At 38.9% G+C, this 205,310-nt stretch overlaps 2 protein-coding genes across 2 annotated transcripts; both read right to left on the bottom strand.

The window, feature by feature from the left end:
• Positions 1-24,687: 24,687 nt before the first annotated feature.
• On the bottom strand, positions 24,688-25,989 carry LOC150085977 (olfactory receptor 2K2-like). Its single transcript, XM_090374759.1, has one exon. It carries the CDS (start codon positions 25,987-25,989, stop codon positions 24,688-24,690), a length of 1,302 nt encoding a protein of 433 aa, XP_090230885.1.
• Positions 25,990-29,479: 3,490 nt separating this feature from the next.
• LOC150085976 (lysosomal alpha-glucosidase-like) lies at positions 29,480-170,110 on the bottom strand. The gene is made up of 22 exons (XM_090373628.1): positions 169,507-170,110; positions 149,999-150,209; positions 136,962-137,113; positions 132,056-132,224; positions 128,164-128,260; positions 123,192-123,304; positions 112,869-112,994; positions 109,643-109,774; positions 109,417-109,527; positions 93,905-94,018; positions 93,113-93,197; positions 88,769-88,901; positions 76,286-76,457; positions 75,512-75,628; positions 68,841-68,989; positions 64,940-65,024; positions 56,660-56,716; positions 55,965-56,089; positions 51,947-52,035; positions 51,200-51,249; positions 33,581-33,751; positions 29,480-29,605 (listed from the first exon to the last, which is right to left on the bottom strand). Exons 1-22 carry the CDS (start codon positions 169,752-169,754, stop codon positions 29,540-29,542), a joined length of 2,772 nt encoding a protein of 923 aa, XP_090229754.1. The 5' UTR covers positions 169,755-170,110; the 3' UTR covers positions 29,480-29,539.
• Between the last annotated feature and the right edge of the window lie 35,200 nt (positions 170,111-205,310).

Here is a 205,310-nt window from a genome sequence, read left to right as displayed (position 1 = left end):
TGATACCCGTCTACGCCGCGAGGAGGCGGGCCACAACTGAGCGCGAACCGCAGCAAACCTCGAGTGTCACGTACTGAATGTCGAAATCATTCAAAGATGAGCAAATAAAGTTAATTTTAACAATAAATTAAAAAAAAATAATAATAATAAAATAATCAGAAAAATTAAAGATAAAAATAAGTAAAAAAAATAAATAAAATAAAAATAAAATTCAGTAAAAATAAAGATAGAAATAAGTTAATAAAATGGGGAAAAAATAATAAAAAATAAAAAAATCGTCCTGCACCAGTGTAAGGATGCAGACCCCGCCTCAGGACCAGCCTGAGGTTAGCAGGAAATAGAAGTCAAGCAGACAGTGATGTCACTCGGCGTCATACACGTTTGTTAACCAACTGTTCAAGTCGAAGATGGTACTTGAGCTAAAAAAAAAATGGTGGTAGTGACGACGCTGGTGGTATCACGAGATGGCGATGATAGAGATGCTGCTCTGAACTGGAGGTAGAGCTGGGGCACTACTGATGATTTGTCCACGTCTGGCAAAGATTTTGCAAGATTTATCGCAGATAAATCTTGCAAAATCTTGCAGATGAAATTTTTCTTTGGAGTCCAAGAGAGAAGACTCATTGCCTGGGGAAAATGGTTCACACAGAGTAGACAGAGGCTGACGAAGATCCAAGTAATATGGACAGGTGAAAAGAACATGCTGCCAGTCTTCTGGGCTGCCACACTGTCCAGCAATACCTATCCGCTGTACTACTGGACAGTGAAAATAGGCTTAAACAACTGACTCCAGCGCCGAACAGCACCAACACCACGAATCTTTCTCTCCCCTGTGCCGCACTGCATTGGCTGGTGATCGTGCACCACTCGCCATTCTAGATGGGTGCCCAAAATCTCTCTGATATATTTAAAGGTCTAATCTAGCTGTGTACCATGAGGAAACCTAGGTTCTGTGGGACTGAAAACTAATCAAAGAGCACCCAGTAGAGTTTTGCCGGAACCCGTGGCTGCCAGTGATCGCCCACTGGATGTCAGATTACGGCATATTTTCGACAGAATTGTAGACTGTGAACCCACTTCCTGAAACAATGCGGAATTAAAATAGGAATTTGTCCTATTGTCTGCTATGCTGTGGGCGCTTGGGGCCCCAGTATACGCAGAGTCATGGTGGAAAAAATCTTGACTCAAGCCCAGCGCTTCTTCCTGATTGCAACTTCAAGAGCTTGTCGCAGGATTTCACCGTCGGCACCACAGGTAATCAACGTCAAACTGTCTATTAAATACGAAGTACTGTATAATTACTTTGAGTATTGTAGAAGGAACGGTATTGCAGCACAGTTCAACCAGTTTTCTGTTAACCTGGACATGCCAGTGAAAGAATACAACACTAGATTAAGAAACCAGTTCCTCCAGGAGTGGCAAAACGAATGGACTAATGCAAACACTGAAAGAATTACTACCCTTTTTATACCTGAAGTTACTGAATTTGGCAAAAAACATAGGCCCTCGTTTAACCCAGGTCTTCACCTAACTTTCCTTCTATCCTGGCATGGCAGCCTAAACTCAAAGTTATTTACTCTGCGTTTGGCTGCGTCTCCTCTATGTAAATGTGGCTCAGAGGAGACAGTCCAACATGTAATCTTAGAATGTCGATATTATGTAGATATTCGATTTGAACTTCAGACATTGACGGAAGTTTATGATGTAAATAACTTCACCAAGTTTTTAGAGTGTAAAGAAAATTATCAGGCACTGGCTAACTTTTGCAGACAAGGCTTTCCGCAGAAGGAAAGGACTTGACGACTGGGTATAATTATGTTGTTAGTATACTATCACTGTATATAGTTGCTTTGGTATTAATCGTATTGTGATAGGGCCTATGGTGAATTGGAAATTCATTTGTATTTATTGCCGGACGGGCATATTGTTGGATGAACTGTATTAATTGATGATATTTGCGTAAACGTCTGATGCTAGAAACGTCAAAACAGTGGTGCTGCTGACTGGAGTTGCAAAATCTGTCTGAATAGCTAACTGTGAGCTATTGGTAATAGTAAATAGTAGTGTAAATAATTTGCTATAGCCTCGTTTGCTTGGCCTTGCTCTTAGCGTTTTGTATATATATATATATATGTCGATGTGCCAGGTTCGCTGTTGAGTGGGCAGTGTCTTGGGACTTGGGCCTCTAATAAGGTGTATAAATTGTAAATCTTAAATTCTATAAATTGTAAGATATAATGTCTGACCTCATTTTAACCAAACTGGTAGGTCTTAGCTGTCTGTATAAGTTGTGAATGTGAAGGTTAATGTAGAAATTGGTGCCTTCAACAGATTGTAATTACCGAGTTCCAAGTATTTTGGACGACTGATATGCAATGTATAACACTATTTTTGCTGTTAAGTTGGTGGATCAAGATGTTTTGCAAAACTATAAATTGTAAATAATGTACAGTTACTCTTCAGCAGCGGATAGGGGAATTCCTGGAGCCCGCAGAAAATAATAAAATACTTTGTGCCATTTTGTCCTTCAAAGATTTACAGAGCTTTGTCGAGTGCAGGACCAGCTGTTTTTGAAAACACACCTCTAAAAGAGTGTTAGGTTCACATTCAAACTGCAAGTGGCCTACGTTGGACCTAGCAAACTGTTTCCACTATAATTTTAATTTTGTTTTAGCTAAGTTAATAGTAAGTTAATCTAACCCTAAATAACTACAAATGTCAAAAAGGTAAAGGTAAAGGTAAAGTGCAGCCATTACAACCCACTGCAGGATGGGAGCCTCCTCAACAATTCATTCCCAAATGTCAAAAGCCTCTGTTAACTGAGCTACCAGTGGTGATTGTGTGAATGACATCATAGGCGTAGGCATTTGTGTACATTCCCCACATGCCAGTAGGGGCATCCCGTGGACGCTTAGGTTATTGTTCAATTTCCTTAGTAAAGGTTCCGGAGCAGTGAGGTCTCATAGCAATCTCATCTTCTAAACAAATAATCTTTTAATCCGGCCATCTCTTTTAGAGTAGTGCAATACCACAGAAACTCGGTGCTGTGATAAGTCAATTGCATTATCTGTGCATTTGAAATCCTGCTGGCCACAAAAAAAAAAAAAAAAAACAGATTAAAGGACAAGATAACCCGAAATGAAAACGGGATCGGACTCAATGGACAGCCCTGCGCTACAGCGGTGGTCCTACGTAGTGGCCAAAGGGGCTATAGGCCCCCATGCTTAAAATAATGCGAATTTTTTACTACTGTACGATGATTAAAGCTTAATAATTGCCTGAGCACTGTTTTAGTCCACTTTAAAAAATCCAGGGACCGCTGCTGTCTGTGTGTGTGTGTGTGTGTGTGTGTGTGTGTGTGTGTGTGTGTGTGTGTGTGTGTCGAAATTCGACCGAGGCCCAGTGGATCACGTGATAATTGCATAAAACTGCTTTGTGGTGGGTAGGATTTTTTTAAACATAAATTTCTAGACAGTTGTGTTCTTAAAATTGCGCAGTTCTAAACGTTTTTATTTGAATGCATAAAGCGTTGTTTTCACAGTTCAAATAATTTCTTTCAGTGGTCGATTGCAGAGTCGCATTAAATCGAAATGCATCAGGTATTTCGAAAACTGTTTCTAAAAATACCGTTTGTGTATATGAGAAAACGGAGTAACTCGAACTCGCGTAATTTGCAGGATACTTAATTAGCCATTTTAATTTTTCGTTTATTAAGCATATGGAATAACTTTAATGCAATTTTTGCAGTCTTGAAAATTCATCTCATCAACAAGTAACAGTGTGTAGTATATTTATTCCATGCTTGTAAGCAGTTATTTGCTCATCCGTCGTTTCGAAGAAGGCATTGGCAATTGCTAAATCGAAAACACAATGCCATAGCTATTTCTTCATCATGCTGCTCACCAGAAACATGTATTCTTTCGTAACATATCCTTTTTATTCCCATGTTTCCATTCGAATCTGTACCAATAATACCAAACTCTTCATTCGATATACCCTGCATCTCTTCAAATTCCCTTTAAATTCCTTTTTTGCTACTTTCATCATCCCTAGTCTTTGACTGACATCTCGCATTTTCTGTACACGTACACAATATATCTCTAATATCTTTGTCTGTCACATCATCCGCTCTAGAACTGTTAATGTCTCTATGCTCGTATATAGGATCATTCGTCTTCTTTTTATTTGTTTGTATTTTGTAATATGATATTAATAAAAATTATACTTTTTAGTTGGTTCTAGTGCTCTTTATAATCGGTTAATAATGCTATTTATAATCCTGCAGAATTTTAAAAATTCTTAATCCTCCCACAAGAAATAGTGCCAGGCAGGACGTAGACAGAGATATTGATGTAACTTAAGACCAATATTGCTGCTGCTATATTTGGCTGAACGGATGTTCTACTTTCGCGTATTCAGGGCCTGTCTGTCGATAAGTTAAAAATGTAGAAGACAAAAGGAGGCTGACGAGGTAAAGATGGGCTATAGCTGCTATGTCCGCGGAAGTGGTCTTTTACATGACCCACTTACTTGTCATAAGTGGGTCGTGAAAATGCTAAAAGCATCAATTAATAGGCGTCAGCAACGTATATTCAGGGTGTTCTCGATTAGGTTCATTCAGAATTTTCGGCTCGAACTTCATTTACTTTCCATTAAATTTGGGACGCATTACTGCGTCAGGTATTCGATCTGCTCCTTCAAAAGGTGCCAAGTACTTGGTGCTAAGCCATGGTCTTTATCCATATCAGATACAAATGGCGTTATCCATGGTTCTGCCTAAGTTGATAATATCTTTTTAAATTGTATAGCATCACCCGAGCAGCTGTTTATACTTTTGGGATTAAGAACGGCAAATCTCAAAAAAAAAAAAAAAAAATCCGTTGAAGGAAAAGAAAAAGGAGACAGGCATGAGACGAGAAATAGCTGTCTGAGGTTGAAGAGACCAAACTCCAAACTGTTGCTCTCACAAACCCAACTTGTTTAAAAGGTCACTGGCTTCTCATCAGCTGGCGGGTGGTAGTCTCTATTAGTGTATGTATGTTGCATTGTTTAAACACTGTATTTTGTATAAATGAACAGCCAAGCAATGTATGGAAGAAACACTTCTGTTTAAACACTTAACAACTGTTGTGTGTGCTTCCAGTTGGTTTCGGAGGAGGGATTCACTGTCTTCCCCTTCCGGAAGCTCTAGATTTTCTATCCAGTAGATGTGAGTAGTTTTTTCGCTAGATGGAAAAAACTACTCTCTCTCACACACACACACACACACACACGGAGAGAGAGAGAGAGAGAGAGAGAGAGAGAGAGAGAGAGAGAGAGAGAGAGAGAGAGTATACTGACGCCCCTTAACAGAGCATCTACAGGGGAAAAAATAATGGAAACATCTGATATGAGAATAGTAGATTTTGTAATGGCTGTATAACGTATTTATGGACATGCGGTGATTTTTTTTTTTTTTTTTTTTTTTTTAATATCACTGTATGCGGTGCCAGTGGTTTCTCACATTACTCTGTGTTGTTGTTGTTGTTGTTGTTCGGTTTAACGACACAAGGGCTACTACGGCCAAATTGTGTCTCTTCATCGTTAATTCACAAAAGCGTATTGTTAGAGAGATTAAATTATATGCTTCTGTACAAACCAATATGTTTTAGATATAATAAAAGTTCTTCAATATTTGCTTCATTTCCTAAGATGCGAGATAAATCAGGTGATATATTCAATGTAGAGAGTGACTGAAAAGTGTTTGACCGGATGGTTGAATGTAAGGGACAATCAACCAGGAAATGACGGACTGTAAGTTGCGTCTGACAGGATGAGCACTGCGGTGGACTTTCCCCCAATAATAGGAAGAGATGAGTATAGTGAGTGTGTCCAATTCTGAGTCTTGCCAGTACCACTTCCTCTCGTCTATTTCTTCGGAAGCCAGACAGCCACAGCTTTGGATCTTCTTTTATCTGATAAAGTTTATTGTTAGGGTCACTTTTCCAGGTCTGTGACCATTTATCATAGCAGGCTTTGCGTATGACCGACTTAAAATCAGAGAAAGGAACCTGAGGATGTTGTGAGAGAGGGGATTGGGGATGTTTAGCGGCAAAGTCAGCACTTTCATTTCCCGGAATGCCTGAATGGCCAGGGATCCAGCAAAAACTGATTGACTGATTGGACACACTGCAAGCGAATAGCTGGGAATGAATCTGTTTCAATGTAGGGTGAGAAATGGAGGAATTCTTCCTTATGGCAGAGACAGCACTAAGAGAATCTGTGTAAATTATGGCAGATGAGATGGAGAGCTCAATTATCTTACTAAGCGCTAACTTAATAGCATATAATTCAGCTGTGAAGACGCTGCAAGCAAGCGGTAATGTGGCTGAAATTGTAAATAAAGGAAAAACTGCCGCAGCACCTACCATACTCTCAGTTTTTGAACCATCCGTATAAATTTTACAGGCATGGTTGTCCGTAGCATGAGCTGAATGTAACTGTCTGATATTGCAGGAAGGTATATTTTTCCCCCACTGGAGGAAGTATGTATCTTGAAAGACAGACACATATGTCCAAGGAGCAACAGGTGTAGTTGTGTCTTGGAAAATGTCATTTAAATTGATATTCCAAGTCTGAACAAGTTCTTTGATCCTGAGAGAGGCGGGTCTATTTTCATTTGGTTTGCTCTCGTAGAAGGCATCCCAACGAGTATTATAGAGATACTCCCAACTTGGGTGCGATGGTAGACTCTGGATCTTAGCAGCGTAGTGAAGCAGTAGTGTTTTTCTACGCAGGTGTAATGGGGGATCATGCGCTTCAATATATAGACTTTGGATCGGAGAAGTCCTGAAAGCTCCCAGCGCAGTTCTCAGAGCACTGTGATGGATCATATTTAGCTGTTTTAATGTAGTGCTCCTGGCAGAGTCATACACTGGACAACCATAATCTAGTCGTGAACGGATTAAACTTCTATAGAGATGCAGCAAAGTACACCGATCAGCTCCCCATGACATAGATGAGACAGAACGAAGTATATTCAAATGCCTTAAACAAGTAGTTCTCAAATAAGTGATGTGAGATTGGAAATTTAGTTTGCGGTCTAATAGTAGTCCAAGAAATTTAACGGTATTAACAAGCGGGATTGGAGTATTGTTTATTTGCAGTTCAGGTTCGGGATGGAGAGTTCGCTTCTTGCAAAAGTGTGTGACAGTGCATTTCTTTTCTGACAGTCTGTAACCGTTCAGTGAAGTCCAGGTTTCTATTTTGGTTATGGCAAGTTGTAGCTGCCGTTCAATGGTATTCATACTTTGAGATTGACAGGAAATGGTAAGGTCATCTGCATACATATACGTTTGTACAGTTTTTGGGATATCTCGTGTCATACTACTAACTCTGATTGAAAACAGTGTTGGACTGAGTATTGATCCTTGTGGGACTCCCTCTTCCTGAATGTGAGATGTAGAGAGGATGTTTTTGTACCGGACTTGAAAAGAGCGCAATTGCAGGAAATTTTGAATTATTTCCGGCAAATGGCCCCGAAGCCCCAGATGGTAAAGGTCCCTAATAATACCATGGCGCCATGTTGTATCAAATGCCTTTTCAAGATCTAAATTGACCATGACTAGATGTTGTTTCATGACAAAGGCATTGCGGATATGAGATTCGGCTTTGATAAGCACGTCCAGTGTTGATCTGTTTTTCCGAAAGCCATATTGTTGTTCTGGAAGAAGATTCTCTGACTCCAGGATGTAGGTGAGTCTAGTATGAACCATCCTTTCGAAAATTTTTCCCATGCAGCTCGTAAGAGATATTGGCCTGTAATTTTCAACACAGGAAGGATCTTTTCCTGGTTTTGGTAAGGCGATAACGAACGAATGGCGCCATGAAGAAGGATAGGCATTTTCGGTGAAGATCCGATTATAAAAAATTAATAGAGTTCTCAAGTCTTCATCAAGTAAATGCTTTAGCATAACGTAGTGAACTCCATCTGGTCCTGCAGCGCTATTGGAAGATCTGTTTAATGATTCTTGCAGTTCTATTAATGTAAATGGTTGGTTGTACGACAGTGAGCGGCGCGTGAAGAAGTTGATTTTATACCGTTCTGCACCTGCTTTGATGTTCTGAAAGGCAGACGCATAGGTGGCAGAAGCTGAGATTTTTGCAAATGATTCTGCTAATGCATTTGCAACTTCTTCAGGAGTAGAAATGTCTTTCCCTCTCCAATGAAGTATCGGAGAGGGCAGCCGAGAAAATTTGCCATTTAATGCCTGTATTCTTTTCCAGATGACCCGTGTATCCGTGTCTTTGGTAATGGTTGAGGCAAAAGCAATCCATGAATCCCGTTTCGCTTTCCGCCTAACTTGTCTAGCTTTCGCTTTGAGTCTTTTATAAGAAATTAGGTTACTAGTGGTGGGATACTTGCGGAAATTATTCCAAGCACGGTTTTTTTCCTGTTTGGCAATTAAACAATCTGTATTCCACCAATTATTTCTGTGTTTGTGATAAGGCGTGGATTTTGGAATGGAAGCATTAGCTGCAGTGAGAATCTGATTGGTTATATAAGTATTTACTTCATCAATATGTTGTCTTTGAACATAACATCTGTCTAAGAGTATTTGGGCAGAATATCCTTCCCAATTTGCCTTTTTAAACTGCCAGTTGGATCGTTGAACAGGATTCGGAGTTACTCTTGTTTGTAGTGAGCAAATAATTGGAAAGTGATCACTGTTAAAGGGATCAGTTAATACTGACCATGTCATGATTGGAAAGACAGAGGGTGAACAAATTGATAAGTCGATGGCAGAAACAGATCCTGTTGCTAGGTGTATGTAAGTAGGAGATCCAGAATTTAGTAAATTAAGACCATTATTGTTCATGAATTCCTCCACCAATTTGCCTCTTCTATCCATTGTAGCAGACCCCCACAATGGATGATGTCCATTAAAGTCACCAAAGAGACAAATTGGAGTTGGGAGTTGTGAAATCAGGCTGTCAAGTTCTGAATGAGGAAGTGGTAGAGAGGGTGAAATGTAGATGGAAACAATGGTAATTGAAATACCAACTGCAATACGAGCTGCGACAACTTCTAGAGTGGTTCTCAATTGGATCGGCCTGGATGGAATGTCAGAGTTAACAAGAATAGCTACTCCGCCACGAGCAGCAGAGTTTGAACTCCTGTCTCGTCTATATATCACATAATTTGAGAATTTTGGTGAAATTTGGGGTGACAAGAAAGTTTCCTGTAGGCATACACCTATGGGATTGAATTGAGCTAGTAAATCCCTTAAGTCATCAGAATGACTACTTAGTCCTCTGCAGTTCCATTGTATGATGTTATACATTATTTAGTTTTGGCTGAGGATGATTCGTCTGACTGTTTTTTGTTCGTGGGACATTTTTTCCGGTCTTTTTTTGGGAATGTGGGGCGTCCAAGATCCATGGTGTCATCTGCATGGAGTTCTAGAATGGGCTCCTCATTACGTAGCGGCTCATCTACATCCATATTATTGGTAGGCGCTTCCATTTTTTTTGAGACTGAGTGAGATTTTAATTGTTCTTTTTCAATCGAGACCAATGGGGTATGAGTAGGGATACTGATTGGAGTATTTGTGGCTTCGCTAGTTTTTTTTGGAGGATTATGAGGATTATCTTTTTTAGAGGTTGAAAGTGTAACTTTAAGCCAATTCGCTAGAGAGGTGTTAGGCGGAACTGATACATCCGTTTGAGCTGCAGTAGAAACAAAGTTTCTAGTTCGAGCTGCATAAGAACGACCACTAGGCATGGTCGACATAACTTGTCTACGTGCCTCAGGAAACGTGACTTTATTTTCAATTTTGTATTTTTGTATTTTCTTTCCTGTTATCCATAGCTCACAAGTTTTGGAAAAGGCTGGATGGCTTCCTTTGCAGTTTGGACAAACAGGAGTTTTGACTGAACAATCCGCTTGGGTGTGATCTTTAGAGCCACAGATGGGACATGTGGCTTCCCCGCGACAAGCCTGCTGGGAATGGCCGTATTTCTGACATTTAAAGCAACGAACAGGATTCGGGATGTATGGTCGAATCCGGCAGTTTAAATAACCAGCTTTAATACAGGATGGTAAGTCTGGAGTGCTAAATGTCAGAATGATGGATCTTGTTGGAGTAAGATTTCCATCTTTTTTTGTCATGATCCGTTTTACATTTACTACTTTCTGACTGCTGAGTTCTTGGAGTAGTTCTTCTTCGGAGACTGTAATTAGGTCCCACTCGCTGATGACACCTTTTGATGAATTTAGAGTTTTGTGGGGAGTAATTTCTACTGTCAACCCACCAAATGTTGTTGTTTTTAACAGCCGCTCAGAATGTTTAGAGGTGGCTGTTTCTATCAGAAGGTCTCCGGATTGCAGTCTTTTAACCATTTTTGGTGATCCTGCAATTGACTCCAAGATTTTCTGAATTAAGAATGGTGACAACTTACCCACAGGTTGGGCGGACAAGGAATGAATCACCAGGAAGTTTGGGCAATCGTCATGACATTCTGCTTCTCTTCGCAGTCTTTTAGGTTGACTTGAGTCATGGTCAGGGTTGGAATCTTCCGCTCTTGAGCTCAAAGGCTCTAAGTTTGGATAATGATTTTTATCCATGCTTGCTCCTTTTTGCCCTGGGGGTTTGCCTTTACCACCCAGGTTACCGGCCCCGCCACGGGGAGGCAGGAGCAGTGCCGCTTGGTGGCCAAGCGTAGAGTTAGTAAGTTAGTACGGCTAGTTAAATTAAAGAAAAAGGTACTTGCCTTCTTCTGGGCTCTCTTCTTAGTGTTTTTAAGTAAGTAGAGCTACTTAACAGAAAATTTTAATTCTAAGAGAAAAACAAGGAAAACTCTGTCACTTGGAGGAAAAACGCTTTATAAACTCGCAAGAATCGCTTGGCCACGGAAACGCTTGGCACCCGGGGCCATTACTCTGTGTAGAAGCAAAACTCTGCCAAGGCTAGCTGGATCTATGAGTAATGTTGGGCGCAATAGTAACTGGAATTAGTTATTGGAAACCAGTTTTACAATGGATTGAGCCTTCCCTAGGCACTGAGGTTGAGAGTAGGCGAAACACATGACGGGGCCTCTCCTCCAGCAGAGCAAGGAGCGAGAGGATTTTGAACAATTTCATTCTTTCTACAATGTGCCAGTTCTTTGGTACAGACTCATGTTTGCTTCAACAGGATAATGTCCCATGTCATGCCGCCGGTGCTGTTAGAGAATGATTCGGGGACATTGGAATGTCCCCGAATCATTGGAAATTGGAATATACAAACGTTGGAATGTCTAGTGCAGATTCCGATTTGAATTCTATCTATCGTATGAACTCCTCTGACCGTTTAGTCGTCCCGGAGTATAAAAAAAAAAAAAAAAAAAAAACTGTATGGAACGGTGTGGGCTAGAATGTTGGGTGAGTGGGGGAAATCCTCCCACAACGGTATTTCAAATAGTCATTGTTTTTCAGAAGAAGTGAAAGGCTATACCCATTGCAGTCTATCATTTGTTGGTGGAATGTCCACCCAGTAGGATAGAGCGTGTGTCATAATAGCGAATAGATGTGAGAGGCGGTGACATCAATGTGAAATCGACATTTTCTTTCTGCATTAAATCCTTCTTCTGCAAGTATCTTATGACGGCATGGCCTTCAAGAAGATCAATGTCTTTTTTTCAAATGAGGTCTCCATACTTGGACACAGTATTCCAAATGCAGTCCCATATAAGCACTAGATGAAAAAGGCCCGGGTTCGGATCCTGTCAATGATGGGAGGAATTTTTATGGGCCTTTTTTTACAACGTGGCAGAGTCAGTCGATTTCAGGCGAGGGTTGAATGTTTTTTTTTGTTCTCTTAGAAACTCAGGTTTTTCATTCAGCAAACAAGCAAATCGACCAAAGAACACACGTAATTTACAGACTTAGTATGGTCTAAGTCACTGATGCATCTGAAGTCCTCCTACTAGAACAGAGGTCGGCAACCTGCGGCTCTTTGAACATGTAACTGCCGCTCTTTAACTTTTAGTCCACATGTACGACAAGCGACGTATTTCCGCGAGAAAATCTTGGGGCCCCTCATCTGGAACAATGTCCTTCAGGAGTGGATTTACAGACCTTTTAACAACACTAAAATAATTGCCTATGCCGATGATGTAACCATTTTGATCAGTGGTCACTCTCGTGCAGCCATCGAAGTCTCTGCTAACGCTGTTCTTGCAAATCTTTATCGTTGGACAACAAACTATCCATCAGTGCTTCAAAGACTAAAATGATGATTTTTGGTTCCAAATTAAATATTCGACGCCCACCACAAGTCAAAGTTGACAATGTTCGACTTCCAGTTGTCACGGAAACCAAATATTTGGGTGTGATTGTGGACTGTAGATTAAATTTTTTCTCACACCTTAATCATATAACTGCCAAAATTAGAAAATTTGCTGGTGCCATCGTGAAGGTCTCCAGAACTGATTGGGGTCTCTCGCATCGGACCATGCAAGTTTACTACAACGCTGTCTTCCTCCTTATGGCAACTTATGCCGCTGGCGCATTGTTCCATACGGCAAAAATAGTTAAATTTCAAGCAAAACTAGCTAGTTTACAGAGAACTTCTTGGTATGCTAAAGGTATGCAGAACCGTATCTACCTTCAGATATGGTTCTGCATACAAGCTTTATGCATAAAGCTTGTATGCAGAACAAGTTACAAGTTATCGCTGGCACGTTGCCCTTGGATCTATAGTATACCTAATATACAGAGGTCTCTGCTTTCGCATTAAGAGATAGATTTGAACTGAATTTTTCAATATCACCATCGATCCTCAAACAGACGTTAAGCGTGAAAGAGCTAGGTGTTGGAACGAACTTTTAAATATATGGCAAAGACGTTGGGACACCACATCTCTGGGTACTATCACTGAAGAATTTTTTCCTGTAGTTACCTTCATGTCAAGCAAAAAAATTAAAAACCTGGTTCTCTATGGATCTGCGCACTTATTTATTAACAGGACATGGATCTCTAAATGAGAAATTATACAAATTTAGGTTATCCCAAACTGACCTCTGTGCTTGCAGTGGGATTGAAAATTGGAAATACGTCCTCTATGAGCGTCAACTGTACAACGACATAAGAGATGGTTTATTTAAGTTAATTGAAAATTTTTCTCCCGATCAAGAGTGTCTTTTAGTTCAAAACCTTAACGCTTTTCATGCGCTCCAACTGTTTGCTCATGATGTCTCTGCTAGGAGACTATCTCTAAATTCTGACTTAAATAGTGCAACTTCTGTTCCCGTGGTGACTTCAACAACTACAGCTTCAACTGTTCCTACAACAACTATGGCTTCGTCGACCACTGCTGCATCTACTTCATCATCAGAAATCAGCGTATTACCTTAAACTGTGTAAACTCAGGCTGCAACAACAACTACATTTTGGTATGAGTTCTTCTGTACGACCCTCCCTATCTTCTACGGAGGGGTAATTTCCTACCACAAAATACGCTGTCAAGCGAGACACTCAGCTTGGCTCCACGGCTACAGAGAAACGTTTATGTAGAGGAAAAATTTATGTATCTATATAGACTCAGTGATATATTTAGAGTACAGTATACAAAGTATCCTGTGGCCCCTATTCACATGTTGTTCCCCTCTTTTGTACATATTTACACGTACGACTGTGTATACACTTAGTCTTGTATATGTATTATATGTGATATACGTGTTTTGTTCAATAATGGTTTAAAGCACGTCCTCCAAAATTCTGAGGACTTTTATAAGATGTAAGTCTGTGGGACTTGTTTTGTTCCACGGGTACAAGGTCAATATTTATGTAGTTTTATATTAAGAATTTAGTGTACGAGGGTGGTTCAATAAAGAATCGCCCTCACCTACTTCCACATATCGCAGAGTCATAATATTTTGTGTGTAGCATCATACATATCTTTGTACTAAAGGTGTACAATTTCAGTCCTGTGTCTTAATTTGTTTTTCTCTTACAGAGAGCTGAACGTGTGATGCAGTAGCATCATGGACAAAGTTGAAGCCAGAGCTGTAATCCGGTATCTGTTCTTGAAGGGGAAATCTGCTAAAGAAATCCCCGAGGAGATGACTGCTGTATATAACGATGAAGCCCCATCCTATGACATTGTGAAGCACTGGCATAGACAGTTTAGGTGTGGTCGGACATCGATAGAATCTGAGCCCATTCCAGGTCGTCCCCATTCAGCCATTGATGACAGCACGATCAGAAAAGTGAAGTCGTTAATCATGGAAGATCGCCGGATGTCTGTGCGTGAATTGTCCATTTTCGGAAATTGAGTGTAAGATGGATTCCCCGATTATTGACTGATTTCTAGAAGGCTGATCGACAACAGAAATCACAAAAGTTGTTAGCCCTGTGCCAAAAAAACGAGGAAGACTTTTTCTCTCACCTAATCACTCAGGATGAAAGTTAGATACACCATTTTGACGCTGAAAGTAAAAAGCAGTCCATGGAATGGCGACATCAGAACGGCCGCCGTAGCCGAGTGGTCAGCGCGTTGGTGCGTAAGTACACGTGCCTTCAGTGACCGGGGTTAAAACCCGTGACTGCTAAATACGGTGCTGTTTCTTGTATTCTGTCTATCTTGTGAACTCCTGTGACCGTTTGGTCGTCCTGGAGTATAAACAGAAATTTTATTTATTTTATTTTATTATGGTTCCCCCCCAAAAAGGCAAGGGTCGAAGCGTCATCAGGAAAGGTCTTGTTGACAGTGTTTTGGGATGAGAAAGGTGTAATAATGACATTACCCGCCGAAAGGTAGAATAATTACAGGTGCTTATTATGCCAACTTACTCACAAAATTACGGGAGAAAATCAAAACATGTAGGCGTGGCATGCTATCCAAAGGTATGAGAATGCTTCAAGACGTGATGTTGTCCAAAGGTGTGAGAATGCTTCAATGTCCCAGTTCACACTTCTGAAATTGCAACAACACAAGCGGCCACTTGTGGATATGAAATACTACCCCATCCAGCCTACTCACTCGATCTTGCACGATCGGACTTCTTGTTTCCTTCCCTGAAATCATTTCTTCGAGGGACCCACTTCCCTGACGACGAGACACTCATTTCTGCAACGGAGTCATGGTTCAAAAACGAACTTCACCACTTCTACAAAAACGGTATCGGTAGCCTCATCCATCGATGGGAAAAATGTGTAAATCTGCACGGTGGCTATGTAGAGAAGGACTAAAACCTGTGCCAAGAATCAATAGGCTAGCACCTCTGCAGCTAGATCAGGGCGATTCTTTATTGAACCACCCTCGTATAAACTACACCGAGGCCAACAAATCTTATAATTCCCTTCTGGGGCATTATAAGAATCTGAATTAACTGAATCCTGTTAACAATTATGATAACTGGCCCTTTTGCTGTCTATTACCTTGCATTGGTGTATGTACCTATGATCTGGGAATGTGAACTGTTAATTTATATGGTCCTCGAATCTTGGGCTCTACCATTATGTATACCTTTATGCTATATTATGTATACCTTTATGTCTACCATTATGCTCTACCTTTTGTGCTCTTAGTCTATGTTTAGACAAACTAGCTTCTGGTTATAAGTTTGTCTATACTAATTAGTTAGATGTTCTTGCTTATTTCCTATGTATATTCTATGGGTTTTTTTTTTTTTTTTTTTTTGCCTTGCTATTTGGTTTTCTCCCTGCGGCCGACTTTGCTCTGCTCCTCGGCTCGCACTTTTCGCGCATACTAACTTCTCTTGCCCGGCCTTTGACAAGGCGCTGTATCCGTAAAGTGAAACGAGGCGGAGATGAACTAACGTTCCAGGAGCCGCTGAAACAATATACATATATACAAATATTTTGGAGCTTGAACTGTATTAAAAATAAATGAAGAAACCGTCTGAACAATGCGAGTCTCTCAGCATGTTTAAAGATGAAAGTTACAGTATACTCGCCTGATGTTGAGAGACTCGCTCAAGAAGTTCAGCAGCAAAAGTCACATTAATTCGTACGTAATTGGATGTTTGTTACGTTTTTTTCAGTATTAATAAATAATATTTAAAAAATATATATTTTTTAATAGAAAACCTTCCCACTCCATTCCACTTCTTAAAAAACTCCCCCCCCCCCCTCATCTCAGCTTCAGCTGAGGTGCGGCTCTTCGGGTTCTTTTTTATAAAATCAAAATGGCTCTTCATTCAAAAAAGGTTGTCGACCCCTGTACTAGAATAACAATTACCGCCTACAGATAGTGAAAACTTAATTCTCGTGAGGCATATGCTAACTGTGTTATGCGTAAGAGCTGATTAATTCGTTCAATGGCCTCGTATCGATTTCACATTCTTATTTATCTTTTATACTTAAACATTCATCCGTTATTTATTTGAAGGTGTCAACTAACTGATGCACTTACCATAATTCAGCGAGAAAGTGCGAAAAGGAAGGAGGTAGGCATAAAAGCTGCAGGAGGGCAAAAGAGTACTATGAAGATATTAAAACGAAAGTTTGCCTGAGATATAACTTCCCAGACTTGGTGTCTGGCTGAGATAAGTTCCTCACTTCTTCTTCGCGATATTCGATTCGAGAAAATACTGTTGTTTGTAAAATAGCATCTTTAGAGCAGTGGGTCATGTACTTTTTTTTTTTTTTTTTTTTTTAAAGCTGTGAACTTCCTCCACAGAAAAATGGACATATGTGGGGGGTGGAAAACAAAACGATGATGATTGTTTGTATATTTAGTTATTTTTATTGTTCTTATTTTTATTTCGTTTTGTTCCCTATTATGTGTTTGTCCACTTTATTCTTATTTCCCCCACTTACGCATCTGACTTTACTTCCTAGGAGAATTCCAGATTCGTGGGAACTTCTCAATTGTGTATAATTCTCTTCGGAAAGGCTGAGTGTTCAGGAATGACAAACAAAACACACATTAATATATAACATAACATAGTTTATTTACACTTATATATATACAACAAAATATACAATTGAATAAAAAACATGTAATATGCATACAAGGTTAAGTCAAGGATACCTTGCATATATTATTCTTATATTAACAATCAATATGCTATTTTCATCATTATACTCTGTGTTCTCGCCATTCTGTTACAATACACTGAAGACCAATCTTAAATTTCCTAAAGTCTCTGTTATTAGTCTTTCAGTTGGACCAACAATTCTTCATTAATACAAACACTATATTCAATTACCTATCCTTAAAACATTCAAGGTTTTTTTATATAGTTCAATTATCCTTCTAACATATTATAATCATTTGAACAACAATTTAACCTATTACTTATCTTTCGTTTCTCTTGCATTTTACAATAACCTTCTTGAATTAATTAAACTCTGTTAGTATATATATATATAATTTACTTAAGAGATAATTTATCTATCAAGTTACTTCTAGTGCTATCTCTGTTTTTCATTAATTAATCATTATACTGTTTCACTAACAGTCCTTGTTAACTTACAGTACTTAATAATATCTCACCTACTTCTATCTTTTTTCTTTCCTTTCCGGGGAGGTTTCAAGCTTTCCTGGCTCTCAGGGTACCTTCTGGGGATCTCTTTCATCAGCTAAACCTGAATTTGCTACAGATGATTTTTAGGAACTCTTTGCTACGCTGGGACTGGCGTTCTTTCTCCACCTTATTCGGGCTACCATCCATTCGCTGCTTCCTTCCTACTCATAGAGCTACTAATTTCGCATTTTCGCTCCTTTCTCTCGAGCTACTGATTCTGCGGATTTCGCTCCCTTTCTCTCCACCTTATTAAAACCTATCACAAGGAAAAGTCATAGGGCATCCCACACTAACTCCTTCTCCACTCTACTTTATTAAAACTTATCACAAGGAAAACTCATAGGGCATCTCACACTAACTCCTTCTCCACTCCACTTTATTAAAACTTATCACAAGGAAAAACTCATAGGGTGCTACGCTCGTTTTTCCGCTCCACCTATTAAGACCTTTTTCAAGAAGAAAACTTCCCAGGGCGCTACCCTACTCTTTTCCCACCACGATCAAACACTCAACTGTTAACTGACACATATTTCCTACCACAACAGAACCCTCAACTGTCCATGTTACTAACTCATTTTACTTATCTCGACTGCTGTGTCCGCTGACTATTTCATTTTCTCTAGCACCAACAAAAACTCAACTTAGAATCCCACTAACTCATTTTCCTAAACACCCACATAACTCAACTCGGGGATCTATCACTAACTCATCTTCGCAAAACACTCCCAAATTCTCAACTCTGTGTTCTTCTCTCTCCCCGTTCACTCACTTTTTGTTCATCTCCTTTTCTGTACCGCCCACATATGTCAATGCCGCCTAATTTTCAGTTTAACCAATCTTACTCATTTTATCAACTTCCACTCTCTTCTTATTTGCCCGTTTTATTTTCTCAAGCTGATTCCTTATTGCTCGATCTACTTCTTATTTTAAGAAGTTTGTAAAATTTCTCAGGCTGTCTGTACCTTTGAAGTCAGCCCGCTTATAGTTATACTGTAGCAGACTAATTTCCCACGATCTATAAAACTTGCCATCACTGCCAGCCAGACAGACTTAAATCTAATTCCCAGCATTTGTTCCATTTTTACCACCTTATTATCCTCTTCAGGTATCACTGATTAAAGAAATGTCCGGACAACACATGGTCCACCGCGCTATTGTTTACCAGAGTTGACCCTTCTACTAATAGCAGTTGCTACTAGTTTCTGTCGTTTGGTTTGTTTGTGTGAGCTGGGAATCGAGTGTCCCTAGCTTGCTAATAGCTTTTCACTTACCGCTCTCCTTGATTTAATTTAATTTAATCCTTGCCAGTGATCTTAGTAATATTCTTGAGGTATAGTTTCGCTCCCCCATATTGCCATATTATAAGTTTTACTTTAAATAAATCTCACTCCTCCACAAAATATTATATTTGTAAGATTTTACATCTTACACATACACACAAAAATTTTGAATACTGTTTATTTTCTTGTTTCATTTCCTTCACATTGACAAAATATAAAAACAATATTTATAAAGAATTATGTCTCTCTCTTTCTCACTCTTGTTTTTTCATGCAGTAATTAATGGCCACTTCCTGAAAAAAAATATTAAGCAAATCTAAACCTTAACTTAACTCTACGGTGGTGGCACTGTTTCTGTGAAGGTCCTCTGGAAAATAAACTGATGGTTGAAGATAGAAATCTACAATTTTCTCTGCCTTCCTAAAATATAGACATACTTTTAATTGTCAAGATTTTTGATATATTTAAGCTTTCCCAGAGTTATTGCACACGAAGACTGCTGGGCCAGGGCCAGCGCCACTGCCCGTGTTCTATTATTTGAAAGTAGTGCGATATCAATGGAACTCGTTGTGAAGGCCATTGCATTAAAGTTATGAAGCTTGGAATTGTATATATTCATAGTTCAAGTTTTACTTGCTTTTATACCTAATAAATGGGAGCTTAGTCTTTTGGAGATATCATTTATTTGGATGCAGTGCAATGTGAAACTCGCTTTGAAGGCAAAGTTTTTTATGCCCCGATCACAAAGACCATTGCATTAACGCCACGAAATTTGCGATTGTGTGTCCCTGTTTCAAGTTATACTTACTTTAAGACTGTCTCAGTTATTTAATATATGGGAATTAACGTTTTAGCGAAGCCATTCGTTTGAAAGTAGTTCAATACTAGTGCAACTCGTTGTGAAGGCAACTTTTGTTCTGCTATGAAAAAAAAAAAACATTTTTATTTTTTATTTTTATTTTGTGTCCAAATGGGCTCAGATCCCTGAAGCCCACTTGTGACTTCAGTGGTTTGAAGGTTCAAATTCTTAAGATCTCTAAGAATTTGGTGGGACCTTATTACTTCACGATATTCACGTGAATGAAACTGTATGTAGACCTTGGTGGAATTAGTTCAAAAATATCTGCATGCGGTTTTGTACAAGTGAATACCATAAAGTAACGTTTTACCAAATTATTCGAGACCTAATAACGTGTCGAGTGGACATTTTATTGGATACACGTACCTTTTCATGAAATGTAACACTCCTTCAATAACAGCACCATGTGTTCGTTCAATGCGATATAAAGCAGGTGGACAGATACGCAGGGATAAAATTTAAATAATAATAATAATAATAAATACTGATATTAATGGTCTCCAGGAGTGGGCTTATAACCCTAAGTATATTATGTCTGTAGAAGTATATATTCACGGGTCGATTTGCACAATGGCTCGCGCTGAAAACCCCGAAACAACGCACAGGGGGAACCTTACTCACTCCCGCCTGAGATTGAACAGGGTTAGAAATTATTCCAATCGTCGATAAGAATTAAACCCAAAAATTAAGCTGCTTCGGAGAACTTTGGTAATGTATAATGTATTGCCTGGCCACTTTAAGAATCATGAGCTAATAGCGTGTTAAATCGCCGTTGGCCCGAATCACTACTCCGTAACTGCATAGCGGAGAGTCAACAAGTTGTTGAAAAGTGATGTTGAGGAATATTAGTCCACTCATGTAACAAACCTGCCCTTATTTCCTGGAGCGATATGGTCTTCCCACACGGGTACAAGGTCAATATTTATGTAGCTGTATAGATTTACAGTAGCTGTCTATTAAGAGTTTAGTGTAGAAACTGCACTGAGGACAACTAATCTTATAATGCCCTTCTAGGATGATACTGAATCTTGTTAACATTTATGAAAATTGGTCCTTTTATTGTCTGTTATCTTGCATTGCTGTATGTACACATGATTTGGGTATCTTGAACTGTAAATTTATATGGTCCTCGAATCTTGGGGTTCTGCCATTATGTATTATTACCTTTTATGCTAGCTAAAATAGCTTGTTGCTTATAAGTTTGTTTACACTAATTAGTCAAATGTTCTTGCTTAGTTACTATGTATGTTCTTTTTTTTTTTTTTTTCCCCGGCCTTTGACAAAGCTCTGTATCTATGGGAAAAGCATACCAAAGGAACCTCGTGGGTACAGAAATGATGAAGAAAACAACACCGACACAACAACGGAAACAAAACGGTACACAGGGAATTTATTCAAAAATGGCAACATAGCACTGGCTGCCATGATACAGATGCATCACTGCCAAAGATGGAAAAAAGGGAAGAGGTGGTCCTCAGTAGGAGATATGGCCACCCCTAATGTCGACGCAGTCTTTGCACTGCCTGTACGTACTTAGAACAATGTTGTTGATAAGTTCTTGGAGTAACATCGTCCGTTCCTCTGGCAGCGCCATCTTCAGCTGGTGAGCATTTTCTGGTGGGTGTGGGGTGTGGACGTGCCGCTGGGCGTCTCCCCAGAGCGTCCCATATGTGTTGGATGGGATTTAGATCGTGAACGGGCAGGCCAATCCATTCGAACAATGTCCTCACTTTCCAAAAGCATATCAACAGCTGCAGTGCAATGGGGTGTGGCATTATCATCCATAAACACGCTGAATCGCTGCTAAGACTGAATCTACTCTCATTAGTAAAGAGCACCTTAAGTAAAGATTTTGTGGTTGTAACCTTTGGTTGTAACCTTTGGAAATAGTGTTGGTCCTTAAGTTTTGCACACCGGTGTACAAACATACGACATACGGGTATCACTGTCAGGAACGATGTTCAAATATGTTCTAGTATTCGCAGTGAAATCACGGAACCAAGAGTATGCCACGAAAACATACATCCACACCGCTGTACATCCTTCCGCAGCCTATATTGTCAACACAACAGCATATTTCCACTACCTCCTGTTGTTTCTACATCTGTGCACTCTTTCATTGTATATGGAAAGCATATCGGGATCATCGGACGACATGACTTATCTTCAGTCCTCCTGTGTCTATCCTTTGCGTTTGCGGCATCAACAGGGCTGTATTTCTTGAGTTGGTGTCCGAGGCGTCGGTGGCTTTCGTGAAGATTTCCTACGCCAGTAGTGCAGTCTTTATATGGTGCTAGTATTGATACCGTGTAATGTTCCAGCATTAAATACAGTTTAATTGTTCTGTCCTTTGGCGACGATTACCCTTGATAATCTGCTCCAGATGTCGAGCACCTCGTTCCGTCCTCTCCATGGATGTTTTTCAATTCTTTAGACTCGAATGCCGCTAGTCTATGAAACTCGACAAGTGCAAACGTCCTCTCTGCTGTAGAATTTGCTAAATGCACTCGACAGTCATATCTCTTTGGAATTCCTTAAGATCCTGTCTGTTTTACGTTGATGGTAAACTTATTTTAGGCATTAGTTTAGTAGGGTCACATGGCTTTACAGTACTCTCCTGTACAAGTTACACATCATTATGATCTCTTCAATTTAGTTATATGAGGGATGGCAATAAAGTTCCCAGACTGGTGCAATAAAAAGAACACAAAATGAAGGAGCAAAAATGGTTTTATTTTTATTCAAAGTAATTACCATCTGATTGAATGCACTTATTACACCATTTTAAAAGTTTCTGAAAAGAGTCGGCGAAGGCGTCCAAAGAGATAATGTTCAGTTCGGCTGTTACGTTTTTCTTTATGTCCTCAACATCCTGAAATATTTTTCCTGTGAGTTGCAAGAACCTCCCTTTTTCCCTAAATTTTCTCGCAGAATTTGAATAATTGTCTCCTTATTCATATCTAATTCTTCAGCCATCATTCTGAGAGTCAAACGACGATCACTTGTCACAATTTCCTGAAATTTCACAACTCTGTCTTCATTTATTTATTTCGAGAGGTTGACCGACGCCTATTTCTTGAGTCTTCCTCACGTCCGTCTTTGAACCGCTGATACCATTCAAACACACTGGGGCGACTTAATCTTTCATCAGAATTTCATCAACATGTTTTTAACATTTCATACGTTTTATGTTGTGGATTTTTCCAGTTTAAAGCAAAATTTGATTTTCGTTCGTTGCCCCATTGCAAAATATTGACACGGAACGTGAACACTACTAACAAAAGCGGTTGTTATTTGCAACGTGCCAGCCTAGTTGACAATCTCTGTACCACCATCTATTGGAGGAAGTTTGAACTACAACATACAACTTCCATTTACAGTGTATTTTCAAACTCATCGAACATGACCGCAACAGCACCAGTCCGGAAACTTTATTACCACACCTCGTATTTGCACAGATTGTTGCATACATTCCAAACCTACTTGGTCCTATTAGTTTCCAGGTAGTGTAGATTATTAAGTGTATTAACCTTTACACTGTGTTCCGTTTTTAGAAGAGTATGATTTATTGACAGTTCTACTCTGTTATAAATGATTGTATTTAATGTCAAATAAAATAAGGATACACAAATATTTAAAACACATAACAACAAACTTTAAACGATAGACTTTTAATCAAATATACATAAAAGGAAATTTGGGTTGTTTTGAATTAGCACCAAAGCGATCATGCAATTATATATTAACATATAATTGCATGATCTATATAATTTATATTTCATGAAGATAATTAAAACTAAAATAAACTTATCACGTGAGACATTAGTTTCTGTAAATTGCATGTACGTTTGGTCTAAGTCCAGTTTGTCTGTTTTGAAGGATTTATAAAATCTGAGGAAAATCATGGGAGGGAAACCCTATACTTTACCGAGACAGACTATTGAAAAGTTCCTGGTAAAGCATTATGCCTATATTTCTTAAAGGACAATCTTTTATGTAATGAATTGATAGACACTTCACTATTATATACATAGTAGATTAAGCCTATCAATTAATTAATATAATAATGAACAATCACGTAGACTCCCTCTTCCAAGTAATTGGGGCAATCTTTTGTTATAATAAAATCTTTTTGTTTTAATAAATCTTTGCTTTTTATAACTTGGTAAATTTTCTTAAGTCTTTTTCTTCCCACAAGCGCGTCCAAAAGGTGTGATGAGGACTTAGCGCTCTATATCATTGTACAGTGAGATATAGAACGATGAGAGGTTGACGGATGCCCATTTCTTGAGTCTTTCTCACGTCCGTCTTTGAACTGCTTGCACCATTCAAACAAACTGGTGCACTTCCTTTCATCAGCATAAACAATTTTTAACATTTCATATGTTTCTGTTGTAGATTTTCCCAGTTTAAAACAAAATTTGATTTTCGTTCGTTGCTCCATTGCAAAATATTGACACGGAACGTTAACACTACTAACAAAACTGGTTGTATTTTCAACCTGTCAGCCTAGTAGACAGAGTGCATATCACTCGCGTATACACATCTTGCGAAAGTGGTGTAACATTTGTGTTGTATACTAATTTTTCCTTTCTGTTTATAATTGTGCTTTTACGACCTTCTATATTACTGAAGTACTCTATGTTCTGGGATGAAAATCTAATTAAAAAAAATTAATAAAAATAAATAAAAATAATAATTATAGTTTAAATAGAAATAAAACTTTTCATATAGAGAAAAAACATTTAATGTCAGAGATATGTGTCTTTTATCTACATTGTGCGCAATTACATTCAATACTCAGAATATACGTAAAGCATCATATGAACAGACTTCATTATCAGTTCAGGAACATCTATACAACAGTTCATTATAGTCCATGTTTATATAAATACTCAGGTAACGTCTTTTCTTCGAAGTTTCAACATATATGCAGGATAAAGCATTCCAAGTGGAACTCTAAAAGATTGCCACAAAATGAACGGTCTGTGCTTTCTAAGGAATGTTACCTGGTGTTTTTTGGTCCACCGGCTGTTATCTGTCACCTTGAGATGTTGCCGAGTCCCTTATTTCTTCTGAACTTTTCTCTTTCTTATTTACGCTACTGTCACGAGGATACCTGTGGGACGAGGATGGTAATGATGGGCACTGCGAAGCTATAAAGTGACCATCAGTTTCCTCATCGCATGGATTTTCCGCGTTTCTGTTGGTGCCATGCACGTCGGACTGTGGTCTTGACCACTGTTGACAGTCGAAAGAAGACCTCTCTGAAGAATTAAGGCTCGAAAAAGGAAAAGACATCCGATGGCAGAGTGACGTTCTTTGATTTTTGGTAGAAATAATGGATAGCCTTCGTTCCACTTCTCTGACTGCCTCCTGTTTATACAGGTGTCTCCGGAGCAGCCTCTTAAGCGTCTGCCGCAGCACTCGACTTTTCAAACCGTAAATATATGCGTTAATGGTGGGTGCGCATGTAAGAAGCACTGTCGTCACAGAAATGAACGCACCGCTCAGTCTGTCTCCGCTAACCCCTTCCCATACGAAAAGAGCAAAATATGGAATAATAAATAATATGAGCGATCCCAAATGTTGGGTGATCGTGAAGAAAGCATTACGGCCACGATATCGATTCAACTCGCAGGGATTACGCTGATGAGTGACGGTCACCTGAGCCTGAACTGTTACCTCGCAGATGGCCGAGATTATTCGATGTCTGTGATAACGAGCAATCAGAAACATGTGGACATTACACACCAGCATGATCGTTAAGGGAAACAGCACTACAGTCGTGACGTATATAAATAGATACGTGAGATCAGACAGCGTGGAGGAGCAGCTTACACCACATGCCCACCTTAGATCCATGAAAGCGTAAGGACACACTTTAAATAGGGGTGGAAGAGCAAATATTATTCCCAAGATCCACGAGGTAGCCAAGAATGCAGCCGCTCTTCGTCTGTTCACTAGACGAGAGTACTCTAAGGGACGCGCAATGGCCACATACCGATCACACCCGAGACCGCATACCGTCCACACCATAACAGCGGGAAACAAAGTCCACATCATCCCGTGGGCCCCGCACACGGCAGATGAAGGTGATAGTGTTGGGTAGGCTCCGTCGAATGCTCGCGACGTGTCCAAGGCTCCCAGGGCGGTGTTATAAGTAAGAACCACGAGACAGAAGAGAGTATCCACGAACGCCAGGTGAAGTAAAAGTACGTGGTTGGCGTTCTGTATACGACGGTGCCACACCAGTACGAAGAGAATGCATCCGTTGCATATGATACCGATGCTTGCGGCCACTGTGGCGAAGACTACGTGTAGTACGTACGGCATCGTCTGCTGCTGTGGTACGATATCCTGGCCATGCTCCGTCAAGGTGTGTCATGTGACCGCAGTTTCCCAGACCAGACGAACTAATTTCATTGTCCGAAGGATGGTCCAGCGCACCGCATCGTCGAACGAATATCTATCGTAACTTACTTTCTACACTTTCGAAAACGCTGTGCGTTGTTCGTTTTCGCACATTGTAAAGAAACCTGAGCGCCACCAAGCGCCAGTCGCAAATAATCCTTTCTAAATATTCCACCGCTTGCGGGAGAACTTCGAGACGCACTCATCGTTTTTCTTCCGTTTAAGACGGAAACAAACTCATCATCACGCACACACAAACTTTCACGCAATTTTCACTATTTTTTAATTTTTTTTTTATTGTGTGACATAGCGTACACATTCCTCTTCTAAATATAATTTTTATTCAAAGCGCCGAGGACGAGGAACAATAATGTAGCTTTCCTTCCCTCTCGTTATAAAGTCCGCATCTTCCCCATGACCTGTTTGTAACAGTCATTGATCATAGCATTCCGTATATGAACTTCACACCGCGCATTCCTGCTTGTCTCTATCGATCTTCTCATCGTGTGTGTGTGCGCTGATGTCTGAGCTTCAAAAGGAGAGGGAGCAACTGAAAATTAAAGCCTATTTTAATGCTTGTAGCTAAGGGCTTGTTTTCTAGGCCTTTGCTGCCATAAGCATGTCTAATAACCGAAGAAAGTTGCAAAAGATGATAATAAAATATAAAACCGGTTTAAAATGTTTAATTTTGAAAAGAACCATTTCAGTGGAGCGTGCTTGCTCGTTGGAGAATTCATAATTATAGACAAATGTTTTAATTCTTATGTACTAGTGGTGAAATTACGGTGCCAACAGGTCCGCCATCTTCCAGGGAGAAGAAGAAGATGACGATGGTATGATTTGATATAATCGTTAAATAGCAGAAGGGATTTATTCGAAATCTGTAGTTTCGCTTATGTGTCACACGTTGGTTTTTATCAACGCATGTTAGTATCGAAAACAACGAATAGAAAAATTAAAATTGACGTGGATCATTGATACATGCACATCTTCTCGACCGATAAAAGAAATTTTCGATTTTTATTCTTTATTGCTAATGTTGAAAATCCAAACTTACATATGTGAGTTGTCAAAATGGGACCAGTCTTACTTCGCCTGACGTAGCCGAGCGGTAAGAGGGGGATAGTGCAGTAGCGCATGTTCTTTGAGTAGATCGTGGTCAAGCTTGCGTGGCTACTAATTGGAACGGCCACCGGGGCCAGCTCTTCTGACCTGGTGGTCGTACCGAAGCACAAACAAAAACATATATATATATATAATTATCCAAAATATATTCAGTGGGAAACACAAAAATACAAGAGCCAGAATCTAACATTTTATGTAACTGTCAAATGCTGTAAAAAGGATAAGTTAGAAACTGCCCGACATTTATGGAAAATGGGCGCATCACAGACCAGTATAATTTTTAGATTATTCGAAGGAAGCATTTATTAGAGAGGCTTAGAAAAATTATTTCTTCAACAAATATAGATCACAGATAGCGATTTAACAAATATAGATCTTTGGCGGAAAAAAATTTCCCACCAGTATATTGTTATGAAAAATGTTTTAACTAAATTGTACCATGGGCAACTGTGATCAAGGACTTTGGAAATATACAAATACAGTAGTGTAAGATTGGAGCCAAAAATTTCGCTTCTCAAATACAAACGTAGGCGTTAATTTATACGGGAGGGGACATTTGAAAAGTTCGTGGCCTTGAGTATGTAGGGTTTATTTGATGAGTCTGGTAACATGTTACTTTTCAACAAATTTAATTTTTGGAGTAAATGCACTTTTGCCACCGATGTTGCAATGTGTAGATTCCAGCTACGAGGAAAGTTTTCTCTTGGGCTTCCAGGAATGCATCCACTGCAGCAATGACGTCAGTCGGGGGCAAAATGGATGCCAGCTAGGTATTTTTTCAAATTAGGAAATAGGTGAAAGTCCGATGGTGCTAGATGTGATCAATATGGGGGATGGACCAAGATTTCAAAGATGCGCCCATTTAATGCAGTCATGACGGTTTCAGACTTGTGAGCAGGCGCATTGTGCTGGTGGAACAAGACTCCTTTTCTGAGTTTTCCTCGGCGTTTGTCTTTGATGTTTTCACGCAAACACCTAACAAGGTCTACGTAATATGCTCCTGTGACTGTCTGGCTTTTCTGTAATACAATATCCAATATCCTTTTCAGTAATACAATATCCAATAGCCTTTTCTGTAATACAACCCACTATTGTAATACAATACTGAAGGTAATTCACTCCATTAGCAATCGACTTGGCTTTCTGGAGAAGAGCTGTGTTTCTACTGTTTGAACTGCTCCTTTGTCTCTGGCTGAAAGTGATGGACCCACTTCTCAGTTATGGTCCCAAATCTGCAAGGAAATTTGCTGGAACTGCTTGAAAACGATGCAAGTATTCACTTGACAAGTTGTGTGCGCTTTTGATCTGCTGTCAACAACAGTGAGTGTTCTAGGAGAATAGTGTATATGTTACTCACGTAATGTTTTAAAAGACGGTTATAGAAATATAGAATGGAATCGGCGCACTATAGCCATAGATGCCGATGTGCAAAAAAAAAAAAAAAAAAAATCTGCAAAGAAAGAAACAAATTTAATGGAATTTTAATCTGGAGAAGAGTAGAAGAATGCCTAACTGTGGCACTGTGGCTTCCCAAACTGTTTTTTTTTTTTTTTTTTTTCGTATTGTTTTTCATCTTGGACTGTGTTCTGATTAGTCGCCTTTGGTATTGGTGCATGGGTTTAGGGTTCTTGAGTTATTCCTGGCTGCAGTTGCGCCTATTTTTTGGGTCCTCGTGGGCAGCACAGTTGTGTATGATCACTATCCTCCCCACACCGTGTGGAAAAGATCTGAGTTCGAATCTCATCAATGACGCGAGGAATTTTTATGGGTCTTTTTCACAACGTGGCTGAGTTAGTCGGTTTCAGGCGAGGGTAGCATGGTTTTTTTCTCCCGGAAACACGAATTTTCGTCCAGCAAACAGCAAATCGACCATAGAACACGCAATTTACAGACAATATACACGGAGAAATATGGCAAAGCCATATTTCTCCATTGCGTGTCGCTGAGTCTCCTTGAAAACCATACAACAACAACCAGTCTATCTTTGAAGGATTATGTGCGGTTGTGCTTCTCTGGGTGCGAATCGACTCTTGTTGATTAATTTAACTTCCTATCATATTCTTCAGTTTGCTTAATGTTTAATTATAATTTGGCTGTAGGTAGCAATAGCGCTTTATAAGCATAACTTGTTGCAGTCAGCTACATTGTTTTGCACGTGTTATAAAAGTGTTAATTTAATTTGATTACTCGTTGGTGTTCTTATTTTCGCAAAATTTTTCCATTAAATTTGACAACTATGTCTTTAAATTTAATTAAGTTACAAGAAATTAGAATTCTTATAGATAAACATTTCAGTGAATGAGGGATTGTTTTGACTATGGGAGATTTCTTCCTTTCAGCCAGTTGGTCAATCTTGAATAGAAATCTTATGTTGCGTGTTAACTCTGAGCGACAGTGACTCCATTTGCAGAACCTGTAAATAGATGTATGTTATTTAGATGACGAATGAAAAAAATTCGTAAAGATTTAAGTTCCAATTAAAAGTTAATATTACAAAAAATAGTTTTCCAAAATGCATATCTAAAATAGATACATATATATATTTTTTTTTATTAAAAATGTATATTTTGTTTTCTATCTTCGTTTTCATTTCCAAAAATACTGATTGATTATATGCATAAAAATGATGCATATAATAAAATATATGCATAAAATAAATGCATATAATGCATATAAAATAAATGCATATAATAAATTATATGCATAAAAATGATTATAACACGAGGAGAAAATGTTTAGGCAGTTTAGATAATATTTAGGTAAAATTATAGGTTTTTTTATTTTAAAAGTAATTAAATTTGTGAAAAGAAACTTAAAAATATTTATGCAGCGTCAAGCTTTGTTCTTTTAAGTTTATGTCTGTAAAAATTGATAACATGCTAATGATGGAGACAGAATATCGGATAAAAAATTTAAAAGTAATGAATGGAATAGAAATTAAAACAAAATGAAAAGCAACAAAAAAAAAAGGGTTAATCTGCGTGGTGTTTTACATTTGGCGCGTATCAAATAGTAGTAATTCATAATTTATGATAAAAAAAGAGCGAAAAGCAACGAATTTTATACGCAAACCGAAAAAAAATTCGTTTCTGCGCATCCGTCACATTGTCATTTCATTCCTCCAACCAGCTCATGGAAACAAACATAATATACAAATGTATCAGCTACAACGTACGGCATATGGATAGCCTATGTAATATGTATGAAAAAAAAAAAAAAAAAAACAAGTAAAGAAACAATAATTGCTGAATTCCTATTGGGCCTATTTTGATGAAATTTGGGATGGCTTAACAGTTTTTCTAAAAGAGCTAAATATAAAATTTCATGAAAATCCATCTAGGAGTCGAGTTTCGTCAGAAATGTTTTCACAAAAGCGGAACGAGCGGGGGCATTGTTGTGCGGCAGGAACCAGCTGCCTTTCTCTCGAAATTGCGATCCTCACCCGGGAAATGCACTTCAGTATTCTTCGAAGCACCTGTACGTAGAACGCAGCATCGACTTCCCACCTTCAGGTAAAAATTTCTTGTGAATCACACCATTTGTCGAAACAAATTATCAGAATTGTCTTGATCCCGAAACTTTTTGGGCTTTGGTGACGATTTTGAAGTTCGTTGCATGCTCTGATGCCTCGTCTCTGGGTCGTACTGAAGAACCGAACACCCATCTCCAGTGACAATACAGTTTAGGAAATTAGAATTGTCTTGACAAGTCTGGATGAAGTCTTCGCATGATGACAGACACTGTTCGTTGCTTCTGTTCCTCTGTGAGGCTGTGCAGCACAAATTTTGCACAGAACTTCATTTTTACTAAATCATCATGCAGAGTTTGAGGAATCGTCTCCTTATTCATATCCAACTCATCAGAAATTATTCTTACGGTTGAACAACCATTCCTTGCCACAATTTCCCGAACTTTTGCAACTTTGTCCACATTTCGAGAGGACATTTTGAGAAACGTCTACTTCTTGGATCATTGCAAACTTCCTCACGTCCGTCTTCGAACCACTTATACCATCCAAACACACTGGTACGACTTAACGTTTCATCAGCATAAACAGTTTTTAATATTTCATATTGTTCTGTTGCAGATTCGTTATTTGCTTCACTGCAAAATATTGACACGGAAGTTGTAATATGGTTAGGGAAAGACGTTACGTGGTTTCTATCCATTTAAATTATAATATATCTAAATTACCACTCTTATACCACGTGGAGTTTTAATATATTTTATTTAGGTGTTATCTAAACTAATATACATTGAGTAACGTTCCAGGTATCTTTTCGATACTCATCATCAAACCTTGCTGCTGACCGAATTTTAGGTCTGAACTGAATTTTAGGCAGGAGGATTCGGTCAGCAGCAAGGTCTGATGATGGGTATCGGCAAGATACCTGAAACGTTACTTAATGTATATTAGTTTAGGCAACATCGAAATAAAATATATTAAAACTCCACGTGGTATAAGAGTGGTAATTTAGATATATTATAATTTAAATGACACGGAAGGTTATGCTACTAACGAAACTGGTTGTTACTTACAACCTGTCAGCCGAATGGACAGTTTCTGTACCCTCATCCATTGGAGGACGTTTGAAAACACTACAATATACATACATATATACACTTACATTTATTTTTCCAACTCGTCGAACATGATCACAACAGTACCAGTCCGCGAATTTTATTGCCATACCTCATATAAACAAGCGAAGTAATGTATAGAACCCTCAAATACAAATCTGAAGCTAGTGATACTTTAGCTGTTCTTGGGCTCATTCTCTGATTAACGTCATGTGATCCACGATTCTCTGTATTTTTTCCTTTATTTTTTAATATTTTCATTATTATTATTTTTTTTTTGTGGGGGTGGATTCTCCTTCGAGATATCTGTTTTGTTTCCACCAGGTTGGACTCTGGTGGCAAGCAGTTTTTGGAGATGTTGCACTTTGTTGCCTTCTAGGCCATAGCAGTTTGCAGAATTATTATTGTTCTACAATCAGTAAGTGACATGTGGCCTGCCTCCTCGTGGCAATATCGGGAATCAGAAAGGAGCAATTTTTATTGTTTTATAATTTTTTACTTTAGTTTAATTATTATTATTTAAATAAATATTCTGTTTATACTCCGGGACGACCAAACGGTCAGAGGAGTTCACAAGATAGACAGAATACAAGAAACAGCACCGTATTCAACAGTCACGGGCTTGAACCCCGGTCACTCAAGGCACGTGTATTTATGCACCCGCGCGCCTGACCACTAGGCTACGGCGGCCTTACCTTTGTTTTCTTTCTTTCTTTTTTTTTTTTTTTTTTGTGTTGCATTGTCTTAGTTATCAAAAATGATAAGAAAAGGAGGATGAGGAAGACAAGTTTGGTAGTTCTTAAAAAAATTGTTTACTGCTTCCTGGTTGAAAAGTGGCCAGTCATATAAAATCTCAACATAACTCACTTTACTTTACTCAGAAACACATCGATTGGCATTAGTATGTACTGTTCATGGCACAGAGTTACAAGGCAAAGATGGACTTGCGTTCGGAAGCTGCTCTACGTTAAAGATTTACAGACATGACATTTATTAATAATTATATTTAAATTCCTTAGAATAAGAAAATATTAGACTGCGGGTTCTAAATATTGCTTTCGGTCTATTAACCAACTTCCCAGGTAGAATGCCGGAAATCTGTGAGCTACTTGTCGACTACATTTCTAATGGTGATAATAGTTGAGACCAGTATTTTTCAACCTTTTTAAAGTAACGGAACATTTTCGAATGGGTAAGAAATTAGCATTACACCAAATCTGCATCAACTCTATTTCGTTCATGTACTTTGAGCTAAAAAACCTGTGCTTCATGACTAGAAAAAAAAATATTCAAATTAATTACATCAAAGAATTTGTTTTTAGTATAAATATCGAACAGGTATATTAAATATATTTTCTTTCCGTTTTAAAATACATCAAATTATGGAATTGTAGCCAAGTGGTAACTTTTGGTAGAACATTTCAGCTAGTGTTTTTCAACAAGTGTTCCACTGATTGAAAAACACTGGCTTAGACTTTAGCAGCTGAGAGAGAAATAGGTTGGAAGATAAAATGAAATGACATTGTAATGTTATCTGATTTGGTTTATATTCTTAAAAGACTGTATTTATTTGTGTATAGCAACCCATAGTTATTGCTTTAATAAATATAATTTTTCTCACATAAAATTTTAAATTATTTTCGTTGATTTGCTCATTTTAAAGCATGGGCTGATTGATTTAGTGAATAACTTTTAAACACGTAATTACGTATCTTAACCGTAACACTAAGTATTTATCATATAACATGATATTTTTGAATTTCCATTGTTTTAATTTTTAAATTAGTCAACATTTTTGCTTATATACCTTTTTATCCGAAAGATAATTCCATTTCTCTGTCTGAAGTTTCTCGCCATCTACTGTGATACCTTTAGGTTGAGATTCCACTGCAGAAATCTTGATAAAATCCAAATTGGGTATGGAAGCATCTGAATATCCGTCATGCCGAATGTTAATACTTATTGTCTTTTGGTCGCTCTGTGAGAGAAGAAAGGTATATAGATATATGACTGAAAATAATAGTAGCTCTATTAAGTGAATTAATATAATCGATATTGGGCTGATTACAACTTCACTCCCACGCTCGTAGTGTACAACTATGAATCCAGGAGCCAGTGACATTCGTTCATATTACAAACGAGCCCTACAGAACAAACATAAGAAAATTTTCTTCTAGTTTTTTGCAGATTGTATAAGATATTATTCTCCAACGCGTATTGAGCTCCCTGGGAAAGTAATGGTTAATTGCAGAGATCAGTAGACTGCGTACCACATAAAAGTGGGATATACGGTGTACCAGTTAAAATTTGGAAAACTTTAATGTCAGTGAGTGCGTAGCATTTTCAATTTTAAGGTTACCGAACCGAAGCTCATATAGCGTGGTTTGTTGTTATTAGATTATATAGCGTGGTTTGTTGTTATTAGGCGCTGTTTTGTTGTTGTGGTGGTGTTTTCTGGCACCAGAGCTACTTAGGCCATATTGGGACTGTTTTTAGGCGCATCAGCGACTTACACCGTATTGTGCCATTGTATATTATGTCTGAACAGAGTTTGTTTTCACGAGCCGATTTGCATGTTGCTAGCTGAAAAACCTGAAATAACTCACCAGTAGTATGTTATGTCTAATTCTTTAATCGGTTTGTGTATTTACTGGATGAAAAAACCCGGGATTTTCCCTCGCCCGAGACCGATTTTTCCCCCTCCTTAGCTAAAAATTAACTGCTAAAAGATCCTTTACAATGTCTTACAAACAACAATATAGATTATTATTAACTTTTTTTCCGTCCCGTGATGGGTACTAGTACCAAGTGCGGGATGGGATATTTGGTTTTGTACCGTGGTGTGGGAAAAAAAAAAAAAAAAAACTGTAAAAGATCCTCATGTTATTAACGGGATTCGAATCCAGGCCTTTTCCACACGGTGTGGAAAAGGCCACTGTGTTATGTAAGTGTAAGTGTATTTAGGGTCAAACGGCACAAGGGGTTCCCCCCATCTCCGCGTAGTTTACATTGTGGGTGAACCAGTTGACTGGAAAAGCCAGAGATTTAAAAGTGTATGGACTTTGTATATGTGTGATGCCTTGTACCGTTGTTCATCTGGTCATTTAGCCGCTGGGCCCCTACTGAGGCCCAACGTTGCCCCACTTACGCCCCGTGGAGGCAGACCAGGAACCCAGTAGTCTGTTTCACTCTGGCAGGTCCTGCCACTTAATTTCCTGAGATTTCGGCGGCTAGGACCTTAAAAAAAAAAAAAAAAAAAAGAAAAAAAAAGAGACAGAAACGCGTCGACGTAGGGGTAGAATCGCTTAGTTTTGCTAGGCCAAGTTATGGGCGTAAGGTAATTTAGATATGTTAGGTTTTTGGGTAGGGCTTTCGCTAGCTTATAGATAGAGAGGGGGGGAGGCAGAAGGCTGGGGGGAGAAAGACAGAAATATGGGGCCAATAGAGTAGGTAGCCCCAGTTTTCAGTGGGACATGCCCATGTCCCACCAGAGTAGAAGATATAGGGTGGAGAGGAGAGGAGGACGAAAATGTCCCCCCTCCCCCCAGGGAAGTAGGTTTAAAGGTGAAGGAGGCTAGAGTGCCCTCTTCAGATCGCCATATGGCTATTGGCAGCTATTGTTTCAAGTTTCTTTATTCATGGGGCAAGCTCCGTCCTTGTGCTTGTGTCCCTCATCTTTAGTTGCAGCCTTTACATTGTGCTGGCTGGTGTCTCAATAGTGGTACTTGATGTCAGTCATTGTAGATGGTGATTAATGTCCTTCTCCTGATGAAGAGGTCTTGTGCGAACTGGGATAATGCTCTATATTCATCCTCAGTATCTATGAAATGGGATTCCAATCCTTTTGGTAGGTATCTTATTTTTGTTATAAGTACTCCTCTGAGGTCTTCATATTGTGGGCACTCGTACACTATGTGATTCCAGCTTTCTGTCTCCCCGCACGTACAGTTTGGGTCCTCAGTGAGTCCGAATCCGTGCAGCTTCTCATTGTAGGGTCCGTGTCCTGTTATTAGAGATGTCAAATGGTACCCTGGGAAGTACCAGGTCGGCTGTTTTGGGTAGATTTTCTGGAGGTCAGGTAGATATCTTCTGGTTATCTCACCCTTGGTGGTCTCCGTCCATCTTCTCTGCCATAATTTTAGCAGGTGGTTCTGTAATCTAGTTTTTTCCGTTTTTAGGTTGTTCGCTGGGTCAGTTGTGTAGTCCAGATGTGTGGCCGCCACTCCCCTGGATAGCAAGTATAGCAGACCTGTGCGAACGACCTCCAGGTCCAAAGGAAGCGCTCCAGCGAGTACCTGTAGTGCTGGAGTACTCACTGTACTACACGCACGCGTCGTAGTTAAGAGTATGGTCCTTTGGATCATGTCCAGAATTCTTCTATTCACTGCCAGTGCAGTTTTTGGGAACCAAATTGCTGAGGCGTAAGTAATTGCTGGGAGAAACGTTGTCCTGTAATCTTTCCTAGTAACTCTGGCTACCAGTGCAGAATAGCTCCTGATTTTTTTTCTTATGTACTTTAGGTGCAGCTGGAACGAGAGGTTGTTGTCCAGCACCACGCCTAGGTACTTAAGTTGGTTTACAAACTTAATGGTGACATTGTTAATTTTTATTTGCGGTGGTCGTCGCAATTGCAGGGTTCCTTTAAGCAGGATTGAAGAGGTCTTTGTGGGTGAAATTGTTAGCTGGTGTTTTGCGGCCCATTGCTGGAGTTGCTGCAGTGCTTGGTTTGCGTGGGTTTCCAACTGGGCCCGGGAATCCGCTCCCACGGTCAATATCAGATCATCAGCGAATGCTTGTGTCCTGACGGGTCCCAGATCCATCACTAAGAACTCATCTAACACCATATTCCACAGGAGTGGTCCCAGCACCGACCCCTGCGGACAGCCTCTGTGTACTTCTCTTGTGACCTTATGGTATTCTACATTGATCTCCACTCTTCTATGTGATAAATAGTTTTCCATGACCTTGAATAGGTTTGTTGGCACCCGTGCCTCCCTCAACCTCGCCAGGACGCTTGGCCACCAAAGTGAGTCAAACGCCCCAGCAAAGTCAACCGAGATGAGAAGCAGGTACTTGTTTCTACATTCTTGTACCGTCCTGAGTAGGTTTCCCAGTGCGTCCACTGTCGAGGTCCCTGGCTTGAAGCCATACTGATTCGCGGCATGGAGTCCAGCTTTTCCGTAGTGAGCAATTATTCTTCTGTGAAGTAGTCTTTCGAATACTTTACTTACCACCGAGAGCAGTGCGATGGGTCGATATGCATCTGGGCTTTCTGGGTTTTTTTGGGTTTTTTTTGGAATTAGTTTTAAGTTGGCCGTTTTCCATGCCTTTGGAAAGTGGCCGGCTTCCAGGCATCTGTTGTATAAGGTAAGCAATAGGTACGGTGCGTATTCAACAGTTTTCTTTAAGATTTCCGGCTCAATCATGTCGAGACCTGGGCATTTCTTGCTTCTTACTCGACTAGCTGCCACGCTGAGCTCGTCATTGGTAAAGGGGGGCTCCATTGCCTGATTGGTGTAACTGGCATTGCTCTCGCATATTTCTCTCTGTGCTGTTAGTATCGGCATCGTTGGTTTCTGGTAGATTGTGTCCAGTATATTGTCCATCGACTGCTCCCAGGTCGTGGTAAGGTTTCCCTGCCGGGTCCTGGTTGTGGCATTCACCTCCCCTCTGGGCATTTTGTTGGTGGTTACCTTATAGACTAGGCCCCAGGGGTTAGTGTTTCCTTCTGTGGATACTAAGAGCTCCCAAGAGCGTCTTTTGCTCTTCTTAATGGCATCAGTATAGCGGTTTCTTATCTCCCTATATTGTTGTCTCAGGACTTCGACTTCGTTTGCAGGCCATGATCTGCGGGCCCTCTGAAAGTCCTTCCTTGCTTTTATCGTTTGCCGCCGGAGCATGGCAATTTCTCGAGTCCACCAGGGTACTGCCCCCAGTTGGGGGTGTTTTTTTCTTATTGCTTGGTTACTGATAGTTGTCATCAGTTCCGTAGTAACTTTCTGCAGGTCGTCTGGGCTGTTCAATGGGTTCAGGGTTAGTGGGTTACTGTTGATCGCTGTGGTTAGTAGTTCTTTGAATAGCGGCCAGTCCGCTTTGGCAACTGCATATCTATGGCATCGTTGGTTGATTGTTGTTGCTCTTGTCATTGTTCTTGTTATTGTGCAAGTTATAACTCGGTGATCCGAGGTGGTCCAGGCTTCCTCCACCCTCCAGTCGGCCACGTGGTTCGCCAGGTTCCTAGTGGCTAAGGATATGTCGATTGTGGCCTCCCAGAGGGTGTTACAGAATGTCGGTAACTGGTGTGGCTGGTTTAGGACCGCTAACTGTGATCCTGTCAGGTAATTCTCAAGCTGCTGTCCGTTTGCTGTCCCTTTTCTATCATCTGTAGCGCTATACCATAGCGGGGAGCGGCAGTTTACATCCGCGCCTATTATGATTCTTTCGTTTGGCAGGATGTTCTGTAGGTAGCGTAGGTAGTTGATGGCGATCTCTATTTCTTGTCCCGGTCTACTGTATAGAGCCACCACGTAGAGGGAACCCAGTGCTGTATAGTGTAAAGTGTAAAGTGTATTTAGGGTCATACGGCACCAGGGGTTTCCCCCATCTCCGCGTTGTTTACATTGTGATGGGTGTGCCAGTTTGCTGGAAATGCCAGAGATTTAAAAGTGTATGGATATTGTTCATATGTAGTGTCGTGTACCGTTGTTCATCTGGTCATTTAGCCGCTGGACCCCTACTGAGGCCCAACGTTGCCCCACTTTCGCCCCGTGGAGGCAGACCAGGTACACCAGTATTATAATTAATTTACTCTGGCAGGTCCTGCCACCTAATTTCCTGAGATTTCAGTGGCTAGGACCTTAAAAAAAAAAAAAAAAAAAAAAAATTCGCACGTTGTATGTTGATCACATACATGTTTCCCGGTTTTAAGGTGTTGCATTTGAAAATTTAATGGCCGAGGAGAGGGCGAAATAATTTAGAGAAGCTAGAATTTTGGTGTGGGTCTTGCGCTGGCATAGAGATAGAGAGGGGAGGAGACTGAAGGCTGGGGGGGGAATAGCTAGGAAAGACTGGGGTCAATAGAGTAGACGACCCCAGCATGTGCCAGTGGGGCATGCCCATGCCCCACCAGAGAGAAAGATGTGGGATGGCAGGGGGGAGGCAACAAGAAGGCTGTCGCCTCCCCCTCTGCCAGGGAAGGGAGGAAAGTGTGCCCGGCAAGGGAGCCGGCACAGGTCGCCATATGGCCTGGCGGCTGCATGTCTGCTTGAGTCAGGTCCTTGTTGTCCCATCCGTGTGTAGGTTCCTGTCTGTGGTTGTCACTTGGCAGCAGGACAGGTGTCTTAGTCAGGTCCGTAGTTGTGGGTATTTAGTCCAGTCTGTACTTATGTCTCTATCTGGAGTCATGGTCATTAGTTATTGGATCCTGGGTCCATTTGTTGGATCCGAGTTTGTCGAGTTTTTTTTTTTTTTTTTTTTTAATGCTGTTTCTTCCTGGGATGCAATCCCTTTGTGGATTGTCTTGATGGTGACTGTCCGTGCACCTTATATGGTTGTTTGCAAAGTCATATATTGTGAGCCTGAGAAACGCTATTGTGGCTGTGGGGGCGGAAGAGTATACCTTCTGTGAAAAAGATCTTGTGCAAAGTTTGCCAGTGCTTTGTAGCTATGCTCTTCCTCCAATAAGCGTTCCTCTTGATTCTCTGGTACATAATGTAATTCCGTAATTAGTCGGCATCGGAGGTCTTCATAAAGCTTGCAGTGGTACATTAAATGCTCCCACGTTTCCACTAAGCCACAATGACAGAGGGCAGTGTTGCTCAGTCCAAAGGTCATTAGTTTGAATCTGATGGCGCCGTGGCCAGTTAGGAGGTACGTGACCAGCAATCCTGGGGAGAGCCAGCTTGGGTATTTTGGGTATACGGCCGAGACAGTTGGGAGGAATTTTCGCGTTATTTGCCCTTTTGTTGAGTTTTGCCACCGTGTTTGCCAGGTTTGCTGAAGATATACAGTTAGTCTTCTTTTCTCTATTTTCGGTTCGATGGCTACATTTAATGTGAAATTTAGGCAGGTATCCGGAATGCCTCTGGAAAGGCTGTAGAGGAGTCCACTGCGTATCACTTCCAGGTCCAAGGGGAGGGCACCCGTGAGCACCTGAAGCGCGTGTGTACTCACTGTTTTGCAAGCTCGTGAGATAGTCAGTAAGATGTACCTCTGTATGGTTTCTAGTTTTCTTTTATTAGTTGCAGTGGTTGCTTTCTTGTACCAGACACCCGAGGCATAGAGGATGACTGGCAGGAACACAGTTTTGTGAAAAAGAGCAAGGGTTTTCTTCTTTATGCCCCAGTCCTTGCGGGTGATTCTTGCAAATAGTGACGAGTAATTTCTGATTTTGTTTCTGAGATAGTTAAGGTGGGGAGTGAAGGATAGGTTTCTATCAAGGACAACCCCAAGAAATTTCATTTCTGTGGTCAGCTTGACGGTGGTTCCTTGTACTTTTATTTGGGGGGGTCTCCTGGTGTCCAGGGTTCCCCGAAGTAGGATGGAGCTTGTCTTAGTGGATGATATCTTCAGGTTATTTTCGTCAGCCTATTGTTGTAGAGTGGCGAGCGCCCGGTTTGCTGTGTTTTCCAGCTGTGCCCTGGAGTTTTCTGCCAGTGTCAGGACAAGGTCATCCGCATACGCATGGGAGGTTGCATTTCCGAGGTTGAGGTTGAGGAATCCGTCCAGGACCACGTTCCAGAGCAGTGGGCCCAGGACGGAGCCCTGTGGGCATCCTCTGTAGATGCGTCTGGTTATTGTACAGTAAGGAGCAGTGACTTTTACTGACCTGTCGCATAGGTAACTGCTGATGCAATTGTAGAGATTACTTGGGAGTTTGGCCTCACGGAGCCTGCTGAGGACGCTTGGCCACCAGAGGGTGTCAAACGCCCCGGCAAAGTCAACCGCGATGGCAAGAAAGTATTTGCGGTCTGTTTCTGTTGCAGCGTTGATGATGCTGCGTAGGGCATCGGTGGTGGAGTATCCTTTTCGAAATCCAAATTGTTTGGGTGACTCTAGGCCTGCGTTTCTATAGTGCTTCTCTATCCTGTTTCGCAGGAGATGTTCAAGAAGCTTGCTGAGAACTGTCAGGAGCGCTATCGGGCGATAGGACCCTGGGAGGTCCTGCCTCTTCGTGGGATTCTTCAAGATTAGCCGGAGCGTCGCCACCCTCCAACTGCACGGGAAGTAGCCTTCTTTGAGGCATTTATTGTATAGTTTCAGTATTTCCTCCGGGATAGTGTCCACTGCTTTCTTGATGATCTCTGGCTCTAGGAGATCTTCGCCTGGGGACGTTTTGTTTCTCAGCTTGGCCGCCGCGATCTCCAACTCAATCTTGGTGAAAGGTTCCTCAATTTGCTGGGTTGTGTATATCCTGTTCTGTTGGCAGAGCAGTACTTGTTCTGGCGTAGCGGGATCAGTGTGCTGCAGAAACATAGCATCCAAAATATTGTTGACAGTTTCGTGCCACGTCTTTGTGAACCCCCCTTGCGGTTTCCTCATTGCTGGGAGTACCTCGCCTCTGGGAAGCCTATTTGTAGTCACCCGATAGACCACTCCCCAGGGGTTGTCATTTCCTGTCGTGGAAACTAGGTGTTCCCATGTACGCTGTTTTCTTTCTCTGATTTTTGCTGTGTATTGATTCCTTGCAGTGCGGTATCGTTCCCGGAGCGCCTCTACTTCTGCAGTAGGCCAATCACGTCTAGCCCGCTGGAATTTTTTCCGACAGGTGTTTGCTACCTGCCTTAGTTGCTGAAGCTCAGGGTTCCACCAGGGTACCGCCCCCGGAGATGGTTTCTTTCTTTTGATAGATTTGTCCGCCGCTTCTGTGATAAGTCTCACCAGTTTTGCCTGGTGTTGGTCTGGGGTTGTCTCTTCTGTATTGAATGTGTGGGCGGCCACCCGTATGGTTTGTTGGAATTTGGGCCAGTCTGCTTTTCCTATGGCGTATCTGTGCTGTATTTGTCTGGGTGTTGTGCTTCTGGCTATTGTTCGGTTTAGTTGGAAGGTTATTGCTCTGTGGTCCGATGTTGTCCAGTTTTCCGTTACTGTCCAGGCTGTGATGTGATCAGTGACGGATCTTGTGGCAAGGGTGACATCAATTGTTGTCTCCCACATAGTACTGGAGAATGTTGGGAGGTTGTTTGGCTGGTTAAGTATATTATAGCAACTGTTTGTGAGGTACTCTTCCAGATGCTGCCCGTTCACAACGCCTCTCCGTCCTGGGGTTTCGCTATACCATGCCGGTGAGCGGCAGTTTACGTCTGCGCCTACAATTATTTTGGCGTTCGGAAATTCTGTGTGCATGGTCTGTAGGTAGTTAATTGTTGGGAGGATATCTTCCCCCGGTCGACTGTATATTGAGACAGCATAAAATTCCCCTAGTGCGGTGACTATGTGGGCACACGCAGCCCAGGGGAGGCAGTAGTTTGATAGTTTAGTCACTGTGTAATCCGGATTTCTAACTAGGATGGCTGCCCACGGGGTTTCAGCATCAGTATGCACAATCTTGTATTGCATGGGGTATCCCCTGACCTTTTTGCTGTGTGTATACGGCTCTTGCACGAGCATAATGTCGACATTTTCTTCGCTGGCCTTTTTTACCAACTGGGCGGCAACCGCCCTAGACCTTTGCGCGTTGAGCTGTGTGAAGTGAACTTTTAGTTGGTTATACTGTTTAGGGCGTGCTTCCATAGTCGAGTCTTGTTTGGTATACTCCCTTGGCCTTTATGTATACAGGGCACTTGTTGTCACGGATTGAATGGTCTGCCTGGATTTTGTGCGCCTTGCAGTTTGCACATGTTGGTGGATCCTCTCTTTTAGGGCATGTCTTAAATTCGTGTCCTACTTCAGCACAGTGCCCACATGTTGGTTGCGTTTGGGCGCATGTGTGGGTGGTGTGTCCGAAGCGGCCACACCGGAAGCATTTGGGGACTGTCACATGTTCATTGTAGCGATGACTGCCCCAGTTTATGAACACTCTGTTGTGTTTATTTATAGTATTCCAGGCCGCAGGCGAAAGCTCAACCACCCAGTTTGTGGCGCTACCTATTCGGGATTTGGTTTGATACCTCGGATTTATAAGTGATGCTGGATCTACCTCCGGGTGTTCTTGCTGGAGGTTTCTCATATACAGTTCTTCTCGAAGAGCTGTTGGTGTGAGGTCTTTGTCCGTGTTGAATATAATTATGCTAGGCCCTCTTTTTTGGGGGGGCGCGGCCTCCAGGCCAAGAGTTTGTATTCTCGGATTGGCTATTATTTTTTGGGCATCTTCCTGCGTATGCGTTTCGATTATTATGCCTGTGTTGCGCGTTTTCCGTACTGATTTAATTTTTGTGGTCTTGAGATCCTCTGCTAGTTTTGTCATTACTGTGGTTTTGACTGCTTCGCTGGAGGTGTGCTCCTCTGTGGAAGTTGGTCTGAGGATGACCAAATTCGGCCTTGGGAGTAGTGTCTTCCGTCTGGATGCCGATTGGAGTGTCGTCTCTGGTGGTTCCTGGGTTCTGGTCCTCAGCGCTTGAGCGTATGTGGAGGCGCGCTGTGGCATTTGGTTTGCCCCACATTCCATGTATGCTTGTAGTCGCGAGGTCGCTCTTTCACATTCGACATGAGTGTCTAGGAGTATCGTTTCCATTTTATGGAAGATCGTAACTATTTGGGCCCTAAGGCCTGTGGATACTCTGTTTGAGTGGTCCTTGAATAAGTTTTCGAGGGCCATCTTTAGGAAGAGAGACTTCTGGTAGACAGTACCCTCTGGGAGAGCAGGGTCAAGTAGTGAGTCCTGTTGCTTTTCGTCGTTCTGGTCCTTCTGTGAGGTTGTGTTGTGTAATTGGTCTCTCGCTTCAGTCTGAGACCGCGTTTCACGTTGTTCTGATTTTGGTGCCATTCGTTTGACATTCTTCCGTTTGGTTGAGAGGGGCCCCCGGGCGAGTGTCCTCCAAATCCTCTGATTGCTCTGCGGTTATCTGGATGTAGTCGCATTGATTAGGTTGCTGTGTGTCCTTCATTTTGTCTGTTTCCCCGTCCATGTCTACAAAATTCGGATTAACGGGGTCGTCCGAATTAGCGGGATTTTGTTGATAGTGTTTGCTAGGGCTTGGATTTTGCTGGCGGATGATGTCAGCCACAAGTTTGTGGGTATATTAGTTGGCTTGCAGTAAGCCGTTGAAGTTTGGTTTGTGCCCCCAGTTAGATTGTGGGGGGGGGGAGAAAACAGCTCGGTACAGAAATACTCCTAGGAGAGCGGGGTCACTTTCTTTGCGGTTTTTAGGGTCGGCGAAGTTTCTGGTAATACTAAAAAGTTATTTGGCGCATCGGGAAAAGATGACATTTCACCATTGTAAGTCTGTGGTAATGGAGGGGGGGGGGAACCGTTTTGGTCACTGTTCCTTAAAATGAAGAGTACGAAGATCGCTGAAAATTTGGGACTAGGTCACAGTCCGAGGTTACTAGGCTTGGGTCACCTCCCCAGTCAAGTTGCTCGATAGAAGCGTGGCGACCGCGTTATGTCGGTTGCCTCTCTATATCCCAAATGTCAGCCACATGGTGACCATGCGGTCTGGCACAAAGAATACAAATAGTGACGCTTCTAACCAGCCAAATTCCCAACAAAGCACAGAAAGTTTCTCACCTTGAGAGTCCACTGGAGTTGAGGAATCACTGTATATACTTTTGATGAGAAAAACACTTTAAACTGAAATCCACGAGTGTGAAATGAACAACGTGTCTGGCAGCCATATTAACGATCGTGAAGGCGGCCATATTGGCTCTATGCATACGCACTGCATACAGGCACAACGCTAACATATGTAAGAATTTAAAAACTCACATAAATTCTTGAAATCCGCACAGAAATTCACATAAAATCACCTGATGATTCAGTATCGTTAGTTCTTCAAGTCCGAATCTTTGGCGAATAGTAAATCCATGTTTAATCAACACTAAAATCACTTATTAATCAGAGCACATAGAAACGTGACCGCACGATCGAAATCCCACTAGGTCACGGGAACCCAGTGCTGTGATGAGTTGGGCACAGGCTGCCCAAGCCGTGCATAGTTGCGTTATTCTTGTTGCGGTAATATTCTTGTTTCTGACCAATACCGCCGCCCACGGGGTGTCTTCTTCTGTGTGGATCACTTTATATTGTAATGGGTAGCCCGCCACCCGCCTTGCATGGACATACGGCTCCTGTAATATAATAACGTCTATGTTCTCTTCATCGGCCTTGACCCGAATCTGGTCAGCCACCGCTTTTGCTCGCTGGGCATTTGTTTGTATTATTTTTATCATGGTTGTGTTATATTTCTTAATTTTTGTACCCATAATCGATTCTGTTTTGGTAGGTGCTCTTGGCTTTTATATAGATTGGGCAGTTAGGATCCCTGATTGAGTGTGTATATTCGAGTTTCATTGTTTTACAATTTGCGCATGTGGCTTCCTTGTCTTTGTGTGGGCATTCTTTATATTCGTGTCCCTTTTCAGTGCAATGTCCGCATGTTGGGACTGTCTGGGAACAGACGTGGCTGGAGTGGCCGAACTTACAACATCTAAAGCATTTCGGTACTGCCACCCGCTCACGAAAACGATAGCTTCCCCATTCTATGTAGACCCTTGTCCGGTCCTTTAGGACTTGCCACGCTTCCGGGATTAGTTCCACACTCCAGCTGTTTTTTAAGCCTCCTCTCGCCTCTATGTGGAACTTTGGTGTTATCACTTCTTGTGGCTGCTTGTCCGGGATCTCGCGTTGGAGGTTTCTGTGGTAAAGTTCTTCAGCTATCTGGGTGGCTGTAATTTCTGGGCTAACGTCATAAATTATTATATTTGGTCCCTTCCTTTTGGGCGGCTGGGCCGTTAATCCAAGGGCTTCAATCTTGGGGTTTTCAATGATGCTCTGGATTTCTTGCCTCGTCTCTGTCTCTATTACCAGCCCTACGTCTCTCATCTTTCTCATCCCTTTTATTCGTGTTAGCTTCAGATCCTCCTTCATGTTATTTATTACTTTTGCTTTGAGGTCTTCGCTTGTGGGAATTTTCCCTGTTTGTTTCGGTCTAAGTATCACCAGGTTTGGTGTTGGTAGTAGCGTCTTCCTCTTCTGGTGCGTTGTTATTGTCTGGTGCGTTGTTGTCTGTTGCGTTTCCGTTGGGGTCCTCAGCGCTTCTGTATATGTCGGGGCGCGCTGTGGCATTTGTCTTGCCCCGCATTCGATGTAGGCGTGTAGCCGTGTGATGGCTCTCTCGTTTTCAACATATGTGTCATGCAGGATTGTCTCCATCTTGTGAAAGATGGTGACAATCTGTGATCTCAGGCCAGACGATATCCTACTGGGATTCTCCTTAAAAATGGTTTCGAGGGCCGTTTTCAGAAAGAGAGTTTTCTCGTATACGGAGCCTTCTGGTATGGTATGGTCCAGACATAGTTCTTGTTGTTTTTCATCATTTCTTTCTTTTTGCGATGCATTGGCTTCTGGCTGTTCCTTTGTTTCAACCCGAGATCGTGTTTCGCGTTCCGGTTCGGGAACCAATCGCTTGCGGGTTTTCCGCTTGGTTGGGGGGGTCCCAGGTCGGGTGTCCTCTATATCCTCCAGTTGATCAATAATGATGGGATCATCATTTTGTGTCTCTGTCAGGGAATGTTTGTGCTTATCTTTCCCCTCCATATCCGTGGATTCCGGATTACCGGGACTGTTCGGTTAATCGGGTTCACAATGTTGGGGTTAGATGGTTTGTTAAAAATGATGGCGATTGATGCCAACCACAAGTTCGTGGGTGTATTTGAAGGCACACAATGGACTGTGAAAGTTTTGGGTCTCCCCACAGCACTTTGAGCGGGGGGAGGGGAACGCCGGATATATAAATTCTCCTAAAAGGACGGGTTACTTTCCCAGCGTGATATCTAGTAGCGGCGAAGACGTTCATGGCATTCAGGTTTCTGGTAGAAGCACAGGTGCGAAGATAGCCTCTCTCTCTCTCCGTGGAGAGTTTATGGTGGTGGGGGGAAACGCCGGATATAGAAATGCTCCTAAAAGGACGGGACTACTTTCCCAGCGGGATATCTAGTAGCGGCGAAGACGTTCATGGCAGTCAGATTTCATGGCAGTCAGATTTCTGGTAGAAGCACAGGTGCGAAGATAGCCTCTCTCTCTCTCCATGGAGAGTTTATGGTGGGGGGGGGGGACACATTAAATTCATATTTCTTTGGTGATATTATTCGGTAAAGGCACAGATTGATAGAGCACAACAACTGCTCAGTTTGCACTAGTTGGGGCACCTCCCCAGTCAAGGTGTCAGGTGGAAACGCGGCCGCCGTGTTATATCGGCAGCCTCTCTATAGCCCTGTTGTCAGCGACATGGTGACCATGCGGTCTGGCAACAAAGGATACAGATAAATAACGCTTCAACCTGACCAAATTCCCAATATATAGGCAAAATTTTCTCACCAAAGGAATCCAGTCCAGTTTGTCTTCAAGTGAGGATACATTTCATGGCACTGACAGAAGTAAAACACATATTTTAAACTGAAATTAGCGGAGCGATGAAACACACGTCTGTTCACAACGGCAGCCATATTGGCGATTCCACTGTGTTATGTGCGGGAGACTCATAGAACAGAACTGTACGAGAAAAGGACCTAGATTCCTTCACAAGATGTGCGATACATAGCTGGCGTCCATTCGCCAGATGGTAAAAAGTATGGGATACCCAAAATTAACTGGGAGCGCTGACCCGGCCTAGCAAACAGAACAAAGCTGATTTGCTTGTCACTTCAGTACGTGGCGTAGTCAAATTATATTAAGTGGCGTAGTCAAATTATATTAAGTAAATTTATGTATTGACGTGGACATAGTTTTTCTTGTCAAGCGGCACCGGGGGTCCCCGCCAGAACAGTTATTTGTAACGTTTCATATCACGTGGAATAAAAATATCTATTCTTAAATTTCATTAAGAATAGATTAAGAGTCACCGTGTATGCCGTTAAGAAGAGTCATCGTGTATGAAGTTGAAATTTTTATGAGACAAATTTCAATGTGATTGAGGAAGATAGTCTTATTTACGGATGGAGGGGGGCTCGATGCCTGGTTTGGTATGGTTGTTAAAGTTACCGTTGGGTAAACTGACTAGAGGGGGGGTTGAGGTGGCAGGATTTATAGTTTCGCCTCTGTAAGGCATATAGTACGTTTCTGAGAAGAATACCATCGTTCCTGAGAGGTCGTTCATAAATTGAGAGCGATTTTTCCATAAAACTGTACAAGATACAGAAAGAATGCTTGCCACAAAAAATGTCGCATCTCAATAAATTTTGTGCATTCTTTGATGTACACGCTGATGATAAAATTTAATGCGTATACTGCTCACTATTTAATTTAGTATTTGTATTACAATTTCCAAATTTTGCAATAACATGTGCCAAAAAGGGGGGGGGGGGATCGTCCATCACTCATTCTTTCCCATTACTAAAAAGTGACTATCTAATTATAAGTAAGAGGCTTTTCTATTTTGAAGGAACTGGTCAAACGGGTAATGAATTTTTTCCTACAAAATATCAGTTTTATTATTAATGATGTACGTGACGAGCAAAGCGTCATTCTGTCGTTGTGTTGAACAAACAAGTTTGTTACTTAGTATGTCAATATCATTGTGGAGGCACTCTGCTACGAGTTCATTCTCATGAGAGTTCCTCCGAAATGAGTTGCCTTGGTATTGCACTACTCTAAATAAAATGTACTGCTCCAATGGAGCAGTGTATTGCTGAAAAGCCTCTGGACAGTAGACGAAAGCAAAAAGCTGGTAGAAAGAGAGAGAGAGAGAGAGAGAGAGAGAGAGAGAGAGAGAGAGAGAGAGAGATGAGGCATGAAAAACCAATCAAAACAGACTATCAAACTCTCAACCCCAACTTATCCCAGGGTTGACAAGTATACCTATCCAGTTTCAATCCTTTTTGGGATCTTACTGGTAGGCAGGTATGCACAAAGTGTAAAGTGTATTTAGTGTCTAACGGCACCAGGGGTTTCCCCCAACTCCGCGTTGCTTTCATTGTGGGCGTACCAGTTCACTGGGAAGGCCAGAGATTTAAAAGTGTATGGATATTGTACATGTGTAGTGTTGTGTTCTGTTGTTCATCTGGCCGTTTAGCCGCTGGACCCCTACTGAGGCCCAACGTTGCCCACACTTAGCCCCGTGGAGGCAGACCAGGTACACCAGTATTTTTAGATAAGTACTCTGGCAGGTCCTGCCACCTAATTTCCTGAGATTTCAGTGGGGCAGGTATGCACAGTAAGGCTTAAACAACCAGTTATGGGAGATATCCACAATATGTGGGATTTTTAATTGTTCAATTGTGTTGAACTTGACGCTATGCGCCAAGTCGACAGACTAATTGTTTAATTGTTTAACTGTATTTAATTGTTTATTTGGTAGAACTTACAACAGGATAACAAATTAATGTTTAGTATATTGATGTATTTTGCATTAAACATCATTATATAAAAATCGATACGTGGATTTAGATACATCATATGAATGAAATTTTTATATCATTCTTTTTATCATCACCCACTGAAGTACTGCTAACACAACTTGGACAGCGCAATAAAATTTTCAATATACAGTATTGATATTTTTGTTGCTATATATCGTTAGTATCGATATATAATATTCTATACAATATAATTAATATATCGATGCATTATTATTTTGTTTATTTTGTTAAATTTTGCCGTTCTAAAGACATCAACTGGCGCTGACTCCGGTAGATGCCTTCAGAATAGAAAAATTTAAATCCCGCGGTCTTAATTAGGAAGTGTTGGGTGCGAAAGAAATTACCAAGTCCACAACATGAGCGATGCCTGATGGTGTGTAATAGTATAAACTAAGGCAATCATTTTGCATGAAGCAATGGGACTACGCTTAAGATTCACTATTGAACTGGTCAGTGCCTTTGCACCATGTTTTGTTCGTAGTGAACTGTCCAAGTCGATAATTGACATCGTTTTAATTATGAGTGGTTTAGTTCTGTGAGTGTGTGTAAGGACTAAGGAGTAACTGTCCCTTTCCTCTTTCGACGGCATTTCTTCTTCTTCCTCTCCTATTGTCACTTTTCTACACCCCGGGCCCTCGTTACTGCTCTTCTCTAATGGGGAAGCGTTGCCTGTTCGGGGGATTTATGAGTAGTTAGTTATTTCAGTGAGTGAGTGAGAGGATTAACTGTCTCTTTCCTCTTTCGACGGCATTTCTTTTTCTTCCTCTCCTGCTCTCACTTTCCTATACCTTTTTTGCTTTCCTTAGTCTGATAGGGACAGTATGTGGATAACACAGTGTTTATCCCATACCTTTTTTCAAACGGTGCCGTCTGGGTGGTGGTATCCGTCGAGAATAAGTAATCATAGTCTTCTCCATAGGTGAAGTGTTGCTTATTCAAGGTTGGGCTGAGAAGTGGCAACTGAAGTTTAACATTGGCAAATGCTGTTACCAAAGTACTGCATATGGGTAGCAGTAACCTCAGAGTAACATACCAACTGTGCGGTGCTATGCTCAGGATAATGGAGAATGAAAAAGACCTGGGGCAATTGTGCAGTCAGATATGAAGTTTTCTGACAGTGCAGACAGGCTGCAAGAGTAGCTCATAGGACCTTGTCAATGATATATAGGAACTTTGTTAGCAGGGACAAGGAGGTGATTATCTCCTTGTATATGGTAGTGGTCAGGCCACACCTTGAGTACTGCATACAGGTCTGGAGGCCTCATTTTAGTAAAGACGTAGAACTGCTAGAACGAATACAGAGAAGGGCAGTGAGATTAGAAAGTGGAACAAATGGTTGCTGTTACCAAGAAAGGCTTAAGTTCTGCAAATTGCAGCGTCTGGAGACTAGGCACCTGCGAGGTGATCTGATAAAGGTGTATAAAGGATTGAGTGGTTTGAGCAAGCTCAGTGTTGATGGGATCCTTCCTCTTGCTCAGATTCCGCACCTGAGGAGGCATAAATTCAAATACTGTATAGGAAAGACAATTGTAGAATAGATGTGCGGAAGTTTGCCTTTAGCCAGCGGGTGGTTGATTGCTGGAACAAACTTCCATCTGCTGTGGAAGTTGACAGCTTAAATAAATTCAAGGAAGAAGTGGACAAACTTTTAGAGCGGATGGATGGATGGGTGAAACGGGAAGGTTTATTTTTATTTTTTTGCTGATGCTATATAAGCTTACTTTCTTACATTACATGCTTCTATTAATGCTAATGCTAATGTCATGGCTGAAACCACTCAAGCCAAACTCATGCCACAGAAACTAAATGTAGTTATTGTTAACGAAGTTAATTAAAGTTTAGCTATTGTTATTATTAAGAAGTTTATTTAAAGTTTTAAAGTGAAAATAATTCTGCTTAATGTTATACTTACTGTTTCAAGTATGAAGTCCAACTGGAGGTACGAACGATTTGCATAAGTTTCTGCAAGTAAAAAAATTAAAAAAGTTTAATAATTCCAGAAGGTAACCCAGCCTTATTATCTAAGGGAATAATCTCAGAACCTAGTCTTATTATCTAAGGGAATAATCTCAGAACCTAGTCTTATTATCTAAGGGAATAATCTCAGAACCTAGTCTTATTATCTAAGGGAATAATCTCAGAACCTAGTCTTATTATCTATTATTTTCAAGATAGATTTTTTTTTGCCTTGTGATCAGTAATAATATTAATAAAAGTTACGTGATCACTTGCAGCGTCCACAGCAGAACCAATTCTCGGGGGGTTTAATATGTAATTAGCTATTTACAATATTTACAAAAAAAAAAGTAGAAAAATCAGTAGAGCACACTGAGTCACACATCGCCTTTATACTAAGATCCCTTATAATTTCGCGTCAAGCGAAATTCGTACAAAATGGGATCGTAAATACATTGTGTGTATGAAGGTAGATGATGAGAAAAGTAAAGTGAAACATGAACATAAAATCTTGTTAATTTGAAAGCAATATCGGATGAATGAGCTGAAAGACCGAATTCGTGCCGCACCTTCGTGGTACCTGCGCGGAACTTTATGTAATATCATATTAATAAAATTACTTATTTTATTAGCACAGTAAATGATTTTATTTCTTTTTTTTTACCTTGACAAGAAATATTCTTAGATCTAGGTTGACAATTACCATAAGACTCTCCGTCGTCCCAGAATAAAATGCCACGAGCGCTTCCTTCATTATCGGGTGCTATGAAGAGTCCCATTGGTTGTTTTCGACTAAATGGGGAAAAAAAAGGAAGAAAAGAACCAAATTTACAAAAGTTCACCGTATCCCATAATGCACACTAAAATATATTATGTATTCATATTCAGGTAGAGTTTTAAATTGTGGACTAGTATTCTAAAAATGGTACTCGGAATCTTCAGGCTTTGATGGCCATTACTAATAATAATTCTTTTAAATAATGACCTATTTAGATGAAGTGAGGGTAGTTAGTTGACGTACAACGTTTGCAAGTTCAATCTGTTGAAGTTTTGTTCGTTAACCGTACTTGGGGTCTCCTAAATTGCCTGTACTTAATATTAAAACGCTCTATATATGGCATGTATTAAAATTAGTCATGAGCATAATCGAATGATCAGTAATCGAGAGATTTCAGTAACCAATGATTCAATTATATTCCTTATATCATTAGAATGATATAATCGAATTGCTTTCCATAATCGAATGAATCATTAGAATGATATGCGTATAATCGAAATAATCGATTATGATCTTCAATTATACCCATCACTTTTTTAAAATGCCTTTTTTGTGTACCTGTAACCATTTAATTCATATGTACAGTGCCACCAAAATGTATCGAGACACTAGCAGATATGTGTTATGTTCTTATTATCGAATTAGTGTAGGAAATTGTATGATAGCAGATGGGACAGTTTCGATAGTAAAGGTTTCAGCGTTGGCCCTCATACTGCTTCTGATATTTTATTATTAATATTGATTTAGGTATTTCAAGTTTAGTATTTAAGTTTGCTGATAATAGAAAGGTAGTCAATAACATTAATCAGGGCACGCTGTTTTAACAAGATCTGGATAAACTAAGCAGGTGGGATGAAGCGTAGCAGTTGAGGTTTAATATTGAATAGTTTATAGCAGCAAGCTTTTGGTAATCGATAATGATAAAAGCGTAGGGGTTATTGTACATCCGACATGAAGTTCTCCAAGTAGTGCAGACAGGCTGCCAGGACTGCTTATGGAGCTTCTGCCAATGATTTACAAGGACCTATTTGCAAGAACATTTTCATCAGAGACAAAGAGGTGATTATCTCATTACATAAAACAATGGTTAAGTCACATCTTGAATAATGCATATAGGTTTGGAACCTTCATTTTAGGGGTTCGCCAAATTGTAGTCTGGAAACTAGGCGTCTTCGTGGAGACCTGATTTGAAGCGTTTTAAGGCTTTAAAAGGGTCGAGTAAACTATACGCTAATGGCATCGTTTCTTCCGTGTCAGGCAATACACATCGAAGGGGACAAAAATTTAAATTAAAAAGGTGATTAAATGAAAAAAGGTGATAGGAGTGCTGAAATTTGTGGAAATAGTTAGTTTAAATAAATTTAAAGAAGGATTGGACAAAGTATTAGACGAGATGGCAAATGAAGTGGGTAAAAGTTTGTTTTTTGTCCAGTTGCTGTATAAACTTGCTTCCTTGCATAGTTTGCCAATACTTTTGCTAATACTAAATCTAACGTATAAGTTTGTAATGTAACGTATAAGTTTGTATATGTAATACTAAATCTATAAACGAGAGACACAGAAGGCGAGAATCTCCTTTATAACACGGAAAAATCCTCTTAGCCAACTTGAACATAGGATGGCGAGACAGTGTAAGGTACGATTTAGCGTACGACGGATTTTGGATTCCGATGATCTCCGTCCGGAACGATTGAACCATTGTAGAAAGGCATATGATGATTCGCCTATGGAAAGATAACTTCATTTACTTGATTTAAACTGTTCTGCTGGAGGAATAGATTAAATTGTTTAAAATTTATGCAGAGAAAATAAAATGCTTATATTAATGGGCAGTTTTTGCCATTTTGTGGAAAGGAAAAGCTGATTTTCCATGAAAAAAAAAAAAAAAGCCACGCAATCTTTTGTCCGACACAGGCTCAACCATGGTGTGAAAAAAAAAACAAAAAAAACTGAAAGTTCCTCCCATTCTCAGTTTTGGCCGGCGAGACGAATAAGGGGCGTTGTTTGTTTGTTATTTGGTTTTTAGGAGCATTAGCAACTAAGGCCATATTGCTCCGGGGATATGCGGTGGTCATCCCCTGACCTTTCCGCACCGGTAGTCACGGGCTCGAAGCCCAGTCTAATCAAGAAGCGTGGCTACGCACTGATGCTCCTGCCCACGTGGCTACGGAGGCGCCAATAAGGAGCGTATTATCCCTTTATTATAATATTGTTTTCAGTGACTTATTTTTTATTAATTTATATTTTTTGGCATTAATTTGTTAATTAATAAATTAGTCTTACAGGACATGATTTCAGACCTTTTGACTGACCTCATTATTCACTATACGTACGATTTTCATCACATGATTATGTTACATGTGACATCATCCCTTGTTGTTTTGAAAGGTTTCCCATTTCGTTGTGCGTCTTGGTTTGGAGATTTTAAAATGTGGTAGTCCTAAGTATAACTATGTTATAACCAGAAGAGGTTATAATAGGTGTGACGAGATTTCGGAAAAGGAAAACTGGGACGCTCTACAAAAAAAAAAGAAAAAAAAAAAAAAAAAAGAAAGACACCATCTTACTATCTACTACACTAGTCTTTCCTACACACACTTCATTTTTGTAATTAATATAACCCAAATAAAAAAAAAAATATATATATATATATTTTTTTTTTTTCTTAAATAAATTTCCATTCTTTGGAGTTCCTTCTCTTCATAAACACATTTACGTTTAGGCATTTTATTGAATAAAAATGATACAGTTAACAATTGTTGAATATTATTTAAATGATAACCAGCAATTACTATACATTTACTTATCAGTTTTGTCCCACTGCTGCTCATGGGTTCAGCAACTGACTCGCGAGTCGGACTGGGTTGTTCTGTTATTTTTCGTGTTAAGGGCGGGTTAGGCATTTATTTATATGTGATACTATGTACAAATTAGTGCGAATGCATCATGTTAGTACACAGCCAATTCTAGATTAGCAAATTATTTACAAAAACGGCATCGTTTAAGTCATGTCTCATATTGTGAATACCTTCACGATGAGTTGCCACGACATTGCACTACTTCGAATAAGTAACGCTTCACCTAAAGGAGAAGACTATTGTTACTTATTCTCAGTGGATACCACCACCACTCAGGCGGCACCGTTTCAGGGCTATTTGGCCCTTCTTCGGTGGGTGGGTAGGTACCCAAGTGATGTAATGATGGCAAAACAGTTATGAAGTACAATGTCATGGCAACTCGTTGAAGGTATTCACAATATGAGATATGACTTAAACGACGCCGTTTTTGCAAATAATTTGCTAATCTAGAATTGGCTGTGTAATAACATGATCCATTCGCACTAATTTGTACATAGTCCAACTTTTTCGCAGCTTGAGGCATAAGTCCTAATGCATTATAGTCTTATATGTGATACTTGAACGCTTTATTTGATAAACGGTGACTGAAGAAACAGATCCGTAAAAACCGGGACAAAAGACCCTCCCGAAAACATTTTTGTTTTCGGGAATGTCCCGGCGTCCCGAAAACATTTTTCGGGACATTCCGCATAAAACCAGGACGTCTCGTCACTCTGATTTATAACATACCAGGCCTGAAGGTACCATTGCACGATTTTTTATATGTATAATCTGTTTGTTATTTATTAAATAAAATATTTCATGAATTTTTAGGAACAAGGAAACGTAGAACGAACAAATGGGTAGTTAATTTAAGTTTGCCAATTTTGCCGAAAAGACAGCTAGCAAAATATTATACAAATGTGCAAAGTTTTAAAATATAATCTTCCCTGAATTAAAACTTTCAAAAGCTAACAATAAAATAAGTTAATGGAACTGTTGTTTATACTTTAATGCTGGCGAATTTGTTTATTGAAATGTTTAAAATTAATAAACTCTTATAAAGTAAAGTCATCAAAATAACAATATAAGAAAAATGGCCTAACCTCTGAGACGTAGTTAGCTGGGGTGTCTGAAAGGGAAGAATCCAACCTCCTCGCACATGAAGATTAACCCTGTTCAGATCAGAGAGATATAAGGTACTACCTTCGCCTTCTTTCACCATCTCTCCCTAGAAAACGAAATGGTTTTGTTTTAACGTTGCAACAAAAATGTCCATTGAGTCTAGGAAACAGACTATGATCAAGTATATATACTCATCGTCCTAATGTGAATTATTACAGCCACATTTTCATTATTCCCAGACTATCTTGATTCAATAAATAAATTTTTTCTGTTTATACTCTGGGACGACCAAACGGTCAGAGGAGTTCACAACATAGATAGAATACAAGAAACAGCACCGTATTCAGTAGTCACGGGCTTGAACCCCGGTCAAGGCACGTGTACTTATGCACCCGCGCGCCTGACCACTAGGCTACAGTTGATGTAAACTGGTTAATTAATGTGCAATAGAATAATCATTTTACTTTCGTTTCCAGTAATGTTACCATTATTGTTTCAGAACCAGGGAAAAATACTAATGTACGTACATAATTAAAATGTGTAGCAAAATGTTTACTTTGATATAACGAACTAGCTGATAAGTTGGCTTAATTTAAAAATAATTGTGCAGTACTTGTATAAAGCTGCTTGGAAATATTTAAAGAAATACAATTTTGGTACTAGAGTATCAACTTACCGAGTAGTAATCGTACCATTTCCCAGCAGGAAAATAAGCATTTGTTCCAGTAGCTCCCTGCGAAAACAAATTATAAACAGTTAGGATCATTTTGATTTCGTTTTATTATGTAATATATAACTGTCGTATTTATAGAGCTATTTATATAATGGTTGTTCAAATGAAAGTAGAAACACTGAGCTAGAAAGATGTTGTTGTTGTTGTTGTATTTGGGGTTTTTGGCACAAGGGCCTCTTGGGCCATATTGTGCCTGTTCATGATTTATTTGTCACTATGATCACAGTCTATTATACAGATTTATGTGTTTCAAACAATTAAACAGTTCCTCGAAATTTGCTTCATTCCCAAGAATATGAAATAAGGTTAAGGGTTCCTGTAAGTTGGACAGGGAGCTAAAGCTTGATTTTCTGACTGTTGAAAGTTGGGGACATTCTATGAGGATGTGTTTTATTGTTAGCTGCGACTGACAAAAGAAACACCGAGGAGGATTCTCTCCCATAAGCAAATACAGGTGAGTTGGATGCGAATGGCCGATGTGGAGCCTTGCTAGAATCACTTCTTGTCGCCTGCTTCTCCTGGAACTAGATGTCCACAGTTGTGGCTCTTTTTTTTTATCTGCAGCAGTTTATTATTGGTTTGAGTTTTCCAAAGGAAAGACCATTGTTTCCTGCATGTTGTTTTAATGACAGATTTGTAATCGGTGTAGGGAACTTTTAGTTGTCTGGAAGATCCAGAGTCGGGATGTTTTGCAGCAGCATCCGCATGTTCATTACCTGAGATGCCAACATGACCAGGGATCCAGCAGAAGGTAACCTTGTGATTGACTGTTTTATAGTGAAATAACTTAGATCGGATCACTTTAAGAATGGGGTGAGAGGGAGAAAAGGTAGATTGAATGGCCGTGATTGCGCTTAAGGAGTCTGTATATATCAAAGATTCCTTGATATGGTACTTGTTTATATTATCTAGAGCCAGTTTTATTGCGAATAATTCTGCAGTATAGATACTGCATTCAATGGAAAGAGACACAGCTACTGAGGAGGTGGAAGAAACTGTTGCAGCACCTACTACTGTATCTGTTTTGGAGCCATCAGTATAGATATGTGCTTTTCCTGAGTTTTCCAAGGAATGCGATTTATGGAGCTGTTGAAAATTTGTATTAGCCAGGGATGTCTTCCCCCATCTTAAAAAGAAATTGTCACAGAGAGGTACGAATTCAGTCCAGGGAGGTCCAGTTCTGAAAATTAATGTTCCAACTGATCGTGAGCTCTTGCAGTCGAAGCCCTGCGGGGCGATTCTCATTAGGTTTATTTTGATATAGCATGGTGTATTTAGGGTCGAACAAGTGCTGCCAGCTAGGATGTGATGGAATACTCTTAATCTTTAGTGCATAGTTACATAATAAGGATTTTCTCCTTAGATGCAGTGGAGGTTCATTTGCCTCAATATACAGGCTGTGGATCGGAGATGTTCTGAAGGCTCCCATAGCTATCCTAAGGGCACTATGCTGTATGGTGTTCAGACGTAATAGCGAACTGTTCCTAGCGGAGTCATAGACGGGTGATCCATAATCTAAGCGTGATCTTATTAAAGCTCTATAGAGATGAAGGAGAGAGCTTCTGTCAGCACCCCAGGAAATAGCGGAAACGGCTCTTAGGATGTTCAGTTTTTTAAGACACATAGTTCGAAGGTAAGATATATGGGAAGCAAAATTAAGTTTATTATCTAAATGTAACCCCAACAGACGAAAATTGTTAGTGACAAGTATCAGGCTGTTTTTTAAAAATATTTCTGGATCCGGGTGCAGTTTGCGTTTTTTACAAAAGCGAATTGCAGTGGATTTTTTTTTTCTGCTAAAGAATAACCATTCCGCAGTGTCCATGATTCTATTTTAGCTATGGAAATTTGAAGTTGTCTTTCAATGGTGTTCATAGTTTGGGATTGACAAGAAATAATGAGATCATCGGCAAACATGTACGATTCTACTGTATTTGGTACTTCCCGTGTCATATTTGTAATTCTTACTGCAAATAATGTTGGACTTAGAATGGAACCCTGCGGTACACCCTCCTCTTGTTCAAATGATTTGGATAAATTGTTCATATACCTTACCTGAAACGTTCTGTTGCATAGAAAGTTTTGTATAAATTGAGGTAACTGACCTCTCAAGCCGAAGGAATGGAGATCTTTTAGTACACCATATCGCCAGGTGGTATCGAAGGCTTTCTCAATATCGAGATTAATCATGACTAGATGTTCTCTCCTTATGAAGGCATTTCGGATGTTTGCCTCTGCTTTTATCATCACATCTAGCGTGGACCGGTTCTTTCGAAATCATTACTGGCTGCTGTTTAGTAAGTTGTTTGTTTCCAGGAACCACGTTAGCCGCCTGTGAACCATTTTTTCCAGGACTTTTCCTAAACAACTAGTCAGTGAAATCGGCCTGTAGTTATGCGGAAAGGTACGATCCTTTCCTGACTTCGGGAAGGCTAGAACAATTGAATGACGCCAGGAGAGTGGGTAGGTATTTTCTAAGAAAATACGGTTGTAATATTTTAACAGTGTTCTTTTTGCTCTGTTGTCAAGTTGTTTTAACATTATATAATAGACCCCATGCGGCCCAGCAGCACTACTGGGTGTTTTATTGAGTGCCCCTAGAAATTCTGTTAATGTGAACGGCTGGTTGTATGGATGTGAAACTGCCGTAGAAAAATTAACCTTATGCTTTTCTGCAGATTTTTTAATTCGTTGAAAGGTTGGGTTAAAGGTGGATATTGCTGATATGCTGGCAAATGACTCCGGTAAGGCATTTGCTATTTCTTCTGGTGATGACAACTCTTTCCCTTCCCAATTTAGTATTGTAGTTGGGGGCTGAACATATTTGCCATTGAGCGTTTGAATTTTCCTCCAAATGATTCTACTATCTGTGTCCTTATTTATACTCGAGGAAAAGCTAATCCAGGCTTCTTTCTTATGGAACTTGGCTTTCAGTCTTTTGAAGTTAATTAGGTTACTAGTTGTGGGGAATTTACGAAATAAATTCCAAGATCTATTTTTTTTCCTGTTTCGCACGCGTACAATCTTGGTTCCACCAGTAGTTACTGTGTTTCCGCCACGGGGAGGCAGGAGCAGTGCCGCTAGAGTGACCAAGCAGTATAAAAATTTACCGTTTCCCCGGTAAAGATTTTGGTATTGCAATGGTAGAAGCTAGTAATATTTGACTAGTAATGTGTTCCGTGATATTTTCTGTGATCTGAGATTGTATTATTTTATCATCTAACTGAACATGAGAGACGTATTCACTCCAGTGTGCCCTACGGAATTTCCAAATGGAGCGACGTAGTGAAGGGGAGTTTGCTCGTGTTTGCAGTTTGCAGAGAATTGGCAGGTGATCACTGTTCAATGGATTTTCAAGAACAGACCACTCCGTAATAGTATATATGGAGGGAGAACAGATCGAGAGATCTATTGAACTCATGGATCCAGTCGAAAAATGAATGTAGGTTGGCTCGCCAGTATTTAAAATGGTGAGTTGATAAGCATCAAGAAAGGATTCTATTAGCTTACCTCTCTTTTCAATTGTTGGAGATCCCCACACCGAATGATGTGCATTGATGTCTCCGAGAAAGCAGAACGGAAATGGTAGCTGGTCTATTAGATTTTCTAGGTCGTCTGAAGAGAATAAGAAATTAGGAGGGATATATATTGACGCTGTTGTAAGAGTGATGCCAATTACAATACGCACTGCCATTGCTTCAAAAGGGGTCTGAAGAGCAGTATGTATCGATGGAACGTTGTTTCTAACAAGAATTGCCACTCCTCCACGGGCTGGCGAGTCTATTCTCCTATCTCGTCTGAAGATGGTGTAATTTTTAATGGTGGGACACACTCGTGCATTTAAGTAGGTTTCCTGTAGGGATATGCCTGCTAGATCATACCGGTCGATGAGATCATATAAATCGTCTTTTGTGTTGTGAAAGCCTCTACAATTCTATTGGAGGAATCTTTCCATTAAATGATTTTGTTGTTTATTTTTGTTTCTGACTGCTTTTAAGTTGAAACTTGCTTGCATCGATCCGATTTCGCTTTTTCTTTCTTTGGAAAGTAGGGACGTGTGACGTCCATCTCATCAGTCGCATAAAGTTCTAATATACCATCGTCTGATTCACTGCGTTGGTCAACATCCATGCCCGTTGAAACCGGTGGGGTCAGTACTTTAGTTTCTGCCACTTTTGGTTTTGCTGTTTGAGGCACGTCGGTTGGAATGGTAATTGGGGTGTTACGGAATGGTAATTGGGGTGTTGGGGTGTAAGCAGATAGCAAGGAACGTGCCGTCAGCGATGGATATATTTGGAGGAACTGTAACATCTGTTTGAATACCTACTGACTGAAATTGTTTAGCAGCAGTGGCATATGTACGCTTTGGTTCTGTTTTGAGTATTTGTCTTCTTGCCTCTGTGTATGTGACTTTATTCTCGACTTTATATTTTTGGATTTTTTTCCCTTGTTTCCATAATTCGCATATTTTGGAAAAAGCCGGGGGGATTACCTTTACAGTTTGGGCAATGAGAAGTAGCAGTGCATTCAGATTGATTATGATCCTTTGATCCACAATTTGGACATATTGCCTCACCTCTACATGCAGTTTGGGAGTGTCCATATTTTTGGCACTTATAGCACCTGATTGGATTCGGGATGTTAGGACGGACACGGCAATGAAGATAGCCTGCTTTAACAGATGTTGGTAGGATAGGAGAGCTAAAAGTGAGGATTATACTCCTTGTGGGAACAAGAATCTTTCCGAGTCAGGATTCTCCTTGCTTGGATTACTTTTTGTTCTCGAAGCTCTTGGACTATTTCCTCTTCTGATACATTTAATACAATTACCCCCTTCGAGGGTGGCATGGGGAGTGACTTTTATTGGTTGTCCACCAAAGGTAGTCATCGCCTTACCGTTTTCGGGGAACCTGCAGCAGACTCAATACATTTTTGTATAAGGAATGGTGATAACTTACTCCATTTTTGTATAAGGAATGGTGATAACTTACTCAGACGCTGCTCTGAGAGAGAGAGAGAGAGAGAGAGAGAGAGAGAGAGAGAGAGAGAGAGAGAGAGAGAGAGAGAGAGAGTAGAATGAGGAATGATGGTATCTCCTCTTGAGGGGTTGTTCTCAGCCTCTTGGGTTGAGAGAGGTCATTATCATTGTCATTTATGTTGTCTCGTCTTGAGCTCAATGGCTCTAAAGGTGGATACATATTTTTATCCATCTTTGCTCCTTTCAACCCTGGGAGAGTGGATTTCTTCTCCCAGGTTACCGGCCCCGCCACGGGGAGGCAGGAGCAGTGCCGCTAGAGTGACCAAGCGGTATAAAAGTTAGTACATTAATTTAAGGAAAAAAGAAGACAGGTGTTTTTCCTTTCTTAAACTTGCTTACGATTTGTAAGACTAAGTTGCCTAATAATAGAAAAGTAAGAAAACTTTTATAACTGAAACAAAACTATATCTTTGAGAAAACGCTCTAGAAATCACTCGGGAAATTGCTTGATCACTATAACGCTTGGCACCCGCGGCCAGCTAGAAAGAGAAGGTAGAGTGAGTTTACTCATGGACATCAGAAAGATACCCTGTATCGTGGTAGGCGTAGAGGGTGGGGGAGAAGCTGCCGGGCATTTATCCTTCCCAAAGAGGTTGAATTAAAGTGAAAAAGAAAAAAACAAGTCATTTACTTAATAGAGAACGTTAGTCGACGATTAATGAATATTTTTATAACACAAGAGTGCAAATATCGCTTCGCACAAACGAAATAAGAGAAAAACACATGTCGAATGACTAACATTACACACGTTATTTATTAATGTAGAGATTTCATTAATTATTTCTTTGTTCGGTAATATCATAATAACCCTATCAGCATTCATGAGCTGCTCCTCCTAATCACCATCTTATTTGCTCCTGGATGCAGAGAACATGTTATTGAAGTTTAAAAATAACACAAGGAATAAATGATGATAAACTGTTGGTCTAAGAGACGCGCTGTATGCGTAAGCAGTGGATACATAATTCGCAATAATTCCTTACCGGAAATTGTGTGTGAAAGGTATACGCTATGAGAGAGAATTAGGTAGCTAGCGAATGACCTTCAACTGCCTAGAGCAGCGGTTCCCAAACTGGGGTCCACGGACCCCTGTGGGTTTGTATACCAGTTCCAGGGGGTCCGCGAAACGACCCTCTAGAACTGGTCAGATTATTCGTTGTATGTATAACAAATTGATGATTAATACAGTTATTATATATTTATGTAAAAATAAGAATAAAGTTGAGTTGTTTTAAACAAAAACTTAGAATTTTCTTTTCAGAAAACCCAGTGTTCAACACACATACAGAAATATATATATATATACAGGGCGATTCACTACCAGTGCGACAAACTTGCAGGAGGTGTAGGGGGCACAAAGACGAATCGGAATCACATAGCATTGCAGGGTTCGAAATGCCTTCGTCATGCTGTAGAGGACGTTGAACGGGAGGTCGCGTGAACAGCGATCCCGCTGGAAGTCAGCATTTGCGAACTGTTTCTGTTGAAGAAACCAAGTAGCAAAAGTCCTCCGGAGTGGATAATCCGCAGGCTCCAATGATTGGACGCGTTGCAGATGGTATGAACTCATTTGGTTTGTTGACAGTATCCTCCATACAGTGGATTGGGAAAAACCCAATCGTTGGCCTATCGCTCGAGTACTCGTACTCGGATTGCCTTCTGCAAGACGTAGGACATTCACCTCATTGTCTGGCGTCCTCGTCGTTCGCTCTCGATTCATGGTACATCTCGTGAAACAACCAGTCTCACGTAACCTTCTGTGCACACGTGCGAAAATCGTATGATGAGGAGCACGCCTGTGCGGGAAACGTTCCTGGTACAAGCGCAGAGCGGCGCGCCCGTTACAGTCTGCAGCTCCATACGCGAGGTGCATGTCGGCCAGTTCAACGTTTGAATACTCGTCCATCCTACAGCCTCGGGAACCGGTTCGCAAATGCTGACTTCCAGCGGGATCGCTGTTCACGCGACCTCCCGTTCAACGTCCTCTACAGCATGACGAAGGCATTTCGGACCCTGCAATGCTATGTGATTCCGATTCGTCTTTGTTCCCCCTACACCTCCTGCAAGTTTGTCGCACTGGTAGTGAATCACCCTGTATATATAGTGGATCCGCGAATTTTTTTCATTTTTGAAAGGGTCCGTAGATCTCAGTAGTTTGGGAACCACTGGCATAGAGCATTTTTTTCTACTACAGTATATGAGTCTACCTTCTCCGTCTAGTTTAGTTTCAGATTCTTTCTTTTGTGTAATAGCAAAATCACGTACAGTCCAAAAGCGGTCCACCCTTCATTTTTTTTTTTTTTTTTTTTTTTTTTGAGGGGTAGCAACACAAGAAAGCTGTTACAGAGAATGCAGAAGTATAACATGTAAGAACATGCATCAGAATAATCTTTGGAGGGGGAGGCTTTCGCCAATGATAATTAGCCTTCGTACCGTATCCTTTTTTTTAGCATGCTGCTTTTCAAAAAAAAGAAAAAAAAAAACCAATGGCTCGTAACATTTGTACGTGGCCATTGTTTTTGCACCAAAGTAATTAAGGTTATGAGGTGTCAGCATTACGTTTGTAAGTTGCACACATTATATAGCTTTCCTGTTTTGCTGAACGAAAAACCAGTTTTCCGGTGGGGGAAGTAACGTGAAAAACCTTCGCCGAGACAGACTAACTCGGCTACGGTGTGTAAAAAGCTCATAAGTTTTTCTTGATAGGATTGAATCCAGGTCTTTTCCATGGAAGGAGAGCGATCGTGAGCACCATACTACCCCAGGGGCTGTGTGCACTTAGGTCAGTATGGTAGTAAAAACAGAACCCTTTAGTTCTGTTTTTAGTCTTATTCAAATATGATTAGAGTATATGTAAGCGAGTCCTAGCGAACCCTGAGGGGTGGGGGGGATATTCGTATTTTGATCCAGCATTTTGCAGTACACGAACATCCGCCAATTCTGAAGGCACCATTCGATTAAAGTAAATTGTGTATGCGAATGTTTTTTTTTCAGCGTGATTGTTTTTTCTATTGCAATTTTCGTTATACAATTAATACTGCACCGTATATACTACTTCTGCCGTAATATAAACCTATAGTGACGTATACTCCGATTTAACTGAAGCCTAGATTTTTCTTGGGTGTAATCTTTTTTCATTTAAATAACAAAATAAAATTATCTGAAATCAAAAAATTTAAACTCACCTCGTAAACTATTGGAGAAATGAGGAGTGCCGGTCCCCACAAAAACTGAAAATCAATATCCCATGTATTTCGGTCTGTAGGAAACCTAACAAAGTAATATAAAATACATTTTATTTTGAAATCGGAGTCCCTAGAAAATTTGTAATTAAGTGTTATATTGCAGTACTACATTTGCTTGTAGAAGCTCCTTTAAAAAAAAAAAAATTCCATTCAATTGAAATTAATTAAAACACCACCTTTTAAAAACAACAATGTGTTCATTGAATCGTAATTCCGTATATCTAAAATGGAAGATAATATTACTACAATTTTGAATTCTCTTTCAAAAATGTATTTAAATTTCAACTTTTTCGAACCTCAGAAATCGAGCCCAAGAAGGAATGAATTTGTGAAAAAAAAAAAAAGAAAAAAAATTGTAGAATAATTTGAAAATTTTATCAAAAATTATATTTTGATAAAATTTACATATCTCATATGCAAATATTTGTATATTTATAAATAGTGTATTTAAGTATAATCTCATATTTTTAAATAATTTTAGAAGTAGTGTGCTCTTCATGTTTGCTACCATTTCTTAGAAATTGTTATCTAGTTTTAATTAGTGTCTCGTGTACTGTTCTGTGCTGGAGTTTAATTGTTTGTTAATTATTTATCTGATTTAGGCTCTTGCAGACTCCATTTGTACAGGGTGGCGCAAAATAAGCTGAACAGTTGGTTTTCTCTCTGTAACTTTAGAACGAATTGTAATAAATGAACAATCTAAACGGTGAATGAAAGCTTTATTGTTGGAAATTTTTTACGTCATATGTGAAAAATAATATCGGCCAAATGACCCCCCCCCCCCCCTTCTTACTCGCAAACATGTGCTTTTCTCATGGCGTTTTCCATGGCATTTCTCAGAGTTTCAGGAGATATTGCGGCTATCTCATGCCGGATGTTCTCTTTTAGGGCCTCTATGTTTTGAGGGTTATTGGCATACACTTTATCCTTGAAATAGCCTCAAAGAAAAAAGTCTGGGGCGGCCAAATCCGGTGAGCACGGTGGCCACCTCACATCACCATTTTTCGAAATGATGCGATTGGGAAAATGCTGCCATTGTGGCTCGAGCGGTGTGAGCCGTGGCGCCATCTTGTTGGAACCACATATTGTGGTCTTATGGTAGCTGTGGCATCAAAAAACTTTCAACTATTGTCCTATAGCGCTCTCCATTGACCGTCTGAACAACACCATCATCATCCTCGAAGAAATAAGGTCCAATGATGCGTTCGGCTGTTACTGCACACCAAACCATTACCTTAGCTGGATGCAGTGGTCTCTGGTGAGTTATTCTTGGGTTCGCACTGCCCCAAAATCGACAGTTTTGTTTATTAACAAAGCCACTTAACGGAAAATGTGCTTCGTCGCTCATCAAATTTGAAATGAAATTCTCATAATTTTTTGCGAGGTTTATGAAGGCACGGGTGTATTCCAGACGCGCTTACTTGTCTTCGGGATGGACGGCTTGTACTAATTGAAAGGACTAATGAAAGGCTTGGACTAATCTTGTACGGAAAATGATGCAAGTCCTTATGCAAAATTCTCTGCAGCGTTCGACGAGAGATCGTCAGTTGAGCAGAGCGTCTTCTGTACGATGTTTGGGGGTTGGTCTGTAACACTCTCCTGTACACGTGCAGTGTTTTCCATTGATTGACCACGACAAGGTCTTCCAGTGTGTCTGGCATCAGCAACAGTTCCCCTTTCTTCAAAATTTCGAACCGTGTGTTCGAAATTGTGTTCCTACTCGGTGCTTCTCAAACGTTATGAAATTGTCTATATGCTCGTTGCGTTAGAACCTCTGACCGATTGTTTTCCAAGAACATTGTGACTATTTTGGTCCGCTGAACAGTTGTGTACCTCTCCATAATTAAATTCTCCAAGGGTTAGCTGTAAGATAAACAAAAAATTACAAACCTAAAAAGAACTAAAAAAGTTATGAATTTTTAAAAATAATCAGCTTATTTTGCGCCACCCTGTATAAGGCAATTTTCTTTCCCTATCCTGGTTACGATCGGCTAATTTACTTCAGATTTACGCAGCAGTTTTTCATTATTTATATATTTGTTTCGCTTTATACTCCGGGATAATCACAAGAGAAATTTAAAAGATGAGATAATATAAGAACATCACTATTAGCAGTCACGTGAACTGCAGCCACGGGTTCGAGGTTATGAATTAATCTCGTTCCGTATTTTTCCTTGTCTTTTTAACTTAGAATGTTTGGTTTCATTTCATCTTTGAAAGCATCTCTTTGAAGAATCACTTATGCTTCAAAGTTATTTTAATTTTACCAGCAAATCCAAATATGATTCTGATTAAAATAAATCCTTACTTGTTCAATCTCAGGTTGCATTTAATGCTCTTAATACATTTGCTACACGTGTCCTCAAATGGAGAGATGAACATGGATCAGTTAACTCAAGATAGACTATTGTCTTGTGACTCTTTTTACCTCCGTGTTGGTGTACTGAAAAGTTACTTCTAACTACGACTTCTCACACAGTGATTACTTCACATAACATTGTTATGTGAAGTAGTCACTGTTATGTTTTGTTATATATTAGAACTACTTTCGGATTTCTACTGCCTCTGAAGATTCTTCTATTTGATCCTTGGAAAAGCTACTCCAGTGGGTTTTCATTTTGGACCTGTATTGTCTGGTGAGCTGTTGAATCCAACTTGGAATTGCTATTGATTGTACATAGTGTATATATTTGTTAATACTGAATCTTTGTACCTTTTCCTCAAAATATCCCTTGCGAGCTTTCTTTGTTTTCTGATCCTGATATCAGGATGGGATTTTTAGTAAGTTACTAGGCGCCGGTCACACAAGAGAACATGGAGAAATCATGGAGAAATCATGAGAAATCATGAACAGACACAAAATTTACACACAAAACACTACACGCACATGGATAGATTTGACACAAGCCTCACCACAAGGAGTATAAAAGCTGCTAATGGGGGAAACCATGGGGTTCGCAACGGCTACACTTAAATACTTAAAAATAACAATTATCTTCTACTGTGTTCTTTGGTTTGTTTGCTCTTTTTGAATAATTCTATTGTGCAGCTGCTCCCAAAACTTGTATTTTTTCGTTTTTTTGCTGATTTCGTTCCTTGCTCAAAAAAAGGTTTTCAACCTCTTGTCTATATTGTAATCCCAGTTTATTTATACAGTTTACTGTGAATATAATGCAAATGAAATTTTTTTTTTAAATAATTACAGTATTTCAAAGGATTATTGACTATATACGTTTAACTGTTCGTATTCGGGTATTTCTCTGCATATGTTTATTAATAATTTATTTCAAAGCATAATTTGGATTTTAATAATTTGAAAGGTTTACTAAAGTGATTGTTATGTGAAAATATGCATGATGGAAGAGAGAGTGACGAATACCCAGTGTGAAAAGAAAAGTTTAACGCTGCAACCAGCACAGCGCTGTTGCAGCGTTAAAATCCAAGCATCTGACAATGACAGACGTAGAATTGTAGAGGAAACAAATTAAAACAGAAATTGCGAAGGATACAACTTAAAATAACACTATATCATTTGCTCGTGCAGTAGATATGATGAAGATGCACGGGGAGAAATCATGAGAAACAATGAAGGAATCTGGAAAATCCTCGCCATCAAAAAAATAAAATACAATAAAATAAATAAAAATGAAATAAAATAAAATAAAAAAGTTCTTATTTTCATACTCCAAGACAGTCCAGCTGAATTTGCAAAATAGAGATAGATAAACGAAAAGTCTACTACAAAAAGGTCGGTCGCGTAGGGCAGATTTGCACAATAATTTTCCTTTCGTTACATGACGGGTTATACACTAGCTTAATATATATGTTGATTTTTACTTACTCATGCAACAGTGGACGTACTACGGTGTCACCTTGTACGTGTGCCAAATGCAAGAGCGTGTACAAATAAGGTAAAAGTTGATATCGGGTACTCAAAGCTTGGCGTGAAGCGATTATGACCTTCTCTCCCATTGCAGCAGGATCTTGTTCCTACAAATAATAATCATTAGATGAGTAAACCCCTTTTTGACAAATGGACTTTTGATATAGCAAATTCAGCAGCAGATAACACTTGAGGAAAGGAAAATAGAGTATAATAATATTACACTTCAAGTACTGTATAATTATTTTATTTGAAAAATTAGTTGGTGATTATTGATTCACTTCCTAACTTTTCCCTTCATTTAGTGTAACTCCTTATAATTATATGCTAGTACTTCAAAGTTAATTTAATTCAGATGTGAAGGGCTTTATCGAGCTATTAACAGGACTTCGGATTACGTTAATAAAAAAGAAAAGTTTGGATTAGAAACTGTCGATGACGTCTGGAACTTTTTGATGCCTATTCAGGGATGGTTAGCTGGTATCAGGGAGAGGTGTATAGTTTCCAATTTATTCCAGGTAAACAACTCCTTTATTACATATTTAATTTCAGATACGATATATGGCCGACCGAGATAGCCAGGTGGGTAAAGTGCCTGCCTGGCAACCCAAAACCTGGCAACCTGAAACCTCGGTCTCAGGCGAGGATAGCATGGTTTTCCGTCCATTGGGTTTTAGGAGACTCGGCTACTTAGGGCGATTCTCCTAAAACCCGATAACAACAACAACAGCTTAGTGTGCAGTTTATTGTAAAACAGAAATTTTTGTAATTCTAAAATCTTCTGATGTGGATGTCCCACATGTGGCCAGAAGAAAATAAATAAACAGAAAATAAATTTATTCACTTTTAGGATGGAGCAATCCCAAAGTCCTAGTTGGTTGCCAACTGCAGAAACAGGCCTCTACAGCAGAGATTTTGGAACTCCGGCAGCGCTGGCAATGGTGAGCATCTTGATGGTTTATTAACTTAAATGTGAATTTTTGTTACCACAATATTAAACAGGATTATGTAATATTATTATATACTTATTATATAATACGAGTGGCGTTTGAAAAGTTTGTGGCCTGAGTATGAAGGATGTATTTGAGGAGTCTGGCAACATGTTACCTTTCAACATAGTCCCCTTTACATTCAGTATACGTTTTGCATCTGATGCTGTAATGTATTGATTCTAGCTGCGAAGAAAATTTTCTCTTGGGCTCCCAGGAATGCATCCGCTGCAGAAATGATATCACTGTCGGGGGAATGGATGCCAGTAAGGTAATGGTAATGGATGCCAGTAAGGTAAGGGGAATGGATGCCAGTAAACCAGTAAAGTAAAATTAGGAAATAGATGAAAGTCCAGTGGTGCTATATGTCGTGAATATAGGGGATGGGCCAAGATTTCAAAGCTGCACCCATGCAGTGCAGCAATGGCAGTTTCAGGCTTGTGAGCAGGTGCGTTGTGCTGGTGTAACAAGACTCCTTTTCTTAATTTTTTCTCAGCGTTTGTCTTTGATGGATTCACGCAAAAACCTCACGTCTGTTAATATGCTCCAGTGACTGTCTGGCCTTTCTGAATGCAATCCACTAACAATGCTCTATTAGCATCCCCAAAAAAACTGATGCTATTACCGTGCTAGAAGAAGGAATCAACTTGGCTTTCTGGAAGAGAGCTGTGGTTTTACTATTTGGGCTGCTCCATTATCTTTGGCTGAAAGTGACAGACCCACTTCTCATTCACGGTCACAAACCTTGCAAGGAAAATGCTGTATCTTCCTGAAAACGACGCAAATATTCACTTGACAACTTTTGTGCGTTTATGATCTGCTGTCAACAATTTTGAGACCCATCATGCTGACATCTTTTTCATAGCGAGAACCTCTGTTATTATGTGGTACACACTTTCAGATGAGATGTCCTAGACGCTGGTAATGTACCGAACCGTCACTCATCCTGAGATCATGCACACTGTCAACTACTGGAGTGGTGGACGTTATAGGTATTCCATAGCGATATAACGCAGCGATAGAATTACATAGTAATCAAGTGAGTGATATAAAAACAGAATGTGGCAGTGATTGATATACAAATAAAATATTGCACATACATATATACAGGGTGGAGCAAGAGTACATGGTGATTTTTTTTTTTATTCACCATGCGATTTCTTTTCTTTGCAATTATATTCCTCTTTTTTTTTCTTTTTTTTTTTCTTTTTTCAGTTCGCAAGCTTCAAAATTTTCGTACCAACGTCATCTGTACTCTATAGAGAAAAGTTTAAAGGTATGGTTAGTAACACTAGCTCTCCAGTTTACTTGGAGAAAATAGTGGCGTACCTCTGTTAACAATAAACATTTTTTTTTGCATTGAGCAAAAAAGTGTTTATTATTAAGGAACACTGCAGAAGTGGGAGAAGATGCTGGCAGGACTTCGGTGTGCATGATGGATCGACAAGCCAGACATTATTGAGTTTAGTGGATCAGTTTAAGAGAACAGGCAGTGTTTTAAACGGAACTTAAGGTCAGGCAGGCTGACCGTCATTAAGAACGCCAGAGAGAGTGATGGCATGGCTTCCAGTGTTACTTGATTTTAACCCATATGGTTTTATCTCTCGGCTTATCTTCGAGTGTTTCAGAAGAATCCATGAACCATTCCTACACTGAAGAAAGCGATTGAAGATGAAATTTTTCAGTGTCGCAGGGCGTTGGGGCATCTTTCGCAACTTACTTCATACACCGACTGCGTCACATTATGATGAATGTAGAGGACACATTCATGCCACAACACTGAACATGTTGTAGCATAAATTTCCCAATACTGTAAATATATTTCAAGCGTTAATTTCTGTTTCTAAACAATATTTTGTTCTTCAGACGAATAAAATGGTATGATGAGTAAAAAATCACCTTGTATGTGTACAATTGCTTTATTTTTTTTTTTATAAAGAAGGGGACATCATCATCGTCATTATCATCAGTCATTTTCAATCCACTGCAGGATGAAGGCCTCTTACTCCATCCATTTACTACCCACAAACTCATGAATTTCATCTATCCATCTTCGCCGTTGTCTTCCAGGTTTTCTTCTAGCTCCTTTTGGGTACCATTCTGTTATTTTCTTAGTCCATCTGTCATCATGTCTTCGAGCTATGTGTCCTGCCCAAGACCATTTCAGTTTTTTAGTTTTGATAAGAATGTCTTTTACTCGAGTTTGCTGCCTAATCCATGTGTTTCTCTTCTTATCTAACAGTCTGATTCCCAATATAATTCGTTCCATTCTTCGCTGTGTAGTTCTCAGCTTCTCTTCCATTCTTTTGGTGAGTGCCCAAGTTTCACTTCCATAAGTCATGGAGGGGAGTATACATTGGTTCATTATTTTACGTTTCAGACAAACTGGGATATTGCTCTTCAGTACGTGACTATATTTCCTGAATGCTATCCACCCAAAATTTATTCTTCTCTTGACTTCCAGCCATTTATCATTATTACAGCTAATCACTTGTCCCAGATAAGTATATGACTCCACCTTTTCAATTACTGCTCCTTCAATCATTATGTCCCTTTCTGTGGCATAATTGTTCATCATTACTTTTGTTTTAGCCATATTCATCTTTAGTCCAAAATCCTTACTAACTGTGCATAACTGATTAAGATTTTCCTCTAATTCTTTGGAATCATGGCTTATGACCACAATGTCATCTGAAAATTGTAAAAGGTTTAGGTACTCTCCATTCACATTGACTCCTTTCTGGGACCAGTCTAATCTTCTGAAAGCTTCCTCAAGGGCAGCAGTAAACAGCTTCGGAGATATTGTGTCTCCTTCTCGAACTCCTTTCTCGATTTTAAATTTGCTACTGTCTAGTCTAATAAAGGAGGTAGCACTCTCTTATATTTTCTTCAAAATCATAATATATGGGGTATCTATGCCTTGTCTTTCCAATGCCCGAAACATTGCCTTTTGCTGTATGGAGTCAAATGCCTTTTCATAATCCACAAATGCCAGGCATAATGGTGTTTTATATTCATTTGCTTTCTCCATTAGCTGTGATATTACGTGAAGGTGATCCATAGTTGAGAATCCTGTCCTAAAGCCAGCTTGCTCTTTCGGTTGATTCTCATCAAGTATTCTTTCTAATCTGTTAGTAATAACCCTTGTGAACAACGTGTAGATGTGGGATAACAAGCTAATTGGTCTATAATTTCCAATTGCTGATTTATCTCCTTTCTTATGGAGCAAAACTATGATTGCATTATTCCACTGCTTAGGCATCACACCTTTTCTAATGCACTTTGTGAAGAGCCTTGCCAGTTTTGGTGTTATGTCTCCCAATTTTAACAACTCTACAGTAACGTCATCTTCCCCCAGGGCTTTCTGATTCTTCATTTTCTTCAATGCATGTTCTACCTCATCAGGAAGAATATCGGGTATGTCGTATGTGTTGCTAATTTGCAATCCATCTTTCCCACTGCTGGCATCATTCCCTCGCTCCTTGTATAATTCTCTATAGTAGTCTTCTGCTATTTATAAGTACGCCATCGCTATTCTTCAATTTCAGTGTCATTTGTCTTTCTGTATTGCTGCTCATGACTGCTGATTTAAATCCTTTGTTTTCCCTTAATGCTTGTTCTACTTTTCTTGTGTTAAATCTTCTTATGTCCTCTCTGAGTCTCTTTCTACTGGCTTTGCATAACTGAGTATACTAAATTTTTATCTTGTCAGTGTGTATCTTGCTCTTCATTTTTCCCCTTCGGTTCATCATAACAAGTGTTTCTTGACTAATTTTTTCTCCTTTGGATTTCTTTTTCCCTATAGGTTTCTTGGGCTTTATCACTTTCAGAAAGTTGTAATATTCCTCGTCGATATCTTGGTCCTGAGCAGTCTGCAGAAGCTCAAACTTGTTCTTAATTTCCAGTTCATACTGCTTTTTCTCCTCTTCTGTTATCTCAAAGACCTGCGTATTATTTACTCGAGTCAGTTTTTTTCTTTCCTTTCCTACATCTATATCGAGTGTGCATCTTACCATTCTGTGATCACTTCCAACATTTACCTTGTTCAGGACGGTAACATCATTCACGATATATCTTCTGTTAGTGAGGAGATTTCATTAGTTGTTAATCCATTTGGACTCTTCCATGTCCACTTTCTGTTCACCCTTTTCTTGAAAAAAGTGTTGATTACTGACAATCCTTGAGATTCTAAAAATTCCACAAGTCTTTCGCCTCTTTATTTCTTTCACCAATTCCAAAATTTCCTATAGTTTCCCTTTCTGCGCTGTCTTGTCTTTTTCCAACCTTAGCATTGAAGTCCCCCATAATAATAGTGTAGTGGGTTTTCTGCTCATCTAGAAGACTCAATGTCGGTGTACATTTCTTCAACCTCTTCATCATCATGGTTCGATGTTGGTGCATAAATCATTATAACCTTTAGCTTGTACCTCTTAGAAATCTTGAGTATTAGTCTTGACACCCTTGTGACGTACTTTTGAATTCCAAAATGTTGTTTTTTAAATCTTTATGGTCCAGAAACCGAACTCCACCTTCACTCCTTGCTGTTATACTGTATATGAACAGTGTAGAGAAAAATACACAGAAACATTTATTTCTTAAGTGCTTAGGTTTCATGAAAATTGATCCACTGAGAGTTAAATTATTATATGCGGACTGACAAAGAAATGCTAATTGCCAGATTTCTATTGGTCCAATTTTAATGAAATTTGGAATGGCTCGACAAGTCTCCCTAAAGGATCATAATGTAAATTTTTTATCAAAATTCATTCAGCGGAACTATATTTTGTGGCATGATAGTTTTAAATACGATTAATGTTTGTATTGATGATTTTTTGTAAACTCCACAGACCTGGTGGTCGAGTATAAACAAGAACATTATTATTATTATTATTATTTTAACTCTGTGAGGACATAGCCCTTATTAGAGTTGCCTGTTTCGTCCTGGGGCGTTGGTCGGACTTCTTTGATGCAGAGCAGTCCCATTGGCGGGAAAGATTTTGATCAAGCCCTCTAGAGCCTGTAGTAGTACAGCGTATGAAAAATTGAAAGAACAGGATGGGTATACGGATTTCGGAATGAGCGCGCTGAGCTGAGGGCACTCCTTCGCCTGAATGTTTTTCAATGTTTTAGAGTTCAGTGTAGTAGCAGCTGTTATTGCATGGTACGGTTGCGTTCATCTTAGAATTTTTCTTCTACTGATTTACTTACGTTCAGCAGTTTTTGCTTAAAATCGATAATTATTGCATTTTTTTATAATACCATGCACTGCAGTAGTCATGAGTACAATTGTTACTCTCATACTCGCAAGCGTATGGAAGGCTAAGGTAATAGAAGCTATCACATGCTGCGAGATCCACCTAAAAATTGATACACGATATTTCACTTCTATGATAAATTTTTCAAATACAGTACATTATTTGGGTGCGAATAACTTAATCGCCATTTAGGACAACTTGCAAGGAGGATCGAGTTTTGTAGTTGACCATCTTAACATTCCATTGTAAAAAGTCCCCACCTCTTAGCGTGTGTGTGTTGCTTCTCTTCCTTGCTTCTCCAACTCATAATACAAATATCATATTCAGAAGAGTATGCCAAAATAATTCTACATTTAAACAAAACAGGTGTTCGCAGCGTACTTACCAAGCTACCATTATTATTATGATTACGAGAGAACGGATAGAAAGCTCCAAGTTGCATCCATCGTAAACAGAGTTCATCGGTAGTATTATCCAAAAAACCACAAATGTCCGCTCCTATCTATGCAGAAAAGATCAGTAAAATTTTATCTGGTAGCAGTTAACAAGTTTATAAGTAAAACATCATTAAGACATCTTAGTTAAATTGGTTATATGAAAAAAAGGTTCTTTATAAGAAGTAGACCTTGAGCAGGGGTTCTTAACAAGGGTGACTAGCTTTCATAGGGGACATAAGGCAGGTTGGATGAGGGGATGAGAAGGCCTTCTAGAATTGAATTTTTTTACCGTGTATTTCATTTACAAATTTTGAAACAAGAATAAGGGAGGTGGGATGATAGGGCAAACTTGGAAAGAGGTAACTGTACAAAAATATTAAGAATCCCCTTGTGTTGGTGCAATTACTTGCCACTACTTTCAAGACTCATTATGATCACAGATTGAGGTGAGGTTGATCGATAAAATTATAGTAATTATTTCATAGTTTGTGTCTTTTTATGACGAAATCTCACTCAATAGAGGAAACAATGCATTGAAATACTTATATATATATTAAAAAAAACCAAAAAAAAAAAAAAAAACCAAATACAACAACAAAAACTATGTTCATTATTTCATCCTATATGATTGCAATTAATATGTTAATTTTCTTGTGCATGTAATGTAATTCTTCCTATTAACAGTGAAAAGCTTAGGATAGCCACAAGATGGCGACACTTACATAGGGAACTCCGAACAGCGAGAATTCCATGATACCTGGAATAGAATCTTGGAGTTGGCTCCACAAGCTTTTGTTATCACCTAGCCAGTGGGTTGCGTGGCGGCTACTACCAGGAAACGTAGATCGACTTAATATTAGTGGACGTTTACCGGGTTTTATTTTCAGCAGCGACCTATGAAAAAAAAAATAATAAATAAATTATTATATATATATATATATATATATATATATATATATTATAGCCAACAACTACAGTATAATATGATATTTTCGTACCTTTATGCATTTACAATGAGTGTATGTTTTCGGATTATTAAAGTTTAATTTAGTAAAAGAAAAAAAAATAAACACTGTCATATTAAGGTTATCCGAGAACTCAGCTACCAAATGAAAAAAAAGCTAATAAAAGTTCCTTGCGTCACTGACGGGATTCGAACCCAGCCTTTATCACTCGGTGTAGGAAGGACAGTGAAAGCAATTTGTTAAGTAACGAACACTGGTGTGCAAAATTTAAGGACGAGTCAGGTTTTCACCAGTACCTTCTCATAGGAGTGGCTTGGATATGAGAAAAGGATCTGAGGTGCCTAAAGGACCACTCACTTCGAGCGGGTGGTTAGAAGGGTTGTTTGTGCGAAAAAGATCAAGCGTGTTGGCTGTATGATTAGGATTGTCCGGTATTCTTGTAGGTAAAGGAACCATCTGTGCAAGGTCATTAGTAATTGCAAAAGCCTCAGAATCTCGACCAGCTGGGTCTGTGGGACTAGAAAACGGAAACCAGCTGGAGTTGTGAACATTAAAATCACCAAGGAAAATTACCTCACTGTTAGGAAAGTTGGACTGGAGAAAGTCAAGTTGCAAAGAGAGGAAGTCAAAGAGCTCCATGTGATTAGTGGAGTTGGGAGAACGGTAGAGACAACAGATGAATTTGACACAATGAGGTAGAGAGATTTTAAGCCAGAGAAGATCAAAGAGAGGAGATTCCAAATTGCCAAGTCTCTGACAGGGAATATGAGAACGGACATATGCACAAGTACCACCTTTGAGGCGAAAGGAATCATACAGCGAATAATTTGGGCATCTGAGATGAGCAGTAGTTGAATCAACCGATAACTGAGATTCTGTCAGGAAAAGTACATGTGGTTTGGCGGACTGCAAGTGGAAATAGATATCGTTGAGATTAGAATTGTGACCACGTATATTTGTGAAATGAATTAGGAAGTGCTTGGGAGGTTTAGATCTTTTTGAAGATAAGCTTGCTCTATTAGTTTGACAATTCATGGTGTATTCAATAGTAAGAAAACGTGGGTGGGACATGCTGTATGAAGTAATGAAATTTTTAGATATGGCGTACATATAGTAAGAATATACCCAGATCCTTGACATAACGTGGCGTCAACAATGCTCCCCCCGCATAAACACTACTCGGACTCCCTCCAGTCACTATCTGGCAGGGTAGAGGTAGCAAGATTATACACTAGCTGATCTGGAAGCCTCCTAGAGAGTTACCAATAGGTTCGGTCTGGTGTACTAACTAGGGGCCGGCTTGCGAACGCCGTTTTAGAGCTGTACCCTCGGAATGTAAGGAATATTGGATCTCTCCACGATGTTCATCATAACCTCAAAAGTCATCAATCATACTGCATGATGGAAGAGATGGGGAAGGGTTGACCGGAATTTGGCTCTAGAGACTAAACATGGGTTCCACCACTTCAAGCCTTCAATAAGCAAAGTGGTGGTATTGCACCGGTTGATGAAAGTCATCTACCACCTAGTACTGCCTGGTAACATAGAGGAGCAGCATTCCTACATGTGGTGTGGGTGCCACACCTCGACCCCTGCTTACATTGGTTCACACCTGGGTAGTCACCCACCATGTACTTGTGCATGGAGGTTATACCCAGGATACTGGCCGCCGGTCAAACAGTCCACCTTTGTGGGGTCGCCTGGCCACAGTAAACCGCGATATCCTGTGCTCCTGTCAGCTGGTTTGCAATTGATCCCGCTGTTTGGTGTCGGCCCCTCTTGGCCTGTAGGAGTATATAGCGGTCATCATTGGACGTTGTTTTTCGTGGACGACCACCACTGGTCCTTCGAACAGCTGTACTTGTTCTGAAGGCCGACGACGCACGTGAGACGATGCTATGGGCGATACCGAACTCTGCAGCCACACTCTTCGCACTTCGTGCTTCCCAATTATTCGACCCCGGGTAAAGTCATCCCGATGTTGTCTACTGGCCGAATAGGGGAAACCCTGGAGCCCGCCAAAAAATAATAGAATACTTTGACTTGAGTTGGTTGGCTTTTAGGAGCATTAGCAACTAAGGCCATATTGCTCCGGGGATATGCGGTGGTCATTCCCTGACCTTTCCTCATCCTCCGTATTTGGTGGTCAGGCTCGAACCCCGGTCTAATCAAGAAGCGTGTGCTACGGGCTGCTGTTCCTGGCTACGGTGGCGCCACTTGACTTGACATTTCGTTGTCTGTAGCACTGTATGAAACCAATCGAACGTCTGTAACAATCGTGTTCACCATTCGGTAATTTGCACAAACTGCTGAACTGCTGCTTTTTTCTGTTTATGTGAGCCGTTTCATCTCGATTCAAATTTTTGCATGTGCACCAGCTTTCTACTGAACGGCCACAGTTATGCAGATCGCTACAGGCTGTTTCGTTTGATTTTGTGGTTGTAACCTTTAGAAATAGTGTTGGTCCTTAAGTTTTGCACATCAGTGTAGTTAGCATAGAAAAATTTTAATAAAAACATTTTTTATTATTTTTAATATACAAATAGCAAGCCAAGATCCAATAACAATTTAATATTAATTCAGTTGTTAAGCAGTTTCCGTTTCTTATGAGCAGTTTTATAAATAAACAAAAGAAATTCATTGTGCCTCTCGGCAGGGCCGATCACCCTGATACTAATGCTTGCACTTCCATAGAATGTAGAGTCATATAACGCGATCTTCCACCGTCTTCCTTTGCAGGAGAAATTTAACAAAGAAGGTAATAATTGCGATTTATTGCTTGCAACTTAGTCATGAACCGCTCAGCAACACTGATACTGCCTTAGAAATCGAGGAGGTTGCTTTGGAACTGGAAAGGACTCCTCAATGGCCATGATAACGGTTTTCTCTTCATAATTGCTAAAAATATACAGGAATACCTCAAGTGGTTAAATAAATTCACTCCTCATTAATAAAGATTCCAAGGTATTAAACTATATAATATTTGCTCCATTAAGGACTGAGTATGAAAAACTTCCATTCACGTTTACGTGAAATTGTGGAATAAAAATAATTGCAGAAGGAAGGAATAAATTACGAGAAATATGAGCTCAGGAAATAATATCGTGACACAAAACTTTCTTTGTTTACGAATCGTACACTGAAGTACGTAATATTCAATGACGATAAAATCGATTACTTTTTAAATCCGGTAGAAGGGCAGGATTCCTTCCCCTTGAATTATTCATTGTTTTCCAACCACACAACACATAAATCAACCTGTGAACACGCATCTGTAAAGCCAGAATTGTACAATAAACTATTGTATATGAACCAGTACGCTATAACCAAAGCAGTCAAAAATTCCCAAGCAACAAATTCTTTCTGCTGCATCTACCTGTTGATCATCTTTTTATATATCAGTTATATCGCTTTCGTAGAATTCAGAATACGCAAGGCCAATAACATCATTACAGGCTGAAGAAGCTTACCACGGGAAAAAAACAAACAAAAAAAAAAAAAAAACATCCAATTGCAGTCTCATGTCCCAGGTAACATGATTGCAGAATTTTACACACTGTGGAAATTTGACAGAACAATGATAAGAAATACTGGCAGCAAAACCGGATCGTAGCAAGATCCTGTAGTATAGCCCGTTTCATGCGAATGAATTGCGCCGTACGAATTTCGTTTTTTGCAGGGTAATAAGATGAAACGGCAATAGTGCTGGATCTTTACAAATGAACGATATCTGGCTGACGGCACCTTAGCGGTAGTTGTTTCAAGACACTGGACCTTGGAAATTATAAACAATATTTGGCTGCTCAGAGTCATTCACTTGTCTTCTTCACTCTGTGCTCACTACTGCCACCGGAAGGCCCTCGCTTAGCACATTGGTTATACTGTAATCACTATCCTCCTACACCGAGGGGAAAAAAAGCCTGAGTTTCCGTCAATGAGGTGAGGATTTTTTACTGGCGTTTCTTCACAACCTGGCTAGTTAGTCAGTGCATGGTTTTTCCTCCTGAAAACTTGGAGTTTTCATCCAACTAACAGCAAACCGACCAGATAAAAAAAAAAAAAACAAAACAAAAAAACATACAATTGCAGACTCACTATACTGAGCCTTCGTGAGTAGTACAGTTGGTAGAATCGCCATCGTATGCACACCAGGTGGAAAAGACCTGAGTTCGAGTCCCGTCGATGACGTTAGGAATTTTTATGGGCCTGTTTACAACGTGGCTAAGTTAGTTGGTCTCAGACGAGGGTAGCATGGTTTTTTCTCCCGGAAATTCGGGTTTTTCTTCCGGCAAACAGAAAATCGACCGCAGAACACACGCAGTTACAGAGAGTACGCACGGAGCAATATGGCCCTCGTCTCTGATGCTCCTAAAATCCTACTGCAACAATATACTGATACCTCAAAGCCTTAGTTGTTTAATGCTTAACACGCCTAATCTAATCTAAGATGCTCGTTGAACTTTCATCAAAGGCTGTGTCTTAAAAAATATTATCTTCTGCTACTTGGCTTCTATACAAATGTTAAAATTAAAAAGTGTTTACAGGAAAATAAGTTATCTTGACTATGAACGTAGTGCAACTAATTTAAGTAATCTGTTCTGCATATTATGTAAGTCCTTTTGAGCAGTTGTTGTAAAGAGTGAAACAAAAATGAATGAACTGAAAATAATAGACAGTGCCTGATTGAGGATAGAATGAATCACTTTGACGCTAATCCAAAAAAAAAAAAATAAATAAATAAATAAAAATAATAAATAAATAAAATAATAAAATAAAATAAATAAAAATAACCCATTAAAACTGTATCAATTATATACAACTGATATATTCTACGTACTTTGATTTTTCTTTTTTCTTTTTTTTTTTTTTTTTTTGATAATTGCATTAGTTTACGATGTGAAGCAGAAATAAAGTCAAGGCTATCAGCAGTCTGATTGCGCGACTGATTTTTCATTTTATCTTTAGATTAGAACTAACTCTACAAACAATGTACAGTTAATTTAAACTAAATGGTATAATACTACGCAAAATTTACCAATCTGTCGACAGGACCTATCTTAGGCCTAGGCAAACTATGGCAAACTATATTAGGCCTATGTATATATGTATCTGTGTAGGGCGGCACCTGGAACGTTAGTTCATCTCCTCCTCGTTTTACTTTTTAGATACAGGACTCTGTAGAAATGGCCAGAAATGAATTGGCTGTTTGGTTACCCGGAATCAGCAGGTTGGAAACGTGCCACCACCACCATCGCGGAAGGTAGACCAGGGGCTACCAGCCAGCAGTAGCAGAAGAGAGGGACGCCAAGAGCCCAACAAAGTTCGAGCCTATCTTAGGCCTAGGCAAACTATGGCAAACTATCTTAGTCCTAGGCAAAGTACGGGAAATAGGCATGTGCCTAGGGCCCATACTTGGAGGGGGCCGGTAAATGGTAATGGAAACAGCCAAAATCGAATCGGCGATATCCAGTAGCGTAACGACGAGCATGAGTGCTCGTGTTCCTTATAAAATTTGCAAATAAAATATACTTTCGAATTGTAATGTAGCTTCTAGTCAAAATACGCGTGCTGCCAATATGTTCAGATTTGTATATATTTCCTTAGAAATATATGCAGATTTATTTGCTTTACATTTTTATATTAATTGTGTAATCCTAATTTTCTGAGGGCCCCTATGCCCTATTATTTTACTAATAAAGTAGGGCATATGGTCCGCGGAAAATGTTTTGCCTAGGGACGAAATACTCCAAAGAGTATTTGGGCCCCTTTAAAAATGTTTATTATGAACCATAATAAACATTTTTACAGTGGCCCCAAAAAAAACTTTTGCCTTGGGTTCGCATATCCACAAGTTAGGCCCTGCCTATCGAACGTTTATTATTAAAATTGTACAAAAAAAAAAAAAAAAAACTTTGCATTAACGATAAAAATGCGATACTGTTAATGTAAGAGTAGCTACTCTTTTTCTGTACAATTTTCGAAAAATAAATTACCAGCGGTTAAGGTCAGCCCTCTTTCACACCATGAGTGAAAAAGGCCTAGGTTAGAATATTTATAAGCTTTTTCCCACTCCATGGCCGAGTTAATCGGTGCCTCAGACTGTTTGCAATCTTGACCCCCCAATATAAACTAGACCTTTTCATCCAGCAAAACAGGCATATCGATGGATGCCTCATGCTCATAATTGTCCCAGTGCAAATATCAAACACAAAGTACCAGTTTTTTAATTCCAAAATAAATTGTCAACTGAAAGCAGTCGGAATGTAACAAAGAAATTGTGTTTTTTTACAGAATTACAGTTTTCTTGTAACCATATTTCCGTACGGTTACAATTAAACTTTGGCTTTAGTTGTTAGGACAATGCTACTAAAAATGATGGGGCTCACATCTGGTGAGTATGGACTTGGCACACCCAGGGTCCTGAGCTGAATATAATCATTCTTCTCTTTCTTGGTGATTCCTTTCTACATCTCTCACATGGTAACTCGGGAATTATTATTATTATTTTTTTTGGTTGTTTCAGCATAAGCCTCAGGCTTCCTTGCACCATATGGCTAATTATAATCATAAATAATAATAATTAAGTAGAGCAGGAACCGGCAATCTTTAAAGACGAGGCCAAATTTACCGATGTGCGCTAGGATTCCCAAGACTACCTAAAAACGGCATTGGAAATATTCACGACACTGTATAAGTGGATGATGTCCATGTTCCTCTGGCACCCTGCCGTGATGGGGTACATTGTATCATACCTTTACGTACAATAAAGATTAATTTAATTTAAATGTTACGTACACCATTTACTGTCGTTAGACTCAATATTAAATACGAAAACGACAGAATGTTAACTGTATAAAAAAATTGTTGCCATTTTCGGTCGGTGCCTCCGTAGCCAGGTGGGCAGGAGCAACAGTGCGTAGCACACGCTTGATTAGACCGGGGTTCAAACCCGTTACCACCAAATACGGAGGATGCGGAAAGGTCAGGGAATGACCACCGCATATCCGCGGAGCAATATGGCCTTAGTTGCTAATGCTAACAACATTTCGGTTAACTTTTTTTTTTTCATGTAGTTTGTAGGAATTAATTTCGGAAGCTACAGAGGCGGATCAAGCCAAGTGGGGCCCCAAGCGGTAAAAATTTCGGGGCCCTAAGCGGTAAAAATTTCGGGGCCCCTTTTCCGAATTATGATAGTTTTTCTTACAAAAAACTCTCATTATGAAAAATAGCGACCTGTCAGGGCAATTTGCTTTTTAACTAAAAAAAATTACAAACCTCAAATTTTTATTTTATATGTAGCCCTCTTTCCGTATATCATAAATCGTATTTAAATTTAAATCAAATTATTATTTTGGGAGGGGTCGATTTTTTTGTGTAATTAAAAAAATATATATTTACTTAATTTTTGCCTATTTATGCTATAATAGTTTCATCCCCTGATGTCCAGTTAAAAGTTAGAATCCCGCCAAAACTCAAATAAATTCCCTTCAAAAGCTTAAATAATACCGCGTTATAGGACTGTTGATTGTATACAAAAAAACATAATTTCCCTCGAATCCCCTTAGTATTCCGGGCCCTACGCGGCCGCTTATTCCGCTTACCGCTTAATCCGCCTCTGGGAAGCTACTAGGTTTTTCATACCGATTAAGAAATGTAGGTTTAGGCCTAAATGGATGTCAGATGAACTAATGAAACTCGTGGCAGAGAAGAAAAATGCATGGGATGCATATAAATTATCAGGCAACATAGAAGCCTATGGCAGATATAAGCTAGTCTATAATCAAGTCACAAAGGAGGTTAGGCAAGCGAAGGCAGATTACGAGAAATTTTGGCAAAAGATGCTAAGAAAAACAGAAAGGATTTCGTTAGTTATATAAACTCTAGAAGGAAGGGATTGAATCAGATTGGTCCACTTGACATCGATGGTTCGACTGTTGTTGTCTTGCACAGATAGCTGATAAACTGAATGAGTATTTTGCATCTGCATTCACACACGAGGAGTTATTAAGGGAGGGAAATGTCTGAAGTTTATCAAACTGTAACAGGGTGCTTAATGATTTTGTAATAACTGAGAGCAAAGTGGAGGAGAAATTGTTGAAGTTAAACATAAGAAAAGCACCTGGAGTTGATAGGATCTATCTAGTTTACTGTATATACTGTACTTATATTAAAGGAGGCGGTAAAGGAAGTAAGCAAACCCTTAGCCGTAATTATGAGAGCATCCTCGGACTCAGGGTAAGTCCCCACGGACTGGAGATGTGCAATTGTATTCCCAATTCACAAAGGAGGATCTAAGAGTGACACAAGTAATTACAGACCTGTGAGTTTAACTTCTGTTCCGGGTAAAATAATGGAGTCACTGGTTAAAGATGCATTGCACGATCATCTAGACCAGTGGTTCCCAAACTTTTTTTGCTCGTTCCTCACTTCTGAGTTTCATTCACCTCTGTGGACCCCCCATATTGTTTAATTATAATAAATGTAATATTTATAATTAATATGTACTTTATCAACCGCACTTTTTTATTTATAACATGTATTATTTGTTTATAACATAATGAATATTAATAATAAAAAAGCGGTTTATTAACTGCAATCTTTATTTATAATAGAATTTTTACTCATATAATATTTTGTTTATTCATAGTATACAATTATGCTCCTAACAAAAATATTGTCCCTTAGATTAGTGAGATTCTTGCAGACTGCACTAATTTCTTTTTTATATTAGTAATAATTTTATTTAGAAGTGAACTTTTCGTGGCCCACTTAACAGTTTCCAAGGCCCCCAATTTTACGACTTTTACCTATCCCCCCCCCCCTTTGAGTGGTTCTCAACGGGCCCCCAGGTATGGGCCCCGTTGAGAACCACTGATCTGGACAAGACTGCAGCAATAATTCAGACACAGCATGGTATTGTTAAGGACAAGTCTTGTCTGACAAATTTAATTGGATACTATGATGTGGTTACAAAGAACTGAATCCAAAAAATAATTTTGATGTCCTATACTGTACTTGGATTTCAGGAAAGCTTTTGACACTGTTGCGCATGGAAATGGAAGGCTATTGTAAAAATTGGCTCAGAATGGTATTAAGGGTAAGTTGCTACAATGATATACAGGAATTTTGCTAGAATTGGCGAAAAGGAGGTGATTACCCTTTGCATATGGCAATGGTCAGGCTACGCCTTGAGTACTGCGTACAGGTCTGGAGGCCTTATTTTAGGAAGGATATAGAGTTGCTTGAGCGAGTATAGAGAAGGGCAACAAGATTGGTGAGGGGAACGAAAGGGTGGTCTTACGAAGAAAGGCTTAAGTTCTGCAAATTGCAGCGTCAGGAGACTAGGCACCTGCGAGGTGATCTGATTGAGATGTATAAGGCCTTGAATGTGTTGAGCAGGGTCAATTTTGATTGGATTCTTCCTCTTGCTCAGATTACGAACCTGAGGGACATAAATTCAAATTGAGCAAAGACAGTTATAGAATAGATGTGCGGAAATTTGCTTTTAGCCAGCGGGTAGTTGATTGCTGGAACAAATTCCATCTGTCGTTGTGGAAGTTGATAGCTTAAATAAATTCAAGGAGGAACTGGACAAACGTTTAGAGCAGGGGTGGGCAACTTTTTTCGTCAGCGGGCCGAATGAAATTTTCGTATCATGACGCGGGCCGGAATAGATTGAACGATTTAACAAAAAAAATCGGAACCAAAAAAATGTTATATTACTTGAATTACCAAATTATTAATGTATTTTAAAAAAAGTAAATACAATATTTAAATAGGAGTCGGTTATACAGATAAGAACAGATAGGTACAGATAAAAACTACAATTTGGAATAAACATTTTTATTGTTATGATAACAAAGTAAATGCAGAAAACAAAAACTTTAATGTGAGGGATTACATTTGGAATGTTCCTGATTTAGGATTTCATCAAAATTGGGATTCAATTCACTAGTGGCTATTCGTAGAACTGCTCCTAAATTTTCATCCGTTATTCTTGATCTAATTTTGCTCTTTGTATTTTTCATTAAAGAAAATGTAGTTTCGCATAGTTATGTCGATCCAAAGAATGCCAAATATTTCTGTGCATTATCCAGAATATTTTTAAACATTTCTGGATTTAACGAGGCATAAAACTCCGTTATTGTTTTTTCAGCAAATTGATTCTTTAATATTAAATTTGATTGTAAATTTATCAGTTCCAACTGGATACAAGGTGGTGCATCATTGACATTAAAATTAAATGGTAGGCTTACTAAAGATAGATCTTTAGAAATTTTCTGAATATCATCAAATCTTCTTGTAAATTCATTAAATAAGTCACTTATTATAGCCTCATATTTCTTAAAATCGGCACATTTCAAGATTTTTTCTCTTTTTTGTAAGATTGGAAAGTGAGTTAACTGTTTATTTTGAAATTGTTGCGAAAATAACTTGAGTTTTCTCGTAAACGATGTGACATTTGTATACATATCAAAAATAAATAGTCCTTTCCCTTGTAATAATAAATTTAATTCATTTTGATGCGAAAACATATCAACGGAGAAGAAAAAGTCCTTCAGCCATTGTTCATCTTTTAATTCACAAAATTCATTCAGCTTGTCCTTAGCATTTAGAAGTTTACACTTTCATCCAACAAATCATGAAATCGTTTTAACACTTTTGCAAGACTAAGCCATCTTATGTCCGTATGGTAAGGAATATCAGTAAAATCACATTCAATTTCTTTCAAATATGTTATGAATTTCCGGTAGTTTATAGCTCTTCCACGAATAAAATTAACTACTTTCATTACAACCGATATAACATGCTTCAGTTTTAGAACTCTTTTGCAAAGGGTTTCTTGATGAATTCTACAATGTAAGAAAATTATTTCTTTTCCTGGAATACGCTTTATTTCGCCGCTTATCCTTTTTAATAATCCAATGTTTTTTCCTGTCAAACTAGGACACCCATCGGTTGTGATGTTGACAATTTTGTCCCACTTTATATTATGTTTTTGCAAAGCTTCTTGAAGAGCTATAAAAAAATCTTCGCCAGTCGTTGAAATTTTTTTCATAGGATATGCAGAAAGTAATTCCTCCGTAATTTCAAATCTATGATTTATACCTCGAATAAAGATTAAAAATTGACTCGTATCGGTAATGTCACATTGACTCATCTAAAGCTTGTGCATGGTAAGTAGTCTTCCAATTTTAATTTTAATTGATCGCATAAATTACTTGAAATATTATCAATTCGTCTCACAAGAGTTCTTCGTGACAGAGAAATTTTTTCAAACGTCAGTTTTTTTATCGGGACATTATAATTCAGCAATATCTATCGAACATTCCTTCACAAATTCCCCGTCAGAAAATGATTTACGTTGTTTTGCAATCTTATGTGCAACAACGTAACTAGCTTTTGCCAGAGCTCTATCTGTATTTGACAAAATTTTCAAAGTATTTTGTTGCTTACGTAAACCACATTTTAAATTTTCCGCTTCAATTTTCATTTGTTCCGGTGAAAATAGCTTATATTTTACGAAATGTTTTGTTGAAAAATGCCTTTTTAGATTATATTCTTTAAAAATGGAAATAGTTTCGTTACAAACCAAACAAACAGGTTTATCGTCTATATTTGCAATTAAATATTTGAATGTCCAATTATCATTGAAAATGCGGCATTCGGCATCAATTTTTCTTTTTTTTAATTGGTTCATTTTATGAGCTATAAATTATATTAAATTAAAAATTGTAATAATTAGAAAAGGCATAAACTGACTTATAAATATCTCGCACCAATATTATTTTTTTCAATAAGAAGTCAAACCCAAAGGAACTTCGTTCGATCGATGCTACAATAATAATTAGGAAATAATACTCTTTGACGCTGCGTAGAATCACCTGGTTAACTGCGCACTGCTTACTGCTGTACGCTGCACTGACCGCGATTCCCGATTGAACCGAATTAAGCCGAATGTTTACGGCGAGTGTAGTGAGGTATGGGTTTTCTATATTTATGCATTTACGGAGGGATCCGGATTCAACATCGTCGCGGGCCGGCTGTTGCCCACCCCTGGTTTAGAGGGAATGGATGTGTGAAATGTTTTTTTTTTGGGCTGATGCTACATAAGCTTGCTTTCTTGCATCACATGCCTCCGTTACTACTACTACTACTACACTGAGCGTGATAATTTCTCAAGTCTTGAAATCGCTTATCATTTCCCGTATTATGGAATTCGAAAATAAGAAGACTTACTTGAAAGTGACTTCCGCCTCAAAGTGGCCATAAAGGCTGTGAACATTATAATGCATTCCATTCTCCTGTTGGGCATCCATGCATATCGTTTTTTCGAAGAGCTTCTGGTTTCCAATTGACGAACCCAAAACACCTATCGAAAGAGCAAGTAAATAATGAGAATGGCCATTTGGTTTAGATTATAAATAGTCTGCAATTTACTGTAGAAATGCTATTGTGTTAAACGTATTCTGTAACAATGAGCACACACAGTATCTGTAAACATTAAATACATTACATGGATGACAGCATTAGAATAAATACTCTGTTTAGCAGATCTTCGATTATTTATTTATTTATTGCTCTACTCAAGAGCCACCCCCTGGACAGCAGTATGCTAGGGGGAAAATATTTACATTCAGAGGTTAAGACAGGGACATGTGTCCGGCCGTTACATGGAGCACATGTATGCTTAACTCGAATGGTACAGAACTTACAGTGTTTATTATTTTACATACTTGAAAGTTGTGCAATACCGAAGTGTCCCGAATTAAAGGATATTATTTTATCAAAAGTGTTATAAATTACAAAACCATGAGAAATATGTACAAAAATATAAAAGATTGAGGCAGTTCATCACCGGTTGTTGCCCGTGGTATCTCTTCAATCTTGACTGTCTTAGTACTCACAGCCAGGCATCTTTGGAGTAAGAGATTCTAAGAGAGAGGACCATTGACGGCTTCACTTTATTTTATTTTTACATTCATCGTGTCATGGGAAGCATTGTCGTGGCAATTTACCTTCTTGTGGTCTGTCATAACTGTAAGTTTATATATATGTCCGTTAGCTTCTGGCGTCTGTACATATGCTGCTCGCAGAATTTATCCAGGTCGATGGCTAGGTTGTTGATCAAATCTACCGTGTTTCCTGGGAACATGCGTCTCAAGCCTTTCAGTTTGTTGAAACTGTGAGCGGGGGAGCCTTGGGTCCACTTCATTTCTTCCGGCAATGCGGGGAGTTTTTATCAGAACAGTGATGTCAGGGGCGTCGAGTCGTCCTGTGATTAGTCTGGCAAGTGTAAGAAGGTTTGCTGCCACAATCTGTTGTTTCCGTGGGGTGACTTCGAGATTTATATAGAGTTGGGCCTAGAAATGGTGTACTGGTTGCCAGTCTGCCAGTTGAGCCATTTCAGGAGCCAGTATTCCAGGCTGAGGAACTTGTTGAAGTGTGTTGTGTGAGCAGAGGACCAAATAGTTGCTGCATAGAGAGGTATAGGATAGAGACATCGGACAACATATTTCTTTACCAGTTCGGCGTCATGAATTCCCATTAGTTCCTGGCGGATCGCCCACATAGTGGAGTACATTTTTGGTTTTTGCGCTGAAGAGGTGAACCTGGAATGTCAGCCCCTCATCCCATACTAATCCGAGATCCTTGTGTGCTTTAACTTTCTGAATGGGTGATCCATTGATGGTAAGATTGATATCACTGTCTGACTTTTTCCAGGTGAAAGACATTTGAGCTGTCTTTGCTTGATTAATTTGTAATCCGATGTAAGCCAGATATTGTTGGAGGTTATAGAAGGTTTACTTGCCTGCAAGGTAGTATTAAGAACCTGACTTTGGTCAGATGTGATGTAAAGTTTCAGGTCATCAGCGTATATTGGAAGTCAGTTTGGGATGCCAGGATGGGCTAGATTGAGATCTTGATGTGAAGAACGATGAAAATCCAGCGTCCGGAGCACAGGCTATTGACTCCTGGTCAGGTTTAAGCCATGTTTCTGATAGACAAATTACATCCACGCTGTTGGACAACAGCAGTTGTTCGAGGGTTTCAAGCTTATTGCGGAGGTTCCGGACATTTTGGTAGAAAACTCTAAGGGTGAGTTGAAAGGGAATTTTTATAAGTGCTGATCTATTTGTTGATGCTTTTGAACACCTCAACGGATTAGGCCTAGTGGAAATTATACTGTTAATTAAAGTGATTGTAAAGCAGGATTATGAGGTGTCACATCAGTACGTTTATAAGTAGTAGCTGGGGCGAGAAAGTGATTGGAGCTGGACATGTGGTGCAGTGGTTTTTGACAGACACTAGTGCAGTTTCACAATTAGTTAGTCATGCAGGGGGGAGCTGTGTCATCCTTCGGTTTTGCTCACAAGGTGAAGTTGAAGTGGATGGTTTTGGGTCTTTCGATTCATAAAAAGGCCTGATTAGAGTGCCAACTGAACTGACCACACAGATGTGGATGCAACAGATCTGAATGCCCGACTTTCGCAAACTACTCTAAAGGACGAGTAATTCGGCGTTTTCTTGAGTAAATTTGCGGATACTTTGGTATGTAGTTCTTTACTCATTGCCAGCTCAATATCCTCAGCAGTTGTCAGTGGCCTCAGTCGGGAAATAAAAAGGCTTCTGTGTTGGGAGGTGGGAGGCTTGCTCATTGATCTCAGAATAGAGGACGTGGAGGTACTAATCCAGGGTGACTCTTAATTTGAAAGGGTGACCCAGAGAAATGAGGGTTCTGATTAGCTGTCAATTCAGGAGTGAAACAGAACGAGTAGCAGCGATCTCAGCCCAAGATTGTTTGTTCATGACTGATGAGCAATGGCTGCCTGGATTTTTTCGAATGAGGTTGCTGTGTGGATTTTTGTCCATGAAGGTAGAGATGTTGCCGCGTTATCGATTTCGATACAGAATCGAGTTATCGATTCTGTAATATCCATGTTAGGCAAAGTCTCCTGTTGTGTTTCTTCTGTTTCCTCAGGAGTTACCTGTGTTGCGTTGGAGTTATGCAAAATATCCTCTGTAGGAAGGTCTGTGTTGTGAATAGTAGAGGTATGGCTTCAAATGCTTCACAGATCCATGTGCGTCTTTTTTGTTTATTTAATTTCTTTTGTGAGGGGGTAAGACAGGAGCTACAGATTTTCAGGTTGCATCGACAACAAGTTAAACCAGCTTCCTTATTTAATTGACAGATGGCACACGTGGTTGGGTGCTGAGTGGATTGTTCGTCTTGCATGCAGTTTCTTATTTTATTCTCCTGTTGAATTTTGAGCACTTAGAATCCGATTGCGTTATACAGCAGATACTGTTCAGTGAAAGGATTGTATTTGTTTACGCCCTGTCTTGCCAAAGGAAATCGAGGATGGGGAGGCTGCTATTGTTGGGATAAGCTTCTTGAGGGGTGATGCTCTTGTTCTGACCGTGATTATATCCGTAGGTTTTGTGTCTTGTTATTGTGGTATATTCATAAGGAGGGCAAAGACAAAGCAGTGGGCGAGTGGCTAATATAAAAAAAATGATAAAAGTTTACCTGTTGGAAGATCTTCTGTGGAAAAATTAGTAGCTGACGAGCGAGTCTTTCCTGATCAGCACAGTCTTTTGATGGCGTTCTTACGTGAACTAAAACTTCTTAAAATTATGGATTAAAGGTTGTTGTTGTTTGTTGTTTATTTAGTTTTTAGGAGCATTAGCAACTAAGGCTATATTGCTCCGGGGATATGCGGTGGTCATTCCCTGACCTTTCCGCATCCTCCGTATTTGGTGGTCACGGGCTCGAACACCGGTCTAATCAAGAAGCGTGTGCTACGCACTGCTGCTCCTGCCCACCTGGCTACGGAGGCGGCCATGGATTAAAGGGGAGCACACAAATAATCGACCGCACTGTGGACAGCCAGCCCGGATTAGTGTCAATTCGTTATAGTGCAAATAAAATTTTTAATGTTCTTTTATCGATAGTTAATTTAGTCGCTTTTTTAATTTCTTTATTTCATTGCATCAAGGTCTTAAATGTTGAAAGTTTTCCCATTTCGTTCACTGCATTTGAACTGTTGTCCGTGGACCCTTGGGAAGGGTGAGTGGAATCGGCAAGATTTTATTTTCAATACAGTAAACTATATTGCTGATTATTTGTTCATGAGATTTTAATTTCTTTTTCTTTTAATTTTCGCGTCATAAACTCGGTTCGTAGTCGTGATTTTTCGAACGATATGTGATTAATCTTTGTAAACGTTCGGCGTGGCATTCGGCAATAGACAGTGGCGTATCCAGATATCATCGTAAGTAGGGGCATGGCGAGCAGGCTTTTGAGTTTTTTTTTTTTTTTAGAATGCCTCCTGCGTTCTTTTTCTTTCATTTTAAAATTTTTGGTTGGGGAGCATATGCCCCCTCTGTCCACCCCTGAATACGCCCCTGTCCGTGCCGTATTTTCGGATATCGTCGGCAACGATATTTACAAAATTTTCACTGTGGCCGCACTGACATTCACGTTTGGCAACTCGGTCACTCTGATTTAATTACTTGAAAAACAAATTTTTTTTATTATTAAGTTTTTTTTATTGGTAATACTGTATTTTCTCAACTTACCCACGGCATATGGCGGATAATTCCAATTATTCTTAGCACAGCCATTAACTGAGCCCTCTACAAAGCAGGACGGTTCATTCATATCCTGCAAATATGATAAAGAATCAATAAAAAATATATTAAGTATTAGGATAATAGGAGGGTATACTGCTATAACTTATGAACCATTTTTTCCTTAATCCATTTTTTCCTTAATTTTTCCTTAATGAAAAAAAATTCCCCTAATGCGCTTGCATTAGGGGAATTTTTTTTTTTTTTTTTTTTTTTTTTAACTCTACTTTTCCTTCCTTCACGTTTTACAGCCACTTTCTTTTCGTATTGCGCTATTTCTGCAATTTAAGAGCACCTTTCTACGTTCTTTATCGTAGTGGTGTAGCTAGAATTTTTGGGTCCCTATTCAAAGACCATCGAAGCACATCAAAGATCATCGAATTTTTGTTAATATAAAACTCCAGTGCCTTTACTTACTCGTAAAAATATTTATGTGTACACTTTAAGTAATATTTAACAAATCTAAACTAAAAAAATAAGCTACAGCGTTATAATTAGGTTAATTCAAAAATTTGATTCTAATTTAACAATTCATCTTCCTTATCTTTATGTTTTCAAAGCCACTAGTTTAGCAAACATAATTAGTTTTTTGACGTGCATTTTGGAGGCTTATTTTGTGTTCCAATAGCTAGTATAGTGCGATCATTTAATCTGGTTTTCTCTATTAGTCCGTTTGTAATTTTTCAATATGCTATATCTATACTATATCTATATGTCAGATTCTATATCTGTTTTACTTACAATCCAAAGGCCGTCGTACTCAACTTGTTGATAGAGATCATTGCATTGTTTGTACCAATAGTCCAGTGCTTTGGAATGGGAGAAATCCGGATAGTAGGTATGCCCAGGCCAGACCTGATAACAAGAACAAGAAAGTCGAGATTAGGTATCGCATATTACTAAACCAATTAGTGCTTCCTAGCCATATACACCCTCTATATTTATCGAATAAAATTCTGACGCTAGTGTACGTTAACACTGTTTACTTATCGTGTCTTCATTTGCGGGATGTTTCTGATTTTTAATTTATATAATATGAAACATAATACAAGATAAACCAGGGCCGGTTCTTGGGAATACAGCAAGCGCAATGCATCTAGGGCTCCGACCTGAAAAGGACCCAAAATTACAACGGGGATAGATGTTCCCTCAATTCAGCCATGAATATGACCAAAGTGAACTTTGGGGCTTCTCCTTTTTATTTATTTATTTATTTTATTTATTTATTTTTTTTTTTTGTTCATTCCGAAATAATCAAACACCAGTTTGTGCATTCATTCGGAACATAAAAATTATGTCGTTTCTTTGAGCTTAGGTCAGTTTGCGTTGAAAAAATATTAAGTAAACTAATTTTTCGGAAATTAAACTTATGCAGAACAAACTTCTGTATACGAGTATAATTAACCTTCTACCGGGCGCGATAAAAATATAACATTAGCAGGCATGATGGTGGACTTTTCCACCATTATTACGCCAGTTATAAAGACAAGAAATAATTCAAATTGTTCACTTTTTGAAGCCACCTTTATTTTTCAATCTGTTATGAACACGACTGTGAAAAATCCATTTTTTGTATTGAAAACGTATATTTTTAATTATTTTTAAATAAACATGTCTAAATTAGCGTCAAAGCAACTACATTATATAAATAAATTATATTCCTACTGTAGCAAAATAATCAAGATAAATGAATAATAATATTTAGATTAGGTTATGTGAAAACTTATAGGATAGTCAGAGAGTTCCTCGACCATAAGTAACACCAGCCATAACAACTACCCTGTGTACTTGGTAGCAATACCCGTCACGAGGTGGAACCCCAATCAGGGAGAAATTGATAATAATAATAATAAAGAACCCTAGGCAGTACTAGAGACCCCAACCCACAGGCTGTACTGCGACCGCGCCATAATAACGGACAAGGCAATCCCGCACAACAGACCAGACAGAACCATTGTCGACAAAAAAGGAAAAGTCTACCTATCTGATTGATATAGGGTGCCCAACACTGGCAATCTCCAGGAAACCCACGAGGAAAAAATCAGAAAGTAAACTAACCTAAGACAGAAAATCAAAGAGATGTGGTATATGCAACAAGTAACGGCCATCCCGATCATCATGTCAACCACCAGTATGGTGCCAAAGACCCTACATAACAGCCTAGCAGCAATAGGTCTCCCAGAGAACACCTACAAGGAACTCCAGAAAGTCGCAATCCAGAACACCTGTAGGACAGCCAGAGAATTCCTCGACTATCATTAACACCATATATAACCACCCTGTATACTTGGTAGCAATATCCGTCGCAGGGTGGAACTCTCAATCAGGGAGAAATAATACAAGGTGTTTCAAAAGTGATGGTCAATAATTTAAAGGTGAACTGTACAGACTACAATATGCAATAGACTACAACTGTACAGACTACAATATGCAACAAACAAGTCAATGATGGGGCCCAACCGTACAGAATTGGGCCCCATCACTGACTTGTTTGTTTAGGTTAGGTTATGCTCATTCTTTCCCTTTCCCCTCTCTCAATGCTCTGAGATGTAGCAGGCATACTAGTACTTGTCAAACGATAGTCAACATGGAAAGAGCTTACAGCAACGAGGAGTATGCGGACATGCACTTCATGTATGGTAAAGCCAATGGCAGTGCACTCGAGTTGCAAACTGCACGTTTGTACTAAGAAGCATTTCCACGTCGAAGGCAGCCAGCCCAACAGGTGCACATTCATCAGGGTACATCAACGCATGGGCTCTTCGCACATGGAGTACGAGCAGGTAGGGCTAGAAGCATAACACTTGATGTTGAGGAAAGGGTGTTAGAAAGAATAAAAAAACAACAAAACAACCTATTATTTTTAGGCCACCCGAATAATTAAATTCATCTGCCTTGCTGTGTGTCTTATGTCTGTTAATTGCGTGTGTTCTATGGTGAATTTGGCTGTTTTGCTGGACAAAAAACCCCAGTTTCCGGAGGGAAAACGTTATCTACTCCTGAGACGGACTAATTCAGCCACGGAGTGAAAAAAGCCCATTAAAGTTCTTCGCGTCATGGACGGGATTCGAACCCGGGCCTTTTCCACCCGGTGTGGGGATTAGAAAGAATAGAGTATGGAGTATTTTCGAGTCTAACGGCACCACATCTCCCCGCATGTTCTTTGTATCGAGGACATTATTATTATTATTTTAGGGTTGCCCGTAATTAAATACATTAACCCGTATTTGTGTCTGGAAATTGCGTATGTTCTATGGTTGATTTGCCTGTTTTGCTGGACGAAAAAACCCCAGTTACTGGGGAGAAAAACCTTGCTATCTACGCCTGAGACCAACTAACTCAGTCACGGAGTGAAAAAAGCCCATTAAAGTTCCTCGCGTCATCGACGGGATTTGAACCCAGGCCTTTTCCACCCGGTGTGGGGAGGACGGTGACGATACCACTGTGCTACACGCGCAGACTGTATCGAGGACAGTACTCTATCAAAGCCAGAGATTTAAAGTGTGTGGATCATGTGTTGTGTAATATGTTGCCCTTTGTTATTGTGGCTTGTTGGCCGCCAGGCCCCTAATGGGACCCGACGTTACCATACTCTACCACGGGGAGATCAGCCAGGTGAATCCATTTATTCATTTGTTTCTCTGGCAGATCCTGCGACTACTTTCCAGAGATTTCGGTGGCTAGGACCTTAAAAAAAAAAAAAAAAAAAAAAAATGTATACGGTATATCGCGATTCAGTTTTGCCTAATTAATTCATTTTAAGAACGCAAGTTAGGTTTATACGCTGAAAGGATAATATTAGTGCCTGAAAAGTCGGGCTAAATTTTTGATGTGCGGGACTGTGTGCTGTGAAAGATAAAAGTAAGGGGGAGGGGAACTGAAGACAGGGAGATAGAAATAGAAATAAGGGGTCAATAGGGAGAATGGCTCTTTAATCAGTGGGACATGCCCATGTCCCACTAGAAAGAAAAGAGGGGTGGCAAGGAGGAGAGGAGGCAGGCAAAGCCGCCCCCCAAGGGTTCAAGGTCTTGGCAGTTCTGGCCCACGTTCCCAGCTGCTTCGTTCAATTGTTGCCTGGTTGGGTTTCACAGTTATCATTGTCCAGCACCTCCACGGGTCCATCTTGGACCCGTGGAGGTGCTGGTGGTGGCGGCGGCAGGGTTTTCCTCCTTGTGAACAAATCTTGGGCAAAGCTAGAGAGCAGGTGTAGGTGTCACTATCCTCAAGTAGGTATTGCTCCTGCCCCTTTGGGGTGAAATGCAGCTGAGTTATAAGTTTAGATCTTAGATCCTCGTATATCAGGCAGTCATGTATCAGGTGGTCCCAGGGCTCCTGAGCACCACAGGCTCATAGTGGGTTGTCAGAGATCCCAAGAAGATTCAGCTTGCTGCGGAAAGGGCCATGGCCCGTGAGGAGGTAGGTCATTAGAAGACCTGGGGAGAAGGGGGCGATGTGGGGTATGTCTTAGCAATGTTTGAGAGAAATTTCCGGGTGATGGCTCCCTTAGTGGATTCAGACCACCTTGTCTGCCATATTTTTTGGAGATAGTTATTGAGCCTGGCTTTTTCCAGGGATTGTGCATTGGCTGGGTCCGAGGTGAAGCCACGGAAGGTGGTGGAACGTCCTCTTCCAAGCAGATATAGAATTCCAGCTCGAGCGAACTCGAGGTTCAGGGGCAGGAAGCTAGTAAGCACCTGCAGGGCATGGGTACTGGTGGTGCAGCACGCCCTGGAGACCATTAGGATGATTGGCCACTGAATGATGTTCAGTTTCCTGCTGCCCACCACTGTGGCAGCTCTGTGAAACCAGAGACTGGAGCCATACGTGATCGCAGGTACAAACGCTGCTTTATAGTACAAAGCCAAGGTACGCTTCTTTAATCCCCACTCTCGACGAGTTACCCTAGCAACCATAGACGTGTAGTTTTTATCTTTTTCTGGAGATAATTTAGATGTGGGATGAAGGAGAGGTTTGTGTCTATGACAACCCCAAGGAGCTTCAGATCAGATACCAGTTTGATTGTTGTGCCATTAATTTTGATTTGTGGTGGCCTCCGGGGATCCAGATGTCCCCTGAGCAGGATGGACTGTGTCTTTGTGCCTGAGATTTTGAGACGATGTTTCTGTACCCAGCTCTGCAGGGTAGTGAGTGCCCTGGTGCCTAATTGCTCCAGCTCTGCTCGGGAGTCAGCAGCAAAGATAAGGGAAAGGTCATCCACGTAAGCTAGGGTCTGTACTCCGGCTAGATCTGTGTTGAGGAATTCATCTAAGACACAATTCCAGTGTATGGGTCCGAGGATGGAGCCTGCGTGCTAGAAAGAATAGAACAAAATCCAGGAATTTCGACAGGGAGGGTTGCTCTGCAAGAGCATGTACTGAGTCATAGCAGTGTATGGCGAATTTTACATCGCCACATACTGTACCCCTACCATATCCGGCGTGTACATGGTCTCAGCAATACAGACTACCCTCCCAGAGTACTCCCACAGTCAGTGGCGGATCTTAGCAGAAAATGTGCATTATCTCGAAAAAGGTTCATTTGCGGCCCGATATTCACTGGGACTTTTTGGCTTATTTTAGTTTGTACTTTTCACCTACTTTGCTTCTTTTCCGGGGATGCCTATTTCTCTCGTCCCCTTGCTTTCTATCCAATTTCCTCTCCCTCCATTTTCCATACTACTCCTTCTATATCCCTTTTCCTTTCTTTAAATACCTTGGGCTCCCAGGCTTGCCTGATAGCTCCAGTAAGAGTCTCAGCTAGAAAGTGGAACCTGGCGGCCTCCACGTGGCTAAGGTTGGGAGTCAGTTAGGCAGGGGACCAGGTGTCCCCTGCTCCCTGGCTGCGAAGTCGCCAGGTGCCAGCACTCAACATTCAACATAACAAGACACATACTTACACACTTACATATATACACTTGCCGGCCTGGCCTTTGCCTTTTCAGATGCTACAGCGGCATATAGGGGAACCCTGGAGACTTCAATTAAAACAAACACACCTTGACACCTTAGCCTTGTACTTTTCACCTTTAAATTATTGACCATCATTTTGAAACACCCTGTATAAGAGCAACAAATAATAATAATAATACCTCATGGTGAATATGGAGCCAAAGGAGGAAGAACATACTACTACAGAACCAGAGGAGGAAGAGCAAGAAGAAATACAACCCAGAGCAGCTGAAGTGGACTGAGACGAGTTCATGATATCCAGAATGGAAGACGAGTAAAAGAAAGAAGGCCCTAATCGAATTACAAGGAATGGACCCCACAAAGACCCACGTGATACCGAAGCAGAGGCCCAATAGAAGCCTGTGACGAGTCACAGACTACCTCAGTCGGCAAATAATATCACATTACTTCAACAACAATGGTGCAACACTGGAGGCCATCCACACAGCGGTATATTGTGCTGCATAGCAGCCACTAGGATTAATGGATGATAAACGAGAGACCAGCAGCAGAACCTAAAACAGAAGGAACCTCAAGCTTGGGAAAGAAGACCTCACCAGAAGATAGCAGAATTAAGAATCAAGATAGGTCAATTTGCCCAGTACCAATAGGGGTAATAGGAGTAAGATATTGATTGGAAAAGTGAAGAGCATCCTCAAGAGAGACAGCGTCCACAATTCAAATTATTATGTTAGGGTCATCCATAAATGATTACATATACCTATATATGTATTTTTTCTGTAAATTGCATATGTTCTCTAGTCGATTTATCTGTCTTGCTGGACGAAAAAAACCCAATTTCTGGGGAAAAAAAACCCTTGCTATTTACTCCTGAGACCGACTAACTCAGCCACGGAGTTAAAAAAGCCCATTAAAGTTCCTCGCGTCGACGACGGGATTCGAACCCGGGCCTTTTCCACCCGCGCAGACAGCGTCCACAAAAAAAAAAAAAAAAAAAAAAAAAACAGTTTCTGGGGGAGGGACCCTGCTATCTACGCCTGAGCCGACTAACTCAGCCACGGAAAGACAGCGTCCACAAAAAAACCCCCCAAACTATTATTTTTAGGCCACCTGAATAATTAAATTCATCTGCCGTGCTATGTGTCTTATGTCTGTAAATTGTGTGTGTTCTCTGGTCGATTTGCCTGGACGAAAAACCCCAGTTTCTGGGGGGGGGGGGAGTGAGCCTTGCTCTCTACGCCTGAAACCGACTAACTAAGCCACAGAGTGAAAAAAGTCCATTACAGTTTCTCGCGTCATCGACGAGATTCGAACCGGGGCCTTTTCCATTCGGTGTGGGGACGACGGTGATGATACTATTGTGCTACCGTGCAGACGAGACAGCGTCCAGAGCAACCACGAGACCAAAAATCAGAGAATAGGAGAATACTTGGACACACTGAATCAGAATTCTCCCTTGCACTCAGCAAGAGACTGTGCCGATACAAAGGGAGCTCCCAGAGGGAAATAAACAACCGGAACTTCGATGAGGACCAAAGAGTCTTCTACAGAAGACTCGGAGAAGATGAGAAAGAAGGGAACGGACCACCCGAGCAGAAGATCATCGAGGAATTCTGTGGCAACATATGGAACAGGAATCAGGAAAGTAAGACATAACAGCCAAGCCTCCTGGATAGAACTAGAATGGAAGTAAACCAAGGACGTATACGAGATGAGAGAGTGGGAGGTTCGAGGGGAAGAAGTAAAACAGTCGACCAGGAACTCCCACAACTGGCAAACTCCAGGAATACGCTGGTGTTCGAAGAAAGTGCATTACCCCTTAAAATTGTAATTTTCGTCCGAATAACGTCCAATCTGTAAGAAATACGACAATATTTCTTACAGATTGCATCAGATAAGATTGACACGCATTTCGTATCGCGGAGTAGGTCACCTGCAGTTTATAAAAGGTTCCGTAAATGCCAGTGGATACCTGGCTATATTAGAAGGCAAATTGCTGCCAACCATTAGAGCCCATTCCAACCTGCCAAGTAACTGCATCTTTCAGGACGACTCTTCTCCTTATCATCGGGCGAAAAGTATAAGTAGGCACTTCTGTAGTTACTTTAGCTTTCATTTCTGCATTAGAGGTTCGACAGTAATGGGTTTACATTTGTTACAGATGAAAAAATGGTTGGAAGAACGGTCCATTACAACTGTTAGCTGGCCAGGAAACAGCCCGGACCTGAATCCTATAGAGAACTGTTGGCATCGTGTGGAATCTGCAGTTGCCAAAAAGAAACAAAGACCCTTCGTGAACTTCACGAAGCCATAATTCGTGTTTGGAACCACGAACTATCAGTTGGTTATCTTCAGAAATTGATCAATGCCTCCACGGTGTGCTGCTGTCATCATTGCCGGAGGCGGTTCAACTAAATATTAGTTTGCACCTGGTGACCTTTACATTTTGTCTTCCATTTAAAATGAGAAACTAAAGCAAATTGAGGGCTTCTGATAACATTTCAGCCATAATTGTCGTGTTTACCAAAACTGTTGAATGAAGGTTGCAAATGCTCATTTTGGAATATTTTGAGAGCACCTGTCAAATGTTACTTAGCTTTGCCTTAACTATTAATAAATCTTTCTAAACCCACTTCACCATGTTGGGCACTTACAACCCTTGTAGACAAGAAGGAAAAGGCTACCTATCTGATTGACATAGGGTGCCCAACACTGGCAACCTCCAGAAAACCCATGGGGAAAAAATCAGGAAGTACACGAACCTAAGACAGGAGATCAAAGAGATGTGTCATATGCAACAAGTAACGACCATCCCGATCATCGTGTCAACCACAGGTATGGTACCAAAGACCCTACATAACAGCCTAGCAGCAATAGGTCTCCCAACGAACACCTACAAGGAGCTCCAGAAAGTTGAAATCCTGAACACATGTAGAATATTCAGGGAGTTATACTGTGGATTTTAGTGTTTTGCACCAACCTTACGTAAAAATAAAAACACAAAGGAAACTGGACTTTTAATAACTGTGTTTATATATTATAATGACCTGTATTTACAATAAATTTAACTTTACTTTATAAATTTAATTTAACACATTTATAAACACATATATAAACACAGTTATTAAAAGTCCAGTTTCCTTTGTGTTTTTATTTTTACGTAAGGTTGGTGCAAAACACTAAAATCCACAGTATGAATATACCCAACCTCAGAGGCCTATTTGAAGAATTATTCAGGGAGTTCCTTGACCAACAGTAATACCAGACAATAACCACCCTGTGTATTTGGTAGCAGTACCCGTCACGAGATGGAACCCCCAACCAGGGAGAAATAATAATAATAATTTCTTCTTATTATTATTTTTTTATTATCATATCATTTCGGGTTTGGCTGCAAGTCTTCCAGAAATTATTTTGTCTTACAAAATCAAACGAGGCTGTTCGTTTATCACTTGTTTTATTTTTTAATGAATATGATAAACTAAGGGAGACTCTCACAATTTTTCTCTTCACGTTTTTATCCGTGTCGTACTATTTTAATGCCAGTAAAAGATAGGAGAAGTCTTATTGTTTAAGGTTATTAGGTTATAGTACATAATTAAAGGTACAAGGAACGTTTCAATAAAAACATTCAAATTTTGGTATTTTTCGCACTATCCAAGAACGCATGCATACAATCATATGGGTAAGATGTCCCATATTGGCGCCTCCGTAGCCAGGTGGGAAGGAGCAGCAGTGCGTAGTACATGCTTCTTGATTAGACCGGGGTTCGAGCCCGTCACCACCCGATGCGGAAAGGTCAGGAAATGACCACCGCATATTCCCCGAGCAATATGGCCTTGGTTGCTAATGCTCCTAAAAACCAAATAACAAACGTCACATATTATTATATATATATATATTTTTTTTTTTGAGTGCTCGTTTGGAGTTTTCTACATGTAGTGTACATTGGAAAGTCCGCTAGCACATATGGTTACTGCTGCTTTAATCCCGAGTCTTCTCAGTTGATAGTCCCTGCAAAATTGATCAGGAATGGAATTTGGAAAATCTGGGTTTCCCCCCCCCCTATATTGTATCGTAATACCTTATATTGTAATACTGTATATGATCAACATACTCTGTTATTTTCTGCTATTAGCAATTTTATATCTATTACTACCCATTTTTTTCATCGGAAAATTTTGATATCAACTTGTAATGCCATCGTGTTTATGTATATCAATGTTCATATATCATTAATGAAAATTGAAAAGAGCAAGGGTTCTAGCACAGAAACCTGAGGATCCACTAAAGACAGTGGCTCACCGGGAACTTTCCTCATTCATATTCACTCTCTCGTGTAGTTAACTATTTATATCTGTTGTTTCGACCTGCCCCTGTTCATCTCTTTTTCCAATTTATGTTCAAAATATTCATGTGAGACTGTGTCAAAAGGCTTTGTAAAATCCAAATCCTGTGACTTTCTGTCCCCTTCCTACTAGCATTGTAGTACCGCGCTTTTAAGTTTAATTTAATTTAGTTTTAATGTTTACTAATGGTGATGTCCCAATTTAATAATTGCGACATCACCATTGTATAAGAGCTACCACTTCTATATAGCTGCGTAAGGCTTGGCAGGTCGGCAGCTTAAATCCCTAGCCCGGATAAATAGTGAGGGTTGACGTCAGGAAGGGCATTCGGTCGTAAAAACTATGCCAAAACAAATTGATGGAAAGTAGATGTGTCAGGGCTACCGAACAAAGGACGGGTCCGGTTAAAGAAGTTAGTTCAGTTAGAGATGAAGAGGGAGTTTAAAAGTGTTAGAATAGGGACATTGAACATTGGGACGATGAATGGAAAGAGCAGAGAGATTGTGGATTTGATGCAAAGAAGAGTGAAGATCCTATGCCTACCAGAGACTAGGTGGAGGGAAAATAAAGCAAAAGAGTTCGGTGAAGGGTATTAGTTGTTCTTTAGAGGAGCGGATGAGGAAGGAAGAAATGGAGTAGGTATCGTAGTTGATAAGGAGTTAAAAGATGGAGTTTGTGAGGTTAACAGAAGGAGTGATGGGATTATGAGCATCAAGCTGGAAGTGGGTGGACACTTGACCACGATAGTATGTGCGTATGCCCCACAATTAGGATGCGGGAAAGAAGAAAAGGACAGTTTTTGGATGGAAATGGATCAAGTGGTCATGGCAATACCTGAGAAAGAGACGATGATCGTTAGGCGCGATCTAAATGGTCATTTAGGAAGAGGCAAGAGAGAGGAAGGAAGAGTGTATGGAAGGTGGAGTATTGGGGAAAGAAACAGAGAAGGGGAGAGGATAGTAGAACACGCAGTGGCATTCGACCTGGCGATAGTTAACACCTACTTCTAAAAGAAAGAAAGCCAGCTGATAACATACAGGAGTGGGGAAAGGACAAGCCAGATTGACTATATCATGTGCCATAGTGGGCATCTAAAGGAAATGAGGAACAACAAGGTGATAAACGGAGAAAGTGTGTCTGCACAACATAGATTGCTTGTGGCCGATTGGAAGGTTGCAGTGGACAAAAGTAGGAAATATTTAGGACAGAGGGAGAAAAGGATAAAGTGGTGGAGATTGAAAGAGGAGGGTTTGAGGAAGGAGTTCAGGGAAAAGGTGCTAAAAGGAATAAAGTTACCGGAAGACGTGCAAAAGTGGGGGGAAAACAAATAGTTGTTTCTTAAGGAAAGTTGGTGAAAACATCAGGAAAGCGGACGCCGGAGGGAAAGGAGGCTTGGTGGTTGAACGAGGAAGTGCAACCGGTGATAAAACAAAACAAGGAGATGAAGAAAAGATGGGATGTAACAGGTAGCCAGGAAGATAAAGAAGCATATACAATAGCAAATAAGGAGGCAAAAAGGGCTGGGGAAATAGCAAAGGCGAGGGCAGTGGACGAGGCCTATGAGGAACTGGAAAGGAAAGAGGGAGATAGGCAACTGATGAGAATAGCCAAAGCGAGAGATAAGGCATCGAAGGACTTCTCATCAATAAAACAGATAAAGATGAGAGGGGAGTGGTTATACAGAACCCGGAGAAGGTTAAGGAAAGGTGGAAAGACTATTTTAAGAAGCTATTAAATGAGGAAAACCCAAGAGCACTATGCGAGGATGGAGAGATGAATGTGAGTAGTGGAAGGCATAAGCAGGAAAGAAGTGGAAAGCGCACTCAGAAAAATTAAGAGATGGAAAGCAATAGGTGCTGATCAGATACCAGTAGAGGTATGGAGTAGTGTGGAAGAAGAAGAAGGGATCGATATCCTATGGGACTTGATGGAAAAACTGTGGCAGCAGGAGAGGATACCCGATGAGTGGAGGGAAAGTATACTTGTGCCAATCTTTAAAGGAAAGGGTGATGTGCAGGAATGTGGGAACTACAAGGAAATAAAGTTAATGTCTCATTCGATGAAGATCTGGGAAAGAATTGTGGAAGGAAGGTTAAGGCAGGAGACGGAAATAAGAGAGGAAGAGTTTGGTTTCATGCCTGGAAGAGGAGCAACAGATGCGGTCTTTGCTTTAAGGCAGGTGATGGAAAGATACAGGGAGATGCAAGTAGAGTTGCACATGGTGTTTATAGACCTGGAAAAAGCATACGATAGAGTGCCCAGACAAGAGGTATGGAGATGTATGAGGGAGAAGGGTACATCGAAAAGTACGTAAGGCTTGTGAAGGATATGTACGAGGGAGCGGTGACTCAGCTTAAGAGCAGTGTAGGTATGACTGAGGGGTTCTCTGTAGAAGTTGGACTGCACCAGGGATCAGCTCTCAGCCCATATCTGTTTGATCTGGTAATAGATGTGTTGGTGAGAGAAGTGAAGAGTAGAGCACCATGGAGTATGCTGTTCGCGGATGATATTGTACTGTGCGAATCATCCCAAGGAAAGGCAGAAAAGAAATTGGAGGAATGGAGGAAAGCGTTGGAAGATAGAGGCATGAGGATAAGTAGAACAAAGACAGAATATATGGTATTGAATGGAGAAGTTGAGAGTTCTATAAAACTGCAGGAGGAAAAGCTACCATCTGTTTCGAAATTTAAGTATCTGGGATCGAACGTGAGAGGGACGGAGGATTGAGTGCAGAAATACAGCACAGAGTGCAATGTGGATGGCTGAACTGGAGAAAGATGAGTGGGGTGCTGTGTGATAAGAAAGTTAATTGTAGAATGAAGGGGAAGAGTGTATAAAACTGTGGTTAGACCCGCATTGATGTACGGTGTTGAGACATGGGCGATTACAAGGGCCCAGGAGAAGAAGATGGAAGTGGCGGAGATGAGGATGCTAAGATGGATGTGTGGTATGACGAGGAAGGACAGGTTAAGAAATGACTACATTAGAGGTACGGTTAAGGTGGGGCCTCTGAGTAAAAAAATACAGGAATCTAGGTTCAGATGGCTTGGCCTTGTGGAACGAAGAAGTGAGGAGTAGGGAAGAGGTGTGAAAAGCTGGAGGTGATAGGGAAGAGGAAGAGGGGGAGACCTAAACTGAGATGGAAGGACAAGGTGGCAGAGGATTTGAAAGAGAGAGGATGGAGGAGAGAGGAAGCCCTGGTTAGAAAGGAATGGAGGAAGAGAATTAAGGAAGGGAATGCCGACCCTATATGAACGTGGGAAGAAGGCGAGGACAAAGAAGAAGAAGAAGTTTTAATGTTTCGCTGCCTTCACCACGTTTCCATTTCCCTCTGTAATCTGCTGTTTGTACTGCGATTTACAAGAGAGAAATTGAACGATACAGTTGTACAAGCCCTTCACAGTCAGAATGAAGCCAGAGCTTGAGTCTTTCTGCATCATTCCTCATACCTCTTCTCGAACTTTTTCTTAAATGTTTCTTAGAATCTTCATGATGAAACCGAGAGGTTTCATTGTGAAGATTCTCGTTTCCTGGTATGCTGATTACGTGGCTGGTCCACTTAAACCTGTTGCTTTTGAAGTTGGTTTTTGTTTTTTTTGGTCCAAAATCTTTATGGCTACTTATTTTTAAATATTTGAGCTTCTTTTCCTCTTCTACGAATCAAAAACCTGGATAATGGATCTTAATCCATTATCCAGGTTTTTGATTCGTAGATTATGATCCCTCTGATGGTGGTTATTTGTAATTTAATTTTTGCATTTCTAGACTAGATGTCAGTATGGATTTTAAGAGGGTGTTCAATGAAATCAGTATAGTGATCTATTGCTCTGTAACAACAGATTTGAATAGCTGTTTGAATTTTATTTTGGTTTTATTTTCTAATTTTTAATTGTTCTCTTTTTGTTCTTTATTGATCTTAAGCCCCTTCGCTCAGTTGTTTCAATTATTTGGTTGAACATCATTTCCAATTTCCAAGCAAAGCCGAATCATCTGCATAGTCGCGACATGCCTGCAATTTACTTAAATTATTCCTATTTGCAAAATGTTTACCCAAATATCACAGTTAAAAACAATATGTTAAACAACTTCAAAATTTTCGAGTTCTTTTCCATTGAGATATTATTGTAGGTGCTAATCTTATGATGCATGGTAAGGGCTGGATTTGTGTGGCCCAATTGCTCCGGGGCCTCCAGATATCTGGGGGGGGGGTGGACCAATGCACTTAATGTAAGAAGGAATTTTTTTTTTTTTTTGCTTTTAATTACATTTCATTTGCTGTGATTACTGCTATTTTCGTTTAAAGCTTGTTAAAGCGTGCGTGTTCCATTCATATTAAAATACTCTGCGATACCATGAATATTGGAAACATTCGAAAAGGGCTTGTGAGATCTCTTTTTTTTTTTTTTGGCAGATGAGAGATTTCTTTCCAACCAAGCTCTTTGATTTTGCCACACGTGATTCGAATGGCGTGAGGACCCATTTATCTTTATGAAACACAACACTCTTGCCATTGGTCAAAGGACGATTTTTTGCAATGCGGCATTCCAACTTGAAATTACAGCTAATCTGCCACAGATTATCTGTAACAATATTTGCCAGATGCTATCAGCTCCTTATGCTTTCTTCACTTTTAAACCCGATATTTTTTTCAGCTATAACGAATTCGTTCAATACCGAGTAATTGTTAGCTGAACTAACATTATTCATTCTATTAAATTGTATTCAAGTGTAAATATGAATTGCAAAGAAATGTTTTTCCGCTTATCAACCATCTGTTTGGGGTAATCAGTATTTCCGCTGCACTCCTGTAGTGAGCGAATCCAGGTCATTAATTTCCTTTCGGTGTCCATATATGCAAAGAATTGTTTTTTGTCTTTCAGTGGATTTCTTTGCCAAATCCAAATCCATCTCGAATTTTTCCTTAGCCTGTCTCGCCTCTCGATCCAGTCGACTACAGACCAAATTATTTTGAGAAGTCTCTTCATAATATGTGGTCATCTCAAGAGTTTTTCTTTTCTATTATCAGTTGTATCAATTTTAGTCACATATTTTGGTTTAAACCTTGAGCCATACCTTTTTAAAAGAATAAAATGGTTTGTCACATATAAAACTATATTCTGAAACATGTCCCATTTAATATTTGTATGCCTTAGATATTTCCTTATTGTAAGTGTTTGCCAGGGTCGTTTTCACACGTAGATTGAGCAAACTTAGTTTGCTACTTAGTGCTCTGAATCTCATGTTGTGGAGCCATCTTCTCCACGAGTTCCCTTGGTATTGCACTGCTCCAGTGGAGGAGTACCGTATATTGTTTTATCTGAAGTTTACCACTTTAAATAAAACTTCTTATTTAAATATTTTTTTAAATAAACCACTTAAATTACTTAGAATTTTCAATAAGAATGGTATTTATCATATATACATGCATGCTACATGGTATGAAATAAAAATGGTTTTCTTCACGTTTCATGGTGACATTTCTCAGTGTACAAAAAATTATATTTTATAATACGCTTTATATTTACAAAACATTTAAGAAATTACATCTGAATCCGGTATATATTTTAGCTTGTTCTTGACTTTCTTAGATTTAAAAAAATTATCATTATGCTTATGTTACAAATTAAACGAATTCACACAGTATTAAGAGCAATAAGCAGGATGATACACGTCATCAAGATTTTCTGTAAATTTCTTCATTGGATAAACATGGGTGGAAGCTTTAACCACAGATCAAGAATTCTTACAAACTTATTTGCGAAGTAGATCACGCCAACTAGAAATTAGACCTCATAAATATATTAACTAGTCGCTATCAGCGGATATAATATCACTTCGAGTAATACAAAAATGTCCAAATTATTACCAAAAGTATCACCTAATTTTTATTCACATTCCAGATTTCTCTTTTTCTCTTACTATTCAACGCAGCTTTTTTAATAATAGTTTCATAAGACAAATGAAATTAAATGGAATGAAATACAAAGAATCTTACCTCTCCTTCCAGAATTGAACCGTTGAGAGTAATAAAGATTCCCATAGACAGCCCATCGTCCAATGCTTTGTAATTGTTAATTAAAGTTTCATTATATGCTACTGCTGGGTCCTATAAAAAACAGGTTTTTATTGATTGGTTGTAAAATAAACAAACCAAGCATCCATTATAAGAAAAATTTATGAATGATAGATAAATCCAGTGTGTTCAATACAATACAACTTACCAGAATAAGAATTACTCTCCTATCGATTGAATGCATGCGTTCGACAAAACTACTCAGATTTCCAAAGTTAACTGGATCAACAGTGAAAATGCGTTTCTGGTCCATGTAATCGATGTCAATCATCTGAACGTCCTGGAATGCATATAAATTAATGTAAAATTAATTTTTATTCATTCTTAAATAAAAATAGAAATGAAACTATCCCAGTGGGATATCAATCATTGCCTAATGGCCTTGCATGATTAATGAATAAGATTTCTTCAGTTTCGGAGGTACAACTCCTTTCGCAAGTTTCTGCAGCTGGCAGGGTTTAAACAGCCTAGTTAATACAATGGTCTTAATGCTCACCGCAGAACAAACTTTGCCTTCATAACGAGTTGTCCTGATGTTGGACTATTTTCAAACAACTGTCAATGCCAAAAAGTTTTTTTGCTTTTTATTTAAAAGAAACCTGCTGCGTGAGAGTAACCAGTAAGCCCTAAAACCTGGGCGCCATCTTTTAAGTGAACGATAGATTAACTTATTGCTGATGCAGGTTATTTGAAAATAGTGCAATACTAGTGCAATGCGTTGTGAAGGCAATGGTTTTTCATTGTGAGCGGTAATATCGTTTATTGACTAGGTAATTTAAATTTTGGTAAAAAAAAAAAAAAAGACCCGAAATCACAAAATAGTTTTTTCGTGTAGCTGGTTTATTAAATAAAAGAATAGCCAGATGAGAGGATTCTAATGTTCCGGCTACTCAGGAATGAAAATATGAACACCATTACGAATGGTTGTCAGCGCTATTGCGGATATTAAAACAAATATTTTTGAGTGTTATTGCGGACAGCCTTTGTATTTTGTCTAAATTATTGCCACAAAGGCTACATATTATCTTAAAGACCAGCACGTCCTGAAACAGGCTATCATATTAACCTCATCTTTCAAGCATTTTTCAGATTAATAATATAGTTTCGAGGGATACCTAACACGGTATAGTGCTTTAAAATCTGTCTGAAATCTATCAGATTAATCTTTTGGCGATCCAATTTTTCATCAATAGGACCATTGCTGCAGCAGTTTAAATCTTTCTGACTACAGAAACGTACGAATGACGAGATAGTTCTCCTAACTTTATATAATTTCAATATAATCAAATAGCATTAGTTAATAATTTCGAACCTTTTAATTTTTTTTGAGCGAACTTAATAATATGTATAAGTTTAAAACTTGCATATAAAACATATAGCTGTATTTTTATAGTATTCAGTTTCATTAGCCATTCACTATTTCTCTTATTTGGCTGTGAAAATTTGTTTTGCGGCTTTTTAATGAAGACAATATTCGAAAAGAAGTTACTTCAAGTTCACTCAATGTCATCTGTTAAAATTAGAACGGAAGGAGTAACCCTTCACTGTTTCTATCCTGTTTTGAACTAATCCAAGAGTAAAACTGTGATTTGTAGGTCATTACATATTTGTTCCGCTTTTACCGTCAGTTATATTAAAAAACTGCAAAGTACAGTATTTAAAACGTGGGGGAGTTTTGCGCGTTGAAACTAACTCTGAGTGTTTATCATTAAGCTATGTTGATGCTTGTGTCAAAATTTAGGCGAACAGGGAACTGGAGTTGCTTAAACTGAAATGGTAAAGCAGAAGGGATGACTGGCATGCAGTGGCAGTCATGATATTGTGAGAAATGATCTCAGATTCTCGACAGCGTCAGTTGATGGGGCTAAATTGCCATGAAACATGATGGAAGCACTAATACTGAGTTTAAATTTATTGGGAGTTTAAACAGAGTTTAATTTCTGAACTCCAAAGAGTGTTCAGAAACTCTTTTGGTTAGTTGACATGTAATATTTCACAGTGCCAATCAGTTGCGGAAGCCTTTCTTTGCTGTGTTGGTTGTATTGTTTTTGGTGCTTGGGTGGTTCTACGGCGAAGTCATTTGTGGTCATGGAAATGATGCATGTATTTAACATTTTGGAAATTACTTCTTTCAGTTAGTGAAGTTTGTTGTTGTTTGTTATTTGGTTTTTAAGAGTATTAGCAACTAAGGCCATATTGCTCCGGGATATGCGGTGGTCCTTCCCTGACCTTTCCGCATCCTCCGTATTTGGTGGTCACGGGCTTGAACCCTGATCTAATCAAGAAGCGTGTGCTACACAATGCTGCTCCTGCCCACCTGGCTACGGAGGTGCCGTTAGTGAAATGTTGCAGCTGTTTATCCCCCCCCCCTTTTGTCAGTAATTTACATTAAAAGAGATCCATATTCATTATTAAATGCAATGATCACTTTACCATTTTGAGCAGGCATTCAGCAAACTTTCCAGAAAATATAACTGTTAGATACACTTGCGCGTCTGTATTTAAGCTGAGTTACTGAATGGGTTTCCAAGTGTCTGCCCCCCCCCCTTTTTTTTTTTAAGTCAAAGCAACTAAGGCTGTAAGACGTCATTGTATTGTATCTGTAAATTACTTATATTCAGATTCAGTTCGCATGTTTTGGATGAAAAACCCTTGTCCGCTGGATGGTGTGCGCAGAAATGTTTCTCTGTGCGTTCTGGTCTGGTCTACCGTTAATTCAGTGACTGTCAGCCATATGCTGTCCCGGACAGAACATGCCAACCGCTGTTCACCTCGACAGTTAACCAGTGGTGATATCCCCCTTACCAGTACGTTGGCTGGCTTTGTCTCTTTCTTCGCACCATTCCCTCCAAACCTTCACTATGGCGGCCCTCAAACAGCCGATAATGCTTGACCTTCCTACCGCTGCAAATCATTCCCCGTTCAAACCCAGTCAGGTCCTACCATTCCCCCCCCCCCCCATTGCACGGGCTTGGTACTGACGAACTGTAAACACTACCCGTGGCGTCACTATATATGCTTTACCGGTCGGTGACGTCATTCCTAGGTGCTGTGAGATGCGTCGTCTCATGGAGAAAGGGGTGGTCATAATGTTTTGCCTCATAAGTGTGTGTGTACGGAACATAAAGTTTTATAATAGAAAATTGTTCCTACTGTTACTGTACTTTCCATTTCCTCGTTTAGACATATCTTGAAAATAATTTCATCGGAGTTTAAAAATTCCATTTAAACGGATTCCCACAGTCTATTCCCACAGTATAAAACGGATATTATGCAATATTATGTGAAATATCATACGATATTATGCAATATTATGTGCAATATTATACAATATTATGCGATATTATGCAATATTATGCAATAGAGTTTCTTACATAAGGAATATCGGCTGCAATTGTCCTATCGACTACCTTCTGAATTTCATTGAGGTCTCGATACCCCCATCGGCAAAGCTGAAACCCTAAACTCCAATAAGGTGGCATCATGGGTAGGCCAACAACCTGTCAAAGAATTCAAAACTGTTATTCTGATATGATAATAAATAATGTACATCAGCATTTCTCAACTTTTTTAACATGGGCTCACCTTATAGTTGGGTCAAAAAAGAAAAAAAGTTCTATTACGTTTGAATACACACCAGGAATGGAAAACCTTAGCGCCATACAGGATGATCTTTAAAGGCTTGAGCCTCCTTTATAAATAAAATTTGTATTCTCATATGCAGTAAAATGGAATTGGTGAAAGAAATAAAAGAGGTGAAAGACTTGTGGAATTTGCAGAATCTCAAGGAATGTCAGTAATGAACACTTTTTTCAAGAAAAGGGTGAACAGAAAGTGGACATGGAAGAGTCCAAATGGATTAACAACTAATGAAATCGACTTCATCCTCACTAACAGAAGATATATTGTGAATGATGTTACCGTCCTGAATAAGGTAAATGTAGGAAGTGATCACAGAATGGTAAGATGTACACTTGATATAGATGTAGGAAAGGAAAGGAAAAAACTGACTCGAGTAAATAATACAAAGGTCTTTGAAATAACAGAGGAGGAGAAAAAGCAGTATGTACTGGAACTTAAGAACAAGTTTGAGCTTCTGCAGACTGCTCAGGACCAAGATATCGACGAGGAATATTACAACTTTCTGAAAGTGATAAAGCCCAAGAAACCTATAGGGAAACAGAAATCCAAAGAAGAAAAAATTAGTCAAGAAACACTTGTCATGATGAACCAAAGACGACAAATGAAGAGCAAGAAAAACACTGCCAGGGAGAAAATTGAATATACTGAGTTATGCAAAGCCATTAGAAAGAGACTCAGAGAGGACATAAGAAGATTTAACACAAGAAAAGTAGAACAAGCATTAAGGGAAAACAAAGGATTTAAATCAGCAGCCATGAGCAGTAATACAGAAAGACAAATGATACTGAAACTGAAGAATAGCGATGGTGTACTTATAAACAGCAGAGAAGGCATAATTCAAATAGCAGAAGACTACTATAGAGAATTATACAAGGAGCAAGGGAATGATACCAGAAGTGGGGAAGATGGATTGCAAGATAGCAACACATACGACATACCCGATATTCTTCCTGATGAGGTAGAACATGCATTGAAGAAAATGAAGAATCGGAAAGCCCTGGGGGAAGATGAAGTTACTGTAGAGTTGTTAAAATTGGGAGGAAGAGACATAACACAAAAACTGGCAAGGCTCTTCACAAAGTGCATTAGAAAAGGTGTGATGCCTAAGCAGTGGAATAATGCAATCATAGTTTTGCTGCATAAGAAAGGAGATAAATCAGAAATTGGAAATTATAGACCAATTAGCTTGTTATCCCATATCTACAAGTTGTTCACAAGGGTCATTACTAAGAGATTAGAAAGAATACTTGATGAGAATCAACCGAAAGAGCAAGCTGGCTTTAGGACAGGATTCTCAACTATGGATCACCTTCACGTAATATCACAGCTAATGGAGAAAGCAAATGAATATAAAACACCATTATGCCTGGCATTTGTGGATTATGAAAAGGCATTTGACTCCATACAGCATAAGGCAATGTTTCGGGCACTGGAAAGACAAGGCATAGATACTCCATATATTATGATTTTGAAGAAAATATATGAGAGTGCTACATCCTTTATTAGACTAGACAAAGACAGTAGCAAATTTAAAATCGAGAAAGGAGTTCGACAAGGAGACACAATATCTCCGAAGCTGTTTACTGCTGCCCTTGAGGAAGCTTTCAGAAGATTAGACTGGTCGCAGAAAGGAGTCAATGTGAACGGAGAGTACCTAAACCATTTACGATTTGCAGATGACATTGTGGTCATAAGCCACGATCCCAAAGAATTAGAGGAAAATCTTAATCAGTTATGCACAGTTAGTAAGGATTTTGGACTAAAGATGAATATGGCTAAAACAAAAGTAATGATGAACAAGTATGCCACGGAAAGGGAAATAATGATTGAAGGAGCAGTAATTGAAAAGGTGGAGTCATATACTTATCTGGGACAAGTTATTAGCTGTAATAATGATAAATGGCTGGAAGTCAAGAGAAGAATAAATTTTGGATGGATAGCATTCAGGAAATATAGTCACATACTGAAGAGCAATATCCCAGTTTGTCTGAAACGTAAAATAATGAATCAATGTATACTTCCCACCATGACTTATGGAAGTGAAACTTGGGCACTCACCAAAAGAATGGAAGAGAAGCTAAGAACTACACAGCGAAGAATGGAACGAATTATATTGGGAATTAGAATGTTAGATAAGAAGAGAAACACATGGATTAGGCAGCAAACTCAAGTAAAGGACATTCTTATCAAAACTAAAGAACTAAAATGGTCTTGGGCAGGACACATAGCTCGAAGACATGATGACAGATGGACTAAGAAAATAACAGAATGGTACCGAAGAGGAGCTAGAAGAAAACCTGGAAGACAACGGCGAAGATGGATAGATGAAATTCATGAGTTTGTGGGTAGTAAATGGATGGAGTAAGAGGCCTTCATCCTGCAGTGGATTGAAAATGGCTGATGATGATGATGATGATGCAGTAAAAAATACTTCTCAAATCCAGTCATTACAAAAGCAGATCAATATCTTCGTTTTAACTATATTTAATGCTGAGTAATAAAGATAGCATGTTATGATAATTATTTTGATAACAGACTTTTGAGTAGCAGCCGCTGATAATTTATCAGTGGTTTTTGGTAATAAAAGTAAAAGTGCAAAAGCAAAAGAAGAAAAGAAGAAATATATATATATATATATATATATAAAATATATATTTTATAATATTATTTTATATAATTTTATATATATATATATATGTATTTATTTATTTATTCATATGTGTGTATATTAAGAATTTCTCACCTATGAAAACTAACCTTAAGTAGATATCAAGAAATTTTGTGATTTTAGAATTTTTGTTATCTCTTGAACCTAAACGAATTTTTTTTATGGAAATTATTGGTATTTTTAGATGCTTTCGCAAACGTGTAAAAATAGCTTCAGTATGTCCGTCCATTTATCCTGCATGTACTGGACTCTCGATGAACAGATTTTCGTACAAAGTTATATTTAACACTGTTAGAAAATTTTGTCAAGCTATTTAAAACTTCATTAAAATCAGATAAATAGAAATCCGACAGTTAGAATTTTTTCCATACGTATCATTAGTTATCCATATACATTGATCTGTCGATTTGCTAGCACCACGCATTCCTGAAGTTCGTAAATTGTGAGCGCTATTCCCATTGATATAATGGTATAACGAGAGTATGTGTTCCAAAAATTAAAATGTTCATTTCCAAAAATACATAACCATACGATTTATGTTATGTTCTAACAACAATATTTAAAAATTTTAAAATAATATCTTAAATTGTAGCAGCGAACAGTAGAAGTGAATTGCATTTGAGAAGCCGTACATATGAGTTAATGAAGTATACGGATACACGAACTTTTTTGCTGAATAAAAAAAAAAAAAAAAAAAAAAAAAGAGCATTGCAGTTTAATAATATGCTAACCTGCAACGACTGCTTTGGAGTTGTGCATACAGAACGGGTATTGCTATATAATTTAAATAGAAATAAAATCTCAGAAGTAACACTTTTTTTAGTTCATACAACCTGCACTTTTTAGAAGTTACAGACTAAGGTGATTAACTTAATGGTAACTCTTCGCACCTTATACAGCTGCAATACAATTATCAAAAAAATCACTATTATAATTAAATAACTTTAGAAATAATAGCCGTCTGTTTCTCCGGGTAATTAATTAATCAGGTCCTACTGTTTGCACTTTTAACTTTCATTACGTGCACTAGATAGTTACATTTCACCAAAAATGTACTTAAGTAGTATGCCACATTTAATTGAATGTACAGTGTTTGTTAAATATATTAAATACAGTATATAAAAGCTGAAAATTATTTCGTTTTTATCCAGTTTATTTTCAAAAAGTGATGCTTTATGCAGTCGCGGAAAAGTCTGTAAGATCCAGAGATGGGTTCATTTTTGTTCGTAAGGTCGTCGAAAGTTTATAAATCGGATGTTTGTAAACTAGGAGTTCATTATACTGCTTACTGTAATTCTGCGGAAACGCTGGAAATTGTTTGTGTTTGTGCTCTGATTGGAAAAATGGATGGACAATATGGCGGATGTGCAGAAAAGAAATATTCTTGGTCCAAGCATTGCGCATAGTAAAGCGAATGTTTTTTGATTAGTTAGTTTTTTGTTATTAATTTGCAAAATACATAAGTAAACAATTATTACTACTTGTTTATTCTATTAATAAATGAAATTCCACGAGTACTTGTATTTCAACTTTTATTAAAATCCAGGAGAAAATAGGTAAAGCATTACAAAAAGTTGATTAAATATTACGTTATGAGGTAGATGTTGCCAGTGCCAATTTAGGTACAGGCCTAAAACCAGTCTTGGGACTCTGTACCAACAGTAATTGTGTGTTTCACTGACCCTTCTCGATCTTGGGACTCTGGAGAAACCATGCCACCTCGGTAAATGAGGTCTTGGGTATGCTATCTATTTCTTTTATTATAAATTTTAATGTTAATTTTTATTATAATCCAGAATGAAATTCAAGTATATATCTTTATTGCAATCAGTAATAATAATTTGGCGTTATACTGAGGATTGATGCAATACTCATAACAGCAGCAATGCTAGGGGTTTAACATATCTTTATAAAGAATAGTTATTCACAGAGTATAATTACAGGTTTTTTTTTTTTTTTTTAGTAGCAGAACCTGTATCTGCTTTAATACACAGTATCACGCTTGCTTAACATCAGCTGGATCGGTTAGTCATTTCAGTATTGTTGCTTTTTGTAAAACTCTGGCGTGACAACCATACTTCTGAAGCCGTTATGACGACAATTGTTCACTGATTATATGCCTTCTGCAGGTTTTGTCATTAATGAACTTCTTGTAATCAGCATCAATCTTTTGTATGCTGTGGAGCATTTCCATTGGCAGGAGTCCGTCGACTTTTTTGAGCCTCAACCCCGCAGACTGTAGAGAAGGGAGGGCTTTTAACTCAATTCGCGTGCAGGGTGCGGAGGGATTATTGTCACAGTTGCCAAAAACTGGGCATATTTATTTCTCCCAGTGTAATTTTATTGTTGCGAGTAAGCGGAGGACAAAGATTCGTTCTGAAACTTTCTGAAGTTCAGTGCTGTACTCCCGTCGTCTGTGAAGTGTGTGAGTGGAGGAAGGTTATGTTTGTACAGGATCCAACGAAGAAGTAGTTAGTACTCAGATGCAATAGTTTTCAGCGGTCTTTTTGCAGCAGACGCCAGATTTCAGCTCCGTACGTGATGACAGGCTGAATAAATCGGAAAGTGTACTGTTGTGTGATCTTACACTCGGTGACATGTAGAAGATGTTGCTTGGTAAGCCACCTGGATCTGCAGATCTCGTTGTGGATGTCTGCTAATGATGCTCAAAGGTAAGTTTTGAGTCATTTTTGACTCCAAGATCTCTATGCTTGACAACTGATGGGAATTCCGTGGTGGGATGGGAATTCCGTGGATTTCCAGGTTCATCTGAGTTGGATGTTGATTTTAGAGAGAATATAATTGATTCAGATTTATTTGGAGTTGTTTTTTAGGAAAACTGCGAGAGTTCTGTTGTCAGATTCTGTAGGCCGTTGATGATGGACATCAACGGCCGGACTATTTGGACTATTGGCGTAGATCCGATAGAGCAGCTTCAGATCATCAGTATAGCTGATGAAATCTGTTCGCTGACATAAGAATGGATGAATTGAGGCAGCAAAGAGGAGCGACGATAGAGGAGCCACCCTGAGGTACACCAACATTAACTGTCTGTGTGAAGGATTTTTTTCTTCACGGTAAGGTGGAAAACTCTTGTCGTTAGAAGCGACTTTAAGAATGCTAGAACATCGCCCGCCTTTGATCCGGTATGCTTCCTCACGCACCGGCAGGACTGCAGGACGACAACGCAGTAAAATGCGGATTGGACATCGAGGTAAACCACTGAAAACTCAGCCTATCTTGAAATGCCTTCAGAATTGTGTTGGCGGTTGCTAGCAAGTTGTTATGGTGGAACTCCACTTCATTATATAATGGATATATGGAGAATCACATGGCATAATCTGATTGGTAAAGATGGCACGAAAGCGCTTCTCTGTTACTTTGAGGATATATGAAGCTTTCATTATTGACCAGAACCGTGTCACTGAGGTGGCTTCTTGTGTTTTAGATATAGACCGCACTGTATATTGGTACCAGACTGTTGAGAAGATTTGAGTGATGAGGATGCCATTTAATCACTAGATCTTAAATGGCATTCTCATATATGATATAGACACTTAAACTCCTTAAGATAAATTGTGGGATTTCATCATATCCAGCATATGATGTTGGTGGGAGCTCATCGATGGCATGAATTAGATCTCTTTTTGAAATGGTGATGGATGTGAGGGCATCTCGCTGACATCTCTTCTGTATTTTCTGCCAGGCAGATTATGGAGCAAATATAAGACAAGATTTTGTATGTTGCCTGACCATTCCCTTTGTATAAGGCAATGGTCAGATCGCACCTTGAGCACTTCATAGAGGTCTGGAGGCCTCATTTTAGGAAGGATGTAGAGGTGCTGGAACGAGTACAGAGAAGGGCAACGAGATTGGTGAGGGGGAACAAAGGATTGCTCTTACCAAGAAAGGCTTAAGTTCTGCAAATTGCAGCGTCTGGAGACTAAACACCTGCTTGGCATCAATCAGATCACCTGCGAGGTAATCTGATTGAGGCCATTAGGCTTTGAATGGGTTAACCAAACTCAATGCTGATGGGATTCTTCCTCTTGCTTAGATTGCGCAGCTGGGGGGGGGGCATAAATTCAAATTGATGAAATAAGACAGTTGTAGAATAGGTGTGCAGAAATTTGCCTTTAGCCAGCGAGTGGTTGATTGCTGGTACAAACTTTCATCTGATGTTGTGGAAGTGGGCAGCTTGAATAAATTCAGGAAAAACTAGACAAACTGTTGGATCGAATGATCTACGCGGGTAGCACTGTGGTATCGTCACCGCTCTCCCCCACACCGGGTGGAAACGGCCCGGGTTCGAATCCCGTCGATGACGCGAGAAACTTTAGCGGGCTTTTTTCATTCCGTGGCTGAGTTAGTCGGTCTCAGGCGAAGATAGCAAGGTTTTCTCCCCAGAAACTGGGGGTTTTCGTCCAGCAAACAGGCAAATCGACCAGACAACACACGCAATTTACAGACAAAATAAATATGGGTAGATTTAATCATTTACAGGGGGCACCGTAATATCATAATTTGTTATTTTCTTATTTATTTATTTTTGTTGGAGCGAATGGATTGGTGAAATGGGAAAGTTTTTTTTTTTTTTTTTTTTTTTTTGGCTGATGGTTGCTTTCTTGCATCATATGCCTCTACAAATGCTAATGCTAAAACCTTGAAATGTGATCAAGCCACTCAATCAGGTTGAGTTGTTGTGGGAATTCATCTTGTCCTTCATGAAAGGTGTGTTTCCAGTCCAAATTTTTTATAGATATATACTTCAATGGCAGTGGATTTAGTATTAGTAGTGGCAAATGATGCAAGCAAGAAAGCACCAGCAAAAAAAAAAAAAAAAACACTTCACCGTCCAAGCCCTCCAATAGTTCTTTGAATTTATTCAAACTGTTCACTTTCACAACAGCTGAATGTTTGTTACAATAATCAACCACCCACTTGCTGAAGGAAAACTTCTGCATATCTATCTGGCAACCAGCCTTCCTCAATTTGAATTTATGTCCACTTATGTGTGTAGTCTAAGCAAGAGAAAGAATACCACCAGCATTAAGCTTTCTCAATCCATTCAAGGCAGCCGTATAATCAGATCTCCTCGCAAGTGCCTAGTCTCCAGACGCTGTAATTTGCAGAAATGAAGCCTTTCTTGGCAAGACCATCCTTTCGTTCCCTTCACTTTCGTTGACTCTCGTTGACCTTCTCTGTACTCGTTCCTGCAGATTTACATCCTTCTTAAAATGAAGCCTCCAGACCTGTATGCACTATTCAAGGTGAGGCCCAACTATTGTCTTGTATAATGGGATAATCACTTCCTTATCCTGCTAGCAAAGTGCCCGCTCAATTACTCCCAGTTTTTTTTTCATTTTCCACTACCCTGAGTATAGTACCACACAGTTGGTATGTTAATCTGGGATTATTGATACCCATATGCAATACCTTACATTTGTGAATGTTCACAAATGTAAGGTACTGCATATGGTCAACTTTAATTGCCACTTCTCAGCCCATCCGCCTAATTTTGTTAGATCTTGTTACAGCAGCTTACTTCGATTACTGTCATTAACTACCCTGCAACCTTCGTATCATCTGAAAATTTAAATTAAGCCTTCAGCAATATCATTAATAAATATAGAATGGGCCCTCAACTAAACCTTAGGGACTTCACTGATAACATTTGTCCACAAAGAGCAGTGTCCATTAATAATCACTCCTTGTCTTCTCTACTCACCATTCCTTTATCCATAGCAGCAACTTGCTCTTAATGCTACCCTGCTCCAGTTGTCTTCTGTTAAGCTTAGCACCAGTTCTTGAGTATGTGATCATGCTTTCTATGGGTCTAAAGTTGTTTTTTACTTTGCATATAGAGGTTGCTTATTCTGAAATTTCAAGTTGAGCTGTTGACTCCATCATGCTTTGCTGCGGCTAGAGATCGTGACAGTTTTTGAGGCGGCAATTCTAATCAGCCGGCACGTTATAAGTGAAGACTGATCTGTGGGTTGCATTGAATCGGCACTTCCTAACTGGATTAATTAACTGAATTAAGTAATTGGTGAAAAGTAATTAGTTATTTTATTTTTCACTTCAGTTGTTATTATTTTATAATTATTTTATTTTTCACTTCAGTTGTTATTTTATTTTTCACTTCAGTTAATCCTAGCAAATGGTAAAATTCAGTTAATTAAAAAAAAAGTGGAACGTGCCTGAAATGAAACGCAATGTGTAAATTACCTAACACATTACCTTGTTTTTGACAAGGAAAGCGCAGTTTATATACCCCTATATGAGCGAATTTTTTAAAGATTCCCAACTGGATATTAAATTGTTTGCTACTGGAGATGATACCATTTGCCAGTTTTCTCCAAGCTCCAATCACATTTCATGTCTAAACTTCTTCCACGTTGCTTCTTTCTTTTATGAACGATTTGGACTAATTTCAAAGGATCATTGAAGGAAACCAATAAATGCATCCAAGTAACCACAGAACAGGTGGAAATAGATTGAAGACGACCTTGTACACTACTTAATAAATAGCCTTTCAGTTTTACGGTAAACGTAGCGACCGTGATTTATTTGTAATATATTTTGTAACATTTTTAAGGTGTCGTCATAACGAGACGTGGGATGTTACAAACCGAATATTGGTGGCAATTTTCAAGTGTTATTAATTGAATCTCGTTAAGCGAGGTCTACCTGTATGAAAGTCCCCGAAGTACGTTATTTCATAATCGAATGCATCCGAAATGTAACGCATTGATTACTTCACATTACATAACTGTTTCACTTTCTTTAATATAAAGTATTACTTTTAGGCATGGACTGTTCCGCTCCACATTTCTCAGAGAGGCACACTTTAAAAGTCAAAAGGAACCTCGTGAAGCCTGCGATTAACAGTTTGTCTAACCTTGGTATGTATTCATGAGAAACAATATTGATATTCTCATATATATTAAAAATATTTAAATTTTTTAATCAGTCTTAAAACTTTTTCCGGACCTATCAGAAATTTCTTCGTTGACCACTGGTTGGGAAATACTGGTCTACATCATAAAAACGTGTCAAGTTGATCGAACTTTTGTATATGTAATTAATTTTTCCATATATCAGTTAAGTATTTTCAAATTTACAAAATAAAAAATAAATTTTCTGTTTATACTCCAGGACGATCAGAGGTGTTCACACAAGAATACAAGCACATTATCTCGTTTTTAGTAGTAGTCACAGGCTTGGACCACAATCGCTCAAAGCGCGTGCGCTTTTGTACCCTTTCGCGTGACCAGTCGGCTAAGGAGGCTTATATATCGGAGATACTATGTAACTAGCATCAATTATTAGTTAGACTGCTCCAGAATTTTTAATTACAAATCGACTTTCGAATTATTATACTTACATTCAAATACTGTTTAACCACATCTTCTGGTGATGGACCTAGAAATATATAGAAATCGAGAATGCCTCCTATTGTACGGAATGTGAGCGCTGGATATGGTTGTAAAACAACCTCTGAAAGATAATGAATATTATTAACGAGTTATTGTAAATAACAATAGAATAAATCACACCCCATCTTATTTTTTGATGTTATTATTTATAAAGAAGTTGCCTAGTGCTTAATAAATGTCAGCAGATAATCAATAGATTCTGGCAAGCTTAGTTTAATATTAAATCAGGTTTTTAACCCCTGAATCCGGTATCATACCTCTTAGATGAGAGAGAGAGAGAGAGAGAGAGAGATGGGAAATGCCTCTTTGGTTATCACTGTTGTGTGGGTTTTTATCTTTAACTGACTGTAGTCTTTCTGCTACTCTGTACAAGCTCCAGCAGGATTGCAGTTTACGAGATACACATTCCGACACGTCCGGTTCCGACCCATGCCCGTTTTCTTTATATCGTATAGTACGAGCACGTGATGCTGTTACTGAAGCAGCTTCCATTTCATGAAACGGGCAGGTGTACTACCCAGTAAAGTGTCCAGTCCAGTCTTATATGGATAACGCTTCAGGTTAAAAGTACTTAAACGAAACAGTCATAATAAAATACATGACTAATGACATGAATCATGACATACATAAATAATGACATAAAGACATGAATCATGACACATAAATAATGACAAAGACATGAATAATTAAATATATATATAATAAATTCAGTATAACTAAAAGAAAATATATATATACAGTACATATACAATATAAAAACATTATAAATATGTGATACGGGCAAGGGTCAGTCCGTAAGTAATGTTTCTTTGTCCATGAAAATAAAAAGACAGATACAAAGTTGAAATTTACACTGGTGTTCAAAGAAAGTGCACCACCCCTTAAAATTGTAATTGTCGTACGAATAACGTAAGTATATGGCAATATTTTTTACAGATTGCATCAGATAAGATTGACACGCGTAGGTGATGACGTAATATTGCATCAGCTGTTACTTTCAGTTATATCAGCACGCTCTGCAAGAGTTGCAGTCATTCCTTGCTTGTGTCAGGATGGCGAGTTACGTGCAGTTGACACCACGAAGAAAGAGTGCTATTGTTGCTTTACATTAAGAAGGGTGTTCTACCCGTCATATTGTTTATAGAGTGTCTTGTAATCAGTCGACAGTGAGTAGATTTCTTTCCAAACTCAAGAATACTGGTTCTGCTGATAGGAAAAATGGAACCGGACGCAAACGAGTCTCTACGCCAAAATAGGACCGCGTTTTGAAGCGCTTATGCTTTAAAAACCGTAAAGCTTCTTCGACTGAGCTGAAAAGAGAATGGGAAGAACATACAGGAGTGGTAACAAGTGCAGTAACAGTCAGAAGACGCCTCTTCAAAAATGGACTTGTAGCTCGTCGTCCTAAGAAGAAGCCCCTCCTCACACAAAAAATGAAAAAAGGCCCGATTAATTTGGCGTAAGGAGCATGTCAGATGGAGCCCCGAGCAGTGGAAGTCAGTTATTTTCTCGGATGAGAAGAAATTCAACCTGCATGGCTTTGATGGGAGACAAACGATTCGCCGTAGACGTGGTGAAGAATACCATCCAGATTGTATGGTGTCTACAGTGAAATGATTTAGCAGTCTCGAATTGTTACAGTGATTTAGCAATTCTAGATTTTTTCTTTACTGGAGATGACGGATCTGTCCATTCCATAGACTGACAAGATAGTAGTCAGAGTAAAAGTTATATTGGAAGATAGTTTAGAGTAAAAGTTATATTAGAATATAGTAAGTCTCATCACATGTTATCCAGCCTTAAAAAAAAAAAAAAAAAAAATCCTCCTCGAAAGAGCTCCTGCACTCCTGTAACAGCTCTTGGCAGATCTTCTGCCTGGAGATTTCATTTCTCTTGTTACGTACCAGCTTGGGTAGCCATTTTTAGTATGTTTTCGTATAATATAATGTGTCTACAGTGATACACTAAACTCTTTGAACACCATTGCATACGAGGTGTGGCGATAAAGTTCCCGGACTGGTGCTATTGCGGTCATATTCGATAAGTTTAAATAATTAAAACTTCCTCCGACGGATGGTGGTGGTATAGAGATATTCCACTCGGCTGATAGATTACAAATAACAACCAGTTTCGTTAGTAGCGTTACATCTCATGTCATGATTTGTAATGGAACAACGAACGAATATCAAATTTTGCATTAAACTGGGAAAACCTGCAACAGAAACGTATGAAATGTTAAGACTGTTCATGGTGATGAAATGTTAAGTCATACCAGTGTGTTTAAATGATATAAACGGTCAGTAGCGTAGCTACCCTTTTTCGGGTCCGGAGGCAGAGAACATGTTCGGGCCCCTACTTAATTAATGAAAATTGCAAAAACTGGAGACAGCCAAAGATGCCGGGCCCCTAATGGGCCCGGGTCCGGAGGCAGTTGCCCTGCCTGCCTACATGGTAGCTACGCCACTGTAAACGGTTCAAAGACGGACGTGAGGATGTCCGCGATGACCCAAGAAGTAGGCGTCCGTAAACCTTGCGAAATGAAGATAGAGTTGTAAAAATTCAGGAAATTGTGGCGACAGATCGTCGTTTGACCCTGAGAATGATGCCTGATGAGTTGAATATGAATAAGGAGACTATTCCTCAAATTCTACTTGAAGATTTAGGGAAAAGGAAGTTATGTGCAAAATTTGTGCTGCACATCCTTGCGGATGAGCAGAAGCAACAAAGAGTGTCATCATGCGAAAACTTCATCCAGACTAGTCAAGACGATCCTAATTGCTCGACTCTCGTATTGTCACTGTAGGTAAGTTTGGGTGTTTCAGTACGACCCAGAGACAAAGCTTCAGAGCATGCAGTGGACTTCAAAATCAAAACGTTTCGTTTACAGAAGTCCAGGATCAAGACGATGCTGATCATATTTTTCGACAAACAGGGTGTGATTCACAAAGAATTTGTACCTGAAGGGGGTGAGAGTCGATGCTGCGTTCTACTTGCAAGTGCTACGAACACTATTGAAGGGCATCTCCCGAGTTAGGCCGCAATCTTGAGAAAAAGTCAGTTGGTTCTTGTTGTACGAGAGGGTCTCCGCCCTTTCTACACTTATTATGAAGAGAATTCTGACGAAACATGCCATTGTACAGATCAACCATCCATTCTACTCTTACGATCTAGCACCAGAGAACTATTTCTTCTTCTTTTTCAAGGTGAAAACTGCCCGCAAAGAAAGAGATCACAGGACGTTGAGGACATAAAAGAAAAACGTAACAGCCGAACTGAACATCATCTCTTTGGCGCATTCCCTGACTCTCTTCAGAAATTTTTAGAGCGGTGTAATAAGCGCATTCAGTCAAGTGGTGATTACTTTGAATAAAAATAAAATCATTTTTGAGCTCCTTCACTTTGTGTTCTTTTTATTGCACCAGTCCTAGAACGTCATTGCTACACCTGGTATGTGGTTATTGTTGCCTTTTTGAATCATTCCATCCAAAATCTTGGGGTTTTCTTCAATACATACAGCATTTTGTCTTTCGCTCTTTGACTGGTCACAAATGTCAATAATGCCTTTAACTTGAAAGCAATCTACGAACATTGCTTATATACGTAGTGTCTTGTTGGTCTAGTTTAGTCAATTTTTCTTGAATCGAACAGCTGAGTTTTCTTCTGACATGAAAAGGAATTCTTATTACCGAGTGTTGGCCCAAAGAACATCAGTTTGTTCATAACTTCAGATTGTAATAGACAGAAACGTTTAATAAAATTTTATTTTATTTTATTGTAAACTATTATGTTTATGCCTTAAAATCTATAGTTGCAATATATGAAATTTCATGATGCTAACTCAATTACAAAAAAAATTGTCTCCTAAGAGGAATTACATACGGACCAATCCTTGTATTGACAGTATCTTCTTTTAAAATGCTGTTCTGATATTTATTAAAGCTTGTAGAAAAGTTTGTTATATATACAGTTGAATTTGCCATTCACATCTTTAGTTTCTTTGGCGAAAGTTCAAATTAACCAATGGGCTAATATTCTCTTTAGAGATGAATCGAGATTCAGTCTTGAAACAGATACTCAAAGAGTTCTTATCTTCAGAGAACGCCGATTACGCCCCCATCTTTGTAACATCAAGGTTCACTGTTGTGACTGTAGTCTGATGATCTGGCATCATGATAAATGGTCGGACAAGTGTGTCCAAATCTTCAGAGGAGGGACATCTTAACTGCTCCAGCTTACAGTCACGAAATCTTCAAGCTTTATGTGACCCATTTCAGAGGCGCCATAAGATCTCAATACATTTTCGTCGATGACAGGACTTTTTTTTACACATGGCTCAGATGGTCGACGAATTCATCCAAAGTGAGGATATTCTTCGATTGAAGTGGCCAGCGAGATCTTCGCACCTGAAGCCGATTATCTGGGACACTTTAGTAAGGCGAATTGGGACATGTTGTCCTTCTCCTAGAAACGTCCGTGCGCCATGATCTGCTTTTTAGAACAGTGGGATTTGTTTTCACAAGGCTTTATCATCAGCCTTGTAAACAGCATAAGAGTTCATTGCTAGTGTTATTTGGCGAGATTGTTATTTTGGCGTTATTTGTTATGTCTCATTATTATGATTAATGAAAATTGAGGCATATTTCTTTGCAAATGCCATATACCTAACTAATAATAATGTTACTCTTCTACAAAATATATACGCATATTATTATTCCATGATATTATATTCATGATATTATTATATTCCATGATATTATTCGATGATGTAGGTATCAATTTTCTTTTTTCGCTTTACAGCTAAAATTTCTTAAACACGATTCTTTGGCAGACAAACTAAAGAAAAGAAAACATTAAGAATTTTTGGGAAAATAACTTTCAGTTATTTCTCTTGATATAAGAAATTAGTTCCGTTGAACTTACGCATTGCATTGCTGTTAAGGAGAAAAACTCCGTGCGCTTTCCCATCTTCTTCAAGCCCTAAGTAAAACGGATGTACTCCATAAGTGTTGGAGTGATCCTGTAAAAAATAAGAACCATTTATTTTGATTTTATTCCAGACAGTTGCTCGTATAAGGTTTTAACACAGTTCAGTTAATTTCGGTTTAATTTATACGCATTCACTACATATTGTACGTACTGCATGCTTATAAATTTAAACTAAATTGAATTCAATTAAAAATATAATTTATGATTTTTTTTAGGAAAAAACCTATTCTTCTGTTGAAAACTGTTGGACAGCATTCAGCGAAAAGTCTGTTTTCAGTTAAACCGTTAAACCGACTTTTCGGTAGAGAATTTAAATTAAGTAAAAGTTATCGGACTTGCAATTTGGTATAAAATATTTAATATGCAGTTTTCTTTAAAACAGTAATTAAAATTTTTAACTTTTAATAGTACTGCGTCATGCGATACTATTAAAATAGCTAAAAAGGAGAGCTATCATGATGCAATTTGCATCACGATAGCTCTCCTTTGGGACACTTTATACAATATAGCTTGCATGGTTTTGTACCAATACGAACCAAGTACAGTAGAAACCATCTTATCCGACGTGATCAGGACCGGTAGTTGGTCAAAAACGTCGGTTAAAGCTGGGAATCATAAGAAGTATACACACGTGCCTTAAGAATTTTATTTTCACTTAAAGCATATACATGTACATTTATTTACATAAAATCAGTAACTTCATCTGCTTAGATAATGAAATGTGACGTTTAGTAGTATAATCCCTCCACTCTTTCACGACTCTTGAATATCAAGCTTTAGTATAATGGCTGTATCGAGCCGTTTTTGAGAGCTACGTGAGAAATTTTCTGGATTTCATTCAATCTCTTCTTTTCCGTATTTAGATCCACCTGTTTGCGTCACGATTTGCTGATTTATGCATCATCCATAATTTTATTTTCCAAAAAAATCGTCATCATCAACTTGTAGAAAAACATTGTAGAATACTTGTATGTCTTCTTATTTAAAATCTTTGCAATCTCCAGTTTGCTGAAATCAGTCAATAAACTGTGTTCTTCATTACCTTCTCGTAGTTCAGAACTTTCATGAGGCTCGGGCCAAAGTTTTCTCCGAGGTTTAGTAAATGTGGAACTTTGAATTTCGTTCCGTGGTAGTACTTTATTGTATTGTAAAAGACAGTCTCCTTCTTTTAGACATAAAGAGACATGGTATGATCTCGTAGTATTTTATGATTTTTTCCGAAAATAATTAAAAGTACGCACTACAGGATCCTGTTGTACTTACTGTTTGTTCTGATGATTACATCACTAATTTCTTCTCTGCGCTGTGATCTGGGTCGTGATGCATTGATATCCGAAATGCAGTAGTATTTTCAGCGATAAAAGCTTATAAGATATTATAGCAGAGAGACAAAAAAACAGGTATCTCAAGGTCACTCACCCTGAGCCACCTGTTTTGAGACACTCACTAGCCAAAAAATTAGAAATATTTATTCAATATCTAATAGGGCCACCTTTTTCCGGAATTACAGCTCTTACATGTCGTGGCATGGATTCCACTAGGTGTATGAGGGAGTCTAGCTCTAGTTCTTACCATTCTTCCATCATGATATTTGTCAAGTGCTGTATTGTGGTTGGTAGAACTGCCTTTTCCAACATATCCCAACCATTCTTAATTGGCCGACCGGGCTAGCCGAGTGGGTAAAGTACCTGCCCGGCAACCCAAAGGTAAAGTGTAAAGTGTGTTTAGGGTCAAACGGCACCAGGGGTTTCCCCCATCTCCGCGTTGCTTTCATTGTGAGTGAACCAGTTCGCTGGGAAATGCCAGAGATTTAAACGTGTGTGGGAATTGTTCATGTGTTGTGTTCTGTACCGTTGTTCATCTGGTCATTTAGCCGTTGGACCCCTATTGAAGCCCAACGTTGCCCCACTTTCGCCCCGTGGAGGCAGACCAGGAAACACCAGTAGACTAAGCTTTACTCTGGCAGGTCCTGCCGCTTAATTTCCTGAGATTTCGGCGGCTAGGACCTATAAAAAAAAAAAAAAAAAAAAAAAAAAAATATATATATATAAAAATAAAAAATAAAAAAATAATAAAATAAAAAGAGGAAATGAAAGTTAAAAAATAAACTAAGATATATATATATATATATATATATATATATATATATATATATTTTTTTTTTATTTTGGTAAATTCTATGGGGAATAACGCTAAATTTTTGAAACGCCGAGTGTATGGGCGAAAAAAAGGTCGCGGGTTCGATTCCTGCCTCGGGCTTGGATCAAAGTACTGCAAAAAAACCTTGGGAGGTGCAATATGGCCACAGAAGCCGATGCGCCAACAACTACCAAATCAAAAAAAAAAAAAAAAAAAACAATCATTCTTAATTGGATTCAGATCTGGAAAATTAGGCGAATAGGGTAAATGTTGGAAATCTTTGGAAAATTCCTGGAAGCATTCAGATACAATTTTTGCACTGTGGATAGTTTCGTTGTCGTCTTGAAAGAATTCATCGAAATCCGGGTAAAAATGAAGCATTGCAGGGTGAAGTTGGTCCAGTACGACAGAAAGATATTCATTAGAGGTAACTTGACCTTCCAATGTATGAGCGGACCCAGTCCGCACCAACAGAACATACCCTATACTACGGTACCACCTCCAGGCTTTTGGGCGGTGGGCAGAAGACAGTCTGGATGCATGGCTTCACGCCACACTTTCGCACTACTACTGGTGCAAAAAAGTGTAAATCGAGACTCCTCAGACCATATGATCTTTTTTCAATGTTTCATAGTCCAGTCTTAGCGTTGGTGGCATCACTCCAGTCGAATCTTTCGATTTCTTACAGAAAGAAGTAGCTTTCGTACAAGCACACAACTACCAAACCCTAGATTCTTCAACTTCAGACTCATAGTTCGGTTGGAAATGGGTCTTTTTTTTAATTTTTTTTGCCTAAATTGAATTTTTCAGTCATTGTCTCCTCACTGGATATTCTATTCTGACGCACGATTTGCTTTAAATTGCTGTGTATATTTTTGAGATGGTTGCTTTCGACACACCAGTGGTTTCCTTTGTTTTCTCCTTTCTGGTTTCTGCTAAATGTGCTACAACAATAGCACCTTTTTGAAAATTGGAAAGATCACCTGCTTTCCCTATGACCGGATCAACTAAGACGCCCTAGAAAAGCGTATGTTTTTTTTTATCTGATACCATGGAACTTATTTCCCTATACCCAGGAAAGCGTATGGTATTTATCTGATGCCACGGAACTTGTGGTCGTGTCTGGTTACATATATATTTGCATATCGTACGTTTAATTATCTGTAGACACCAGTTGCAAAAGGCTTCTAATTTTTTAGTCAATGAGTGTATAAAAATAGTAGTACGTGATGGTCGTTAAGAGGATACACTAAGTTTTATAAAATTTCAATACAAATTTGACCTCGCGGGTGAAGAGGTCAAATTTTATTGAATTTGTTTTCAATAAAAATGTTTTCATCGCTGCTTTTTCACACCGTGTGGAAAAAGACTTGTTTTCAATTCCCATTGCCAATTCCCTTTCCAATTGAAAAGTGCTTATTGTTGAAATTATAGGAGGAACTTTTCGGAGCTTTTTTTTTTTTTATTCCGTGATAGCCGGTCTTGGGTAAACACTGCATAGTTTTTCTTTTCAAAACTTATGTTTTCATCCTGGCCACATCACGCATCAGATTTTACGTATATGACATATTGACTCTTCACTAGAAAACATAATTTAAAGTTGGACTGTTTAGAATTTTCGCGAGGAAATTCTAAACAGTTCAACTTTATTGAATTCTATAATAACTGCACGCTACAATATACTCACCCAGGGTCCCTGATCTCTTGCGAAGAACGTCCAGTTTTTCCAGTCCGTTCTGTGTCTGAAGTGCTCTGTTTTGTGTTCTCCAAGCCCATAAATGTAAGGCGTTGTTAATTTCGTTGAAATCTGAAGATACTGATCAGCGAATATCATTCCTGGAAGATTCGTATCGACACTAAAGATAAAAAATGGAAATATCGGTTTCTTAATTAGTATTGAAAGATAAAAAATCGAAAGAAAATTATTGTATACAAGTACATACAATGTTCCCACTACAGCGAAGGTAACACCAGGCGAAATGACTAACTTAATGTATTTAAAATTAAAATTTTAGACAGTTGATAAAATGAATTGCCAAATAAGAATTACTTGATATCCATAATTAATTATATAATTATAATAAGTAGGTAGGTACTAAGCCCTCTCTTATGATTCGAAAAAGTATCATCATCCTAGCTTTAACAGCCAATTTATGGCCTTGTAGGTAGCACAGTTTGTATAATCACCCTACAATGGCCGGGAAAGACCTGAGTTCGAATTTCGTCAATGGCATGAGGGAGTTTTGTGGGTCTTTTTAATAACGTGGCTGAGTTAGTGGGTCTCAGGCAAGGGTAGCATGGTTTCCTCCAGAAACTCGTGTTTTACGTCCAGCAAACCACAAATCGACCACAGAATACACGCAGTTTATAGGCAATATACACAGCGCAATATGGCCTAAGTTGCTGATGCTCCTTAAATTCAATAGCAACAACATCCAGTTTATCATTGTAGTTATTTAGCCGCGAGGGTTAGCCTGGAACAGAGAAGCTTTGTTCTGAAAGTGACTTGTCATGATGGCTTATTCGTCTTATACTATAACTGTTGGCATTGTATTAAAGAGTATAGGAAGATCCGTAATAACACTCTGACTCAGAGTGCAGTGGTAGAGTGAATTTCACCATTGAATTTCCTTATTCTCATCAAAAATAGTTCAGGCAAGGACTGATTTATAATTCTGGCCACCCTTATATATGTGGATCGTTTATTCCCACAAAGTGCAACGTTCATAAGGTGTTTCCGTATGTCCCAATAAGATATTAGAAATATCAGAATTCGAAGTGTAAGATATTTCTTCCTGCAAGATGCTGTTGTACCTTGATACGGGACGAACCGCAGCTGATGAACACTCCAAATGCACATTGGCGTGTAAACTTTTTTCTGTTGCATTTAGCTGCTAAGGCCAGATATTGGTTTTCTTTTGATGTTCTTGCCCATATACGGTCTTTGACCTTTCCTGTGTGGCGCACAATAGCGTTGATGCGCCACAAAACTCCTAATAACCAACTAACCAACCTTTCTTGCAATAAAACAGTCTGATAAAATTTAATAGACTACAGTATTTTACCGGGGATGAACTTAGCTGGAATTCTTCTTGATCGAGCTTCTTGTTAAGAAATTGGCAACACATCCCTGATGTAGGCAGTGTATAGCAGTTTCCAAAACAATCGTAGTAAACCGGCGTTAGGCACTTTGTGAGTATAGTACTGATAATTTTACCTCTATACGTTGGTTAATAGTCGCCAGTCCAGTATATGTCTTACCCGTTTTCATGGTCTTTATTGCGTGTTTTTATATCTGAGCAGGTGTGCGTCGACATGTAGAGAACCCAATCGCAACCATGTTACATGGAAGGGTGTGTTGGAGCAGCCACCTATTTCCCATTACAGTTCGATACATCCTGGGACTTCAGTTGTCATATATTCGGGATGCTCAGTTTACTTTTTAAAATCTTCTTTTTCTTCTTCTTCCTGTCCAGCATTAGGCGTAGTGGCCTGTTACGGTCTCTCTCCATCTTTGCAGGGGGTCTACCTCTCTCTCTCTCTCTCTCCTTCCCTGGGGTTTGTAGTTTAGTATCTCTTTCGGATAGCGTCCGTCCTCCATTCTCTCTACATGTTGGATCCATCTGTTTCCGCATGAGTCGATATAATTCAGTACTGAGGTTGTCTGCAGTTCTGATAGAATGTCTTGATTTCTTTTCCTGTCAAGTCTGGTATAGCCTGCGGTTCTGCGCATGAAACGCATTTGTGCACCAGTCAACCTCCTCCCGTCCCCTTTGCTCATTGTCCATGCCTCAGAACCATAGGTTAGGATGGGTTTGGCGAGGGTGTTATGTATCCCTGTCCTTGTTTTCTTATACACCAGATTAGATTTGAAAATATGGTTTATAGTTTTAGTAATTCCTATGTAATTATTTATTTTTTGCTCAATATCTTTTTCTCTTTCATATGACAGGTGGTATCCTAGGTATTTGAATGTGTTAACTTGTTCGATAATATTATTGTCAATGCAGATCTTGCTTCTTATTGGATTTCTTCCTTTAAATGCCATCACTTTTGTCTTTGAAGATGAGATTTCCATATTAAATGATTTTCTATTAATGAGAAGATGGCTTTCTGCAATGAGTTCTCATTGTCTTCTACTATTAGAACCTGGTCATCAGCAAAAAGCAGTGTGACCATTCTTGTTTTGCGGCTAATTTCGATGCCTGTCTTGGAGATTTTCTTCCATTCTCTTATAATATGATATATGTCGAATAGAAGCGGGGACAGTCCACATTACTGTCGCACTCCTGTATTTATTGTCTCCAATTCAGTTGTTTGTGATTCAATCTTAATTCTTATTCTATTATTTTTATAGGTATTGATGATGGCCTCGATCAACTAGTTTGGTATATTGTCTTCTTTTAAGGTTTCAAATAATTTTGTTCGGTTCACCTTTTCAAAGGCTTTTTTTGTAATCTATGAAAGACAAATTAAACTCTCTTCTTTTTTCTATCAGGAGCATGAGTGTGAAGTAAGCGTCAGCGCATGATCTTCCCCTCCTTAACCCGTTTTGTTCTTCTCCAAGGATGTTTTCGTAATATTTACTAAGTTTCAGTTTTAAGAGGCTTAAGCATATTTTATATCCTGTGGTTAGGAGACTGATTCCTTGGTAGTCGTTTATATTGCCTTTTTTGAAAATTGGCACTACAAGAGCATTTTGCCAGCTATCTGGTGGCGGGTGGCCCTCAAAAATCATATTCATCAGTTCATATTCATTCTTTCAAAATTTTTTCCTGAGTATTTCATGATGAGCTCTATGTTAATTCTATCGTTGCCTGGACATTTTTGGTTTTTACTGTTTTTAAGCACTGTTTCCAGTTCTTTGTTAGTGAAGGCTTCTATTACATTATTGTTAGATGTTGTTTTAGCCAGGGGAGGATCAACTGTGGTCCATAGGTTTTTATAATAGTTGAGCCAATCTTCTAACGGTATTATGCTAATTTTGACTGTTTCCTTCAGGTTATTGTTCATTTGTCTTATTACTTTGTATACCTAGTACGTGGCTTATTAATGTCTTTTCTAAGTTGGTGACAAAATTGTTCCATTGATCTCTGTCTTTTTCGTGTTTCTCTTTTAGCTGTGGCTCTTTTTCGTTTATATTCCACTTCATCTTCTAGTTTTTTTTTGTGGTTATCCATTTTTTTTATATGCATTCCTTTTCTCCTGAATGGCTTATTATAGTGCTGATTTTCGCATCCCACTGTCGCAGCTCCTGTTTTCTCCGCCATCGTTTTTTCACACCCAGTACTGCCTCTGCTGATTCTTCTAAGGTTTTGCCAAGATGGCTCCAGTTATCTTCTATATTTACTCCTGCAAGATGATTTATTAATTTCTTATCTATTTCTTGTTGGTATTTGTTCCGAATTTCAGGATCATTTAGGGAACTTACTTTATACAGTATATATATTCTTGAGATGGTTGTTCCCTTTTATGCCTCAGCCATGGTGGAGGGAATCTCATGGTAGTCACAGTTAAGAGGTGGTCTGGTTCAATTTCATATCCTCTAAAAACTGTTGTGTCGAGTATGAATTTTCTTACTTTGCTGTTTGCCAAGGTATAATCTATAATAGATTTTGTTCCTCTTGCGGATCATGTATATTTGTGTGCATCTTTATTTAAATATTGTGTTCATTATTTTTAAATTATAGATCAAGAAATCAATTAATCTTTGGCCATTTCTATTTTTGGTTGGATCTCCAAAGCTGCCTACATGATTTTGGATTTTTGTTTCCTGCTCTAGCATTCATGTCTCCCAGCAGGAGCAGCATGTCATTCTTGTTTACTTTTTTCTGTTATCCTTTGAAGTTGGCTGTAAAATTCAGAGCTGTCTTCCTCTCTACCTTCTTGTGGTGCACAATGCCTATTATTGTTAGATACCCTCTTTCTGTTTTTAGACGTATTTGTATTATTCTTTCGCTCCAATAGATATAATTATTTATTCTATCTTTAAGTGATTTATGAATCATAATTGATACTCCTGCTCTTGCTCGTTCTCCTTTTCTAACACCACTGTAGATATGGATGTAGTTATTGGTTTCTCTTGTTCCCTAAAGTTTCTTTTTGTCTCTGTCAAAATAGCTATTTTAATTTTCTTTTGCATCAGAATATCATCAATTTGATCTTCCTTGTGAGTTATACTTCTCAGCAAAGTAGCAAAGTTCCAAGTAGCAATGAATGTTTTTCCTTTTTACAGTCGTTATCCTTAGCAGGACTAGGGTCGTTTCCGTACAAGGCAGTCCTGAACTTTTTCTTTTCAGACTTGAAAGTAAGTGAAGGAACTTGTAGATTCGTTACTAGCCAAAACACAAGATGTCCAATGACAGGGCTGCTGTCTGAGACTGTTGGACCAGCCCAATTGGCATTTCCTCCAACTAAAGACGTTGTGCTTATCCCGACAATACGTTTTAAAATTTTAAATTAAATACAATTAAATTTAATTAAATCTGGTATCCTATAATTATAGAAAATGTGTAATAGAAATTATTAAATAATAAAACAGCATATAAGTTAATTTTGTTATATTAGTTTATTTTGAAAATAAACTTACGTACATATTAATGTTGGTTTCTGTTCTCGTCACCAGTACTCCAAATTGAGGATCATTGACGAAGGTAACATTATACAAAAGATTGTCTGGGCTTTTCTCTGGAGGCTCTGGTACTTGCAAAGGCACTTCGTAGCGTTGTGTTGACGGATCGAAAATCTGAATAAATGTAATATGTTGCTTATATATAATCCTTCTCAAAGCTGAATACAACTGAGAAATAATTCAAGCACTAAATAATTTTTTTTTTTTTTTTTTTACATTTCTTATTTAAGTACGTAATACAATACGATGATGTTGCATTAGCAAATCATCATCAGTATGCATCCGTATCAGGGCCGTGCCGTGCTATGATACAGAGAGGCGGCCGCATCAGGCAGCACCGTAAGGGGGCGGCATAAGCAGCGAAATCAAAATACAATTTGAACCATTAAGGGGCGGCATTTCGAAGACTTACGTCATACTGAGAAAATCTACCGCACCGCCCTGATCTGTATCGTATTTTAGCGTTAGCATTAACATTAGTAGAGGCATATGATACAATGTACAAGAAAGCAAGCTTATGCAGCATCAGCCAAAAAACATGCTCCCATTTCACCCCTCCGTTCGTTCCAAATACCTGTCCAGCTCAGCCTTAAATTTATTTTGTCTATCAACTTCCACAACAAAGGATGGAAGTCTGCTCCACCAACCAACTACCGGCTGGCTAAAGGCAAACTTCCGCACATATATCCTACATCTGTCTTTCCTGAATTTGAATTTATGCGCTCTTAGATGATTATTCTGAGCAAGAGGAAGAATCCCATCAGTATTGAGCATGCTCGAACCATTCAAGGCTTTATACATCTCAATCAGATCACCTCGCAAGTGCCTAGTCTCCAGACACTGTAATTTGCAAAGCTTAAGCCTTTCCTCGTAAGAGCAACCCTTTGTTCCATTCACTAATCTTGTTGCCCCTCTCTGTACTCGTTCCAACAGCTCTACATCCTTCGTAAAATGAGGCCTCCAGACCTGTATACAGTACTCAAGGTGTGGCCTGACTATTGCCTTATAAAAAGGGATAATCACCTCCTTATCCCTGAAAAAAATTCCTGCATATCATTGAAAAGACACAATGAGCTACTCTTGTAGACCGTCTGCACTGTTCAGAAAATTTCATATCTGCCTGCACAATTACCCCTAGGTCCTTTTCATTCTCTACCACTGTCAGTGTAGTACCACACAGTTGATACGTTACTCTGGGGTTACTGCTTCCCATATGTAGTACTTTACATTTGTCAATGTTAAATTTCATTTGCCACCTCCCAGCCCACCTGCTCAACTTTTCTAGATCCTGTTGCAGCTGCGTACTGTCATTAGTGTCCTTAACAACCCTGCCAACCTTCGTATCGTCCGCAAACTTGGACATTAAGCTTGATATACCATCATCAATATAATTTATAAATACAGAAAACAACAATGGACCCAACACTGAACCCTGAGGGACTCCACCAATAACATAAGTCAACGACGAGCAGTGTCCATTGATTACCACTCTCTATCTTCTCCACTCAATCATCCTTTTAACTGTAGCAGCAATTTGCCTCCAATGCCACACTGCTCCAATTTATGCAGCAGTCTTCCATGTGCAACAGTATCAAAGGCCTTTCTAAGATCCAAATATATGATATCAAAGTTATTCTTTGCATCCAGTTCCTTTGTGACTACGTCATAGTATCCAATCAAATTGGTCAGACAAGACTTCCTCTTAACAAACACAAGCTGTGTCCGAGCTATAACTGAAGTCTAGTCTAGATGATCCTGCAGTGCTTCTTTAACCAGTGCCTCCATTAATTTTCCTGGAACAGAAGTTAAACTAACAGGTCTGTAATTACTTGTGTTGCCATTTGATCCTCCTTTGTGAATTAGGGTCACATTTGCATAGCTCCAGTCCATGGGCACCTCCCCTGAGTCCAAAGAAGCTCTCATAATTATGGCTAAGGGTTTGCTTACTTCCTTTGCTGCCTCCTTTAATATAACTGTATAGATCCCATCCACCCCGGGACCTTTTTTTATGTTTATCTTTAACAATTTCTCCTCCACTTCCCTCTCAGTTATTACAAAATCATCTAGCTCACTGCCAGAGTTTAATTCACCTCTGGCATTCCTATCCCTGAATAACTCCTCGTGTGAATGTAGATGCAAAATACTCATTTAGTTTGTTAGCCACCTGAGCAGGATCATCAACAGTTGAACCATCAATATCCAGTGGACCAATCTGATTCATTCCTTTCCTTCTAGAGTTTACATAGGTAATGAATACTTTGTTGTTTTTCTCTGCATTCTTTGCCAAAGATTTCTCATCTTTGGAAAAGCGTGCCTAACCTCCTTTGTGACTTGGTTACAGACCAGCTTATATCTATCATAGGCTTCCATGTCACCCATTAATGTATATGTATCCCATGCATTTGTCTTCTCTGCCATATGTCTCATTAGTCCATCTGACCTCCATTTAGGCCTAAAACTTGAAAAATATTTTTTAGTTGGTATGTAAAGCCTAGTAGCTTCCAAGATAAATTCTTTGAATGCTTCCCATTTTGAATTTGCTGTTGGTAACATCACCAGTTGGTCCCACCGTATAGAATATAAATACTGTCTCAGACCACTGTAGTCGCTTTTACTAAAGCAAAAACCCTTCCCTTTGCCCATGATGGTAGTTACCTCTTTGAGTAAATCTCACTTCAGCACACTGTGATCACTGCCACCTAGTGGTTCCTTTATCTCCAGATTCCTAATGCATGAAGAATCACTACTGACAATCAGATCAAGAGTATTACTCCCTCTAGTTGCCTCCCGAACATGCTGATGTAGAAAACAATCGTTCAATAAATCCACAAAAGCCTTGCTAGTGTGTGAGTGACCAACCCATAAATTCCAGTCAATATCTGGGAAATTAAAATCCCCCATTATAAGACTCTCTGATTTACTGGCCCACTCTATTTCCCTGTACAGTTTCTTATTATACTCATCAGAGTCATTAGGCCTATAACACATTCCTACTCTCAATTTTGATCTCCCAATGCTTATGTCACACCAAACTGACTCGACACTGCACTGTCTAGGAATGTCGACTGGCTTCACTTCCTTGGATTTTATGTATTTCTTAACTAATAGCATAACCCCTCCTCCCTTCCTATCCTGTTTATCCTTCCTATACACATTGTACTCCCCAAATTCCAGTTCTGCATTCCTTATATCTGTGTGACACCACGTCTCTGATATCCCAACAATATCTGCCTTTGATGTTTTGAGCAATACCTCAAATTCATCAAATTTATTTACCAAACTGCTAGCATTGGTGTATACGCAAGTATACATGCACCTGTTCCTATTTTTAGCTACGCTAACACAACCCATGTGTTTTCTTGCACCCCAACGACTCCCAGAAGTTTCTGAAATACCCTGCATCTTGTTTTCCAGGCTGCTGCTCATTCCAATAGAAGCAGTGCAAGAATCACTTTCACCTCTGCCTGTGGCTACTATTAATCTATCACTCCAAGTATCCCCCCAGGCTAGCAGTTATCCGACCCACCTAACACTGCCTCGATAGCATCAGAAAATATTCTTGCACGCTTTCTATTTCAGTGTATCCCATCCCTGTAGAAGCAGTCTCTCCTGTTAACAAGTACAGACCAGGCTGAAAAAAATTCTACCCCTTGATCCTTGCACAGTCTTTCCAGGGCCGAATTGATCGACAAGACTCTCATCATATACTCCCTCCTATCGTGTTTGGGCAGAATTGCAGACACTTTCAAATTCAACTCTAATTCACGGCTTTTTTTTCAACATTGACCTGTACTTGTTAAGTAATTCCACCGACCGATCTCCTACTTTTAGTAGTAGTAGTGGCATGTGATGCAAGAAAGCGAGCTTATGCAGCATCAGCCAAAAAAAAAAAAAAAAAAAAAAATCACACCGTTCCCTCCAAATGCCTGTCCAGTTCCTCCTTAAATTTATTTAATCTATCAACTTCCACAACGGCAGATGGAAGTTTGTTCCAGCAATTAACCATCCGCTAGCTAAAGGCAAATTTCCGCACATCTATTCTACATCTGTCTTTTCTTAATTTGAATTTATGCCCCCTTAGGTTCTTAATCTGAACAAGTGGAAGTATCCCATCAGAATTCAGCGTGCTCAACCCATTCAAGGCCTTATACACCTCAATCAGATCACCGCGCAGGTGCCTAGTCTCCAGCCACAGCAATTTGCCGAACTTAAGCCTCTCTTGGTAAGAGGATCCCTTCATCCCCTCACCAACCTTGTTGCCCTTCTCTGTACACACTCAAGCAAATCTACATCCTTCCTAAAATGAGGCCTCCAGACCTGTACGTAGTACTCAAGGCGTGGCCTGACCTTTGCCTTATACAGAGAGACAGTCACCTCCTTTTCCCTACTAGCAAAATTCCTATATATCATTGACAAAACCCCATGACCTGCCCTGGCAGCCTGTCTACATTGCTCAGAAAACTTCATATCTGACTGCACAATTACTCCCAGGTCTTTTTCATTTGGTACGTTTCTCTGGGGTTACTTCTACCCATATGCAGTACTTTGCATTTGTCAAGGTTAAAATTCAGTTGCCGCTTCTTAGCCCATCTGCCTAAATTATCTAGATCCTGTTGCAGTAGCACACTGCCATTACTGTCATTAACAACCCTGCCAACCTTTGTATCATCTGCAAACTGCGACACTAAGCCTGATATACCTTCATCAATATCATTGATAAATATACAAAACAACAGAGGACCCAACACCGAACCCTGTTTGACACCACTAATAACATTAGTCCTCGAAGAGCAGCTCCCATTAATTACCACCCTCTGTCTTTTTCCACTCAACCATCCTTTTATCCATTGTAGCATCTTACCATTAATACCATTCTGCTCCAATTTGTACAATAGTCTTCCATGCGCAACAGTGTCAAAAGCTTTCCTGAAATCCAAATATATGATATCAAAATTATTTGTTGCATCCAGTTCCTTTGTAACCACATCATAATATCCTCTCACATTTGTCAGACAAGACTTTCCCTTAACAAACCTATGCTGTGTCTGAATTATTGCTGCAGTCTTGTCTAGATGATCCTGCAATGCATCTTTAACCAGTGACTCCATTATTTTACCCGGAACAGAAGTTAAACTAACTGGTCTGTAATTACTCGTGTCACCCTTCGATCCCCCTTTGTGAATTGGGGATACATTTCCACATCTCCAGTCATTGGGGACCTCCCCTGAATTCAAGTATGCTCTCATAATTATGACTAATGGTTTGTTTAGTTGCTTTGCCGCCTCCTTTAAAAAAACTGGATAGATCCCATCCACTCCAGGTGCCTTTCTTATGTTTAACTTCAACAATTTCTCCTCCACTTTGCTCTCAGTTATTACAAAATCATTAAGCACCCAGCTACAATTTGATAACCTTCTGCCATTTTCAAACCTTAATAACTCCTCGTGTGAATGTAGAGGCAAAATACTCATTGCGTTTGTTTGCTATCTGAGCAGGATCATCAACAGTCGAACCATCGATGTCAAGTGGACCAATCAGATTCATCCCCTTCCTTTTAGAGTTTATAAAAGTAAAGAAATCCTTGCTGTTTTTCTTAGCATCTTTTGCCAAAGATTTCTCATAATCTGCCTTCGCCTGCCTAACCTCCTTTGTGACCTGATTACAGACTAGCTTATATCTGCCATAGGCTTCTGAGTTGCTTGATAATTTATATTTATCCCATGCATTTTTCTTCTTTGTCACGAGTCTCATTAGTTCATTTGATAACCATTTAGGCCTAAACCTTGAACAATATTTCTTAATAAGTATGAAACTTTTAGTAGCTTCCACGATTAATTCCTTGAATGCTTCCCACTTAGAATTAACTGTTGGTAACATCGTCAGTTGATCCCACTGTACAGAATTTAAAAACTGTCTGAGACCACTGTACTCACCTTTCCGGAAGCAAAAACCCTTTCCTTTACCCCTGATGGTAATTAAATCTTTAAGTAAATCCCACACCAGTACACTGTGATCACTGCCACCTAGTGGTTCCTTTATCTGCAAATTCTGAATACACGAATGATCACTGCTGATAACCAGATCAAGAGTATTACCCTCTCTGGTTGCCTCTCGAACATACTGCTGATAACCAGATCAAGAGTATTACCCTCTCTGGTTGCCTCTCGAACATACTGCTGCAGAAAACAATCATCCCATAAATCCAAAAAAAGTCTTATAGTGTGTGAGTGACCAATCCACAAGTTCCAGTCAATATCTGGGAAGTTAAAATCCCCCATTATAAGACATTCTGATTTACTAGCCCACTCTATTTCTCTGTACAATTGTTCATTGTACTCATTTGAGTCATTAGGCCTATAACACACTGTTACTCTGATTTTTGTCTTCGCAGTGCTTATGTCATACATGGTTACATATGTCATACGTTGGCATTAATATCATTAATGCCAACGTGTACAACAATATCACCTTTTGTGCCCTTAAAAGATGATATCCGCTCTACAAAGTCATCAACCTCTGCCCCTGGCAGACATACCCTGGTCCTGTTCCATCTATCCTTTTTACATACCAAGTGTCCCATTTCCCTGACAATAGTCACCAACAGCTACTAGTCCTGTGGGACCAGCACATTCTGCCTTGGGGTTGCTGCTGTGTTGCGTGATGATTAGCTAAGAAAAAAAAAAAAAGATCACTGCAAGTTATCTCAGACTAACACACTAAAAATAAATATCATTTATTCAAAGGAATATACCCGTATTTAATTGTAATATTAAATGCCCTCATCAATGAATAACTAAGCACTTATCAGTGTAAACCGTAATAACTCAGTGATTATTTATTTCTACAACATGAGAAATTTCGAAAAGTATGGATATTTGAAGTTAAGTAACTTAAAGTTAATAAGCTTCCGGCTTGCTAGAGCATTTGTATATAACATAAATATTACAATAAGTTTCCTAGTTAACGTTATCTAGTTCTCGTAGTCCTAAAGTTTATTAGGCTTAAGTAACTTTAGTTAATTTCTTATCGTAGTTGTTTTAGTTCTTTGAGAGTTTCTGATAAACTGATTTTTAACTGTACAAAATGACTTTGCACTCTGTTATGCGTATAACTTTTTATTGTTTCATATCATTCTTCGGTGAAGAGGAATTAAAGTAACCTCATCAAATGGTTATATGGCAATTGAGTAAAATCGTAAATCATTATGAAAGAGACAACGTCGCGATTGTAACAGTATGTGGCAATAACTGTAACTAACGATGTAACCCTAAAAAAAAGTATTTCACTATAAGTACGATAAGAAAGACAATTCGAAATTATTGCAAAATTGCTATGGAAACTAACCCTTTATAACGTTGTCCGAACAATTTTATTCCCAACCTCTACCCTTCGAATCTTCCTTGTACTTCTAACTATCAAGAAGACCCGAGTTTATAGAAGTAATAAAGTTCGGAAAACTCATTAAAAATTGCAGAACGACAACCAAATGTATTTCAGTTCGTAGATAACCAAGTACTGTGATATTAGTGGCGTAAAGTGCCAGGGTCGACTTGATGGAGATGTCAGAAATTGCGATTGTGCTGAGCTTTGTACTTACAGAAATCCCCCATTCTCTATAAACTTTTGTTTACACTACTTATAAAGATAATTTAAAAATTAATTTTTAAAAATATATTAATGAACATTGTGTATAATTTTTGTTTATATTTATAGATTGTTATTTTACATTAGATTATTAATATATTTATACTTGTATTTCTTAATTCTGATAAAATTTACTAGATAAAATTTACTATTACAATTTTTGAATCGTTTGAGCCACCACATATACACTTAAAAAAAAAAAAAAAACTAAACCTTACGATTACCCAGCCAGTTCTGCTAATGTTACTCAGTTTAGATTAGTTGGTAGCTATAGGGCGCTGTGGGATTTTGGGAGCCCACTGCCACAAAATTTTGTGAATTTGGACGTATATTTCAATATTTTGAGACTCTCAGATATTGGAGGCTTCTAGGAGAGACCAGAGAGGGAAATCTTACTTAGAAATCCGTCTAACTCTTCTCATACGTCCTCCTCCTTATACAATAAACACTATGTTATCAAAATATTGGGACATCAACAGACATTCATATAAACTAAAAATACAATCTTAATATGGTGTAGACCCACTTTTGTCCTTTAATACAGCAGGTAGCCTCGACGTAAACTTTTCAAAGTTTTTTTTGGCAAGTTTCAGAGTAAATATTTTGCAATTTCTCACACAGGAAATCTTTTAACGCAGCTCGCTGAGTCGGACTACATGGCCGACTACTCAGACGCTTTTACAAACCATCCCACAGATGCTCACCTAGATCTAGATCTGGCTATTTCAGTTATGCTATGCTATTTGGTTTTTAGGAGCATTAGCAACTAAGGCCATATTGCTCCGGGAATATGCGGTGGTCATTCCCTGACCTTTCCGCATCCTCCGTATTTGGTGGTGACTGGCTCGAACCCCGGTCTAATCAAGAAGCGTGTGCTACGCAGTGCTGCTCCTGCCCACCTTGCTACGGAGGTGCCAGGCTATTTCAGTAAAAACATTGTGCTCTTCAAACTAGCTTATTACGCCTTTAACGATAATGACCGTCAAACTAGATCAAACTAGATCGTCAAACTGAAGTCGTTTCAGTCGAGGGTGGTATGTTTTTTTATTTCCAGAAACTCTAGTTTTTCGTCCAGCAAACAGGAAAATTGCATAAAGCGCCTAAAAATTGCTATAACAACGACGACGACAACGATAGTAACGATAGATTGTGCTAATCATTCCAATTTTCTCTAGTTTATATGATATCTTTTCATGGGAAACCGTATTAAAAGTTTTACTGAAGTCAACGTAAATAATGTCAAGTTGTTTTTTGCTTCCAACTGTTTTATAGCTACTCCCTAATTAATTAGATTGCAGATTAATTAGTCAGGCAAGGCTTCTCCTTCACGAATCTGTTCTGTGAACCATTAAGAATACCATTTCTATCGAGATGGTCCTTGATCAGAGACTCCATGACCACTGAAGTCAAACTCACCGGTCTGTAGTTGCCTGTCACATCTTTCGCTATTTCTAATAGTTAAACGTTTTGCAACGCGTTTGATCATCCTGATGCTTCTTTTTCTTTTTTTTTTATCAAAATACGTCGTCGACCGCTTTAAGATTTTACTTTGGCATCTCCTTTCGTCTTTTATTCCCTTACAATGTTATACACAGTAGTCAACTATAAGTTCGCAGCCCCCAGAACTTCTTTAAAACTAAGTTCAAGTTCTCCGCTCCGCTGTACATGCCCTTTCGTTTGCAGGTTCCAAACTCAGATGTTCTGGGATATGATGGCGAGATGACGTGAGCTGTCCAAAGACTGGTCGACACCTTTCAGTCAACGTTTTACGCCTACCGGTCATTTTCTTGGTTCGTTTCTTCCCTCTGGACTTGAGCACGTTTTGCCATTTACTGCATTGAGAATATGTATTTAATTGCTGATGTTTGATTCCTGAACACGCACGGACATTTTTCCACAATGACATCCAGCTGTCATTCCGCTCTGAACTCTGGGTATTCATCATTAGGTGTACACGTACCACGCTCAGCAGCAGTTTTTTTTAAGATTATGGTGAATTCTCCATTCGAATATTTTAGGATTTATTCGGGAGGATATTCAGAGTGATCCTACCATTTCAGCTTATTTTGATTTTGTTTATTTGTTTATTTATTTAAACAGTTAATTTCATTACATAAATATTTGTTTTACTATATCGTATTCACCATACAAGGCAATTTCACGATGAATTTTATTATTGTTATTATTATTACACATCATTTGACCCTTTTACAGTGTGTGGGACAATTGTAATTATAGTATAAGTTATTTTACAACACAGCTGATTATTAAAGAGAAAATGCCCCCAGGGGCTCACATCTGGTGAGTATGGGCTTGGCACACCCAGGGTCCTGAGCTGGATATCATCATTCATCATTCTTCTTTTTCTTGGTGATTCCCTTCTACTCTCTCTCTCTCTCTCTCTCTCTCTCTCTCTCTCTCTCTCTCTCTCTCTCTCTCTCTCTCTCTCTCTCTCGGGGTAATTCAGAATTTTTTTTTGGCTGGTGCAGCATAACCCTCAGGCTTCCTTGCACCATATATGGCTAATGATAATAATAATAATAATGATAATAAATCATAGCCCATTCAATAAAAGAAGAATAAATATTTAAAATCAAGAATTAGTTAAAAATGGAGCTTAATTTTATATTTATTAAGAAACAGTTATGTATATACACAGAATGGAATTAAGGTTATTAGAAAACTAATAATCTTATGGAGTCGTTCTCATTTAAAACAATCAGTAAATATAATATTGCACTGTATTCGCCGTAGTCATTTCGATACTGAGAAAAAAAAAAATTATTTTTCTGCAATTATAGACAGGAGTATAAAAAGAGATAACAGTATAATGCAACAAAGTTCATGCATTCCCCATTAATGACTGTATATAAACATCAGTCCAAAGGATGCACCCTTCTTCAAAATTCCATTTAAAATCCCTTTGATACAGCGATTTAAATGATATTTTGTTAAATATTGATTGTAATTATAGTTGTATGATAGTTAACAAGCCTATCATGTTTAATCAAATATTTGATAATTTTACTGTAGTTCGTTTCTGTGGATGGACTGCCTTTATCATACAAAAACGGAATGACGCTTTGGGCCTTAATGTTTATCCACATTTCAGTCATCGCCGCCATGTTCATAAGTTTATTGACATCACATAAATGCATGTGGAACGTTCTGTCAGCTGTTATTGCACGTAATGTTATTCCCCTACCAGTAAATTATCCCCTAGTATTGCATTTCCGGGAAAACGATGTACTTGTAGTTCTTTAAAATTCTGTAGTTGGAATGTTTATAATAAAGTATTTTTACAGGTTCTTTTAACTTTCATCCACTAGTGACAAACGCCACTTTTTAAAAAGTTTTGTTATTTTTTTTAAATCTGGAAATAAATGAAATTTTCCCGTGTGCCTTTGCCAACCAGTATTCTCTAACTGGTTATACCGTACTTTCTGTTTTCATTTTTTAAATGTTTGTTCGGCGTTTAACAGACGGCAGATGAGTAAAAGCGTCTACCTTTCTCTCAGGCAATTTCCATTCGCATGTGGTAGACAAGTATAGTATAGTATCTTATGTAAGACGGCATCTGAACTCCGCCTTGGTACACTGTGATGCATGCAGAACTCTGTAAAATGCCAGAAATGTGTGTAGTACAGTATTATGTTTATTATGTACCGTGGCTAACCTCGACAGTCGCATACTGAATGTCCAAAGCGAGTTTGGAACCATTTAAAGAACCCCGTACCAGCAAGCCGGTATCAGCGCCCACGCCCGCACACACACACTTCCTTTCACCCAGGAGACAGGACAGCAGAAGACGAAGAAATAAGGAAGAGAGGAAAAAAAAAAAAAAAAAAAATTGCATAAAGGAAAAAAAAAAAAGTGTAATAATCAATAAGTTCTGTACGAGGCAGGTAACTATATTATAAGAACTCACAATTGAGTTAAAATGCGGATATCCTGATAGTAGGGAAGCCGGTTAGCTGGCGCCGTCTTTCTTTTGCAAATTCTTGGAAGATTTCAAAAGTTTCCTTATTTGCAGTTAAATCATGTTCATTTCCAGGAGAAAAATGACGAGATGAAGTTGAGATTTGTTGCCGAAGGTCGTGGTACGTGAATGTCTATCACGTGTTGCCAGTTCTCGATGCCACCGCATAAGCAAGAATCTGTAGAGGTGAGACTAAACTGTAGGATCTTCGCATTCAATGATTCGTGTCCTGTTATTAAGTACGATGTGCAGAGACTGTTGAAGAACCGTTTCTGTACAGTGTTGGAACAGGTAAATGAAATGCCAGATATAAACGACTTAGCAACAATACCTTTAGTAGACACGGACCACCTGAACTGCTAACAGTTGGTGAGAAGATTCCAGCGTTTTTCTTTTTCTTTCTTTAGGTCATCAGTTGGATCGACAGTAATATTTAGTAAAGTAATAGGTATCCCTTTCCTAGTATAGTAGCAGAGACCTTTATAAATAAGATGGATGTCACTACGTGGTGTCTAATCTTGCTGTAATATTTTGATTTCGCCGGCTAAACGTAAGCATCTAAGAGAAAGACACGTTCACATTGCACCTGCCAGGCGTCACGCGAGCATCTGAGTTTCAATATGGGGTGGGGAGTTACCTTAAATTCAAAAACAACTTTCGTTATTATTATTGGTTTCTCTCATTTATAAAAAAATAATTATTATAAAAAAATATATATAAATAAATAATAATAAAAAAAATCATTACTGTATTATTATTGGTTACAGTTGAGGGTGCGAGTGAGTGAAGGTTAAATCCAAATCGATTACAGTATTAAGCCTTTTCCTAATTTTTATTTTTTTTTTTTATTTGTTGCTGGGAGGGATGGGATGCTCTACCCATAAAATTGACATCGTTATATCAGGGTCGCGCCCAATAAAACTAGACATGATAATGAATTTGTATTAGCTAAATATTAGCTTACGTTATGCATATACAGTATTTCATAGTGGAAAAGGTGATGCAGAGAAAAAATAGTTATGTTGATTTGCTTACAATGTGTATGTTTGTTTTTAATGAGAATTTTTGCGGTTACCTTAGCAATACTGACCCTCGCCAGGACATATTCCAGAAATTAATTAGGTTTTGTAATAATAATGATTAATTAAAAGTATGATGAATTTACTTCAGTTTATAATTTATAATAAAAGATTTAGTGTGACACAATGGCGTCACCACGGAACTTTCGCAAGTATGGAGACCCTGCTGAGGAATGAGAGGGAAAATAATAATAAATGCGAATTTTGTGTCATGACCCTGAAATTTTAATGTTCTGGTGATGCCACTGGTGAGATGTGCACACAAAAATTATACAGTACTAATGTTCATCGTTTTACCTTAATACGCAGCCTGGTGCTCGTTTCCAGAAATACTTGCATCGTTATATTGTATACTTCTCCACCATATACAATCAGGTTTGGATTTCGTTGCAAGTCTATTTTGTAACCGTTCTCAGTTACTGTAACATTTTTCACTATGCGATAACCATAGCCTTCTGGGAAGAAACAATATGGCATTCCCTCGGTTATAGGTTCCACCCATTTACACCTAGAAAGAAATAGTTGTAATTAGAAAAGCATAACTTTTCATAACACTTTCATAGAAGGAAATTTTAAAAACCCAGTACCTACTTCCTTCAGGTCTTCAGATAGCGTTCCGTTCGTAGAATTTACTAAAGCCTACTAATGTTCTAAATGACTATCAAGTTACGCGAGTGTGTTATGCACTGTTTCACCCAATAGTGTGTAACGCTCGTTATGCACTAACTGCCTCGTGAACATAGTCGTTTAAAGAAGAGATCAAGTCTATTTCACTCCTAAATATACATGCTATTTAACGCTGTGGAGAAACGAGGAATTTATAGTGAGAAATTCAACAGAAATGTCTTGATGTGCGTCAAAACACTTCGCAGCGAACAAAGTTAACTACCCTACATAAGATACACATGTCCAACGTAGCAATTCGGTTATTGATTGTAGCTTACTTCCCGTGTAGAAGATTATAGACTTTGTTAGTACTGGTAGCTTTGCCAACTCCTAGTTAACTGTTTTCATACTTTTATTTTTGTTTTGTTTTGGCATATGTGGTCCTTGATTCGTTGTAAGCTGAATACGAGATTTTGCTCTGATAACGTGGTTCTCTAACCATATCAGTGTTATTAATTGTCCTTAAAACAGGATCCATTTAAGCATTCTGTTCTTTGGGACCGGACAATTTTATGGCCCTCGAGTTTTTAGAATGTTTTAGTTTTTGGTTTATTATATTTTTAATTATTTAGTTTATTATATTTTTAATTAATTGGCTTATTATAGTATATGGAATTAATACTGTACATACAAGCAGGTTTTACTTTTCTATTTTCCGTTTAAGTATTTTTTTTTTGTTTCTTTAAATTTTTCATTTATTAAATTCATTTTTTGTAATATAAATAAATTTTGGGCCCCATTGCAGCTCGAGGCCGAGGTTTTAATCCCTCCCCACCAAAATGGTCCTTATTAATAAAGCTTTTGCCAATAAAGATAATCTCTGCCTCTGTTCATAGCGAATTTGAATCTGAAATTTGATAATGCTTTTTATTAATATCTCTCCATACATTAAAAAAGTTTTCCTCCTAGTGATATTTATTCGAGCCAATGGGAGAAGAGGGCAGGGCTGTTACGTCAATACAAATGAATCATTACATCGTTGTCTTCCATTGAAAGACAATTGCCTCCATAACGTTCACCGACGTCGTGCACGTGCTTCACTGTGTAAACATGACCACGCACGGCATCATTTGATGTTCCATTGTAATGTCAGCTAATGAAGGGGCCTGATATGGTTTCTATATTTGTAAATATTTTAGTATTTTGTTAATATTTTAAATATTTGTATAGTTTGTAAATATTTTAGTCCTGTTCTTTCGGATGCAACAATATTCCTCATGCATTATGGAACCCGAAGCAAGAGCCTTTTCCTAAGTGACCTATGTAAATGCAGGTAAATAATTACATAGTGATATTTATTCCACCTTGAGAATGCCGTGTGGTGGGGAGTGGGGTAGCCAATGAGAGAATAGGAATGGGGGTCACGTGATACAATTGGGCGGGGAACTTGCGTCACTACAAATGCACAGGCAAGTAATTACATAGAGTATGATACTGTAATTCTTAGCTTATAATCGTTATAATTATAAGGGGAGAGGTTTATAAATGATATATTTTATATAAATTAAATATAAATCTATCACCGCTAGCTTACATTCCGTATAGAGCAGACATTGCCTATGTTTGTTTCTTGGTTAAGCAATTTTCTTTGTCCACGCGGTACCACAGTAGATACGATCGTCGTGCTCTTCACACCGGGTGGAAAAGGCCTCAGTTAGAATCCGGTCAATGACGCGAAGACTTTTTATGGGATTTTTAACAACATGGGGGGTGAGTTAGTCGATCTCAGGTGAGGACTGGGTGGATTTTTCTCCCGGAAACGGGTTTTTCGTCCAGCAAACCATAAAATCGACCACCGAATACAAGCAAATTACAGACGCACTATACTAATGCCTTAGTATAGTGCGTCTGTAATTGCGGAAAGTGTTAAGAGCTTTTGCTCTTAACACTTTACGTAAAGTGTTAAGTGTTAAGAGCTTTTGCGTAGAGTGTTAAGAGCTTTTGCTCTTAACACTTTACGCAATTTTCGCCGATTTTTCGATTATGAAATAATAAATATTAGACAGAAGTGAGCCTCATCGACCCATAAGATATTTCAAGGCCACATCATCTACCTCCATCCTAGCCAGAACCAGTAACTGTAAAAGTGAAGTCGAGTGTTTAGAAATCAGCACAGGGCCCATCCGTTTTTGAAGTAGTCACTGTGGTTTCTCCTAAATTTTCCTTTCAGTTTTTAGTTCTTAAGTGGACGTCTGTGTTCGCACATTGGGTTTGGGTGGGGGGGGGGGTTAATGCGTGTTTCTAGAAGCAGTTGTGCCATACTCTCCACAAGAGGCCGTTCCGCTGTGCTTCCTTGGGCGAGTGTAAGCCCCCCTGCTTATCTATTGTAGGATTTTTTAATTATATTTTTTGGTAGTTTGATATTTTAATTTTTGTTTGTATGCAGGCAGCAGTTGGCACCTGTTCATCATTACTTTGTTGAAGTTTGCAACGGTTCCGTTAACATAATACAATAGTGTTTAATTTTGTAAATCGTTAAATAACAACTATATCTTCAAAAACAACTTTTGCAATTCAACGGCGTCCTCCGCAGGGAGTTACAGACAAAGCACCTGTTTCTTTGAATTTCCTCATCATTTATAATCCACGCTCTCGTAGTTCAGTCAAGTTATTACAGTCGTACCCCGGACTTGGCCTCCGTAGCCGAGTGGGCGGGAGTGCAGTAGCACACGCTCTTTGAGTAGACCGGGGTTCAAGTCCCTGACTGCTGAATTCGGTCGATCTACCAACCCGCACTGGACCAGCGTGGCAGATTATAGTCCATTTCCCTCAGCATGAATTGTTGAGGAGACTTCCATCCTGCAGTGGGTTGATAATGCACTTTACTTTTTTTTTTTTTTTTTACCCCGGAATTACGACTTAATTCGTTCTTTAAAACGGGTCGTAAATCGAATTCATTAACAGAGGACGTATACTGCATAAAGTTACCTTCTGGAGTTCGAGTTTCAGACTTATTTTTTATTGTTTTAACTCCCGTTACACTATAATGTCATTTTTTTTTTTTTTTTATAAACTCAATAAGGAACATTAAATAGCATAGTATTAAACGTTTAAAGTTTTAAATGTTTAATACTAACATTTAAAAATCTTAAAAATAAATAAATCATTAGCGCGAGCAACTGTTAAGCGTCAGCTAGAATTGGGGAAGAGGAGGGAGAATCGTTAGCAAAAATTTCAGCGTAAGGTGTTAATGAATTTCTCGAGGGTAGTTAGGATTTTTCTCCCGTTATTCTGTTTTTCACCTATCAAACAGGAAAACCGACTAAGAAGACCACAATTTACAGACATAATACACATGGGTGTATGAGGGCTTCTTCCGAGGTAGCCCTGGTATGGTTTTCTTTTTTAGTAAGGTAAAAATGCTTTACTCAAAGTGTCGAATCTACTATACCGACAGGTCCTTTATGTAATTTATGAGTTATTGAACATATCACTAGATTTACTTTCCATACTGACTGCAAGCCCTGCTGTCAAATTTTTTGACTTTTTTTTTTATTTTTTTATGTTCCATTGTTTGCGCATGGTGTAACACTGTCGCTTTCAAATTTAATCTGGGTGATACAAAATGTAGCTTTGATCTGTCTCAGGAAGAGCTTTCTACGCGTGCTATCGCTAATAAAATAGGCTGCCACCAGTCAACAGTATCCCGGGTGCTGAAATTAAAGCATGAATCTGGTGATGTGAAGAGAAGACCTGGATTAGGCCGTAAGAGAGTGACTACGCCTTCCCAAGATCGATATTTGAAACGACTATGCCTTCGTAATCTCCATGCTAGTGCTCCTGATCTAAAATTGTACTTTGAGATGGCCTCTGGTGTTGAAACAAGTCCTATCCAAAGACGGCTTTCGGAATTTGGTCTGCATGCCTATCGCCCTTTGACCCAACAAATGAACAACAGGCGACTTGTTTCTGCTAAAACGCATGTTTCATGGACACCGTCATCTTTTCTGACGAATCGAAATTCAACTTGCATAGTGGCATAGTGTTTTGTGGAAGGCGCCACCGGTGGTTTCCCACATCTGCACCATGGTACTTTGTGAAGAATTACAGAATCTCTGTAAAAGCCAGAAAAAGTGTGGTGTCTGGTTTGTGACAGAGTAGCGCTATGTTCTGTTGTTCTGTCTCTGGCTGCTTAGCCGCACTGCCCCTAAGGGAACCCCACGTTGCCCGCCACCACCACTGGGAGGTGAGCCAGGCTGCCCATTATACTCTGGCTGGCCTCCGCGAGGGTTGCCTGAGCTTTCTGACGGAGACCAAATTAAAAAAATAATAAAATAAATAAATAAAAAAATAAAAATAAATAATAATAATTAAAAAATAATAAAAAATAAAAATAAATAAATAAAATAAGTAAATAAAGTAACAGATTTAAAAAAAAAGAAGAGAGAGGGGCATATAAGAAGAGAGGATTGGAGGGGGAATGAATTTGGGTGGGTTGGCAGGGGATAATAAATCCACCCTAGTTTAGGCGAAGTATAGGAAAGGGTGTGGGTTTAAAAGTCACAGGGGACAGACGCCCCTGTGTAATTGCCAATGGCATAGTGCCTGTAGATCCCGCACTGTGGTCAGTGCCAGCAATCCCGCAACTAGATCGGTGCCAGCAGTATATCCTACCCATTTCGGGTTTGCGATGACTTTTAAATCCTGCACTCCGGGGAGTGCCAGCATGCCGCACCTTGGATGGTGCCTGCAATAGATCCTACCCTATTAGGGTTAGCATGATCATGTCTGTGTTGTTCTGGGGGGATGGAGAGTTAACCCACGACGGTCCGGTTTAGTTCTTTGGCTCTGAGTTTTACAATCTTAGCTCGCCTAAGTGCAAATGTTTCCTGCGCTTAGAGGTGGTTAATGCCTTATAGGTATCTTCCTCGAGTATCAGAGTGAATTCTTGATTGCGAGGGTTTCTCTATATTGTGGTGAGGAAATTAAGCCTAATGTTGTCGTAGGTGGGACACTCATACATGAGGTGCCCCCAGGACTCCTCTTCGCCGCAGTGGCAACGTGGATCATTCTCGATTCCCATGGCGGCCAGTTTTTGTTGGAAGGATCCATGGCTGGTGATGATAAAGGTCACATGGAGGCCAGGCGAAAACCAGGGTGGAGGTTCTTGGTGAGTTGAACTTATAGATGGAAGGAATCGTTTTGTGATGGCCTCTTTTGTTGTATAGGTTGTTGGAAACATTTTATTGCCGAAGCCTCCGAAGAACATTGGGCCACCATAGTCGATCAAAGGCTCCAGCGAAGTCTACCATGATTGTAAGGGAATACTTTGCTTGAGTGATTAATCTGTTGATGGCATCTTCTCTGCTGCAACCTGCTTTGAATCCAAATTGCTTGTCACTTGGAAGTTTTTGTTCTTCATATCTGGCAGTTAAGCGAAATAGAAGCAGGCGTTCTTGTAACTTGGCCATTACAGAGGGCGTTCTTGTAACTTGGCCATTACAGAGAGCAAGGCAATCGGGCGGTAGGAGGTTGTAATTTGTGGTGGCTTGTCTGGATTTTTCAATATAAATTTCAGGGTTGTCGTTTTCCAGGATGTTGGAAAGGTGTCTTCTGTCAGGCACCTATTTAGAAGGCTTAGGAGAGTAACAGGATAGTATTCTGCAAATTTTTTAACCACATCCACTTCCAGCAGATCCGCACCAGGTGTTTTTCCTACTTTCATTTTGTTTATTTCAAGTCCATCTTAATAGACGGCAATAAAGGCGGATTCCACAGAGGCAGGATGATAGTTGTGATTTTCATCTACTATTTCTTGTTGTTGTTGAGTCATAGCTGCAGCTTCAATGGGATAAATGGTGTCTAGAATATTGTTAATGCTATCCTTCCAGGTGTAAGTAGAGGAGCCATCCACCTTTAGTGTCGTATCGAGTACCTCTCCTCGCGGCAGCTTGTTTGTTACGATCTTGAAAACGATGCCCCAGGGGTCCTTATTCCCAGAAGTGGATACCAGGGTTTTCCACGTTTGCTTTTTACTTTTACGTATTAGCTTTGTGTATGCATTTCTGACAATGCGGTAAGCCTCCCTGACGGCATCTACCTCATGGGGAGGTAGCCTTGATCGAGCCTGCTGGAACATTTTTCTTGCATGGTGGACTCTTCTTCTTCTGAGAACCTGTAGTTGGGGATTCCACCAGGGAACTGCATACCGGTAGGGCCTTCTGCATGGGATGGAGAGATCACATGCAGATCTTATGGCAGTGGTAATAATCCGTACACAATCGTCTGAAGGGAGTGCTTCAGGGAGTGGAGTGTCTTTAGGGAGTCTTCTTATTAGCTCAGTCTTGCATGGCTCTGATGGAAAGCGATGTGCTAAGACGAAAATCGGAGGCATACCATCCTGACTGCATAACACCGATTGTAAAGTTCCCCGCCGGTCAGATGGTCTGGGGATGCATAACAAGCAAAGGAGTGGTGCAGAAACCTACACCACTATCTTGGAAGAGTGCCTGAAACCCGTTATTAGGGATCACCACACAGACGTCCGAAACTGATTTTGTTTTCAACAGGGCTCAGCACCTTGCCATACAGCAAAACTGGTAAGTTTTATGTGATTTAGATTTAATGATGAATTTGTCTTCTTGTCTTACAAGGCTTAAAACATACTTACACCAATTTTTTCCCTCGTTTTTCTCCCTTTAGGTGCAGTCCTACCTCAGAAGTGTTGACATTACAGTGTTGGACTGGCCTGGCAACAATACAGATTTGAACCCTATTGAAAATTGCTGGTACATAATGTCGTCTAAAATTGCTCAAAAGAAGCCAACAGGTAAGATTCACCTGCAGGCGAGCATTATAAGGGTGTGTTAACTCCATGCCAAATCGTTGCAAGACTGTAATTGCAGCTCGAGGAGGAACAATAACAAAATATTGAAGACTTATTTTGTTGATTTACAGTACATAATACTATTACGTGAACTTGTCATTTCAGTTTGTACACGTATATGCAATAAACTATATGTTTGGTTGTCATGATTGCCATTTGCATGATTTCTCATATTTCCATTAATTACGCATTTTACCCTTTGGGAAGATATTTATGGCAATTAGGCATATCAGGAGTTATTTTATTGGATTTCATTCACAGAGATATTAGGATTGTCCGGTATTCTTGTAGGTAAATGAACAATCTGTGCAAGGTCATTAGTAATTGAAAAAGCCACAGCATCTCGACCAGCTGGGTCGGTGTGACTAGAAAACGGAAGCCAACTGAAGTTGTGAACATTAAAATCGCCAAGGAAAATTACCTCACTGTTAGGAAAGTTGGACTGGAGAAAGTCAAGTTGCAAAGAGAGGAAGTGAAAGAACTCCAAGTGATTAGTGGAGTTGGGAGAACGGTAGAGACAACAGATGAATTTGACACAATGAGCTAGAGAGATTTTAAGCCAGAGAAGATCGAAACGAGGAGATTCCAAATTACAAGTCTCTGACAGGGAATATCGGAACGGACATATGCACAAGTACCACCTTTGAAGCGAAAGGAATCATACAGCGAATAATTTGGGCATCTGAGATGAGCAGTAGTTGAATCAACCAATAACTGAGATTCTGTCAGAAAAAGTACAAGGGGTTTGGCAGACTGCAAGTGGAAATGGACATCATTGAGATTAGAATTGAGACCACGTATATTTGTGAAATGAACTAGGAAGTGTTTGGGGGGTTTAGATCTTTTCGCAGATAAGCTTATTCTATTAGTTTGATAATTCATGGTGTATTTGATAGTAAAAAAAAGTGGGGGGGGGGGACATGCTGTATGAGGTAATGCAATTATTGGATATGGCCTACACATGGTAAGAATATACCCAGATCCTTGACATAATAGGGTCTCGACAATGCCCCTGCAAACACACTACTCAGGCTCCTTCCAGTCACTATCTGGCAGAGTAGAGGTAGAAAGATTATACAGTAACTGATCCGGAAGCCTCCTAAAGAGTTACCAATAGGTTCTGTCCGGTGTAGTAACTAGCGGCCGGCCTGCGAATACCGTTTTAGAGCTGCACCCTCGAAATGTAAGGAAGATTGGATCTCGCCACGATGTTCATCATAACCTCAAAAGTCATCAGTCATACTGCATGATGAAAGAGATGGGGAAGGGTTGATCGGAACTTAGCTCTGGAGACTAAACATGGGTTCCACCAGAAAACCCAGTGTCCTGAGCTGGATATCATCATTCTTCTCTTTCTTGCTTTCTTGGTGATTCTCTCTCTTTCCCTCTCAGGGTAACGTGGGAATTTTTTTTTTTTTTTTGGTTGGTGCAGCATAAGTCTCAGGCTTCCTTTCATCATATGGCTAATAATAATAATAATAATAATAATAATAATAATAATAATAATATATATATATATCCCGTCTAACAAATGCATTTCGAAAATTTCTGCAACCCACAGTGCAGCGCAAAACACATTATTTGCAAAATCCACAAGTGATGCATTTTTTTTGTCTGCCACTGTATATATATTTTGTTAAATGTATGTATTAGTTTATGCAGAAGAGTATCGTAAAAGACATACCTAGATAAACCTATGGACAATGCGTAGATAAAGTATGTTACATACTTTATCTACGCATTGATAGATAGACACAAAGGATAATATACAAAACTTATCCTTGTATACCTACAATATGGGTGACTTCTTCTGAGGTCAACCACCCAAATTGATAGGAAAAACAACGATAAGGGGTTGTCTGTTTCTGTAATGATCAATATGCACTATGGCAAAATCAATTTTGTGGTTATATAACAAATAATAGATTATATAAAATATAATAAAAATTAAGAAATTTTTTGAATTTATCTAATTCATAGGACTAGAACAATCAGTCGTGAACACGCCGCCCATTACTCGCTATGAACGCAATAGAGAAACAGAAGATTTCATTGAACACTCTTCCGAGAGAAATAAATCATATCTAAGCGCGCTCAAGCTAAACCTGCCCCAGGAAACAATAGGTGGTGTGCTACCCGACGAAGTTAGCTACGATCAGTACATAAATAAAAATGCCACATTAAACGCCCATGAACTCAACCCAGGAAACCACTCGTCAGCTAGGCCTAAACAAGACCGAACCACTGCGACCAGCTGGGTGATGGGTGCCGAACCGAGAAATAACCAGACAACCAAGTGCAAGACGGCCAGTAGAAAAAGTTTGAACAGGAAGAAAACGACCTGGACGGGCACCGCACTAGCCTCGAAGCTTCGGCCTTTCAAACGGGATGGTTCTTCACCCAGACTCCCCCCCAGCAGTTTGTTTGTCTCACGGTTGGCCCCAGACACTTCAGCACAACTCGTCACAGATGTACTGATTGAGGAATTACAATTAGAATTAAAGATTCAGAGACTGAACACTCGAAGCACAGCATATGCTTCTTTTCGCATCTATTGTGATCGAAGTCAGTTTGAAATGATTGGAACGTGCACCAAATGGCCCCTCGGCACCATCATCAGACCATTTTATGAAGCACGAAGTAGAAAAGAAGCGATATCCATAAACGCTCCTGAGATGTGCCCAGAACAGTCCAGACTCTGACTATACAATGTATCTGCATTCTCCACTAAAAACCCAACTGCTCTGCATGGGAATAGCCGTAGGAAAAACAAGGTAAATCCATACTTCGCCCTTAACATACCCACGAAAGGGGGCTCCCAGCGGTCACTGAAAATGATGAGATTGAAAATTACCCAAAATCTTTATCATCTCTCTCCTCGAATTTTGCGATCCCTGTCATGGTCTCAACATCTCGAAGACCAGCGACGCATCACAGACGGATCAGACCACGTACATCCCTCGCCACGGTAAAGAGAACAGCTTCATTCCAACTCCTTTTCCAAAATGTGCGATCCATGAGGAATAAACTGAATGAAGTTGAGGAGCTCATGCTGTCCAGTACAATGGATGTGGTTTGCTTCGCAGAAACCTGGCTTGACCCCAATGAAGAAACACTTTCCTTTACTTGGCCTGCAAGGTATCAGATGGTGTGCACGTCAAGAGAAAACCGGAGGGGAGGAGGAGTTGCGATTTTCTTCAAGGAGCAAGTATTCTCTATCCTCCACTCAGTATCTAGCCAGTCCGACTCTTTCGAGGCAGTTCTAGTTACGCTAAAACCTAAAAACAATAACAGCCAGAACAATTCTCTCGACATTGTCGTAGTGTATATCCCACCGGTTCCAGACGCACAAGTAGTTGATGAACTCCTCAATTGGTTGCTTAACCATCTCCATTCTTCACTGAAACACGTCGTGTGTGGGGATTTCAATCTCCCGAATACTCAGGGAAACCTCAGGAGGAGACTGAGTCAGCATCTAGGTATATTAGGTCTCAAACTGGTTAGCACACCACCCACGAGGGGCGAAAGCACATTAGACCTTGCGTTCGTGTCAGCAAATTGTGTGGCTAATCAAAATCCTACAAGTAACATACAGTCTGACCACAACCCCATCATTCTCTCTGTGCAAATAGAAATGCCCATCATTTCTGGAAGAAGGAAAGTCACAACCAAAACAATTACAGCGCCCAAATACCTTAATCCTGAAAAGTGTGTCTATGCGGCTCAAGCAATCCCATGGGTTGTCCTTGAGGAATGTGATCCCGAACTCGGGATTGACTTGATGACAAGATGGATAGCCACTGTTTCTCTTTATGCTGCAACGAAGAAACTAACCATCACAGAGCATTCAAAGGCCTGGTGGAACCCAGAAGTCTCTGAAAGTTTCCACGTTAAACAGAATTTGCACAAAAAGTGGAAAAACTCCGGCTCACCTTCGGACAGAACTGCCTATTCCCGAGCTAGGGCGCTTTTTATTCGGAACAAGAGGAAGGCAATAAAACTTCACCTAGAGGATACCATAAATAAGGGGAAGCCCTTCCATAGAATCCAATCAGAGGATGCCATTGATTCACTCAATATGAGGAGCTGGCTCGACCATATAACTAGGTTCGCTGCTCAGCCAGAATCCACTACACCAATGGAATTCCCAATCAATCCGATTTCGATAGACCCTTTAAATTCAGTTCACCTCACCAGAGACCAGCTGATCGACGTAATGAATAGCTTAGCACCTACGGCCGCATCAGGTGCCGACGGAATTCCTCAGTTTATGCTGAAATGCCTCAGTACATTTGTTGTTGATCCAATCCTGTCCTTATTTAACAAGATCCTTAATCAAAACTTCTTCCCGCCTATGTGGCATGTCTATCTAGTAAGACCGCTGCCGAAAACACGCTCTGCTTCTCAGCCCAGTCACTTCCGTCCAATTTCCTCTGCATCATGCCTATTAAAGCTCTTTGAAAAAGCTCTTCTAAGAACATTAACCATCCAAATTATTCCACAACAGCTACCGCAGATCCACTATGCTACCCGGTCAAGATCCACCGCTACAAATCTAGTCACCACCACTACCAAGATCCTCGAGGCATTTGAGCACCGTTCGGAAATCACCGTTACGTATATCGACGTCCAGGCAGCATTTGATTCCGTATCCGTTCACGCATTGGCAAGGTTACTACGTGAGTATTACCTCATTGGTGGAGACGTGCTCTGGTTTATTCAGAAAATGCTCGAGAACAGGACCATTATTGTTCACGATGGCAATCTGCGCTATACCAGGACTATTACAGCTGGAGTTCCACAAGGCGGGGTCCTGTCCGGAATCTTGTTCTCAGCTATTCTCGTGCCATTTGTGATAGGCCGAACTGACATCCTCACCTTTGCCGATGACATAAAACTGTTTACTCCTATCAACCCTGGAGACACTGCTGAATACATCAATACCTTAATCCTTCAGAAAATCCAGAACCTTGAGGCCTTCCTCTCCGGTTTCGGACTTCAAATCAATCCTGAGAAGTCAAAACAGTTGACTTTCTCTCTCAAACGGAGCCCAACAATAGTACAACCCATTTTAAGAGGATGCGCGATTTCTGCCGTCCAACAACATACAGATCTGGGCGTTATTTTTGATCAAAGGCTCTCCTTTGTACCGCACATAGACAACTTGCAAATAAAGTTCTGTCGACTCCGGTGGATGATTAAACAACAACTAATGCACGTCCATGACCAGGCTGTGGGGTGCAGATATATTAAGATATGTGTTTATCCGGTAATATTGTATGGCGCCGAAGTCTGGACCTCAACTGCTACGACCCATCTTAGACGGATTTTCGCGGGGGAATTCTGGCTACTGAAGTCGGCATATGGAAATTTCGGCTTCCCTCTACACCAAGGACCACACAGATGGCGGCAGCTCTCAACATGAGACGTCTTCCTGCCATCATTCACGAGAGAAGACTCGTCTTTGCCATCAAAATGATGGTCGGCATTATTTCAGTGCCAGATTTCTGGGCTAACTGTGGATGGAGGATCCCGGTCCCAAGCCTTAGGGCTAATCCAATCCTACAGGCCATTCCAAACCGGTTAAAGCTAACTGAGCGGTTCCTACCCGTGCAAATGCTGCAAGACATACAGTCCTTGGACGGCGACCTCTACAAATTCGCAGTCGACAAGGAATATAGGCAGAAAGTACTCGGTCGACTTCCTTCCCAGGACCACGTTAGAGGACAGTAGACCCTGCTCCCGGAGACATATTCATCACTGCCCTGAATCCATCATCTCAGTGTACAAACTTTTCAGGAGTCATAATGCTCTTTATTTATTATTTTTTTTTTTTTTTTTGTGTTTATTGTATTATATGATTTCTTTTATGTAAACCCCTGGCTTGTAGCCGTGAAGGGAGTTGTATACAGCAATGTGCTTTCTGTATATAATAAAGAATTCTACATTGATCATCGTTGACCCAACACAGAACGAAGGATATAAAGTTAAAAACCAAATCAAAAATAAAGCATGCTGTTAAGCAGACGTGCTATGTCCAAACAAAAGAACCACGTGTGGACTTAACTGTAGCCAAAAAAGAAATGGAGTTGTGTATAATGTGTAACTCACTAGTGATAATTGAAAAGTGGCGACCCCTGTATGTTGGAATAGTAAAATGTGTGTTAATGTGCATAAAATTAGCCAATAAGTTATATATTAAGTTCAGGCATAATGAAACTTGGCAATTGCAAGATGGTGTAAATGGCTAATGGAGTTCAGGCACTATGACAGTGCCTGAACTCCACGAAGGCGAAGATTTAGTAGCATGCTGAGAAGTAGTTTTCCTATATCCTCGGAGGGACCTAATAATTTCGGAGAAATAAGAATGAAGAGTATAGGATAGCTGAAAGTTTGACGCAAGATATAAGGTAAAGCTTGGGATCGCAAGCCCCAGCTTTACCTTATATCTTGCATCTAGAGTTGAAACCTGAGCTGTCAGTTCAGAGTTCCTATGGTAGGGCGTTCTCCATAGATTTATCTAGGTATGTCTTTTACGATATCCTTCCACATAAACTAATACATATATTTAACAATAAATAAATAAATATATATGCTGTATGTAAATTACATTATGGACTTGGTGTATATATTGCCACTGCAATGGCACTAGCCCATAAATTCCGTCTATTATTGATTATCAACATACTAACACTTCATATATATATTTTTGAAAAATACTGTCCATTTTATTGACATAATTACTGGAAACTACAGTATTTTTAAATTTTCTTGAAGAGAGGGTTTTTCCAGTAATTTACAAAATATATGTGGTAATTTATAGAAATTATTGTATGTGTTCCACATCTGAATGCGGAGCAAAATTGCCTATAATATCATTTCACAACTACCATATGAATTGCAGCAGCCTATTAAAAAAAGATTCTATATTATACAGTGTTGTTCCATTAGCTATAAAACTATAATGATAATAACAACACACACCAAAATAATATTATTTTCACAAGATTGGAAATTAATAAAACGCTTTATATTGTCTTATTTCTAAAGTTTTGGTCTGTGCCAGGGCAGTCCTTTTCGAAAGAACGTTACGTGAAGCATATACACTGCCCTACCTGTTGCTTGCATAGGACCTGTTTCTCCTACACTTGATGGAGAAACAGGTCCTATGCAAGCAACACGTCACAGAACCTGCTATAAATATGCACACTGGGCTTCGAACAGACAATTGCAAAAGTGGACATGCACGATGACACGTTCAACAGAATTGATCATCTCAACAAATGCTAGACGCCGATTAACATGGTGTAAGGAGCGCGAATCCTGGACTGTTTTCCACTGCTCTACAGTGGAAAACAATCCAGGATTCGCGCTCCTTACACTGTTTTCCACTGTAGAGCAGTGGAAAACAGTCCTATGGACAGACGAGTCGAGCTTCGCACTTTACCACTCTGATGACCGTTCCTGGGTGTGGCGAATGCCAGGGGAACAATCCCTTCCTGATTGTATCCTCCCAACAATGAAGTTTGGTGGAGGCAGTGTCATGGTATGGGGGCTACTTTTCACGGTTTGGCTTGTGCACATTAGTCGTTATCGACAAAACCATGAATGCTGTGCAATATCAGGACGATAATTATGCACTTCCAACATTATGGCAATACTTCGGGAAAGGCCCATACCTGTATCATCAGCAAGACAACGCACCATGCCATACTGCTGGGGGCATAACAGAGTGGTTTGAGGACATGGGTGTGGAAAAGTTGGATCTGAACCCTATCGAGCATCTTTGGGATGTATTGGATCGTCGGGTACGTGCACGTCGAGATCGTCCAAAGAACAAGGCCGAACTGGTGGCTGCGTTAAATGCCGAGTGGAGGAACATATCACTTGACATTTATAAAAAGCTGGTTGAGAGTATGCCGCGAAGATTGAAGGCCACCATAAAAGCAAAAGGTTTCAGCACAAAATATTAAATGACACAATAAAAGTTCTCTCTCTTTTTTTTTTTTTTTTTTTTGTCTAAAGGCAGGTGTCCGGATATTAATGGTAGGGCAGTGTATGTTTCCATCAGTCACCAATCTTTCACTGTTATCTACTTCTTTTTCTCTCCCTTTTATCTTCCTTTCTTAATTAACTTAATTTTTCTCTCCCCTTTATCCATTTTTCATGCATCCAACGGACTGTTGAAGTGTTTCCGTCTGTTTGCTTCGAATTTTCCCTTTCGGTTTTCTAGGTACAACATTCAGACTGCTTATCATCCCGAGATATTTCAGTTAAATTAGTGGCTTGATGAGATTCGGGATCAACTTGGTCTATGAAAGAAGCCCGAATTTATTTTTCCATCAAGAGCCATATGATGTCATTGGAGTTTTTACCAATATGATTGAATCGCCATTGGATTCGCCAGTCAAGTGCCGCTTTCGCAAATTCCTCCTGTAATATTAGCATTAGCAGTGGCAAATGATGCAAGAAAGCAAGCTAATACAGTATCAGACAAAAAAAAAAAAAAACCACTCACCTTCCATTTCATCTACTCATTCCCTCCAATGGTTTGTCTAGTTCTTCCTTGAAGTTATTTAAACCACCAACTTCCACAACAACAAATGGAAGTTTGTTCCAAGAATCAACCAACCCTTGACTAAAAGCAAACTTTCACACATCTGTTCTGCAACCGCCCTTCTTCAATTTGAATTTGTGTTCCCTCGTGTGTATGATCTGGGCAAGAGGAAGAATTCCATCAGCAATGAGTTTTCTCAGCCCTTTCAAAGCCTTCAACAACTCAGTCAGATCACCTCGCAGGTGTCTAGTCTCCAGACGCCACAATTTGCAGAACTGAAGCCTTTCTTGGCAAGCCTTCACCAATCTCGTTGCTCTTCTCTGTACTCGTCCCAGCAGTTCTACATCTTTCCTAAAATGAGGCTTCCAGACCTGTATGCAGTATTCAAGATATGGCCTGACTATTGCCTTATACAATGGGATAATTACCTCCTTATCCTTGCTATCAAAATTCCTATATATCATTGACAAAACCCCCCTTGAGCTGTCCTGGCAGTCTACCTGCATTGCTCAAAGAACTTCATATCTGACTGCACAAACTCCCAGATCTTTTTCATTCTCCATTCTCCACTACCCGAGTGTAGTACCACACAGTTGGTATGTTATTCTGGGGGTTACTGATACCCACATGCAGTATTTTGCATTTATCAATGTTAAACTTCTGCCATTTCTCAGCCCATCTGCTTAACTATTCTAGATCCTGTTGCAGTAGCATGATGTCATTATTGTCATTAACGACTGTAACAACCTTTGTATCATCTGACATTAAGCCTGATATTCCTTCATCAATGTCATTGATAAATATAGAACACAGCAATGGGAAAAACACCGAACCTGGGGGGAACACCACTGATAACGTTAATACACGAAGAGCAGTATCCATTGATTATCACTCTCTGTCTTCTCCCACTCAACCAGCCCTTTATCCATAGCAGCAACTCGCCCTTAATTCCACACTGGTCCAATTTGTAGATCATTGGCATAGATTGCCTTCGTCTATATTGATGCGAGAATATATTTAAAACCTGTAGTGGATCAGAGTTGATTTTTAATTTTCTGCTTAAGTTTCTGGCATTCTTTAGCAGTCTTAAAAGTTTCAAAAACTCCTACATACACAGGCTAAAATTCATGGATCATCCGAGAGGATGCATCAAGAAATGGGCGTTTATGTAGTTTTCCTTTATTAGAAACAGTGTTTTTTTTTTTTTTTTTTTTTTTTTTTAACCTAGAGGAGTGGATAACGAACGGTACAATAGGACATCGGGGAAACTATTATTACTGATCTTAGAATCCTGCAGTTGGATTCAGAATTATTCCAGTAGCCTTCTTCGCAGTTGAAATAAATGAGTTAAATGCGATTCGAATACGTTGTTGGAAGGAACTGTTCTGCTGGAATGTGACACCTGAATCTTTGACTGAGGTAGTTCCGTTGATTTTCACTTCAAAATCGGTGTTGAGTTGTAGGGGGTGAGGTCGACTAAACTCAAAGAAACACAACTGATCATCAGGTTGTTTTTCTTTCCAAAATTAGCTGACGTAGCCCAGTGGTCAGGAGCGAGAGTACATCGCACGCGTTCCTTGAGTGGACCGGGGTTCAAGCCCGTGACTACTAAATATGATAAATATTTGTATTGACGATTTATTGTAAACTCTACTGACTTGGTTGTCGTGCCGGAGTATAAACAGAAAATTTATTTAATACCATTGATCAAAAAATAACAGTTTATCACTGTCCAAGATAAGCAGTTAAATGACATTTTAATGGGAAATTTTAATATTTATGCACTTAACACTCTTCCCTTAGCTGGTTGTAGGGTGTTAAGTGCAAAACTATCCGATTCTACTTTGGGGGGGGGAATTCTTCGTAATTCACGCCGACCGGGCTAGCCGAGTGGGTAAAGTACCTGCCCGGCAACCCAAAGGTCGCGGGTTCGATTCCCGCCTCGGGCTTGGATCAAAGTACTGCAAAAACCTTGGGAGGTGCAATATGGCCACAGAAGCCGATGCGCCAACAACTACCAAATCAAAAAAAAAAAAAAAAAAATCGTAATTCACTAATTTCACTGAACTGTCAGGTGGACATAGCCTAGCCAGAGTGACTCCTAATTACTTATGTGCTATCTTGGTCACTCTTTTTTAGGAAGAAAGACGGAAAAAGCGTTGATTTTTCAGTATTTCATGTATAAAAAATAGCATATGTAACCTTTTCTATGCACACGTCATGTGAAAACAGCGTGAAGGTGGTTGAAAATTTGGTTGCATATATTTAGAATCCAGGAGTACTTCGTTCGACAAAAGTATACACTTCCTCTTTTTCTCTGATCTTCCTTGACGAACAGGAAAGCACATTTATAGAAATCACAAGTTTGAAAAACTTGTAGAGTATTTGCATTGTGTATTGAAAAAATGTTTGATAGATTGGTAGGATAAGAGAATGGCCACGTTAATTATATTTAACCTTTGTCTTTTTGTAGTTCCGTTATCAACAGTCAGATGCATGTATTTTTGGATTTCTTTGTATTGAAACATTAAGAAAGCTTTTCTGCTCAGAATTATTAATATGCATAAACCAGAAAAACCAAACTTGTTGAACGTTTATAGGTAATGGTTCCTCGTTACTTCTGTATTACAATTAAAGCTGTATTTACTTGTATTTATAGTTAGAGGCAGTTTTGACACTAGGTAGGTGCAAAGAGGCGCACAAGCACATGGCGCAACTTGGCAAAGAGCGCAAAATTCAATAAAAATGTCAAATAATATTTTCGATAATTAAAAAAATTAAAATGTATTAAATAGTTTTTGATAAGTTGCGAAAAGTATCATTATAATTAATTAGGTCATTTATTGATTATGAGTCAATGAATGTTTTTATATTTGCAATATTTATAAAATGGTTTGATGTCTGATTGATATTCTTATTTTCGTGAAAATATTGGATGGGATGCTAAAAGAAGTTTTGCTTTTGATTAGAGGCCCATACAAATGTCAAAGATCATTAGCAGTAAACCGAATCAGGTATTCAGAGCAGTAGAACGGTGTTCTTGCTGGCTTCGTGCCGTTTTTGTAGTTTTAAACAAAATAATATTTTGTCAATTGTATAATTTTATTTGTGATCGTTGATTGTGATTGATATACGCATATACATACGTGTTAATTTAAGAATGCATTGGAGAAAGGTATATATATAAATTAACATACATATTTCACATTCTTTTTAAGCTGTTTCGCTCTTATAGATGTAATTTCAGTATCCCATGTTTTATTTCATACTCTTAGTTTTAAATTAAAAAAAAAAAAAACAAAACACCAAAATCATATTTTACCTCTTTCTCCTGCTTGATTGTTTCTTGGGGCGTAAGAAAGGCTAGTTTAACAAATGAACAGAGCCACACAAAAAACATACCATCGGCCTGTGACCACACAGATAACTCGTACACAAATAATACATTTACACAATATGGTCTGCGACAGTGATGTACAGTAAAATCTACAAAGGCTCTTTTATATGATTTAATTTATATGAAAGGCAGTGGTAAAAAATAAATTTCTATGTATAATTTTAACTTGTCTAAAACGTAGCAATGAATTCATATATAAATATAAATGACATTTAACTAGTTCTACCTGTAATTATACCAGCTGAAAACTAAGTGATAAGAAAATTCTCTAAACCGTAGTTTAGCAATAAAAATATTGTGAAAAGAAATGAATTGAATTTACCAAACCGCTGAAGTCATAAGTTATAAAACCTACTTACCCTCTGTTTAAACAAGCGTAATAATTTAAAGGTTGCTCTGGATGACAGTCCACTCGAAGTGGAAACTTACGTTTGTAAATTTCCACGTATATAGCCACACTAATCAAACCTATGAGTGACACACTTAGAAGACCAATAAATGCCACCATTTTTAACCGTCCAAATAACGCATTCTTGCTTTTAGCCTCTTTCTCATGTTCCTCGTGTTCTGCTATTATTTCTGCATCCTCTTTCTTCTTTTCATTCATCGTTCAGATCTGATTTTAGTAGAAGAAAATCAAAGTGGTTATAATTTTGTCTACAAACAGTAGTATTAAAAATAAAAGTTCGTTTAAATAACTGAACCGTGCTTGAGTACCGAATATTCGTTTTCACGGATCTTCCACATCTGAATGTTTCTTGACGTTAGGCCTAACTTTAAGGAAGCTCTGCAGTGTTTCCTATGATAAACGTACTGTTACCCTCTTGGTAGATATTTCACTTGTAGGATTCCTTCCCGAGGATATCTAATGAGATAAATAGCGACCTTTGGACCCGCAATTGGCAATTCGATACGACAGGGCGACTGTATTTGTACCGTCAATGTTCTGTTTAATCCGTTTCTTTCAACTACATAGGTAAAAATGAGGAAACAGACAAAAGCAGATGAAGCAATGTTTTCATCTGCATGATATGCAACCTTGAAATTGCGTCATGCTTCGAAGAGAAGAGACCCGTTCTCTCATTAGCTTTACAACATATATATGTTCAGACTTATGAAGCCGCCTTTAAAGCAACATGTGACTGCTTCGCGGTTGGCATCACGTCATCTATTCAGTCGGTATTTATTTAAACCAGTATTTTAAAGACTAAGCTTGCTTTTATTTTTTTATGATCATTAATCATGTAGTCACTAATCGTTATAAATTCCACGTGACCATTTCCTTAAACTTGGACCAATATCGGCTTTTGATGTGGGAAGACGTTCAGCAGCAGCTCATGGGCCTTCTGTGAATCCCAGGCTTACCGCCTGGTTTCTGTTATCTCCTGTACCATACAACCATGCATTAAAGATTTTTTTTTCTTCAGAAAATTTATTTATTTAATTTATTTTTTACAGTGATAATTAATGTTCCTGTACGCGAAGGCTTCTATTTATTCACATGTTTCTGTTAATTAATTAATTAATTCTGTTAATTCACACGTTGTTTCTTTTTTTTTTTAATTCACACATTTCAAAGGATATAGAGGAGGCTTATGGGGTAAAAAATTATAGTTTCACTCAGCATCAGAGGGGGCAAAGAATGGGTTTTTTTGCTTAGTTTCAGGAAGATACGTCCATTGAAGAGCTGTTCAGTGCAGCTCTTCAATGGACGTAGTGTGGCGGGCATAATCGAATCATTCCTCGAGTGCTGTAACCACTCGGGCGATTTTATAATCAACTAATTTGCATATAATTGATTATGTCTATCACCAAGTGAACACAATGCTAGAAGTGAAGAAGAGAATTTTTGGCATGGAGTACAGGTGTCATATTCAGCACATCGTGTCGCTTTTCAATTTTGCATGCTATCAATGTAGACCCAATAGTATAGTGGCAGACTCCGTGTTTCAGGCGCCCGATTTTATAATATTCATAAAATTGATTCAGGCGCCCGCCTAAATAAATTTTATGAATATCATGGAAAACAAAAAATCTTAAATTGTCATGTAATTGCACAGAAACATAAAATAAAGCGGTATATATATAAAAATAAAATGTATATGTATATAAAAATAGAATAAAAAAAAAAAAGCACCATTCGTCTCGTTAAGCCGAACGCTTAAAGGTAATAATTTATTTTTATTATTTTTTATTATTTTTTATTTTATATATTATATATATTTTTTTATTTTTTATTTTTTATTTTTATTATTTTTTTAACTCAGACAAGGTTCCTCTATCTCTGTGGGGATGGAGTTGCTCGCAACAAATATGTTAACAGTATCACTTTCAACATTCTAGTTCTAGCGATCTTTTTTTGAGCTAAACAAATTCCACAACCATTCAGTTTTGGTTGGATATGACTTTCCACCTCTTCCCCTGAGATATAGTATGGCATAGTGTTTGGGTAAGGCGCCACCTGTGGTTTCCCACATCTGCGCCATCAGTACTCTTGTGACGAATACAGAACCTCTGTAAAAATCAGAAGAGTGTTGTGTGCTGCATGTGTAGTTTAGTGTTGGGGTTAGTGTTAGTGTTGAGTTTTTGGCCGAAGGGCCCCAGGGACTCCACGTTGCCGCCACCACCACTGGGAGATGAGCCAGGCTGTCCACAGTACTCTATCTGCTTTCCATCAACGATCGCCTGAGCTTCCTGATGGAGAACAAAAAACAGAAAGAAAAAAGTATGGTGAGGGAGATAGCTGAAGGATGGGAGTAAAAGGGGGGAAAGAAGGGAGGAGGAAAAAGGCGTCCTCCAGGTTAATTATTTTATTTTATTTTATTATTTATATTATTATTAGATACTTCGAAACTATTATTGTTTTATTTTCTGTTATTATTATATTATTTGAAACTATTACTTCATTATTCCATTTTATTATCTTTCTATACATTAAAATAATCTTCCTAGTGATATTTATTCAGCCAATGGGAAAGAAAGATGCGGGTTACATGGTAATACATAACAAATACTAAAATACGAAACAGAAGCTTGTTTTACTGCGGTAAAACAAACTTCTGGTTAAGCGTGGTCACGCGCTATGTTGATCTAATATGTCCACGCGGTACCATTCTTGATTTCCATATGTAACGTATTTATTTAAATAAACTAAATGCAACAAAACATAATATTTTAAGAATTTTAAGATTCTATATCTTAAAATTCATATCATATTCTATATGATATGGTTGTCTATGGTGTAGATACCATAGACAACCATATCATAGACACCATAGATACCATAGACAACTCTTAAAGAAAAACTACGATCGCAGTGTGAAAGGCACCCACCGATGAAAAGCCAACTAGCTTTAAAACGGGGCGGTCTGGATGGTGGTGCCCACCGAGAATAAGTGACAATAGTCTTCTCTATTAGTGAAGCGTTACTTATTCGAGGTAGTGCAATACATGGTAACTCGTTGTAAAGGATGAGCACAATATGAGATACAGATGGAATGACTTTTACATTACGATCGTAGTTTTTCTTTAAGAGTTGTCTAGGGTGTTTCTGCACCGATGTTATATAGATATAGTAACATGCAGACATGTAAACGTGTATAGTATCTTATGTAAGGCGGCTCCCAAACGCTAGTTCAACTCCGCCGTGGTACACTGTGATGTTACAAAAACTCTGCAGAAAGGCCAGAAATGTGTGTAATTCTATGTATGTGCCGTGTATGTGTTCGTTATGTTGTTTAGTTGTTTCTGGCCGCTTTGATATCAGGAAGCAACAAGCACCAGGGAGGTGCGCCCTGATACCCGTCTACGCCGCGAGGAGGCGGACCACAACTGAGCGCGAACCGGAGCAAACCTCGAGTGTCACGTACTGAATGTCAAATCATTCAAAATATGAGCAAATAAAGTTAATTTTAACAAATTTAAAAAAAAATAATAAAACAATAATAATAATAATAATAATAGTAAAATAACCAAAAAAAATTAAAGATAAAAATAAGTAAAAATAAATAAAATGAAATAAAAATAAAATTCAGTAAAAATAAAGATAAAAATAGGTTAATAAAATGGGGAGGGGGGGAAATGGTGGTAGTGACGATGGTGGTGGTATCACGAGATGGCGATGATAGAGATGCTAGTCTGAACTGGAGGTAGAGCTGGAATAGGAGTATTTCCTGAAATTGGGGCACTACTGATGATTTGTCCACGTCTAGCAAAGGCTTTATGTGCAAAATCTTGCAGAAGATGAAATTTTTCTTTGGAGTCCAAGAGAGAAGATTCATTGCCTGGGGAGAATAGTTGACACAGAGTAGACAGAGGCTGACGAAGATCCAAGTAATATGAACAGGTGAAAAGAACATGCTGCCAGTCTTCTGGGCTGCCACAGTTACAGAGGGGGCGAATCAGACAGGTTTAGCACGAAGGGAACCATGACCAGTTAGAAGAAAAAGAGTGCGGAGACTCGGACTGAACCATTTTAGAATAGACTTTTGTAAGGCAAAGGACACAGATAGAATGAATTTTCTTGTGACTATACCTGTTGAAGGAGAAGACCACCGATCTTGCCAGAGTTGAACCAGGTGGTTCCAGCAACGAGTTTTTTCGGTTTTAGGATCGCAGTGGATATTAACAGTGAAGTCTAAAAAGTCAACTGGAATGGCATGTCTAAGGTAATAGCAAAAACCTCGATAAGCGATTTGGAGATCCAGAGGTAGGCAACCGTTTAAAACCTGGAGCGCAGCCGTCGAGACAGTGCGACAGGTACGACTCATCATTAAGAGCATACGTCTTTGGATAGAGGAGAGTTTCTTTTGGATGGCAATCTTCTTAGTATACCAAAAACAGGTGCCAGCGCCATAGGTACAAATCGGAACAAGCACCACTTTGTACAAAAGACGAATGATATGATGGTTAATACCCCAGGATTGATGCGAAAGACGGACAAGCATAGACGTATATTTGGCTATTTTATCATGAAGGTGCAAGATATGTTTCTGAAAGTTTAACTTACGATCTAGAATAATACCCAAAAATTTATGCGAGTCAACCATGGAGAGAGAACGACCAAAAAGTTTAACAATCGGAGGCCTGAAAATGTTAAGGTTGCCCTTAAGATAAAGGAGCTTAGTCTTGTTAGGAGAAATGGAAAGTTTATTGATAGCGGACCAAGAGCACATAACATTCATAATGCTACTGGCAGTACTTTCCAAAGAAGCACGAGAATTATCAAGGACAAGAAGGGTTAGATCATCGGTATATGCTATTTTAGAAGCATTGGGAGTTGAACGGAGAAGCCACTCATCTAGAACCAAATCCCAGACGAGTGGACCAAGCACCGAACCTTGTGGGCATCCTCGAGAGACAGAACGACTAAGTTGCTGAGTTCCAGAAATGAGTTGTGAGGAGCATCGAGCAGCCCTGAGGCGAGCAAAGAAGCTGTCCAACCAAAGGGAGTCAAAGGCTCCAGAGAAATCTACGAAAATAGCCAGCCATAGCATATTTAAAAGTGCAGTTGTTTACTCTGGAGAGAAGTTCAACCAAGGCCTCCTCAGTTCCACGGCCTGTACGAAAGCCAGACTGGTCGGAGGACTTTAATGAGTGTTCAGTAAATAGACAATCTAGACGGGCAGCAGTAAGTCGCTCAAGAGTTTTACCCAAATTGGACCTTAACGCAATAGGACGATATGCCTTAGCAGAGATAGAAGTACCAGATTTGGGAATTAATATTAATAATGGCGTCTTCCAAAGGACAGGAAAAGTTGCCTCGTTCAAGCATTTATACATTGTGACAAAGACAGATAGATAGAGTTTGTGTAGTCGCTTAATAAAAATGCCCTCGAGGTTATCAATTCCAGGACAGCTATTATTATTGATTTTGGAGATTGCCAAATCAACCTCTGCCTGGCTGAAGCAGGGAGTGGATTCAGAAGTAAGATAGGCACTGTTGAAAGATCTAGTTTGTTAGTGAATAGGAAGATCACAGCAGGGGTCATCTGAGGGAAGAAGTGCACCAACTATGGCATTGACAGTGCTAGTCCAAGTTAGAGTTTCATCATTGTGATAATCAACAGACTGGTAAATTTCTGGAGGGTGAACCTTGTTTCTAGAGAGACGATGAACCAGACCCCAAGGGTCAGAGTTACCTGAGGTTAAAACAAATGTTCTTCAAGTGGACCTTTTACTGTCCTTTATGGCCTTGGCATATTGCCTTTTGAGGTTGCGATATTCATTTTTTTAGCTGCTCAACGTCTGCGGTTGGCCAGCTCGCACGGTGTCGTTGGAAGGACCGGCGAGCACGGAACAAACGACGGCGTGAGATGGACAAGTCGTGACTCCACCACGGTGTTGGATGTTTAGGCAGCACTTTCCTCTTAGCAGCACGAGAGCAGGCCTTAAACAAAGCATCCTGAACATACTTTGCATAGTCAGATGCAGAGTAATTAGCAATAGTATTCATCATAGAGTCTAGGAGCAGTGACTACACTTGGAACAGTGACCACAAGTGGGGGGGGACTCCTGTCGACTGGTGGTAGTCGTATGGGCGAAGCCTGGGCAAGTGTAACATTTTGTCACCACCACAAAAGATCTAAATTTGTGGGCAGTAAACCCAATGTAGAGACGCTGCAACTTGAAAATTAATTTATATAGCCGAGGAGAAAGGCTGATGACCCAATGTACAATACTTTTGGATGCAGATTTAGTGATAAATCGAAAAGACAGACAATAGATATAGTAACGTGTTTATGTATTCATAGCTGAGGAAGAGACACACGCAGTATCGAAAGTTTCTGTAAGTATTTTATTTTATCAAAAGAAGCGAGTGCAGTCCCCTAGCTTTCATTATAATAAAAGTGGAAATAGTTTCACTCAGGCTACCTTAGCTACTGTATATATATATATATATATATATATATATATCAGGGGATCTGAAACTTTTATACCTTGTCCACCCCCTTAAAATATTTCATGAATTTCATGCACCTTCCAGAACTAGCGAAAATGAACAGATTTTACATATGTATATACTTTTATAAATTAATATATACTTCAATATACTTAATGATGCCAATTTATAACTACTTATGTAGTTGGCTGTGTAGAGAAATGATGCAAATGCACTAACTTTTACATTAGTATATACTTCAATACATATAATTAATATGTATATTTCAATGCATTTAATTAATATATACTTAAATAGATACGTATTTCGCTAAAAAAAAAAAAAAAGTGCTTCATACATACAACCGCAACCCCTGAAGGGGTGCTTCAAACTTTGGGAACCTTTGGAGCACAGACTAGTAAGATATCTTACTCCTCTGTGCTCTGGTATATGCCAAGTTTAGAATTATATTAGCGCGTGTGTGTGTGTGTGTGTGTGTGCGCGCGCGCGCAAGCGCAAGCGGAAGCTAATGATGGAGTCTGCATTGTGAATTAAATAGTTTTTTAATAACACTATCTGTAAATATCATTTAATGGCAGTTCCTCTACTGTATTTCAGCCTACTAAATGTGGTATGAAGTGTCTATTCCACTAGCAAAATGTTATCAAGTCGTCATTTAAGCAATCGAATAACCTATATCTACAGAGATTTAATTGCGAAATACTGCATATCTACATGTGCTTTTCTGTCCTTGGATCTTCCAATTGTTTTGTGAAGCACGTGCCTCAGGTATATATGTTTGTTAGATAGTGAAAGAAAGTAAGTGTGCTGACTGGTCAAATGACAGTTCAGATTCTTGTAATATAGCAACTCAGAGAGAGAGAGAGAGAGAGAGAGAGAGAGAGAGAGAGAGAGAGAGAGAGAGAGAGAGAGCGCAAACGTCATATTAAAAATGACTGCGAGAATGAATTACAAATCGTATAGTAAACAAGAATGATTATTTGTCATATGAAAATGTACGGGAGTTATTCAGTAAAAATCCATATTTACTTAGAAAGAATAACTGAAGAAACATGGTTTTTCTTTTTCTTTCTCAATGTACACGGAATGGTCACTTTGTTATATAGCCTAATAGCCAGTAGTTTTCCCTTGTAGCTCTGAAAACAACCTGGATTCATCATGGTATGGACTCAACGAGTTGTCAAAAACGTGCTACAAAGATATTTGTCATGTTGACTCACTTGCTTCCCACAGTTGTTGCAAATTGAATGGTCGCGGATCTATACTGTGAACGGCTCGTTCCGTCTCATCCCACAGGTCCTCATTTGGCAGAAGCGGCCCCAGGTCTATCAGCGCCCTGTGCGAGATTTTTTGGTGTGCTCTCTCCGACTTAAAATTTACAGCATATCGGTAAATTTTCGGTGAATTTTGCGCCCCCTAAATTTTGACGCCCTGTTCGGAGGAACCACTCGATCGCGCCTTAATCTCAGTTACCAAATCTCAGTTGGACTGAGATTTGGTAACTGAAAAGGCTAAGGCCCCGTAGTCGGGTGTTAAGGCGCGCTGGTGTATAAGTACACGTGCCTTGAGTGACCCGGGTTCAAGCCCCTGACTGCTGAATACGGTGCTGTTTCTTGTATTCTGTCTGTCTTGTGAACCGTTTGGTCGTCTCGGAGTATAAACAGAAAATTTATTACCGTAGTAGGCTAAATTCACTCTCATATTCTTGGAACCATTTCCGTACAATTCTAGCCTTATGACATGGTGCATAATTTTGCTTTGGAAGAGCCCATAAATAGATAGGCACTGTAGTCAGAAAGGGATGCGCTTTGTCGGAAACAATTTCCAGATAGACTGTGGTATCCAAATGTTGCTCCACTGTTATCCAAGGCCCAGGCCATATCTCAAAAACACTCCCTATATCATTACATCGCCACCCATTAGCCTGAATTACTGACACATGGCAAGATGGGTCCCTGTGAATGAAATCCAATAAAAAGACTCCACTTGACATACCTAATTGCCATAAATATCTTCCCAAAGGGTAAAATGCGTAATTAATGGAAATACGAGAAATCATGCAAATTGCAATCATGACAACCAAACACTTTTTGTTGCATTTATGTGTACAAACTGAAATAACAAGTTAACATAATAGTATTATGTACTGTAAATCAGCAAAACAAGTTCTCAATATTTTGTTGTTCCTCCTCGAGCTGCAATTACAGCCTTGCAACGATCTGGCATAGAGTCAATCAACTTCTGGATATACGGTTGCCCAATTTCGTGGTACCACACCCTTACAATGCTCGTCTGCAGCTGATTTTAGACGACATTATGTACCAGCAATTTTCAATAGGGTTCAAATGTGAACTGTTACCGGGCCAGTCCAACACTGTAATGCCAGCATTTCTGAGGTATGACTGCATGTAAATAGCATAAAACTTACCAATTTTGCTGTGGGGCAAAGTGCTGAGTCCTGTTGAAAAATGCAGTTTTGGACGTCTGTGTGGTGATCACTAATAACAGGTTTCAGACACTCCTCCAAGATAGCAGTGTAGGTATCTGCATTCACCATTCCATTATTAAACTTAATTCGCCCCACCGCTTTGCTTGTTATGCATCCCCAAACCATCTGACCGGCGGGAAACTTTACAGTCGGTGTTATGCAGTCAGGATGGTACGCCTTCGATTTTCGTCTTCTGACATATCGCTTCCCATCCGAGCCATGCAGGTTGAATTTCGATTCGTCAGAAAAGATGACGGTGTCCCATTGCTGCTCTTTCGTCCATGAAACATGCGTTTTAGCCAAAGCAAGTCGCTTCTTCCTCATTTGTTGGGTCAGCAAAGGCTTCTTCTTGGGCCGCTAGGCATGCAGACCACATTTCGAAAGCCGTCTTTGGATAATTCGTGCACTTGTTTCAACACGAGGCCATCTCAAAGTCCAGTTTTAGATTAGGAGCACTAGCATGACGATTACGAAGGCATAGCCGTTTCAAATATCGATCTTGGGAAGGAGTAGTCACTTTCTTACGACAGCACGCGTAGAAAGCACTTCCTGGGACAGAGCAACAGCTACACTTTTTTTTTCTTAGTGTCAACTAAGAAAAAAAAATGTAGCTGTTTCAACAACTTAGTTTCAACTGAACATATGGAGCCATGCTTACATCTCCGCAAATCAGGATACTAATGAGCGTATATACCCTTCCAACGCCGTATTTATAGAAACGGCTGATCCAATACCTTGCAATTACTGTCTGATACAATAGAAGCTTCATCTCACGCAATATCTATGCTTTGCGAGAAAACAAAATGACTGTAATCAAACAATATCTTATACGTTTCACTACAAATGTTACTTTTTTTAAGGTGATGAAGTTTTTTTGTCCGCACTGTAGTTATATTTATTATAATACAAAAAAACTTGCAATGAAATATTTCAGAGAACCAATTCACGTCTGATCATTTTACTTTGGGGTGGAGGAGATTGTGAGTAAGGTAGTTCTTAGGGGACTGGAGCGGGTGCCATGCACAGGGCTTCAGATTGAAAAGGGACCTCGAACCCAACAGGGCTCCTCTCAGTTCAGGCAAGAATTTCTCCTTTCCGTTCTGCCCCAAACATTAATTTTTGCATTCTTCCCCTTCATTCTACATCGACTGTTACTAGGTGTTTCCAACTGATTCCAGTTTATTCTCTTCCTATTATTCCTGCCTATTATTCTAGTATGGTTTGTTATGTCTGCATCAAGCTCTTGGATAAGGGGGCAGTATCTGATGTAGCGGAAAACAGCCTGGTAAATGAATTCATTAGTAGTGGTTTCTCTAGTTACTACTATCATTGAATTCATTGATAAGGATAAGTAGGGTATTTCTAAGGCATTCTGTTTAGATCTTTCATGCACGTTTCCCACAATGCCTGTGATGAGTAATGCCGATGACGGGTTTGGCCGAGGTCTGCTGTCTATGATAGTATATGATATATGTGATCAGGCCCGTTCCTAAGGTATTGTGTGCCCTTGTGTTTGTGATGTGAAAACATCTATAGTGGCACCTAACAAAGAAATGTAACGGAAGTGTAACAGAAATGTGAGACGGAAATTACATCACATCCTAAATGACGCAAACTCAGTCATTAACGTTGATTCGGTAGCGAAAGTAGTGGACTTGAGCCAAAAACGTCACAATCATACTAAGGAAGTATGATTGTGATGTTACATTCATAATTCCTTATGATTGTGCCCAGGACCGCGCCGTATATATTGGCCACCCGTGTTCACTGAACACGGGCGGCCAATATATGTAACTCCCCCGTCCGCCCGTGTAACTCCCCCCCCCCAAAAATAATTAACATTTTTTGTAATAATATTTTATCGATATTAGAATTTATAAATAATATTTACATTTTTTTATTTTATTTCCTTATCACGCTTTATTCATGCTAAACATTTCAACATAAAAAGGTAACATAAAATTAAGACAGCTTTGTGGAATTAATTTTATCGAAATTTGATATGTATGTTTTAATATCACTTGGTTTTGAAAAAAAATCGTGAAAACAGATATTAATAATAATTGTTATAAAAATACATAAATATATAATAATAATAACCTTTATTTATAACTAAACATAATTACATGTATAAAGTTTAATTTCATGTGTTATTACATAATCTAATGCAATCTAATCTTATAGTGTACAATATTCATCATCATCAGCAGAGGCGGATTTAACGGCGGACTCACCGGGCGCGCGCCCTGGGCCCCGACTTCTGAAGGGCCCCTCAAAACCCCTACTTTACACTTTTTTCTAATGATACCAAGTTTGGTTTCATATATGCTATTTTAATTACGTACAAGTTTACAATCGGCGGTAAAACCTGATAGTATGTTTATATTCGCTTATTTTCATTATTTCATTACTACGCTGCATACTATACACATACTACGCTGCATAGGCCCCGCGCGGCTGCGCTACCGCTCATCGGAGCAATAGAATCGTATTTGCTACTTTGTACTTACAAAGGTTCTCCTGCTGTGCAGACTTACGATATACGCGTATATCGTTGAAATTATATTAAGATAAAATTAATTCCTGTTGTTACATCAGCGCCTGGATTTTCGTAGTTTATAAATATTTTTTGAATTTTAATTAATCATTAATTTATTGCACTATAACAAAAAATATCTTCTCTAGTATTCTAATCATTCAGACTATTAAATTTTATATTTTTCTTTTCATTGGTAGGCTACCAATGGTAGCTAGAAAAATGAAACGACATCTATCAGGGGCTGAAAAAAGACGCGAATATAATATAATACATATATTATATTCAAATTTTATTGGAAATAAAACATTAATAGTACATAATATTTTTTTATTTATTTAAAAAAATGGTTAACATGCATTTCTATTTTCCCTGTCTCTCTTTTTTTTTTTCAAGGGGCCCAATATTTTCTTCTGCGCCCGGTGCCTCACCCGACCTTAATCCGCTTCTGATCATCAGCCATTTTAAGCAGCATCATAAACACCAGGTTGAGACTATGTGCAGCGTCATAATATTTACATTTTTTATTTGCCTGGAGAGGCCTGCAGGATGAAGGCCTCTCCAGCAACTTTCCAGTTCCTTCTGTTTTGTGCAATGGCCATCCATTTACTACCCACAAACTCATTAATTTCATCTATCCATCTCCGCCGTTGTCTTCTAGGTTTTCTTCTAGTTCCTCTTGGTACCATTCTGTTATTTTCTTAGTCCATCTGTCATCATGTCTTCGAGCTATGTGTCCTGCCCAAGACCATTTTAGTTCTTTAGTTTTGATAAGAAGGTCCTTTACTTGAGTTTGCTGCCTAATCCATATGTTTCTCTTCTTATCTAACAGTCTGATTCCCAATATAATTCGTTCCATTCTTCGCTGTGTAGTTCTCAGCTTCTCTTTCATTCTTTTGGTGAGTGCCCAAGTTTCACTTCTATAAGTCATGGTGGGGATATACATTGGTTCATTATTTTACGTTTCAGACAAACTGGGATATTGCTCTTCAGTATGTGACTATATTTCCTGAATGCTATCCATCCAAAATTTATTCTTCTTTTGACTTCAAGCCATTTATCATTATTACAGCTAATAACTTGTCCCAGATAAGTATATGACTCCACTTTTTCAATTACTGCTCCTTCAATCATTATGTCCCATTCTGTGGCGTACTTGTTCATCATTACTTTTGTTTTAGCCATATTCATCTTTAGTCCAAAATCTTTACTAACTGTGCATAACTGATTAAGATTTTCCTCTAATTCTTTGGGATCGTGGCTTATGACCACAATGTCATCTGCAAATCTTAAATGGTTTAGGTACTCTCCATTCCTTTCTGCAACCAGTCTAATCTTCTGAATGCTTCCTCAAGGTCCGCAGTAAACATCTTTGGAGGTATTGTGTCTCCTTGTCGAACTCCTTTCTCGATTTTAAATTTGCTACTGTCTTTGTCTGCTCTAATAAAGGAGGTAGCGTTCTCATATATTTTCTTCAAACTCATAATATATGGGATATCTATGTCTTGTCTTTCCAGAGCCCGAAATATTTCCTTATGTTGTATGGAGTCAAATGCCTTTTCATAATCCACAAATACCAGGCATGGTGGTGTTTTTGGTACTCTCCATTCACATTGACTCCTTTCTGCAACCAGTCTAATCTTCTGAAAGCTTCCTCAAGGTCCGCAGTAAACATCTTCGGAGGTATTGTGTCTCCTTGTCGAACTCCTTTCTCGATTGTAAATTTGCTACTGTCTTTGTCTACTCTAATAAAGGAGGTAGCGTTCTCATATATTTTCTTCAAAATCATAATATATGGGATATCCATGTCTTGTCTTTCCAGTGCCCGAAACATTTCCTTATGCTGTATGGAGTCAAATGCCTTTTCATAATCCACAAATACCAGGCATGGTGGTGTATTATATTCATTTGCTTTCTCCATTAGCTGTGATATTACATAAAGGTGATCCATAGTTGAGAATCCTCTCCTAAAGCCAGCTTGCTCTTTCGGTTGATTCTCATCACGTAGTCTTTCTAATCTGTTAGTAATGACCCTTGTGAACAACTTGTAGATGTGGGGTAACAAGCTTATTGGTCTATAATTTCCAATTTCTGATTTATCTCCTTTCTTATGCAGTAAAACTATGATTGCATTATTCCACTGCTTAGGCGTCGCCTTTTGTGAAGAGCCTTGCCAGTTTTTATGTTATGTCTCTTCCTCCCAGTTTTAACAACTCTACAGTAACGTCATCTTCCCCTGGGACTTTCTGATTCTTCATTTTATTCAATGCATGTTCTACCTCATCAGGAAGAACATCGGGTATGTCGTATGTGTTGCTAATTTGTGATCCATTTGTGAATTATGCCTTCTCTGCTATTTATAAGTACACCATTGCTATTCTTCCGTTTCAGTATCATTTGTCTTTCTGTATTATTTTCATGGCTGCTGATTTAAGTCCTTTGTTTTCCCTTAATGCTTGTTCTACTTTTCTTGTGTTAAATCTTCTTATGTCATATCTGAGTCTCTTTCTAATGGCTTTGCATAACTCAGTATACTCAATTTTCTCCCTTTCAGTATTTATCTTGCTCTTCATTTGTTGCTTTCGGTTCATCATAACAAGTGTTTCTTGACTAATTTTTCTTCTTTGGATTTCTTTTTACTTATAGGTTTCTTGGGCTTTATCACTTTCAGAAATTTGTAATATTTCTCGTCGATATCTTGGTCCTGAGCAGTCTGCAGAAGCTCAAACTTGTTCTTAAGTTCCAGTACATACTGCTTTTTCTCCTCGTCTGTTATCTCAAAGACCTTCGTATTATTTACTGGAGTCAGTTTTTTTCCTTTACTTTACTACATCTATATCAAGTGTTCATCTTACCATTCTGTGATCACTTCCAACATTTACCTTATTCAGGACGGTAACATCATTCATGATGTATTTTCTGTTAGTGAGGATGAAGTCGATTTCATTAGTTGTTAATCCATTTGGACTCTTCCATGTCCACTTTCTGTTCACCGTTTTCTTGAAAAAAGTGTTCATTACTGACAATCCTTAAGATTCTTCAAATTCTACAAGTCTTTCACCTCTTTCATTTCTTTCACGAATTCCAAAATTTCCTATAGTTCCCCTTTCTGCGCTGTTTTGTCTTTTTCCAACCTTGGCATTGAAGTCCCCCATAATAATAGTGTAGTTGGTTTTCTGCTCATCTGGAAGACTCAATTTCGGTGCACATTTCTCCAACCTCTTCATCATCGTGGCTCGATGTTGATGCATAAATCATTATAACCTTTAGCATGTACCTCTTAGAAATCTTCAGTATTAGTCTTGACACCCTTGGTGATGTACTTTTAAATTCCAAAATGTTGCTTTTTATATCTTTATGTACCAGAAACCCAACTCCCCCTTCGCTCCTTTCAGTGTTTCCATTGGTGCACAGCAGATTTCCACTTGATAAACTTATAAGTGATTCATTCCTTCTTCTTGTTTCAGCCAAACCGATGATATTCCAATTCACATTTTCTAGTTCCTTTTCCTGCTCTAATATCCTGTCTTCACGGATGAGCGATCTTACGTTGTAACCCGCCAAGTTCAGTTTCTGTGCATAGCAGCCTGGTCTTACCCAGAGATTCTTAGCACCCTCTGCTTCCACTCTGATCCTCTCGCTGCCGTAAGAGGGCGGAGTGAAAGCCGCTGGGGACTGAGGGTCATTTGTTTCGTCGTGCTGTCATATGCTGGATTGTTTGGTCTTTTCCTTTTCACGCTGACCAGGCGTCTTGAAGAGAACCACTCTACACGTTCGTTGCCACTTAAGTGACGTAACAGGGCTTACCATCGAGAAGGTTTACATTAGTGATTTTTAGGGAGGTAGACCAACCGGACTTCTCCTAAATCTTCTGTAATAGAAAGATATTGGATCCATTAGTGTTTTAGACTGAGTGTCCGATAACACACAGAATACCTGTTTCCCTCTAAGCCCTAGACAGTATTATAGGTGCAGTACAATATTATAGGTGTACAATCTAATATTATAGAAAAATATTTACATTGTTTTGTCATAAACAACATGTCGTCTTTAATTTGGGTAACAATTAATGAAATTAATTCACTTTGAATTTTGTCACCCAGATATGTTGGCATACATGTTTGAGTATTTTGAGAATTTTGTATTCATCGAAGGTGTTGTGAAATAGTTGGATCAAATTTTGAAATCATTTCCACAGCTTTTAAAAAATTGCCATTATTTGAGTCAAACAAAATATTACTCATTCCCCTAAGGGCTAAATTTTATCGTGCCAAAAACTGAATTATATGTATTATCCGTTTTATTATTTCATACCAGTGAATTTTTTCACGATTAAAAATTTCTTGCTCGTAGTGATATATCTAACGCTTTTCTAAGATCCATCCATTTAGTATAATTTTTAATATGAGTTTCATTCTTTTTCCTGTCTCGATAAAACTTGGGACAAATGTTGCCAGTCTGAAAATCCATTTGTAGCTAACAAATTCTTGGGAAAACCGAAAAAGTTTACAGGGAAAATAAACACATTATTCAAAGATATAGAGTAGAGCAACCAATTTCTTGAGGTTTTCCTCAGTACCTCAGTATTAGGTAAAGTACGTTTGTAATATGAATCGGAAATTTTTTTCCATTGTCATCAACAGGATAATTAATATTTTTTACTTGTACAGGTTCATTTTGAATTAAAAGTTGCACTAACTTGTTATACTACTTCATCTACTTCAATATCCTTTATTTGCGTTTCGGCAGAGTCTTTTTCAGCACTTCTATCTTGCTTGACCTTCATTTTTATTCTTGTCGTCTTCTTTATAATTTTCTTCGTCGGAACCCGAACCACTTTCACTAATTTCTACTAAGGTTTGTTGTTTGTTTGTTATTTGGTTTTTAGGAGCATTAGCAACTAAGGCCATATTGCTCCGGGATATGCGGTGGTCATTCCTTGACCTATCCGCATTTGGTGGTGACGGGCTCGAACCCCGGTCTAATCAAGAAGCGTGTGCTACGCACTGCTGCTCCTTCCTACGGAGGCGCCTCCTTCCAAATGCCTGCCAGTTCCTCCTTAAATTTATTCAACCTATCAACTTCCACAACGACAGATGGAAGTTTGTTCCAGCAATTAACCACCCGCTGGCTAAAGGCAAATTTCCGCACGTCTATTCTACATCTGTCCTTTCTTAATTTGAATTTATGCCCCCTTAGGTTCGTAATCTGAACAAGTGGAAGGATCCCATCAGAATTCAGCGTTTGTCCTCCAGTGGTTAGCATTGGAGGACACACAAAGTTTTTCAAATATATGTTGAAATATCAACAGATATTTGAAAAATCATGTTTTATCAATTCTGCAGGATATAAAATCTGCAACCCCTTTACAACTTCTCCAATTCGTCCATGAGCATTGTCTAATAGAACCTTATCTGAATATAGAAATAGCGCTATGAATTTTTTTTTACCCTGCCTGTAGCAGTAGCTGTTGTGAAAGGTCTTTCAAAGCGAGAAAAATTCAATTAAAACAATACATCTTCATTGCATATTTTTAGTTTATGTTATAATGTTAAAAGTACCATATTTTGTAATATTTTGTTAGATATATAAACATGAACTATCTGGTTTTCTATTTTATTATTATTTTTTTTAATGAAAACCCCAAACACGAAACGTATAGTATAGTACTTTGTACCGTGCATGGGTTGAAGGAGAAGTATGGGGAGGGGAGGGGATGCCGGAAACTTTGCTCTAGAGACTAAACATGGGTTTCACTACTTTGGGCCTACAATAAGCAAAGTGGTGGTATTACACCGTTTGATGAGAGTCATCTACCACCTATTTTTTGTAGTTAAGGCTTTTGGACAGCTAGATATATTTAACGAGTCTAGCCAAAGGCAGTAGTGCCAAGATTGGTCGATCACCTCACAGTCGTGTCTAGGTTTAAGGTCATGATGGATTGACCAGAAATATTCCGCAGTTGCAGAGTGATCAGTGTCACCTAGTCGAATCGATCTGTCATGCTCTGAGAATGTAAACTCCTACGAGGGAGTTGTACACATTTCATGCAGTACTCACGTAGGGTCCTAGAAATATAATCCAACGTACTCGCGTAGGATCCTAGAAATCTGATCCAACGTCCCCGGATAGTAAGGAATGTAGGCAGTAGGCATACTCTCATGTGGGGACGACGGCCTCGGATGAGTCGCAAGTTCTTGTGCGTGTAGCAAGCATCTGTCTAATACATGGGTTGGGTACCCACAATTGACTAGATTAGTTTTTACTCTGGAAATCTTGGTGCACCTAGCTTTCTCTGAGCTGTAATGGCTCCAGACTCGAGAGAATATAACGTGTGCAGTGCTGTTTAGATGGCAAGGGGCATGTGCTGATCTGTAGTTAGTAAACTGCCCGCACCACATTGGCTTACGGTACACCGAAGTTTCCAGGCGTGGGCCCACTCGCTTCACTAGACCATCCTGGAATGGAAGGGACCCGTTCGCTTCTAACCCCAAAGTGAACTGGATGAACAGTGATAGGGAGTTGAGGTACTCTAACAGCGTTGACTGTGAACCACGCAGGATGATGATGAAGTTATCAACATATCTGCACCACATTGTAATCGGTACAGGCAGGCTCAGGAATATCCATTCCTCTAATTCCTCCATAGCGATGTTAGCAACGACGGAACTGACATAGCTGTACCATGTATTTTTTTGTACAGAGAATTGCCAAAGGTGATGACACCGCCCAACAAGCATAGGAAGAAGGTAGTACAAATGTCCTCTGTAGATAGCGATGTTCTATTCGATAGACGTGGTCACTCTAAAAGTCGCCTGCTACAGACAATGGCCTGTTGGATGGGAATGGATGTAAACAGAGAGACATCAAAAGATGCTATGATCTTGCTGTCAGGGTCTATAAGTTCTTTGATCAGGTGAAGGAATTCCTTGCAAAGTGTTACACACACACACAGTCTGACAGTGTTCCTGCCAACAGCAGAAGTTTAACTTAAACAGAGAAGCTCTCTTTGAGAGCAAAAACGTGTCCTACTAATAATGCTAATTTCATTCTGAATTTAAGCAGTAAACAATCGCCCTCTGAACAGATCAATGTTCTTAGCTCTGGTAGGAAGTTTGCCGTTTTACCATCGAGAACACAAACACACAAATCGCCATGGGAATAGAGGCATCCATAGTCAACCTCCCTGAAGAGTCTGCTAATGACATCCACTTCAGAACAGCCTCTATCCTTCGATACGCATGACCGGCAAACTCCAACTTCATCAGCATGCTGCTCTTAAATCCATCAGAAAAAACAGCACCATCGTGTTTCCTGCCGACAAAGGACATCGCACAGTAATATTAGACCGGTCGGATTGGTTTGCTCTTTGGTTTTTAGGAGCATTAGCAACTATGCCATATTGCTTCGGGGATATGCGGTGGTCATTCCCTGACCTTTCCGCATCCTCCGTATTTGATGGTCAGGGGCTCGAAACCTGGTCTAATCAAGAAGTTTGCTACACACTGTGCTCCTGCCCACCTGGCTACGGAGGCGCCAGACCGGTCGGAGTATTTGGACAAAGCCCTCACCCTCCTGCAATATCTCAATGTTTATGGCCTGTAAGCGACCTACCCATCAAAGTCTTATTACGTCTAGAATCAAAGTGATCTACAAATGGTTCAAATCTGGGAAGATTTCAACATCGATGGGATGGCAATTGCATGCTACGGCTGCCAACTTTCACAATTTTATGGACTACCAAAGGTTCACAAGCCAGGTGTTACTCTCCAACCCATTGTGTCCTGTTTCAATTCACCGATGCATGAACTGTAAACTCGTGTGATTCCTAACTCCTCTAGTGGGAAATACTGTCCATAAGGTCACCAATGGCAAGGAATTCCTTCACCTAATCAAAGAACTTAGTCCCTGACGAGATCATGGCATGCTTCGATGTTGTCTCTGTTTACAACCATTTCCTCTCCAACAGGCCGTTGTCTCTACCAGGCGACTTCTAGAGTGACCACAGCCTATCGAATAGAACATGGCTATCTACAGAGGACATCTGTACTGCCTTCAACCTATGTTTGTCGGATGGTGTCATCGCCTTTGGTGATTTTCTGTACAAACAAATACACAGTACTGCTATGGGCACCCGTCAGAGGAACGGATATTCCTGAGCCCACCTGTACCGATTACATGGTGCAGATATGTTGATATCCCATGTGGTTTAGCGTCAATGCTGTTAGAGTACCTCAACTCTTTATCACTGTTCACTTTGGAGTTAGAAGTAAACAGGTCGCTTCCGTTCCTGGATGGTCTAGTGAAGCGAGTGGGTCCACACCTGGAAACCTCGGTGTACCGTAAGCTAATGTGGTGCGGGCAGTTTTACTAACTACAGATCAGCTCATGCCCCTTACCATCTAAACAGCACTGTGCGCACTGTTCTCTCGAGCCTGGAGCCATTCCAGCTCAGAGGAAGCTAGGTGCACCGAGATTTCCAGAGTAAAAGCTGACCTAGTGAATTGTGGGTACCCAACACATGTATTAGACAGATGCTTGCTACAAGCACAAGAACTAGACTCATTCGAGGCCGTTGTCCACAGGTGGTGGTATGCCTACGTTCCTTACTATCCGGGCACGTCAGATCAGATATTTCCGATCCTACACGGGTACCGCACGAAATGTGTACAACAACCCCCTGGTAAGAGCTTATGTTCTCTGGTTTCGAACGTAAAAACTCCCATCGCCCCTCTTTCATAGTGGAATAGTATACCACGTAACTTGCCATGATTGCGGCAGTTGCTATATAGGGGAGAGCTCAAGACACCTTGCAGAGCATGACAGATTGATTCGCCTAGAGAAACTGATCACTGTGCAATTGCAGAACATTTCTGGTCAACCCATCGTGACCTTAACCCCAGACGCAATTGTGAGGTGATCAACCAATCCCGGCACTACCATCGCTGCCTTTAGCTAGAATCGTTAAATATATTGAGCTGTCCAAAAGCCTGAAGTTGCTGCAAGGGTACAAGGCTACACCCCATCTTTGAATAAAGGTTTTGAAACTTGACAAATGCTGTCAGAAATTACATAGACATCTGTGCACCAACAACGAACACCAATCTAGTGAGTGAATGTTTTTACAATCTCACAACCATATGTGCATCCTAGCACGCACAACTCATTTAGTATTTATTTTATCTGTAACATCTGTATTTTGTTAGTATTCTGTATGCCTTTATTTACTTGCTGAAGAAGGGGTTCATTTACCGTGAAAGCAACAAATTAGTCTTAACTTACTGTCATAAAAAAACTAGTTATTGTCTCTTCTGGATGTGCCATATTCTCATTATCTTAAACCATGGAATCCAGTACTACAGGCCCATTTTTCTTCATTGATTATCCCTTTGTATAAGGCAATGGTCAGGCCATGCCTTGAGTACTGCATGCAGGTCTGGAGGGTCCCATTTTAGGAAGGATGTAGAGTTGCTAGAATGAGTACAGAGAAGCAGAACAAAGGGGTGCCCTTACAAAGAAAGGCTAAGTTCTGAAAATTGCAGTGTCTGGAGACTAGTCACCTGCAAGGTGATCTGAGGTGTATAAGGCCTTAAATGGTTTGAGCAGGCTCAATGCTGATCAGATTCTTCCTCTTGCTCAGTTTACAAACCTGAGGAGACAAACTAAAATTGAGGAAAGACGGTTGTAAAATATGTGTGCGGAAATTTGCCTTTAGCCAAGGGATAGTTGATTGCCGGAACAAACTTCCATCTGTCATTGGGGAAGTTGATAGCTTAAATGAATTCAAGGAAGAAGTGGACAAACTCTTGGAGAAAAAGTTTTTTTTTTTGCTGATGCTGTATAAGCTTGCTTTCTTGGCATCATATGCCTTTGCTAATGTTGAATATGTTACAGCCATTATACCTTTAGTCATTTTTTGTTTCCTCTTGGCATTTCATTTTTCTTAAATTTCAACAGAGATAATTTGTTTTTGGTTTCAAATTTTCTATCCAGTTCCATTTTGTCAGTTTATCTATCCTCTTATTAATCTATTAAAGGTCACAACCATATTGTACAGATGAATCAATATCTCAAGTAAAACTTGAGTTCCCTTTCAGGAAATCCTGGGGCTGGCACTATCAATAACTTGTGTTTTTTCATATTTTATTTTACTCAAAACATCCCACTTTGAGGATATCATCTATTATTTAGATAAGTTAATTTTGTATTAAAATATTTTTTATTTGGATCTCTTTAAAAACTAATTTAGAAATTCATTAATGCAACATTTTAAATCATGGTATTTACTTACAGAATTTTCCTTGGGTGAATTTTTTTTTTTTTTCCAAGTATTTTAAACAAAAACCTTTTATGCAGTTGGAAACAGTTTCCTGATCTTATAGGACCAGGAAACTAATTATTTTGTTAATCTGGTGTGGAACACTTTTTTTTTTTTTTTTTTTTTTATAAATACTAGTTCCATAAACACAGGGAGATTAAAAAAAAAAAAAAAAAAGGTATTCACCAAAAGTAGTTGTGACAGAAAGATAATTATTTCATTTTTTTTGTTTGTTTATCTTAATCTCTAGCAACCACACAAATTTTGATTTTAATCTGACAATTTATTTTTTTCCCCTTTAACAGTGCTGAATAAAATGGAATACAGATAAATGATTTAGTTCCTCTTTCTAACAATCCACAAAGAAATAGTTACTGTTTATGGGAAAAAAAAAAAAACTTTTCAGGTTAAAGTGTAGTTGCACATTGGTATAAATCAAGGGTTCCCAATCTTTTTTTGCTTGTGGACCTCACGAGTCCTAACTTTACGTATGTGGGGCCCCATATACGCATATGTAATATTCCTAAATGAAATATTTGTAGGTTAGTAAAAGCTAATAATTAAACAATTCCAATATAATATAAAAAATGTAAATTACAAATTTTGAAAATTTTAATTGATAAAACTGAAACAATTTTTACTTGTAATGACAGAATTTGTAAAAAAAAAAAAAATAAATAAAAAAAAAAATAAATAAAAAATACTAATTCAAACAACATATAAATTTATTCCTAAGGCTATTAAATAAGATCCCATTAAATAGACCCTACTAATGAGATCCTTGTGGCTGATGTTTAATATTAGCATTTTAATATCTGGCTCCAATTTTGTGAGATTCAGATGAAGATCACCTCTTTTTACTATATCAAGTCGATTACGATTTTTTGCTAACAACTGTGTTACACGACTAAAGCCAGATTCCACAAGATAAGATGATGGGAAAACAAACAATGACATACATTTTAGCTTTCGCCCATAAAAGTGGATATTTACATGCATTGTCACTATTCTTCCATACATCATGCTTTCTTTTTTTGAATAGACTTTGGACTGTCTCATCAGACCACAATTCAACAAGTTCCTCTTGTAAATCAATTTCAACATCAGCAACATTTACCTCAAATGGAATCAGCACCCAATCTGGGATGTTCAGTTCTAGTAGGTCCTTGAACCAAACTTGCATGTCTTCATAAATTTTTTTTAAATGATCAACATACACAACACAGTCATCATCTTTTAAATCACTGCTAACTGAAGCAAGGTTTGGAAACTGGTCAAACGCACGGCGTGAGATATTAACACTGTACAATTTGAGTTTTCCTAGGAATGCATTAATGGCTTCTTTGCTAGATATTAAATCACAATTATGTCCTTGTTGCAGCTTATTAAGAGAATTCAGTTTTTCAAACACATCTGAGAGGTAAAATATGTCTGTTTTCATGGCAACCAACTGTTTTCCAATCTCCTTTTCATTTAGAACTAATACAATATTGTCCCAAAGGACAACCAAGACAATTGCCTTTAGACAACCATTGCACCTCTGTATGCAGCACAAGACATTCAAATCCTTCATTTTCATCACAAAATTTGCAAAAGAGATGATCTTGAAGAGGATTAACCTTAATGAGGTTGACAGCTTTATTACAAGAGTTAAGGTTCTATGAAGACATCCACTCACTCTCTTCGCCACCAGATGTTGGTGAACCATGCAATGTATGCAAAATACTTTTGGCAATGCATTTTTTAAATGAGTGATAAACCCCCTGTACTTACCGACCATGGAAGGAGCGCCATCAGTAGCACAAGCCATTAAATATTCAAGTGGAATATTTTTTTTCTCTAAAATAAGACTGGACTTAAATATTGTTTCACCTTTAGTATCTGTTTTGAGGAATCTTGCAAAAAGCATTTCCTCTCTGAGTTGATTATCATCCATACATCTTACATATGCTAATAAAAGTGCTTCATTGCCCATCAAAGTTGATTCATCAAGTTGCATTGCAAACTGTTTCACTTGTAATTGAGCAATAAGTTTCCTACATCTTCAGACATTTCACCAATGCGTCTGGATATTGTGTTATTGCTCAAAGGAAGGTTATCGGTAATTTCACGTGCATTTTTGTTTAACATTGTTGAAATTACAACTGATATCGAAGGCAAGATGACAGATTCACCAATGCTATGTGGCTTTCCAGATTTTGCTAATTTCATATGATGCTAATCAACTGCTATCTTTATTGCTTGCTTGTTTACTAAAAATCTGATTCAATTTGTTTCTTCCTTGAAAATTGTCTCGTAGTTTTCAGAAATACTCCACTGATTTATTTTTCTTTTCGCTGTGCCTTGTCTCCAAATGGTGACAAAGCTTACTTGGCTTCATGCTATCATTAGACAGCATGTCATACATATAAGACACATTGGTTTTGTGATATTGTGATATTCTCTGGTGATGCAATAAAACCATACGACAGATATTCAGTCAAATATTGTCTTGTTTTCTTCTTTGCATGAGCCATGGGTAATCTGAAAACAATATTATTAACCTCAAATATTTAATGTTAGAAATGTTTGTGGGTACTAATGGAAATATAGTTCACTAGAACAATAACGTTCAATAACACAAACAATAGATTTCACCACAATGATGCCGATTACTCACTATAGAATGAAATAACTGCCTCTGACTGACTCTTTCTAGATTAGTCGGTGCTTAAATGTTTTCTTCTTCGAGAATTTTCTATGGAAATAAATTTTTTTTGCGTCAACTCAAGAAGGTTCCAGAAAATACGAGTATCTTCTAACTGCAAAATTTCTGGACTTTTCTATGGCATTAGTTTATTTTATTATTATTTTTTTTATTTAACAAATTATTTTATTTATAATATTTTATCATGAACCCCTTAGCTCATATTATGGATCCCCAAAATAAATATATATTTTTTTTTTTGTGGACCCCCTCAAAGCTTCTATGGACCCCGGTTGGGAAACACTGGTATAAACAGTTGAAACGTGGAAGAACTTCAGTGCATGAAGAAATCCCAGGACACCCAGCACCTGCTGTAACAGAAGAGCATTGGAGAGAAAAAAAAAAACAACAACCCGAGGCATTAATCCTGGAAGGTTACCCTATTAGCATCCGAGAACTAGCTGCAAATGTTCCAAATTAATGCATGTCTGTAAAGAACATCATCAACAGTTGCATGAACAAAGTGTCTGCTAAATGCACTCCCAGACTTCTGACCTCTTATCAGGAGGACAGGGAACAACGTGCACATGAAATGTTGATGTGCCAGGAAAAGCAAGTTTTTTTTTCCATAGCTAGTCATGAATGAAACTGTTACAGTGGGAATTTAATCGAATTGACATGCTCAGGTTATCCTAGGAACCTAGAAATACTGCACATTAATAACCTATACTTTTAATCAAAAGGGAAAAGTAAAAACAAATTAAATATAATTTAAGAATTGTGTAGGGTAATCAAAATTCAATTTTCACTGTAATTAGATATTAGGAATCAGGATACTGAGGCCTGTGTGTGCATGCTTAGGTGTAAGCAGAGGAACAGTTATCTGGGTGAGTTGCTTGCAGGTCATAAATGTGAACAAAAAGCATAAACAGTGTGAGGCCTTCCTCTGTATGAAATGATGTGAGTAGATTGCTCTGTGGAGAGGACAAAGTAATTGGAGATGTTAACATCAAATAAGATACCAGAGTTCTCACATTCAGTTATAAAAAATGACTTTCTGACTCCGTAAGCACAACCTATATGGCCGATATCAGTTTAAAAATCTTCTAAAAAGGAAATTGAGTAGCGTTTATGTTTCCGGTGATTCTGCATATCTGATGTGATGGGAAAGACCCCAGTATAAGAGCAGACTCGGGAAACACCAAAGGGGCAGAGCAGAGCGGACAGAAAATGCAGTGCAGTACAACAGATATGGTCACGATTCCAGGAGAGTCCCATCTGTTTGAGCATAAAGCAGGAATCAGTAGCCAAAGCCCTATTTGTGCATCTGTGGAGAAAATAAGCCCACTGAAGAGGCAAACCCAAGGTGGATAGATCCGAACAAAAGAAAAGTTCAATGGAAGAAGTTGAGTCGTTTCAATTTGGGATGGCAACGGTTAGATTTGGTTGGTAAGTTTAACTTTGTTTTGCACAAGTGTGTGAGAGGATGATGGTAATAATGACAGAGGAGTTAAACAAAATGGTCCCCTTCTATTAATATAAATATCTGTAAACTAATCATGAAGTGTAAGAAATCCTATTATCTAAACACCAGTTAGTTTCTGTCATACACACCAAATATGAATATATACCAATGTTTACATTAAAGTAATAGCTAGATGGAGGTTTTATGAATATTAACGTGTGAACAGATGTTAAATACTTGCACTCATAGATATATAAAATGGGAAGGAATACACACTCCTATAGTTGTGTTCCTCTAGTATTGTTTATAGCTCTAGTGCATTTAGGAGCTCACATATTCACATGATGTTTTATAGTAGCTGACATCAGGAATAGATGGTTCTCAAGAAACACAATTTAAGTATAGTTATGTCTCATATATAGAACCACAATTACAAATATGTATATTTTACTACTATAAATCGCTTGCAGCGATTTATAGTAGCAACTAAGGCCATACTGCTCCGGGGATATACGGTGGTCATTCCCCGACCTTTCCACATCCTCCTTATTTGGTGGTCACGGGCTCGAACCCCAGTCTAATCAAGAAGCATGTGTTACCACTGCTGCTCCTGCCTACGGAGGCACCAGTTAGATGTAGAAACAACATGTGATATACAGAGAGTGATCACTGAATTATGACCACCCCTATGAAAACTGAATGCAACCCATTGACCATGTGAGGTACAAGAGTGCAGAGTTAGTCGACCTATATAGCATAGATAAGATGTCAGTGGTTCAGTAGGTAGTAAAATTCTGAGTGTTATGGGTAAAAGGAAGGATTCATCAGACTTTGATAAAGGACAGATTGCGGGAGCTTGACGAGCTGGTGCCTCGATTTCCCAAATGGCTGAACTGGTGGGGTGATCGAGAGCTGCCGTTAAAGTGTACCAGGACTGGCATCAAAATGGCCAGACGACCCAACAGCAAAATTGTGAAGGTCAGCAAAAGGTTGATGTTAGAGGTGAGCACTGCATCCGATGACTTGTACAGGCGCAGCACTGTTGTAAGTTGACTGACTACCCAATGCAAGATGGGCCAACCTGGAACAATATCTAGCATGACCATGTGTCACACGTATGGGTTATACTGACAGACAACCCCTACGGCATCTTCTCCTAACCAAGGTTATTGGCGTAAAAGACTCGCCTGGTGCAAAGAGCATGCAAGTTGGACGTTAGGAGACTGGAAGGTGTGCTGGGCAGAGGAGTCAAGTTATTTACCGCACACCACGGATGGTTGTGTATGAATTTGATGTCAACAACATGAGGCTCTTCATCCATGGTATCAAAAGTGCAGGCTAGTGGTTGTATGGTGTGGGGCATGTTTCACTGGTAGGAACTTGGACCCCTGGTGCATGTGGCACAAAGTATCACTGGTCTCCACTATTGTGAACTGCTTGCTGACTGTGTACACCCTGCTATGTTACACTTTTTCCCTGAATGGAATTGTATCTTCCAAGATTACAATGCACCGAGCCATCGGGCACTTGATGTGCAGTAATGGTTTGAGGAACACAGTTCCAACTTACAGCATATCGGTTGGCCTCCAAACTCAATTGATATCAATCCCATAGAGCACTTGTGGCATATCAGGCATCTGGATGCACCAATCACCTCCATAGCTAGCCACATTACACAGCTTGGTTGGCCATACCTCCTGAATGCTTCCGACAGCTTGTTGAATCAATGCCACGTTGGATAGCTACTGTACCAAGGGCAAAAGGACCTATGAAGTATTAGGTAGGTAGGTGGTCATAATTCAGTGATCACTCAGTGTATGTAGTAACAATGAAGAGCATGGTATAAAAGTGTATTATTGCATGTATATCCCTTTAGATTTCAATAAATGTTGTTTGTTTTTGAAATTTGTCTCCCACTGTCATCATTCTCAAACACCAGAGAAACCAAGAAAGAGAACAGTTTTTATGAGGCACCCAGGATTTTATTAACAGGTCCTTGGTGAATTCACAATGCATGGCTCAAATCTCATTCCTTAATGAGAATGATAGGATATATGAAGCTGTTGTCCTTATTCTTCCACTGGACAAGCACCATTCATGTTGACAGGGGCAACACTCAGATACACAGGGAGGATGCTACTTCTTAAGACAATATGAGGGTAATAACTGATGCTGTGATCCCAAAATTAATGTCAAAACAGTGAAAGCATGTAGAATGACCCCCCTCTCTAAAAAATGGCAAAAGGTGCAACCAATTGCAGCCAAGGTAATGCTGTCAGCTTCTTGGGGATCAGCATGATGTAACACTAACAGATTACCTTGAAAATGGCTGTACTACAATGTTAATGACCTTTTAGTAGCTTGAAAATATAATAGAAGTTCCAATATTATTACTGTACGCAACTAAAATTTACGTTATATTACTATTTTAATAAAATCGTTTTTATTAAAGGGTGGGCTCCCTTTGTCTGCTGGCAACCAATATTTTTAGACCCAGTAACACCACTGATTCCAACCACCTCAATATTACATGCTGCTATATATATATATATATATATAAATAAATAAATAAAAAACTGTCAAAAGGTGTGCACTTGCTCCACGATAATGCTCCCTGCACATTCTATGCATGATGATGCAGCGAGTTGTCCCCACAAATGTAGGTTTGAAATATTGCTGCATCCTACTTATTCCCCCAACCTGGCACCCTTGATTTCTTCCTCTTTCCTGCCCAAAATCCTTTCTTTGTGGAAAAGACTTGGGCTACCAACAATGAGTGATTTCTGCTGATGAGTTGTGGTTTGGACAGTCAGAGGACTTCTACAAAACTGGTCTGTGGATGTGTATTGAGAGGTGGAAAAAAATGTATCATTTTGTCTGGCAACTATGTTGGAAAAAAAAAAAAATAATAAATAAATAATAATAATACATGGTGTTGGTTTCAACCTTCTATCAGCTACTTGGTGAATACAGATTTTTCTGATTCCCCGTTCCATAAATGTTTTGTTGCAACTAGCTAAATGTATTTAATTTTTTTTTTCCACATTTGCGCAATTTTTTTAAATAAATTTTCTGTTTATACTCCGGCACGACAACCAAGTCAGTAGAGTTTACAATAAATCGTCAATACAAATATTTATCGTATTTAGTGGTCACGGGCTTGAACCCTGGTCCACTCAAGGAACGCGTGCTATGCACTCTCGCTCCTGACCACTGGGCTACGTCAGGCCTATTTTGAAACCAGTAACTAATTCAACTGTTTACATAAACAGAAATCTACGAGTGTACACTGTATAAAATTTTATACTGGCATTTGATTTTGTTTACTAATTCAAACAATTTTATAACAGATTTTATTTCAAAACTTCTACAAATTTGCAATGAACAGGGTACAAATCTGAGCAAACACATTATATATATATTTTAATGGAATGATTTTATGTTTAACAGTATTTAAAATTCTGCTGTATGACTAGATACTATATAACAAATTTCTGAAGGTCTTCCAAAAATTCCCTGGTTCTAGCTGAGATGGGAAGATCTTATTTATTTTTCAATAACCACTGAAATTTCACATTCATTTAATGAAACATTAAACACTTATTTCACACCCCTAATAAATGTACACTGAATGATATGCAGAACAGTTCAAATGACGATCCTTCCATTATCAAATTTACCCATTTCTAGGATTTCCCACTAATATATTTTTAAATGCAAGCCTAATCAACTTCACCCATCCTGACAGTTATAATTTATCTTTAAGAATTTGACAACATTACCTGACTTCAGTGTCTCACAGTGATGAAGCTTAAAACGAGCTATGCATATTTGATCATATCAACGTTAAGTTGTCACTTTTAACTCCTTAGCATTTACATTAAATTCTATAACATGGGTGGCACATGTGGGAGGCCTAACTTATGTTAAAATATGGGTAATTTTGAATATTTCTGAATGAATAAAAAATTGTTAATTTTCCTACCCTTCTAATCACTTTCCTAAAATAGGAACTTTCAAACAAAATGAACATGCACAGGCTACTTTCTCCAATAACCAAAGGAAAATTGTACTCTGCTAGTAGCAAAGTTCAGTAACATTTAAAGAGATGCTAAACTCCTGTGGTTTTATTTACTCACCCCCACAGATATCTTCCACTTCTGCAAAAAGTGCTGATGTTACTATCATAAATGATACACCACACTGCAGGAAACCCAGCTAAACATGTCTACAGAAAGTTATAAAATGGCCATGGCTGTACACAAATGGCCAACTTTAATGGAGTTTATTATCATTGACCTATTCTTTGGACTTTTCTCAAAAAACATCAAAAGAGTACAGCAAGATGAATTTATTTTTTTTAAATATGAAATACAATAAACTCCTGCTAGTGCACTTTTGAAGGGACTGGCTCCAAAGCATAATTACATGCAAGACTTCCAACACCCTCTTGGAGACTATTTTTCAGCAATATTTTGGTAGATAACATGAAGTTTATTTATTTTTTGCCATGTTTTTGAAGCAATGGTTTATATAGTTTCTTGCTTTTTTGGCACTTTCCATCTTTAATTTTGTATGCTATTAAATAAAAAAAAAAATAATAAAAAAAATCTATTAAATTAAACTAAAAACTGAGTGTTACTATATAAATGTGATAAACTTAGTACAGTGCAGTTGGGATTTACGTGGCTTTATTTTGCATGATTTTGAAATAATGTGCCCTTATAATGTAATAATAAATCTATACGTAAAAATTAAAACAATTATATGTTAACACAGGGGAGACTTCTGGTGCCACTTAACACAGCAAACTACACACATTCATGCCAGGTCAAAAAAAAAAAAAAAAAAAAAAAAATTGCTTATAAAATTGACCGCTCAAGAAATCTAGAGATTGCAGCAAGTGATATTTTAAAATCAGATTTAAATAAAGTCCATTGTTTTACATTTTAATTTCGTAATTTATGTTCACATGATTATTTTTTAATTGACAGGCTAAGTTTTTTTTACTATACTATAATACAACTTTTAATTGAATTTCTATGAATTTTTTTTTTTTTTTCATACAAGTACATGTAAATTTGTTACAAATTTCATTTATGTTAATTATAAAAAAATTATATTTAATTTTATTGTATCTGCATAAAATAAGCTAAAAAATTGTTACTTTGCAATCAATATCACCTGCAATGGGAAGGATTTCAGTGAAGTAAAAAAAAAAAAAAAAAACACCTTTAAAATGTCACTTCATAGGAATGATCTAGGATAAAAAAAAAAAAAGTGCTAAAAGTGGAATAGTGCTATAAGTAGGAGTGTTACACAACAGGAGTTTACTGTATATTTTAGAGTGTGGGATGGACCTTCCATCCTACATGGTTGCTGACAGAGTAATATAAATGACATTGCACCTTTAGTTTTGACGAAAGAGTACAGAAGTCATAATATGGATAAATACTGGTATACCACAGACTGAACAGTCTTCATTGTGTGCCATACACACATTACTAAACATCTAAGTACCAATATTGATATTTCTTTTCTATTATGCCTTATATATAAATTCAATAAAAAGAAATCTTCATAACTTAATACTTTAAAAACATCTCATGTAGAAAACTGACTATGTAATACAGATCTTTACACATTTACTTTCTCATGCAGCTGTATTCCCAGTTAATACTTTTAACATGTTTCTTGTTTATAGAATTATATGAAATTGTTCTAATATATAGATACTAAATTACATAAGACATAAAGCTCATTGTGGAAATCCCTGTTAAATAAGCAGTTCTGGAAATGGGATAGATTTTTTTTTTTTTTTTTTTTTAAATGCAAAATACTTAATCATTACTATATTAAAAATATGAAATACTTTCAAATTTTTAAATAAACTTTGCTTATGAAGGCAGAAGAGAAGATTAGCAACTATATGACAAAGCACAAAAGTATTTAAATATTCCATAGGCAATGAAATATGAAAACCAACTTGAAAGATAAAAAGCACTAAAAGTAATTTCTGTGCTCATCCATCAGATATGAACAATTAAAACAATTTTACAAACATCACCAAAATGAATAAAGGTTCTTTGCATTAAATAAAAGAGGCATTGAGTAGTACTGGTTCCTTCTGCTTAAGATTTATTTAGCAAAGATCAGTGCAAACTACATAATAATAGTACATTATTATGTATCATTATAGGAGTAGGAGCATGTATGCTTGCATGTATACCAATGCTAGAAGTATAGTAAATAAATTTGATGTGTTGGTCAAGACATCAAAGGCAGATATTGTTGGGATAGCAGAGACGTGGTGTCACACAGATATAAGGAATGCTGAACTGGAATTTGGGGAATACAATGTGTACAGAAAGGATAGAAAGGGAGGTGGTGTTATGCTGTTAATTAAGAAAAACATAAAATCAAAATAAGTGCATCCAGTTGATATAGATGAACAGTGCACCATTGAGTCAGTTTGGTGTGACATAAGCACTGCGAAAGCAAAAATAAGAGTAGAAGTGTGTTATAGGCCTAATGACTCGAATGAGTACAATGAACAATTGTACAGAGAAATAGAGTGGGCTAGTAAATCGGAATATCTTATAATGGGGGATTTTAACTTCCCAGATATTGACTGGAACTTGTGGACTGGTCACTCACACACTAGTCAGACTTTTGTGGATTTATTGGATGATTGTTTTCTGCAGCAGCATGTTCGAGAGGCAACCAGAGAGGATAATACTCTTGATCTGGTTATCAGCAGTGACATTCGTGTATTAAGAATTTGCAGATAAAGGAACCACTAGGTGGCAGTGATCAGTGTACTGATGTGGGATTTACTTAAAGATATAATTACCATCAGGGGTAAAGGAAAGGGTTTTTGCTTCGGTAAAGGTGAGTACAGTGCTCTCCGACAGTTTTTAAATTCTGTACAGTGGGATCAACTGACGATGTTACCAACAGTAAATTCTAAGTGGGAAGCGTTCAAGGAATTAATCATGGAAGCTACTAAAAGTTTCATACCTATTAAGAAATATTGTTCAAGGTTTAGGCCTAAATGGTTATCTAATGAACTAACGAGACTTGTAATAGAGAAGAAAAATGTATGGGATGGATATAAATTATCAAGCGACTCAGAAGCCTATGGCAGATATAAGCTAGTATGTAATCAGGTGACAAAGGAGGTTAGGCAGGCAAAGGCAGATTACGAGAAATCCTTGGCAAAAGATGCTAAGAAAAACAGCAAGGATTTCTTCATTTATATAAACTCTAAAAGGAAGGGGATGAATCTGATTGGTCCACTTGACATCGATGGTTCGACTGTTGATGATCCTGCTCAGATAGCAAACAAACTGAATGAGTATTTTGCATCGACATTCACACATGAGGAATTATTAAGGTTTGAAAATGGCAGAAGGTTATCAAATTGTAGCAGGATACTTAATGATTTTGGAATAACTGAAAGCAAAGTGGAGGAGAAATTGTTGAAGTTAAACATAAAAGCACCTGGGGTGGATGGGATCTATCCAGTTATATTAAAGGAGGCAGCAAAGCAACTAAGCAAACCCTTAGCCATAATTATGAGAGCGTCCTTGGACTCAGGGGAGGTTCCCACAGACTGGAGATGTGCAAATGTATCCCCAATTCACAAAGGGGGATCGAAGGGTGACACGAGTAATTACAGACCAGTTTAACTTCTGTTCCGGGTAAAATAATGGAGTCACTGGTTAAAGATGCATTGCAGGATCATCTAGACAAGACTGCAGCAATAATTCAGACACAGCATGGGTTTGTTAAGGGGAAGTCTTGTCTCACAAATTTGATAGGATATTATGATGTGGTTACAAAGGAACTGGATGCAACAAATAATTTTGATATCATATATTTGGATTTCAGGAAAGCTTTTGACACTGTTGCGCATGGAAGACTATTGTACAAATTGGAGCAGAATGGTATTAAGGGTAAGTTGCTACAATGGATAAAAGGATGGTTCAGTGGGAGAAGACAGAGGGTGGTAATCAATGGGTGCTGTTCTTCGTGGACTAATGTTATTAATGGAGTCCCACAGGGTTCGGTGTTAGGCCCACTGTTGTTTTGTATATTTATCAATGATATTGATGAAGGTATATCAGGCTTAATGTTGAAGTTTGCAGATGATACAAAGGTTGGCAGGATTGTTAATGACAGTAATGGCAGTGTGCTACTGCAACAGGATCTAGATAATTTTAGCAGATGGGCTAAGTGGCAACTGAAGTTTAACCTTGACAAATGCAAAGTACTGCATATGGGTAGAAGTAACCCCAGAGAAACATACCAACTGTGTGGTACTACACTTAAGGTGGTAGAAATGAAAGACCTGGGAGTAATTGTGCAGTCAGATATGAAGTTCTCTAAGCAATGCAGACAGGCTGCCAGGGCAGGTCATGGGGTTTTGTCAATGATATATAGGAATTTTGCTAGCAGGGAAAAGGAGGTGATTATCCCTCTGTATAAGACAATGGTCAGGCCACGCCTTGAGTACTGCGTACAGGTCTGGAGGCCTCATTTTAGGAAGGATGTAGATTTACTTGAGCGTGTACAGAGAAGGGCAACAAGATTAGTGAGGGGAATGAAGGGATCCTCTTACCAAGAGAGGCTTAAGTTCTGCAAATTGCAGTAGCTGCAGACTAGGCACCTGCGCAGTGATCTGATTGCCATATATAAGGCCTTGAATGGGTTGAGCACGCTGAATTCTGATGGGATCCTTTCACTTTTTCAGATTACGAACCTAAGGGGGCACAAATTCAAATTAAGAAAAGATAGATGTAGAATAGATGTGCGGAAATTTGCCTTTAGCCAGCGGGTGGTTAATTATTGGAACAAACTTCCATCTGTCGTTGTGGAAGTTGTTAGGTTGAATAAATTTAAGGAGGAACTGGACAGGCTGATGCTGCATAAGCTTTCTTTCTGCACTTGCTTTCTTGCATCACATGCCACTACTACTACTACTATTAAGATTATTACTAAATATAATACCACTCATACCACGTGAAATCAATAATAAATTAATAATATAATTTATTAAGCTACTCACCTAAACTACTATACATTAAGGTAGCATTTCAGGCATCTTACCAATACCCATCATCAGTCAGTGATGTTAGGGGAACAAAAATAGAAAGGGTTACAAATTTGAATACATTTACCAATATTACGATTATTACAATTACAATTAGCAAATAAACAATTAAGTTTGGATTATTGTTACAATAGAATCAGATTAGGTTTATCTAGGTAAACCTAAAATTAGGTATACCTAATATTCATAATATTGATAATTTTATCAATATTACGATAATTGGTAATTATAATATTTTTTTATTGTATTCAAATTTGTAACCCTTTCTATTTTTGTTCCCCCAACAGCACAGTCTGATGACGGGTATTGGTAAGATATCTGAAACGTTACCTTAAGGTATAGTAGTTTAGGAAAAAGCTTAATAAACTGGAAAACAGCCACATAACTTCCTTCCAGCTATAACAATACAGTTTAGAATAGTCTATTACAGCTGAATTTAGTTCTAACTGTGTACTGTCCTCTTCTGATAAGATTCTCTAGTTATTGTTGTCTTGGCAACAGATTGCTTTGTTACACTAGCAAGTTCTGAAGATGTATTAAGTCTTCTACCTAAAAAAAGCAATGTTATATTGCTTTTTTGTTGTTGTTTTTTCTTGACGTGTAAGCATTATTTCTACATGTTAAAGATTGTTTATTAGAAATTTCATGGTTTTC

The sequence above is a fragment of the Mastigoproctus giganteus genome, chromosome 5 (assembly GCF_048544385.1).
Source record: "Mastigoproctus giganteus isolate SK-2022 chromosome 5, ASM4854438v1, whole genome shotgun sequence".
Classification (NCBI taxonomy): Eukaryota; Metazoa; Arthropoda; class Arachnida; order Uropygi; family Thelyphonidae; genus Mastigoproctus; species Mastigoproctus giganteus.
Note: the sequence above shows the minus strand (reverse complement) of the source record. Positions and strands in the feature narration are given on the sequence as shown.

What these genes read in the sequence shown, in the direction of transcription:
- LOC150085977 (XM_090374759.1), bottom strand. Translation starts at nt 25,989, where the DNA reads ATGCCGTACGTACTACACGTAGTCTTCGCCACAGTGGCCGCAAGCATC.
- LOC150085976 (XM_090373628.1), bottom strand. Translation starts at nt 169,754, where the DNA reads ATGAATGAAAAGAAGAAAGAGGATGCAGAAATAATAGCAGAACACGAG. An exon ending in TTGCAGCCGATATTCCTTAT is followed by an intron (nt 109,775 to 112,868) that starts GTAAGAAACTCT and finishes TATGCATTCCAG; the next exon opens with GACGTTCAGATGATTGACAT. An exon ending in GGAGAGTAATTCTTATTCTG is followed by an intron (nt 109,528 to 109,642) that starts GTAAGTTGTATT and finishes TGTTTTTTATAG; the next exon opens with GACCCAGCAGTAGCATATAA.